Genomic DNA, 268,887 nt, shown 5'->3' on the forward strand with positions numbered 1-268,887 from the left:
ATAAATGTAGCTGTTAGAATTATAAGCCTTCACCGGCAGTTTGCCCTCTCATAACTTATATGTCTTTGGTTATATGATGGAATAATAGTGGCCACGGTTAAATAAAAGACACAGCCTTTGGAAGTAAACGTTATTATCCCCATTTTACAGATAAGGAAAATGATGCTCAGATGCCTTAAGTGCCTTCCTAAGGTAAAGAAGATAGCAAATGCATGGGCGAGGAGCCCACCACCACCTCTTTTTAATTTTACCCAGCCTTTACTCTTCAGGAAGTGGTTAAAGTGTCTGGACTAACTCCACCTCCTGAAGGGCCGGCCCCCACCTCTTAGTCCTGAAATAAGCCTTCTAGGTGCCCATCCCGAGCAGGGTACGTTCATCAAACGGAAATGTTTGTTCCTCTGCCCCTTTCTAGGATCCGGTGTCACCTTTTTTCAGCCAGTTGTAAATGTCATTTGTAACTAGGACGACCTTGCAATGTATTGTTCAAACCGAAACAGCTTTGAGACTGAACTGTGAGACATGTTACTAAGAAATTAACCAGTAACCACAGATAACAAACCTAAATGGATAGTCACTCTGCTTATAACTTCAAGTATCCTTAGATATCTTCTAAAATCTAAATGAACCCAGTTGTTTTGCAAACCGAGGCGGATAAAACTGCTGGTTTTCTAAACAAGCAGCGATTCCGTAGGGTTAATCCCTTTTATTTTTCTGCAGGAGAGAAACAGTTGGATAAATCAAACTCTTTCCATGGTAACCCAGGAATAGCACCCTAGTCCTACTTAGCTCCAAAAACTTCTGAGAAAGAAGTCAGACCCTTCCTTCCATTCCTAGTTTATTCATAAAACTGCTCTGGGATCAGATTTTTTTCTCAAAGCCACTTGGTGTCCCTGGGGTCCTATTTTCCTTTCCTTCTACATATGCCGTCTCTTTGTGTTGCTGGAAACCTTGTACTCCAACAATGAGATACGTTACACATAAAATGTCCCCCTATATTCAGTGAGGTTTGGGTTTAGCTTGAAAATTTTGATAGGATCAGTTACTTGGCCCACCCGCCTTCGCCTGGCTTCATTTTTCAGATATGACTGCTCTTCCTAAATGAATCCTTCTAGGTACTAACCCCACCTTCCTCTAGGTCCTTAACTTTCTGCTATTACTCATTCCCTCTGCAAACACTGGGCACCTCCCATGTGCCAGACCCTGAGGGCTGTACCCCTTCTGAAGAGTAGAGTCCAGAGAGGGCAACAGAGAAAGCAAGTCATCACAACTTCACTATTGGTATAGGGAGAGCACAGACTAAAGGAGCTAGAGCAGAAGCAGTAGGGCTCACCAGGTAGCCCAGTTACAATTAGGCAGGAGCACGTAATCAGTTCTGACCAATGAAATGTAAGTGGAGGTGATGTGGGTTACCTGGGACCGAAGCTATGCATGGCCAGTCTGTACCTCTCCGCTCTTCCCCTGCCGTGACTGCTCTGGAAGCTGTGTTCTAGGTGGTGCAGCTAAAAGCTGACGGACCCTCCGGAAGCCTGGGTGACCGTGGAGCAGACCCTCTGTTGACCTGTGTTGGACGTGTAATGTGAGCAAAAAGTAAACTCAGTGTGAAGCCACTGAGACCCGGGGGGTTTTGATGCTGTAGCATATTTTTGTCTAACTTGACTAATTAATAGAGGAAGGCTGTCTGCCCCAGAGTCACCGGAGTCTGGGGTTTTTCTTTAGAAAACTCCACCCATTACTCCTAATCCTCTTCTAAAACTAAAATATAATATGAACAAAAGGTACTGTGCAAAGTATTTTTGATCAAAATGGAAACTGAGTGAGAGAAGAAAGCTGAAAAAAATGTGGCTGAAGGATTGGCCAGGGAAGGTGAATGGAGCAGACAAGAGGAAGCTGAGGCCATGCCGAAAATGGCGTGGCCACTGGAGAATGTATTTTCAGTGCCTGGCTCAAGGCCGACACTTAGTAGACATTTAATAAATAAATGAATACACAAGGTGCAAATAGAGAGCTGACTGAGGGCTGGGGAGGAAAGGTGGAAATGACTGAGTTTGGGGCAGGCCAGAAACATACTTTCCTTCCTTCTTTGCCTATATTAGAAGGTACAGCTACCACCTGGACTTTAGGCATGTATAAGATAACAGTTTGAGAACTCTTTTTTTTTTTTAATTGTGATAAAATAGTCATAACATAAAGTTTCCCATCTTGGCCATTTTTATGAACCTAACCCACAGGTCCATGGTGTTAAGTACATTCACACCATTGTGCAACCACCACCACCATCCATCTCCAGAAACCTTTCATCTTCTCAAGTTGAAGTTCTGTACCCATTGAACAATACCTCATTCCCCAGCCCCTACAAACCACCATTCTATTTTCTATCTCTATAAATTTGACTACTCTGGATTCCTTATATAAGTGGAATCATATATTTCTTTTTTTGTGTCTGGGTTATTTCAGTTAGAGTAATGTCTTCAAGGTTCATTGATATTATCACATGTCTCAGAATTTTCTTGTAAGACTGAGTCATATTCCACTGTATATGTATATAGCTGTGCTGGGTTTTGATATCCAACTCTGACATTATACTCCAGAGTTAATAGACCAACAACCAAGCTGTGTCTGGTCTACACTGCCACCTGGCGATCAGTAAGGGGCATTCTCTGCCGTTATGTATCTTTCCTTCGCTGCAGTTTCTCTCTGTTTTGCTTGTTTGTTTGTTTGTTTGTTTGTTTTTGCCCTTACAAGTGGGCCAGTTCAGTCTCGGGCATTCTTTCCTACACATTATCATACATCATCCTTTATTATCTTCCTTTCAGTATCTCTTCTAAAGGAGAGGAACTTGTATCTGGAAAACTTACCCCTGCCCCTCCTTTTGGCTGATTCACCCATCCCTACAGGTGATAAATGAGTCTGACATCCAGTGGACTGTGGTTCATTAGGGAGCAGGTCACTGTTTGACGGGTCACTCTCCTTACCCAGTGTGTCCTCCTTCTCTCTGGTGTGTTTGGTTCCCAGCTAGTAAGAACACTTGGGTAGGATCTCACCCATGACTCTCATATCCCTGGCTCCCTCCGTGCTGTCTCCCCGTTCACCTGAAGTTGAGTGTGTGAGGGAAGCCTGTGTGCAGGACCAGTCATACCTTGAGAGCCTGAAATTTTCTCCCATCCAGTTTACCACGCAGCCCTACGTGGAGGTGAAAGTTACTTTCACAGATAAATTCTATACCCCATTTTCCTACTGGTTAGTGATCTGTGGGTGTATTTTCCATTTTCCAGAACTCTATAGGGGAGAAAAGATGAGTGCTAAGATCCAGGCTCCCTGGACTCCTAACACTAACATTTTTTGATATCTCTCATGGTACCTAGCACATAATTAGTCAGTACGGATTGACTAGCTTTTTTGCTCCCTCACATGGAGCCTCCCTGACTGTCAGACAGACATGGGCATTTCTGCCCCCTTGCACCTGCTGCGCTATGTGCCCGGCTTCAGCATGGCCATGAGCAGGGTGTATTTGTAACTGCTGGCATAACTCCCTCCCCACCACCCTGTCATCTTTTTAAAGACAAGGACTTGATCTGTTCATCTCTTCCCTGCAGCCAGTGCATTGCATGGTCGTCAATAAATGTGGAAGTAATAAATTAATGAATTAATTCATTTGCAATTCTCTGCAAGAAAGGCATCCTTTCACTGAACCCAAATCCTGCTACCCACAGCTCTTACTCAGCAATGGACAGAAGTCATGGACATTCCTGAACCCACAGCAGGGACACGGCCTGTGTGTGGTCATGATCAACAGCTAACAGCTCCAAGATTGAGGGCTGGGCCTTTGTTTAGCAAGTGTGCTCACCCCATTTCTCTGACAGCTTGTTTTGGAGAGTCCAGGAAGCTAATTCTCTGGAAACAGAGACTCTGAGTTTTCAAAACATGATTGCATATATCTGAGCTGCAGAGTACAGGTGATGTTTCAGATAACACATTAAAATCCTACCTTTTTCCTCTTAGGAGATGAATTCAAGTGTCTTCCCTAAATTTTCAAGGCAACTGCAGTTTTCTAGATCATTTGAATTAAGTGTATTATCCTGAGAATTTCTGTTGAAATTAGTCTTTTTTCCCCTTATATCTTGGTGGAGAGAGCAGTATCAGTCAATATTTTGGGAGCATCATTGCCTTTATGTGCATCCTCCACCCCTTTTGAAATATAACTGATTTTAAATCCCACTGTTTAGAGACAGCTACGAGATACATATTTGCAGCTGTTTTCCCATGCAGACATACACATATCTATATAATTTTTTAAACTGAAGAATAGTCAGTTACAATGTGTCAATTTCTGGTGTACAGCATAATGTCCCAGTCATGCATACACATACATATATTCATTCTATGTCATTTCAATACCGTGTTACATTTTACCAGTTAATACTATAAAATGACTATCTTTAATATCAACAGATACACATCTATGATAGCGTATTTAATGATTGCTTTGTTTTGCATTGCATGAGTGGATTACCGTTTACAATCTGCAAATGTAGACTTTATAGCCTGTGAGGGTTGAACAGTTAGGGTGGTCCCTGTTCTCTCCTCTTATAGAGGGTGTTACGTAGGATTGTTACAGTGGGTAAATGAAATACAGGTACAGCATTCAGAAGACTGCCTGCCACACGCTAAGTGCTCTGTATTAGCATTTCTGTTACTTTCACTGTCAACTTCCTTAGTGTCATTCTTGGAGGTAGAATTGCTAATTGGGAGATTATGCACACTTTTTTAGAGTTTTGATACATTTCACCTAATTTTCATATAGAAAAACTCCATCCCGTAAGTGAATGAGAAGGCTTATTTCCTTGCCAACAATGGACATCCTCTTTATTCTGGCCCAACTGATGGGTAAGAAATTCTATCTTTGTTTGAATTTGCATTTCTTTGATATGCAGTGAGATTCTGCGCTTTTTAAAAAATTGAAGTGTAGTTGATTTACAATGTTGTTAATTTCTGGTGTACAGCATAGTGGTTCATTTATACACCTATATGTTCCTTTTCACATTCTTTTTTGTTATAGGCCATTACAAGGTATTGAATATAGTTCCCTGTGCTGTACAGTAGGACTTTGTTGTTTATCTATTTCTTAGATAGCAGTTACTATCTACAAATCTCGAACTCCAAATTTATCCCTCTCCACCTCTTTTCCCCTCTGGCAACTGTAAGTTTGTTTTTTATGTCTGTGAGTCTGTCTCTGTCTGCACTTTTTTTTTCATATGTAAATTGGTTTATTTATTTTGGAAAAATAAAAATATTGTTCAGGTCCTTCCCCATTTTCCTTCAGGACTTTCATCTTTTTCTTACTGATTTGTAGGATATTTTTTGTCTCTGCCATGTGGGAGTTTTCCTCCCAATTTACTGTTTATCTTTTAACTTTTTTTCATGGTGTTTAGCAAACATAAGTTTTGATTGTAATATTTAATAATACGCATCCTACTCTCCTGTTCACCAGTAATGATAATGACGGAATGGACACCCACCCCGGCCTGGGCTGGCCTGGGCCAATTACGTTCTCTCCTGGAAATCTGAAATTGTAGTCAAAAGGTAATCAATTAGTCACTACATGTGAGTAAATATAAAACCCAGGAGATATGTACTAACTCTTCTTGCATTGGGTTAAAAAGCACAAAAGTAAAGAATGGTAAAAAAAAAAAAAAAGAGGGGGTAAATATTCACGGCCTCCCCTGTCTCCCAACTCAGCCCCAACCCCAGGACCTTCTTCCCATAATTCCCCATGATTCTGTCTTTAAAGGGTTAATGTTTGGCCCACCAGAGCCTCCAGAATCATGCTGTGCCTTTCAGGCCATAGGCATCAGTTCTGATTAATTGGTAACTGTGCCATTCTGTTTTTTCAGCATTTTGAATAGCACCTCTGCTTAACTACAAGTATTGCTAGAAACTCACTGCATGCTTCAGTTGAGGCTTCCCTCCTCTGTTGTGGCGGGACACAAGCCAGAAGCAGCCCAGGCTAGGTCACCGGTTAGATCGGAGATTCAGCTTTACCATCTGTGGTCACTGAGCCACTTAGTGGTACGGTTAGTATTAAACCCCAGGGCAATGAGAGGCTGGCCAGACCACGCAATCTCTTTCACTTCTGCCCCTTCCTTTCCTGCCCTACTACATGCCTTCAGACCTGGTTCCCCTTATCCCATCCCCTCTGAGCATTCCTGCCTCCAGACTCCTTTTCAGTGGGTCTTCCATCTAGCTCCCTGTTTGACTATCCTGAGTGCCGGGATGATTAACCCAGATGGTGCTGTGCTGGAGGAAAGACTCACCACGTCATCCAGTAGACCTGGGCTCAGACTCCTGCCTGCCACTTTGCTAGCTGTGTGACCTCAGACAAATTATGCAATTCTAAAACCAGGGTTTCCTCTTATTTAAAACAGGGATATTATTATCATCATACCATCCCTTCAGGTCCTGACCTCTTGCCATCTGCATTATACTTCCTGTGTCTTGTTTATCTCCTCTGCTAGTCTGCAAACTCTTCAGTGCAGGGACCTTGGTATAGCAATCTATACCAATCAACCAGTGCCCCATCTGGTTCTTGGTTGACAGTAGACCCTCGGTAAATACATTCTCACAGAGTTGAACTGAATCAAATTCCAAAAGGCAAACTGGTAAAAATGCAGTTAATCCAGATGTTTTCACGTCAGTGGATCGTAAATGGAGTTGATCTCCTCAGATGAAAGTAGCCCTGGAATTTTTTTTGCACCACCCCAATAATTTCTGTAAAGCAGTAAATGACTCCCCCCCCCCGTATCATTAGATACTGTGGACCAGGAATCTCAGCACTTTTGCACCTTAACTTGGCAGCTGGCAAAATGAATTACCAGGGTGACCCCTCCCAGCAGAGCACATGATCCACCACAGCTGTGCATGTTTTTTAGCATGACTGCACCAGGACAGGGCTCTGAGCCACTGGGTGGAGCAATGTGCTCTGGGGAGAAAGCTTATGACATTTCCCTTATGACTTCAGAAAAGAAAAGAAAAGAAAAGAAAAAACGACTTTTTTTTCTTATGAATTATTTCTGCTCCATGTCAGTAGGAAATGGCATAGCATGTATACATATAAATGCAGGCACGAATATGGCCAGTCTCAGCCACCCGACAGTGGGAGAGCTTTAAACTTCAGTTGTCCTCAGCGTGCGTGAAGGTGAGACAGACATTGTTAGCTAGTTGCCTGCCCCTCTTTTCCCTTAATAACTGAATCCCAATTTTATTTGGGGTGACAATGTAGACAGAAGACAGACTCCCTTAGAAGGCTAGGTTCCAGCCCCTGAGATGTAAACAAAAGTGTTGTGTGGACTGTCCAAGTAGGCTGCTGAAAGGAAGCTGACTCCGTTAAAAGGTGTGCTCCTTTTGGCCTTCCTTCCTGCCTCCTTCCCCTGGATGAAAGTTATCTTGAGGGCTAGGGCTCCGTAGCCGTTTAGGAATTCGTGACCTTGAGGATGGAAGTCATGGGCCAATATGATGGAGCAGCAGGAGAAAGAGGCTGGGTGCCAGATGACCAAGGAGCCAAAATACCAGCCCCAGATGCTTAGTTTCTATCTGCTTCTGTGGTAGAAAAATCAAACAATAACAACAAAGCCCTCTGTCTTTTTAAGCCACTTTTTTTTGTTTTAACAAATTCAGTTTTCTATTATATGTAGCCTATTAATCCTATCCAAGCAAGATACATTAGTTTACTAGGGCGGCCATAACAAAGTACAGATCAGGTGACTTAAACAACAGAAATGTATTTTCTCACTGTTCCGGAGGTTAGAAGTCCCAGATAGGCAGGGTTGGTGTCTTCTGAGACCTCTCTCCTTGGCTTGTAAACGGCCATCTTGTCCCTATGTCTTCACATGATCTTCCCCCTACACATGGCTATGTCCAAATTTCCTCTTCTTATAAGGACACCAGTCACATTGGGTTAGGACCCACCCTAACAGCCTCATTTTAACTTAATTACCTCTTTAAAGATTTGATCTCCAAATACAGTCACATTGTGAGGTAAAGGGGGGTTAAGACTTCAACATACGAAATTTGGGGGGATACAATTCAGCCCATAAGACAAAGCATAAATAAAGAGGTTTACTGTGGCTTTTTTTTTTTTTGGTAATAGCAGAAAAATTGGTGTAAATGCCCATCAATAGGGTAATAGGGAAATAAACTATTGGCATATTAATACCAAAGCATACTACACTGCAGTATAAACGTGAAAGTGCATCAGGTCACATTGGTAACTGGAAGTTACTTAAAGGAGCCAACACGCTCACTAATTTGTACAGTGTGCTGCCATAAACACATATATAAAGGCAACAAAACCATTTCTAGAGACACTTTGATGTTTGTTAATGTATAAAAAATATATGCAATATTAAACATACTGATAACTAGCTGATGTGGAATAGAATTGTGGTTGGTGTAGAACAGAGTAGAATGTTTGAAACTTTGTACAATGTTTGAATATTTTACAACTACAATAAATGATTTGTGTCTTTCTTATCCAATTAAAAGATTAAAAGAAATCAGCAGATTAGCCATTTAAAACTTGTGGAATTTTAAAGCATCCACTTCTGGCCAGAATCTCTTTTTCCCCCCCTTTTTTTTTTAAGGTGAAATCTAGTCAATTTACAATGTTGTATCAATTTCCAGAATCTTTTTAAGTTAGAAACGAAAGACAGAATGATTCGCCCTTGAGAAGAATTAGAGCCGACAGCATTAGGTTAAAATCAGAAGTGCTACTAAAGCTATTTTACAGATGAAAACTGATTTTTTTTAAAAAAGCTTTTTCAAGTTTAGGAGGCGGCAGTAATAATGAAAGCCAAACTGAATCCTCCCTATTGAGCAGGAAAGCAGTGGGCCTGGTCTATTGATGATCTGAGCAAGTTGCTTTACCTGCCACTCACTTCTTTTTAACTGACTGTCCTCAAAGGAAATCGCAGGAGACAGAGGAAACGTGTGACACCGTGAAACGGGGTTTCTTAGGAGCAAAGGCAGCTCCCAGAACTTCCAGCGCCGATTCAATTCACAGGCGAAAAAGTGAGGCCTCGTGAGGCGCTGTTTGAGGATTCCTAGAGGCCCTGGGTGAACTTTGGGACCCGGCCTACGCGTTAGAGAGGAAAAGGTCGGCCTCTGGCGGAAAATGAACGGGAGTACTCGGTCCGACCCAGCCGGCCAGGGAAAAAAGGATCTCAGCAGGACCAAACCGAGGCACCCGCGGGACGGGGCGGAGCCAAGATGGCGGAGGGGCGTGGCTTCCGGAGGTGAGGGATGGAGGAAACGAGACGGGGCGGGGCCTGGCAGGCTACCGCGGGCTGGTGGGCGGAGCCACGGGGCGGGGCGGGGCCGGAGGCGTTACGGGGCGGGGTCCCACGTACGCGAAGGCAGGGGGCGGGCTCAGGAAAGTGGCGGCCTGGGGCGGGGCCGGCGGCTCGCGCAGGTCCGGTCTCCGCGGCGGCGCGGCGCTGCGCGGCAAAGATGGCGGCCTCCGGCTGGGCGCGCGTAGCTGTGGTCGTTCTCTGTGTATCTGATCTGCTGCTGCTCCTGCTGCTGCCGCCTCGGGTCTTCGCCGCCGACGGCCCGGCCGAGACGCCCAGCGAAGCTACCCCACCTCCCCGGAAGAAGAAGAAGGATATTCGCGACTACAATGATGCGGACATGGCTCGTCTTCTGGAACAGTGGGAGGTCCGCGGCGCGCGCACACTCTGCCGGCTCTTCTCTGTCCCGGGCCCCGCTCCCAGTGACCTCTTACCCCCTCCGTCTTGGGACCCTTTAGACCTCCGTCTCGGTATCTGCCGACCCCATAACCTCTTCTCTGCTCATGTCATGAGTCCTTACTGGCTCACTCCGGCCGCCGCTGACCCCCTTGCGCCCTGCCGACCCCCGTCTCAGGTCATTCGTCCCAGTGTCCTCTTCCACCATCCCTCGGGCCTCTCCAGTCATGGCCTCCCACTGTTCCGTCCTGTTTGCCTTCAGTGCCCTGGTCTCCACGGGGCAGTGAGCTGTCCCTGGAAATGTGGAGGGAGGCCTTTTCTACTCCACTCCAGGAGATGGGTGAGGGGTATGGTGAGGATTATCTTTCAAGAGGGCCGTTTCAGCTTTCATTGTTCACCCGTGTTCTCTCCGAATTCTGAGTTCCCATTTTGGTATGTGTCCCTGCTGAGAGTTGTGTAATTTTGTGAGTGGCGTTACTCTGGGGGGATGGGGGCGGAGGCTGGTAGCAAAGACCAGTAAGTGGCTCGCTCTCACGGAACTCACATTTTTCGTTTAAAGGAGCAATGACTTTGAGTCATTTTTCTGATATGAGTTTGAGTGAGAGTCTGTTTTCTTGTTTGTTACTTGAATGCACAGGAGTGTGTAATAAGCTTTTTAGGTAAAGTTCACTAACCGAAAATGTTGCTACCTCTTTCCCTTCCAAAGGTAGTTGTGTTGGCCTGGTTAATTTGCCCAGCTGGTGGAGCAGAGACAGAAACTTGGGTTCTGCTCACTGTATAACCTTGAGCCAGTCATGTCTCCACTCTAGGCCTCGGGTTTCTTATCTACAGAATGAGATTTTACTGGATGATTTCTTCCAACACTGATGTTTTATTATTTTGTGGTTATCTCCATATGTGTATGTATTGGATAGAGGCTTTCAGACATGAGTTTAAAATGCCATCTGATGCACTTGACTAGAAGAAAGCAGTTGACCTGCAGCTGATGGAAAGATTGGGGTAGGTCTGGGTGTGTGCACACCACCAAGGAAGAAGGAACTGACTTTCCATCTCCCTTGCAATCTCCCAGGCTCTTTTTGGGCTCTAACAAATGAAGTTTTTGACCCACCAAGGTGTGAGTAGCATCTCATGCAGAAATCTTAGCCTGGAAGTACTCAGACCCTGAGCTAGACAAAAAGACCTGCAGAGGTGACTGAGTGTTCCAACCATCAGGAATAGTAGATAATAATAAAAATAATCCTTAATACACACTAGAAATGGCTGAGTGCTATGGAAAGAAAGTGCAGTGGGAATCCCAAAGGGTTTCAGGAAGGAAGTGGCATTTCAGATGGGCAGGCAGTGTGGGAGGAGGGCATTACTAACTGGGCAGCATGAGCTGAGGTGGATGGGACACGTGGGAACTGGCCAAAGCGGTGTCAGTATAAATAGCCCAGGCTCTGGAGTTGGACTTCCTGGGTTCAGACCACTTCAGCTTGGAAATTGGAGCCGGTGAAGAACCCCTCTGTACGTTAGTTTCCTCACCTGCAAAATAGAGTTGTTAGGACCGACCTCAGAGTTGTTGCAAGGATTAACTGAGAAAACTTGGAAAGGACCTACAGTAGTGCAGCTCTGATTATTAGCTATGCTAATATAAATTGGGTTGTCTAGAACAGACTTTCTGAAGCAACATAATCAGAGAGAAAGATGGAAAGGTTGGTGAGAACCAGGTCCTGCTCAGCCTTGGATCCAGTGGGGTTTGGATGTTATTTAGAAGGAAAAATGCTGCCTTGATGAGTTTGAAAAGTTGTGTTACTCAAATATTACAGCACTGGAATATGGGTATTTAATCAGCCATGACTTCATCTCAAACCATGTGTTCAGTCATTTGGTTGCCCTTCTGTGTGCAGACATAAGTTTTTACCGCTGAAAGCATTGCATCTATAGAATTTTTTGCTGTTCTTTTTTTCATTTGATACATATTAAGCATTTCCCCGGGTTACTGCATAGTCTGTAATATTTTTAAAAGGCTTCAGAATATGCCTTGGAATGGTTGTTTCAGCTATTGAATGTTTTGAATAGTGGAATATCATGATGAGGGCTAAATTTGAGAAAAATTAATTGGTCAGCAAAATGTAGGGTGGATGGGCAGGGAAAAACTCTGAAAGCAGAGACAATAATTATTGGGTGTTCATTAGTTCATGCGGCTACTCTAAGCACTTAATCTCATTTAATCCCTTTACCACATTAATGAAGGAGGTACTTATCTCTGTTTTCTAGATGAGACCTTGAGGCACAGAGAGGTTAAGTAACTTGCCCAAAGTCACACAGCAAATTAGCTTAATTTCAGATTTGGTCACTTGACTTTAAAGCCTTTTCCTTTAACCGTTTTACTTCACTACCTTACACATTGGTGAACACATATGCATATGAAAGGTAATTAGGAGGACCTGGGTTAAGTGAGAAGCTGCAAGAATGGAATAGAAGGGAGAAAGAAATGTGAGAGATTTTGATGTTCTTGGCAGGATTTGGTAGTTGATTGACTGTATGACCAGGAGGATGACCGGATAATGTAGTGGAAGGACAGAGGTTTTGCACTCAGCTTTACTCCTTGGAAACAGTGCGATCCTCATTTTCCTCATCCTTCAAGCTGGATAACATCCCACTTGGCAGAGTTCCTTGTGGACTCGTATTTGCAGATCCTGTGAATGTGAGCACCCTTCCCCAGGAACAGGGATTTTTCTGTGGGAGAGCAGATCCATCTCCGTGGGAGCTTTTCTGGGAGGAAGCGGTACCTCCTCCCTGGGTGGCAATCCCTGAATTTACCCCCAACTCCTCTGCTAGTGTCAAAATCAGAGCTGCAGTGAGAGGCCTGCGTCAGGTGTGTGGAGTGGGGCCAGAAGGGGACAGATCCTTCCACTGTGTTAGGACTGGTGCGGAAGAACCAAAGGTGATTCTTCGCCTGACGTTACTGTCACCAGGTGCCACGGAGGGCCAGGTGGGAGGGATTCAGAGCCAGACTGTGGGTTTATACTTCAGGCATGTGACATTGAGTAAGTTACCTGTCTTCTCTGAGTCTCATCCACATCATGTATTCAGTGGGGCCTCGCAGGGTTGTCCTGAGGTGGGAGATCATAAATGAGAGGTGCCTGGGGCAGCATAGCTACTCAGATGGTAGCTAGTCAAGGACCATGGGAGGAAGGAAAGGATTTACAGAAAAGAGGAGTTCAGCTTTGCAGCTGTTAAATTTGACAGACAGCAATGGGGAAGTTGGTGAAGCCAGTCAGAAATGCAGGACTGGCCTGGAGGCAGGACCACGCCTGGGTGTGGGGCTTGCCTGACCTGATTACAGAACTCCAGCCAGGCCTGGGGGTAAGGGTTGATTGCTCTCAGCTTAGAAAAATGAGATAAGATTACCCTGGGAAGCCAAGGAACTAAGAGTAGAACTGGACTGTTAACTACACCCAGGGTACTGGCTTTTTTCTTCTCTATCTTGAAGGATTCTTTACCTTTGCTATCTGCACTAGACTTCTGATCACTTAATTATGTTTTCATTAAAAAGAAATGCTGTGTGTGACCTATGCAGTTAATTTCATGACCATTAGTAAAAATCGGTTTGAAAAATAAGAATATTTTAGGTTATTGAATCACCTAGAAGTCTGGAAGTATTAAGGAGACCATAACAGATGTTACGGAGAAATAGAATAAAGACAAACAGCCTGTGAATTTGACCACCAGGAACTCCTGTGTATTTTGTGAGGGTGGTTTCCCTAGTTGATTTCCAGGGGGCCAAGTGGTAATAGCCAACCTGTACTGAATGTGCTTCAGAATCTCTAGCTCACACCACTGAAAACCAAGCCTGCTAACTAGAATTGAGTATTTGTTTACCGTTCTTATTTTTCAGGTGAAATTGATGTACATGAAATGCAGGTTTTGAGTATGCAGTGCCATGAGTTTTGACAAATTGATACATCGGTGTTATCCACACCCCTGTCAAAATATATTTCCCTCACACCAGAAAGTACCCTTGTGTCCCTTCTCAGTCAAGCCCACCTCATAACCCCCTCCTAGACGCAGCCACTGTTCTGATTTCTCTTCTCCTACATTCATTTTGCCTATTCCTGAACTTTAAATAAGTGAATTGTGTAGCATATCTGATTTTTGTTCCTGGCTCTGTCTCTCAATATAATATTTTTGAGATTTGTGGCACGTATCAGTATTTGTTTTTCTTCATTGCTGTGCAGTATTAGTTGTATGACCAAACCAGAACGTGGCCGTTCTTAGAATCTACCATATTGGGTAGATTCTTTGAGAGCAAAAAAGCCACAGAAACCCATCACACAGGGGTTCTCTGTGATTGCTGGCCTGGAGTGATGGGCGCTGCCTGGAACTTAGACTTTGCTTGAGAGTCAGCTAGAGGAGCAAGTCTGGGTTTTCTTCTTTTGTGTTGTTAACTTAGGTCACAGACCTGCACCTGACGTCACGTGCAGGTGTTCTTGCCTCTGCCGGTTCAGAAGCACACTTCTGACGATGTCTGATGCTTTTCCCCCATCCTGATAGAAAGATGACGACATAGAAGAGGGAGACCTCCCCGAGCACAAGAGGCCCTCCGCTCCTATCGACTTCTCGCAGATAGACCCGGGCAAGCCTGAGAGCATACTGAAAATGACGAAGAAGGGCAAGACCCTCATGATGTTTGTCACTGTGTCGGGAAGCCCCACCGAGAAGGAGACGGAGGAAATCACGAGCCTCTGGCAGGGCAGCCTTTTCAACGCCAACTACGACGTCCAGAGGTAAAGCCCCAGCCACCTTGCTGGGAAAACTGGGCTCTGTGGGGATGTTTTCTGAGCCTGTGTGTCAGGGGCTCCCTTCCGGCAGCGCTTGTACGTAGGGCCATGGACCTTCACTGTTTAGTCTCTATTTTACATTTATTTATTTATCTAACTTTTTTTTCTTTTTTTTTTTTATTATTTGGGGGTGGGGGTGGTAATTAGGTTTATTTATTTTTTTAACAGAGGTACTGGGGATTGAACCCAGGACCTCGTGCATGCTAAGCACACGCTCAACCGCTGAGCTATACCCTCCCCTCTTTTTCTTTAGAGAAAGAATTCATTATCGAACAAAGCCAGTAAGTTCGTTGTTTATTTGTTTGCTTTTTAATATCTCAGTTCATCCTAAAGTTATTTCTCTTTGTATCTTTAACTTTCATTTTACCTGAGTGAAGCCTTGCGTAGTTCAGCCTCCGGTGGGGCACATTAGTCGGCTGGACAGCGCGCTTGTTTCCTTTAGGAGTTTCTGCCCATAGGAGAGTGCTTCTGTGTGTAGCTGTGTTCACACATACGCTTGGACCAGACTGCTAATTTAGGGGACGGGGTCCAGTTCTCTAAGCTCAGTATAATCCTGAGATGCAATTTTAAGTAATTTCCTTTTTCTCCTTCAATAACAGTTCTGAAATTTAGGGTTTTCAAATGTCTTAGTTTGGGAAATGTGAAAGTAATAAAAAGGAGTGCTTAGAAAGTGTCTAGGATGGCAGATCGCTTTGTTAGCATAAATTGACACTTAGGGGAACAAATAAATGTTGCGGTGATGACTGGCCCAGGGCTACCACTGATCTCGGGGCTGGTGGCGGCATGACACAGTGAAGGGCGGAGGTGTGGGTGAGCCCCCCAGGAATGGAAGGATCGTGCCCACTGGCCACCCTCGTGGTCCATCCACCCAAACCGCATTCCGTGCCTCTTTGGTCTCTTCCTTGAGACCTGTTGAGCGTGGACATTCTTGGGCTGCTTGCTGTTGACCTCCAGGGTAAGATTTCTGTCCAGCAGCCAAGCGTCCTCCTGAGTCCTTCGTGGGCCTCTTATGGCCCCATATAAACTGGTGTTTCAGCCTTTATCAACAGAAGCCTTTTGTCCGGTGAGACCTTGGCTGGGCACTTCAGAAGGTAACGCAAACCCAGGTTGCAGCCGCCCCCCTGCTTCCGCAGCAGCAGCCCCTGAGCCAGGTCTGCAGCATCCTATGACCCTCTTCCTAACACTGTCCCTTCCATCGGCTGCCACCTATGCCACACGGACAAAATCCACCGTCTGTTCCGTTTTGATCTGAGCTGAGGTGTTAAATAGTTCAGCCAGCCAGTATTTTCAAACAGTGAATGTCAAAAGCACTAAGCCTTGGCAGATAGCATTTTTGTTCTGTGTTCATGTAGCATTTGAAAGGGGTTCTTTTTCTTGGTTAAGTGCCCCCAGACCGCTCTGACCCGCTCGCGCTTGACGACCACGCGCTGACTGTGATCCCATCTCTCCGCCAAGGTTCATCGTGGGGTCAGACCGCGCTATCTTCATGCTTCGTGATGGGAGCTACGCCTGGGAGATCAAGGACTTTTTGGTCAGTCAAGACAGGTGCGCTGATGTAACTCTGGAGGGACAGGTGTATCCTGGCAAAGGAGGAGGAAGCAAAGAGAAAAATAAAACCAAGCAAGAGAAGGGCAAAAAGAAGAAGGAGGGAGAGCCAAAGTCCCGGGCTTCGAAGGAAGACAACCGAGCTGGGAGTAAAAGAGAAGAGCTGTGAGGGGCTGCGCTGCTCTGCGGGGGAGCACGCGCCGGGTTGGGGGCGGGCGTGGGGAACCGCACAAGGATGGAATTCCAGTTTCTTCTAGAAAAGTTCTGCCACGTGACCAGTTTGCGGCCAGTATAAGAATTACGGTGTCAAAGTCTTGCAGTAAGAAGGCAGAGGTTTTGTAATTAACACGGGGCGCTGACACATTGACGTTTACTAGAGGAAGCTGATCGGGTTGCTTTTTCCCATTTAAATGTTGGGGGGGCTGCCGACCGGACTGTGGCACCGCTCCCCTCACCGCACCTGCTCCGGCCTGGCAGCCCGCTGTGTCCATGCGTTCCATGTTCCCTTAACCGAAAGGATACCAGGTTCTAAACTTTAAAACTCTTGACTTAATTGAATCGGGCTCTTTGTGCCGTGGACATCACTACCATGACTGTGAGCCTTAAAACATGCCGTGGGAGCACCGGCATCTCGGTACACAATCAGGATGTGTAAAGCGCAGATCTATGCAGAAGATGTAGAGCGCGGAGAATAACGTAACTTGGAAATCCTGATAATTCACTTTGCGTTTCTTGGACTTGAATTCCTCTCATCGGTTACAGAGAACTCTTGGTATCTGTTAGGTTTTATGGGGTCTGTCAGTTCAGGGGGGTCTGTCAGAACAGAACTTCATTTAGGAAAGAGTCATGCTGGTGTTGAGAGCTGTGTGTGCCGTTTAACGTGATCATTTTAAAGTGTATAAATCTGGCATCAGTAGAGTCCTTTGCAGAGTGTAGCAGAAGACTTGATAACCTCATTCATTTCCAAACTTTTTTTTTTTATAAAGTGCCTAAATTTGTGGTGTTTTTCGTATGGTACTAGCGTGATGTACTGCCTGTCTAATTTTGCTGTTCTGTGTCAGAGCCCACTGTGAGGAAGAGCTGCAGAATTTATACACAGGTGTCATTTTTAAGAACTAAAATGATTTGTTAAAAAAAAAACTTCCATTGTGATTTTAACAAATTAAAAATAGCGCATGTTACACGGTTAGGAAACATCACTGAAGAATGGGGCCAGGCGGAACGTCTCGCCTCCCCACTGCCACTGCCTTGTCCTGGTGGGAGCTACTGTTCATTTGTTTAAAAAAAATACACTTACTGGTTTATAGTGATGCATATTTGTTTTGGCCTCATGGCACCTTTTTCTCCCTTTTTCTTTTAAAGAGAAAATACAATATGAGTACTTTTTTTGGTATTTTAATTTCTTTTTTAAATTTTTTTTTAACTGTAGTATTGTCAGTTTACAATGTTGTGTATTTCCCCTTATTTTGGTAACTACTCAGATTACTCTCAGATGATCCACACCCTCTCTGTACTCAGTTCTGCGCTGTCGGTGGGGTGTCTGCCCCGCAAGCCCCACGCTCGGGGGACGAAGGGCGTTAGTCCGGTCAGCTAATCCCAGGGTGAGTTTGCAGGAGCCACCTCGGAAAGAGATTTTTTTTGTTTCTCATACAGTTTGAGCCCAGGGAAGTGAGGCTGGAGGTGCTGCCCCCTCCTCCCCTGTCCAGAGCAGAGCTGTCTGAGGATGGGGCCAGCGCTGCAGCGGGGAGAAGCGGGGAGAGAGCGGGTCCCGATTCATCTAAGCCCCTGCATCCAGCCGTGTCTGAAACGAGCCCTGTCCCTAGGTGCTCTCAGTTTTCGCCTAGACAGGTGGTCACCGTGGTGGCCTAGTGTGGGGCAGCTGTCCTGATGGCTGCTGCTTTTCATTCAACAGAAGGGAGCACACCCTTCACACTGCCCAAGACCTTGTGTTTCCACTTAGCTGCCTTCCAGTGTCAGAATGTGCACGTGTGTCACGGCTTCCTGTGCAGCGTGCGGCTGCTTCAGCCCGTGTTGACCAGCTGCCTGTTATGTGCTGGCACCACAAGGTGCCAGGGGCAGGGTAGATGTACCCCTGCTGTCATGAAACAGTGGTTTGGTGGGGAAACACAAACACTAATCATACACAGAAATCAGAAAATGGCAACTGCTAGAAACCGGAAAGAAGTACTCAGTGCCAAAAAGTGCAGCAATCTTGGGATAGTCAGAAAGGACCTAGACAGAGGAAACAGTGCATGCAAAGGCCCTGTGGTTTGAAGTAACAGGAAGGACAACGAGAAGGCCAATGAAGAGGCTGGGGCACAGCATAGGAGCAGGCTGGAGTGGTGAGGTACACAGATTAGGGGTAGGGGGTCCCTAAAGCTCATGCAAGTTGTGGGACCTCTTGAACAGTACACCTTTAGGAATAAAAATTATGAAAATGGAGATTTATTTAGAAGATTCCTAGGCAGGAAGGGCTCATTCACTTGGAAAGTCCAACTCTTTAAGCCAGCTGTTAAATGATGGAAGTGCTTCGTTAGGAGCTAAAGCACTTTTGTCCCGACTCTTGTCACCCTGGCCATCCCGGCCCCTCCCTCCCGGGAACCTGCCAGGACTGAGGGTGACAGCTGAAACGATAGCTTCCGTGCGAGGTGCACAGGGCCTTGCAGAGATCTGGGAGGCCCTGAAGGATTTTGAGCTGTGGTGGAGTGGATGCCAGGGGCAGTCCGATCTGCACTGGCTGCACTGGAGAGCTGATTGGAGGGGGAGCTAGTGGGTGTGAGGGGTGTTTGAGTAGGTTCAGGCCTTGGTTGAAGGTGGCGCAGATTAGCAGGGTGGGGGTGAAGTGTGACCCACAGTTCACTTGCAGATCCCTGCTGATGGACACTGAGGTTTCAGGATTTCACTACTATACAACACTGCAATGGACATTTTAACAAATATTACCAAATATTTTGGTAAACTTGTGTTTGTTTCTGAAGGGCAGATTCCTAGCAGTGGAATTACTGGAACAAACAAACCGTTCTGGTGTGTGTTGCCGCATGACTCTCCCGAGTGCTTACCTTTGCTAGCAGGAGATCTCAAATCCTTGTCCGCACAGACCTTTACGCTTGCCAGTTTAATAGACTTAAAAACCACATTTTAACTGGCTACCCTGAGGCCACCATACTCATGAGGCCACGTACAGGAGTGCCATGCAGAGAGAGGTGCCAGGCAGCCTCACCTGTTCCAGTCCCAGCTGCCAGTCTTCCCAGCCCAGACACACATACGGGAAGGGGTGAGCCTTCCAGTGCTTCCAGCCCCAGCCCTTAAGCTGTCCCAGGGATGCCGGAAGCAGAGAGAGGTTGTCCAGGAAAGCCACGCCCAACCTCCAGATTCATAAACAAGAGAAATGTCATATTTAAGGGAGGTAAGGGGGGGAATATATACATATACACATAAACATACACATATAAATACACATGCACATATAGAAATTTATTTTTACTTCTTCATGTTGTTTTCATGTCTTTTGATCAAATACATTTACATGAATTTTTTGACTATCAGCTGCAGGGCATGAGGACTTAATAATTAGACATCTTTCCACTTCCCTTTCTCCTCCTGCCCTCTGGTGTTTGATGGTTGGACTGTGGTTTTTAGTACTTCTTGTGGTTTCCTTTATAATGTTAAACTTCTTTTTCTTTTTTTGGAACTTTTTTCTTTTCTTTATTTATTTCTTTGAACTATAGTCTGTTTTCAAAGTTGTATCAATTTCTGGTGTACAGCCTAATGTTTCAGTCATACATACATTCATTTTCTGTTCTTTTTCATTATAGGTATTGAATATAGTTTCCTGTGCTATACAGAAGAAACTTGTTGTTTATCTATTTTATATATAGTAGTTAGTATTTACAAGTCTCAAACTCCCAATTTATCCCTTCTCACCTTCTTTCCCCTCTTGTAACCATAAGTTTGTTTTCTATGTCTGTGAGTCTGTTTCCATTTTGTAAATAAGTTCTTCTGTGTCTTTTTTTTTCTTCTTTAGATTCTACATATGAGTGATACGGTATTTTCATTTTCTTTTTCTGGCTTACTGCGTATAGAATGATAGTCCATCCATGTTGCTGCAAATGGCATTATTTTATTCCTTTTCATGGCTGAATAGTATTCCATTGTATAAATATACTATATCTTCTTTATCCAGTCATCTATTGATGGACATTTAGGTTGTTTCTTCTTTTTCTTTTTTAATTAGGCCAACTTAGTATGTATTCACCCCTAGTCAAGGTGGGGGAGTTCTCGAACTTCCTCCTGTCCCCTGATGCGTGTTTCATAGTGTTATTTTTACCCTGACAAGTTGTGTATAAAACATCCACTGTTTCGTTAGAGTGGTCTGAGGCCAACTTTTTCTTTCCCCTTAAAAGTGACAGCTTTTTCTATCAGGTCTTGGGGATCCTTGCTCATTCATAGCCATTTAGTAATTTTGCTGGGAAATCGTAGTGTTGATTTTTCAAAATATTTTTTTTTATTCTCCTAGAACATGGTGTGTCATTCCCAATTGCAGATGTAGAGGTTCCCCCCCCCCCCCCGTCATTTTGGGGAAATGTATCTTCTATTATTAACTTATTTTCAGTTTTGTGTTGGTGTTTGGGCACCAATTTTTTTCTTAGCTCTGAAATAAGTTTTTTTTTAAATCTCTTTCTGTTTTTAATCTCATTGAACTGTTTTTATTAGAATTCAAGTTTTTACTAAATTCTGTGAACTCAAAAAGTTCAGGTAGAGACTCTCCACCCTGCATTCTATTTTTTCCCAGAATAGAAAGTGTATCTGTATTTGTATATGTATTCTTTTGCGGTGGGGGTTTTCTAATTGCAAAATGTTTGGAGAGATGCCACTTTTTTGCTTCTTCCCCTGTTGCTCATGCTTCACAGACACAGCTTTTCCTAGACCTTAGCCTCGAGCATCCATCGTAGGTGAATTCTGACTCCCTTCCCTCCGTATCCAAGTGGTGTTTGTTTTCCTGGAGCTGCAGTTCAAGGGCTGAGTGTTGCTTTTTCTCAGCTTTTCTACAACTGAACAGGAAAGGAAGTGGGCTCAGTCCGTGTGTGACCTTGCTTGCCAGGTAGTCTGTGCCCTCCTGTGGTTTTCACCAAGTGTCCTAGACCCTGATCGGGGGGAGGGAGGTAGCCGCTGTTCCTAAAAAGTGTCTGGACAAGTCTTCCGTGAGTTCCTCAGGTTAGCAGTGGAGCTTGGGCCTCTGGCTCCCCTCAGGGAGGGTCAGGCGGCAGTGTTCTTTTCCTCACCCACCTCTAACGAGCATCTTCCTCTTGCCCCAGCAGAAGGAGGAAAGGCCACGCCAAAAGCTGCTTCGGGCCAGGGAGGACCTGGGCAGAGGGCATGGGCCGCTTGCACCAGACATATGACATAAGGGGGAGTCACAGAACTCAGTGAAGATAAATCATATTTTAATGCTGTGTTTAAAAAATCAGGCTAATGTTAACAAAACAAAACAAAACCCTGATGAACAAAAGATGAAAACACTAAAGACAGGACAAGACAGAGGAAGGGTTCGGCTGAGACAGTGAGGCCATGCTGTCATGTGTTGGGGGGGAATCTGGGATCTTAAGCCAGCGGTCTTTCCTTAGTATTTCTTTGTGTTTGAAGAGTTCATATTCCCTGACTTCCCAGGTTTCTGTTTTCAGAGCAAGAAGTGAAATCCTTCTGTGTGTTAAAGTAAGACTGCAGAAATGTTACAAGATCTCCCTATAAAAAAAGTTCCCCCATCCGCACAGCATCCCAGCTACCCAAGCTTTGCTCATGTGACCAAGCTTCCTTTTAAGCTATTATCTCTGCACTTTATATGCACATAGTTGTCATCATAGCAGAAACAGAATTTTGTTTTCAGCTTTTTTTCACTTAGCCTTATGTCGTCAAGAAGTTTCTGTGTTGCTATGTGGTCTTCATGTTTGACCTTTTAGTGGCTGTGGAATATCCCTGTCCTTTTCCTGCAGAGAGAGCCCATCAGACCGCAGTTTCAGGCATGGCTTTGCTAACTGCAAGTGCGTGAATCTGATTTTTGGGGTTTTTTTTCTTTCTCTTTCTTAATGGAGATTGAACCAGGACCCCAAGCACGCTAAGCATGCGCTCTACCGCTGAGCTTTCTCTCCCCCATGAGTCTCATTTCTATCTCACTATCCACATCCCCTTCTAGAAGCATCTGCTTCAACCCAAGGCTGCCCAGTCGGTGTGAGTGACCCTCCTGCCCTGCCTGTCCCACCCCACCTTGGATGGTCGTGGCCATTCGGACCAGAGGTGGACATCTCACCCAGGGCACCACACCCCGTGCTGGCAAATCGGGCCCTCTCTCGGCCGGAGACTGAGTGACTTGGTAGCTGAGTCATCAGTAGTGGGACAGCCAGAATGAAGATGCAGAACTTCCGCTGGTGAAGTTTCTAGACTTGCCCTGAGTTTTCTGACCTCCTGGATTTCGATAAACCTGGCCATCCCTGGATTCTGAGAGCTCTGGATCCTGATAAGGAGCTTCTCAGTAGAGCTGTTTTGAAGAGGTTTCTGCAATCGGTCTGCCCTTCCCACTCTAACTTTTCTTATTCTCCTTTTTGTGTAAAGACAGCATAAAACAAAACAAAGACGTAGGGACCCTTGCTCTGTGCTGTGTTGTCACTCTATCTCCTATATTGTTGAATATTTGATTTCTTTTTAGTTACTCATATCATCAATTGAAATTGGTTTTTTCCCTCCCTTGAGATGACTCCTTTAGTTTTGTTTGCAAGATGACTGGAACAAAGGATACATTATGTGTTGTCATTTTATTTCCAAAGTGATTATATCAGTTTGCACCGTCACCAGCAATATATGAGCAGACCTGTCGATTCTGCCAAAACTCACTAGACTTGGGCATTATTTTTAATTCATTAATGTATTTATTCATTCAAAAAATGTTTATTGATCACCTACATGCCAGGCATCATTCCATGGACATAGAATGTTCATTTATTTTAATTTGCATGCCTCAATCTTTGGTGGACTCTGTTAAAGAAATATTTTGTACTAGACTTGCTAAAATGGTGAAGGTTTTATTCAAGACTATTGCAGGAGGGGAATGAGATTGAACTGAACTCTGAATACAGCAGTGAGAGCTGGGGACTTTTAGTTAAAGAGCAGAGTGAGAGGGTCAGTGGGTGGAAAATTAGATTAGCTATCTAGGGTAGGGGGATTCCTGCTAAACTGGCTCAACAGGATTCAACCAGGAGCCTCAGGCCCAAGGCTTAGCTTTCAAGGGTGGGGTGTTAAACTGACTTGGGCGGATTCTTTGCTAAAACTGGGCTCAGCAGGCCGAGGATGAGGTTTAGTTGAGGTGAGGGCTCAGAGGAGCCTGGCTAAAGCTCGGTCTGGGGGAGTCTTGGTCAGTTCCCACTTCTGTAATGTGTGTGCTCTATTAAACATAGAAATTCACCCTTTGACTGAAAGCTGATGAAAAAGTGGTGAGGCTGTGAGGTGCCTGGTCGACCAGACTGGGTGAGGCCAGGGCCTGGCGCTGCGGGGCCTGTGCAGTGGGCGGAGCTCGGACTCTCCACCTGGGGGTCTGGGGGGAGAGACCTGAAGTTTAGGTGTGGCTGTGCTCCGCTGGGGCTGGGGAGCGGAGGAGGAAGGTGCGGATGGCAGCGGCTACAACAAACATGTCTGGACTTCAGAGCTTACACACGCCTCCTGTCACTCACCTCCCGTGAGCCTCACACCTGCCCTGCCGTGGGGGTGTAGGCAGTTCAGTTCCCCAGGTGAGAGCCGAGAGCGGCAGGGACTTGCCCGTGATCACAGGAGCACCAGTGCTCTGGCTCCTTCATAAAACCCCTATCAGGTGAAGGAGAAATGGCCCTTCTCTCCGCCGCACCATCCAGAGATCCTAGACATAGCCGGGGAAAGTGATTTGGCCAGAGTCTGCTTGGGCTGTGACACCCCTTTGAATCAAGGACCATCAGTGTCTTCCAACTCCAGAAAGGCATCAAAAATTAAGGAATGTGTCCACTAGGGGGCAGCAGAGACTGGGGTGTCTCAGGGCCTCCTCATCTACCAAGCTCTTCCAAGTTGCCGTCCATCCTTCGGTGAGCATTCTTCAACTATTATCTTAATTAACAGATCGCTCAGTCTGTGCCACATATTTGTGAAAATCTGCATACACCTCTCTCTGAATTTCTCTTTGAGACCTAAAGGATTATCTGATCCATGTGTACTGCTCTGTCTGAATTACTCCATCCTCATGGCAACCCTGTGCAGTAGACAGTATATTGTCATCGCCACTTGACACCCAAGGAAACTGAGGCACAGAGAAGTGAAGTATTTTTTCCATGGTCACACTGCCAAGAAGTGACAGAGCCGGGATTTGAACTCAGGTCGTCGGGCTCTGCCTGGGAAGAGGGCTGCTCCTGCCTGTCAGGCCTCACTGCATGCCGACTCGCCAAGTCCCTACTGAACACCTACAAAATCCAGGAGTTGTGCAGGTGCTGGGGGTGAGGGCGAACAAGGCAGGCAAGGCCCCTGCCCTCCTGGTGTTTACGGGTGACATTAAAAGATGCTCAGGGTCTCTTCCCATTTACTGAGCCCCGCCGTGTGCAGGCTCTCTCCACACTTTATTTCACTTCTCTCCGTCACCCTGCTAGGTTACTGTTCATTAGCCGTTAGCGTGAGGCCCGTTAGAGAGCAGCTCAGGGATTGGACTGCCCGGCCCTGCGTTTACAAGCTGTATCATCTTGGGCACAGCATTTAGCACCTCAGCTAAGCCTGTGGGTGCTAACAAAAGTTCCCACCTCCTAGAAGTGCTGAGGATTAAATGAGCGAGTGTGAAGCCCTTGACACGGTGTTCTAATCGTGTTAACTATCACTATATTTTTTTTGTTCTTTTAGATGAGTAAACAGAGGCTCATAAGGGTTAAGCCCCTTGTCCAAGGTCCCTGCTAGCAAAAGGCAGCATGGCATCCCGTTCTCACTGTTTTCTTCTAAAGGCGCTGCTCTCTTCCCAGGAACCTAGCAGCCCAAGGAGGGGGGTGGGATGGAAGTCTGCATGGGCTGCAGAGATTGTTCCAGAAGAATGCTCATCTGCCCAGGGCAGTGGATGCAAGAGCAGAGTGGGTCTGCTTCCCTCCAGGCAGGAGCAGACCCGGCTGCCACCTCCTGGACACTGCGCTCCCAGAGGCTTGCATGGTCAAGGGTCTTCACGCTCAGGTAATGTGGCTTCACCCTGAAAAGGACCAGGGGACAGAGCTGCTCCAGTATGGGCTACAGGAGATGGCAGGCTGTTTGCCAGGACAAGGACATTTCTGGGGGGCAAATTTCAGGAAGTCTCATTCATGTGTCAAAAGCCAGAAACTCCAGGGCCGTCTCTACGGGGTCCAGCACCTGGGGAAATGTGAGCTGGCAGCCAGGGCCACGTGGCAAACCCTCCACAGACCTTGTTGAATTGACTCAAGCCGAGCAATGAGCCTGTCACTCAGGTTCTGTCAGACCCTGGATCTGAGCATCCCAGCTTGCAAGATTTTTAGATCTCTGCACAGGGCCCTAGCACGCTCAGAGCACTTTTTTTTTTTCCTCCAGAGAAGTCTGCTGAAGTTTCCAAGGTGAAGTTTCTGAGTCCAAAAGTGTGGGGCCTGGAGCTGGGCAGTGCTCTGAGCTCGGAGGGCTGCCCTCCCGGAATGTCAGGAATTTGCGGGGACATCTGGCCTGTTTTGCATCCGCTCCCCCGCCTCCAGTCGCTAGGCCTTCTCCATGTGGGGAGTGGGGCTCAGTGATGGGTCTGGAAGCACTGAGGTCTCTTTGATCCTGGGCCCCCACCACAGCCCACGCTGGATGACCTTGAGTGCCAATTTGATGTCCCTGGGCCTTGCCTCTTCTATAAACAGGGGTGACAAGTTCTGCCAGACTGGGAATTTACATACCAAGGTCTGGAAGAAACAGGTCACGAGGGATTAATTCCAGTGCCAAGGAGGCCCCTGAACCCCTGGGATAGAAGCTTCCTTACAAATTCCCTGGGATCTTTGCTCCTCCCTGAGAATCCCTTGAGGGCCAAGGTGGTGTTTTCTGCCTTTGGGCTCCTACTTCTAACTTTAAATCAGTGGATATCCCAGGCTGGGAGGGATCCCATCCCTGCACCTCTGTTGGACCAGACGGCAGTCGCCAAAGGAATTTAACCAAGGGAACCTGCAGTTGAGGAGAAATTTGCTATTGCAAGCTAGTTCCTTGGGCTTTTGAGGAGCAGAATCTGGAGCGAGGGAAGAGGAGAGGGAGGAGGAGGTGGAAAGACCGGAGAGAGTGAGGGAGGAGAGGCTGCCCAGCCTGGAACAGTGAGCGCCCCTCCTTCCAGCTCTGTACCCGCAACCCAGGCCCGAGGACGAGGATGGGGAGCCCTGCCAGTGCCCGCAGACCTGCTCCTTCCATAACGGAGTCCTCCCCTCCCCCACCCTCCTCTTACTCCTGCCCTTGGGGAGAAAACTTCCCCCCTTACCCAGCCCCCAGGTTACGGAGCTTGGAGTGGGGGTGGAGGGTATCTGGCTTCTGGCTTCAGTGACGGGTTTGCCCCTGCCTTCATTCTACAGGGTGACGATGACACATTACTGGGCGCACCTCTGCCCCGTGTGGGCGGGTCAGATGGCCCTGCAGGTTGGTAGAAGGGGTGAGTGGCAGCCCGAGGCAGGACCAGAGCTGTCATGGCCCAGTGGTCCTGGGCACAGAAGGAGAAGGGGCCACGGGGCCAGGGGTGGGTCAGAGAAGGCTTTGCGCGGAGCCAAGCCTCAGGGAGGTCAGGCGTAAGCCAAGGGGAGAGGACGGAGGGAAAGGGGTGCCAGTCGGAGGGAACAGCTCACCTGTGACGCTGTGGGGACACCAAGCGCCTTGAGTGGGTGAGAATGATGCGCGTTCGGTGTGCTGGGGCCCAGCTGGGGACAGAGAGGCAGGCCTAGGGCAGGCCCGGGACTGCCTGTGTTGTCCCGTGGGCATGGGGGCAAAGTCCCCGAAACTCCCGCTTCCGACTTCGTGCCACTGCAGCTTAAGCGGATGACTTCCTGACCTCTCGAGGCCGCCCTGCGTTCTCTCTGAGCGGACAGCGGCGCCTTCCCCCGGGCTGCGTGCCCGAGCCTCTCACCCCTTCGGGGCGGCGGAAGCCCCAGTCCCCCAGGGGCGTTCTCCGCGCCCCGGTCCCGCAGGACCTCCTCGCCTCTCCTCCCGGGCAGGCGTAGGCAGGTGCTAGCTGGCCGGTGTCCCTGCGCACAGGGGCTGGGTGCGCTGGCCCGGTGACTCCTGTGGGCGCCTGGGGACTGCTGAAGGGACAGACGTGGAAGGGGCCCCAGGGCCACCCGCGCTCTCCGCTCTGGTGTATCTGGTGTATCTCTTGCTCCTGCTGCTCCGCGCTGAGCGGCTGCAGTCCCCGGCTCCCCAGTCAGCCTCTGGCTGGCCCTCAGCCCTCCCCGGGTGCCTTCCCTAACTCCGCCGCTGAGCCCCTCGGGCTGTGCGCTCACTCAAGCCGCGAAACTGCTCGCCGAGGGCCCCCTAGGGACCCCCTCCCATCATTAAATCCAGTGGTTCCTAAAACCTGCCCGATGTCTGGCCGACCCACCTTCCCACCTTCCCCCTCACGACTACTGTGCCTTATGCCCCGCCACCCTCCAGCCCTCACCTCTGGTTACCTTCCCCCTCACCCGGCTGTGCCTCTTCTGAGAAGGCCCATCCTCTGACCCTGACCCCCAGGCCGACTCCAGCCCCACCTCCGCTCGTTGACCCCTGACCACTCCAGGCAAGAACTCCTCCCGGCTTCTGAGCTCTGCCACACTGGGCGTGGGGACGCTCGGTCTCCAGGGAGGTCTTTTATGTTCCTCACTGTGCCATGCCTGGCACAGAATGGGTGCTCAAAAATATTTGTTGAGTGATCTCTCCCTCCAGGTAAAGTTTCCTGAGGGCAGGGGCCATTTTGTCCACTGCACATGGACACAGGTGCCCCGGCGGGTCTGCCTGACTTACATTTGGCCCTCCCTGTCCACGGGTTCTCCATTCGCAGATTCAACCAACCGAGGGTGGAAGACACTACATGATCAGAGGTTGGTTGAATCCCTGGATGCAGAACCGCAGATACAGAGGACAGACTGAGGGACTTGAGCATCTGTGGATTTTGGTGCCCACGGCAGGACCAGAGCGGGAGTCCTGGAACCAATCCCCTGCAGATACTGAGAGATGACTGTGTTTGTTTATTGCCAACTTGATAGCACCAATCTGGTGTCAGCCCCTTTAAGTGGACTGAACACACGCACACACATTAAAGGCATAGATTTTAAAAGTCCAGTGTATGAGCCCCCAGAAGCTTTCATTAAGAGAAGAAGTTTTCTGTGTTGAAGGAAATGTTTTACACTTTCTCCATCCAGTATGGTAACGACTAGCCACACGGGCTATTGAACACTTCACATGTGGCTAACTGCTGTAACCAAGGAACTGAATGCTTGATTTTATTTCATTTTAATTAATTTCAACTTTGGTGGCCTCACGAGGCTAGTGGCCGCCCTACTGGACAGCACAGATCTAGGACCGTCCCGTTCACCCTGTTCTAAGCTTCTCACTTTCTCCTCTCCAGACCCCGCGGCCCCTCTCACCTCTCCGTAGGGGTCCCCTCTAACCTGCTTCTGCCCCTCTTGTTTGGCAGCTTAAGGTGGACCTATTTCTCCACCTCAACCTCCACACTCTTCTTAGACGCTGGCCTTTGGTCAAACTGCACCCGTGAGGAGGAGAGAGTCCTGCTTCGAGCCCAGACTCTGCTGAGTCCCGGCTTCCCCTCGGGGAGGGTGCTGCCCTGACAGCTTACCGATGGCTTAGGAAGAAGAATGACCTAGTGGGATGTGGTTGGCCCTGTGAGTGACAGCCTCTCTCACAGACCATCTCCACTTGCTCTCGTGGGCGCCCCCTAGGGGCAGGACCAGGCAGAAATTTGACATATGGATAGTTCTTGGAAGTGAGAGGCCGACTCCTCGGGCGATTTCCTCAATCTTATTTTCCTTAGCTGTCTGGCTTGAAATGAGGCGCATTTTAAAGGAAACACAAAACAAGCAGACGGGCGCGTGGCATCCTTCGTATGTTTACTATGGTACAGCAAGATCTCCAGACCAGAGCCAGTGTCCTCTGCTGCAAGCAGAAGGCTCTGGGTACACCCCCTTCAAGCGGTCCAAAGGACATCCCCAAACATGACATTTAAGACACTTCTTCATTTCTCTGACAATGACGTCTCGAAGTACATATAGAATAAATAAATAGAAAATATATCTTTGTTCACGGTGACGCCTACAAGAAATGTTTACATACAAAACACACTATACATCTAATTCCCGAAAAAGGACCAGCTATTTCGGCAACAGGGGAAAAAAAGACAAGCATTTCAGAGGAGTGTTTTTTTTTTTTTAAAGGCCTATCTCATTTCGATGCTTTCAAACAGAAAGAACAAGAACAGTCTTCTAAGCAATAAGAAAATTTGTGCTACCAAGAGCACGCCTGGATATTGGCTCTTGGTGAATGCTTCAGGAAGGAAAGTTTGTGCACGGATCCTGCACTGTTAGACATATGTACAACTCTGAGGATTTTCAAATAGATACGTATTTTTTTTCAACAAACTGAACCAAAGACAGTCAACATTCCTGGCCATCTGAAGTGATCGCTTCCTAAGTGGTTCACAGTGTGAGACCCTTGCATTAGGAGTTTAGAAAAAACTCAACAGAACTATAAATAAGAAGATCATGAGGTCATCTGAACTCTGCTCCCTCTGGCCTCGGATCTGCCTGGAAGAGGCCTTTCCGGGGACTTGGGCCTTTGAAGCTGCCACGTTTCAAGAGGCGGAGTCCCACAGTCCCCTCCTAGCAGCTGAAAGACGTGTAGTGGGAGGAACCTCTCTGGCAGTTGGCTCAACCTGGGGAGCAGACCCGTGGGCTGAATCTCATGGGTGCAGCCGGGCAGACTGGGCCAAGGGAGGAAAGGGGACACCTGTAGTCATCATGAGACCCAGAGCGAGCCTGGTACCTCACGAGAGAGTATAAACCACAGACAGAGCTTCCGGAAGCTCTCTCGGCTCTCTCCAAGGTGGGCAAGAGAGAGCAGATTATTAGACAGTAGCTGGGAGGCTGGGATGGACCCAAAGCTCTTCCGAGCCTGGAGAGCCGCCGAGCTGGCTCGCCCCAACGTGCTAGGGCGCCCCGACGCTGCCTGCGGGGCGCTTCTGCAGAACTGCGGAGACAGGTAGCACCAGTGAGGTCCCTGCAGCTGCTGGGCGCCCTGCGGGGCGGCTGCAGGACCACCGCAGCCCAGAGGAGGGCGCCCTTGTGCACGCCGAGGGCCAAGAGAGAAACAGTCATTCGCCAATTCTCTTTCTACTCTGATCTTTCCTTTTTCCCCCTTCAAGGGGACTCGTCCCCATGCTGGGGAGCTCCTTCAGGAGTGCCCGGGGCCGGCTGTTGAGGCAATGTGGTGTGGCAGCAAGTGCTGGGAGGGGGGCTCCCGGCCCGGCCCTGCCCTGGCCGTGTGGTTCTTCCCCATCTTGGAGTCTCATGCGTCCCATCTATAAAGTGAAGGCTTTGGACTAGGTATTTCCTAAGGTCCTTTCCAGCCCTGAAGCCCCAGACTCACAGAGCTGTGGGCGTGGCCTCAGGGCTCCCCCACGGCTCCCGGGGCCCTGGGGGGAGAGCAGACGGGGCTCACCTTTCTCAACCTGACTCTTCCCTCTCCTGGAGTCGGGGGTGGGGCTCAGCACTCCCCGCCCCTCCCTTCTGAGGCCGGCCTCGCCACGATGGGTGGGCCAGCAGGTTGAGGGCAAAGAGTGACCTTGCAGTCACCCTGCTGCGGCCCGATGCGGGCAGGAAGGGCTCAACCCCTGAGCCCTGCCAGAGGCTGCCTCATCCCTGCCCGTCCAAAGGCCCCTGCCCTTCATTCCTGCAAAGCCCCGTGGCCTCCCCCCGCAGGAAGCTTTTGGACCCACCCGAGCGTGGAAGGTCTTTCCCTCCTGGGAACTGACACTGGATTCCAGTTTACCTGTCTTGGCTTTCTCCACCTGGCAGCAGAGGGCACAAACCCCTGACCGCCTGTCCCGCCAGACTGTGAGCCCCTTGCCCTAGTCATGACTTCGCGCCCTTCCACCCTGTATGCCAGGGCATCCAGCATCATGGATGTGGTTAAAAAGAATGTTCTCACCTCCTGCTGGGTTCTAGGCACACTGTGAAAAGCCAGAGACTTCTGGCATCTCAGAACTGAAAAGGCCTTTAAAAGCCACCTAGTCCAACTCCCAGCCTGGGTCCCAAAGTCTCCCGAAAGGTTGAACCCCTCCGGAGGCAGGCTCACCCTTCCCCAAGGGTGGCTGGTCCTACCCTGGCGAGTTCTGGCTACACGCCAGCGCCGCCCGCGGAGGAGTGAAGGTCTCCCTAGACCAGGACTCTTCCCTACATCTACCACTCTAGCGTGCGTGCTGGGGAGCACGGGGGTCTGTGGACGGCCCAGGCCCCAGGCTGCCTCCGAGCTGAGGGGGACCTTTGCTGCTGGCATAGCCCAGGGCTCCTCGTGTGGTCCCCACGCCCCCTCCTCCCCCGAAGAGGCACAGGTCAGAGAAAAGCACCCAAGAGGCTGCGGGAAAGAGAAGGTTCCAGCATCAGCCGACACTGTCCTGGGGCTGCAGGCAGACACTTGAGGGGGCAGCTGGCAGCACCAGGGGTCTCTGATGTCCTTCCCTTGGGCCACCAGGGCTGACGCATGGCCTTCCCAGGCAGCTGCTGGACAGGGGCTGGGGGAACCAGCCGTGCTGCCCTGGTCTGCTGCCAAGAGTCCCCCATCAGAGCCCACTGTGGGGTGGCTCCGGGGAACGGCGGTCCTCACAGCTTCTTCTTCCTCACCACGGGGATGGGCACGACTTGGAAGATTTTGGCATTGTGGTCCTCGGTGTCCAGAGTCACCCAGATGGGCCGGAAGCTGCCTTTGAAGCCGACGAATGCCATTTTCTCTGAAAAGCAGTGATGTCACGTGAGCAGAAACTTCAAGAGAGAATGCCTACACTCTCCCTCCACCTTCCAGGGTTCCCCATCGCCATTCCCCTGCCCCCACCAAGCACCCCCTCCTCTAGCCATGCTGGACTGTGTCCCCCTGGGAAGAGGTTTGTGCCCAGCTACTGATGCTACCTGACATTTGTTTGTACGGGGCACACAGGGTCTCCCCTGAGCCTCCCAGCCCCCCGTGCAGAGTGCTGGCTCTGCTTCACACGGGGGACCCCCTAGGACCTCCAGCCACCTTTGAGCTGACCCTACGATCAGCAGCAAGTCTCTGCCCCTCTCTGTGTCCCTATCTGTCAAGTGATGGCACTCATCTCCAAGACCTCTGTCCCAGCTCCAACATTCTGTAGCTTTAGAAGGAAGTTCTGAAGAGTAAAGGAATTTGCCCAAGGGCACGGAGTAGATGGCGCAGCCCAGACTAGAACTCTCGACTCTGGGGGCCCACGCAGGGCTCTCGCAGCTCAGAGCCTGGTGCCCAGGAGGCTTGGGGATCCGTGTCTACACTCAGGAATAGTCTGGCCTGGCAGGCAGCACTGGGAAAGTGCCCCTTGACTGAACATCAGCTTTTGGCAACTTTTGTCCTTAATTTAAAGGACAGATGCCCCCAAATGCTTTCAGGCCTGGCCCAGAGAAGACGCTTCTCTTTCCCTTGTGTTCTCTTTTGGCTCATCTGAAGGACTTTCATTGTTCCTGGTGGTTCTTTCGCCTGGGATGAACGGCCCGGGTGATGGGCTGCAGCTTTGATGTGTTTTGAAGTCAAGATGGCAGGGCAGCTAAGGACTCTGGCTTTGAATTAGAAAAATTAGGATCCAAATTCTAATCTTAAATTACTTAACAAATTCTCAGTTTCTTCATTTGAAATGGGAATAATAGTACCTGTTGCCCAGGTTATTAATGAACAACCGAGATCATTCTAAGCGGTTCAGCAAGGTGCAGGGCTGAGCACTGCCTGGGAACTACGATGGACGTTACCACTGCTAGCTGTGTGCTCGCTCTGCCCCCCCCCCCCGGGCCTCCCCAGGGACTCTCTCTGGACACGGCCTGGGACGATGGCAATGGAAGGCTGCCGCGTCCGCCCTGGCTGGCGCCCTCCCTGCGGGGTCGGTGCCGGGCTTCATCGCAGGAGAGTTGCGTGACCTTGGAGAAGCCACGTGGATTCTCCAGGCTTTCATGTTCTCCTTCCCTGCCTATCTCTGAGGAACCAGTAAGAGCTGTGCAAAAACTGGGCAGCAGCTGGAAAGTCCAGGAGTTCAGGAAGAGGTAGGGCCCCTTGGCCAGCTGGAGAAGCAGGAACTGGGATACGAGGGTCAAATGAGCCACTTTTCTGCTGGAAAAAAGGGCTCCTCGCTGACTAGATGGGTGAGCCACTGCAGCAATTTCCTTCCAGTGTCTGGTCACAGGTTAGAAGGACATTGCTGCCGTGCAGGGATGGTGACTAGGTGGCCTTTTGTCCACATGTGCCAGCAGACTGCTAGCTGTGTGGAGGATTCTGAGGCTGTACCCAGGCTTGGGGGGAAAGTGGTCTGGCCCCAGCAGGGGACGGCAGCAGCCCGCACAGCAGGCATCTGGGTCATGGTCAGTGGGAGCCCGGCCCAAGCCCCTTACCTTTCAACTTGAGCCCCTTGTCTGCCCCGAGCTTTTCCAGCACTCTGGTCCACGGGCCTCTGGAGACATATCTTCCCTTTGATGCCATGAGGACTATGGAACTGAGCGAAAAGGGACTGATTAGAGGACAGAGCAAGCTGGAGTACGGGGTTCACTGGGGGGGATGCTGGAGTGTGCCTGGTGGGACTTGAGTTAGCCATGCCCAGAGCCCCGCCAGGGACTTGGCAAAGAGCAGCTGACTGGCTCTTTCCATGTGGTGACCAACACCCTAAGCAGCTCGCCCACACAGCTGGCCACGGTCAGCGCCTGTGGCCTTTCCTAGGCCTGCTGTCCACTCACGGCTGTTCCACGTCTCCCCACAGAGGACAGAGCAGCCACGCAGAGCATACCACCTGGGGGCCAGCACCTGTGTCAGGGCCGGGCAACAGGAGGACTTCGCCACGCATCTCCTCATCTGCACAGGGCTGTTTGGGTAGGACTGGATGAGGCACGGCGATGGAGGGAAGCAGAGTGGAGGGTTACCACGCGCTCAGAGGAGGGTTAACTCCTTAGGTTCCCATCCTCCCTCTCTGGTCAGGCAGGACAGCGTTACTGCTCCGTTTTACAAAACGGGGAGAGGGAGATGGAGGCAAATAGTTACTATCTGCAAGGACCTGCCGAAGGGGAGCCATGCCTGGGGAGGGCAGAGGCCTGGGGCAGTGGCCGTGTCCAGCCTGAAGGACCCAACTTGCAAAAGCCCACCGCGGGAGCACAGAGTCTCTGCGCCCCTGCCCTGGTTGTGCTCAGGCCAAGGTGCCGGGAAAACAGCCGTCGTGGTGGCAGACTCAGCGAGCTGGGCCGGCCGGCAGGAAGTGAACACCTCCCCCAGGAACAGAAACGGGGCCAGAGGCCCGATGGGGCTTCTAGTTTGCATCTCAGAGGAATCCCATAACCGCAGACCACAGTCCAGACGTGGAAAAACTGTATAGGATTCTGGAAACTGTTGTTACCCCCACTTGTGTCCCACTAGGAGCAAAAGGAAGGCTCTTAAAATGCAAAGAGCTTGTGTGCAGTAAGAGTAGATGGGAAGGGAGCTGGGGGCTACATCCAGCTCTTCAGGAAGGCTGGGCAGGAAAGCCTGAGGGCTGGGTGGCTGTTAAGGAGAGAGGGAGCATGGCTAACACATCCTCAACCTTGGATTCGGGCTCTGTTCCCAGGAGGCTGTTTTCCCCTCATTCCAAGTCAGAAGAAAAGCCAACATCCCTTTGGCTCAGTTAAGTCTTCTTGCTGGGCTGGACACAGATCAAGGTCATGCCCTCCAGATGGGGCTCACAGGAGTGGGTCAGAGAGACACTGCCACAGCCTCCCGGCGACACCCAGAAGCTGCCTGCACACTTCAGGTGCCCCTTTCTGTCTGGTATGGGCTTCCCCTGCACCTGTCAGCACAGAGGTCCCCATGGGGTGGCTGGGCAGAAGAAGCTCCTGCAAGCCATGGTGTGAGTGGCTGCCTCCTCCTTTCCCTGGGACCCTGGCACCAGGGGTGGTCCTGTGGGTGGGGTGGGAAGGGTGGGACAGCCTAGCTTCGGCCCACAGTGACGGCGGGCCAGCACCTGTCTTGCCCCATTCCCTGCTGCTTTCCCGAAGTCAGGGCTGGGTCTTGTGGTACCCAATTCCTGAGCACCCGGCAGCAACCCAGGGCCCAGCGCACACTGGGTACTAGGTGAGCGCTGCGCCCAGCAAGGTGCGCCGGGGCTGCTGCACGGGCTGAAAGCAGCCCTGGGCGGGGCGGTCCTATACCTCTCACCCCTTTGCTAAACAGAGCAGCTCTGCATCACTTATTCTAGGCTTTTGCATCCTGTTTCATTTCAAGAAAAAGTCCTCTGGCCCAAAAAGGCATGAAAACTACTAATCTCTAGATGATAACGTATGTTCCCTGAATCGGCAAACCTGGGCCTTCTGCATGAATCTGCAGATGAAGATATGATGCTAAAAAAGCTTGTGATGGGGACTAGAGCAGGGACAAAAGCCCGATCTCTGGAATCTCGCAGAGCGCCCAGTTCACGGCATGCCCATCAAACACCAAACAGCTAGCATCTGGGAAGTACATTTGTTTTCATCAATAAATATGTACAGCACTTCCTCTGTGGCGGGTATCACATTAAACGCTTCACTTAGACTATCAGCAACTGAGTGAATCCTACACCCATCATACTAGAAATGCACGTATGAGTTAGACAGGGTCCCAACATCAAGAAGTCCATACTGTGGACGGGGGAGCAGACACGCCCACCAGTCCTTTGGCGGGTAGTTAGAAATTTTTGTTCGGATTGGAAGAGACCTCCCCAAAGAAGGGATGTGTGTGTTAGGTTTGGAAGGTGGAGGGGAATTACCAAAGATTCCTAGGAAAGGGGACAGGAGACACCTACAGGTAATAAGCTCAGCCCCCCAGCCAGTATGGTAGGTGGATTTGAGTCGGGGAGACTGGACAAGGGAGCCTGCTGGGTGGCTGGCAGACGGGGAGGGCCAGGACGGAGCAGCGATGCAGAGGACAGTGTGGGGTCACCAGCAGGAGAACAATGATGCAGGCAGAGTTGACGGGACATAGTCACTGAGCGTGGCGAAATGACAGAAGGACAAGAGCCAAGCATGATGCCCAGACTCTGGTCGAGCTGCCCAGATGGGAGATGATGACTTTGTCAAAACGGGGGAAAGAGGAGGAGTGACTGGTCTGGATTTTTTTTTTTTAATTATGAGAATTCAGTTCCATAGGAGACATCCAGGTGGCAATGTCCAAGTGGCAGTTGGATAAAAATGCCTGGCGTTTTGGAGGGACATGTGGGCTGGAGACACTCAAAAGCCACCAGCATTTGGATCGTATTGAAGGTGTGGGAGGGGATGAGGTCATGCTGGGAGAGTGTGTCGTGCTGGGGGCAGAAGGCCAGGGCAGGCGTCCCATTCGCAGCTGGGTAGACCGTCTGCCTCGGCCTGACCTACATTCACAACGGTCCCGGAGCCCACGGGAGAGGCACCAGGCAGGGAGCCGTCCCAGCCAGCACCCATTATTGGTGGGCAGACTGTGGAGACTCCCTGAGCTTTCTCAGACTGGGCTGGGATGAAGGTCTCAGGGACAGGGAGGGGGGCCTCAGCCAGGGGTCTGCTGGGCCGTGGGACAGCTCCAGACGCAGAGGCACAGACTCACTTGTCGGGGATGGCCGCCACGTAATTGAAGAGCTGCCACGGGATGCCCTGCAGGATGGCATTCCTGAAGCTTGCGTGGCTCACCACGTGCCCTTGCCTCCCGTCAATCACCACCACCTGGATGCCATCTTCCGCACTGGGGTACCTCTTCCCGTCCACCTGCAGACAACAAGCAACGCAAAGGGTGATGTGGGTGGGGGGTGGTCCTGAAGGCAGCAAAGCCCTGAGGTTCTCCTGCCCGAGTGGTTCTCATGCAGACTCTGAAGACAGAAGTCACCTATGCAGCTGTTCAAACTGTAAAACCCACTTAAATCAATTCCTCGTAGCCCTCTGTCATGGGCTGAATGGTGGCTTCCCCCAAGGACACATCTCCTGGAACCTGTGAAAGTGACCTTGTTTGGAAATACGGCCTTTGCAGATGTAATGAAGAGAGATCACCCTGCTTTAGGATGGGCCCTAAATCCAGGGGTAGGTGCCCGTATAAGAGCAAGACAGAGGGAGATGTAAGACTCGGGTACACGGGGGAGGAGACCACGTGAGGGCAGAGGCAGGCGTTGGAGGGGTGTATCTACAAGCCAAGGAGCATCAGGGGTGGCCGGGAGCTGCCAGAAGCCGGAAAGGCCTGGAACAGGCCCTGAACAGACGCTCATTATACGCATCCTCAGAGCCTCCACGAGGAACCACCCCTGCTGACGCCTTGATTTTGGACTTCCAGCTGCCAGAACTGGGAGAGGATGAATTTCTGTGGTTCTCAACCACCCTCTGCGACAACAGGCCTGTGAAACCAACACCCCATCTCAGTGAGCAAGGCGGTGCAGGGCAGGGGCCAGGGTTGCTTACTTCAATGTAAGCAAAGTCGTTCAGCAGGTGGAAGAAACGCTGCTTGGAACTTTCCATCTTCACCTCCAAGAAGCGGTCCTTTGTCTTCTGGAAAACAAACCAGACCCAGCGTGGTCGTCAGGCCTGGGGAGTCACGCGTCTGGTCTCCCCCTCCCTCTCCCGTCCCCCTAGTCACCGTCCACAGGTGTGAGGGGCTGTGCAGGTGTCCGGGCAGGACTCTCACGGGTCTGGGCCCGGCTGAAGGCAAAGGGAGCCCCGGCTCGCCGTCAGCCACTCACCAGCTGAGCGCCGAGGAGCTTCCTGGGCATCGGCACGTCCACGACGGCCCTCTCCGTGAACTTGGGGTAGGCCGTGGCCGTGCAGTCGCTGATGCCCGCGTTCTTTGGGATGAGAGCTTTAATCTTTATTCTCTCACAGCCTTTCACAGAGCAGAAGGCAAACTTCTCTCTCTCATTCTGAGCTTTCAGCTTCAGGAACAGCAGCCTGCACACAGGAGCAGAGCAGGGCGTTTGCTGTGGTACCCAGGTCCCCCTCCTCCGCTTCCTCCTCTCTCACAGACATCTACCAAGCACTCTGTGCTGGCCACAGCAATTAGACCCAGGGGGCCCTACAAAATGGATCTGTGTCTACCGCAAGGTTATATGTGGTTGGAGAAATTTTTTAAAAATGCATTTAAGAAAAAGCTAATACTGACAATTTTCGGTGCTGTATGCCATGCTATGCTCATGCCATAAAGAGACATATTATCTCACTTAATCCTTGAACAATCCTGTTCAGTGGGTGCTGTTAGCATCTCTATTTCTCAGATCAGGAAACCATGTATGAGAGACGTGGAGTGACTTGCCAGGACCACGCAAGGGACAGAGCTGGGGTTTTTCCATCCCATCCTATCCCTGTGCCTGGTGGGGAACAAGCTATCGGGCTTCCTAACTCAGCTCTTCTCCAAACCGTAATTTATCCTTGCTTCTTGTGAAGAACTAGAAGCGGACCTGGCGGTGCAGGGAATCAGATGACGAGGAAACCAAGGGGCTCAGTTTGGATTTGTTATCGCTGTTCTTTTAGCTCAGAAAACTGCTTTCAGGCTGATTCCCACATGAGAAACATTGGAGTATACGGTATGGGTTGTCCGGTGCAGACTCTCCTCTGGGAGTGGACCCTCTGCTGAGCCCAGTCTGCCCAGAGAGCTTATGGGCACCTTCGTGCCTTGGCGCCACCCCCACCCCCTCACCACAGCTGATGGGACCAGGGGCGCATACTGGACTTGCAGAGGGGCCACCGATTGGCTACCCAACGGCCAAGAAGGTTCTCCGTCTCGAATTTGGATGAAGAGACCCAGGATCTCTTGTCAACTACTGGCTGGTGCTTAAGCTGGAAGGCCACATGGAGTTGGCACTGGGGCAACCGTTTTGAGCCATGTGCCCACCGAGGCATTGAGAGAGGAAGGCAGTTTTGCAACAAGAAGCTGACACACCAGGCCCAGCATGCGAGGGAACGTGTGTGAACGTGAGGAGAAAGAGCAGCCGAGCCCAGCAGGCCACCTGGTCCCTGCCAGCCCGTTTTCAGCACAGGAGCCCAGGGCGCCCAGCTGGGATGGCTTCCTGAAGATGCCTTGGCTCCCTCTCAAGAACACCTCCACTTCGAGCTCCCTTGAGTGGCTTCATGCTTCTTGCCATCCAGCGCTCCTGGAATGGAACTGTGGGCTGCTGCGGCATCACTCGCTGCAGCTGCGCGCAGAGCCGCTCCGTCTGTGCCCCGTGCGCTGCGCGGGGTGGGGGGAGCTTCGGGCAGCTGGGGAGGAAGGCAGTTTAATGCTGCCTGTCATCACGTCTCCACTGGCGTCTCCCGCACGAGGTCAGAAACCACCCCAGGGGACAAGTTCATGAGCAAGATCCCGCAAGGAGACCCAGGCGGAGGAGTGGGCGTGGTCCTAGGCGTCTGCCCGAGGCTGCCAGTGTGCAGGTGTCCTCGCTGTCATGACAGATCAGAGTATGCAAACTGGGAGGGCCCTGGAAGACCATCTAGCCCACATCCCCGACTTTACAGAGAGCAGCTGCCTTCCCTGAGCCCCACCTTCAACACGGATATGCCCGGGTCAGCTAGACCGGGAGGCCCTGAGGGGAATGAAAAGAATAAGGCCCTGGCGGCAGAAAGCCTGGGCTCAAATCCTGGCTGTGGGACCAGGTAGCATTTCACAGCAGCCCTACCGATGGCCGTGCACCTGAATGCTAGGCTTATTTATAGTTTAGCAATACCTCTCTTAGGTGGCAGCTGGCACCAGGACACAGCTAAAACCACTTGAGTGCTTTTTTTTTTTCCCTTGAAAGATTTACAGAGGTGATTCAGAGTCTGAAAAAAAGTATTTGACACTTCAAGGCCCCTTCACTTGCAGCCTACTCACTTTTTATTTTACCCCCAGTTATAACAAGCTGGTTACCCAGTGTCCCAGCCCACAGCAGAGTAGGAGCTAGTCACTAAAGGCAGGTGCTCTGAATGTGAGCAAGAAAGAACAACACGTTTGTGAGGCAGAGAAGATCATTAAAAACAGCCTGAAGAATTAAAAAGTTTGGGCTGCTGCTCGGGAAGCAGACATCTCAGAACCCGGCTTCCAGCCCCGAAGGCTCTCACTGAACTAAAGCACAGCATGAGGCTCAGCGGGCTGAGGGTCACCCAAGCCACCAGCAGAAAGGTCAGATTACACAACAAAATCTACCTAAAGGGGGAAAATCATAGATCTTTCAGTGTTTTGATCAAAAAGGCTCAACTTGTTTAAGTGGCAGTTTGAAAAATTTGAAACCTTTTTTTGGAGACGTTCACATCTTGGAACATCCCATTTCTCATGATCCTACAAGGAGGAGGAACTGCGCACACATGGCGCTGCGAGGGCTTCGCCTTAGTAACGTTTGGTTTTTTACCATAATGTTTTCTACTGGCGCAGGAGGGGTGTTTAAGTTCTCCTCCAGTTTTCATAGGGAGGGAGTTTTCTAAACACCCCGGGACCCGCCTCACCCCCTCACTGGCGCCTTCTGGGGGAAGTGGGGTGACTCATTTGGTGGGGGTGGGCATACAGGTCAGCCCACAGAGCGGGCACCTGGTCTGCCCCGTGAGCCCTAAGTCCTGGGGGCTGGGCTCCAGGTGGGGAGCCCACGATGGCTCAGCGCCGCTCAGGGCTGGGCAGGTGCAACTGGGGCTGGTCTGGGGAAGCTCGGATGACCAGCAGCCATGTCATCATTAAGACTGATCGTTCCCTCTGCACATGCTGTCTTGTGTGCCCCACCATTGGTTCAGAATTGATGTGGGAAAAGGGGTGCTATTTCCTGCCTCCCTGAGCCCCAACATTTTGACGTACACTTCTGATTTTCAAATTTGAATTTTTCCTTTCATCAAATCGATAAAGCCGTATCTTTCTTAACAAGTAAGAGACAGCGTCTCCTATTTCCTTATCATTGAGCTCAGTTCAAGAATGGAAAAATGGCCGTGAAATGATCCTTTACCCCGAGGCCCCAGAGGGTTGGCTGGCAACAGCTTTATCGCTTTGGAGCTGTGTTGGCATTCTTAAGAGGTTAGAAGAACTCTGTTTTTAGGGGAGGAAACCAAATAGCTCCCTGTCTCCGTGAGCAGGTAATCTGTCCCCATGACATCTCTACTGAATAGAACCGGTGCAGTTCAGCAAAAGGCGGGAGGGCTCTGGGTACAGTTAGGCGTGGCCTCCAAACGAGCCACGCCAAGTCTGTGCCATGGTCTCTGAGCAAGTCATTCCTGTGTGCCCTGTGCCTCCTGCCTTCATCTCTAAATCAGGGGTAGTATCACCTGCTCCAGATGAGTGGTAGTAAGGAACTGAGGTCATGTACCACGTTTGCTCAATTCTAAGATTCACTGCTTTCACTTTTTTTCTGAAATAGGTATATACCCTACAATCCACGTGCATATTAATAGAGTGTTTATTTTACTCCTAAAGCTTCACAGCTTTAAAAAAAAATGTCATCCGTGGACGGTACAGTCTGCCTTAGAATGGCAGTGCCTAGGAAAGTATTCTACATTAACCGGCACGCGCTGCATGGTAGTTCTTAGGACTACTGGAAAGGCTGGGGGACAGAATGAGAACGGGGTGCTTTCCCACAGCCGGGTGGGGGCTCCTCACCCTGAGTCCTCATCCCAGTAGTAGTGGCTCCTGCCGGGATAGCTCTGCTCTGTTTTGTCCATCTGCGAGGTCCTCACGAAGATGCCCGTCTTGGACGTTTGCTTCAGCAGGCGATTGTGAACATCGGAGAGGATGGAAAAGGTGGTGCCTTGCGGGTAGCAGAACCCTACTCGGATCCAGTCGCCCCTACAACCGGAAGTGCATTCAGGTTACAAGCAAGGATGTCCAGGCCCCCGGGCCTCCTGGGCATGCCTTGGAGAGAGACCAGAGAATTCTCCAGCAAATGGCACCTCTACTTTCCAATGGGGAATTTTGAAAGAGCACTTGCTGTGTGGGTCATGATTGGGTCAAAGAGTGTTCCAGGACAGTGGGAGAGATGGAGACTGCAATGAATGAGGAGGACCATTGGAGGGGGTCGGTCGGGGGCTCCCAGGATGTACATTGGGTGCCCCATGTGGAACTTTGGCTGATGTGAAAGAGGGCTGGAGTGAAAGAGTCAGGATCTGTAGGACCCAGATTCAGACCCTTCCTGGTCCAGCCTGATTGTGGGACCCATTTCATCTCTTTAGGTCTCACCTGCATCTGATAAATGTCTGTCTCACAGAAATACTGTGATCAGTCAATAATGTGCATAGAAAATACATGAACAGAAATATATGACGCCCTATCCAGACGCCCTCAGCTTAATTCCTTGACCTCGCAGCCTCGTTTCCCGCTCTGTAAAACGGTAGCGACAGCTGCCAGGCATGTTTAACCATATATCGAGCACTTCGTAAAGCCGGGTCCTGGGCAAAATGCCCAGCCTACGCTGCCTTGCTCGATCCTCGTTACACTTCTGCCAAGTATCAGTATCCCCATCTCCCAGATGAAGGAACTGAGGTTCCAAGGGGGTAGATGCCCTGCCTGAGGTCGCCCACACCCAGAAAGGGGGCTCAGCCCAGGTCTTCTGATTCTTAACCCCTAGGCGATGTCAAGCCCTCTAAATCCGTCCTCCTGCAGGGATGACATGGGCTAGCCTGAGGCTCCGTGAGCGGTAAGCCCGGGACCTTGCAACGAGGCTTCGTTATCACCGTCGCCTGGAGCTCCGTCAGAGCAGCGGTCCCCAGGTCACACTGCTCCCGCCAGGCACCCACTCACTTGTTGAAGTTTATGAGCCAGATGATGAGCTCGGCGGGGGCCGTCTGGTCCCAGTGGATGGTGTAGCCCTTCTGCAGGGTGATGACTGGCTGGTACTGCTGGTAGTGCGTGCTCCTGGCCAGGGCCCCCTCCAGGTAGAGAGGGTGGCTAGGGAAGTCATTCTTGATGATCTTCATTCGCAGATTACTGGTCTTGTAGGCCTGAATATACATCTTTTAAAACCCAAAAAGGAAACACACAACGGGGCAATTACAAGGGATTATTCCAAGAGCGTCTGGTTAACATCTGACTACAGACTACACTTTCAAAGGCACTTTCTCTGAACAGAGCTCTTTTTAGAAAGCTTGAATGAAAGGAGGCCAAATAAGGGGGCATCTCTTTCTGCTGGTGAAGGCAGCCCAAGCCGTACTGTGCGATCCAGCTAAAGCTTTCTGCACATTTTCAAAAAAGTGCTCTGTTGAGGAGAGACCAGTGGAAACTTGGGGGGAGTCTGCTTAATAGTCAGCTGGCAAATTTTGGGAAAAGGCGGGGACTCAGGAGCTAAAGGAAGGCAGAGAGGGGGAGAGAGAATTTTGACACTTCTGCTGCAAACGCAACTCCCCTTTAACTGGCTGTTGTCCTGCGTGAATTTGAGAAAGAGCCTGGGTGTGCGGCTCTAGGTCTTCCCCTGATTCTCAGTGTCTGGCCCTTGTGGTCAGTCCATGTGCCTGTCAGTACACCCCGGGGAGTGAATGACATCTCATTTCAGAGAGAAAAACCGAAAGCAAGACTGTCAGCCACTGAGTCCCAGGGACCGAAGAGCCCTCTTTGTTGAAAACACTGTGACCTGTTTGAGAACCTGTCTCACATTCATCAAATGACATCCTTGTAGCTGTGGCCAAGATAGACCATCACATCAAGGGGCAATAATGTTGTGCCTTTGGAAGGAAGGGGTTATCTTCGCCTCCAGTTGTATTACATATAAAATGGGAAGAGAAACTTTAACTCCACCCTCAAATGGAGCTGTCATGAGTATCAAGAGCTTAGAGAAACATTAAAGCATTTTGTAAGCTGTCAAGTGGAGGGAGGAGGTTATTACTAATAATTAGCCAGTAGCCTGGTTGTCATAACCTGGCAAGCTCTAACTATCAGCCTTTTTCTACACAAGATAAACACTATGGGAAAGAAAGGGTGGGCGGGAAGTTCAAGATCAAGGCTCTGCATGGGATGCCTCGCCCTTGAATCAGGGATGCTGTGATACTGGCAGAGTGTGGCTGCAAGGCTTAAGGGCTTGGTCACCCTTTAATTATTCGGGTCATGACTCCTGTCTCTCAGCTCCCTTCTGACTCCACTTCCCTTCTTATCTGCCCCAGACCATCACGTCAACTGCTCGCTCCTGTAGCATCAGATCCCTTGCCCTGTGCACACACGCAGCAGAAGCCTCAGCCTGGGTTGTTCCACGGGTCCCCCCTCCGCTGCCAGGGCTCTGGAACAGGGCCGAGAAAACCCCACAGCCTGGGAGAGCGGTGCCCCTTGCAGGGGGGCCATCGGCAGCCTCCACCGGCTTTCAGCAGGGCCCGGCATTCCTTCCCCACGCCCCTTGTCAGCATTTTCCAGTCTCGGTGGCAGCCCTTCCCAGCGTTATCTCTGTCTGCAGGCCACCCGGCTCAGGCCCACGCTCCACCCTCTCAGTTCACGACCTCACCCTCCACTGTGGAAAGAAACTCTCTCGACTTCGCCAGCCCCGCCTTCCTCTGGGCTCTGCCGCCACTGCTCCCACCCCCGCTGGCACCTGCTCCGAGCGCGCCTCTCCCCCAGGTCCCCCACTTGGCCCCCAGGAGCCCTTTCCCCTCACGGGCAGTAGCCCCCTCCCCAACCCTCCCCAGACTCCAAACCATCTTTAGCTTTTTTCTGACACCCGGATTGCTGATGGTGACAATGCCTGCCCGTAGGGCGGTTGTGAGGACAACTTCGTGCTTAGTTTCCGTGCCCGCTCTGGGGCCACCTGGCTCACCGTGCCTCCCTCCTATCTGACAGCCCTTCATTTCTTTGGGTCTCTCTTCTCCTGTTCATCTATTCCTCAGTCGTTCCTCCAAATAATATCAGGAACAATAATACAGTGACATTTTCCCATTGCAGGCACTGCCCCTGCCTACCGGCCCATACTGTAGCCGCTGGCCACGTGCAGCTGCTGGGCTCTAAAAGTGGGACCGGTGTGGCTGAGGACCTGAATTTTACATCTCATTTTAATTAATTTAAATTTCAAACCAAAGACAGTGCAAAACAGTTGTCCGTGAAACGCAGCTTTACTGTTGGGGTCGGACCAGCTGTTGCTTTGATGGAAGAAAATTTGCATCTAGGTTGAGCGGGCTATAAATATGAAACGTGCTGTGGATGTCGAAGGCTTAGGGCAGGAAACAAACATAAACATAAAGAATGTTCCATTCATGATTTTTTTATATTGGTTACATGTTGAGAGGATAGTATTTTGAATATATTGAGTTAAATCAAGTGTATCATTTAAATAGATTTCTCCCATTTCTTCTTCCTTTTTTAAAAAAAGTCTTTTTTTAAACCTTTGTTCTTATTTATTTATTTTTGGGGAAAGTAATTAGGTTTATTTATTTTTATTTACTTTTTAATGGAAGTGCTGGGGCTTGAACCCAGGACCTCGTGCATGCCAGGCATGTGCTCTCCCACTGAGCTGCGCCCTCCCCATTCTTTTTCCTTATTAATGCGGCTACTGGAAGATCTGAGATCACGTCTAGGGGAGGGTATAGCCCAGTGGGAGAGTGCATACTTAGCATACATGAGGTCCTGGGTTCAAGCCCCAGTATCCTATTAAAAAATAAAAAAAGACCATGTGGACGGCTTGCACTGTATTTCTGGTGGAGAGGGCTGGTGAGGCACTCTGCGGGGGCCCAGCTGTTACTCTGCCCTCACAGATGAGGCACACAGTAAGTGCTGGGGCCTGACCTCACAGAGCTCCTTCTCTAAGCATTTTACCTACAAAGTGTTTTCACTTAGATTTTTTTTGAAAATCCTATTGAGTGAGAAGAAAAAATAAAGAGAAAGAAAGAAGAATACAAAAGAAGCCTCCATCTCTTTCTGGCCTGGCCTAGAGGCGAGCATACAGTAGGCTGTCACTCCACGCTTGTCCTATGAGTGAGTGACCGGTGACACCCGGGGAGGTGCGCCCTGCGTCCTCACCTGTGCGTAGCGCCCGCTGCAGATGGCGCCTCTCCAGTCGGGAACGTCGATGCAGTCTGGGTGCCGGACCAGCCAGTTATCGTCCTTGGTGAGGTAGGACCCCGGGTACTCGGACACCGAGCCATCGACATCATGGAACACTGATGTCTTATCCCCATCCATGTCCAGCTGGTTGAACCAGGGCCCAGGCTCTCCGAAGAACACTCTGGAAGTAATCTAAACAGAGCCCAGGAAAGTTAGGCTGGGCCAGGCAAAGGGAAGCTGCAGCCGTCATCGGGCCAGGGCGAAGTTTCCGATTTCCGCTGACATTACAAACCAGCCAAACCAAAGATGCTCTGGGGCACTGGAGGAAACCACGCAGCTGACCTCTCAGATGGAGCCAGCAAAACGGCCAAAGGTTCACTGTGCCTCAACTCTCAGACCCAGCATGGTATTTTGGCCTCTGCTCACTGGAGGGTTGGCTGCTGTGTGTGACCCTGGAGAGCGTTCTGATACATGGCTGAAAACACTGCAGGAATGGGGGTGGTGGGGAGTGTGTGTGCGTGCATGTGCGTGTGTGTGTGTGTGTGTGAGAGAGAGAGAGGAAGTGTGTGTGCGTGCATGTGCGTGTGTGTGTGAGAGAGAGAGAGAGGAAGAGGCTGAGGTGGTGATGAATGTTTGTATGAGAAAGTATACATATAATACACACACACACACAGGCTGGGGTGGATTTGTGTGAGAAAGAATGTATGACTGTTTCAGGAAGACAGTCTTTCAACATGAGCCCTTGGAGATTTCCACAACTGACCTCTTTCAGGCCTTCAGTGGCCTAAGAAAAGAAATTAAGTAACTTGAGTTTCACATCTTTTCCCTCAGCCTGCCAGGAACTGGGCAGACAGGCAGAGGGCAGGAGGGGGGGTCTGGGAAATCTGTACCCCAAAGAGAATGCCCCAGGAGCCCTGGGCCTGCCTCGCCTCACAGGGCAGCCCTCTGTCCTGACCTCCTCACCCCCAGCTCTGGTCTGTCGGCCGGCACGGCCAGGAAGGCCTATTTATGTTCCACTCTCAGGGAGAGATTAAACAGAGCATCTTCTGCAAAGATTCCTTTGGAAACTGCTGGGGTTTTTAGATTAATTGTGCCCACTGAAGTGGGCTGGTTACAAGACTCGGTAGGCGGAAGCCAAGCCCCTTGGAGGCACAGCCTCAGAACCTTGAGGGCAGCGAAGGTTTCTGCCGCGGCTTGGGTGCATGTTGAGCAGGGTGAGGGCAAGCGGGCATTTACCCAGACTTGACCTGTGTGCGGCAACCTACGCCTGTACTTTTCCAGTTTGGATACAGACAGATCTGGGACGTGGCCCAGCCTGCTTGGAGGAGGCTGTTCAACCCCTGCGGTGGTGGCAACGGCTCAAACTCCAGGCCCCGGGGGACTTGTGAATCACTGCCCAAAGTCTGGCTTTGCCGGGAGCCTGCCGCGGCGCCTCACTCACCGGGACGTCCTCAAAGGCAATGTTGGTCACGTTGTTATGCGGGCAGCTCTGCCAGGCGTTGTTCAGACGGAAGGCCAGGGCGCTGGTGTGCCGGCCCTCCAGGGCTGCAAACTTGCGGAAAGTGCAGTTCTGGATGTTGATGGGGCCATCGTAGAACTGAATTCCTCGGATCGGAAAATTCCTATGGCGTTAAGGAAGCCAGATGTCAGGCCGATCACCATGTGCCACCATGCTGTTTGCACCCTCCAAGGTGGATGGTGAGAGACTTTCTGGGTAAAGCATTCCTGATTCCCACCCCCAGAAACTCCCCCTACCACAGAACACTAGTGATTCATTAATTCATTCACTGAGAAAGCATTTACACACATAGTAAATGTCAGTAAATGATTGCTGGATGAATTGCTGGATGGATGGACAGATGGATGTCTAGTTGCTGACTTAGAGGATGGTCCTCTATACAAACATTTCTCTTGATTTTTCCATCCGATAAAGAGTCATGGATAAATACTGTAAATACTACTGGAGCATGCCAGTATCAGGTCCCTTGGGAGAGTAGAGCCATTAGTCATTATCGCCTTAGTCTGAGTTGCTATAACAATTTAATTAGTTAAGACGCTGATGAGTTTCCTCTCTGTGAGTAAGCCTTTCAGTTGGCAGTACACTGGGTTTGGGAGACCAGGGAGAGGAAGGGCACAGGATGGAAGGTGATAATGAAATGGTAAAATAACTGCGATGTAACTTTTCAAGCATCGCTAGAAGAGAGGGCAGGCCCCACCACCACCCAGGAGGACAAGACTGTGAACTGCCAGAGGACCCTAAGAGGGGCCTGAGACCCAGGAAGCAGGGAAAGGTTGTACGAAGAAGCAAAAGGCTTGGGGATGGAGGTGGAAGGGACAAGAGGAGCACTCGTGACTTGGACATTTTGCCTTGGGCCCAATGCAAGGGGTAGGGCGTTCAGAGGCTCCTCTCTCCTCGGCCACGGACTCCTGAGCAGGGCGTGGGAAGCAAGGGCCTAAGAGGGGCTGGCTTCCTGGTGGTCCTTCTTGGACCTGGCCCTAAATCTAGGCTTGCTCATTCTGCAAGCCCGATTTTTATGCTCTTACTGGTATCTCTACCTCTGGGCCAGGGCCCTCTCCTTCCACAGTGGACATAGAGAAGAAAGGACAGAAAGAGGGGAAAGCAAATAGAAAGGGGACTCTGTCCATGGGAAGCTGCTGTATTCCAGCTGCCCCCATCTTCAATGCTGGGCTCCCCTCATTCAGACACGGTTCCCTGAGGAAGCGCCTGGTCACGCCCGTGCCGGCACTGTGCCTTCAGCCGACTCCGAGGCCTTCTGGCGTTTCTGTATCTTTGTATTTGTAAATGACTGATGTCATCGCCTTGCATCCCAGGTCTCAAGGAGTGGCTCCATGCGTCTTTTCGTTTAAGGTATTTCAGGGACAGCCGGTTCTCACCAGCTCTATTATTAAACTGTGTGCTTACTTTGCCTTGGGACCCCCAACCCAGGCCCCTACAGGGTGAATCCCTCACCATGAAGACTGCACAGTCCTAGGTTTCTGCTCCCAAGTGCAGTCTGAGGAACCTGCCTGAATCTGACGGAGCTGTCAGGTCTCCATAAACAAGTGCACCTCTGGAGTCATCAGAGCAGTCTGGCCCTGGGAGATGGGTGACCCTCAGCGAAGAAACCCACATATGCAGACCCAGAGCCACTCACAAAGATGATCTGGAGAGACTGCTACATCACTTAGGTTAGACAGAAACAAGGGCTCTGGATAGCTCGTGCCAAAGGGGCCTGTGGTTCTGTCTGCAAAACCTTTTCAAAGACACACATCCACTTGGGCTGGGAGTTTAGGCCTGTGTCCTGCCTAGAGAGGCAGGAATGACAGATTCCTAGAGAAAGAGAAGAAAGCTCAGGGGGCAGGAAGGGTTGATCTTAGCCCTCAGAGAACAGGGTCCCCCTGCTGCTTGTGGCCCAGAGTCCTGCTCTCTGGCTTGAATTCCTATCTGAGCAGAAACACCATCAGAAGGAGAGATTTCCTCACTGCTAACCTAAGCTGTGGCTTTCCAAGGAACTGGCTGAGTCTCTTTTCTCTGTCAGCTCTCCGAGTAACCCCCTCCCTCCCCAACTGCTCGGTTATAATCCAGCCTTCAGCAGCAGAGAGCCCGTAACCCTCCATGTCTGTTCCCATCTTCTGGTTGAAGGTCCCCATCTGTGTGTGACACTGCTTTGAGTTGTGCCACCTTCCCAGTTATTCTCCTGTAAGTGCTTTGGTCTGTCTCTCTACTATGGTCAGAAGTGGATGAAACGCTCCAAGCGGGCGTGCTGTCCGGGGGAGAGAGGAAGCCACGGTTGCCGATCCCGGACCCTGAATTCCCACTAACACAGCCCAGAACTACAGGTGTGTTTTGATAGCTATGTTACCCTGTTGACTCATATTCAACAGTCTTTTGACTTCTCTCCCCCATTCTAGATTTAACTGTTTCAGTGATTTCTCTGACCAGTAGAGGACACAGGAATTCATAGTTGACAGGTACAAGTTACATACTAGCGTCTTTCCTTTCATTGCTGCCACTTAGGTTAAGCTACAGAGAACCAGGAAGCTGTCATGGTTGCAAACCTACTGGCCTATAGGGAGGGTCCTTCCGCTGTGGTCCAAGCCACCCGGGCCCCAGATCCTGTTGTCCATCATCTCCGTCCCCACGTTGCCACTCTCGCCAACAAACAAGCTGTTCTTGATCTCCTGCTTGGAGCCATCATCATACGGGAAGGTGCCACCACTGTAGAGAGAAGATGTCTGGGGTGAGATGTCCAGAGACAGCGTCCCACCGAGGGCCCAGCATGATGACAGCTGCTCTTACCTGGCCAGGGTCAGGCCGATGCCATTGTCAGCAAACCTGGGGACAAGAGCAGACAGTCAGAGTGTGCCCTTGCTGAGTGAAGCCGTGAAGGGAAGGACGCTGCCCTGCCCCGGGGTCATACTTTGGATCCTGGGCAAGGGAAAGGTCCTTACACAAGTACAGGGTTTGCTGAGGGAGCTGTGGCTCGCCCATCCTGTATAACAAAGGGATAGTCTGGGCCCCCGCCCACTCCATGTCTGACTCCAAAGAGCAAAGGGTGACTGCAGTGGCTCTCAGTGTTTGATGCCCCATTGCATTATCAGTGTGCAGAACTGGTTCCACGGGCCTCCCGCTCCAGCCCACCCTCCTCTGTGATTCCAGGGTTCAGTGGGTGGCTGGACCGGGGGCACATGGAGGGTCTTGCCACTCTCAGGGCCAGCACTGAGTAAAGCTGGGGGGCATGTGGACACAGTTCCATTTCCTCTTAGCCATCCTCACTACGATTCCAGCCACAGCGGGAAGGACAGCTAGAGAGCTGATTTCTAGGTTTCCCACAGGTCAGGAAGATGCCGGCCAGGACGGGGGCAGGAAGCCCTTTTGCAATGACACTGCAGCCACCTTTTGCCCCGTCCCTTTTGAGGACCAGGAGGAGCACGCTCCTCGAGGGAGTCTGCTTGTGAGTGACAAGGGGTCACACAGAATCCAAGCGGATCGTGCGTCCGTGCTGCCGTAGGCCCCAAGGCCAAATGCGGCGGCTGCCTTTGTTTCCTTCATCCCGGGGGCAGATATAACTGGCCTCCTCCCACCTGTCCCGGACACCCTCCGGGCCCATCTCCTCAAGTGCCATTCCTACCAACCACTCTCTGCTTCCTGAACTCCAGTGGCTTCCTATCACCCATAAACCTAAGCCCAGCCCTTGCCCTCAGGCTTAAGGCTCAGGTGAACCACTTTCCCTCCGCTTCAGCCACATCCTGGCTGCCTGAAGTTTCTCTGGTTCCCAGTTTGCTTCTGCTCGCCCTGCTCCCTCTCCTTCCGGACACGTGCACGTCCCCCTCTGGCTGAAGCCCATCTGGTTCAAATTAACCATTCGAAGCCCATCTTTGGGGCACTGTGCCCTACAGTTCTTTCCCAGAACTTCCTGACTCTGGTTTCCCAGTCTTCTCAAGGCTCTTCCTCATCATCACCGTCTCCCAGTGCTCTGCCCAAGATCCTCTCATTGTCTACCGTGTCCCTGGGGACTTCACAAAGACACACGGCTTCCATTCCCACCAGTCTGCTGGTGACTAAAACCAGCTCTTCTTTTCCCTGCTCTTCCAAACTTTGGGATCTTTCCATAGAGTTATCTCAAAAGCATCTCAAATTCAACACACATGAATCAGAAGTCATCTTCCAGCTAAGCCTGTTTGCTATCCTGAAGGCTCATTTTCAGCCAAGTTCTCATGGTCTGTAATTCTTTCTCATCTGGACGACTGCAGTATGATTGGTTGTCTCTCCCACTTCTAGGAGTGCCCCCTCCCATCGCTGCCTGAACCCAGTGGTTGCTAGCACGATCCTTCTAAGAAATGGACACAGTGGCCACATGCTCAAAGTTTTTGAAGGGATCCCCATCTTCCGTCAGTCCCTGGCAGTGCCAGCCTTGCCCACTTGTGGGACGGTAACCTCGGCACCAGCCAGATCGGGGCTCCCTTGGAAGGAGTCTGGTGGAGGGTTAGAAAATCCACCCCCTGCCATTGGCGGGGTTGGGGGGCTTCACAACTCATCTTGCAGCCCTAGGTCTGGCATCTACTGCCTTCGCGGGGACCTGAACTTTCAGCCAGAACCAAGACATTCACTGGACGTGGACCACTGCAGAGGAGTGTAGCCTTGGCCCCCACCTGTTTCCTCTTTCATCACCTCTCAAGTGTCATTGGGCCTCTATTCTAGGGATGAGCAGCGTATCTCACTGACTAGCATCTTGTATTGCAGGGGAGTTCTTCCTTCTGCTGAGCTGAAATCTGCCCAGATCTGTAACTTCCGCCCTCTCGAGTCAATCGGAACAAGCCTTCCTCCTCGTGCCCAGAACGCCCATCAGGACCCCAGAACAGGCTCCCTTCTTCCCTTTTCCCTCTTCTCTGGCCCCACACAAAACAAAGCACCCCCCCTCCCAGTTTCTCTGCCGGAGATATTCCCTTTCCATCTCCCACGTGTGTCTGGCTCTCACTGGGGCTGCCTGGTCTCCATCCCTGAGTCAGTGTCTGGCCTCTGCTTTTCTGAGAAGCCTTTCCGCGTGCATGTGTGTGTGCATGTGCATGTGTGAAATCTGTGTCTGGTTCCCTCCTCACACACTTTCATTTCCTTTTGTTCCCTTTCACGAGCAAGTCCCACTTCATTTTTCCTTTAATTGGTCGCAGTAAAATAGAGAAATACATTTATTCCCCACGTAAAGTTTCTGATCTCTCGTTTATAACGCAAAAGGCATTTCACGGTACTCCTTTAGAGCAAACCCCAGCTCGGCTGCCTGGCCCTTCTGGTCCTTGTCCAGTGTGGGACCTTATATCAGAACTCAGGGTTCCCTGTCTTCTTTCTTTGGGCCTTAGAGTCTGATGAGCTGATATTTCAAGTCTCAGTTCAACCACTCACATTTTGAGAAATTCACTCAGCTGAGCCTCCGTTTATTGTGTCTAAAATGGAGACAACGATTTACATCTTTGAGAAACATGGTAAGAAACGAATGCAACAAAGGAGTCAGCGCACAGTAGGTGCTTAGAACGTGCTCATTTCCTTCTTCCTTCCTTTCGCTGACTGGTTATGCGACCTGACAGAGCCAAGTCCAGTGACTATTTGGAGGCAAATCATGACCCACAGGGCCTGGCATGGTGGGCTGAAGCCGTACGCTGCTTTTAGGGCGGTCCTGCTGCCATCTGATGCCCCTGCCTGGCTGGGCGACCACGAGGTCACACATCGGCACACAACTTGATTCCTCTCTCTGCCTTGCTCACTTTTGTCCCCTACCCCGGGGAGGAGCCGTGTCTCCACGTTGTGCCCATGCCACACGACTCTCCGCTCACCTGCAGCTGTCCAGCCACACGTCCCCGCCGCGCAGCCAGGCCCCGTGGTCCTGGTTCTTGTAGGCGGTGAAGTGCTTGATGATGGCCGGCTCCCGGGGCTTCAGCGGGTCAGCATCCTGATGAGGGCTGTACCTGGAACACAGCAGGGGAGGCCCAGGTGGTGGTGTTGCGGGGCCTCCTGAGCTGGCCCCCTTCTGGGCGGTGAGCCAGTCCCAAACCCAGCAAGCCAAGCCGCCTCTGTGTCCGGAAAGGAGAGTCTGAGACGCCCAGCTCTCTGCTTACTCGGGGGAAACCTTGACCTTGGGCCTTTTCTGGGCTTCTACATCTTAGCCACCAAATGGAACACTGAGCCTGGGTGCCTCTGAGGTCCGGGCCAGCAAAAGTCTTCCGTGGACATCATCGTGTCACTGGTGTTACCCACTTTTGATAGGGAGCAAGCAACTTGGTCTATTTAAAGGGTACTGATTTCCCTAATCACCCTGAGGTTTTGACTCTCCCCGCACCACCTTTTTAATTGAAGTATAGTCAGTAACGACATGTCAATGTCTGGCGTACAGCACAATGTCCCAGTCATACATAGACATACGTATATTTATTTTCATTTTTTTTTCATTAAAGGTTATTACAAGGCATTGAATATAGTTCCCTGTGACAGCGCTTTTTAAAAGCAGCCCCTGGCCTTTGGCTGAGCTCCAGATTTATCTGTAGGTAAAACTGCATATTCCTTCCCATTGAATTGATGGCATAGCTCCTCCCTTCTTCTCTCTTCACCTTTTCATCCTGGCCCAACCTGCTAGGGCCCCGGCCAGTCCTGTTGACTTATTAAAAAGCAAGTACTGGCTTTTGCTGAGGGATCTAGAAACTTCTAGAAATTTCTCTTTCCTTTCAGCTGCTGGAGACTAAACCCTAATTCAGTTTTTGCCCTGCTCAGATTTTCACCACAGTACCCCTGGCAATGAGCTCAAGGCGCAGGACATAGAAAGTGCCCAACAGAGGCGAGGGTATAGCTCAGTGGTAGAGTGCTTGCCCACCGTGCATAATGTCCTGGGTTCAAGCCCCGGTACCCCCAGTAAAAATAAATAAGTAAATAAACCTGATACCTCCCTCTTGCCAAAAAACCAAATTTAAAAAAAATTAAATTTAAAAAAAGTGCCCAACAGATACCTGATGAATGAATGAATGAGTGAATGATGGAGCGTATGTGTTCCCGAGGGCTGATTACCTGGCAGAGATGATAGAGAGGAAGGGCCTCTTGTCCTTGGCAGAGGCCTCAGTAGTTTTGACTCCATTGTCTATGATCATGCCAGCCTGGGGAGAGGGGACATTCAGAGACATATTAGCTTCTACCACCAAGCTACAGGCATCTTCTCATATCTAGCATCCCTGGGTACTCTTGAATGCCCCAGGATGCATTAATAGAAGTTGGGAGTCGACAGCAAGGGAGGTGAAGAAGCTGCATTGTCCTGCATTGCTCAAGTCAGATCTGGAGAAAGGCATCCTCTTTGAGGTACAGATGAGGAAACTGAGGTCTAGAGGGGCTAAGTGTCTTGTGCAAGGCCAGACAGGTAAGTCTATGCCCAGAACCCCCACTGGCTTTGGGCAGTTACAAACCCAGGCCCCAAATCAAGAATGATCGATACGCCATCTTGGGAAATATGTCTGCCATGATTTAAAGGAGATGCTGACCTTGGGGTAGGGGGCAGGGAACCATCCCCAGTTTTGTCTTGGTTCTTGCCTGACCCGGGGAAAGAACTTCACTTTCTTATTTGGCTCCAAAGGTGTCCACTTTGTCAGCCATGGATGAGTGGGAGTGGAGGCAGCTGAATGACGCTGCCCAGCGAGGCCACGTTCAGTCTCCCCTCTGGGCTGGATTCCCTTGGCCTCTTAGGAATGCTTGAACTTGGTATCTCTTCTTTGAATAATTGGAGGACACTCTATCGCATTCTTCAATTGACTTATCATTAGCAGTGGTGATGCGAGTCAGTAGGAGTGGGGCTGGATCCCCTGCTCGTCTCTCGTGAGCTATGGCCTTTGGTAAATCCCTTCACCTCTCAAGCCTCAGTTGCAGCCTCTGTGAGATGGGTTAGTAACACTGAGGTCCTGGAGCAGGAACCTTCATGGTGGTGTGGAGTCAGGGCTGACTGGGTGTGAACAACATGCCCAGGGCCTCCCTCTTTGCTCAGACAACTGAATCAATCCAACTCAAGGGGTCCTCTTTGCTCCATTCCTGCCCCGCCACCTTCCTCAAGGCCCATCCTGCGGCCAGGGGTCCTTGCCTACTTCCTTATTGGAAACCACCCTCCCTTGAGGATCTCTCCCCTTTCCAACCTCTCCAGACCCCCAGGTCCTACGTGGCTCACACCCCAGCTCATGGGAAAACTTCTCAAGGAAAGGGTCTCAACAAGCCACCAACGTATTTCTCTCCACGGCCCCTGCCCCTCACGGTGATATGGCCTCTGGGCCCGTTCTGTATGGGGACAGCTCTCCCAGGCCCACGGGAGCCTCAGAAAGGCCCACTCGGAGGCCTGCACTCACTCTCCCTCCTCTGTCCAAGTGGCATTGTTGCCCTGCTGACCTCCACCCTCTGCCCCGTGAAACTCTTCATTCTGTGCTACCTGGGGTCCCCTCTCTGTGCACACTGCCCAGCCTCTTCCCGAACCCCCTTCCCCATCCCACCTCCTAGGCGTAAGCACACGTCTATCCTGAGATGATTTCTCTTCTTTATGGGCTTCTCCTTGGTTGAGTCTTTTTTGTTTGTTTGTTTTTTTGTTTATCCTGAATGCATCCGCTCCCCTGTAGGGGCCCCAGTGTCCTCATCTGTTCCACTAGGGGTTGCACCAGAAGACTGACCTTGACATTCGGAGCTCTATCTATGCACTGCCCCTGCATCCCCAAGACCACCTCTGCCCCCAGCACAGCATCTCTGGTCCCAGCCTTGCTCCCAAGCAGCTCCATTCCCACGTCCCATGATGATGGTCTTATTGCTGCACTGACTGACGGTCCTTGACACACTCAGGATCCCAGTCCCTTTCCCCAGCACCTCGCTTGGTGCTGGACACAGAACTATTGAAGAGTAAATGAAGATGACAGAGGAATTTCTGTTTTCCACCTGCCTCCTTAGCTCTGCATGGATGGAGAAAGGGATGGAGAACCCACTTCCCGGAGACAAAACAAAAGCCAACAGAAGAGAGGTCAAGTCTGCCTTCATCTTCCTCCAGAACCACGTTGATTTTCTCTGGCTTACAGGTCAGGCCTGGCTTTCCGTGGTCATCACTGCACCCATCCCCACCAAGTGAACTGCAAAATCAGGCTCAGGTGCCCGGCTCAGGGGCCGCGGGAGGCGCAGCCTGAGTGAAAGAGCATCTGGCTTTCCTTTCAGCTCCAGCCCAGATGCGAAGTCAAGGCCAAGGCAGGAACAGACACAGGAGATCCTTGCTAAGGATGGTCAGTGGCCTGGGAGGCTGCAGGAGGCCGCTTCGCTTCCTTCAAGACCAAGGCTAGGCACGCAGCCGTTCCCAGCTGAAGCCACGCGGCTGCTCTGACGCTAACCGTCTGCAGGCCGGGCTGGTGGGGGGGGGGGCAGCCCGGACGGACTTACCCGGTAGTTGGAGTGTGCGCGGTTGTTGTGGAATTTTCCCAGCGGGATGTGCTCCGAGTACCCTGGGGAGTACATTCCGGCCGAGGGGCCCGTCGGTACGTGGTGAAAGATGAACCAAAACCCAGTTTCCTGGTGGAGGAGGGCACAGGGGAAAGCCACAGAGTTCAGCACCAGGAGATTCTCGCTGGGGAGACTGGATGGCGCAGACTAGGAGTGGGTCTCACGCTCCCACCCAAACCGGCCCCACCGCCCAGCCCCAAACACACTGCGGGAAACAGCGAAAAGCGTGAAGCAAATATATTTTGGGGGATCCACCCTGACTGTTAAAACCCTGCACAGGGTCCTACTGTATCAGCCGTGAGCGCCAAATGGCTGGATTTCAGAGTCGGGGCCGGGGAGCACATAGTGGGAGGGTTTCGTGAGTGCTCTTAGCTTTCCCCTTTCATTCTGCAGATGCGGGAGCTGAGGCCCAGAGCCAGCACCCGACCTGCTCCAGGTCCCCAGGAAGGTAAGCACCAGGGAGGGGTGGGTAAGGGCAGGGCTGTGTAGACAGAATGCCGTGTTTGGATCCTGTGCATGCCCCTGGGCACGCTGGCTCTCCCCACCTTCCTCTCCCGGTGGGATAGGTAATATAGTACCTGCCTCATAGGGTTGATGCAAGAATTAAAGTATTTTCACATAGAACATTGATGCGCCAGGCATCTAAGAATGAGTCATTACACATAAAGTGCTTGGTACTCATTAGCTGTGACCACCACCAGTGTGATGAAGGGACAGAGCCATCACTTAAAACCAAGTCCACCTGACTCTCAGGCTGGCTTTTCTCCTCTTCATTCGAAGCCTGACTGCATGGACGTCTAGACCTGGGGCTCATGGCGCACACCCTTCCGGGCTGGCTCCAGCCGTCTCCTCGCCCCAGCCCCACCACCAGAAGGGGCGCTTCTGCTCACCTCGGACCCCGCAGCAGCACAGTTCACGAGGTTGTTGTTGGGATTGGCCATCCAGAAGGTGGACACAGCACTGCAGGCAGGGGCAGAGATCGGATGGCGTCAGACAAGAGGCTATTGGCTCCCATTCTGCCCCCCGGGGAGGGGACCTGTTGGGCAGCTTAACGTTGGTTTGAAGAGCCTCTTATCAGTGATTTGAGAAACCGCTGATGTGTTGATCTGAAATTCGGTTTTCTCATTAAAGTGCAGTGCATTTAAGCACTTAAATGTTCAGAATTGGAATGGGCCATGGTTCCTGAAGGTAGAGGCAGTTTGTGGGTGAAACCTGAGATGCGTTTTAAAATAAATCTAAGTCAGGAGAACCCAGGGAAGTGGCCGCTTCTAAGGGAAAGGCCCTGAACTCAGAAGGCTGACCACAGAGGAAGCTTTCTCTCTGTCTCTCTCGGACCCTGTCTCTGCCTCTCTCATGTCTCGAGAGACATCAGTGCAGCTGGTGCCCACGTGGACACCCTGTGGCAGCCGAGGTGGCAGCCTGCCTCCTCTGCTCAAGGCAGTGCTGCCCAGCAGCAGGAAACGGCCGAGGATGAGAACAGGGGTCCCCAGGAGACACACTGAGAAGGCAGAAGTAGAAAACACACTCCTGCCCTCTGTCTGAGCAGCTGAGAGCAGTAGGTGGCTAAGGGCGGTGAGGGCCAAGTGGCCCAGAAGCCCCGGGGGTGAGAAGTCGGATGCTGGGCTGGGAAGTCGCCTGTGCACAGCACAGGGCCCTCCCCGGCCCGGGCCAGGCTGGCGCGGGGGCGGAGAGGAGGTGCTTACTTGCAGTCCTGCCTGGGCTTGGGGATGTACCCCGGGTAGGAGTCTTCCGTGATCATCTTGCACATCTTGCTGTCACGGTCGGAGGGAAGGAGGGTTCCAGACTTGACAAGGAGGCCGAGGCAGTGGTCAAAGGTGTTGCGTTCCTCTGGCCCGTCTTCCGTGAAGAAGCAGTGGCCCAAAGAGTTATAGCCCACAACGTCCTTGACCTGCAGGGGTCAAGACAGGGGGACCAGTCATTCATGTGCTTATCCATCCATTCAACAAACATTAACAGCCTCGGCCACACAGCAGCCCTGTGAGGGACACTGGGGGGTTGGGGGTGGGCCTGACACAGGTGATGGGCCTGCGGAGGGAGGGTCAGGGGAAGGAGTAGTGACTTTAAAGCCCCTTCCAGCTGGAAGTGTTGCAACTGAGGCTTCACGGGGTGGGAAAGGGGACAAAGTGTTAGAAGTGGATGCAAGAGGCCACCATGGACGAGGTCATGTGAGCCTCCCCTGGTGAGGACACAGCGAGTCCACTGACTACAAGGACTTCACGTGAAGGGTTTCACAGAGGAGACCCCACCAGAAAAGGCAGCATCTGAGCCAGGCCAGGTGGGCTTTTTAGTAAGACTGGTATGGAGGGTCCTCACGGAGCCCTCACCCACGGGTCCAAGCCAGCTCTGAAGCCCGCGATCCACATCAAGCCTCATTTCCAACCCCTGAGCCAGAAAACCAGAAAAAGCTGCAAGCTCCATCACTTCAGTATCCTTCCTGGAATCACAGAGCCAGCGGGCCAAGCAGAGAAACCATATGAAGACATGGAGAGATGCGGGGTGCAGATTGAGCCATGCATCCCACCAGCACAGGGCTCTTACCCAAGTCTCCCAGCCTCTCTCCGACATACGTCCCCACCGCAAAGCGGAGGACTCGGACACCATGATCTCCAAGGCTCCTGCTGGGTCTGAGCTCTGTGAACTCATCAGTCTGAGACCCTGAAGGTCCTTAGAGGGCTCCAGCCTGAGTCCCCCTCCCTGTCTAATGCCACACTCTGTTCACAAGCATCCCTGACGAACGGGGCTACTGTTTCCACTTAAACACCCCAGAGATGAGATGCTCACTCCCTCCCAAGGTGCCCTGTCTGCAGTGGGGCAGTGAGGATGGCGAGAAACGCCTCCTTACCTTGACTGAAATCTTCCATCCTCATCCCCACCCCGGGTCCTGACTGCCCAGTGACATCACCCAATGAGGGACGCTCCTGCCCCCTGTGACATCATTCAACCCACACCTATTAAGTACCTATTAAGTTCCAGGGCGCCAGGCCCTGGAAAATTCGTACATCATCCAAAAACAACGCCTCCTTCAGCACTGTTACTTTTTCAAGGGGATGTCCTGTCTGTTGCAGGATGTTTAGCAGCAGGGCTGGCCTCGACCCACTGGATGCCAGCAGAACCCTCTCAGTTGTGACAACCCAAAATGCCTCCAGACATTCACTGCCAGGTATTAAACTGGGGAAGGGGGGTGACAAGATTGCCTCTGACTGAGAAGCACAAATCCAAGACAAAAACCCCAATCCCCTCTGGCATCTTTTATATGACAGAGCTTGCCTGCTCCCCCAGCTCCAGGCAGCCATGCTCTAGAAGCATCTGGAACCAGCACCCTTTATGTCCCAGCACCAGGCTGGGCTTTTAACACCTTTTCATCTTGTTGAAATCTTACAGAATTCTACAATAACTTTTTTTTCTTTTTTGGAGATGAGGGAAATGAGACAGAAAAGTTGAGTATTTGCCCAAGGTCATGCAACCCAGATGTGCAAAGCCAGGGCTGGAACCCTAGTCTTCTAACTGCGTCCCTTCACCCATAAGGGAGGATCGCGCACACACAGCTGCCTTATTCCAGGCAAGCTCTCTGTTCCCTCAAACAAGCGTCTCTCCCTTAATCTTTGGTAACAGGCCAGGGCGTGATCTTGAATACTGTTCAGTCCCTCAGTAAGCATTTCAGTCAATACCATGGTCGTCCAATGGGACTGCTTCCTTCTCTCCTCGGGAGCTATGAAAATTTGTTATAAATAGCCTGGAAAGGCAAGCCTGGGAGGAAGAGGCAAGAAAACATGGGCTGTTCATGCTGGCAGGGACATCTGAGACCAAGTTCAATGCCCTCACTTTACAGAGGAGGACACAGACGCCCCAAGAAGGGACATGGAGCCATGTTGAGAGCCAGGCCTCCTGCCTCCTGCCCACAGCTCCTCTTAACTCCTGTGTCTCCACTTGCTCGCTGTCTGGATCACACTTTGGGTGATCCTCTTTGCGTGCCAGTGAATAATGAATTCGGTACATTCTTGTTCTAACAAACGCCTGAAAAAGAAATTCTCTCCAAGACCCTTGAGGTATGCTCTGGAGAGGAAAGCCTTTATTGTATAAAATAACTGTTAACGTTTTGGGTGTGCAATGTTTCACACTGTCTCGTTTAATCCGTAGCACAAGTACTATTCCCTTTCTACCGATGACACGGTACAAAGTTCCCCAATCACTTCCCTTGCAAGGAAAGATTGAAACTCGCTTCTCCATCTGTCTGATCCAAAACTTGTGTACTAATTAAATCTCAACAGCACCAGAAAAAAAAAATCCTCTCATCTTTTGTTGCACTTGTTTCTTCTCCTTAGGGGTGGGCTGAGGATGGCATAGAGTCAATAGGGAAGCACGACTGGGTAGAAGAAAGCCCTGGGTCGGGAGCAGAAGACACATGTTCAAGTCTTGCCTCCACCACAAACTTGCTGTGTGATTTGCCTGACTGTCCTGGGGGTGACTTCTTTTTTAGAATCTCTTCCAGCTCTAAAATTCTTCCTTCGAATGTTTCCTAGAATTAGACCTTTAAACTATGACAAAGCTTGAGATAGATAAGACAGATGACAGACAGACAGACAGAGAGCAGCTGGATAACCAGACACATACATACGGGCTCACGGGTGCCCACCGCGTCCCCACGCACGCTGCCCAGAAACATGTGCTTCTCTTGCACAAACTGTATGTTCCCTTTGTTCTTCTGGACTTCTTCCCTGTTGATGGTTGGCAATCAAGAAAGTGACTCCTGAGAGCCGTTTTAAGGCTTCACCTGCTGTCAGATGGGGCCTAGGTGTGAGGCTGGGACGGACAACGCTCCTCAGTGCTCCTAGACCAGCCACTTCACATAGGGTGACCATTTAATTTATCGTCTAAACCAGGACATTTCTGAGAGTGAAAGGGGGTCCTATTAGTACTCAGTCTGGGACAGCAGAGATGAAATGGAACTGTTCTATGCAAATCGGGCCATAGGGTCACCCCAGTTGTGATGATTCCCCACTCCAACCTAAACACAGGAAGAAAAAGAAACTGCCGTTTAAAGCGAATACCGACAGAAGTGAACTGTAGGCCTGATTCTGCCCTCTAGGGCGGGTATGATATAATTCATCTTAGTGAGAAAACTGACAACACATATGATCCTATTCAAAGGAAGACTGAAATTTCTGAGCTTCTGCTGTTTATTATTTTTTTTTCGGAGCTGCTAAAGAAAAGCGCCGTGGAGTAGGCGGTAATTTGTTTTGCAGGGTGTGTTAATGAGTTTTTGAATATGCAAATAGAAGCTGGGAAAGGAAACCGAGAACCCAATCTCTCTGCCTAATAAGGAGAAGAATGAGTTTCTAAGGCAGCGGGAGAGGTGGAGAGGGGGAGGCAGGAACTCCACAGCCAGGTGTAGGGAAGAGCAGGGGAGGGGAGGGGAGGGGACGGTGGGAGAAGAGGAACCATTTCTCTATTTCCAGCTGGTTTCTGTGCTGACCGGTGATGCACCCCCACCTCCTCCCCATCTCTCACCCCACGCTGCCAGCAGAAGCCCTGGCCAGGGAAACGAGGACAGGAGTCTGGGTTCCTCATTTGGGCTCAGGTGGGAAGGAGCGGTGAGAACAGCTCATGAATCAATAGTGAGAACAAATTCATGAAACTGGAAAAAGGGGAAACCAGGGGAAACAGAAGCCGCGCCCACAATTCCCAGAGCTTTGCGGCTGGTACAGGGGACACTGAGTCTCCTCGCCATACAGTTAAAGTGGCTCCAGCCCTCCTTAGTAGGACACCAAAGGAAGGGTGTCTCCCTAAGGCTGGAGGGCGTGGGGACTGGAGTCGTGTATGGGGCCCCCTGGAGCTGCAGAGCCAATGGGGCAGCCTGTTGGGGCCACCCTGGTGGCTACTGGAGGCGTTTGTATCAAAAGAAACATTCGGAACAGTGAACAAGGTGATGAGGAAGGAAAGGACATGCTTACTTCTCCCATCCACTCTGCCCTAGGAAAGGAATGGAGGAGAAATTAAACAGAATCCACGTTGGTGTCTTGTCTGCCTTTCTCAAGAGAACTGGAATGCATTCCTTGCCTTCCAGGAGGAACACCTGGGTGCGCCCCCGTGTCCTGCTCAGAGCTAGACACACACACTAAGATGTAGCGCGGGCCCATCTGACTCCGCAGCTACCCGTCCTGCAGACAGCGTGCTCTAGCGCCTTCCTCTGAGGGCCAGCTTCGCCCCCCATCTGCCAGCATCCTGGAGTTTTGGTGCAAACCACCCCGTTTCAAGCAGGACACTTTCGACAGTGTCAATGTCATGAGAGGCATTTCCCAAACTCTGTTCTGTAGAACGCTGGCCCTATGAGATGCCGAAGTTGGGTGAAAAAGGCCTCTGTGTTGAATCAGTTTTGACATTGCTAGGGAAATCGACATTACATGCGTTTTTACTACAACCTTGACTCTACTGGCAAGCACGGTGACTTTCTAGAATGGGGAGGAAAGATATATATGCGGTGTTTTCCAAGGTCATTAAATGACTGGGTCTACTCTGTGTGTGCGTAGCGGGCGATACCTACTACTATCTCATGGAAGCAGTGAGATTTTGCACAGAACACAGACAACGAGGCAGTGACAATACTGTTTCATACCATTGCTAAGTACGTCACATGCATTGTCTGGTGTAATCTTCCCCAAAAGCCTTTGAGATGGGCTCTGTCATCATCCTCACTTTGCACAGGAGGAAACTGAGGCTCAGAAAGCGTCAGGCAGTCCCCCGAGTTCACACTGGCAGGATCAGAAGAACACGGGTTGCTGTGACTCTAACCTCTTAACCTCGCTGGGCTACTGATGCCTGCAGTGACTCTCACACAAGAGTAAGGAGATGCGCGAGGAGGGAGAAGGGGGCAGTGGGTTTGCTGAGTGGGAGCCTGGTGGTGGTGTGTGAAGTCACATTACTGAGAACCTTTACCAGGGCTCAGGGGGAGCAAAAGTTGAGAAGCACACATTTCTTGTCAGTTAGGAGATGTTGGCAGAAATACCAAGTTCAGACCACTCCTTCCAAAGGCTGACAGTGAAGAAAAGGAAAGAGCAAAGGTGGGCTGCCCCCGGGGGAGGTGGGGATGAGGGAAGCTGTTCTCTGAGGATGGAGGGTACCAGAGAACCATTACAGGTGGTGGGGCGGGAGAAGCCCACGAGTGAGGTGCCGCCCAGGACCCTGGGGGTCAGCTTCAAGGCCCCCACCAGCTGTGCACACGTAGGAACCCCTCTTTCTAATAAACTAGTGACTGCCCATCCGGGGTCCAGGGCACCTCCAGACTGGGGATGACACTGGGGAAAAGGCATTCGCGATACTACTGAGTGGCCTCTATACTCCAAATCAGAATAAAATCTTTGTCTGCTTTTGGCCTCCTTTCATCCCGTCAGCTAAAAACATCTTCCCAAACATAGTAAGCTGTTGGTAAATCCTTGGAGCCAAAATCAAGGGAGCACATGTAAAATACGGATGGAGAGAGTCCAGCTCCCGAGGCAGCGCTTCTGAATGTGGGGCTCTCTGCCCCAGTGGCGGAGCGAATCCACAAAACCCAGGTCCCGACCAGCGGCGCGGCTCCTGGGGAAGGGCGCAGAATGCCCTCTGTTATCCTGCTGCCTCTTTGGCTCAGAGAGACACAGGCCTGCACTTCACAGAGATTCTAAGCCATGGCCATTTGGTTTCACCTTGAAAAGCCGCGCAGGCCTGCAGGCTCCCAATCCTAACCACCAGCTCGGCCATCCAGGGTGGCCCTGGGTGAAGCGTAGCTGGAGCCCCACGTGGCCACCGGGATAATGCTATGCAGGCACCTCGGCCAGGCACCTGGGCTGCCTGGCATCTGGATGACACCCAGGGAGCTGACGGATGCTCCCTCCCAGGCTGGTGGCCAGCATCCCTTGGGGCCAGACAGGAGGAAGGCTTTGGTACGCAGGATGGCGAGGGTCTTCAGGTTCTGAGAAGTGGTCCAAAGCTCTGGCTCCAAAAATCTATCTCTGCTTGTGGGTACAACTCATCCAGCTGGCATCTGGTTGTTCCAAAGGAGCCAGCTCCATGGCCACTCCTCACCCTCTGCCTTCCATCCTGCCCCACACAGCTCTCCATCCCCTGCTTAGCTTCCTTAACTCGGGCTCCTGGCCTGGGCTAACTCTCCCAGCCTCTCGCCAGCATGCTTCCCCGCGGAGACGCTCCCTCCCAGTGCTGCCCCGTAGTGTCCTGGAGAGCCCACCCTGTGGCCCCACCCGCAACACCTCCTGCCTGTGTCCCCCTGTTTGAGCCCGTTCCAGTGGCTGAGACCTGGGCTCACCGCTCGGAGGAAGGTTTGCTATTACTAAGACGGCCCAAAACATTGCATATATATTTTCTAACCATACAGCCACGGGAGGTAGCGGTCACGTTCTCTAGCACAGATGAGGAAACTGAAGACCTAAGTGATTAAGTAGCTTGATCGAGGTCACCGAGCAAGTGGGTGGGAAAGCACAGACACGTGTCCACACTGCAAGTGTGCCTGTGTGCGTGCATCTGTGTGCATGTGTGTGGCTGCCCTGAGGTTCAAAGCAGCTTCCACTCAAACCAACCCAGATCTGTAATTACAGGCTTCTTATAATCTGACTGTCATTCTCTTTAGGAACATTAAATGTAGGTGAATTTAAGTTAAATTTAAGGACAAAACTTCAGAGCAAATACTTAAAGCAGGCAAAGCTCCTAAGCCTCAGGCCTGTTATCTTCCTTCACCAGCTCTGCCTTGTTCTTCTCACCACACATTCTCAGCCTAGTCACCAGCCTGGGTGCCAGTGCCTACGGCCTTCACTGCACTCACTCAGCAAAGCCCCCAGGTGGACAGGACCATGGGACGGATGCCTCAGCCCAGGGCCGAGTGTGTGCCAAGCCCTGGGCCCAGCACTTCCCACGTCCTTTATTCCCCATTCAACAGACGAGGAAGAAGAGGCATGGAAAGGTAAAAGGACCAGCCCCGGCTCACACCGCCGGGAAGTGGCGGAAGCCAGGTGAGGTCTCCAGCATCCGGCTCCAGAACTCAAGCCCATCCTGTGTCTTCTACTGCACCCCGAGCTTCTGAATTCATTCTAAACCCCGTTTTTCTGCTTTTGCCAAAAAACATCCTCCTTCGCATCTTTCTTGAACCAGAAGGGAAAAAAACCCCACATCTTCCAGCAACTGCACCGGCTGCAATCCGTAACCACCTGCTGGGGGAGCCGGCCCCAGGTCCCAGCCAACACCAGCCTGTGAGCCCAGGAGACAGGGTCCCGGGGCTTGGGTCTCCCTCATGGCGCTGGTTCCCCAGGCCCAGTGCGTTTGGTGTTACTTCCCCACTTGATGGAGGAGGGAACTGAGGTTCCGAGAGGATAAGCAACTTGCCCGGGGTTCACAGCTCATGACCCGTGGGCCAAGCCCTGGATCATAGCCCCTTCTCGACTGGGCCCCAAAGCGCACGCTCTCTCCTTTATACTCGGTGGGTTTTAAATCAGAGCATTTGAAACACAGAGACAGCAGGCACTCCTCTATAGTAGAAGAGCACAGTGAATAGAACTGAAAGCAGCCTCACCAGCCACATGCTGATGGGCCCCTTCATCTTCCTGTCACCGCGTGCATGATGGGGAGGGTCATTATGCTTGGATTAAAGCAGGGCTCACAAACCCAAATGCCCACGGAGGCCAACAGGTGATGAGATGAGTGGCCCAGCCTGGGGCATTTACTGTAATGTACTAGGCAGTGGCAGGCATGGGGTAAACCAGGGAATACAGGCCTGGCTTGGCAGGGTGCTATGACTTTGCCCCAGTTCATTGCTGCCATGAGGGAATGTGGGTCTGGTGCTGCCAATTTCATTTACTTTTCAAAAGAAGCCAAGAATCCAGATTTTTATGTGAAATCTCTAAGTTTTTAAATGATGAAAACTAATTCAAATGTTTCTTTAAACATTCAAGCCAAACAAAACACATCTGGCCACTGGGTTCACTTGCTGGGTGCCATTTTGTGACATCCGGTTTAAAAGTTCATAGAGGATATGAATTTAGTCCATTTAAAGAAAGTTCTATTTCGTGTAAAATTATCAGGTTAGTGTAAAAATTATCAAATGTTTCTCTAGACACCGTATAAGCCAAACAAAACACAAAGCTGGATCCAGCTTTCAGGGTGCCATTTTGTAACATCCAGCTTCAAAAGTTCATAGAGGATATAAGCTGAGTTCATTTAAAGAAGGATTCCTTTAGCGTAAAAATTATCTCTGCAAGTCAAGACATGCCTCTAACACACATACACACACACACACACACACACACACACACACACAACCAATTTACTAATGAAGGTATTTCTCCCAGCAGTGATTGCTCTGAAGATACTTGGTTCAACAGAAGAAAAGGACCCATGCTGCCACTGCCCCAAGCTTGTTGGGCAGATGCGACAAGAGTCTTGCCATGACCCCCCTTGTCTGTAGTTAGCAGATCTGTCATGCTACACAGTCATGGAATGATCCTGGGGAAACCGAGGCACAGCAAGAGCTAGACTGACAGTGACCACTGCAAACAAATTGCTCACCCATCTCTGTAGCTTGTGCCCTTTGGCAAGGACACATCCCTACTGTCTCCTTCCTGTTTGGTCAGTGACCTGTTCTCAATTGATATTGTTAAAATCTGAGCTAAGGATGATTCAACTCCCATTGGCCCTAGACTAAGTGACTAGATCCAAACATCCAGCCATTGCTAATGGTCCCTGGGCCCAGCATTAAGCGGACTGGCATGCAGGGGGAGGATGAAGGGACAAGGGGGCCCTAGATCTCTTGCTTCCTCGGGAAGGAGGTGCTTACCAACAAGCCATTGGAGCCGTGGACAGTGACGCAGCGAGAGAACGTGTGGTGGATGGAGAGGTCCCTGACATACGTGGGTGGGTTGTAGCCTCCCTTCTCATCCACGTCACCCGCCAGGTGGAAGTGAATTGGGTACTGACCCACCAGCTGCTGGCCCATGTGCTTCAGCTCCACGCCCTCCAAGTGTGCAGCCTTAAACCCCAGTGCAAACTGCGAGAGGAGAACCGAGAGTCAGAAGGAATCCATGAGGTGCCCCCGATCCCCCTCGCTAGTGCCCACACTCCGAAAATGCACACATGTTGTTCTCAAAGTGCTCCATTAATTCCTGTTTCGGGTACTCAGTACATCAAAGATATTCTCTGCAAATGGGCCAGGATGCCTAGTCCTTCCTACCTCAAAGGAGACAAGGTGCTGCTAATAATATAGGGACGTTGCAAGGCAATGAACTACCTGGAATGAAGAGATGCAGTGGGACTGTGCAATAGCTGGGGCTTGTTTCAACCCTCTTTTCCTGCCTCCTAAGCCGCTGAGTGTTATGGGAAAGGAATAACCCTGAGATAACCTGGGGGGAGGCTGGCAAAAAGCATGCCCTAGGAGGGTTGGGGGATCCAGGTTAGGGTAGACCACGGGGCAGTAAGAGCCTGTGCCTTAGCTCACCATCTGAAGCCCTCTCCCAGCCGTGGGAAAGGGATGCTGAGCTGGGAGTCCTCAGCCGCCGATAACTCTGGTAGCGTGTGTGTGAGTGGCGGGGCGCTCCACTCGCTCACTTCATGCTACACCCAGAGCCACTCCTAGCTTGCTCAAGGGAACCACTCGCTCACATTGAACATCTTCACTCCAGGAACTCACCATAAAAGCACAGCTTAAAAATGATTCCTGTCAAAAGTTGAGCTCAGCCAACTTCTACTAGAGAAGGATGACTTAAGGACATGCTAACCGTTCCTTCCAAAAATAGGTGTCAGTGGGGATGCCAACTCCAGTAGCGGCTGCCCTGGAGCGCTGTGTTGAGAATGATTCTGAGGCCCAGTTTGGGCAAGGTGGCAAGGAGTGCGCTGATCACTCAGGGATTACCCTCAAAATGGGAAATGGGGTTGCAGCCTGCTATTTTTGCTTTAGTCTCTCTGACAAGCTTCTCATCTGAAGATTATACCACCACCCCTGTCCTCACCACATCCCCAGAACTGACTGGAAATGTGTAGAAGTGTTTTGAGGGGTTGCAACGACTGGGAGCACTGCTAGCATTTAATGAGTGGGGGCCAGGAATCCTAGAAATCCTATAATGCAGGCCTGCATGACAAAAAATAATTATCTTATATATGATGGTAGGAACCCCATTAGGAGCTCTCTAAGTTTCACTCCATTATTCTTTTCACTTAGATTACCAAAAAATCTTATCCTTCAAAGCATGTGGTTTTAGCCTCAAGAGAATTGTCTTTACAAAACTCCATGGTACTACTGTTCCTCTATTAGCTTCAATCCCAAATCACTGAAAGCAACGGTCACGTGAGGAACGTTGGGGTGTCTTACGGTATTCAGTCTGCCAGCAAAAGGCACTTCATAGAGAGATGCAAAAAAATTCCTCTTGGAGCTTAATGCTAGGAAAACGTGAGCTCCAATGAGCTGATACAATTTTCCTTTATTGCACCATGAGAACTCAGCAGCTCACCATCTCCGTCTTAGCCTTGAGCTCCACCTGAAGCTCACAGGGAAATGTAATGCTGGCACTTCGAGCTCTTCTCCCTTGTTTATCATTTTATCTGTATTTTAATGGATCTAATGTAAATGTGACTTTTTGTGACTTTAACGCAGTTCTTTTAGGGAGCGGTCAGGGTTAAGTAATGAAGAAAGGGGATGAAAGCTGTGGTCCAGGGTTGAAAATCATGAAGGCCACGTGCCATGAGACTGGGGAGCAGAGAGACGTTCCTCTATCATCTCTCTTGTTCCTGAATATTGACCGAAGGAACTGAGTAATGCGTAATACGTAAGATTTCTCCAACTTCCAGAAGGTACTCTTCCCTTGGTCCTACCTCTGCCCCTCCATCCCCTTTCCTATCAGGAATCCCTGCCCATAGGCTGGCACTGTGGGGATTCTCTGATTGGGCTGCCTCAGCCAGGCAGACTCATACCTTGATGTGGCCCCCAAAGGTGTCGAAGTCAAAGAAGCTGCAGATGTGGGTGCTGTACGGGTAGCACTCATCCTCCATCTCCCCCATCACCACAATGTTCCGGCTCAGGAGCCCAACCTCGGCCCGCATGTCCACACCATCTATCTCCTCCCCGATGTGCAGGTACATTGGTTTCCCTAGGGCAGAGAGGAGGGGAGAAGGTGAGAAATCAGAGGCACTGCATGTCTTCCAGGCAGGTCTCTTCCAGGCAGGTCCCCGCCAGGTGCTTCTGCAGCTGCTGCTTACATGGTGCATGGTGGTTCCCATGGCCCCAAGTCTTGTTTTATAGAAGGATGAAGCCCAGGGAGGTGAAATTACTTGCTTGAATGAAGAGCCAGGAGCCACCGCCATGCACGCTTATGTCTGAAGCCCATGGAAGAAGTGGCTATTTGTCCCTCAGTATCTGTCCCCTCTTCTGCTTGTCGGTGTGAGACTCTTGTTTTAGCTAGACACGTGGTTCCTGGGACAACCACGATTCCCAGCCCCGCTACAGGCCAGGGTGGTCACAGGATGAGCAGAAACAGCAGGTGCAGCCTGCCGGTGGCCGCTGCTCTTGCTCATCCCCGGGGCTGGGATGTGGACGTTGGTGGCGGGCCAGCCTCGCCCGTGCGGGTGACAACATGCCGTAGAGATGGCAAGAGAGCAACAAGAGAGAAGAAACCCGCTCTCTGGATGACCCCACAGAACTCACATCCTGGACGGCCCACCGGTTGGGATTCTTACGGACGAAACATAAAACAAATCCTGTCTTTACAGCCACTAATATGAAGCAGGGCAAATCCGTATTGTGTTGAATGAGGCAAGTCTGCGTCCTACTTCCCTCCTCCGTATGTGGAGTGTGTATCCACAACTGGATTTCCTCGAAAGAACCAGACTGGAGCTTCTGTGTCCAGCACTGTGGCCGAGCTCTGGATACCTCTATGGTGCCACACAGAACAGTGAAAAAGAGCTTGCAGCCCACTCTGTGTTGACCTCGCCGCCACCTCCCTCCCTCCCCACGGTCCTGGAGGAGAGGACGCGCTCTCCTTTGGACCACTGACCCCAGCCCGCCCCTTCCCAGTCTCGAGGGCCTTGACCCCAGTAGCATGCCCCCTCCAGTAGTTTCATGTCTTCCCTCACTTGGGTTCCTTACGTTCTATTTCAGACTCATCTAGGCCTTCCTAGCCTTAAAAAATGAACACACAAAAGATACTCTTGCCCAACTCTGCTGCCCCTTCCAGCTCTTGTCTGCCACCTCCGGCCATGGCCAGGGTCCCTCGACCTACCGCCTTTTCCTGTCCCTCTGTTTTCTTTTTACTGTCTCCCTCCCACCTCTGCACTCAATCTCTTGTCCAATCCACTTCATTTCGCCCTCCACCTCCTCCTCCTCTATCCGGGCAGCAAATGCACCCTAAGAAAGGTGGGAAGTGACAAGCACTTGGAACTTTGGATCTGTCCTGGTCACCTCCACAACAACCCCAGAAACCTCGTTTCTGAAATGAAGGGACCTCGGGCTGCCCCTAACTTCAGCTCATCGCTGAGACTGCTGACCTGGCCCCTAGGTGCCTTCTCTTCAAGGATGCAGTTACAGAGCACAACAATCTCTTACCTCAATTTGCAGCCCAAACCACACCACAGACACCATGTGGCTTCCCTGTGACCTTGACTTGAGCAACCGCAGAGCACAGAGCTCAGCCCCGTGACACAACCAGTGCCCACAGTCAAAGGCTGTGGGTCTAATGAGCCGTAAGCAGCACCCACCCTGCTCTCGGTGCCCTCACCCCGCTCCCTTACCCACAGGAGGGGCTGGCTCCCCTGCCCGGCCCGTCACCCAGCACACATCCCGCGGGCGGGCGGGTCTGCAGTCCCTCTGAGGATGTTTATTGTTTTAGAATTCTGCAGACTCAGGGAGGTGGTGGTTTCTTTGAAGCATCTCAGTCCAAGATGCAAAAGCACTGCATGGCAAAGCTGAGAAAACACTCCCCCTGGAATCCGCATTCGCCTCCTCTGGCTGCTGTAACCGCTCACCACAAACTTCACGGCTTAAAACAACAGGGATTTCTATTCTGACAGTCCTCGGGGTCAGAAGTCCGAAGTCAGTTTCACCGGGTCAGCAGGCAGGCTGCGGGCACGGCGGGTTCGGCCCAGGGCTCCGGGGAGGGTCCGCTCCTGGCCTTCCGCAGAGTCCATTGCCACCCGTATTCCTTGGCTGGTGGCCCCTTCCTCCATCTTCGCTGTGCAACACTCCAGTCTGCTACAGTCGTCACATCACTTTCTCCTCTGACTCTGACCCTCCTGTATCCCTCTTATAAGGACCCTTTTGATTCCACGAGCCCGCCCAGATCATCCAGGATCATCCCCTATCCCACAGGCCTTAACTGAATCATACCTGCAAAGTCCCTTCTGTCACGTAATGTAGCACTCACAGTCACCAAGGATTAGCACAGGGACACCTTTGGGGGCCGTTACTCAGTCTGCCACAGGGTCCTTCTTTTAAAAAGTCTCAGGTATTTTAAAAGTTAACTGTTCAAAGAGTCTATTTACTATAAGGTACTGTCATCCCCTGAGCTTCCTGATGCCAAAGGGCCAGGAGTGGACGCCACGGCCGGGGGCTGTCAGGCCTTCAGCTTCACGCAGGTTCTGATATCGACCAGAGGAGAGAGTCTGAAGCAAGTCAGTGCTGCAGAATGCTGGGGCCTGCCCTCCAGCGCATCCCACTGTGGCTTCTGGCTTGGGCCACAAGGCCACGTGTCTGTACAGTTTTAAGGCCCAGAAGCACAGTCCCCTCTGGCTACCCATGCGGAGCCTCTCTCCCATCCCTGGGTTGTCTGCGGCTACTGGACCTTCACAAGCAGCCAGTCTCAAGGACTTCAAGTGGGATTTAGGTCTTCTGCACCCCGGCTGGACAGAAAGCTGCACCCAGAGCAGCGTCCGATGCTGATAAGGAAAGGGGCTCCCGGGCATGCCAGCTTTAAACCCCCAAAGTCCAGTGACTGATCGAGAATTGATTGCATGTGTCTAACGATAGAGAGTCAGGCCCAGAAGGATCCAGAAGGGCTTTCAGCAGTCACTTAAGCCAGCTCCCTAACCTCACCCTTGAGGAAACTGAAGGCAGACAATGCGCAGGGCTTGCCCAGTGATCTGGTGGAGGCAGGGGTGAGAATGTGGGGGACACGACCCTCACGAAAAGAGGTCCTCTCGGCACCTATGACTGCTGCTGGGTGCTGTTCTGCACCTGAGCAGGACCTCATGGGGCCTCCGTGGGACAGACCCCTCCCCCATGCCCTCTGCATTAACTCCTCTCTCAAGCACCTGGATAATAGTATCTGATGCATATTTCCGGAGTGTTTCAGATGCTAAAGCCACCAGGGAATGGAAGAAATTAGGTACCTGATGATCAGGAGCACGTAGGCCCCAGACCTTCTGGGGCCTAAGGATTGATCACCATCAACCAATGAGAGAATTGTGCACAGCTGACCACCTACCTTGGGACGCCCCTCCCTCACCTGGCCTTTAAACATGCTTTGCTGAAACCCCTCAAGGAGTTCGGGGTTTTTGGGGGGTATGTACCACCCATTTCCCTCGCTCAGCCCTGCAATAAACCTTTCTCTGCTCCAAACTCTGACATTTCAGTTTGGCCTCATGGTGCGTCCAGCTCACAAACTTGCCTTGGGTGACAGTTTCTCTTCGCCACCAGATGCTGGCTCTGGGACCGAGTGTGCACTGTGAGCCTGGCCCTTCGCCATGAGGATGTGGAATATGAGACTTTTTACAGTCTGTGTACCCTGGATGCTGACTTTGAGGGCTGAGTATGTCCCCTGTGTCCAGTCAGAGGTGAGCTCTCACGACAGCCACTGGGGTGTGCTGCCGTCAGTCTCTCTTGGGGAGGGCAGTCAGCAGAGAGCGTCCAGCTCAGGTCATGCTCTCCTTGGACTGAGCACGGCAGAGGTCCTAGAGCCAGGCCGCCGCTGCCCCACGCAGAACCCCCTAACAGGCAGGCTGTGCTCTGGGGCCCCCGTCCCTGGTTTCCCGAACCACCCAGTTCAGAACACTCCCTGCAGAGAAGTAGGTCGGTAGAAACAGACCCTTCTTTTCCCAGAGCCGGTACCTTTCCCTTAGGACTTCCCGGCTCCTTGTCTTCCGGGCCTCATGCCTTTGGGCATGCTGGATCCAGACCTTTCCTTCACCAGTGGACACCCCAAAGGCAACTTTGCTGGCAACACCCAGAAAAACTTCTACAGGCTTGCTCGGCCATGCAAGGCCACCTTGGACTGTTCTTGGGGTGCAGAGGAAGCACTGCCTGCCAGGGCCCTAGTGGCAACTCAGAGGTGCCCGCGGACTGGCCAGAGCAGCTGATGGGGACCTGGGGGGCTGGTACTGAGAGGCACAGCGTAACGCATGCTTCCCGAAGGGATGCCTCCCCAGCCCTGCCACCCAGGGTTGAGCACACCACGGAAGAGGTTGCACAGAGAGCCACAGGCTCAGTCCTGCCGGCCAGGGGCATAGGAAAGGAGCTTCCCACACGGCTCCGAGGAGCGCAGCACCCCCCGCCCCAGCAGCCTGTAGGACGGACAGAGTAAAACCCAAACTCTTATCAGCTTACCCGCCATCACTGCCTCACATCCCCTTCTGCTCCAGCCAGACCCGACCACCCGTCCTTCCCTGAGCAAGCCTCCACTTTCCCACATCTCAGAGCTTTTACCTAAGCTGCTCCCTCTAGTTGGGACAGCCCTCTCCAACTGCCCATGTGGCAAATCACTCTGTCCTTCAAGATCCAGCTCCAATGGCTCCTTCTCAGTGAAGTTTTCCCCCACCACCCTTAGCGTCAGCCTTTCCATCTCGGGGTCCCTGCATCACTAGGCAGAGGCAGGAAAACCAGGCCGAGCCTCCCTATCTCCAGGCCACACCCCCCCAGACTTTCAACCACCCCTCAGAACACACCCATTTCAGTGCCCAGGGGACTCCTCTATTTGTCAGTATCCCCCTTAAAATACGGTGTCCCGGCAGGATGCTGACCAGAGGCTCCTGCTCCTGTGGGTGGCCCGAGGGCCTTCCTCGGGGATCCAGTCTCAACACAACCGGACAGGTAGGATAGTGGATGGGGAGGACTGTGGCTCTGGAGTCCAGCTGTCTGGGTCGGATCCCAACTCAGATCGTGGCCCTGAGTCCCTGAACACGTTAAGCTCCCTGAACCTCAGGTCTTTCATCTATAAAGTGGAGATAAAAATAGCCCATATCTCAAAAGGTAGCTATGATTGTTAAGTGAGCTAGTCCCTGGACTGCGCTTAGACCAGCCCCGGGCACATGGTAGGGGTTAATGTAACAGGAGCCACACAGGCCGCTGTCCCCGAATGAAGGCTGGAACCCAGGGCTCCCACCACTACCCTCACGCCTACAATGGTGGCGATTTGATAGAAAACAGGCTTGACAGCTTTCCTTGTTTCACAGGGGAAACCAGCAGGGATAGGAGTGACTTCCAGGTAGATGGAGGGGCTGCGTTTATCAGACTCCTGTGAGCAGAGTAAGACAGACTGAGAGCTGAAAGAATATTCCAGTCACACCGCCTCCTCCCCCAAGGCGGGGCTCCCTGTCAGGACTTCTGCGAAGCCTTGCGGCCAGTTTATCTGTCCTGCTGCCGCGTTCACAGGGCACTCCCAGCCTGCTATCCCCGGGAAGCTGTGGGTCCTGCGTTCCCAGCATCCCGTCCCGTCTGCCGAGTTCTCCCTCCTGGCTTCACCCTCCCTTCCATCTCCAAGTTCTGATACATGAAGGCCAGCCAGGGAAGAGCAGACATGGCCAAGCTAGACATGTGTCAAATAATCTAGAAGGGCCATGAGCACAGGCAAGGACTGGGGAAGGCCTGGGACACAGGGGACAATGGGGCCTGCCCCTCCAGACCACTGAGGACAAGCCCAGAGGGACCTGGGCTGGAGGGTCCCAGAGGGGCAAATTTAAACTACAGAGCTCCCCAGATCCCTCCTACAGTCCGTCACCTTCAAATGAAGGTGCTGGGGACGGGGCCTTCAGGAAGCGAGAACAAAGCAGAACACACAGCCCTGGAGCCAGAGAGCTCTGAGTTTGAATCTTGGCTCAGACCGACCTAGTAGACTTGTTCTGTCTACACCAGCAGCCCCCGCTAGAGATTTCTGAGATGGTGGAAATGCTCTGTTTTGTGCCATACAATATGGTAGCTATTAGTCACATGGGGCTACTGAACTCCCCAAATCTGGCTATTATGACTGAGGAATGGAATGTTTAATTTTGCTTAATTTTAATTAAATTTAAATAGCCACACGTGGCTGGTCACTGCCATACTGGAAGGCATGCGTCTAGACATTTAATTTCCATGAACCTCAGTCTCCTTGTCTGTGTTGTGGAGAAGAGAGCCCCCACCCTGTCATGTTAACATGAGGAGTGGACAAGATGGTTTATGCAAAGTGCTTATCATATCATAGGAAACTCAAAACTGTGAATACAGTAGTATTACTTAAAGGTGTGTGTGTGGAGGTGGGGGTTACAAGCAAAGGAGGAAGCTGGGAATGAAAACAGGGCAGAAAACTGAGGAGATTTCCAATCGCCATGTCAGGAGGTGTTGAGAGGTGGCTGGCAAAACTTTTGACCTATTTTTTTCAGATGATTCACACACACTTTCATTTCATTTTGTTTTGTTTGTACTTTGTTACCCCCATCTGTTTCCTGTCAGAAAATCCTTAAAATGCAAAAAAAAAAAAAAAAAAGCCTATTTACTGGAATTTGGGGGCAGTGAGGAAGGAGGATCCAGGAAAGCTGTGTCCCTCCCTGCAGCCGGCCTGGGGACGGGGACACTCATTGATAATTGGGTGGGGAGCACAGTTTTGGGAAAAGAATGAAGCAGGTGGAATCCTTGCTTCACGTCAGTGGGGGATGGAGAGCCAGACAAGAGGCTTGGAGCTGAATAGGAGAAATGTGAGCCTTTCCAGGACAGAAAGACAGACGGTCACACACACACACACACACACACCCGCTACACACACTCCTCACACATACCCCTACCGTGGGCTCTTCTGATGCTCTCCACCAGGAGCCATTGTTTCCATGTAAGCCCTAAAGCTTCTGAGCAAGATGGTCCACTCTGAGCCTAATAACTTCACGGGGAGTGGCGGAGGCTGGGCTGTGAGTCGAAACGAATCTGCTGAATTTTACTTTTTGTAGTTTTACTTCCAAAATAATAGATATTTTGACTATATTGGCTATGCTTTCTCAGTCTATAGTCTCCCTCCTGCTCACAAACTCCAATACTTCTCCAGGCGTAATGGTCCTGGAGTAGCTGATATTTTTAATACCCAGTATTGATTCTCCTTTCTTCTGGTAATACATCCCAATTTTCCTTTAGGGAGTGACTCTTTGTCCATTCAATGTGGTCTTGGAGGGATGGTCATTGAAGGTGCCCCAGCCAGAGGGTGAACACACAGGATATCAGCCTAATCAGTGCTTTCTCCCTGGAAGGTGACTTTTGAGCACTACATCCCAGGAATGAAGCATAGTTCCTGCAGACAGCAGTGCCCTAAGGATGCTGCCCATTTGTCCCTGCTACCCAGACCCCTGCAGCTGCCCTATTCCTGGTCCTTCTGCAGCCTGGCTACTCAGCTTCTACTTAGTTTTCTAAGTTCAATAGCTGCCCAGTGAATTCTTTTTTGCTTAAGATAGTCAAGTTGGATTCTGTTGCTTACAACCAAGAACACTAATTGATACATAACTCCTCCCACTAAGAAAAATTGACCTTGACTACTGCACCATGTGGTTTGCTTTGGTCAATGGAAAATGGGTGTGAGAATGTTCTAGTTCTGAGCACAGGCCTTAAGAGTCCTCCCATGTTTCTGCTCACTTCTTCCCCATGAGCACAGTATGTTCTGAGAAGAATGAGAGCCACATGGAGCTGACCTGAACCCCACTCAGCCTAAAGCAAAGCTTAGTCAAGAGAAACTGAACCCCAGACAGCCTGCAGATGCATAGGTAAGAAATAGATGCTTGCCATGAGATTTCAAAGGGTTGCTGTTGTTGTTGTTGTTGTTATGCAGCATTATTATGGCAATAGCTGACTGATACAGATTTGTTGTGATTTCCATCAACTTTAAGCCTAACAATTTTCAGATTCGTCTAGCCTAGGGAAGGGTTAGTGAAAGTCCTACCTGCTACTTTGACCTGGTTGGAGGCACAGGCTTTGCAGGGAAGCACCTGGAACTCTTCTGCTTGGTACATGGAGTAATCAGTACTTGCAATAACCAGGGTGTCTCCAGGCTTCCATGATTGTACATTGTCTTCCAGATTCAGGATGGTGCTGTTCACATTGGTGTCGATGGTGACGGTGAGCTTGGGCCTCACTGTAACCCAAAGCAGGAGAGCCTGAGATCTAAACCTTTGCTCAGGGCAAACTTCTCACTCCCTATCTCTTCCCTTCCTCTCCTTCAATCAGTAAATGTCGGGTTTGCCTATCCAAAACCCAAATCACCAGGCTCACCCCATCCCAGTCTTGGTACAGGTTTTTGAAGTCAACAAAAACTCTACCAGAAAAGAGCCATTCATTAGCTCTGGGCAGGGGAATTTTCCACTAACTCCTCAGCTGGAGTTAAATGTAGCTGCCTCACCACACCCACTTTGCAAAAGATGTAAAACAAATATAGCTCCTCTCAACTATTATTTACAGTAGCTGTAAGCCTCTCTTCCAAAGAACTCCCATCCCTAATGACTGCCCTCTGGAGATGGCCAAGTGCCTCTGAGAACAAACCGAACATTTCCAATCCCTCCTAACGAGCACCTCGGAACCAGCTTTAAAATAATAGCACCCAGTGAGGCAATGAGTTCTGGGTCTCTGCAGAGGAGGGCTGCAGGAAGGCCAGCTCTGTCCACGGCACCCCGGTTTTCTTGGACCAGGCCTTTATCCTTCCTGAAAGGCATATGGGCAGGGCGGGGTTCTGTAAGCTCCTGCCAACTCCGAGGACCATCCCACTGCTCCTGTATCCCAGAAGTGCTCTCCATTGTGAACTTGGCAGGAGCACGGTGTCACTGAGATAGCCGAAGGCAGCCGGTCCAGCCATTCAAACTCACAATGCACGGCTGCCAGCTCAAGGAACAGAGCCACAGTTGCATTTCTGTCCCCAGCAAGGAGCTGCTTACCAGGTTTCCCACAGAGGAACCGCACACGGTAGCTCTGGCAGGCTCGGCCCTGGTCGTAGCACACAAACCTATAATCCTGGCCTTTTTTGTAGACAGCCTCAGTGGTGAGGTTAACTCCATCTGCTGTAGTGGCCTGGGGAAGGCACAGAAATTATAGAGCAAAGTCACTTCTTTTTGTAAAGAAGGAAGGTGATGATTAATTCTATAAACATATACTCACGAGTCTAAAATTGTTTCTGCTCCAAAAATGATTTACAATGGCCTTAGATTATTATTCTACCGTTTCCCCTTTTCGATTTTGTTATAAGAAAGACAGCGTGAAGACACAGGATGGATAAACATCTTGCCTGGGGTCCTATGGTATCTGAGATCCAAACCGGGGACTGACTGCCCTGGTGAACATCTCATGGAGAGAATCTGCAACAAGCACACTCTTTCAGGAGCAGAACCAGCTGCCTCTACAACTCGGACCTCCACCCCAGGACCATCAACAGTGGCCAACACGTATGACAGGCTCACTACGATCAACCCACTGGTGCCCAAATGTGGTTCCACATTCTGTGGGGAGTCTGTAGAAACACGCATGCCCAGGCCACATCCTTGGTGTCTCAGATTTGACTGTGTCTGGGGTGCAGCCTGGGCATCAGGACTTTTCAGAGCTGCCCAGGTGACTCCACTGGGCAGTAAAGTTTGAGAACCCCTCTTGTAGTTGCGGAGCTGAGTGCTCACGTACATTATCTCATCCCACCTTCATGGCTGTGAGGGCTGTGAGGGCTGTGAGGGCTGTGAGGGCTGTGAGGGCTGTGAGGTCGCTGGTGGTTTTACAGATCTGGAAACTGATGCTCAGAGAGGTTGGGTAACTTGCCAACATCACAAAGCCAGTATGTGGCAGAGCTAAAATTTGAATCCAGATGCATCCAACTACAGAGCTGGTGCGTCTCAGTCCCTCCCACTGCTGCCCTCAGACATACCACCTACAGTCCTTTTTTCAGCGTCTGTCTCCTCCCAGTGGATGGTGGGCTCTGGGAGGGCCAGGTTTTGCCTGCCTTCCTGATCCCAGCATCCAGTCCAGGTCCCAGCATAGATTGGAGTCCGTTGATGGGAGCTGATGGGTGAGCAGCTTCAAGGCCAGGTAGAGAATTTAAGGGTGCTCAGAGGAGGGCAGGATTCCTGCCAGCTGGGGCTCATCCCAGGACCAGGGTGTGTCCGCACCAAGACTGTGGCTGTCATCAGAGACTTGCAATTTAGAGCAAGGGCTGCAGCTGTTGTCCTCTTTGGCACGAAGACCAAAGGGACCAGGGATGAGCAAATAGGGAGGCAAAATGCAGTCAATCTAAAAAGGAGGAGGGGGCACTATATAAGAAACATCGTTTTGAACCCAGCAGATATCTGCTGCCTTTGGCTTGGGAGGAGAGCTACGTAGATGTGAGTTCAGCCAGAATTAAAATTCAGCCCCTTCCTGCAACAGCACCCTCACAGCGATCACCTCAGAGGGGTTCAGGAGCAAAGCTCGAGGTCGCCTGGCTGTCATGCCCTCTCCTCTGACCCCCTGACCTTTTTCCCTGAGGCCAGCACGTTTTTCAGTAGAGCACCCCTTAATACTAAGAACTGAGCCTGAAAACATCATTCAGTGGAGCTGGACGTGTTTTAAGGCACAACATCCAACAATAATTTCAAGAAAAACATCTACTCAGTGTCGCTGCTTTTCTTTTTTTCCTTTTTTTAACCAGAAGAGCCACCTCAGTTTGGGAAAGGGCTCAGGGCTCCACCACTGCTCAGTGAGCCTGGATTGAGCTTTAAGTAGATGCAATTTGATTGTTATTCATGGTACTAATTATAAAGTAACTAGCAATCTCATAATAGTAATACAAGAAAATTATTTTAGAATTATTTTAAAATTATGGGCACTCAGTACAGGTCAGGGGCTTCATGTACTGTTGCACTAGATCCATGAAATAATTCCATGAAGGAACAATTATTATCTCCATTTTTGCTTATGAAGAAATTGAGATACTAAACTAAGTAACCTGACGCCCTAGTGAGGCACTGTGGTGCAAAATTTAAGGTGGCACTCACTCTGCCGGTCATGCAAGTGCAGAGTGGGCACCTGAGAGGGAGCGCCACCTTAAATCTTGTGCCGTTGGCACCTCACCTGTCTAATTCTCGTCCTGACACTGTTGATATGCCAGAGCTCACAAGGGGCAGAGCTAGGAATGCAAACTGGGCTCTATCTGGTTTCAAATACATTTTCCGAACCACCAGACTGACCTCCTGCCACTGCACCAGGGCTGTGGGGGTGTGGGGACTGCCCAGCACGGTCTCCTCCCCAAGGAAGTGTGAGTCCAGGGGTTCCCACTGGCCTTGAAGGGCGGGTGGGTTTTAAGAAAGAAGATGGGAGGAAAGGGGATTTCAGCCCAGGAGAACCGCAAGGGGGACAAAGACACGGGGACAGGGGGGCTGCAGTTTGGGTTCTGATTTTGCAGAACCACAAACTATCAGATCTTGAAGGTCTCCTTGAGTTGAGGTCAACTGGGCTGGTCTCAGTACTTCCTCTCTCTCCAGCTTGCCCCCTCCCACCCTGCCTAGGTGACAGGAGTTCTTAACACCCTCTCCTTGTGCAGAGGCTTTGACTGGCTGTCAGGGACCTTGGGGGCAGCCACAGCTCTGAAGAGTCTTCAGGAACACTGGGCCCGGCAGGGTGGTCACAGTCACCTGTGATTTCCCACAGTGGCAAAAACTGGCATGTGGCAAGCTCAGTCCTGTTCAGGCTCTTCTGTGGGTTAATCAGCTAGGGCTCCTGGCTGACGTGTCTGATGCCCTATTTATAAAGAGGATGAAATCTTGCTTCTCTCACCTGGGGTGAGCAGAGGACAAGTCTAGCTTGGCTTTTCTGATTTCAGAAAAACTCAGAATATATTCCACCTCATTGCCTTTTGTGTTTAAAGAGATGCTCTGGGTAAGTTTGGGGCCACTCCTAATTAAAGGCTGATGGTGAGAAAAGGGGAGAACTTGGCATCTCCAGGATGGAGCACCCCACCCTTTGCTCCACAGGTAGAGGTTTAATTCACTTTCAGAGGTACGTGGCATATTTTTACATGACTGCTTCAACGAGCCTTTACTTTGCCAAGAAAAAGCCGAGATCCTATTTTGGAATTGAGAGTTTTGAACTAATAAGGGGCTACAATGCCTAGCAAAATAGTGTCAAAGAATGCACTTTTGTGTGGAGGCTGGCCCAAGCCTCAGGGTAATGCAGAAAACAGTTGTTGGGTCTTTCATTCTTCTCTGGACTTGGAACAGTTGAGAACTTGAACTCAGGGAAGTCATTGTCAAGGATACTCCTTTTGTTGAAAGAGAAACTGGTCCCTGCAATATGGCAGGAGACGGGTGGTTGCGGAGCATGGGATTGGGTCCCTACAGAAGGTCTGGGATTACGCAGTTGGTGAGCAATCACATACTATATATGTGTGTGTGTGTGTGTGTGTGTGTTTTTCACCAGTCTCTTCTGCTACCTCTAAGACTTCAGTAAAGTTTTATTCAGTGTTTTAGCCTGGCTTCGTTGTGCATGGACACATTCAGTGAAGAGCCTGTGTCCGGCTGGGAGCAAAGTTACTGAGAGTAAGAAACGCCTAAGGAAAGCTATTTTCCTGGCATGGAGAAGTGCTCTTCTAAACAACAGGGGTCTAGAGCCAGACGGCTGGCAGAGCAAACACCAGGAGGGATTTGTAGAGCATGTAAGCATTCCTCGAGGATTTCCAGAAAATACTTGGGGAGGGAGAGCTGGTAAAAGACTGAACTTCCTGTAGCCAAGTAAGCTGGAAGAATAAAAGTATGGCTATTTCAGAATTAGAGCTGGAACGTTCAGGGTTGCAAGAGAAAATTAAAATTAAATCTGGGAAGTATGTGCTTTGGGAGAGTCAGCGCTTTTTGACTCTGCTGGACCCAAGAAGAGCCTACAATGTGTAACTTAATCTTGGTAAAGCTGTCCCAGTAATACTGGAGCCATGTGAGGGGAGAGCCTTGGCCAGACAATAAGAGCGGTTCCTCAGCCTCTGCTCACTGCGGAACAGAGCATCCTCCCCTGGAAAAGTGGTCCCTTGTATGATGCAAGGCAGAGGGCAGAGGTCGTGCCTCAGATGGCGCAGTGGCGTGGAAGCCCAGTCACATGATCTGAGACGTGCAGTTAGAAAATCTGGGAGAAGGTGGTGGGCAAATGTCAGTTGCTATTTTTATTGGCTGAAAGAGGATAAAATGGGCAGGGATGGTCTGTCTCCAATGACTCTTAATTCTAAGCCAAACATTTAAGTGGCCCCAAATTATGTTCTGGAAGAAGACCAGGCATAAGGAGATAAACTCCATTTTCTTGCCCAGGTCTCTATCTTTCCTGTTGTTCCTTGAGCCCAGCAGCCCACCAGCTGAGAGCCACTGAACTGTGAGAGCTGCCTGTTCACCCCACACTTTTTTGCTGGAGCCAGCTGAGAAAGTCAAGGTCCCCCTTTGGACAGAGGTCACTCCAAGGAATGACCCTGAGCAAACACTGTCCGTTCTGTGCCTGCTGCCGTTTCTTTAGCCAAGTGGAGAACAAGGCCGTGGGTCTTCTCCGCCTGGGCTGGGCTCAGCCGGCACCCAAATCCCAGCTGGTTCCTGTGCATTCGAGGTCCCAGAGGAAATCGACTGATGAGTGAAGCTGAGTAGGTCTCAAACCATCCCCGCACTGGGCACCCCCAGTCATGGCTGAAGAAGCAGGTTGGGGAGAAGGAAAAGGAACGTGGCAGCGGGATGCAGGAGAGAATTTGAGTCCTCGCTTTGGAACTCACTGGTGGGGCAGATAAGCAGCCTCCATCTCAGTCTCTAAAGTGAGGACAGGGCTGTCTGGCTTACCAACATCGTAGGAGGGCCACGAGAGTCACACCACTCAGACAGCAGGAAAGTTTGAAGACTCTACAGAGTCTTCTTCCAGATAAAGCGTTCTGAACCTTTATGATGATTTGGTTACCTGTATATCAATGGGGCGATTGCAGATTTTTCCTGGGTAAGCCGCTCGGAGGTCTGAAATTTTCTCCCCACCTTTAGTGTAAGACACTTTGTCATGTTCAAACCATTCTGTCCACTCCACATCTGGGTGGAAAGCAAAGAGCAGGGTCAGTCAGGCGGGCTCCGGGGAGCCCGCCACACTCCGTGCAGCTCCCACACACCCGCTGCGCAACGGGGTTGAACACCAGCCATGCAGGCTCGCACCGGGGGCCTGTAAACAATCTGTCAACTCCCCCATTTCTCCCAGCTCTTAATTAAAAATGCCTCTTATTGTCTATCTTGTTTTATAAAAGCAATAGATAATCTTCACGATTGCCCAAAGGAGAAAGATGAAATCCACCGGTTAACCCATCATCCGAGGATTTCGGTGAGGATTGCAGCTTGCCGCTGCCCCCACCCCCACCCCCACCACGCGTGTGCTCCTGGAAGGCCAGGTCCTGCTCCAGGGTTCCCTGTTCAGTGCCATCGCTTGGTGCAGAAAACGTATTCCAAGAGGTTAGATATCCCTCTGGGCTATTCACCACTGAGACTGGATTAATTAAAGACAGCTTTCAGCTGCAAACTGAATCGAAGCTGCAGCAGTCAAGGAGTTCTACTGATGCAGAAGAAAAATCCTCATTCTGCAAAGGTAATGAGTCCTGTCCTTTTGCACCACTGTTAAGGTTTACCGAGTTGTCCCAAACTCCTCACCTTGAACCCACTCGCTGGATGAAGAGACATTGAAATGCTCGCCATGCTCTGTCTGGAAGAGCTTGAACACCCGGGCAGCAGCGGAGCCACGGTGTCCTGTCAAAGGAACCAGAGGCTTTAGCAACCAAACAGACCCTCTAAATTCAGAGGGATGTGATTCTAAGACAGCGAAATCCCCCTACACATGTGGATCTTGAGCCATTTCTTAAAAATACAAAGTTTCAGGCCAGTCTTTCCACTTGGGGAGCAGATTATTGATCACTCCTTCTAACTGAAATGTTCCCCCAACTCTGAATTTTGGAACCCTATCACTTCTCGTGTGAACCCCTCCCCACGGTTAGAGCCGGCAGGACCTTCCGAAACCTTCTCTGGGCAGAGGAGGCTGGCGCCGTGTGGTACAGCCCATCCAAAGCATCTTTTTAGCTCAAAATATTACCCCTGCTTGTTCCATCCCAATTCTCATCTTTCCTACGTCACTTGTTTTGGATTAAGCCAATGACAATTTCTTTGAAAATGTTAATATTATCTCAGTAACTGGCCTTAAATCAGTATGGATTTTTGCCACGCATGTGACATGGGAGGTGGGTTCTAAAGGAGGAAGGTGGTTCAGAAAGACCTTGAGCCTCTTGGTCAGAGAGACACGGCAGGGGATCCGGCCTCTCGCCATGTATTACCGTGATATTCAATGTGGTCTTCAACGGAAGACGAGGGATTCCCTTTCACGGTGATGAAACTCCAAGGGTGTCTGAAAAAAACAACAGAAAGTCAAGTTCTTCGCACGTCTGAGCCTGGAATGGAGGCAGAGTTGAAACAGGGAGCCACATGGATGCTGTCTGAGGGAAACTCGCTTACGGGCTGGGTTTCCCTTTTCCAGAAGAACAAGGGCCTTTCTCTGCAAGCCCTGGCCTTCTTGACCACCTGGCGGGCTTGATGTTTGTGGACTGCAGGGCTCTGCACCTCCGTTCTGGCAGTGGACAGGGGTTATGAATCACAAATAAACAAACGAGCCCACAGACCTGCATACCACCTGCCAGGCTCAACTAGGTCCTGAAGCGAGTGCTCTGGCTCCTTTACGAAAACAAGGAAACATGCTCCGAGGGAGAAAGGTTATTCCTCTCCTGTGTGACTCCCTGAGAACTAAGCTCGAGGAAAATGCCAGAGGCGGGTGTGACTGAGGCCCCAGGAATCAGCACTGGGCCTTGGGGTGGAAAGAGGTACCTCTTCTTCTTAATGGAAGGCAAAGGAGGGGAAAAAAAGGTATATGGGTTTGGAAAGTTGTACAACTTCTCTTTTCTCCACTGAAGATACATCTGCTCAACAATCACTTCCTGTATGAATGAGCAAGTGGTAGGTCCAAGTCTCAGATTTTCCACTGATTTTAGACGCCTCGAGTTTGTCACTCAGAGTGGGTCTACACCAATGAGGGTGCACGTGTAACCCGCCCGTGCACTACGGCATGCATCCTTCCCGGGCCCTTGCTTATAAGGAGAGAATAGTTGCTAGCACTTCTTGAGTCCTTATTCTGTGCCAGACACAATATTTTGTTCATACTGTCACATTTACCCTCCCCAAAGTCCTTTGAGGTGGCTCCTGAAGTACCCCATTTTACAGATGCAGGTACCATGCAAAGAGAGGGTAAGTCACTTGCCTGCAGTCACACCTCATAGGAAGTGCAGCCCAGACTCCAATTCGAGTCAAATCAGATGCCAGATCTTGGACCTTCCTCCGCTGAGGCCCTACGTAGCCAGTCCCACTGTGGTTCTACCTCTCATTGCAAATTAACAAGCTGGCCTTTCGGCTTATAAAAAATGAAATGGCAGTGCCCTCAGTTTCTGTTAACAAAGGAGCTTTGCTGTTATCTTTGGCAGCCTGAGTTTCCTGCCCAAACTCATCCAGAAGGAGCAGCCCCTGACCTGTCAGGAAATGCACCCTGGAACCCGGAGCCCCACCCTGGCCCAGGGGATCCTGGCCCAGCCAGTAAAATTGCTCTGCTCAGAGCCCAGAAAAGGCTCTGGCCTGCCCTCATCTTGCCCACGATTCGAGGAGCTGATGGGAGGGGCATCCATATCTCCAATAGCCACGGGCCAGATGATCTCAATTTTCCACTGGGCTCAGATCTGATACAACATGATCGAAAGGTGTGGCTACTGTGGGGTAAACTGTTTCCTCTTGGCGCCAATGTGTGTGTGCATGCCAAAGTCAGGCATGACTCTGCAATCCGAGGCAAACAAAACACACCCTAGAGCACATCGAATGGTCCCCTCCGCTAGGGAGCTGGGCAGGGCAGGGGCCCTTCATGCGATCTCTAAACAAATGTCTGCCAACCCTCAAGGCACATTATGATTCCGTGGCCAAAGGATGGGAAAATGAACACTAGTTATACATCTGAGGCATGGCTCTTACACACAGTAGGTGCTCAATTAATATTTTGCAAGTGGCAAACTGAATGAATGAGTTCAGATACACAGTGACTTTCGGAGTTTAAAGTGTGGAATATGCTTGTAAGAATAAACAGGCTCCCTTTAAGAACAAGCCCTAATACATCCCAGGCAGATGGATCATGGCCCTGCATCTCCCTGAGTCACCATTAAAGGGGATGTGGCCTGGGGAAACGAGGAGGGAAGTTAGGTAACTTCTGCCTGGGGTGGTGTTGCTTCGTGTTCTGGAGCCTGGGGGAGGGGAATTGACGGGTGGTACCTAAATCCAAGGTGTAGGAAGTGTTTGCTGCCCAGTTTGGTCATCGCCTTCCTGGCCATGTCATCCAGGTTTCGAGAGCCCTCATCATTCACGGCCACAGACAGGATCCTGCCCTCGGGCACCGCATTCAAATACTGGACCAGACGTTCACTCTCTTTCTTGGATCTATAGGTGTCAAACCTAAAAAGGGCAGAGAGAGCAGATTTTAATAGTCCTAGCAGGACCCAAAAGAGAGAGCTTGAAGCACCTACCCGTGGTTTGACGACTAACACACCATCCGATCATCCCAAAGACTGATTTTTTTTTAAAGAAAGAAGCTTTTATTACAGCAAAACAAATCAATCATCTCAGACTTGACAAAGATAACCCACCCTTACATACATAAAATATCCATGAAATATAGGTCTCAAAAAAATCTATACCACAGGTGACAAGAATTCACAAAGGAAAGGCCCAACTGTGTAATGATCCTAACTCCAAGTATAAAGTGCACGTATTAGGTGTAAAGATTTTGTACAATCACAATGGAAACTCCAAAAGAATTTGTCTTGGAACTTAACGAGCAAAATCATTCTCAAACGAATCTAGATGAATAACCCAGCACGAATAGCCAAGATTTGGGAAAAAGAAAACCATGGTGGTGTGGGGAGGAGGGGGGAGATGGACGGATGCTCGTGAGTCCCCAGACTTCCTTTTCATTGTTGACATAACCTGGTCCGGCCCTGCCTAGGCCCCCTCCTTCTCCACGGCCCCTCCCCAGGAATCGCCTGCTGCCAGCCTCGCATGTGTCAGGGCCCTGTGACCACACCAGGTACCCCCTCCCAGGCATCTCTTGCCTAGACCGTGCAGAAGCCTCCTGACCACCTCTGCTAGCTTTACTTCTCCACTCTGTACACAGCAGCGAGAATATTCTTTTAAATCAGATCTTCTTAAAAGCCCTTCACCGGCTTTGCATCCCACTAAGAATAAAACCCACCCCCTCACCGCGGCCTTTAAGGCCCCAAACGTGCCCCTGTCCAAAACACCGACATGACTGTGTCTCGTTTCCTTGGCTCTGCATTCTCCACCTCTCCGCTGGCCCTTCTGTCCTTTGAGAACAGCACGCCCTTTCTCACCTCTGGCCCTCTGCACTTGCTGCTCTCTGGCCTGCACACTCCTCGCCCCACGGTTCTCAGCTCAAACGTTGCTTGCTTTCACAGGCCTTCTCTGATCACCTGTTGCAGAACAATCTCCCCTAGCTACTCTCCATCATTTCACTATGACTTTTTTCCCTAATTACCGATGATCACAGCCTGAAACTATGTTGTGTGTACAAGTGTGCATGTGTGCGCGCACGTGTCTGTTCCTGTTCAACTCAGCTGCATGAGGCGAACGCCCCGGCAATGAGAGACCTAACTCCCTGAGGTTGGGGATTTCTGTCTGTTTCACTCACTGCCGTGCTCCCAGCACCCTGAGTGGCATCTGGCTAGGACACACCCTCAGCAAATGCAGACTGAATGACTGTGTTTACATGAAGGCAAACCTTACCGGTCAGAATGGATGACTGTCCCTGATTTGGGGTCGATGACATGAACAATGACTCCACGGTGACCCCAGCTCCTTTCAAAAAAATAGCCTCCCTCCTCCATGCCACCCGGGTGAAGAGTCTTGTTCAGAAATGTCCAAGAGAGCTTCTTCTGTCCATGCAACTCCAGGGTACCTCCTCTGTCGACGCCAATGTACTTGAGGCCAAAGTAAGGGTCCGGCTGAACACCTTCGTCGGCCCTACAAGAGAAAACAGCTCTCCACAGTCGGTCGACACCTCTCTCTGTCAGATGCTGAACCCAGAGGGGGCTGCACTGCTCCCTGACTCCCATGTGGTCCCCGTGGAGCCAGGCACACTTGGTGACTGTGCAAGGTCGGTAGAAATAGCACAAGCAACCAAGATCTTCCCAAGCCAGAGCAAAACGAGCCCAACAGGCCAAGCAGAAATCCTATCAATAGTTAACATGTTGGCTTCAGTTCTTCAGTTCTTTGCAGTTCTAAGTATGTTATGTTTCGGTCCGTATCAGATGTGAAATCACCTGGGCATGCACTGCATACCCTGTGTGTTCCTGGCTGCCACCTAGAATTCTCAGTTGCTTGAAGAGCGAGCACAGCCAGAGGCAAATGCTGCCTGGAATTTTTCTTTATCTTGTCCATCATAACCTATTAATAAACACTCAGAGAGACTCCCTGAGCCATGAGTAGATTGGAAGGCAGCTGAAAGGCTGGCAGGGATTTCTGTAACTTAAGTCCGGACCCGGGCCACAATAAATAAAATGCCTCATGTATTTCTCCAGCTCGCCCAGCTCACCAGTGTCTGTCTTGTTCGTGATTACGATCTGGCAGTACATAATGAGGATTCCTGCCTTGCACTAAAGCCTTGTGGTCTTACCTCCCTCTCTTCTATGGAAATCCTCCTTCCCGTCAGATCCAAGAGGAACATTTGACCCATGGAAGCTCTCTACCCACCTTCCATACAAAACGATGCTGAAGTTGCCCTGGAAAGGGCAGAGGGCACTCCCAGCATGCAGCTCTCCTCCATTGTCAATCAGGATGTGCCGTGTGCGTAGAACAATTGTCTCACCTTGGTCTTTAATGACTAGCTTTCCTGAAGAGGGAGGGATGGAGGGAGGTTTAGGAACACATGCTAATGATGAAGTTACAGCAGAGCCAAGGGCAGACCCCCTAAGCGCCCCATCTCATCCAAGCAGGCAAGAAGATACGTCTTTCAAATATCTCTGTGCTTGTTGTGCTTACAAGCAGTTACTTTTCTCTCCGCCTTGCGATGTGTAAATAGTGCCTGCTTGGCTTACTGCCATGGCTGCATGCACTGCATTCAATGAGCAGGCATCTGAAGGTAAGATAGGCAGGAATGCTCGGAGACCAATCAGGGTTTTCCTCTATAAATGCTTCTTTCACTAAGACTGGACCTCTGGCAAGCCATTCCTAAGAGCTCAGAGCTGATGGCTATCTCAAACTACCAGATGCTCTGATATGAACCCAAAGCACGTGACATTTGTTCTGTCCATCTAAAGTTATGGCACCCTGCTAGGCTCTGAACATGGAGATCGGGGGTGGGGTTGGGGAATGCTGGCTTACCTCCCTCTGAGATGCGGATGGAGTGGATGGTGGCAGAAGAGGTGAGCAGCAGTGCTCTGCCCTGGCCAATGTACACATAGTGGTCCGGGTCATGTCCAGGGCTCCAGGGCTGCAGCTCAGGCCACTGATCAGGGCACTCAGGGGCCACTGCCAAGGACAGAGAGATGTCACTGCTACCATCCACTGACCTCACCAAGCAAGGACTGCCACAGACCACAAGGTGGGGGCGAGGAGGGAGTCTGTCAATTTTCCTGGCCCCTGCCTCCTCCCTCCTAGAGCTAAAAGCAGGGCCTTGGAGAGCAAAGAGAATCCCTGACATAAGAGCCCTGGGATTTAGTCCCATGTCTTTTATTAGTTCGTCATGTATCTGTGAACAAGTCGCCTCCCTTTTCAAGGCTCAGTTTTTCCCTTTAGAAAATGCAGGGTAGACCAGATGACTCCCTCAAGATACTCCGCAATCTAAGGTTAGTCAATGACTTATCCAGATTGCTTGTGTTCCGAGGCATCCTTTCCCCTGGAAAGCAACATTTGAAAAGTTGACAAAGCCTTTTCCCCTTCTGCATGAGAATTTGACTTTTAGTTAATTTTCTCACTCTGTTTCCCTGGAAACCTGAGAAAGATAGTGTTATATAAACCATGTTACCAAGCAACATAGTTTGTAACAAACGTGACCCCGGATTAGTAAATGGCATCTAAACTGGGAAGAACCATACATAATTTATATTTATTCCTGGTGGAGATGTCATGCAGTGCGCTTCTCTGAGTGCCGGGACTCCCGTGACTGGGCATGTCCCATGCAGCAACTCTGAAAGTTGGAGTTGCTGGAAGAGATCCTGGTTCTGATGGGGCTGTTTCCATACCTGTCCAATGACAGTCTTGCTTCCTCTCACCTAAGGAGCAGTCACCTGGGGAACCAGAGAGGATAGCTTCTGGAAGGCTATCTGGAATGCTGCCAGGACCACTCCCACGGAAGAGAAATGCCTGATGCTGCTCTGATGGCAGGTGGTGTTTCTGTCCTAGATTCATGGACCCGGAGTCCCTTCCAAGGTGGTGTCTCCTCAGCCGTGTGGGGAAAACATGTGGCTGACTGGAGAGCCCAGTGGTCCGGGCCTGGAGCCATGAGTGTGCTGAGAAGGAATCATTCCAACTCAAAGGGACAAAGCCTGAGAGGGTCTCACGGCCCGCATCCCGCAGGAGAATCCTGACTGTCCTACTCTCCAGCTGCATGGGTTTGCGTCAGTCTTTGCATATGGATTTGGAGGTGGTCAGCTTGATCCTTGCAGGTTCTCCTGTCATTGGGAGCACAATTCCCAGAGCTCTGGCAGCTCTGACCCCGCAGCAAAAGCACAACAGTCACAAGATTGGCCGTGGATGGCTGCTTCTTCGCTGGGGCTGGATATTTTGCGCTCAGTAAAGGTCAGTTTCAGTGGGTTTTCATTTGTAGGAACCAGTGAGTAGCTGGAAAAAGTCAATGTCTTTGGTGAACTATCACCACGGCAACCACCCTTCCCAGGAGGGGCTCCAGGAAGTGCGATTCAGAGTGAGCGCAAGCCCGACCTACTTGGAGCATGAATGGCCGGGGTTGGCTTCCGCATCCCTCTGACGTCAGAACAAAGCACAGACCAGAGGCACAGCCTCTTTTCCAAATGCTTTATACTCAAACAGAAGAGAGAGACCCAGGATGTGAGAGGAGATACCCGGGGAAGCATCTCCCCAAGGCCCTGAGGTGAACCACCTTAAAAGAGAACCCCAAACCCAGTTCCTGGCACAAGAGTCAGTGCCCCCTTGGTATTTATTAACTGAATACATGATGGGAGGATTAAATGAATGAATTCAGGCCATATTGTTAATTGTTGCATTGAGAGTTAAAATACCGATTCTTTGCTATGTCCCGTAAGGACCAAAAAGATTCTACAAGGAATCACGTTGAAGGAATTTCACTAGTGACTAGAGATTACCTCCATCCATCAGTAGATTGAGAAAAACAAGATATAATACAATGCAAGGTCATTTATTCTCAGTATAGAAAAGCGTTCATTTCAAGTAGTAATAATAGCATTTTTGAGGGGGAAGAAAAGCAATCTATGGTGATGGTATTATTACTAAAAACCTCTATTCAAAAAATTTCAATTGTCCCCATCTTTCACCTCCTACCCCAAGCTTGGTTATTTGATTAGCTTTTTTATAGCCCACACAAGTTTGCCTTGTGTCTCTGGATGTTAATGCAGAATCACTCAAAGAAAAAGCTGACAATATTGAAATCAGAAAAACAGGTTTAAACCTCGCCTAGAGCTTAACAAGGTGCTTTAATGCACCCGGATCTCACGATGGCAAAGCGGGAAGGGTACATTGAAACCAGATGGCCCAGAGGCAGCGAGCTGGCTGGCAGATAGGGGTTCTTTTCTGCCCCACTCCCACCCTGAGTGGTTGGGAAAATTTCAGTTGGTCGTCTTCCTTTAACAAGAAGAGAGCTTTCACATAAAAGCCTAGATTTCTGGCTTCTCTTCAAAATTCAGCAGCTCCTGTAAAAAGGATCCCATCTTCCCACGTGGCAGCAATTGGCCAGAACTGAGAAGCGGGTGTCCCTTAAGTAGGGTCTGAACTCCCCAGGCGACCATGTCTCTGCCTGGCCACCTTCAGCTGGTTTTATGTCCCGTGCCAGGCTCCTGTAGACACTGAGTTTGTAACCCCGGAGTCTAGTCCAACACTTCATTTTGTGGATGACGAAACTGAAGCCCAGAGTGAGACTTGCCCAGGATCAACAAGTTAGCGGGGCAGGCCAGAGCCCAGACACCCCAGCCCCGCCCAGCGGCTCCTTCTCCTGGCCCCCAGCAGCCTTGCTTCAACAAGGGGCTGCACCTTCCTCACTGAGACGCAGAGTCCAACTGCTTTGCGGTGGCTTACCTGTGGATATAGCACCAGGGAAGTGGGCCAGGATGAACCAGCCGACTGTCAGCATCGCCTTGAAAGAGACATTCAGCCTGTGAGCCGCTCCCATCCTGGCAGAATACTCCCTGAAACAGAAGCACCCCGAGTCAGACCTGCAGCTTCCCCGAGCTGGAGTCAGTGTGTGTGGGCAGACACACACAGAGACAGGGCCACATGCACACACGGAGGCAGGGCCAGCATGGGCATACTCCAGCCGGCCAGTGCAAAGTCCTCAGCTGCCATGACTCAGGACTGGGCAGATCAGGGCATGCAAGCCCTGCCATCGTCCCACCTGTGTCCTGCAGCTCAGAGACCCAGTGAAGGATGGAATTTCATCCTTGGCACAGGAGCTTGCTACCCTCCAGGATGAAGTTTTTTTCTTAAGTTAAAAAACAGAGAGAGACACAAAAATCACTCCCACAGAACATGAGCTGGAAAATAGATGCCACCAACTTGTTGTGTGATCTCAGATGATTTGATTAATTTCTCTGGGCCTCAATTTCCTAATCTGAAAAATGGGGATACGGACTGGCTAATTTGTAACCTTTACTCCACCTTTACCCATCTGTGCTTCTAAAACAAGTCTCTATACTAATGTTGAAATCCTAAATACAATGCTTATGTGTTATAAACCCTTTTAATATTACCTATCCAAGAGGAAGGTGGGGCAGAGACAGCTGATTATCCCCAATAACAATTTTTTTCCCTCCTTAGTAAAAGAACCCGATTTTTATCTGGGTATATGGCCACCTAGGATAAAGGCTACCTTCTCCAGTCTCTACATTAGCTATGGCCTTGAAATTAAGTTCTGGCCAGTAAAATGAAAGTACAGTATGTGAATCCCAGGAAATGTCCTTAGGGAAGGCAGGAAGTCTTTCTTCCCTCCTTCCTCCTTCCCGCTGGCTGGAATATGGAAAAGATGGCTGGATCTTCAGCAGCTATCTTTGTCCATGTCTTGGGAGCCATGCACTGAAGATGGCAAAGCAAGCAGAGAGAAGGAACCTAGGCCCTGACCCTGTGGAGCACCGAAACAGCCTGAGACTGTGGATTTATTTTTATGGGTGACAGAATTAAATTTGCATTTTATTAAACTTCTGTTTCATTAAAGCCACTTATATTTTCCCCTGTTACTCAGACAGAAGGTGAATATGGGAATCTGTCTAGGTAAACCTCAAGGCAGGAACTCAAAAAAGATGCCAGATTCCCCTTTCAGAATATAACGCCACTCGGAAAAGTCTCTGTGTCAAGTCCTCTGCACCACACAAGATTGCTTAAACGGGGCTTGGGGAGTGGCCGGCTCTGGCTTCCATGCCCATGTCTCCAGCTCCTCCCCGGAGCATGAAACAAGCAGACATTCTCCCACACTGAGAAAGGGGCCAAATCTATCTCACCCCATACAGGCTCCTCCCTTTGAGTGAGCTCGGGCACAAATCTGATCATCCCTGACCTTTCAGCTCCAGGTGAAGTGCTTTGTGTGAGCTCAGTGAGTGGGGGCAGGCAAGAGGGTCCGAAACAGAGCACACTGGCCCTGAGCCTGGGCCCTCCCGCACAGGTGCGCCGGGGAGGCGGGGGCGGGGGCGGAGACGGTCCTCTCAGCATCAATGTCTGCGGTGTCCTCTTGGCGGGCACCCTGCCTGGCCCAGGCCTGATTGGCAGAGAACAACGGGACCCATTCTAGTCGCCTCTGCAGGGTCACCGAAGTCACGCGTCACAGCATCTGGGAATGGTGCCTTTCCCAGGGCCCCCAGAAGAGGAATGTCTGCTCTCATGCTCTTTGCAATAGAAAGGAGGGGACGCCGGAGACAGGAGAGTTCTGTGGTCCTTAGGGAAAGCCAGAGCCCCGCTCTCAAGTCTCCATCTGTTTAGAAAAGCCAAAGGTAGTTTGCTTTTTGCTACTCAGAAGCCCCAAATCATCCTGGGGCTCCTCTGGAGGGAACCTGGACTTTGGGCTGTGAGCTGGCAAAGGAAGGTGGCAGGCACCAGGCTTGGAGGGGCCAGGGGATGGGAGGTGATCTGGGTGCAGGCACCCCTCCCGCCCTAACTACCGGGTGACCCTCATCCGGCATTTCCTTCTTTGGGCCTCAGACTTCCCTTGTGCACGGTAGGAGGCTGGGGTACAGGGACTTCGTGGCTCTGACATCTCCTGATGATATCCTAGGTCATTTCAGAGACAGAAAAAAAAAGTCACTCTCTGGATGGATGTGAAAACAATTCCACGTGGAAGGATAATGCTCAAAACCTCTCTTCCCTGACATCACAGAGACCTCCTGCTGGGTCTCAGCGCTAGACACGTCCGAGCCACGCGAGGCAGAGAGCCCCCTGCCCACGAGGTGGCCCCACATGGCTGGGGGCGGTCCTCCGTGCTTTCCTGCCCATGAATGGCTTCCAGGGCCCGAGTACAGAAACCTCGAGAAACACTTTGTTGACGTGAATCCAAAAGGCTCTTAAATTTCACTTGGGAGTTCTTCACCGAGGGAGGACAGCTTTCTCAGTTGGCCACTGAAAGCTCTCTGGCAATGGGAGTTGGGGTCCGGCTTCTCTAGCTGGCAAGATATGGTCTTGAAACGGTTCCCAGCTGTTGAAGGCCTGGGAAGAGAGCATGTTGGCTAACAATGCTAGAAGTTTCCACAGGAAGCTGTTGGCTGGAGGCTGGCTGGACACTGCCCTTGCTAGGTCCCGATGGTCCTGAGCTGCCCTCCTCCTTAAAGGATGCAATGGAAGGATTCGGCGGTGGAAGAATATGGACACGCTTTGGGGGAAGGCTGGCACGCCGGGTGCTCCACAAGGCTTCACAGTAACAGGTTAAAGTTTTCCAGAAGCTCAGCATTCCCCGTCCAGCTGCGGCTCCGGGCTGTGTTTGCCAGGCCTCCCAGGAACTCGCGGAGGGAGGGGCAAAAGCAGGGACAAGAGGCGTTGCCTGCCACCGTCTGTCTCTGCCTCTCCTCGCTGCCATCCTGCACCCCGGTCCGGGGTCTTTGCTCTTCCTTCAGGTCGCGCCGGGGCTACAGCTGCCCTGGGGTCCAGGGTGTGTCACCTGCAGAGCAGAAGGAGCACAGGATTATGCGAGTGTCCAAAGAGGCCCCTGCGTCCTTGCCTGGATCTCCCCAGAACAGCAGCACTTCCAAGTACGGGCCCTGAGGCACCCCCTGCCCCAGGCGGATGCAAGCTCCTGCCGCCTGCTGAGCCTGCACAGCGAGCAGGTGGCAGAGTTCAAAGTCTGCTCTCTCCTCCAGAAATTATGCTCCTAATTCCTAAAGACTAAATGATTTGCAATATCATCTCAAATTAGGAGAAGGCAGGAGCTGCTGGGATAATGAGAGAGAACACAGCCAGCACTTCTCCAACTTGACTGCGCACAGACATTCCCCGGAGAGCGGGCTAAAACACAGACTCTGATTCGGTAGCTGTGGGGCGGGGCCCGAGGGTCACAGAGCTAGTAAGTGGCACGGTCAGGATCTTGAACCCAGGAGGTCCGGCCCCGGAGTCCATGCTCTGTGAAACAGGAACACCACCCCTACCCCCACCTACCTCCCAGCTGGGCACCCTGGAAGGAGGGAATGTTTGATTTGAGCCATTGTCGACAGATTAATGATCCTGAAAGCCAGCTGGGGTGAAGTTGGGGGAAGGTGGCAAGAATCTCCCTCCAGCATCTCTTGCATCAGGAAAGCCTTGCTGTTCCCTCTCATCATACCTGGGTTTCTCGTTCACAAGCCCTCAGATCTGTGCCCTGGTTCCTGGTGGCCCCAACAGGGCTGTGCAGGCTGGGTCACCTGCACAGGCTCAACTCAGATCCTTTGCTAGATAAGAAACCACAGGCCCATCTCATTGGCTACCAGAAACCACGGAAACAGGAAGGCCAAGCCCCAAGATCTCATTCCCTCTGGACAGAAATCTCTGACGAATCTCAGAAAGCCCTTTATAACATTCCCTAACATTCTCCTGAATCAGGCAAGGGGCAGCCAACTCCCTGACCTGCCACTTACCCCAGCCCTGGCCCAGCTCCCCTGGCAGAGGGAGGCACCTCTTCTGGTCACCTGGTCCTGACACAGTATCCTCAGGGAGGAAAAGGAGGCAGGAGACGGGGCAGCAGAAGCATCCTTCTGGACCTCAGGTAAACACAGGAAGATTCCCAACTCTGGGGAACCCCGGCAGCCCTGAGCTTTTTTCCAGGGTGAGAACCTATGCTAGGGACTCCAGAGACAGGGGTTTCCTCTGTCCATCCATTTCTTCTGAGAGGAGCATATTTAAAAGCCCCTTTGCTTCTGCGAATCACACAACACGTTCCTCTGGCATGAGCTGCACCTTGGAAACACACTTGCCCAGATCTCTCTCATTGCCACAAAGACCGAAAACATTCCCCCAAAGCCCAGGGACATTCCAAAGCCTAGACTCTTCTCCAAAACAGTGCTTCTAATTCCTCAAGATTAAGCACCTTGCCAGCTAGCGTCAGGCTCACAAAATGCAGGAGCTGACGGCAACAGGAGGCCCATTCCAGCCAGCCCCTGCTGCTGCACCTGAACCATCTGGGAACTTGTCAGAATGCAGATTCTGGTCCTGCAGGTCTGGGGCGGGGTCTGGTTCTGCATTTCCAACCAGCTCCCAGGCGAGGCTGTGCTGCCGCTGGGCGGCGGGCCATGCTTTGAGTGGCAAAGATCTAGTGCAGCCCGCCTCCTCCCTGTTCTACAGGCGGGCAAACTGAGGCCCACAGTGCAGAGGGTTATTGCTCACACTGATCAGAAGCAGTACATGGAAACCTGAAACAGTGTCTGATAGGACAACTGATGTCCGACTCCAAATTATGGGATGTGTATCACCTTCTCTGCCTCCCTGCTTGCTTGGGAGGAAGGGGGAGATGGGGAAGACTGGGCTCACCTGTTCCTGCCCCTGTCTCAACTGAGGCATCGCTTTAAGTCATAGTTTGGACAGTAAACACTTGCCTCAGGAGCCCTTTATACTTCCAGAGTCTTAAATTATCTTCCGCAAACAAAAGATCTCTTTTGATAGGGGGAATTCCCAGCGGGGAGACACCTGCAGAGCCGAAGAGGAGAGATGCTGTTCCATGTGATAAGAGAAATTCACCGTCACGGACCACTCCATCCCCAAGCATATTTGAACAAATCCTGTCAGGTCCTCCCGTGTCACCACATTCAAATCCCTCATCTCATCACCGAATCATCTACCGGGGCTGGGACTGCTCTCCCAGGAGCCTCGTTGCCCTTGCCCGCATGTGGGCATCTGTCTGGTCTTCCCAGTCCGTCAGATGGATCCATAGATACGCGAGCCTCATCTAGAAAGAGAGGGCACGTTCCACCAGCGCCCCCACCACCACCTCCTCAGCCTCTTTAGCTTCCTTATACTCAGCGGATGCAAGTAAGTCTTCAGGGACAGGAGCAGCCACCTGACTTCAAGGACGATTTGACCTGGGTCCCAACTCTGGCTTTGCGGGGCGTGATCTGCAGAAGGTACAGCAGCCCTGCTGGCTGGCGCTCCTCTCCTCTCGGAGGGCAAGCTTGTCAGGGAGCGCGGGAGGCTGCCCAGCTATGGGCTTTTTTCCCTCGCATCCTGTCCTGGGCAAACTCGGCAAGGCTCAGCCATCAGAGCCCTGTGCCCGCCATGGCCAGCAGCCGAAAATTTAGGAGATGCCCAGACTGGCCTGATCACAGAATTCAGTGACATTTAAAGGGAAGCCTCTCCTGGGACTGGGACAGAACTTGGAGCTGCCCAAGTCAAACCATGCGCTCGCTACACACCTTTCCAGCTGGTTGCGTGCGCTCTCCAGGCTGGGTGAGTGGTTGCAGCAATAAACACTTCATCGATTGTGTTTTTTAACTGAACATACCAGCATCGGCAGTGGGTTTGGCACTTCTCCCGGCCTGAAGTTGCCCTCTGTGTGTCCGCTTGTTTCTGAGGCTCTGGAAAGATTTCTGCACCACCTCCCGGGCTGTTCCGCTGCCCCCGCCTCCATCCTCCACACTGAGCCCATGGGGGCAGGAGGACCCATTCCCACAAACAGCTTTATTTCAAAGAGCAGAAATCAGTTCTAGATAAGAAGGTACGGCCGGTGCCGAGGAACGGCAGGCATGAGGGCGGAGGGTCCAGTTCCTGAAGCACCTTCGGTGTGAAGTTAAGGAGTTTGGACTTTCTCCCGAAAGCCTGAGGGGTCTGCAGGCAGAATGGAGGAGCCCAGGGGAACACCTGCATTTTATAAAGTGGCTGCTGGCAGGCGTGGAAGGGAGGGATGGGCGGGAATGGGAGTGCAGCCCGGAGGGCTCTGCCGGAGTTGGATTCATTCAACACATATTTATTAAGTGCCTACTGCACACTGCTTCTAGGCAGTGGGCCACAGAGGTAACAACTCAGGAAAAGACCCTGCCCTGGGTTAGGTTAGAGCTTAGTCTAGTGGGGGTGGGTGGGAGCGGAGAGAAAATAAAGAACAAATGAATGCATCCTGTATGTGTCTGATGGTGTTAAGAGCTTTGGAGAAAATCAAGCAACTAATGGGGAGAAGCTGCCATTTCATGTGGGTGGTCAGGGATGCTCTCACGGAGAAGGTGACCTACGAGCAGAGACCTGGAGGAAGGGACAGGGCAGGGACGCCGCTGGGATATCCCAGCAGAGGGACACAGCAGGTGAAGGACGGCGGGCGGGAGCAGGCTCGGTGTGTCCACAGAGCAAGAGGCCGGGAACAGGCACTGAGTAGGGAGGGCAGGGGATGGTGGGGGAGGGTGGGGGGGCCACACAGCGAAACAGAAGGATGCTGCCTCTCATCACAGCGGGGCCCACCTGGCTCAGCGCTTCATCGGTTATCCAGTCGGGTCGGGTTGGCTTAAATACACCCCGACCGGATGGCATTGTGTTTGCAGTGGTGTGTACTGGTTTAACACGTTGATCTACTGGTTTAAATGAATGTACAGTAGGCCTTCTATTCTGGGCAATGGCTTCAACATGGACAGCTGATTGTCACTGGGAGTGACGCCTCCAGGCACTGTGCCTAGGTCATCGTGGACCGCATGGGCCCAACTTACATCTGTTGTCAAGATTCTAGTGCCCAGAAGGAAGAGGGTCATGTGACACGGTCTAAAAAAGGCTGCCTTCTAGCTAAGTGGGCCACGCAGCACTCGTCTGGAGAGGAAAGATGTTCTCAAAACCGTAGGGCCGTGGAAAATATTTACTGTTAATAGAGCAGTTCTCAGTGTGATTCTGTTCTGTGTTCAAATTACTCGTACTGTAGAGCAGTGGTTGACAAGCGCCCACTTTCTGATGTAAAGGAAGCAAAGGAGGGATGGAGGGAAGACAGGAGGGACTGAGAGAGAGAGAGAGATTCCTGTGCAGATCTTGACAAGCATGCAGATCATATCCTTACCCCAAGGATTCTCATGCCTTGGGTCTGGGCAGGACCCAGTCATCCAACATTTGCATGCACCCCGGACACCCTGGATGAACTTCATGCAGGCAGTGCCCTTTCAGAGGCATGGGTTGAGACCCATGTTTAGGGTTCTGGCACCTGGACTGTGAACTAGGGGCGTCCTTCAAACTGGAAACAAGGACCTCTGTAGGCAAAGGCCTTCTGACCTGAACAGAATGCTCCTGCTCCAGGGACAAGTGCTTTCAGGAGAGGCAGGGTCCTGGCACAATTTCACAGCAAAAAGTGATGAATTTGGGTTTTGCCCAAGGGGAGAACCAGTCTTAAAGACTGCTGGGAGAATGTGCTTTATTCCAGTGGGTTGAGACCGAGGGAGAATTGGCAGCAGGATGAGGAGAATCCCGGGAAGTGCGGAGCCAGACCATGGACGGACCTTGGAAACCCACAGCGGGCATCTGTGGGTCTCACTTGCCTGCTTCCCTTCTCCTGCCCCCAGCACCTCAGTCTCCCTTTGGCAACCATCCCTCCCTCACTCTCAGTCCCTGTGGTCCAAGTGGGGCTGACCCACCCACCTTGGCTCCTAAGGTAGACCTGAGACCCAACCTGACCAATGGATATATTCCATTTCCGGGATGCTGGGATGGGTTCAGAGACAAAGAAAGGGGGTGTGGAACTGTTGCGACTGCTGGTTCTCATCCCACCATGGCTGGCACGCCTGGAGTTGCTGGGGCTGTCCTGCCTCTGTGCTGGGAGAGCCTGCCTGAGAACAAAGCTTGTACAGAGGAAGGCAGAGCCGAGAGACAGAGACAACACTTGAGCACCCAGATCCAGCTCTGCCTGAAGCTAGTGCTACCCCTGGACTTTTCAACTGCCTGAGCCAATAAAGTTCCTTTCTGTTTAAGCTAATTTGAATTGTGCCTTTAACATTTGCTATGGAAACAATCCTAATTAGTGGGGAGCCAAAGGGGGAGGATAAGATGAAGGTTAGTTCTTACAGGTCTTTTTGCTCTCATAACAGGTCCATGTTTATCAATGAGGCTTCATACTATTTTACTGAGAAAAGAGACTTCCTTTCTCCAATTATGGCATATCCCCAAACATGTGTGTCTCTAGGAAAGGTGACCCACATTAGCAAAAATAAGTCACTACTACCACCATGGTCCAGGACTTCCCTGTAGGATTCTCTAAGAACCATCTATTGGCCTCCTCCCCACCCTGACCCCAATCCATCTTTCACAGCCCAGTCAGTGTGGATCACAGCACATTTTTGTTTAAAACCCTCTAATGGCTCTGATCACACATAGAATAAAGTCAGGATTCCTCACCCAGCCCCGCGCAGCCTGGCCTCCTCTCCAGCTTCCTCCCGCACCTCCTGCCACATTGGTCTCTTTGTCATTTCCTCCAAAGATGCTAAGCGTGTTTCTGCCTCAGGACCTTTTCACATGCTTTCCTCCATTCCACCTCTCCTCAGGTCTCAGTTTAAAGCCCTGATGGAGATCAGCCAAGATGGCAGAGTAGGAAGACCCTGAGCTCACCTCTCACAAGTGCACCAAAATCACAATTATTTGCAGAACAACCATCAATGAAAAGTCCTGTTCTTAGAGATGCTTTTCCTGACACTCCCTTCCCATCCGAAGAAGGTCCTCTCTGTCAATACCTTTCATAATGTTTCAGTTGCTTTCTTCCCTTGCCATAGTTTTTAATCATGTATCTTCTTCTGAGTTTGCTTACTGTCCATAAGTTTCATGCGGGGAGGGACTGAGGCCACTGGTAGGGCTACTCAGAGTGTGGTCCAGAGACCAGCACCATCAGCATCACCTGAGAGCCTGTTAGACAGGCAAAGGCAGACCTGACTGTTTCAGTGCATCTCTTTCCTTCTTCCTCTTCCCCCAGGAGCACTGATGTGAACCAGTAGGGCTGCCAAACCCAGGACAAAGAAGGTAGGCCATGAAATGTTCCCCAAAGCACCGGGGGCCCCAGAGGGCTGCCATGAGAGCCCAAAGACCAGCATGTGGCCCACCGGGGAGCCCCCGGGGCTTGGACACAACAAGAGGCCAACGTGCTGGCACCTGCTGCGTCTGGACGCCGGGCTGGAACGTCATGAGGCAGGACCTGGCAGCAGTTCAGAGAGCACAGCCTTCCTCCCAGCTCCCATTCTCAGGCTCACACAAACCCAGGAAGGGCAGAGACAGGGAATGTTTGCACAGCAGATAGACCTTCTCCACTCCTCCCTCTGCCTGCCAGATTGGAGTCGAAACAGCTCGCTTGATTTTGGTTCAAGTTTGGGCCAGAGTCCTCCTTTGATCTGAAGGGCTTGTCTCCTCCTGGGTTATTTATTTGTAGAAACCACTCTGGTTTCCTACGACTTCAAATACACCTACAGGAAACGACGCCAGGCGGAGTCCTGACCGAGGTTTGTTTTCCTGCCCTGTATGCCACCGGCTCCGTGTGCCTGGGATCGGTTACCTGGATTCCCGCACGCAGGTGTGATTTGCACCCTTGGGCTCGAAACAAAAGCCTGTGATCTTTGAGGGAAAAAAATGGGCTGTAGTAAAACCTGTTGGGGAGAAGTGACTCGAAATCAGCAGTCCTGGCTCGTCCTGGGAGACCCTGGGCAAGGCTCCTCCGTAAAAGGAGACCAGGGAAGCGCGCATTTTCATGCTTACACACGGGTCCCCCACAGGGGCTGGGACAGAGGTGAGTAAGGATGACAAGCCTGCTGGGAGAAGCTCAGGAACCAGCTCTGAGCTCTGGGAGCCCCTGCTTCACCACTAGGGGACCCCAGGGCTCCACATAATTGCTTCCCCCCAACATTTTATTATGAAAAATTGCAAACATACAGCCAAGTTGAAAGAATTTCACAGCAAACACCAACATACCCACAACCTAAAAGCTACCAGCAACACTTTGCCTACATTTGCTTTATCACATCCCTCTCCATTCATCTATCCCTCTATCCATCCAGAAACGGATCTTATTTTTAGATGCATTTTAAAGTAAATTGCAATGGGGAGGATACAGTTCAAGTGGTAGAGCACATGCTTAGCATGCACAAGGTCCTGGGTTCAATCCCCAGGACCTCCTCTAAAAATAAATCAATAAATAAACCTAATTACCACACCCCTACACACAAAAATAAATAAAATTTTAAAATAAATAAATAAGTAAATAAAGTAAATTGCAAGCACCAGGACCCGTCCCCTAACTCCTTCAGCATGCCTATTATTATAAGCTCAATATTCATTTGACTTTTTTAATCATTTGAGGTAAAATTTATACGTAATGAAACACACAAACCTCAAGTATACATTTGCTGAGTTTTGACAAATGCTTCTACCTGTGCAAACCAAGCGCCTACCAAGGTATAGAACATTGCCACCCCCTAGAAGGCTCTCCCACGCCCTCTCCCAGCTAATTCCTTCTTGCAAGAGGCAAGCACCGCTACAGTTGAAAACGATCAAAACCAAACCATGGATTCATTTTGTCTGCTCTAGACTGTCAATATAAATGGAATTATCCAGTATGTAGTCTTTTGTGTGAAGCTTCTTTCCCTCAGCATGCTTCTGGGATTCATCCACGTTGTTGCATGTACCAATAGTTCGTTCCTTATGACGGCTGCGTGGTATCCAAGTGCACGAATATACTACACTACATAACTGCTTTAATATTTCTGCTCTAGGGAATCCCAGACGAAATGGAGCTTGGGAGAGAAAAAGAAGAAAAACTCTGCTACCCTAACACAGCCAGACAATGCTGTTTGCCACTGTCCTCAAACCCAACAAGATGCACCGGAGGCGGGAGTCCTTGGGTCAAATCCCAGCTCTGCCACTTGGCGAGTGTGTGAAATTCAGCAAGCTTTGGTAGCTACCTCCTCTGTAAGACGTTGGCAGTAATGGCACCTTCCTCAAACGGCTGTGGTGAGGAATAAGGAGGCGAGGCACACAAGGTGATGGGAGAGTGCGTGGCACAAATAGTAAGTGTTCTAAATGTTACTATACGTTGGTGAGAAGGAGCTCTGATCTTAAATGATGTGAGTTTGAACCTGACACGTGCCACTGAGCAGCTCTACAATTCTGGGAAATTTCCATAGGTTCTTTTTAAATTAGGAGTGGCGTAATAATTTTTCATGGTATTATCCAATGGATTTATTCTTTCTTCTGCCTGTTTTTGCCCTTTGCATTCAACTTTTAAAACTACCTCCTCTCAATGCTGTATGCTAAGGCTCCTCTCCAGCACATACGGCTGTTAGCATCTTCTACCCAATGGAGGTTTTGAGAGAATTAAAAGAGATAAAATACACAAAGAGCTTAAAAGAGTCTGATATGCAGGAAGCACCTTATAAAAGTCACCTTCCATTACTAGCTGTGCCCTCGGAAAGGGCAGAACAGCGACTGATTCATATTTGCTGAAAACAGTGGATGCTCAAGGAATGCTTTTGAAAGAGTCCTGCCCCGAGAAGTCAGGACACAGGGCATGCAAGCAGGTCAGCCCTGGGCTCCCTGCCCGACAGATGCTAATGAAGATGGAATTCAAGGGGAGTGGCTGCACAGAGCGTGAAGCGCCCCCGGGCCCTCAGCCTGATCTCCTGGGGGCTGCCGCCCACACCTGGTTCACAGCCAGGAAGAGCCACCAGGCGGCTCGCAGAGCACCCCCCACCCCCGCCCCAGGCTCTGGCCTCCTTTGCTGAGCTGAGCTGAGCTGTGGCCCGGGATGCTGGCCTGGGTTCAGCCCAGTTTGGCTGGGTTGCCTAAGATCTTCCAGAGGCTTCAGCTGGAAGAAGTTATTTCTTACTTTTTACCATTAAATGGGAGAGAGCTGGCTAACAGAGAAGGTGGCACTATCAACCTGGGGCAGTCCTGGCTGACTCACTGAGGGCTTGCAGAGGCTGAGGTCCTGCCTGGCTGGGATCTGAATCCAGAGCTCTCTGACTCCAGCTTTTTTCTGTCTCCGACTGTCAGTTTTCTCCTAGGATGAAATCTGGAAGTTGTATTTCCAGTACCTTGGAACAAGGAGGGACTTTCAAAACCGTTGAGCCCGTGACTTGCCCAAGGTCCCATAATGAAGATTAAAAGCCAGGTCCTAATGCAATTCAACATACATGTATCATGTATTAAGTTGATCAATATGAAATTGCCACTATTCGACAGTTTTGATCCTCAGAAATGATCAACCTATACGTTATCGTTATGATTCAACCTATACGTTTCTCCAGCCCCTTATGTGTGCACTGCCCTTGAGCCTGGAAGATGGGAGTGGCCGGCGCAGAGATTCGGAAACAACGCTCGCCCTTAGAGCTTGTGTTGGTGTCTCTCATCTACACTCTTCACTGCAATCTCTTTCCTAAGTAGTCTTATTTCTTACAATGAGATCCACACCATCTGAACTGGGTCAATTACTTTCTCAGGGTTTCAAAGACCCCCATGTTCTGAGGCTTCCCAAATCTCTGCCTTGAGCCAAGGTCTCCTCTCCGTGCTCCGGACCCTCTGTGATCTGCCCTTTCACAGGGTGGGCCTCCTAGAGCCATCCTGGTTCCCCGGAAGTCCTGGATAAGAGGCCAAACTGATTGCACCAAGGGAAAAAACTGACCAAGGTCAGGCTGATCGCTTTTCTCTTGGTTCTAGTCCCTTCTTGTGCCTTGGCTTTATAGCTGCCTTTGATTCTAGGAGACACCCACTGTGTCCTTATAATACATCCAACGCCTCTGATTTTTTTTTTCATTTTTGCTAAGTTTAACCCAACTTGGTTTCTGTTACTTGCAAAAACAGAGTCTTAGTTCTTCAGCCCATAAAAGAGTGATCTGGCCTCTCTCTCCTAAGGTCTTAAATGAACGTTGGAACTTTCAGACACAACACATTTTTCTGTGTGGATTTCTGCTCTGTCCTTATTGATCCCACCTCTGGCGGCCAGAACTTTATAAGGACAGAGGACATGATGCCCCTGACTCACCCCGTATCCCAGGACCAGACAGGAGTGAGCAGAGCAGGACTCACGGACGTGGCACAGGCGAGTGAGGGCTGTTGGGGCGTTTCCCTGCTCAGCTACCTCGGCATCATTAGAAGCTGCTCTCGTGTGTTTACAGTTCAATTCATGTTGGAACAAAGACGAGCCAAAAGTCAAACAAACGTCTTCCAAACACTTAGCACAGCACACGCTCCATCTTTTTCCTCCTTGACTACTGAAAACAAGATAAGCACCACCTTGTCTGACTCCCCTCCAGGAGAGTCAGCATAAAAGTCGGTATAAAAGGGTAAAAGGACAGGGGTGAGATTATCCCTTGGGGTATGTTGTGACAAGACAACAGAGGAGACAGACCCTTCTCTGAATGGAGACAAAAGATTTTTTTAAAACATGTTTCAGTACAAAGGAAGATGGTACCGGAGGAAACGTCTGCATATGGTCTGAATGTTTCCCATGCCATGAAAACAAACTGCGTCCTCAAGGCTCAACGGATTCCATTCTTGCTGTTAATTATTCGGATCTCTCCAATTTCCAAAAATAAATATTGAAAATGGCCACTGATCCCCCAAAAGGTTCTGATTCTGATTTGAATGAATAGGTTGAGCGCCTTCTTTGTACCAGACATTGGGCTATTTACTTACTATCCGTTTCGCCCCACCCCGGATCCCAGAGGTTAAGTGATTTGTTCAGATTCACATAATCAGCAAGTGATATGTCTCTTCTAGGGTCCAAACCGTCTGACTCTCAAGCCATTGCCTTTGTTCTGGCTGCTCCGCTATTGCAAGGAGCTGATAGTTCCTCCGGAGGGCCACGGCCAGCTCTCAGACAAGCGCCTCTTCCCGCCCAGCAAGCTGCCTCCTCTGTCTCTCACTCATGGCCTCATCCTGCCCCAGCTGAAGTTCTACAGTGCCCGCCTGCCTCCTTACCCTCTCTCCAGTCATGGGCTCTAGCATGAGGCCTCTGTACTGCCTTCATGGACAGTCATAGTGGGGTCCTGACCAGCCTGCTGTCTCCAGTCCCTTCCTTTCTCTGATTCACCCCCAGCTCTGCTGCCAGAACAGTCTTTCTCTAAGGCAGCTTGCACTTTGCACCTTCCAAGACTTTTGATGTCATCTGAGGCCCCTCATAAAGGAGCCCCTAGCTGCCTACCCAACTTCACCTCTCACCACTTTCCCTCTCCCACCTTCTAACGCATGGTCTGGCCACCCTAGACCACCAGCAGACACCCCCACACACAATGCCCTATGCACTCCCACGGTCTGCGCCTTTCCCCACATTGCTCTTTCTTCCTAGAAGACCCTTCTCCAGCATCAATGCCCAGAGAAACCTTGCACCATCCTTTCAGGGCAACTTAAGATTCGCCTTTTCTTGGAGGCTTTATTGGATTGCCAACAGGAATTAATCACTACTTTCTTCCTCACTTCCCATCTCTATTTAGCACTTGTCATTTATTATTTTAATCATCATCATCATCATCATCATAGAATTTATTACATGTCTCCCACATGCTAGAATGTGGGTTACTGGAGGGCCCAGAACCTTATTTTTTTCACCTTTATATCCCTACTCATATATTTTTCTTACGCCTGCCTATTTCCATTCTGCCTCACTTTGAGAACCTCCTGAGGACCCTAACCTTGCTTTCTGATAAACTTTCTTGCTCCCACATGTGCGCTGTCTCTCTCTGTTGCTCACTCCCCTTAAGCAAACGTGACTTTCAAATCAAGAGAAACCTCACACATCCTTTATGATCTTCCTCCACCGCATTGACCTGGCATGTGTGTGCACGGAAGCCGGGCCAGGCCCGCAGCCTCTCAGGGTGCTGGCAGAGCCAGTCACTCATCCTGTTGCGTGAAGGAGGTGAGCCCAAGGCAGGAGACCAGGATGACTCAGGGGTTTGGAGCTGGGGCGGAGGGAGGGTGGGTCTCCCCTCCAAGAGAATGGTGAGCGTATTTCTCAGCTGGCTGGAAGGGCCTGCTGGATGTGAGATGCCGTCAAGGCCAAGTGTCGATGTACACCAGGCTGCTGTGTGGGTGGGTCCGGAGACCAGGAGAATGATGTGGGCTGTAGATGCAGTTTAAAGAGGTCCCTGAAGCCACGGGGGAGGGGGCATGAACTCATCAGGGGACACACCAACGTGAGAGCCCGGGAGCACAGAATGACTTCAGTTGGGGTGATCTGGCAAAGTCTGCTTGGGACCCTCTTAGATGTCTGCACCCCACATTGCAGGGCTGGGAAAACTGCTGCTGGGCATCAGCTTCCTGCACCCCTTCCTCCCGCCCAGGCCCCCCTTCCCGTCCACAGGCAAGCTGCACCCTTGGGGCCAGCAAAGCCGTCAGAGCATTTGAAGTCCCCGCCTGGTGCACGTGGGGCGGGCGGTCCGGCCGCCAGCACCTGGCTGCCAGCCAGGCCCACCACCTGCTCGGTCAGGTGCCCTGCCTTTCCCTGCCACCCGCAGCTGCTGGCTCGGCTCTGCTCCCACACCCTCCAGGCTGTTTGGACTCTCCGAGGAGTCTCCCACCCTCCCTAGGAACATCACAAGGTGGTCTCCTTTCTCCCCTGCTGATGCACGTTGGAAGAATAACCCCCAGAGAGATTCTCTACAACTAGGGGGATGTGAACTGACTTCACCTCTGCTCCCACACCCTCCAGGCTGTTTGGACTCTCCGAGGAGTCTCCCACCCTCCCTAGGAACATCACAAGGTGGTCTCCTTTCTCCCCTGCTGATGCACGTTGGAAGAATAACCCCCAGAGAGATTCTCTACAACTAGGGGGATGTGAACTGACTTCACCTCTCTCCCTGGAAATGCCAGCCACTGCGTGAGTCCCGGCCAAGGGGAAAAGGCCCTGTGGGCTTGGGTCTTGGCAGGCTGAGGCTTTGCCTCCCCACCAGCTGTTCCTGAGCCAACAGGGCTGTAAATGCGTTACAAGGTGTCGAGTGGGTTGTGTGAGGCCAACCCAAGGTGTCGAGCACGGGGCAGGCACAGCTGAGGGGCGGCTGTCCAGGAACCAAATCTCTCATCGGCCTCTTTCCCAGAACCGCAGAGCATGAGTGGCTTCTCTATAGGAAAAAGGCTGGCAGGGCCCAGGTGATGAGGCCAGAGTAGGAGAAATCCACGCGGCTTGTGAAGGCCAGCCCTACCAGACCATGCAGCATCCTGCACGGCTCTCGCTCAGGTTTCTTCCAGATTTTCTGGTAAATAATCCACTTTCTGTTTTATCAGGGTCATCTCCTTCTTAAAAGTCTAAAGATCATCCGGTTCAACCTGCCACACTGGGGTGCAGAGCCCTGCGGCCCCCTCTTGGAGACGGGGACACAGGCTGGAGAGCTGTGCATCACCACATCACCATCTCACGAAAGTCACGGAGAGAGTCCCAGGAGGAGTCGTGGGTGTCTGAAGCTCACTGTTTGCACCTGCTGCTCCCAACCCCTCTTGTCTAGGCAGGTGGGCTGATTAGTATCTGCTACCTGGGTGGCGATCACCCTGCTTCAGCATCCTGTCGCTCTGTAACATTCTGAACAAGCCCATGGTTTTGCTGTGCTGGGAGAAGATGGCCTCTGAATGGGTCTTCTGAGCACATGGAGTGAGGACCTGTCTTCTCAGGAGCATTGCTGGCCACTGGCCCTGGCAGGTAGGATCATGACACAGTGACAAACTGCAGTGGATGATCAAAGGCATCTTGCTGGAGAGAAAGGGGAAGGACCGTCTGATGCTGAAGGCTCTGCCCCCGGATCTCACGATGTGACGGGCCTGATCATCACCCTGTGTGGCCTCTCAGTTCTCCGGCTCCTCACAAAGTGGTCCTGAGTTGCTGCTGGAGATGAGGGAGCGCCCAGGTTCCACCTCACCCCTGGAAGCCTTCTGTTGACTCAAGTTTGCTTTATTAATAGTATTTTTATTTACACAGAGCCTTAAGTTCACTAGTCACTAGTTCACAAAAGCTACATAAGAACCAACTGGGGCACTTAAAAATATACAAATTCTTGAGCCCTTTCCTGGACATCTGAATTCTGTACATCTGGGATATGACCCAGGAATCAATCTTTTAAAAAATGTCTTCAGGGCTTCTGACACACAGTCAGCAAATAGGAATTACCTGTGGCCCCACCCTGCTCCTCAATCTTTTCACCAGGACAAGGACCACCAATTGGTTTAATATTTGTGGCTGAGCTGATGAACCAAGAGATAGGGCTTCACACTCAGGCTTAGAAAGTTTCCTTTTCAATTCAGCCGCCTGTGATATTTAAATTTTAAGCTTACCACCCAAATCCTTCCCTAATTGGTTCACTCCAGCAGGTAAGCCTGCCTCACTTCCATCCATGTCTCTGAAAAACAAGATGAGCTGGACACCGAGCAGCAGCTTTGCCCAGCCAGGGCAGTTTCCTGAAGTACTCAGCTCACCACCTGGAACATAGTGCGTGCTCAGTAAACGTTAGCTTGTGTTAGGTGTTGCCAGTACGCACTTGCCAAACCAGCTGGTCTCAGAATCCACGAACACTACCACTCCAAGAAAACGAGTTTGGATACAGTCTATTTGAACATGGGTTCCACTGGCCCAGCTGATTGTGACCATGAGTAGTGTAGGATAAGGCACTATAAAGAGTCAAAGTGCGGACTAGGTCTAAATCTGTGTGCTCCCTCACTCATGTCCAGTGGGAATGCAAAATGGTGAGGCAGCTTTGAAAAATAGTCTGGCGGTTCCTCAAATGGTTAATCATAGAGTTACCATGCGATCCAGCAATTCCACTCCTATGTATATACCCAAGGGAAGTAAAAACATGTCCACAGAAAAACTCGCACAGGAATGTTCATAACAGCCAAAAAGTGAAACAACCCAAATGTTCATCAACTGATGAATGGGTAAACAGAATGTGGTATATCCATATAACGGACTACTATTTAGCCATAAAAAGGAATGAAGTACTGACACACACTACAACATGGACAGACCTTATGCTCAGTAGAAGAAGCCAGGCACAAAAGGCCACTTATTATATGATGTCACACAAATATGAAATATACATGAAATGTCCGGAATAGGTAAGTCCATAGAGTTAGGAAATAAATTCATGGTTTTTGGGGGATGGGGGAGGGAGAATGGAGAGTGACTACTAATGCTGGTAGGGTTTCTGCTAATTGGGGTGATCAAATGTTCAAAAAATTGATAGTGGTAGGGATGATGGTTATACAATTCTGTCAATATACTAAACACTACTGAATTGTATGTTTTAAAAGAATAGATTTTACGGTAAGTAGATCTCGATAAAGCTGTTAGGGGAAAAAACCCCTAGGCACTGTCACTTGCTCTCTATGTGCCTTTGGACAAGTCACTTAGACTCTCTGAGCCTTAATATTCTAATTTATTAAATGGGAATGAGAATCCTCTAAAGAGTGCTTATAAATCATGTGACACATATGAGCACTCACTGAACACTAGAACCATCATCATTATTATCAATTTTTATTATCATAAGTATAATAATTAAAAAGGTGTGGTGTATGTGTGTATATATATATATATATATATATGTATGTATGTATGTATAATGGAATACTACTCAGCCATAAAAAGGGATGAAATAATGCCATTTGCAACAACGTGGATGGACCTAGAGATTATCATACGAAGTGAAGTAAGTCAGACAAAGACAAATACATGCTATTACTTATATGTGGAATCTAAAAAAATGACACAAATGAACTTATTTGCATAACAGAAACAGACTCATAGACAAAGAAAACAAATTATGTTACCAAAGAGGGGGAGGGATAAATTAGGAGTTTGGGATTAGCAGATACAAACTACTGTGTATAAAACAGATAAACAATTAGGTCCTACTATATAGCACAGGGAACTATATTCAATATCTGGTAACAACCTATAGTGAAAAAGAATATGAGAAAGAATACATATATATGTATACATGTAACTGAATCACTATACTGTACACCAGAAACTAACACAACATTGTAAATTAACTATGCTTCAATTTTAAAAAAAGAATAATAATGTAAAGCTGGGCTCAGTCTATGTGATTTACATGCATAATTGTAATCCTTTCAATAGCACAGCTCGGTGAATAATTATGCTTCTGCTTATAGGCACAGAGGGAGGCGATACTCAGAAAGATGCTCATGGCCCCTTATCTAGGAAGTAGCTGAATCAAGATTCAAACCTTAACTTGTCTCACTCCAAAGTCTATCATTCATTCATTCACTCACTCATTCAACAGTCCAGCACTGAGCCAACACAGGCGAATCAATATTCAACAAAGCAGTCATGTTCCCCAGACTCTTGAAACTACTGGGGTGACCAAGTGTTATCAAATAATCACAAAACCAAATACATAATTACAAACAACAGAACGAGTTATGTTCGGTGCAAATACGGGACACTCTGAGGGAGCAGCACATCAGGAGAAGTGAATGTAGGTTGGGAGGAGGGTGGGCAGGGAGAGCCTCAGGATGCTCAGAGCCCTGCAAGACGCTTAAGACTGACCTGGAGGATGAAGGGGAACAGTACTCCTGGCGGGCTGAGTGACTACATGAGCATGTGAATGCGGGTCCCACACCCACTGCAAGAGCTGAAGGATGGGGGAGGTGCCCACTGATACTGCAAAAGGGTTAGGCAACAGCTATTCCATCACTGTCCTTCCCGAGGGCCTGTCCTTCCCGATTCCACCTGGTCTGGCCCAAAGCACATGGTGTGTGTATGGGGATGCAGACGGAGTGGGTGGGAAGAGGAAGCACCTGCCCCTCGCCCTCCAGCAATGGCTTCGGGGTAGGGTGGGTGTAGCAGAGGGCGTGCCCACCCAGGACAGGGTCAGACTGAGCTGTCACTGGGGTGGCCAGGACGGGTTGTGTTGGGAGGGCTCACTCAGCTCTGGACGGTGGAGGCAGGAGGGGCTGGCCCTGGAATGTTGCCTGGGTTCCCCAGTCATCCGGTGCATCTGCACCAAGCCTCCAGGACCTCAGCCTTCTCCCACTGTCCTGGTTCTAACCCAGCCCCGCCCGGTGACTTGATCTACCTCCCAAACAGGACTTTCTATCCCAGTTCCTGCTCACCTGTCCCATCCCAGGTGACAGCCCAAGTCACCATGGAACTGTTGAAGGCTTGCATGAGTGCTTCCTGGTCCCACTGAACCCAAGTCCGTTCATAGAAACATTATACAAACACCATCTTCCCTGGACAGAGACCAGGGGAAGGAGGGGAGAAAGACCAGAAGACGGGAATGAAGAGGGAGGTGATGATCAGTGTTTCCAGCATTTACTTATTTATGTACCACTGAACGTTTTTTTAATGACATGATTATATACTGGCCGTAGCACAATATTTGTTTAATATATGTCTTAAGTTGTACTCCTTTTCAAATATTAGCTTCATCCTCTAGTAAACCAGCATCAAATCACTGATTACTAAAAGCAATTTTTTAGTTTACCTGCATTTGAAATCATTTCACAAATCTATCATACTTAGGGACACTGTGGACGAGCTGATTTGGAGGGTCTTCTGAAGAATAAACAGGAATTGGACGTGTGGTGTGGTGATTCTGGGGCTCTGGGCCCTGCCCAGGGGGGCGGCTGGGCCTGCAGCCGCCCCTGCTCCCACCCAGGGCCAGCCCAGCCTGGCTTCGACCAGCTCCTGGCCCCAGCCTCGCTGCGTTCCTAGGGCAGCGTCAGTCATACCACGCTCTCTGCTGTCACCAGGTATGCTCCCTGGGGATGGCAGGGCCTGGAGGGGAGGTGGGGACACAGGAAATGAGGGGCAGCCCCATTTGGCCCCAGCCCTACTCACTGCGGAGCAGCTGGTCAGGTTCAACTGGCTTTAAAAAGCCTCCACCGAAATGAGTAGACATTCCTCTCTGGGCTGCCACAGCCCATGACTCATCCTGGGGGTGGCTTTCAGGGTCACACTCCCACCATGGAGGCAATGGCCACCCAAAAAGCTCAGAGGGAAAGGAGCGGGCAAAGAAGTCGCCTGGCTAAATCTGGAAGAGGGGCCTGCAGCTGTTTCCACCCCCTCCTGCCCCTTCCTCCTGGCATTCGGCTTATTTAATGGCTTTTGCTTCTGGCCGGAGCTCTGCCAGCTTTTCTCCCTGGGACACCCTGAGCCATTAGGGAAGGGGCACAGGCTGGCTGGGGACTCAGGCAGCTGCAGCTCATCCCCAGGAAGGAGAGGGTGGCACACGGGTGGGGGTCACACGAGCAGGAAGTCCACGCCCACCCATCAGCTGCTCCTGAGCTGGGTGTGGGTGCCAGGGAAGCTGGCCCGGGCTGTGGAAGCCTCCGCGCCCTGCCTGCCTGGGAGGTGAGTGTGTGAGGCCGGCTCCCCCAGAGGCCAGGCCCTGTGGAGAGTCAGCGATCCAGACGAGGGGAAGCCAGGCAAACACTGGCTGCGTTCGCACCTGCTCTGGCCCTGACTGCCTGAGAGGCCTTGGGCCACGTCAGGTTCCTCCCTGCCTCAGTTTCCTCCCTGCTTCAGTTTCCCCATCAGTAAAATAAGGAGAGGTCTTCTCTTTTCCCAGGTGCCATGCCACCATGAGCCCAGCTTTTCTCTCTGGTGAACAGCAGGCCTCTCTCCTGGCCCCAGGCCCTTCCAGCACCATGAACTTCCCTCTGTTCCCACCCTGACTGCCATCACCTATCTGCCTACCTGCAGCCCATGCTGGCTATCGGTCCCCGGAGAGCAGGGAGCAAGACATGTGCTCAATAAATATTTGTGGGCTGGTGAGTCAGTGAACACAGGAGAGCAGAGTAAAGGTCCTGGTGAGTGGAAGGAGGTCAAGTAAGAGGAAAAGACAAGTGAAAGATTATTTAATGCATAATGTATTACCTTTCAGTTCATCATGGTTTTGTTTAAAAGATACCAAGGTAAAAGATGAGCTGGAAATACATCTATAAAACATGGACAGATGGCATCCAACTTGTGTCTGTTCCAAGAGTGTGTTTGTATGTTGGTTGCTGAGAACCTGGCATTGCATCTTCTGTTAGGAATTCAAATCAAGAAGAATTAAGGATGAATTACAACTATTGATTACTCTTAATATATGCCAGGTATGGTGCTAGGCATTTTCCATGCATCTTCATATTTAATCCCTTCTAGGAAGGAATTACTATCCTCACTTTGCAAATAAAGGAATAGCGTTGCAGGAAGATTGGGTAATTGTCTCAAGGTCACAAAGCTAGTTAGGGAAAGAGTTGTGAGTTGAATCCAGGTCTGCCTGATCCTGAAGCTCTGTGCTTTCTCTCACTATGCTACACTGTCATTAATTCCCACCAATATTGCCAGCTACTCTGATTGGTTGGCCACCAGCCTCCCAAACTTGGCATTGGCCAAACCTCCTAGGAGGAGAGCTCTGGTGACCACAGGGATCTATGAGGGGAAGCCGTGAACAGACAAGGGAAGTGGGGAGGGGGCAAGAGCCTCCCGGTGGGTATACCTTCTGAGGCAAACCAGCAGAATGAGGTCAGGCCGAGTGCAACTGGAAATGCCTGAGAGAGAAACAAGGTCCATGTTCTGCAAATCACATCCCTTTCCTCCTTCCCCTATATTTGCACCCAGAGCGTAGATGACAACCAAGAAGAAACTGAAGCAGTTCCTGCCCTTTTTGGGGAGTGGAGGAAGGGTTAAGCCTTCCTCATCTGCAGACTTCGGGGCCCCTCTTCAAACTTTCTCTCCATCCCACCTTCATCCCATCACTAATGGGGGACCCTTTGTTTGGATGGTCCTTGGATTCCAAAGGCCAAGAGCAGAGGTCACTAATTGGCAGCCAAGGGACCAAGTCTGGCCTGCAGATGTGGCATTCATACTGCTTGATGTTTTTTAGAATTTCAAAAATTGAGAAATCTCACACAAATATCTGGATTTTCAGCTTTGCTGGAAAATCTGAGGATCTGGCAACTCAGGGTCAAATTCCCACATGGCAACAATCAGGGGGCACTGAGTTGTAGCTGCCCCCTTACGTCAGGCACAGTCTCCCCTCCTCGGAGGAGACGGGAGAGGCTCTCAAGCCAGCCTTGGCCACAGCCCCACGATCTGGGATAGCAGCTTGAATGTTTCCGAAAGCAGTGCCTTCCTCCACTTGTGGCTGCTGAGGACAGAGGGCTGCTCTGTCAGCTCACGGAGTTGAGGCGTGGTGGCCACACAGTGGGGAGCCAGACCGCCTCCAAGCCTGCTTGTTCCTTGACCACTGGACTCAGTCCACTCCAGGAAGCCTGCTGGTATTTCTCATGTAACCTAAAACCCCTCTGGCTTCCTGGCCTGGACCGCCTACAGCTCCCTCTCAGGCAGCCAGGCCTTGCACCCCAGGCTGCTCTGTCCAGGGCACCTGGGCAAACACTCAGGCGCTCAGGCCCAGGGCTGGCCCACCTCTGTGCCTCAGGCCGGGCCCCCGCCATCCCAGCAGTGCGGCCCATGCCGCTCCCTGGGCCTCCGGCCTGTTTGCTTCCTCAGGGAAGTGCTGCCGGGGCGGGCCTGCTGCCGGGGGAGCCCGGCTGGCACCAGCAGTGGTGCCTGCCGCCCTGCTGAACGCTGCCTGTCTGCTGCCCAGGGAGGCCGGGCGGTCTGGCCGGCTCTGCAGCCTGAGAAGGTGCTGGCCCCCTGCAGGCCCCGTCTGGCGGGGATGTGGGATGGGAAGCGGCTCAGGGAGCCCGCTGGGGACTTTGCACTTGACTTTTATAGACACTTATGTCTTCCGGCTCTACACTTATCTCACCCCCAGTGGGGACAACCTTTCCTTCTTCCTTTGTTTGTCTCCTTAACTCATTCTTAAGTCTGGACTCCAGTGAAGCCACACACACACACACATACACACACACACACATACACACACACACACACACTTGGCCTTGGCTCCTGATGGGGCCTCCTTTGAACAGAGGGTTCCTGTGCTGTGGAATGCGGTTCCTGATGACAGAGGAGAAATGGCATTCGGGCCTCTGGGCAGAGTGCCTCTTACCTGAGGGAGTGTGAGTGAGGGTGGCTGGCCCCCCACCGCCCATCAGTTGCTTCCCTCACCTGCCTCCCACCCCATCAGCCTCACCTGGGCTGCAGCCTCCGTCCTCTCCCTCACAGAGGGGAGAGCTGCAAAGCAAGATGCCTCAGCTCCTGTGTGCCAGACACTCTCGACTGAGCCCCAATACCTGGGCACCAAAGACACACAGACCACTTTGGATGCCCCAAGAGAGGGCAGCGGCTGGGAGCACGCGTTTTGGAGCCAGGCAGGACCAGCATCAGACATGTGCTCTGGCCTTGACCTGCTGAGTTATGTGAAGCAAGCTGCCCGATCTATCTGAACCTCAGTGTCAAACGGGAATTCCTGCCTCACGTCCAAAGAGATGGTGCAAACGTACTTTGTGAATGTTTAAAAGCTGTGGAGATGTTGGATACCATTGAACAGGACGTTGGCATGTGTCCTAGGAATGCCAGGATAAGTTACAGAGAGATTCTGCCTTAAAGGACCTCCCGACTCCCGAGGCGGCTGAGGACCATAGAGAGAAGTAGAAGACTTTGACGGTCCCGGTGATGTGCCTGGGAAGTCAATCCAGCCTGATGCATCTGGGCATGAAGGGAGGTGGCACTGCACTTGGCCTTGAACCCACGGGGAGGGTGGACGAGCAGAGAATCTGGGGCCGGGAAGAGCACCTGGGGGTGCTGGAGCACAGAGTACAGCCTGGGAACAGCGGGAGGGGTGGAGGAATGGAAGATTCATTTGTAGAGTTTGGTGGGAGAAAGAGTCTTCTCACCTAGACAGGAGAACAGAGAAGTTGGCATGCCGAGGTAGAGGGCACAGAGAAGGGCAGCGAGAGACCATGGTCTGCACAGGGGAGGTTTCCTGGGTCCAGGTGAAATCTCCAGGTGGGGTGGGCTCACATTAGCAAGACTCTGTTTATACCATGAGCTTAGCTGGCGCGACTTTGCTCCCGCCAGCTGGCATCTTGAATGAAATGAAATGAGCACTAATAACGTCTCAAAATAAATGCAAGAATGCTTGGTTTAGATGCTCTTGGAATATCGAGGCACTTCCTCCTGATGGAAGGCAGATGGGAAAGGAGGAAAACATTATTATATAGTATTTGGCACAAGATTTCCAGCAAACTCCTTGGAGGCAACGTGGCACAGCGGCTATGCCTGCGAACCCCGGCATTCCATCTGAGTTTTGACTGAATGGCCTTGGGCAACCCTTAGTCTTTTAGGGTCTGGTAACTTCTTAGGGAGGCTGTGAGGATCGACACGAGACAGTGCCTGTGACACTCTCTGGACCAGGCTGGCATAGAGAAATGCTAGTTTCCTTTTCGGTCCTGCCATTTCGAATGTCTCCTCCATGGGAGCCCCGGGAACCGTCTGCTTACCTGATTCTAGGTAATACCACTATTTATCCACACCCCTTCCACGTCTCTCGGTCCATTCCACTTGCACATCTATCTGTCAGTCTGTCAGGCATGGAATCTGGTATAGCAATGTGCTCTCACAATCTGCAGCATCTTGGAGAATCTGGTTCAGGTTTTGTTGTTTTAATAAGTGCATCCTGCTGGGCAGTCATAGGTTCCCCGAGGGCCCAGGCTGTCAGGAGGGGCTGGCACTATTTTGAGGTTTTAGCAGCTCCGCCTGCTCCTCGGGCTGCGGAACCCAGCTAGGGCCAGACACGTCCCTTAGGCCAAGTTCAACTGAGGATCACGGATAGAAACAGACTGCTGGGCTGGGTCTGTCCCCAAGGAAGGGGAGGGGGATTCCTGGGCCAGCTCTGGAAGGTGGGAGCTGGGGGTTGGGGAAATTGGAAATAACCTTTCTATATAGAGCTCATTGCAGCCTGGGCTCAGGAATTCTTCCATGACTTCTCTACTTAGACTTTACCAGACTATCTTATTATTCCAGCTTGTTATACAAAATATTACTTACAACTTCCCACTGCTATGGTTCTGGTAACGGTATTTTGCTGAAAACCCTGTTGGCTGGAAAGTGAAAATCTGGACATGGAAGTGGACACCAGAACAAATTACTCAGCAAAATACAGGAGTGGGAGGCTTTGGGTTTGATGGGGGGCTGGCAGAATATCCAGGGGGAAAGGGAAAAAGGAAGGGACTTGAGAGGGTTGGAAACTAAGGAAACAGGAATTATAGGACACAGGCGTGTTGGAGAACGGCTTTCAAGCTGTTTTTCATAAAGTATGTGTCATGAAACCCTCCTTCTCCGTGAAACCTTCAGTAAAATTTCTGCCACACTCACTGATGCTTTTGGTGTAAGTGGATGAAAAACAGAGACAACCCACAGAGACAGCTAGATGTCAGAAAAACACTTTTTTCATCACTTCCTTCATTCCCCACAAAGTCCTTCTCCTGTTCCCAAACACCGCCTTCCCTGCGCATTATTAACACCTGCCCTGAAAAGATGCTTTTTCCAGCTGAAAGAGGGAAGCAGAAGTCAAGGTCAAAGCCCGGCGTGGTTAACTCTTCGGTTTGGGCAACAGAAGGCTGCACCAGCACTGCGAAGCCAGGAAATTCCACCAGCGGTGGAGAAGGTGGAGACATTTTCCAAGCTCTCTTTGGTTTAAAAAGAAAAATAGAGAAAAATAATACGAAAAATTACTTCCCTTTCTCCTCTCTAAATATGTCAAGTATGAGCCTCTTTTTATGAGCAAACCTGTTAAACGTGGACCTGTTCTGATGTTTCCCAACCAACAAAGCGACTTCATATTTTTTAAAGGACACTTAAAAATAAACATGTAGATATTTCCATTTTCACCTAAAGTTTTATTATGTTTTTTTGAAAAAAGCCTTCTGCGGTTCCAGCTGGGGCAAGATTCTGGCCTGTTGAGACTAGGCGTGGTCAAGGGTGAGGCAGAGAGGAAGAGATTGTGGGAGAAGGGAGAGAGCTCCACGCCGAAGGTCCCTCAGGGAAGGAGGGACCCAGAGAAACCCAGGGTGTTCACACATCCTGAAAACACAAGGGAACACGCACAACGTCTTCATGGACGTCTCCCATCTCTAAAAAATAAAATAATATCTGTTTCCAGACTTTGCAGATACCCGGCAGATTCAGACCACTCAAGACAGGCCGGTAGATTCCACATGCTTGAGACAAACTGGCCCTTCTATGGGCCAGCAAAGCACAGACTGGCTGCCTCTGCAGGGTGAGGTGGGCCATGCAGGGCCCTGGCCTTCACCCAGGCCCAGGATATTACAAATGTCAAGAGTCTCGCTTGGACTAGGCTTTGATGAAAGGTGGGTACTCCCCCTTCTCTGCCTAGAAGTGCCCACTCATTCTTCAAGACAGCACGTTCTCCATGAAGCTCTCCCTGACATCGCTGACCCCAGCCCTAACCCTAGGTCCAGTATGTCATGTCCCTCCTCTGTGCCCGCCTGGATCACTAGGTGTACCACATGGACTAGGGCTGTCTCTGTGTGTTTGCGATCTCTTTGGGGGTGCGGTGAATGGTTTAATCTTCTCTATAAGCCGGGAGCCCAGCACAGGGACTGGCGTTTAGAAGGACCTCAGGATATGCTTGGTGAAGGAATAAATGAATGAATGGATGGTTGTCAACATAGTACCATCCCACACTCTCTGCAGGAGGCAGACTAGAACATAACCAACCCCTATACAGAGTAACAAATACAAGGAGGGATGGTGTGACAAGAATGCGAGGGGACACAGAGGAAGAAGCAGTTCATTCTGCTTGGGGAGGGGGATGCTCAGAACGCTTGATCTGGGGCCTTGATATACAAGCAGGCTTTCATCAGGGAGTCTCCTTGACAAAAGACACTCGAAACAGAGCGGGCAGCAGGAGCAAAGGCATGGTGAATGGGGGAAATTTAGAGTAGCTTCAAGTGACCAAAGGGAAAAATATATAGATGGGAGGGCAGGAGGAAGGCCAGAACTGGTTTGCTAAACCCACTGAATGCCAGGGTCTCTCTCTCTGCACTAAAGATTCAGAATATGTTTTTAGTCCAAGAAACACAATCTTTCAAAATGCAAATAGATTTTGAAAAGTAACAACACTTCATTACTATAAGAAGCCACACACACACTTACACGGTTTCTTCTAAACCAATGCTTCAGAAATCTGAAGTAGTGCCTGATGTGGTAACTTAGAGGCAACATAAATCAAAGAGTGAATTACTCATAATATGACAGTAATAATGTAAGTTCACACCCATGGAGATGTTGCTAAATGTGGAAAGGGCAAAGTTTTTGAACCTGATTTTGCAAAACAAGCCGGCCGACCTGGAAGACCGCTTCCCGTGCTGTATATGCCGGGCATCTAGAGCTGCTCCTGCAAATACATTCTTGTCCCTTTGGGCCAGAGCAGGTGATGCTTAAAACAGGAGTCATCTGGATGACAATCGGTGAGAAATGTTTGCAACAGGTTCTTTCTATCTCTGTCTCGCCCTCACGGTCACTCCGTTTCTAAATTCACCTTTCCCCTGGAGCTCCGTTTGTACACAGGGCAGCGTGGGAAGTCCAGGGAGAAGGAATTCGGCACTGCAGCCCTTTAAAGAGCCCCATGGCCAGCAGCTGCACCCAGAGGCCTCTGAGAGGAGGGACCACTGAGTGTAACTGGCGGTCGACCTGGGGACACCACCATCACCAAGCCTTCCCAGCACGAAACCCCCTTGACATACGGAACTGCAGGTTTCATAAAGAGATTAAGAACCAGGGAGCTCAGGGATCCTGGATATTCCTGCCTGGGCTGTGGAGCTGTCAGTGTAGGGAGTGTTCACAGGGGCCCTCTGCCCTTCATCTCAACCCAGTTCAGAGAGGCCAGTGTTTCCCGACCCACCGCCTCTGCTTGGTTCTGAAAGTGGCATGATTAGCCCAGGCCACAGCTGCCCCCTCCCAGAGACCCTGGGTAAACACCCCCTGCACGGCCTCCCCCAGCTTAGCCCTCACCCATACTCCTGTGCCCCCTAGAAAATTAATGGGATTGATCGTTCTGGAAATGCTGTGGCTGGCTGAACCCCCAGCTCATCATTTGTTGGCAACCTTGGACACTTCCAGGAAGGCACCCTCATAGGCTTTCTGTCCTCTCCCGCTCCCCAGCTGCCTCATGTTTTTTCGGAGCCTCTCCCCAGAGTGCCTTCCAGAGCTCCATCTTGTAATTCACAACCTTATCTCAACCCCAGCTCCTTCTACCTCCCGCCTGGACCAAGCATGTGGAGTTCTTTCCCAAGCACATCGAGTCCTCATCAGCCTCCTAAGGCTGCCTATTTCCCACACCTGCCATTCCTCTGGGTTGGAAGTGGGGGATCATTGCCCTCTAGACCAGTGGTTCTCAAACCTGACAGGGCATAACCTCCCTGTATTGTTACTGCCCCTTGATTTACTTCCCCCTAGACGGGAGCTCCATGAGAGCCCAGTTCTGGGCTTAGCCCATGGTTAGCGTACACAAAAAATGCATAAAACACTCCTAAATGTTGAAAGACTTAATACATACAAGGGAGATATCCTTGCCCCCATTCTACAGATGAGGAAACTGAGCCTCAGAGAAGATAACAGACAAGCCTCATCACACAAATAGCAGAACCAAAGCCTGAACTAGGTCACCTGGCCCCAAAACATCTTGCTACCTAGTAGCATGACTCAGCCTATAGGATCTTGATTAGATATAACGAAGCTAAAAAAATGAAGATAATTTAATTTTTCTAGTTAACACAGACTTCCTAAGAGCTCACAGATGGAAGAAATAAACTTTGGAATCTCCTGAAAGAAACTAAAGACACCCACCCATAAGGCAACTCCACGGGGCCCCTCCCCTTCCCTCACTGCCCTTCAGGTGGGAGGGAAGCACCAGGGCCCCCAAGACCAGTCTGAGCCGTGGGCAGGATGGGGAGGTCAGAGAAATCACAGTCTGAGAACCAGAAAGACACCTCAGGAGGTCCCTGAGTTAAGACAAGGCTCTTCCTCCCCACAGTTTGGCTACAACCCTGCGATACTAACAAGAGACAAAACACTGCGTACAGGCTCTTAGGGAAGTCATGATCATAGTCAGTTATGGGCTGAGGCCTCGTGCTGATTGGAGTAACTACTGCAGGAAACTGAACTGTGATCTGCTGCCAACAGAGGACTATGAAAGAACCCAATTTCAAAATGTGGAGCAAATGACAAATAGAAACGTTGAACAAAGAAAGATGTGAAAGTGACCAGCCATCAGCCCAAACCAGGAAACCTGGCCCGTGTGGGGTTGCAAGACAAACACTCTTCTGTGCAGAGCTGCCCAGATCCCCCCAGAACACTAAAACCAGGTCAGAAGTTGCCAGAACTCTGGAGTCCGGTCACCCATTGGAAGAGTGCACACACACAGACACACACACCCATCCCTTCTGCTGCGCTGTGTCAGGATGCATTAAAATCCACAGGAGGTTCTTAATAAAAGATAACAGCCTAGAGATTGGTGAGAGGGGATTCACACACAATGGGATTTGGGGAAATTCCATGAAGAAAGTGTTGGTCAGCCAGCCTTCCCGTAATTCCTGCAAAACCCCAATATGCCTTAAGGACTTTGGCCAACCTGCGGGAGCCCCTGTGTCTGCGGAGCACTGCCCCAGGGCGGGCCTTCCAGGGGTGTCTACCTGGGGAAAGAGGAGCATTTCATGCGGACACAGCCATGGTTTTCAAACTTTATCTGTGAGCATGAGCAGCAAGGCCCATCTCTAATAACCTCTTCACAAAACTCCAGGACTCACGGGTAAGAACAGAGGTGCGCTGGTTGAGGTGGGATGGGGGCCAGCTTGCTGCCTCCTCTCCTCAAAGCACCTGAGAAACCTGTAGAAATGCTAGGGTTTTGCAGAACACCGCCAGAGAACGTCTGATCCAAAGTGGGCCAAACCTGGCAGGGTGGTCCAGAAGAATGACAAGCATCGGTGCTCACAGCAAAAGAGAATGTGACAATGAATGTATGTATGTTCATGTATAATTGAAAAATTGTGCTCTACACTGGAATTTGACGCAACTTTGTAAAATGACTATAACTCAATAAAAAGAAATGTTGAAAAAAAAAAGAAAGAAAAGCATCAGTGACTTTTGAAAGAAGACTCTCCATAGGCAGTGAAGGCAGAAGTGAGACCGCAGGTGGTCACGGGGGACTGGGTGACGGGGAAGTGAGGGGGGCAGATGCAGGCGTCTCCATCCCAAATACCTCAGCAGAGAAACAGCGGAAGCTGGAGAAGAATGAGGAACCCCATGAGGGTGTTCAGATGTCAGGGCCCCAGGTGAGGAGAGGAGCAGAGGGAAAGGCCCAGGTGGGAAGGGCAAGTCCCTCTGAGACCCGAGGGAAGGACAGGTGCATATCTCCAGATGGCACACTGAGGGCGCTCGGACAGATGGCTCGGCCGTCCAGCAGTGCAGGGCCCTGGGGAGGGGGGTGCAGAGGAGGGGCTGCTGTGGGAGAATCCCTCTGTGAGCACAAAATGTGGGCTCCGCTGGGGAGCCCCAGCATGGGCTCCTGGTGGCCTTTCTCCACTGCAATGTCCTAACCCACTTCCTGTGGAGGAAGAAAGGGCAGGCTTCCTCACTGCCCCCAGTAAACATGAGAGGCAAGAACCAGACTGAAATTCCAGACACTAGATTTCCACCCAGTTCCTGGCTCACATCCATTCAACTGGCACTGAGACGTGGGAGCCATCCTGGAGTCCATCAGAGACCACGCCCACGGAGACCCACTCAGTGGTGTGACCGACTCCAGAGACTTATTTGCAAGTATGGAACCTGCAATGCAGGCTGGGCAAAGCGAGAGGAAGCGAACCCTCACCTGCCACCTCAGAGATACTTTTCTTAGCACGTCCGATCCTGCTATGCCCTGCTTTGAGGAAACCCTGAGTGTGAAATTTATAAATTAAATGAGGGAGAATGTACGTATATTTTCAGAAAAATGTTTGCCTGTACAAAACGGACAGTCACATGACTGGTGACTGGCCACAGGGTTCCTTTAAAGAGTAAGGGCCAGTGTTCCAGATACATCTTTCAAATCAAGCTCAGTGATCAAATTATTCAAATTGTTTGTTGCCTCATTTACTGCAGACAGTTTGATTGATACTTGGACCAGAACTTTTATTTCCAGATTCTGGTACTCAGTGTTCTGAAGAGGTCTTGGGGCAAACCAATGTGCTTTTCTTTGCATGAAATTCTTAAAAAACAAAATCAAAAAAAGACCTTAGATAATGCCTTTCTCCTTCGTGGTTCACCGTCAACATCTCACCTGGTCCCATCTACTTGGGATTCTGACAGAGATGGTGCAGAGCTCTATTTCAGCCTTTCAGAGACAGGGAAGAAGAGATGGAGACAGCCTAGATTTACTGCAGAATGCCAAACAGTAAACTAATAGTAAATTAACTTCCAACAGCTTAGAGATTCTGCCGTGTTGAGGTGATGGGCGGGGAATGCGCCCTTGTCTGCCCTCCACCATATCTTGCTAAGTTTCTCCAAGTCTCAGGTATGTGGACACATCCTCCCTAACTCTCAGTGGCAAAGTGGCATTTCCTATTATAATCTGTTTGGTTGTTTCAGTGGGATTTTTCTGGGGAGAGTTTTAAAAACTTGACTCAGATCACTATCTTTGGGCTGAAAACTGTCTCTGTTTATATCCAGTTTCCCTTCTCCCTTTCCCCACTCCCCAGTGAAGGCCTTAGAGTCAGGGCTATATTCCTTCTCTCTCTCTCATTCTCTCACTCTCCTCTCAGCTACAGAGGACTGAGTTCCTTATATGCTTCAGGTCACAGAACAAAATCATCACCGGGGCCAGGTCTTTCCAGCCCCTATCTCCAGGCCAGACCTGGCCCATTACCATGCACAGTAACAATCTGTCTACTGGATAAATAAACAGGTTGGAAATAGAGCAGGGACTCTGACAGGAGGAAGACCAAGCCCCACCCTCAGTCTTGTTTCTTACTGTGAACTTTGGACAAGTTACATAACCTCCAGATGGGCCTTGGTATCCTCATCTACAAAATATTCTTCATTGAGTTATTAAAAGGACTAAGTGAGAATGTTATGCTAATCAGGAGATGGAGACCCAAACCCATGTGGGAATAGGTAGGTAAGAAACTGGGTGAGAGACAATAAGGAGTGGTAGGGACTGTGGCCAACTGGAAAGCACCCTGCACGCTGAAGGCCACACATACAGACATTCAAATTTTATACTCATAAAGGCCAAAGACATTATTTCTGTTGGCCAGATTTTGCCTTTGACTGTGACCTCTGTTCCCCAGTCTGGCACGTAGTGTGTCTTTAGTAATACAAGTTAAAGGTAGGTGCTCTGTGACTTGAGGCCCACATCATTTAGAGAGACCACAGCTTAAGGTCAGGCCTTAGTTCTCTGCCTGTCTCATCCTAAGAAAGTAATAAGTTGTGACACAAAACAACAACTCAGTTTACAGACTGATCGTCTGGGATTACCCTCACTGTCACCATAAAGGTTTAAGTGACATCCACGGTGCTCACGGGGCCATACTAATAAAGAGCCTCAGGCTGAAGTCGACCCAAGGAGAGACAAACGTGCCCAAGTGGTAACTTGACAGCACAAAAGTTCTGTAAATAATGCAACATTGGAGCCTCTGGAGAAAATGTGCTATTAATAAAGTATCATTCCCTCTTTGAAGGCAGGATTGCACATATTTTTAATTCTCCTGCCATGCATAAGGCACCTGAGCTCACGGAAGGGGCCTGTGGATGCATGAAAGTGATTGAAAGGTATTCCTGGGGAAAAGGGAAGACGTGCAGGTAGCAGAGTTCCCAAGTGATGACTTACGAAAAACTGTGGGCAGGAGAGTCTCAGGGGTGAGTCTCTGCCTGTCACACCAACGGGGAGGAAGGCCAGACTGCAACGGTCTTTGCCTTTATCATAGATGTTTCGGTGGCCTGGACAGTAACAGTCACGGATGCAGCCTCGGGCAGCCTGCGGGGGTCCGGACGGTGGGAACGTGGCGGGGCTTTGCGGGAGGACAGTCTGCAGGCTCTGCAGTGGAGGGAGAGGGGCTCATTCTTAAAGCCAAAGGGTCAGTGTCCTGCCGCTTTGCCTCTCTGAGCTGAGTGACAGCTGAGATGTCCGGCCAGCTGTGAAGCCAGTGACCGGCTCAGTGTCTTGGCTCCAACATGACATGGCTGATGGTGAAATGGCTGATGGAGAGGCTGGTTCTCTTGCTTTTGCTCCCTTCTCAGATGTTAATGGGAAAGGCGCGATGGCCTCACTTACTTGTTTGAACCCCGGCCATTTGTGCTGTGGCTTGGCTGGCTCTCAGCATTTGGAGTGGTTTAAACAGCGGGTCAGACAGAGGCCTTCCCAGCCCAGCCTTCTCCTGGAAATTCTTATTAATGTTTCCAAGAATAAGAGAAAATAATGCCTGCTTTGCTGAGGATGGGGGAAAGGACTTGGGTCTTGGAGTTAGGAATTCTATGTTTTCATCCTGGTTCACAGATTTCCCTTAGGCGCATCATTTAACCTCCCTGAGCCTCCATTTCCGCATTTGTAAATGGAAGGGCATGCCACCATTAGTTACTTGTGAGCGTTATTCAGTGAGATCGCACCCACACAGAGCATAGTGGTACCGTCAGCGCCCACAGGGAACACAGCAGACACTCAGCACCGGCCTTCATCAGTTACTGGGGACACCAAGGCCTCTCAAACCCAGGTTTGTCATGACAGCCCATAACATAAACCAGGTGAACAGTCTGGGGTGCTGACTAGTCCTTCTTTAGCTGTTAGGGACCAACCCAAGTGGAGATCAACGTATCTGCTTTACTCAGGCGCTCTGCTGATGGCTACTAGGAAAATGTTCCAGAACATCATTTGCCCCATCTCAACTGGATGAAAGCGGGGCCCACAACCTGCTTCTTCCACTGGTCCAGGGAGGTGACTTATTGAGCTGAGAAAGGCGGGCTGACTGAACCTGCCTCATGTGGTCTGCTTACCACACGGGGACTGAGGACACAAGCGCCCCCTGCACCCCCACCCCCAGCTCAAAGAGGTCAGAAAAATCAAAGATAAAAGACAGTGAGTCCCTCCCATGTAGTAATGGTCTTTCAAACTGTTCATGTAGTATAAATCAGTGGAAGGAGACAGGGTGAGAGGGCCTGCCACCCCGTGGAGGAAAGCTGGCCAGGCTGCTGATGTCAGAACAGGGTGGAGGGGAGGCTGGTGCAGACGCCTGTCCCGCCCCCAAGAGAAACCGAAGCCAGCAACTCCAGATGTAGGGGCTGGGGACACAGACAGCTGCAAGTGCCCGTGGGGAGGGAGGCTGCCGGTCTGGAGCAGAGGATGCTGGGGAATGTCCACTTGGTCTTAGAAGGAGAGGACCAGAGTGACATGCAGAATTTTTGAGGGCAGACTGCGGGGATGCCAGCTGAGACAGACAGAGGTGACTTGCTTGGTGGCAGTTGCAACCTGAAGCTTAAAAGATGGGAATCTGGGGCCCGAATAAGAAAAGATCTCGTGCCTCCAGAAGCCAAGAGTAGGTGAATGGGAGCGAGAGGAGAAAGCCCCAGCAAGAGGGGTGGGCGAGCCAGACTTATGAACAGGGCTGCCCAGGATGCTAGACCAGAGTCAGCCAAAGGTAAAGCAAACATCCCTCACTTCCTTTCTCAAGCATCTGGCAGAATTACTAATCAAACACAACACCCTTTCCCAGGGACCCCAGATGTGCCATCACAATCCTCTGAGTTGATCGGCAAGATGAAAACTAATTGCCATCACAGACCTACGGGAAAGACCCAATAGGAGGGAGCGTTTGGTGCTTCGGACATGCCAAGACCACGGCTGGTCACATCAACCTTCATTTGTGTTCCACCTGCACCAGAGTCTTGGCGTCTGCATGTTGGGGGTTAAATTTCAACTCTGCCGGTCATCAGCCATGCGGTTCCTTATCTGTGAGATGGGGGTACCTCACGGGTACATGTGAGAATTCCCACACCTGGCCCGCCGGTCGTGCACTTGACAGATTTTCAAAAAGGGGCCAGTTGTCTTTCTCCCTTGTATCCATCACTTCACTCTCTGGAGGTGCCCTCATCTTAACCTCAATCCAAATATAACGCTCACTGAATGCTCTTATCATCTCTCTCTCTCTCTTAAAAATCATTAAGCCTGCTACGGTTCACCCAGTCAGGGCTTGGCAGGGGCGCATCACAAGAGCTGAGATGGGAAACTTGCACCTCTTCACGTCTGGTCTCAGAACTGGAGACCCCAGGTGATGGCGTGGGTGTGTGTGAATTATAGGAGAGGAGAGGGCACTGACTCTCCACGGCGCATGGGATGAAGGGGCCCCGTGGAGAGGCAGCCTGGGACTGAGAAGGAGCCACATCAGAAGGCCTCTGTGCTTGCCAGTAGCATCCGAGTGCCCTTCCCAATCCTGAGTCATTCTGGCCCTGGGATGCCAGGTTGGATTCCCCAGGCTGCTGGCGTCATCACCAGGGGCCCTTGTGCAGGTAGGTGCTTTGCTGTTGGCCAGCCTCTGGGGAGTCCAAGGGTGTCTGAAGTCGGCTGCCATCAATGGAACGACTTGTACTTAACTCAGTGGGAATTAACACACACAAACGTCTGGAAAACCACACAGGCTGACACTCCCTGGGGGAGTAAACACAGGCATACTCTCACTTCAACAAGGAACTCAAACAAACTGCTTTTCCCAGCTCCCTTCCCAGGAACCCACCATGAGTCGGGAGCTCAGCCAGGACTGGATACCGGCCCCCTGACTCCCAGCGCCATGCTCTCCCTGGGCCTGACGATTTCCCAAACTTGGCTCTCGTTCCTGACCATCTGTTTGAAAAGCTGAAGAGTAAGGTGCCCTGTGTGGTGGCAGATGGAAGTCAATCAAGGCATAGAAACCAAACAGCACCACGCTGGGGGGAAGGGATGCTCTCAAACTGGAAATGTCCTTATTTTATGCCACAAACAACAAGAGAGGAAGAAATAACACCAGACCGTTAGCCAAGCCTGGGCTAGCTTCTACAAAACCTGAGCCCCTTGTAATGTCCCTTATCCCCAGGCAGGTGACTGTGTTGACTCTGCTAATGTCAGATCAGAGCTTTCTGCTCTGGGCTTGTCCACCATCTCTTCTGTCCTTCCTGTGGAAAACCAAGGATGGAGACAGGGTCTTGTGCAAACAGTCTCGAGAACCAGTCAGCGGGAGCTTAAAGAGAGGCCCGTGGTACCCATGCCAAGGGGAACTTGGCCCCTGTTTCAGAGACCTGATGCCTGGCACAGGCTGGGTTTGGCTTGGAAAGGGACAGAGCTGTGCCTGCACACATGGGAAGACCGTCAAAACAGCCTGAGGTCATTACAAACATCAATCACCCTCACTTCCTGCAAGGTGTCAGAGGTGGTGACCCCAAGGGGCAGGCAGCAAGGAGACGCACGTACTCAGCCAGGAACTGTGCTTTGAGGGCCTGCGGGGAGCCAGGCCCTGGGCCTGGAGGGAAACATTTATTAAGGACCTCCTTGGAGCCAGGTAGCTGTGTACAGGTGTGTCAAGTTTTCAGCTGTGTCTGGAGGCATCTGTCAAAGCCAACTAGATGCTTCTTCAGGGACTATCAGACCCACCCCACGTCAGAGACAGGTAAGAGCTGGACAAACGGCACACTTTCATGCATCCTCATCTGGAGGATGAAAGACAATCCAATCAGTGGACCAGTTCTCAAGCTGCAACGCCCGGGAGGAAGAGGAACCTGGCTGTCACTCTTCTTGTGCCCAGTGGCAGATGGTAGTCCTCCAACATGGTGGTCTCTAGAAAGTTCGAGACTTTCAAGAGCTCCTGACTTGTAGCCCTTCTGATCCCAAGGTGAAGCAGAAAGGCCCACCTGAGGACTTCCCTCAGAGTCTCCTTCAGGGGACACCAGAGCTGTCCCTTGAGTTAGTTCTCCATCTCCTCTCAGCCCCAGCTTGGTTCCATGACCCATGGGCATGTCAAAGGGAGCTCATGACGGGAAGTTCCATAGAAATAAAGGAGACCCTGAGGGGCTTAAGGGCCCCTTCTCCCCACGAGATCTCATCCTCACTCCCTCACACACCTTGAGTAAGTGGCAGCCCTGTCAACCTGTCTTCATGGATAAAACCTGTTAACTTTCTTCCTTATAGATCTCTTAAATCTGTCTCCCTATTTTGGGTCCCTGTTATTATTACCTAATTGGTGGGAAAAGCCTCCAAGTGGGGCTCACTACCCTCATCTACCTTCTCCCATCCAGCCCATGTGGCTGCCTGAGCTGTCTTTCTAAAATACAAATGGGCTCATTCCTTCCTCCTGCTCTAGCTCTTCCCACGGCTCTCAGTTGCTCATGAGTGGTAACTTCTTAGCATGACCGTTTATTACCTGGCCTCTCCTCACCTTTCTGGTCACTCACAGCACTGGGAGATGAAACCACTGGGAATAAAATAGAAACCAAACTTCATGAAAACAATGAGCCAGGGAAGACTGTGGCCTTCTATGCTCCCTCATTAGCCATCTCCATCCTCGCTGCATACAGTCAGTGGCTGTTTCCTCCTGAGATGATGTGCTCCAAGGGGCCAGGGGATGGGCGAGGATCATCTCTAAGTTCTGAGCAACCAGCACAGAGCCTGGGACACAGTACATGTTCGGTGTATGTTGGCTGAACAGAACTCATAACTGAATGGTTCCTTTCCAACTGCTGCCTCCTCAAAGGTTTTACACCCTGATGATGAAGACCTAATATAACCATTTTAAAGAATCTCTTATATTCCAAACTCTGTATCAGACACTTTCACATCATCAGCCTATTTGAACCTCACTGCAACCTTGTAAGCTGGATAATAATAACAATAAAATAGCCATATCCAACATTCACTGAGCATGGCCAATGCCAACAGTTGTCCTAAGTGTTCCCATGTTTTAATTCATGTACTGTGTGCAACAACCCAAGAGGTTAAGGACTATTATAATCTCCATTCTGTGGGTGAGAAAACTGAGTTTGCAAAGGGTGAGGGACTTGCCCAAAGTTACCTAGTTTTCAAGTCCCTGGGAATCAAATCCAGACCCATCAGCCTCTGTAGCCTGTGCCTTTAGCAACTATTATCATCCCATTTTACAGCTGAGGGAACTGAGGCTCAAAAAGTTTACAGGTTGTTCAGGGTCACACAGCTCTTAAGTGGTCTAGCCAGGCCTCCTGGCTCCCCATCCCTTGCTGAGATTCACCACTGCTCCCTGTAGCTGGTGATCAGAACTGTGGTTCTGGTAGGCTGAGAAAAGATCCTTGACCAGACGAAAATCAGGTTCCTAAGATAAAAAGACCCCAGGAGAACATGAGAATCTGTGAAGACAAAGGATGCACTGTTCTACCAGCCCTTGGGAAATTTATGCAGGCCAAAGGAAGAGGCCTTGGGTTCTGCATGAGTGTTTTTGGCAGTCGAGAAGACATGTGACTCATGGTATTTATAAGGAACAGGCTGCCCGCTTTCCTCTGACCAGTCTCGGTAACAGCACTACCATGGAATACCACTGCCCAAGAGAATTCCAGATTAAATAAAGGAAAATCAATCAGGAAGAAGAAACACACACATACCCAGAGAAAAAGAGGCAGCATGTTTTTGCCCAGCTCCAAAGAATTCTGGAAAGGTCTGGAGCAGGAGCTGTGACTTTAGATGAGAATGAAGAATTAACAAAGAGCAGGAGAAGGGCTTGATCAATCTTCCCCCTCCCATCCTCATGACACTCTGCAATTTGGGATGCCCTCAATCCAATTCTCAGGATACCTGCAGAAGCCCAGCAGAATCCCAATCCCGCTTTAATGTGACCAAGGGATCAAGTCATCCAACTTGACTGAGCCTCAGTTTCCTCATTCCCAAAATAGGGTAATGGGGACCTGTATCTCAGGGATTGTTGACAAGCTCAAGGAAACAATGTACAAGGAGTGCCTTGCATAGACCTAACGCATAGTAAGCATTCAAGAAATATTCCTCTATTCCACTCCCCTCCCTCTGTGTAAGAGATTTTCCCCTTAAAATAATAAAAATAGGCAGGGGGTGGGGAGGGTATAGCTCAACGTGGTAGAGCACATGCTTAGCATGTATTAGGTCCAGTACCTCCTCTAAAAAAAAAGAAAGAAGTAAATAAATAAATAAACCTCATTACCACCCCCCCCAAAAAACCTTTAAAAAAAAAAAAAAAGAAAAATAGGCGGAAAAACATCTAGCGCATCGCTCTCAGTGATTCATGCTCCCGTCTCTTGTCATGAGTGCTATAATGGGGAAGGAAGGGAACTCACAGGATGTGTTTCAATGGCCTTGGTGAATATAAATTTGAGGAGTCACACCAGGGCTCCCATTCTAGGTCACATCCTGTCATGACCAAGACAGAAATGGGTAGGGCAAAGATCCCAGATGAAAAGCAATTTCTGAACCTCAGCCACTGGCCTCCTGAGTAAGGCGAACATAGGCAAGCTGAACCCAGCAGGACATCTGGGACCATCCCTAAGAGCGACCATCACTCTAGACAAGACCAAACCCTGCAATGAGAGGACTCAACTTCCTGGTGTCCAAGCCTGCAGATTTCAAACCCTGTGCTTCTCCATGGCTTCCTGAGATCCTAACCACACACTGACAGCCATGGCATCCAATCAAGAAGGGAAATGGGTGAGGCTGGTTTGAGAATTATATAATCCTCCATTTTTAAAAATAGGAGTGGGTATTTTTGGAAAGAACTGGCTGGGTGAGTTGTTTAGTAGCCTTTCTGGATAGACTGTGGAAACTCAGAAAATGGCTTTCTCTTGGGTCTCTAGAAAGATGTGTCAACTGGTAGAGCCAAAGAGAAGTAAAGATGTCTAGACTGGGTTGAACTATTAGAGAAAGGCACTTTACACTGGGACTATGCAGACACAGACTGATCCTTTTTGAGCTCTGGAATGCATGCTGGGGAGATGAATTTGGAAGCCATCCTCTGGTGGATCTCTGCAGGGAAAGCCTCCACCAGCCACTGTGAAGCCCTCAGAGGGATACGCCTGATCTAGGATGACAAAGGCCTGACAAACGATTCCACTCCCCACTTTCTGTTCCCATGTTAGACATTACTAATCAATCACAGCTCTCCTTCTGTGAGCCCCTGACCCAATCCTTTCACACAACTCTTCCAGAAGCCACCAATACTCACTAGCAAATGGCATGAGGTTTCTTTCATTTCTTCACCCTCCCTGTTACAGCTAGTGAGCTGCACACTGGCTTCTGTATGGATCCCTGCTGTGTGTGTGTGCGCTGACCTGTTGAAAGAGCTGAGAGTTCAGAGTCAGGTAGATGCTCCCTGCAGCTTAGAGTTCAGGGCTCCTGCTGTGATACAAACATAGCTGGTCAAAGCATGGAAACAAACATATTTGTTTGGTGGAGGGGCAGATAGTAAATACTTTCAAGGATACGGCACTTTACCAAAATTAAAACCATCCACAAGTACCCTGAATCCCCCCTCCTTCTGGCCCAGGGTAAGTTGGTGCTCTCCTGCCCCCTGTGAAGTTAGGCACAGTCACATGACTTGTTTAGCCATTCATACATGAGTAGAAGTGATGTCTATCACACACGTGAAGTTTCAGGAACCCGTGTGAGGTTTACCTTCTTCCCTTCCCTCCCCCTGGTGATGGCAGAAGCACGTGCTGAGATAGAGCTTCCACATGCTGGGGGCCCTGGGTGACCACGATGGACAGCGCCTCCTTGCTGAAATGTACATGCGCTACTCAGGACATTTGCACAAGAGATGAGGCATGTAAGCAAGTCACAGGTCTCACCGAAAAATTAAATATTATCTGCAAATTGACCCAGGAACACCAAAATTATTTCCAAGATGACTCAACACAATTATTTAAGAAGAAAGTCAGGATTTACCACCACAAACTCCCAAATTAAAAGCCTGACTCGTCTTTGCAACTGTCACCCAAATCCTCCCATCCAGCCACACCCCACCCCTGAGTGTTCCTACAGTGCTTTCTGCTTCTGCTCCACATTATTTATGGAATCCTATGTTCCTCTAAGCAATATCCAATTCTTTAAGCCCTTTTCTCTCCACTCCTCTCTCAAATGGCAGACACCACCACACGCTTCTGGGCAGCCTGCCCCACGGCCTTCCACATTCCCAGTTCCAAGCTACATATAATCATAATCATTCTATTAGCTCAGGCAACGCAATTTTAGCTCTTTCCTCCTTCTACATGGCTTTCAACCTATATTTCCACATAAGTATCTCTATTGTTAACTCTTTACTGTCAGCCAGCTCCCTTCTCTTCTGGAAGTAGGTAGAGCATATATTACAAACATAAAAATGTAGTAATAATAAATTTCCCCTTACTCTCTTCAGGCATATAAACAGTAACTGTCCGGGGAAGCCATGGGGAGAGGGGCCCACCTCTTCTCCTTCATCTGTAGCTCTCTCCTGGAGTTGTGACTGGCAGGTTCCTAATCACAGGCATTCGTCTACCACCCGTTCCACGCCCAGCGCCATGCTTGGGGCTGGGCAGATGCAGGAGGCGATGTTCTCCTGCCCCCAGTTCACCCCTGTCTCCTCTCCCAGTGCCCCGTCCTGAGACCCATCTGCACTCCTCCTCCCACAGACAAAAGAGAAGAGTTTAAATCCAGCAGGTGGGGCCAGGTCGGAGCACTGGAGGAGGTCACGGAGCTGGCTGCCGTGGGGGCTGTGAATGAGTCCAGGACAGGACGTTTTGAGATCTGCAGTGATGGAGGAAGGCATCCCAGAGGAGCTGCAGCTTGACCTGGGCTGGGAAGCACGGCTTGTCTGTGGGGCACTGGGAAGATATGTGGCCCAGATGAAGCAGAAACAAGGTCAGAAGGAGGGAGGCGATAAAACCATGATGGGGGATACAGACATGGCCTGAAGGAGGCTCTGGAGAGGAAGGCAGAAAAGGGTTCAAGGAAATATCCAAACAACTCTTCTGCCTCCCCCAAGGCTTCGGTGGCTTCCGAGCTTTCCCCTCCCTGGGAACAGTCAGGGATCTCTGATCTGATCACCTCACTGCCACTGAACGGGGATAAGGAAAAGGGAACATTCAGGGGAAAGAAGTCCTGTTGAGATGGGATTCCTTAACTCTCTCTGTCTCTCTCCTGCCATCTAGATCAGATCAGCTCTTCAGGACTACCACAGACATTCTTTGTACCAAAACCCACATGCAGCCATCATAGCTCTTAAAAAAAAAAAAAAAAAGAACAGCACCGACTTTTCACTGCAAAATAGCACTGCAAAGGGCTGGCTTTAGCAAGTCACAGCGTCTCTTACCTCACTTGGATTTTAAGCATAAATCTCAATCTGGAAGAATATTAGAAAGAGGGCACCACTCATGGACGCATCCCAGGAAAAGTATTTATTCTTGCCTTTCCCTGGCCAAGGAAAGTTTCTGTGCTGGAAAAAGCACCTCATCCTCCACCGAGCTGTATGGCAAAGATTATAAATAGAAATAAAGAAGCCATTCTGACACGTTTATCATTTTCCCTTTAACTCCTGGAGCTCCCAGAGCACAAGAGATCTGGATCTTCCCCCTCCTACTTGGAAAAAAACGTATTTCTTGAGGTTTCCAAGTAATTGTCCACAAATAAAACATGGCCTTTATTTAAAAAAAAAAAGGACAGACTCAGTCTCTTGTATTAGATAATATTCAACTCCTCATTTTTATAACGAAGAAACCAAGGAGAAGGAGGGAAGGAAGGGAGAAGGGAAGGATGGACAGGGGAGAGGGAGGGCGGGAGGGGAAGAGAGGGGGAGGGGAGAGGGAGGGGAAGGCTCATGGAGTCTCCTCTCCATTCCAGGTGCCATGCTGGGCATTTTCCACATTTACCTCATTTCATCTTCATAGCCAAACTATCTGGAAAGTACTCGTGGCCTTATCTTCATGATCAAAGGATTTGAGGTACAGTGTTTCCCAACACTTCTCTCACAGTGTTACAAATGAACAGTGAGATAAGGCCAGAGCAAGAGGGCAAAGTAACCTCCTTGACGTGTAGTCTGAATTCTGGAGTCTGGCATGTTCGTGAGTTCTTCGAGGGCAGCCTCGGTCAACAGCAGCTCGGTGAGTTTCAAAATGCTGCCTTGACCTGCACTCCCAGCTTGGGGCTGAGGAACAACTGAGTTGTCCAGGAGAAGACGGCCAACAGCAGAGCGATGTGACCCGCTCTGTGCATCCCTTCGCCCATCTGGTTGTCATCACAGCCCTGGGAGTTGGGCCCGGCAGCCACGTAACACCCATTTCACAAATAAAGAAAGTGAGTTGGGATCCAGCTCTCCCAACATCTGCCCGCTATATCCTCGGCTGTGCCACACGGAGCCTACAGATGGCGAGTCTTCTCTTGCGGGGGCCAGCATTCCCAAACTAGTGAATGCCACTGTAATCTCATTGGAAAGACCCTTTCAGGGCTCAGGGAGAGGAGGAGGGGAACTGCCCACTTGTGCTGGCCACCGGCCAGTCATCAAAGGTGGCGGTATGAAGCAGACCTCACCACTGTGCAGGGTCTATGGCCCTTGGTTTGGACCCATGAGTGTGCATGTGGGGAGAAGGAAACAGAAAATCAATGCCACTGACTTTGCCTATCCGTCGCCCATATTCTAGAATTCTGCCACCAGAGTTGTCTTTTTTTTTCTACCCATGCAAACGATTCTGTCCTTCTCCTGAAAACCTATGCGTGATGCCTGAGCAAGATCATGCTGTTAGCAACGGCACCAAACGCCTACCCTATAGGGTTCTCATGGAAAGGACCACTGGCTAGGAAACCAGGTGCTAACAATGAGGGGAGGATACCAGGAAGAGGCTGGAAAAATCAAGAAGCTTCTGCTCAGTGTGGTACAGACCGGGCCAGAATGAATGAATGAAGACTTGGAAGGGAAACTAGAAATTCTCCCTCCTGAGAAAGAATATCAGTGGGGAGGAAGACGAGGCAATCCCAGGAAAGCTCCAGCAACATGCTCTAACAGATAGCTGATGGAGGGGAGAGGGGTGTATAGCTCAGTGGTAGAGTGTGCACCTAGCATGCACAAGGTCCTGGGTTTAATCCCCAGTACCTCCATTAAAAATAATAATAATTTTTTAATTAAAAAAAGTTAAGGGGATGTGTGTTGAAAAAAAAAATTTTTAAAAACAGTGAGCAGGAAAGGGGGCTGAGATGCAACCAAGGGTCAGATCCGTGGACTGCACTCGCCCCTGGGAATCCATAGGACTGAGGGGTCCTAGATGCTGAAGCCAGGCAAGTAGAGAACAGACGCTCTGCTATAAGCCCCCAAAAGGAAGGGGATGGCAATCAGAGATTGTACCTGCTATGGAGGCTGGGCCAAACCAAAAGCAGGATGCAGAAATCTGGTCTGTTAGGGGAGGAGCCCCCTGCAGAGAGGAGGTCCCCTGGCACAGGCTGCCCTGATGTCTCCCATTCTCTGCAGCCTGTGAGTCACCGGACACGCTCCACACCCAATCAGAGGCTCCAGAAAAGCACAGTTTTTGTTCAGACCTAGATAAAACTCCCATTGTTAAAACGAGTGAAAAACAAAACAGACTAAAAGGGATCACATGAAAAAACTCCGCAACATGAAAGAAGAGAAATATCCCACCAGAGCCCAGAAGCCAGGACAAGTTTGACAAAGTGTCCCAACAACTTTTAAGAACACGTGGGCTCTACGAAGGAAAAGAAGAAACCAAAGATAAGGTGATGAGGCAATAGCAAAAGCAAGGTAGCCACTGAAAACAGAGGCAAGGGGGACCCGGTAAGGTTATAAGGAAACTGAAAGTGCAATGGTAGAATTTCAATCTGCATCAGGAGGAGAAAATCACAGAGTTAACAATGGGGAAAATAAGAATTTGGAGGAGGAATTCGGTGGATCTCTCACAACCATTCATTTTTCCAGGTGTGCGTCTTTGCCATGCTGTTCCTTCTGGCTCAAGTATCCTTCCCATCTTCATAAGCCCAAAGCCAATCCATCCTTCAAAGTCCAACCAAAGACCCTCAGCAGGCAAGGCACCTTCTAAGGCACCCACATGTTCTGCCTTGAGGTTTGGGAGTAGAGAAGAGTCGGACAGGGACTCTAAGAGGTGGTGACATTGAGTTCAGTCTTGAAGGACAAGAGGTTGTCAGGGACATGTGGAACTCGAAGAGAATCTTTAAAGGCAAATGAATAAATCACCAGAGGAATGGAGTGGAGGGAGGGCCAGCATGGTCGCTGTCTCCAACCCTGCCTGGAGCACAGAAGAACTGCAGGAAGCCAGGCAGGGTTGGAGACAGCGACCAAGCCCTGAGATGCTCTGAGCGCCATGCCAGAGACGGTGGACTTGACGCTGCTGTGGATGGGAGGCAGAGGCTCAGCTTTGATCAGTAAACCTTTTCTGCTGCCAAGTATGAATCCTGGTGCTGGAAATAGCCCAGCAAATGAAACATGCCCTCCCACCCTTGGGGAGCCAGGAGGCTGGTGGGTTTTAAGTGAGAGAGAAAAACGATCAAATTTGCATTTCAGAAAGATATTTGTAGTTCATAGGTGTGAGACATGAAAATTAATTCGTAAAAGCATACTTCAGAGGGCTGGCCCTGAAGTCACCTGCCTGAGCTCAAATCCGAACTGGGCCACTTGCTCTCTGGCCTTGGACAAGTTACTTCACCTTTCTGATGTCTTAGGTTCCTCCTCTTAAAACCGTACCACCACTTACATCACAGATGATGAGGATAGTGATGACAGGGGCTAGCGCTTACAGAACACTCACTGTGTCAACCACTGTTCTTTTTTTTTTTTTAATTGGAGGTACAGGGCATTGAACCCAGGACCTCGTGCATGCTAAGCATGCGCTCTACCACTGAGCTGTACCCTCCCCACCTCAACCACTGTTCTAAGAACATCTATGCTAACCCATTTAGTCCTGAGCACAACCCTTTGAAGGAGCTGCTAAACCGCTCCCACTTTATTAACTCCTCTGGAACGAGAAGTGACCTGCTTCTGGTCACAGAGGGGTTAAATAACTTGTTCAAGGTCAAGTGGGGACAGTTATTATTAGCTCTCATTTTTACTCTTCATAGTCTGCCTTTATTTCCAAGAGACAAAAGCATTCGTAAAATTACAATGAACTGTGTGTTGTGAAGGGAAAAACGTGCAGTGATGTGAAACAGCAGGTTTCTTTTGAAGCCCATCCTCCTCGATTTCAGCTTGACTCTGGTATAAGCTTCTCGGTGCTTAGCTCTGTCTTGAATGAGCTGTTATTGGCATCAGCCCCATCCCTTTCCACGACAGGGCACGTTAACCTTTCAAGATAAAGTGCCTGTGGATTATTCCCTGGCCTAAGCTAAGTGTTTGTTAACTGCACGATTCATTTCAGTGTTTTCTTGGCCTAATCAACTAGACCCAGCAATTTGTTACCCTGCTGCTTTAAACAAGACTTCACTAAACGTTTTTCATGAGCATGTTTAGCCATAAAGCTGATTATTCTGATCAGTGAGTCAAGTCTGCCTGTGGAAAAAATATGAGAATTCTCTCAATACAACTTGAAATATCAAATGTCCCTGGAAATAGCCACAGTAGCAGGAAGGACAAACACAAGTCCCCCTTTCTGAGTGTTTCACTGCTCTCTGTGCTTTGCACTCCACATGCCTTAGCCCAAATAATCTTCATAAGAAGCCCACAATCCAGTGTTATGAGGTCATTATACAGGTAAGAAAACTGAGGCTCAGTAAGGATTGGTAATTCACACAGGGCCGTGCAACTGAGATTAGCAGCAGAGCTAGGATTTGAAGCCAGGTCTCTAACTGTCTCTAAAATTAACATTCTTTTACACCAGCTTGGAATACTAATGGGGGAGGAGGCAGTAAGACGAGAAATGACCTTGAAGACTCCACTCAAAAGTAGCCTCAGATGGACATAAAGAGAAAAGAATGTCAGTGTCCCCAGCCCTGGCCACCCAGGCCACCCTAACACTGCTAAACCACATACCCTCGTGAGGGTTTGGCCAAAGTTGGCCACAAACAACCTGTGTTGAAACAGAGGACGTGGAATCAAAGTGACAGCCACGTTAACTGTGAGCCCCCAGGCGCAATGACACAAATTCTCGGGCACTCAACGCAGCTGGACAAATTATGCCAGACAAATCTAGGTGTCTGTGGGCCGGGTTTAAATTAGGCTCACAGTAAGTGTCGTAGAAGATGAGACACTCAACACGGTCCATCCGGCAAGGTTGCCTCTGGCATGTCTCAAGTTTTCATGTCAGTACTACACTTGAGCACGTCCAGGAGAGGCTAAAGCCGATGCCATTGATCTAGCCCTCCAGGCCCGTGCTCTGGGGCTCCTGCAGTACATCAGTCACACCGGGGGAAACCTCTCACTCCAAGGGAGCTGGAGCACTTGCCTTCTCCGTGACGCAGGGGTGCATGCAACGGGCTTTCGCTCAGGGTGAGGCAGCTCACCCTCCAAAGGTCAATTCCTGTGTCTTCTCCTTGCCTGATTTCCTCAGACTTGATGAGTTCCTACCCTCTTTAGGCTTCCAAGCCATCTAACACATTCTTCTGTTAGAGGATTTTTCATGTTGAATTGTAATTATCTGTTTACTTTTCTGTCCCCTTTCCCCACCAGGGTATAAGCAGGTTAGGAGAAGAGGTTTTATCCTAGAATCCTTGTGCTCACTGCAGGGTCTAGTGTGTTATTAGTGTTCAAACAGTTCTACTAGATCAATAAGAAAGATGATGTCTGGGTGATGGTAGTTGATGGATAGATGGGCAAATGGGTGGATGGAAGGTTGAGTAGGCAGACAGACGGGGAAGTATAATTGAATATATTGTTGGACAGGTGGCCAGATGGACAGACACAAGGCTAGACACATGGGTGGGTGTAAGAGTGGATGGTTGGATGGATAGATGGATGGGTGGGTGGGTGGGCAGACAGACTGGTAGGTGATTTGGTAGGTGGAGAGAGACTGCTGGGTGGGTAGATGAATGAGCAAGGAAGGTAGATGGATGGACAAGGACCAGACAAGTTCTCAAGAAGCCAAGTCCACTGAATCATTTTAGGCACAAGTTCAAAGAGCACAGATGATTAAAAAAGAAAAACAGTAAGGTGTTTTTCAGGAAAGTCCAAAACTAATCTTACTGAAATCAAAAGGGGAAAACAGTTTTAAACTATATATGTAAGATTTCTTTTGTACTATAAGACATTAAGTGTGGTCTCAACAATGTCACAATGCTATAATCCATATTACTATTAAGAAAGAAATCAATTTATCAGTTGTGGTAGGCAGAATTCTAGGATTCCCCCACCAAGATTCCCAGCACCTGCTCAAACTTATTCCTTCAAACACTGATACAGGAGCTGCTGTGAAAGGATTTTGCAGATATAATTAAGGTCCCCAATCAGCTGACCTTAAGACAGGGAAATTATTCAGTTGGGTCTAACTAACCCTTTAAAAGCAGAGTATCCTCTGGCTGGCTGCAGAATGATAACTTTGACATTCAAAGCACAAGCAAGATTTGATGTGCCATTCTTGGCATGAAGAAGGACAAGGCTGCATGGCAAGAACTATGATGGCCTCTGGTTGCTGAGAGCAGTCCTAAGCTAACAGTGAACAAGGAAATGCAGACTTCAGTCCTACAACCTTAAGGAAATGAGTTCCACCAACCACAGAAGCAGAAGGGGATTTTCCCCTAGAGTCTCCAGATAAGAACTCAGCCTGGCCAACACCTCGATTTCAGCCTATGAGACCCTCAGTAGAAAACCCACTCACTCAGTGTCGGGCTCTGACCTGCAGAACTGTCAGTGAATAAAAGGGTGTTGCTTTAAGCTACTAAGTTGGTGGTAGTTTGTTGTGTAGTTACCATTAAATTAATATATTAATTTTCCCTAGAACAGTTCTATCAAGGAAATTCATTCTCAGTATAAACAGAACTGTTATCCTCTCAGTGACTGAGGAAACACATAACAACAACATTCTTTCTCAGATTGGCTCAAATGCTCACTTCACAATATTTTCCATGTAAATAAACTCTTCCACGAGATTTTAAATAGCTACATCTACAGTTGTCTGGAGACACAACCATGGAGTTAACTTCTCCCCCACTGCTAGGCATTGTGGAGGCTTCCAATTTTTTACTAATATACATATCACTGTTCTACAAACTCTTGTCAATGCATTCTTGTGCTCTTCCCTGATAGATTCTTTAAGATAAGGTCCCAGAAGTGAAATCACTGGCTTTAACAGGGTGCCTATTTTTAAAGCTTTTGTTACAATTGATACTTCCACCCACACGACAGGAGACTGCTCCAAGCCCCACACCTAGCCACAGCTAGGTAATTTAAGAAACATCTATAGCTCACTGTGACACTTTAATTTGCTGGCATTCACGTCTGTCATGAGGTCCCTAACCACTGGCAGTTCTTTATTTTTCGCTGCATTTTGGGATAACAGCGTATGTTGTTGATCAATCAAATCACTGACAATCTTCAGCAAAGTCAATTCTATGCTCTAATTTTTTTTTCTAATTCTACTTTAAGTTATTCTAGTCCACTGTTGATTTCCTGACAAGTATTTTTTTAGCTCTCCCATATGTTATTTCATGACAACCTGTTATCTCTTATTTCATGGAATCGGGTTTCTTTGTTGCAGAGAGCTCAAAGCAGACACTGCCTACAATTCACTCTTGCTTCCTGTAGCGATGTTTTGTGTTGTCCTTTCTCTACCTCTTCAATGTTATGACTAATTCCTTTTTTTCCCGTTGCATAACATTCTCATAGATCTGGATTTGCTTTGTTTTTTCCGTTTTTCCTTTCATCTTTGATCATATCACTCTCTCCAGGCCTCTTAATTTTCACAACTGTGGCCTAGGTCGATGCTCTGCATCCCATAGCTGGCTCTCTACTAGAATCCTGCTTGCAGACCTGAAGTTGGGAGAGAGGCCAGCTGATATCCCCAGCTCACTGACACAGCCGCCCAAGGGAGGGCAAAGGGTGGCAGCTGGACTCTAACTGGTGTCTCCTATTAACTGAAATATCTAACCTCGGCACTGTTTCATTATCTGGTTTTCTGTCTGATCGCTACTCCAGGCTCCGAGGGTCTGTGTGACTGGCCACCTTCCCGCCTGAGGACCGTTCACACCTCTGAACACCACTTCTCCTTGGAGCTCAGGGGACTCCAGCTGCGTGCACCTTGCCCCCAGTTCTCCTTTCCCAGACTTTCCCTCGTTTGTATTAGGGGAGATCCATGGGTTCTGATAGGATCTCCTATACTGACTTGTGCAGGAAAGAGAGTCATGAGCCCACCCTTGGTGACAGCCTTCCATTTGGTCCCACGTGTACTGATTTGAGCAGAAATGTCTTCGCATTTATGGCAAGTGGCTGGCACCTCCCTCCTATTATAATGAGCATTGGATGTTTATGCCACTTGCCTAGGGAACTGCTCCCTCCTCCCTCCCCAACTTCAAACCTTTCATTCTAGTGGGGCCTTCAATCATTGTGCCTTCTTTCCTGATCACAGACAGGTAGGGCAATCAAAAATACCCATTTTTCTGGTCACAGTGATTTATCTGGAACAAGCGTGTGATCAAAACTAGGATAATGAGTGGCCTCATCTGGATTATCTTTTCCACTTTGAAGCCCAGGGAGAGGGGTCTCGCTGTGCAGGTCTCTTGGGTGGAAGGATGCGGATGGGGGATGCCGCTGCCAGGCCTGCCTCCTGGGTCAGTCTGCCTCTGAGCACCACCTACCGCCCCTAATAAAATACATGCGAAACAAGCCATGGCTGATCTTGGATGATTAGTTCTCCCCACTGAGACTGAGTTTCCTCATCTATAAAATAAAGATAAAAATGCCTAGCCTGGTCTAATGACTTCAAGGGGTTATTGAGAGTGCTGTGAGATGCGCGTCCAAGAGTTTTACAAATTGCCCATAAATCCTGCGTAAAGTGTCATATTGTAGGATTACAGTAGGAAGGAACTTGCCAAAGGGCTGCGATGGGTAGGAAGAGGAGACATGAAGAAAAAGAGAAGGTCAAGTGGATGTGGCTCCAATTCATCCTCCACTGTCCGGCCATATAATTACAGCAGGTGCCTGAGGGCTAGGTGCTCCCTGCCCAGGGCCTGCTGCCACCCAGCCCCTCTCCAGAGCACACTTGCCTGCAACACACAGGAACACAGTCTCAGTGACATGTCAGCCATGCCCAAGGTGAGGCTATCTCTGCCACCAACGGAGCTCCACAAACATCAAAGCAACAGCAAAACATGGACAGAAACATTAAGAGAGAATGGGTTAAGTGGAAGCCACCCCGTTGGAGGCAGCAAATTCACAGCCATGGGACGGGCACATCTTTAAGATAGTCATTAGCAACGATGTCTTTAGTGTCTTCAGACAGTTGATCAGGGGCTCCCACCAATTACAATACCACGCGCACTGCTGTCCTGTCATCCAAGGCCTCCACAGTTTGGCTCCAGCCTACTTGCCAGACGTACACTCCCTCTCCCTCCTTATAAGCATCCTCCCCTCTATGCTTGTGACCCAGCTCTCCCTCGGACGTTGAATGCCCCATTCTCAATGCCTACAGTCCTTGTTTCACTCGTCCCACATCAAGTCCCATGGCTTCTTTAAATCTCTCCTGAGTGAGTCCAGCCCATAATCCAAACCTCTCGTGAAAACTCATGGTGCTTTGTGTTTCTGATGCTCACTTAGCATTGATCATTAATTCACTTCCACGGGCCATTTCTTGCGTTGTAAACGGAGGCTCTCCTATTTTAAACAAACTCATCAGGACTCAGATATCCAGGTGGTTATTATCTCATCCCACACACCCTCCGAAGGGATGGGAGGCTCATTCTAATGTCACTCTCCAGGGAGTGGCCTTCAAAGCCTGCAGCACATTCTTGAGACTACTCTTAAAGGTGGCAAATTTTTATCCTTCTTAGAATTCAATTCCTGGAAGTGGCCAGACATCACTTGAAAAGAGAAGCAGAAAGTAAAGATGATCAACCAGTATAATATTGTGCAAAATGAGTGCTGTAGCTCTAAAGCTTAGATATTAACTGCTTTCTGGGGCTTATAATCTAATTTAGAGAGCAGTTCCAAAGAGCTTCACAAGCTTTGCCAAGCCACTATCTAAGGAAGCAGTTCTGCTTAGTTCTCCCGCTGTCCTTTCCCCTATGCCCTAGGCTAGGTCTATGAAAAAGATGGTGTTTCATTTAATATGCAGTGAATAAATGATCAAATGGATAAAGTCAGTCCCGTTTGCTCTTTCTTGATTCCTGGGAGAAAACCATCCTCTTGGGCCATCCCACATTGCGTGGAGCCCTCTTTACCCTCTGTCAGCACCATAGGCTTGTCTCCAGAAGAATGTTTTTTCAAAACTGGGGTTCAGAGACCCCTATGGACACAGTCTTAGGGGCTCTGTCACAAAAGCGTATTCAGGATCATTTAGATGAGCCCCTTGGAATGAAGAGCTGCACACAATTTGCACTAATTACCTGGGGCCAAGTCACGATCAAATCACGTCCAGATGCCCTCTAGAGGGTTTTCACCGTAATTAGTGGTAGGACTGAGTCATCACATGGCACATGTTGGTACCGGCATGCCACTCTCCCCCAAACTGTAGGCTCTTCCGAAGGCTGCCAGCAGGTGTACTCTGCAAGGCTTCCCTTTGCCCACACCGACATTCAACTGTCCATTAGCAGTAAGTAAACACACAGTGAAGACTATCCCATTAACCAGTATCTGACTTTTTTTTTCAGTGTCTGATATTGATTTCCTTTTACAGAAACAGCTTAATAAAATAATGGCTTTCTGGCTCCAAATGAGTTCAGCGTTACTAAGTGGAGGGAAATGATACACGATAACTCAAACAAGGGTCCTTTATACACACAATCAAATAAATCAAGACACTATAACAGGTGAAATATGAAACACTAGAGATAAAGCTTTTTTTCCTGTGAAGCCCAGCATCAGAGGTTTAGCTGTAGCATGTTGAGTTAATGTTGACAATTGGAATTTCATTCATGTTACAGTTTTGTTTGCATATCATTTGTAAATTTGTTTTAGATTTATAGTTGCATAAGAACTCTAAGCTGAAAGAATTTCTACCTGGTTTTATGTTTGTGTATATTTAAATAACATAATAATAAAGGTAATTTAAGTCAACACTGGACATCCTTGAGGTTTTTCCTTAAAAGGGGTCTGTGTCTCATTCAAGTAAAAGCAACACTGCTCTGGACTTACTAACCACACAGTAACCACCACAGCAGGCAGGCTCAGCGGGCTGGCAGAGGTGCTCTTTAAACACCTAGCTCGGTGCTGGGCGAGGACCTCAGCATGGGGAGAGTCTGGCTCCCGAGGCCATATAAACCTAAAAAGAAGGTCTTCTTGTTTGCATGCCTGCTTTGTAAATATTGTGCCCAGGCTGGGCAGGAAGGGGCGGGTTTTAAAAACACCCATCATCATCAACTTCTGTGTATTCCTTTTGCTCTGGATCTGACTCACAGAGAACAAACAGCCCTTAGCAGCCTTGTCCGGATGAAGCTGACCAGTTTCTCCCAGGGTGATACGATCTCTCAGCCGGCTGCTGATTTTATCAGCGCACCAAGCTTGTTCTTTGGGCTGATGAGCTATCAGCCTGCCTCTCCTGCTTTCATGTGGTTGTGGGAGCCGGAGGGAGGATGAGTATTGACACAGAAATGGGACTTTTCGTAATAACTAAATGCGTGAAGGAGGAAACGTAAACTCGCAGGGAGGCAATTAGGGCTCCCACTCAGCCAGGCGACTTGCTTCCAGCGCTGGTTCTCCTGGAAACTTGGTCCCTGGCTACCTCCCATATTACAGATGCTCTAGAACTTTTCCAGCAATGACAAAAGTCACATCGAAAGTCTTTCTACGTGGCCTTTGTGCTTGCTGCCTGGTTTAGGTACCACGACAGCCTGACCTCAATCAGAAGGAAGATACTGGTTTTATCACAAAAGGAGGATACGTTTGCTCTCACGTCAGAGTCTTTTGCCAAAGTTTTGAAATGTTCACCTGATATGAAGAAATCCCAGTCATCTACTAAGAAAGACCCATATGCTTCAAGAAAGTCTGATCCTGCATGAAAATCTGCCCCTGGATGTCTGAACAGTGAGGGGAAAGGGGCTGGCATCTTCACCCAGATGTCAGAAGGGACCTGGAGACAATCCCACCCCACCTTCTTATTTACAGGTGGGGAAACTGAGACTCAGAAGAGTCAGCCTGTCTAAGGTCACACAGCCACGTGGTGTGGAAGCTGATCATAAAACTTAGGGCTCCTATCCCCTATCCCAGAACTCTTTCCCTCAAATGACCATTACACTCTCAACACCAACTCGCATACTCTCTGGTGGTGCAGCAACGTCATTTATAAATAGGGCACCCCAAGGCACCATTTTCTTCAGTGAGATGCAAGTCATAGAGGTCAGAGTAATACAGAGCTGAAAAGAGATCTTGGGGTCCAATGGATTCATTTTCCAGATGGGATCTCTGAGGTCCAAAGGTGGTCACTGACCCACAAGAGAAAATGAGTGAGAGGCAGAGCAGAAACCTGAGCTCAAACAGCAGACCCCCCCACCCCACCCACACACATACATAAAGGTTAGCTGTGTGTCTTTGGGCCAGTTGCTTAACCTCTCTAGGCCTCCTAGATCTCATCTAGGTAATCTGGATGGCATACACCCAACCTCATGGAGCTGCTGTGAGAGCTAAATGAGGTACCGAGTGCAAGTACTGATCACAGTGCCTGGAGGATATAGTAGGTATTCAAAAAACTATAACCATCATCACCAACGCCTTCACTGCCTTGCCTCCTAGTCCAGGGAATTTCCCATTACGATATTTTGCCTCTTGCAAGATTCTTTTTTTTTTTTTTTTGCTTTTGTTTTTTACATAAAATCCTAATATTAAACTTTCTTGGTTTGACATTTCCCAACCTAATTTGGCTTAAAAATTTGGGTCAAAATTGAACTGAATACTGTCCACATGTCTATTGGGAGGACGGTGTTCCTGCCTGGTCATCTGGTAGCTGTGTGAAGTCATCCATGGCTTTCTGAGGACTACATACTCATTCCAGGGAAAATGCTGCCCACTGACCTCCTTGTATATGGATGGACAGAATCCAGCCATCCCACAGCCCCAAGGGAGGTACTGCCCACGCTGGGGTCACCCATGGAGGAGTGAAGTCTGGTTTCTACCCACCATCTCCTGGGACCATCCCACCTCTGCACTGGACAAGGAAGGGGAGGGGCTGGCCTTCCTCTGTGAGGAGGTACAGAGTGGGCACTCGGGGCAGGGGCAGTTCACGACAGAGCTCCGGAATCACCCTCCTTCTTAGGACTCTGGGGAACATCAGCGGAGAACAGTGACGTTGAGAAGCCATTCTGCACAGGAAGGTATGTACCCAGTGCAAGCGCAAATGGTTTTCTCCTTCTTGCCAGGACCACGTGGGACTCAGAGGCGACTGGAATGCTGGCTCTCCAGGGAAGGATGGAGAAACTCAGCAGCATTTCATAACTGAGAAAATACAGCTCCTTACTCACAAAGTATTCTTCAAGATAAAATCAAGATGAGAGGGAAGGAAACACTCAACTCCACTTTCCATGATCCTAATCTGTGACCCAGGAATCTTAGTATTTATAGATTTAGGATTTAAAGGTCTATTAAAATAGTAATCAACTCAAAGCCAAAATTATTCCCAGGAGAAAAACCTCTACCCTGTTAGCAGTGATCCCAGGTCCAGTGAGAAACAGTCCAGAAGGAGAACAGGCAGGGCCACGCGATCTCGTAGGCATCTATGGGAGTCTCTGAAAAGCACGTCCTGAGGCAGCCCCAGGAGCACCCAGCCCAGCAAGGTGGTAGCACCTCCGTGCCAAGAGAAATGTACCCCTTCCCTGAAGCAGACACAGCCCCCTGCCAGGACACCCAGCTTCGGGAGCCAAGTGAAGGACAATTTCAGCCCTCACATTCCGCTCTGTTCCAGCACCTTCATGAAGTTCACAAATTCCAGCAGCTCTAATGGAAGATCCCAGTTCAGCTTCACCATTCCTTTACAAAATCAGGGGCCGATCCATCATTCTACAAAGAGGGAAACTCGGGCCTGGAAAAGTGAAGCCTGTAGTCCAAGTTCACATGGCAAGCCAGTGACAGAATCTTGAACCCAGGACTTCTGACCTCAAAGCCATTGCTCTCCTGACTACATCACAAGATGGGTATGAGAACAGGCTAGAAATCTTTCAGGACACGTACCCGACCAGTAGATTTATTTCAGTCACTCAAAGATGCAGAGAAAAGCGGCAGGAACTGACCCAGAATTGCAGGAAAGTGATGTCACCGCTCTCGCCAGCCCACACCCCATGGTCATTATTTTAAAAGCGATGAGACCATCCATTAAAGCTGGCGCTGGAGTCATGCCCCTGTCAACATCCGGGTGTGTGGGCAGGACCTGGAGCAGGTCCTCTGGGGGCTGCATTGCTGACATTGTGGGTAAGGGCTGGAGCCTCAGCTGGCGGGACCTGCCCACCCACACCCGGCTAAAGGCAGGAGCATCAGTGAGGGTGAACGGGGCTTCCTTTGGGCTCTGGGACCTGCCCTGCAGCAGTTGACAGCTTAAGCCAGCCTTCAGGACATGCAGCCGAGGTTCTGTGACGCAAGTCCCCTTCCCCCCTCAGGGTCCCCTCCCTCCAGGTACTACCACTCTCAGGTGCTGGCCCCTTGTTACTGCACTTAGGGGATGGATGGCCAACACATCCCCAAAAGATTAACTGATGGTCCAGATGCCAGCTGAGATTAAAACAAGCATCAGAACATGTTTGCACAATTAAGACTCAGACAATCAGACAACGTGATATGTCACCATTTAAGCACATCCAAGTGCAGTATCATGATGGGGTCAGCAATTCTATCAAAGGTAGGTGTGGCAGATTGATCACAAACATGACCCCAATCCCCTCACCTTTTCCTCTTCTCCCTAGATCCATGTCCTCTGCAATACGGCTCTGCAGCTTCTCCCATCAAAAGGTAGAGTCAGAATCTCCTCCCCTTGAATATGAACTGGTCTTGTTTCAGCCAAAAGAATGAAGCAGAAGTGATGGTAGGCCATTGAGTTCTGAGATCAGTGCTTGCACCCTTCTGTCTCACAGAACTGTATCAGTCACCCCGAGAACTCCCTGAGGCTAGTCCGCTGCATGATGAGAGGTACATGGTCCAGTCACCCTCATCCCCTCAGAAGAAATCCAGCCAACGCCAAAGACATCCCAGACCAGCCAGCCCTCAGCAGTTCTGCCAAACGAATCGAGATACAGACGAACCAGCTGGCGGACAGGTGCAGCCCAGCCCTGAGCTAGCAGACAGGTGCAACAGGCTGAGCTGTCTCCCCACTGGCCCCCAAACCTCTAGGCCAACAGCTCCACTTTCTAACAGGTTTTTGGAAAGTTAAAAGAAGAGGTAAACTCAATGTTTGTGCACCTACACGTCTTTTCAAATATGACCCATGGGAATCTCAATGACTCTGCACATCTTTTTAGATTGTGAATTTCTTCTCTAACACTGATCTAGAGCAAGGATTTTTTAACTATGGTTTGTAAAGACTCCTCAAGACTGTGACCATCACACATATTTGATGAAAAATAAAACCTGGAATCAGGGGAAAGTTCTAAAGTGAGATGACATTAAAGTCAAGGTTTTCCCAGGATTTTTAAAGAGAAAGACCAGCAGTTTTAAAAGGAGTTGCCACAACCAATGTTAAGTAGTCCAGGTGTGGGAAGACATGGAAAAGCCAGCCACATTCAGTCACTAATTATTCATTCATTAATTCCATAGAGGTAGCAGGCATTGACTCTGTTACATCCTGTAACAGGTCCCGAGACTAAATAAATAAGACATGAGCCCCCAGGCAGAGGAGGCGAATGGACATCCAACCATATAGCTCAGAAGATGGAGAGGTGATTTCAGCTACCTCATCAGCCTAGGCTACGAACAAATATCTTCATGCTATTTGTGCACAAAACTTTGCATTTCATGGAAGAGACTGCCCGTGATGCTCAGAATGCTGACATTCCTCTGTACCAGGGCTTCCACAGTCTGAGCATGCATGGGAGCCCTGGACTCGCTGGGACACACAGATGACCACCCTTCCCAGGGAGGAATTATCAATCTCCTCTCCCCATGCAGCGCTGCCCAGGGACTGCCCAGATGCAGAGCTTGCCCGGCGACTAGCAGCCCAGTGTGCCGCCAGACTGATGCTCATTCGGCTAAGTTCTTAGAGCACACGTCTGGCAGAGCTGGCCGTGTCTCTGCAGAGCCTTGGAGACACAGCCAGGCCTAGTCCACTGAGATGGAACCTCTGAAGTCTGCCTAGATGGTCAGATCGAATGTCTGGCTGGATTCCTGCCACGCTCACCTTATCACATTCCTGTCATCTGCCACGCTGGTAACCGGATCAGCTAAGCTTTCACCGGCAGCACAAATCAACGGATAAAGGAGAGCTTGTTCAATAGAACTGCATTTGGGTAACAGGTTAGTAGACTGAGAGGAAAACAGTCAGAATCTCTCTTTGCCTCATGAACTGAAATAAATTCCAGACAGGTCAAGGAGCTTAAAAGTCAATCCACAGGACCACCAGAAGACTCTAGAATCATACATTGACAAAAGAAATCCAGGAGTAAATGATCAAAAGATTGGGCCACATGAAAATATTTCACATATTTTTACAAAATAACCAAAAAGGAAGACAAGGAGAGAGAACTGTCTCTGGGTATCTTTCACTCCAAAGCTTCATCTCTCACCCAATTTGGCTCTGGCTATATTCAGCTGCTGGAAGCTCCTTTCATGAGCCACGTTGTCTGATCTCCCTTCGTCCAAAGAGCCATTCTCTGATCGACAGACAGATCCTTGCTGTGTTTCATAGGGTTCAAATCAAGCATCAAGTCCTCCAGGAATAATGGAGCTCTCTCACTCTTCTGCCCTCTCTGTGTCTTGCACAGAGATAGACTATTCTCTTATTCTCCTTTATTCACGTGACACCCACTCCTCCACTTTGAATTGTAAGGTAGGAGCGTGAGTGATTGGGTTTCATATGCTCCATGCTGGTGTAGACTGGTTGATTAATAAGTGTTTGCTGAATAAACTGGCTCAGCAAATGCAGTATCTCCTGGTTTTATTGATTCACCTGGCACTGACTCAAAGCTTCAAGCCCCTGGTATCCTTCTCGATAAACAAGCCTGACTGATAAATGCATTGCTGGCTTATCACACACGTAAGTGGGACACAGAGCATGTACCAAAAGTCTGGTGATAAGAGCATTTCACCCAGACTACCTTTAGCCTGCTCATTCATTTCCTGACAGTCTCCTTTGGCGTACATCTTGGGTTTCAAGTTCTCAATCAGAGCTATCCAAGATGAAAAATGGACCCACTGAGGGTATACATTAGTGACGCTGAATTTGGCCGCCGTCCTATCCGTTTACAAAGCACTCTGCAGCCTGAGTGTAATCAGCAAAGAGAGGCCAACACAACTCTTCGTTTAAAATCCTTGCTAACTTCTGTTTCAAGGTGTTTTAAAAGTGTTGCAGGGGAAAAAAAGCATGTCTTCATGGAAATACTTTCTGGTACAAACTGTATAAATTGCAATAATAAATTGCAAAATGGAACAGAAGCAATTTTGTACCTTATCCTCAGAGATAGTCATTAAATACTCCATAGCATTTAAAAGTAATTGATTTTTAAAAAGCCATGAATAACCTCCACTGAAGAGACGCAAGATTTCTTCCTTGATCATGTCCCTTGGAGTCCTAAATGTGTATCTCCAGTCTAAACCATCTCCAGGCTTCCCAACATCCACCCATGTGCTCAGCCCCCAAACCTGGGAGTTTCCCTGGACACTTCCATCTCCCTCACCCTATGTCCAAACCACCATCCAGTTCTGCCCATTGTGTCTCCTAAACATCAGCTGGATCCACCCACATCTCTCCTGTCTGTTGGCACCACTTCATCTCACCATCAACGCGCCCCTAGCCCAGCACCAGAGCCTCCTCTGTGTTCTCCTTGCTTTTGCCAGACATTGCCCATCACTCCCCCGGCCACCCCCATCCACTTGAAGTCATCTGAGAGCAGCCTGAGGGGTCCTTCTTAAAAACAAATATCAGACAGTGTAATTCTCTTGCTTACAACCATGTAATGATTCCCATTGCCTTTAGAATGAAGTTCACAGTCTTGAGCATGGTTTGGAAGATGCTGCGTGATCTTCCCTCTGCCCTCCTCACCTGTACTTTCCACTCCAGTCTTCCCCACCCCAGCCACCCAGGCCTTCTCTCAGCCTTCATCTCAGGCCTCCAGGCACTCCCGCTGCCTGAGACAGTCCTGCCCCACTCTTGGTCTAGCTAACCACTCCTCAGCACCCTTCTAGGCTCTGCCTGAATGTTGCCTTCCCAAAGTCTATCCTTCCCCTCACTCCATTCATTTCTACCTCCGTCACCCACCTCCCCCAGCCAAAGCCCCTGAATATTTCCTCTCCTGGTACCTTTTAACTTGGCTTCATCTCACTGATCACAGTCTGAAATCACATACGCACGTGCATTTCTTTACCTGTCTGTCTAAACCTGCCTGTCCAATACAGCAGCCGCCTGATGCTACTATGCACTTGAAACATGCCTAGTCCAAACTGAACTGTTCTATAAGAGCAAAATACACACTGATTTCAAAGACTTGGTATGAAAAAAAGGAATGTAAACTGCCTCAATACTTTTCTATTGCTTACCCGTTGAAGTGGCGGGTAAGAGTTTGGATGTACTGGGATAAAGGATGCTATTAAAATTAATGTCACCTGTTTCTTTGGGCTTTGTTTTAATGGGGCTGCTAGAAAAATTAGAATTCTGTATGTTTATATCCTTGTTCACTGGCCAGCACTGTTCTAGACTGTAATCTCTAGGAAGGCAGGAACTCGGCCCATTTTGTTCACTGCTGCATGCCCAAGGCCTAGCCCAGCCTCCGGAGTTGAACGAGTTGAATCCAGTGAATTGCTAAATAAATGAATGAACAAATGGGTGAATGAATCCAGGTAAGCAAAGAAAAAGCTTCTGGCTGAAAAGACAGTCATACAGATACGGTTATGCACGTCTGTAAACGTGGCCTTCTTTTTGCGTCAGATAGTAAAAGGGAGACATTTCTGATGAGAGGACTATCTGGAACAACACGGTATGACCGACTCTTGGACGCGAAGTCGGGCTAACAGACCATCTGTGGTTAAACCAGAGAAAAGTCACCGAGAGCAGAAAAGCAAAGATAAAATGCTAAGGGGTCTCTGACCCCACGTTACACCATCGTTCAAATCCTCCAAACCAGGAACACACTTGGCAACATCTTGGCCCCCAAATCAAAAGATAAAAAAGATAACATGACAAAAACATTCTACTCAAATTCAAAGTAACACCAGTGATAATAAAACTGGAATTAGCACCAGTGAAGGATTTTGGACAGAGGTGCCCAACTACACGTGGCCTTTGTTTCTCATTCTCGTTCGCCACTCAATATGGAGCCCAGGATTTCCCCGACGTGCCCTCCCCAGCACGTGCGTGTCAGCAGGTCCTCTGAGAACGCAGAGCAGGCCTCTCCACACAAGCGCGCTCGGGAAGTGCGGTGCAGCCCACTCCCCTCCTGGAGCTTCATGCTGCGTGGTTTAGAAAGGCTTCGAGAAGAACTTTGAAAATGAAAACTGGTCGACTGTGTTGAACCCAGCTTGTCCCAGACTTATTTTATTTATTTTTTATTTTTCACAGTGGCAGTTTCTTTTTACTAATTTATTTATGCGGGTGCGAGATGGACGCCGGCCTCACAGCGAGCTGCTGACAGTGGGTGCAGCGACCCTGACGACAGGTAAATACGGAACGTCAGGATGTCCACCTGATACACTCGAACCGATTATACGCCTCCCAGCGGCTTCAAAGTTTGGAGAGCAGAAGGGGAAAGGCAGCCTTCTGTGAGAGTGAAATGATTTACCGGCCAAGCTGGGCCGAGAGCCCACATGCATCAGACGCTGCCGTCAGGCTGGCCTGTCACAGCCCACACAGCCCTCAACACCCGGCTCCACACGCTCGCTCTCTCAGTGGGACACCCTGAGCTGGGGCACAGAGACTCCAGGGAACCTGCTCTTTACACTTGCGATGCTGCATCTTCATCAGAAGTCGGAAGACCTCTCGATTCTTTCTCTATTCTGCTTCCTACCAAGGGCCCTGAGGTATGGCACTGCCCCACCGTGCCCCCAGGTTTTGGAAAGAGGTAGCTTCTTCTGGAAGCCTGGTTCAGCCGTTCACTGGCTGCGTGATCTCAGAAACTTATGCAACCCCTCAGCGTCCTCATCCGTAAAAGGACGAAAAAGAACAGCACTAACGCCACAGGCCTGTTGTGAGGCTGAAGTGAGTGACTATCTGTAAAGCACTGATAAAGGCGGTGGTACCTGGCGGAGATCAGGAAGAGCCAGTGAGGAGCTCTTTGTTCCAAATGTCATTCACTCATGAACGTGTGTTAAGCACCGGCTCAGTTCTGGAGGTGCAGTGGTGAGCCCCGAGGCCCCGGCCCTGCTCCTGTGACACTGAGCTCGTCACACACCACCTTCCCTCTGCACTCGGTCACTGGGGCACGTGCCTGGGCCATCCAGATGGTGGCTGCCGGACCAGATACTGCCCACAGTTTGCCAAAGTTTGAAAGTTTGAAAAACGCCCCCAGAAATCACAGTATTGCCCTCCCCACTTGAAATGTCTACTAATTCCATCAAGTATGTTGACAAACGGGAAGAGGCACCCCGTTTTGTATACCTCATAGGTACCAGGTCACAACTCTAAGAAGTTTGCCATGCATTATGTCACTATTTCTTGCCATGGATTATTCCCAGAATAATACACAATCATCCCCCATTTTAGGGGCTGGATAAACATCTAAGGCACCGAGAGGTGCAGTAACTCGTCCAGAGTCACACAGCAGATCAGTGGGGGGGGGGGGGGATTTGCTGCTGGGTCTGTGGGGCGCCAAAGCTCAGGCCCCTTTTCAGCTCCTTACACCAGCCCTAACATTCTATAAACCAAGGAAAATACAAGCTAAAGAGTTTGAAAACACAACGAGGAAGAAAGGAACGTGGAAAACAGTTTATTTCGCAGTCAGCAAAATCTAAAAGAGTCTTTCCTGAATACTTCCTTCATATACCTGTCTGTTCATCTGATTAGAACCATCTTGGAGATATTGGTGATCTGAGTCTAAACTAATGTATTTATGTCAGAGGGCAGAGCCCCAAGGTCTCGGGGACCTCTCTCTCTCCTCTGGTCACTTGATGGGCATACTTAGATTTACTTCAGGACCAAGTACAGTTCTGGGCACAGGGGCAACACTAAGAGAATATTTATGGATGGGTTTAGTTCACTGAAATTACCTGAATGTCTAACAGCAACTACAGTGCAGAGAAGGAAGGGAGACTGTGAAGGTCACCTCTGCAGGTTAGACAGAGTTCAGAGTACCTGCTCCATCCAGTTAAGCTGGACTATCTGAACTGGACCAGCAGCCTTCACGGTGACCACCATCTCCTTTCTAAAGGTGAGCCTCACACGGAAGTTATGTCCCTTTCCCCCACATTCCTTCCACCGCCTCTGCTGCAGGTCAGTCAAACACAGCAGTTAGGAATTTGCCCAAGAATTTGTGAAGAATGATGAGGCTCCTTACAAAAAATCAGCACAAAGGCCACAGGAAGAAGATTTGAACACGCTGACCCCACACTGAGGCTATGGCACAGAGGTGCCCCAGTCTAGAGGGATAACCCCAAAGGCTCGGGATTATGAGTCTCAGAAAATTTTCTTCAAAGGCTTGGAGCTCTACCTGCAGAGGGACCAGACCTCATGCTGGCAGGGACTCGGGCCACAAGGTCCCTGAAACATGTCCAGTTTACTGACTTCCCTCCTGCCCAGGCACCAATCATTCACTTTAGGCAGTGTGGTTTGCCTTACTGCCTTTGCTGGGCCCTGGGAGCCCCATTCTCAAGTGAGGACTGGTATTCTGGAATGGACTTGCTGCCAAGAACACCGCCCTTAGGACCAAGGAACACAAGCCCAATCCAAGCCACCAGCCACCAGGAACAATGGTCTGATGTCCACCTACCGATTACATCCCTCCCCTCTTCAAAGCCCCTTCTGTTAAAGGCCAAACGCCCTGACTTGGCTTTTCAGGACCATCACCACCTGCCCCCACTTTTATGATATTTCCAGCCGTAGGGAACTCCTAGACCTTCCCCTAAATACCTATTTTCTGGATTCTCTAAATTTAGTTCAGGCTACTCCCATCTTCCTAACCCTCCCTTCTCTGCCAAGCAATCTGGACTCTCCTTCAAGACCCAATCAAACAACACTTCCTCCATGACGCCTGTCTCTTTCCCCAGTGGAGTCATTTCTCATCAATCTGTAGCACTGCCATATTATTTACACCTGTCTCACAGCACAGATGGCAGGTCGCTGGACGTCTGTCTGTCTGTCTGCTCAGTTGTGAGCGTCTCCATTGCAGGGAGATGCAATGGAGTCATTTCTGAATCCCAGGTGTCCAGAAAGAATCAGTAAATCAACAAGTGCATTTGGGTTGCAGTTACTCTCAAACAGCTTTACTATGAATTACAATATTCCCATAAACATGCTTTCTCAAAATTTAAGACTCAAGCAACCTCAGTCATTATTCAAAGCAGGGGCTTTTGGACTCACACAGACCTGGGTCCCAGTTCCAAATCCATCACATCTGGGCAGGGGACCGGATCTCATGGAGTCTTCTCCACCTGATGCCCTGCTCAGAGTTGTCAAGAAGATTAGCTGAGGTGATGCATCTAACTTCCCTACATGGTACCTGAACTTAGTAAGTGCTCAACAAGCACTGGATATTCATGATGATGATGAGAGTAATCACAGGGCCACCAGAATAAAGACCTCGGAGAAGGTGACTGGCTGGCTCTGATTTCATTCAATTCCCAGAGCAGAATATGCATGAGTCAGTATCAAATTTATTCCACTGAGAAATGTATGCACTTGGGGGAGCTGGGGCTTAGATGCAAAACTCAAGCATTTGTATATTTAATTAGTATTTGAGTGCCTACTATGTGCTAGTCCTTGGGAATAGGACCAAACGTAAAAGTCTCTGCCTCTGAGCCCTGTGGGGTCCTGTCTTAAATGGAGAAATGACTGTCTTGTCCTGGGAGAGGCTAAGGTGGGAGCCAGCCCCACACTCCACACTGAGGGAAACCCCAGCCTCCTGCCCCACATTTCCCAGAAAGTCCACCAAAGGGCGTTGTGTGAACAGGACATGCCCCATTCAAAGTGTGACTCCATCCCCTCTCTGTTACCCCTGACCTTGGAAAGGTGATGTCCTCAAATGACCTCAGCAGAACAGAAGCTCAAGTTCACGCATATTCAGCAAAATTCAATAGAAACATCATCATTTTTCTAGGTTAAAAATAGTTTTTCCTTTAAAGTAACTGTATATGGGGAAGTTTAAAGGAAAAGGAACTTCACTACAGAGTCACTCGCAGAAACTCCCAGGATATGTTTTCACATTACCATTTGTAACAACATTGCCCAATGATTTTAAAATCGAAAACAGATTTAAGCTCAGCCACCTAGAAAGCTCAGAGACATACACAACCCACATGGAGGGGGATCAGAGGAAACACCAAACTTCTTCAAAGCTCTGAACCAGATAGACACCACCAAGGCTGCTGTACCTTTTTATTTTTACAAAATCATTTAAATGAGAAGAAATTCCTGCACATGGAAGTTCCAAAGCCAAAATCCTACAACTGCTTTCCCTTGGGTTACCAGGAACTGAACTGAGAAATCTGATGAACTCAGCGCCTTCTGAAGAAGTCACAGAAATAGTGACACATCAGGCCACATGGCTGTCTGAAGGGACTCACATCTCTCGCTCCTCCACTTTCCCTAAGGCTCCCTAAGACTCCTCAGTTCAAATCAACCGGTAGGTTAAGAGGTGGAGGAGGCGCCTTTAGCATCACCAAAGCTTGTTCACCTGTCTCTGGCACTGATCTCCGCCTGCACAAGTTTCTACTGTACAGCACAGGGAACTACATACAATATCTTGTAGCAACCTACAATGAAAAAGAATATGAAAGCAAATGTATGTATGTATATGTATGACTGAAACATTATGCCGTACACCAGAAATCGACACATTGTAAACTGACTAGATTTCATTTAAAAAAGAAAAAAAAAAGATCAGAGCAGAACCAGCACTGATGGTGAAGAACTTTAACCTCCCAACAGGAAAGAGCCCTGAAGGGGGTCAGTTGGGAGAACGGTGAGGCAAGGGTGCAAAATTTGAGAGCACCCAAAAACTCAGTCATCAATGTAACTAACAGTATAATGCAGCATTTTAAAAAATCTGAACTCATGCAAAAAAAAATCTATAGCAAATCAAACATCCAAAATTTAAATAAAGACACAATCAGTATCACTGATTTTTTTCCTTTTGCCTCCAGGGCTTACACTTGGTTGTATCTCACAAGAGGCGACAGAACCCACCAGCCACAAGCCTGGGGCTCGGCTGAGAGTGAAGTCTGGGGATGGCTGCAGGAGGGGAGAGAAAGGAACGAAGCACACTCATGACTTAGCAATGTCGGGTAGAAAACAACCTTCTGCTGAGTAACATGGAAATAGATCTGAAACATATGGATTAAATTCCTCCAAAAACAAACATAATTTTTAAAGGAAAGGAAAAGTACTTAGCCACTATGTTTGAGGTTTTCCTGAACCCAAACCTTTGGAAAATTAGCATACGTGCGAATTACTCAGAGGCTGTAACACAGTCAGCTTTGAAATAGGTTCGTCATAAACCACCAGTTGGTTTTCACAACAACAAAAAAATGTTGTAACGGTTTGCCTAAGTCCATTCCCTGTCTCAGTCTTTTAAGGCTCATTCTTGTTGTTCTTTACAGGAAAAAGAACAGCTTTGCACGCCCACTGTCTGACCGTGGGGCCCTGGAGACCCAGGAATTTGGGTGGCTTTGGGAGATCAAGCTGGGAATAACAGCCACTCCCACCACACAGGAAGGACGAGAGCCCTGAGAAGAAGGCAGGTGAGTGATGCCCTGGACTAAGAGCTAAACAGACACCGAAGATATCATCGTGTACTAGCTCTGTGTCCTTGGGCATCAGTGTCTTCATCGCCACGTGCAGGGGAGCGGAGGGAAGAGGGCACGCAGCTGGTGAGCCGTGCAGTAGCCACTGCATCCAAGTAGACAGGTGAGGCTCACCACTGGCCACCCCCAGACAGTTCTGTGGGATCTAGGGACCCTGTGTTTTTGGTCATCTGTTCTAAGAGATCAGGACGACCTAGAAGCCCAGCCTAAGTACAGCCCTAGGAAGCTAGGAGAAGCTGAATCCTCATGGTTTGGGAGTCAAGTCCATAGTTCAAGGCCATGGGGGCTGATGCCAAGTCCTCTGGACGTGAGGGCCTCTGGATAGTGGAAGCTGCTGATCACCAGCTGTCTGGCCTTCCCTGACACTGCCCAGTTCAACGGGCTGCTGGTCTGGCAAGCAGAACAAGCCCCAGGCCCATCCTGGAGGGAACCCTCAACCATTGCTTCCCTCCCTTGGAGTTTCTCATATACCCCGTGGAGTCCTTCCAGAGCAGGTGATGTTCCCTAAGTTCTCTAAACTGAACATGCCTTACTTTCATCACCACAACCCAGTTGTGCTGTGTCCTCAGAGCTGGCTCTGCACCCAGAAGGAGCACTTCACATTCCTTTCCAAGGACCAGGACCACCCGTCACTGAGAGGTGGGACTCCTTTTGGGCGTTGTCCTATTCAGAGGATCAATTTCCTCCTTTAGGACAGCTTTGTAAGAGGCACACAGGAGCCACAGTTGAAACTGGAACCTTCCGCCTCACCCTGGGCCAGTGGAACTTTTCCATTCTTACTCTTCTGGCCGACAGCCCCTTTTCAAAACTCACTCTCAAAAACATCCTGCCTTCAAATTTGGCCACTTTACGTTGATGAAAAGGGATGCAAGATCCTGGGCAGAATTTGTTGAATCTTATACTTTAGAAATATGCTTTTTTTTTCTTGCCAGCTTTTATAGAATCTGAAGTCTTGGAAGACTGGACAAAACTGATCGACAAAGTTGAAAATATAAAGCCCATTTCTACAAGAAGCTCACAGCTCTATTTGCCTCCACCGGTGGTCAGCTTCAGCTGGAGTTTTCTGAACCAGCACCTGCCACATGTCCTTTCCCATCAGAAGCACATGTACCCTATATTTGTTAGAATGTCACAAAGGGTAATTCTGGTATCTTTTCATTGAAAATTGTTGACACAAAAACCAGCAAGGCATCCCAGAATATTAAAAAGATATAGCAAGACAAACCATGATAAAGCTAAGATAACACTCTTCATACGACTGCCAAAAGCAGAAGGAAATGTTTCGGGACAGAAGTTTCCAAACTGTGCTCCATGGAACCCAGAGAGCTCTCTGGAATCCCCTGGGGTCCTCAAGACAAAAAAAAAAAAAAACCGCTCCCAGACACAACCACTTTTTATCTGGTTTATATATTGGATTTAGTAAGATTTTATGGAAAAAATTTATGGTTAAAGCAATTTTAAACAACTAGTCCAAGAGACCTACAGCTGCTCAGAAACACTTTCTCTTTGACCAGGTATAGCCCACAGTCTGGGCAGGTAAAAGAGCTTACACACCTGAGGCAGGTAAGGAGCTTTGTGCACCTGAGGGGTTGCAGAGGTGAGAGGTTAAGGGCGGTCTGTGTTTCTGGATCTTTCCCCATGGCTTCCTCTCTGTGTAGAATGTCTTCCAAACACCACTCCCCACGTTTGCCTCACCAGAAAATTCCTATAAACTCTTAATTCCAGACACACCTCTTCTCACATCTCTTCTCAAGGAAGCTTCCTGAGATGCCCTCTGCCTTTGCCTTCCCCCAGCAGGGCCCCTTGCCCACCGTTTCTCCTGACCCATGTGTCCCAGCCCCCATTCACACTGCATGGCAACTGCTGACTCCGATGTCTGTTCCCCACTAAACCGTTAGCTCTGGAGGGCAGAGACCATTTATTCAGCTCTGCCTCCCCAGTGGCTAACACAGGGCCTGCCTGGTAGAAGATGATCAAAACATTGGACTCAGTCTCTTCCCTGCTTCCCCACGTGGCAATAGGTGATAGGATGCAACTGTACCCCTGCATCTTGGGCTAATCAGGGTGCATCTCTGGTGCCCAGCTCATCCCCACAGGAATGCCACAGGGAGGACAGCTGAAGATGATAACTGAGCCTTAAATTTCATTTTCAGGTTCAAAAAAAAAAGTTGTGATCTTTACTGTCAAGTATACTTGTTTAAATGTAAACACACATTCTCAGTGTCTGGAACCAGAGTGAGATGAAGTTTCCTGAGTGATCTCTTAATACCACCAAAATTACATTCAAATGCCTCTGTCAGGCAGAGATAAATTGCCATTTGCACAATGGTCTTGCACTTAAAAGTAACTCAGTCCAGAGAGCTTTTGAAAATGTATTATGTCGGGGAAAAGGGGAAACTCAAAGGGGTTCAAGATATTTAGTCTATTGATAAGACAGCTTAGGAGCAACAATAATTATCTCCAAGAATTTGAAGGGTCGAATAAGGTCATTAGGAGGATGCAGGCCAGCTGGGTCCCATCTACTTGGACATCAGAAATGAACTTGAATTACACAAATAAGAGTGGAGTTAGCATCACAGAAGCTTGGCAATGATGGAGGCCCTGGCAACCCAAAGGGAGCTCCTTAGACCAGTGGCACCACCTGGGAGCTTGTTAGAAATGCAGATGCTCAAACCCCACCCCAGACCTGCCCAATCAGAACTTGCATTTTAACAAGCTCCCCTGTGATTTGCTGGCATATTCAAGTCTAAAAGGCACTGGTCACTGCAAATTTCCTCAGTCCTACAGGCTGCGTCCATGCCTTGTAGCCATGAAGTCTCAGGCCAGCAGCATGAACTCCTGACCCCAGAAAAAGCCCAACTGTGCATCAGGCTCCTAGAGAAGTCTGCAGTCCACCTGCCCCCCATGATGTCTAGAAACAGGAGAGGCAACAGCCTGGCACGAATACTTCTCATGCCAGCAGAACCAGCTTCTAGACGTGCCTTCCCTGTAACACGAAATGACTAATGGCTAAGCTCATCTATGGACAGCTGAGGGAAAGAAGCACTCAGAGTTTTCAAAAGCAGTTGTCTGGTCAAAGCACTTTAAACCCAAGTTATATCTATCATGTGGCTGTCCTTGCAGAAGATTCAAAGATAATGCCTCAGCAATTTCCCGACACAAGGAGCCAGAGTGTCCAGAGCTGGAGAGAGGAAGCCTGTTCGGAGTGAGTGCCAACTGGGGAGGCCAACTGCCGGTGCCCTCCAGGGCGCCCTCACCTGCAGGGAGTGGGAAGAGACGGATGAATTGAGATGCCTAGAGGCAAGCTGAGCCTAGAGGGGGGCCCTTGAAAATAACAGGGGTAGGGGAGAGCGGCAGCTCCTCTCCCTCCGGGTGGGGAAGTGTGTTTCCTGGCACCGAGGGAACTAAGCAGAAAGCAAATGTATATTTGATGACCTTTCTCTGCATGCAGCCTCCCTTCTGAAGAGCCAAGTTTGAACAAAACCCGGCACCAAAGCAGACGGAGGGAAAAGAAGGATTGGGGAACCTACCTGAGAGGCTAGGATGGCCCCTGGATGTGCAGATATGAATAAGTCATGACAACAGGCACCATAGTCCTATCCAATTTAACAAAATTCCCATGTGCCAGGCTCTTGGGAAAGGAGGTGCAAAGCCCAGCTGATCAGCCAGCAAAGCAGTAGAAAGGAACTCAGCACTACGAAGGCTCCCTCCGTACCCACTACCACCTAACCTCCTACTAACCTGACCAGACACAAGAGAGTCAGAGTGTGACCACTGTTCAAAGGAAACTGAGTTGCCATCACACAATGATAAAAATCAAGCAAAAGGAGACAACTGATGCATTGCTCTGCTGAGATCAAACATTTGGGTACTTGCCATCATGTGGAAAGAGACATGGAGCCTAGATTGATCATAGATATGGGATCTCACAGACACAACTCATAAACAGAACTTTGTTCCTTTTTCGGAACCCAACCCACATGCTTGTACTTTTCTTTTGAGTTATAACTACAGATGCAAAATGCATTTATCCTATCAAGTTGTGCTGCTCTGCCAAATACCACAGAAGGTACTAAAAGGGGATTACTTAAGTGGTAGGTTTCAAAGGAGGCTGAGAGTAACTGAATTCACCCCTGTCATCCCACCAGCCTTCCCCACTGAATGACACTCTTGCCATTTGATCCATCTGTCCCAGCTACTCAGACACCGCTGCAACAGACAGAATGCCACAGGATCCTTGAAGAGCCCATTTCTCCCTCTCATGCCAGTTCCTCCCTCTTTGGTCCTGTATTCCCAAAGTGTGCTGTAGTTCAGCAGTTTTCCTACCAGAAAGTTGTGTGTGCTGGAAACTGGAACTGCGTGGGAGTCCAGAGAAGAGAGCTGGGACTTCAAGGTCACCCCCAGCCCATGTCTTCCTGCTCCATTCATATCACGGGTAGATGAAAGTCATAGAAAGACGCCCAGTATCTGTGGTCTGCATCCTTCAGCTCCACTCCTTTCAGGTGGAGGGAGCTAAGATGACTTCTGATCTACTAAGGAAAAAAAATATAAAAAAGCTAAGAGCCCCAGAATGTAAAACTGCCAGAAACATGCATAGACACCCTTTTTGTGGATGTAAAAATCATCTAAGATTGGACCCATTATAACTCCATTATTCAAACTTATGTATGTCACATATTAATGACTGCTACCAGACAGAATCCCAAAAGTGGAGCTGAAGAATCTTCAAATCCATCTGAGACCAAATAAGTAGCAATGCTCCAGGCAGAGACAGTGGGTGTCTTGGTCAAGGTCTCACAGACAAACAAGGCTCAAACATGAAGGAACATGCTTCCTTCCTGGTAACGACCACTCAGGGGTTTCCTAGATCAGATGCTGCCCCAGTGCAGAGACCCCTCATTTCATCCAGCAGGAATCCAGAAATGGGGCCCTGGAGGCCACTCCCCATCAATACCCAAGGGAATTTCAGGACAAGGAGGCCCTCTGGAAGTTCCTGCATTCTTCTGAGAGCAGGATTAGGAAGAATTGACCATCTCAACCAGAGGGCTGTGATAACATTTTGAAAATCACTTACTTTATCTTTCCTCCAACTGGTACGGGTGGGAAAAACAGACGCCCGATTTGTTTCACACAAAAATTCTTCCATTTGTCTTTGAATAAGATTTTTTTTTCAGCATTGTGACCAACTCCAGCACTTTCATCAATTCCAACAACAAGCTCTCAAATGTGAATATAAAGTGGAGATGGAGTCCCTATCAAACAATCACTAGGTTAGGAGAGAGAGCAGAGGGCTGGCGAACGTAATTCAAAAGAATGGCACAACTATAACTGCTCACATTTTAAGAGCTTTCTCTGCGCTCAGCACTAGGATAAGTGCTTTACATTGTGCTACTTAATTCTCATTAGCTACTCTGCATGGCAGATTGTGCTGTCTCCCGTTTACAGACAAGGAAACACAGAGCTTAAGTGACTTTCAAGAAGTCACATATGCTGTCTCTTAAAAAAAAAAAACTTGATTGTTTTTACTCTCCACAGCCTTCGTCAGTCACAATCAGAAGCAGATCTTCTGAATTTCTTGCAATTTTAAAATGAAGGAAGATACATCCTTCTGCATAGGTGGAGATGACAAAAAGAAGCACCCCCGCCAATGTCAGTTCTTATCAGAGAAGGGAGATGTTTAATTTGCACAGATTAACCCCTACAGATTCTCCCTACTCTGTTTCCAAGCAACCAACTTGAAAAATCATCTATTGGGCAAAACAGGAGCCATTGGAAGCTTCTTTAAAGTGTTATAAACCTTGGAGGAAATGATTAGGATCAGAAAACAGCAGAGCTGCTTTTGCAAATGCATTCAAACACATTCTCTATAAACTTGTTTTATGTGATTCTTCTCCATTCTGTCACCATAACTGAAACTAATATAACTCCCCCCCCCAGTACCACATTTACTAAATAATTTAATAAAATAGAACATGATCCTATGTCACGCACAGACAACAGTTTGTAGGGAGTTCCTAATTAGGTCTGGCATTAGCTCACGGCCTCGGTCGAATGCTCAGGCGTCACACAGTTATAACAACTGAGAGGGCCCCGTAGTGCTACAGAAAAGCCAGAGAAGCCCCCTGGGACACTAAACCGGAGGTCCTGTACAAAGCTCAGCTGCAGGCTGATCTAGGACTCAGCCATAAAACCACAGGCTCCCTTTATCCTCCTGAGTGGCGCACGCCGCCTCGGGACAGGATACCGAGGGCTCCCGCAGACTGGCGGTCCCTTTCCTCCTGCTCTGCGCCCCTACTCCCTGAGTCTGGGAGGAAAGTGCGCGGCTTCCCCAGGAGACCCAGGGCCAGAGACCCGGAGTGGAGGAAGCGGCTGGGAGCTGTCCATGGTGGCGCCGCGCCTGAGCACGCAGAGCCGCCGGCTCCCGCCCCCGGGCGCGCCCGGGATCACGCTCCAGACCGCCGGAATGGAGAGAGAGACTCGCTCCCGGGCTGCAGCCAGACCCTGGCTCACACATCAAAAGGTTAGTTTAAAAGGGGAATTCTCACCTGTGGGCAGCGTTGGCTGCACGGAGCAGGGCTCAGGACCTCAAACCCGGCTGCTGGCGGCGCGCCTGGGACGTCCGTAGTGTTGGACCCCTGGGGAACGGCGGCGGTCTCCGACAGTGCTGACAGCGAGTCTGTGGCGGAGGACTTCGGCGCACTGAGCTCCTTTCTCCAGAGCACATGCGTCCCGCCGGATCCATTGCAGAATGTCTCTGGCCCTGGTTCCCAGAGCGGAGAACTGGAGACCTGGCCACGGCCCTGGCCTGCGCTCCACCAGGTCCCTGCCTTTCATCCTAACCTAATTTGACCTATCTTGGAGCTGATGTCCCTTGTCAGGGACCACCGAAACCTCTTCCAGCGATGCCAGGTTTGGGATCTCAGCCTAAGCATCAGCAAGGGCTCTCGTGTCATCTAACATTCAATTGCCTCGGCTCGGTCCCGCGCCAGCGCGATGGTGGGTGCCTAGACCTGTCGGGGAGTGCGCGAGTGGGGAGGCAGCGGGAGGCGGAGGAGGAAACCAGAAGGAAGACCGTGCTGAGGCCCGAGCAGCGGGGCGCTGACCTGTTGCCAGGCGCACGCCCACTAGTGCACAGTGTGAGCCGGCTCCTCGTCGGCTGGACTCCGCGACCCGACCCTCGGAGCAGTTCCTCCTCAGCAAGACACTGCTCGGGGCGTAAGCCCCCCGAGCCACTCAGAAAGGGGGAAACTACGAAAAACCGGGATCTGTCCTCCGTTGGATGCACTCCGGGGCCACTGGCGCCCCCGGCACCTGCCGCTTGCAAAAGATCACGCAATCTGAGAGAAATCCCACAGAGGAGAGTGACATGGGCGTGTGTCCATCAAAAGACGCGTGGACAGACAGACAGACGGACAGAGGCGGGCCGCACAGCACAGAGTGGACAAACAAACAGAAGCCAATGACCGGTAACGTTTTCCCTATCACCGGCGGAGGCGCCGGCCCCCCAGTTTCCCTCCCCTCTGAGGCTGGGCAGTCCGCGCAGCCCTGGCGCGCCGAGCCCGGCCCTCTTACCTCCCTGTCGGTAGCTGAGACAGTGCCACGCCTCGCGGTCCAGGAGCGCAGCGGCGGGAACAGTTGGGTAGCGCGCTGACGGGCCCCGCGAGCTCTTGGGACGTCGGCAAGCGGAGAGGTAGTTTGCCTGGGAAAGCGGCGCTCAGCCCCCGACCGCGCTCAGCCCCGCCGGCTCCGTGCGCACCACCGCCGACGCCCGCCGCGCCGCTTGCGCTCGCCAGGCTTGGCCGGGTTGCACCGCGCTGCGCTCGCCGCGCTCCCCGGCCGCCCGCCAGAGCGGCGGCTTTTATAGCGAGCTGCCGCTTCAGCCAGCCGCGCCGGGCTGACTCCTCCCCGGGGCCCCTGACGCCCGCGCGCCACCGGCCCGCCCCCCTGCCGAAGCTCCCCGCCTGCCCAAGGGGGGCGGGGGCCCCGCGCCCCGGCCGGACCCGGGCGGGCTCTGGCGGCCGCTCTGGGAGACGCAGACCTGAGCCCGCCGAAGCCGGGCGCGCGGAGTCCGGCCGCAGCAGCCAGGTGAGGGCGCTGGAGCCCAGGACTCCGTGGAGCGGCCGCGGCGGGCCGCCGAGAGCCTGTTCTCGGGGCTCCGGGGGCTTAGGGTCGCGCGTGCGCGGGCGCAAATCCCACTGGCCCGAGTGCAAGGAGACGCTATCGCGGTGAGAAGAAAGTCCCGCGTCTGCCACGGAGTCGCGCGAGATGGGGGTCAGGGCTATTAAGTCGCAGGATCTTTTTTAACTTATCCAAAGTGAGTGGCCTCAGAAAGAGATCCTGCCATAGGGTCCTGGCAGTCCCTCTGAGAAGAAGCGTGGACGTTGGGTCAGAGAGACTTTCGTTAGGAACCGGAGTCAGACAGGTCAGCTATGTGACTGCGGACAACTATCTTCACCTCTCTGGGCATGAGTTTCCTCGTTAGGAAAATGGGTTCTCTGACGCCTCCTTTCCAAATGGTAGGATTTAAGTGCGGTCTCAATAGTATGGGTACCTAGCACGTAGCAGGTCCTCAGTAAGTTAGAATCCTTACCATATGAGGGCTCTGTACATCTCTTACTAGACAAACCGAGGTCCTCAAGGGTCGGAGCAAGAGGGCAGGACTGCTCTAGATATTCCCTGGGGAAACAGCACTAGTGGAAGGAGCCCGTAACAGGTCGTTGGGGCACTGGGAGTCTCCTCTCAACTCGCCCACTAACTTGCTGTGTGGCCCAGGGCCATCTGCTCCCCCTCTCTGGGTCTCTGTTTGTTGTTTGTAAAATGAGGGCTTTGATGCCATCTCCAGCCCTTCCACTCTTCTGGAGCTTACAACTCAGCCCCTCACCTGGTTAACTGGAGTCCTAGAATATACATTCCTTTCTCCCTCCCAGCCAGTGCTGTGTGAGAACCAACTCTGCAGGAACCATCCTCATTCCAGGCAACACACACCACTTTGTGAATCTACATCTGGTCTTTGGGGCTACAGTCAGGCAGAAGCTGCTGGAGTCTGTGTCCATGACTTCTGCGCTGGGACAGAAGACCTAATCACCTGGCTAACCTAGAAAAGCAATGCATTCCCTCTCCATGCCTTTCCCAGAAAGTTGATCTTGACCATCACTCGATCCCTTATCAGGATTCTCAGCCTTTCTGAACTTCTTGGGAGGTAACAAGCTGGATGCTATGGCAGTTTTCTCTCCCAGCCTTTCCTTTCCAGCAAATTTAGATGGAACCCACCTAAGTACCCTCCCCTCAAACCACAATTCCTGGTTTCTTTTCTTTCTTACTAGGAGTCTCCAGACACAGGCACCCACAAACATTTGGAGGATGCTGAGCATTGGGTCCAAATGGGGAAAGGTCAGCCTTGAATCAGCCTTACTTAGAGCAATGAAAGCAATATGTGGGGATTTCTCCTCTCCCATCAGGAGAGAGTAGATTTGAGGCTTGCAGGGCGAGAGGTCTCTGATGAGAACCTGTACCACAGGCATCTGGGAGATGAGACAGTAAAGGAGGACTCTTGTCTGGTGATGGGCTCTGAAAAGAGCTTAGTCACGTTTTCTCAAAGCACAGAAATGCCAAACACATTCCTTGGCGACCAGCTTTCTTTATCACAGACCAATGCCCAGGGGGAAAGAGCAATGCTGATGAATTACAAACAGACAGTGCATGTCTAAATCCAGATTCTTCAGCCAGAGCTCCATTCAGCACTTCCACTCAGCATTCGGTGATGGACGGGGTATGCGGATAGTTCTTTTTTGGGATGAATGTTGGCAACATGACTCTGGCATAATTACTACCCATACTTCCCTCAATCCAAGGTCTTGCTCTTATAAATGCAAACACAGGAGCTGGTCAAGGAAGGCTGTGTTGGTTTTCTGGTTCTTGTCAGAATTCCCCAGCAGAGAATCTCCATATAGTGGGGAAATGTTCTTAAATGGTATGGACCCCTCCCCACCCAGAAAGTCTGCCCTTCTTCCATGCTTGCTTCCTCAGGTGGGATGCAGACCCCTCAACCATGTCCTGGTCGTAGAATGGCCTGCCTGCTCACTGCTCCCACAAGCTGCCCACGTCTGGTATTTTCATTCAGCTGGCAGGATCCCAGTCTGTCAGTTAGAGCAAGAGTCACCACACTCTACCCTCTGGCCAGCAAAGCCAGACCCTTTCTCCTATAGGAGCCTGCCTGCATGACATTTAAAAGCTGGCCACCCCTGTGGCTTCATCCTCCAAGCCCCAGACATGGTTTTCCCGGGCAAACAGCAGGCAAACCTGCGGTAAGGGAGAGCACGGATTGCTGGGAAGTAAAATGCAGCTGAGGGAAAGAGCGAGTTGGCTTCAAAGCTTCCAGCAGACCCCAAGAAACAGTAAAATCTCAGGCACTGCAATCCTGATTGCAAATAATGAACTTATTTAAATTTCACCAACAGGGGTCGCCCTTGGACATGGAGCCTGAAGCTGGCATCTGAAAAGGGAAATTCCCAGCTGTGGGCCCTGGGGCCAGATTTCCAGGACTAATAACTGCTCAGTTCCTGTTTTGCTGGTTGCAGATGAGGTTGCCCAGCTGAGAAGAGACAAGTCCTCAGTTTTTCTGGTGAGTGGAGGTCTGCTTTGGAATTTGGGGCGGGAAGTCCTAGAACACTGGCCAACCACTTAGGAGTTCTGAAAACGGATTTCTACATCTTCCTCTTCAATGTCACTAGTAGCATACAGAAAGAACATTCTTTCCTGGTTTTCCATCTAAAATACATGTAAATTTGTGTATATGTACATGATGTTTGCATATCATATAGTTCTTTTTTCCTAATCCAAGAATCATGTGTGTTCCTTGCCCAAAAAACTTCTGAAAATATGGAAAACGAACAAAGGAGAAATTACCTAATTGCAAGCATAATGTATGTGCATTACAAAAAGCTCAGAAAATAAAGCACAAAGGAAAAATATTACTTCTGCTCAAAGATCACCTCTATTAACTTACAGTAGATAGCTAAATATTTCCCCCTGTATCAGTTACATACACAGAGGTGCAAATACATACATGTACGTTAGTATTCCATAAGTAGTTCAACATTTAGCTCAAAATCCTTCTCCTCCACCAGCTTGCACTTTCTGGGAGAGCAGGGACAGTCTCCAATGTTCATTCCTTTACCTGCAGTAGCTCCTGTAAGTGTCCAACAGAGAGTTGATATGCAGGAGGTGTTTACGTTACAAATGAATGAATACATAGATGAGCATTTTTAATTAAAATAATATCTTTATACACGCAGTTCATGGGGGGAAAAAATCCCAAGTGGTTCATAAACATTTGAAAAGAGGCTCAACTTTTCGTAAGCAAAAAAAAAAATGCAAATTAACACGACACTGAAATCTCTATCAGATTAGCAAAAATCCAAACATTTGGTGATACCACCTTTGTTGGGGGACAGGGCGAGGGTGCAGAACGGATCCATACCTCATATGTTGGTGATGAAAGCTCAATTTGGTACAACTTCTGAGTGCAGTTTGCCAACATGTTAGAAAATGCATGTAACATTTGATTCAGCAATTCCACTTACTGGAATTTATCCTATAGATATAGTTGCACGATGTGTGAAGTGACGGGTACTGGGTTGTGCGTTGCAGCCCTATTTGTAAAGGCAAAAAATTGGAAAGAGTCTAAATGCCTAGTAATAGGGCTCATTAACTTATATGACATTCATATAATGGAATACTATGCAGTTATTTTCTTTTAAAGAAGAAAGATCCATTTTATGTATCAAAATGAAAACTCAAAGTATAAATCAATGTGTATAGCAAGCTGTCATTTGTCCACAAGGGGAAACGATAAAGAATACATATTTGCATTTACTTCTAGATACATAAGAAGTCATCTAGAATGATATATGAGAAACCAGTAACAAGATTTCCTGTCTGTTGCTGGTGATGGTTTTGGTGGGGGGTGTAGAATGATAGAAAACAGAAATAAGAAATAGATTTTTCCTTGTATATGTTTTTGTATTTTTGAACCAAGTGAATGAACTACCTAGGAAAAAAGTGAATAATTTTTAAATGGCAAAAAAAAAGTATGTCAAATATAATAAGACTTTTTCTTCACTTAATAATACTCCATAAACATTTCCCCAAGTCTTAAGCTTCCTTCACCATTATCTTTAGTGGTATACTGTTTCTTAATAAGGACATAATCCCTATCACTGGTTTCAGTATTCTAAATAAGACTATGATTTTGAACATCTTCGCACCTCTCTCTCATTATTTCTCTGGAATAAATTTAAGTTTACATCAATTTAAAGCCAACTTGCCCTCTAGAAAAGGTGAACCAATCTCCATTCCAACAATCCACACATGAGAGTTTCTCTGAATCCTCCTTGATACCTAGTATTCTTTCTTTAAATCCAATGCTGATGTAGTAGAAAAATATATTTCATTGTAGTTTTAGTTTTCACTGCTTCTGTAACCAGCCCAGTTCCACGCTTTGATGTGAGCATTTGTAGTTCTTCCCTGAGAAGCCGACTGCTCACGGGAGGGAGTGTATCACTGGCCGATCACACCAAGCATTTGTGAACTTAGTAGACGTTACCAAAGAATTGCTGTAGTGAGGGTTCTACTGTGTCCTGGCAGGTCAAAGAAGCATCGCTCATTTCTCCAAAGATATTCAAATGGCCAATATACACATGAAGACATTCGACATCACTAATCATTAGGGAAAAGCAAACCATGATCTCAATGAAATATCACTTCACACCCATTAGGATAGCTACTAAAAGCAAAACCAAACAAGACAAAAAAAACCCCAGAAAATAAAAGTGCCGGTGAGGATGTGGACAGGTTGTACACTATCGGTGAGAATATAAAATGTTACAGGCATTATGGAAAATAATATGGCATTTTCCAAAAAACTTAAAAATTGAACTACCATCTGATCCAGCAATCCCACTTCTGGGTATATAGCCAAAGGAATTGAAGAGATATTTGTACACTCATGTTTGTTGCAGCATTATTCACAATACCCAAGAGGCCCCAAGTTCTATCAACTGATGAACAGATAAAGTGTGGTATACCCATACAATAGAATATTAGTCAGCCTTAAAAAGGGAAGAAATCCCGACTTGGATGAAACTTTAGAACATTATGCTAAGAGAAATAAAAACCGGTTACAAAAAGACAAAGGGTACATGCCTCCTCTTTAATGAGGTACCCGGAGTACTCAAATTCATAGGGTAGGAAGTAGAATGGTGGTTGCTAAGAGCGGGGAGACAGGGGAGTGAGGAGCCATTGTTTAATAGAGGTAGAATTTCCTTTTTGCAAGGTGAAAAAATTTATGGAGATGGGTTGCACAGCAGTGTGAATATCCTCCGCACACCACTCAACAGTATGCTTTAAAATGGTTAAGCTGGTATATTTTATGCTGTATGTATTGTATCACATATTTTAAAAAGAAAAAAACAAGATACACTTACAAAGAAATTATGGCTGGAGTTTTCCTTCCAAAACAGATGTCAAAACATGATTCTTCTCTATTCAGAACCTTCCAGTTTACCTCTTGCTCAGAGCAAAATCTGGAGACGTGATGGGGCCACCTGCTGCCACTCTAACCACAGTCACTAGTCATTTTGCTCACTGGACCCAACCCCCCTTGCCATCTTGCTATTTCCTCAACACATCAAATATATTCCAGCCTGAGGCCCTTTATACTTGTTGCTTCTTGTGGCTGAAATGATGCTTCTCCGGATATCAGCATGACCCCATCCCTGACTTACACATACCTCTGCTCAAAGACCAGACACTCCGAAAAGGTTTTCCCATCTTTCCTATAAACACAGTGTCCAACACCATCCCCTTATCCTGATCTATCTCCCTTTTATTTTTTTCTTTTGTTAGATGTTTATTCTCTATTGTCTCAATACCACTGGAGTGTAAATGCCAATGGACCAGAAATATAGTTGTTTTATTAGCTGCTATATTCCCAGTGCCCAGACAGTGCCTCAATGGAAGAACAGGAACTCCACAGATACTTGTTCACTGATGGAATAAATTTTGATCACTTAACTAAAGCATCAAGTGTACAATAACCTGTTGACAGAAGGTGGATATAGTAAACATAATTTGTCTTAGATGTTAAGATGTCAGGGATCTTTCTCCAAAGATCAACTAATTCATCTTCAATTCCATAATGCCATTGGGACAGAGTGTGTTCGGTTGGCAGGTCCATGTTTGCCTTTCAGGAAAATTAGGGCCTTGCTGAAAAAGACTCACCTCTTCTCTGCCTGGCAGACAGGAAACGACTCGTCAAGACTCCCATGTTCCTTCCGCTGGGATGCCTCGTCTGATCCCCCCACCCTGAGTTCTCATGGCAGCCTGTAGAAAATGCTGTTGTAGAATTACCGCAGTGTGCGTGTGTGCGCCCATCTCTTCCTCCTCCTCCCCACTCCAGCTGGGAGCGTTGTGGCACGGAGATGCGTCTTCCCCATTTCTCTGGCCCCAACAATGACAGCATGATGGCGGACTGAGTAGATGCCCAGTAGATGGATAAATAAATAACATTTGTCCACTAAGATGTATACAGTACTCTAAAAGAGAAACTCCTGGCATGAGAAATAAACACAGATAGGTCAACTGCTGGTTAAATATCCCATGTAATTCCTAGACAGCCAAGACGTAGTTTGCTAATACCCTTAGCTAGAACATGTGTACCTCCTGGTTTCCATGGCAACATAATAAACACATTTGGTATTTTTTATAATGCCATAAAACTGCCAAAAAGAAGTTTGCCTTCTTTCTGAAAGTGTAGAAGGCGCACTAGTGTGGGGATGGGCTGGATTCAAACTGCCACTAAATCAGCCTTTGTTCCTGGGCAGTTCCCTGGGCCTAGATCACCTCTTGTATAAAAGTGAAGGGGGTGGGGGTGGGGGTCGAGGGTATAGCTCAGTGGCAGAGTGCATGCCTAGCATGCCTGAGGTCAGTCTCCAGTACCTCCATTAAAAAAAATCCGTTTAAAAAATGAAAAAACCTAATTAGCTACTGCCTCCCACATGGCCCACTTCATGCATCTATGCCCTCTGCTCCTGAAGGTATCAGCCGGTGTCATCTCTGGACTAAACTCAGCTTTTTGCAGAGGGTGTTGAAGGAAGAGGCCACTACTCTGTATTGGAAGCAAAAAGTGGGGCTCATTGCTTGAGAGGCATAAACACAGCAAACTGCTGACCTCCTATAGCTTGCTTGGGACGCGTGGGGCTGGGGAGTGGCGGACTCGTAACAGTGGGAGTATTCAGGCTTTGAGGGACCTTGAGCGAAGGAAGTTTGGGCACTGGAGCAAGGCTGTTGCTGATTGATGGGCCCTCAGAAGCATGTGGGCTGCCTGGAGGAAGCTGTCACTGATGGACTGGGACAGCTTTCAAACCTGCTCTCCTGGTTACTTGTTACGGTGGCCAAAGAACAGCGTGTCTTTTCTGTTCTTAAACCGGGAGTATGGGAACTATTCTCAGTAGGGTTCTTTGTTTATTTAAATGTCAAATAATCCAGCTCAGAGATTTTCAAACTTTAACATGAATCAAATCAGATCACCCAGAGGGCTTGTTAAAGCAGACTATTGGGCCCCTCCCCTCCAGGGTTTCTGATTCATTAGGTCTGGGACGGGTGCCAAGATTCTGCTCTTTCTGCGAGCTCCCAAGTGATGCTGATGCTGTTGGTCCTGGGACCACACTTTGAGAACCACTGGACTAGCGTCACAGGATTTGTACTTAATTCTTTGCTGTTAAGAAAATATTTAAAATAATAATAATAATTAATAGTAATATTGAGTGTAAGAATTCTGTAAATGATTTTGTAAGATGGTTATTAATCACAGCCACATCTATATACTTTTGAAAAATAATGATAAATGTACAAGGGGAAGGATGCTATTTACTCCATCTAAAGCTAATGTGGGTTGGGTGGGTAAAGTGCTTGCTCAGCATGTGTAAGGTCCTGGGTTCAATCTCCAGTATCTCCATGGAAATAAATAAATAAGTTAATGGCTAGAAAATACGAATTCCAGGACATATTGCAGTAATTCTATCCCGTCCCTCCCCTTCTCTCCCTTTACCTACCTCCCACCTCAGAATGTGTGGCCCATCCCAGCCTAGACCAAGTACTTCCCAAGGAATTTCCCAGGTTTGTGATCCTGTATGTTGTGGCAGATGGTGGTTTAGCTCATGAACTCTCCCGGTCAAGGTACGAACCACGTTAATACACTGATGTACATTGAAAACACAGGAGGCAGGGAGGTTTACAAAACAGGTGGAAGAGGAAGAGAGGGAAAGAGAGGGGCTGACTTTAGACATTCTCCTTCATCTAATGAAGAACTGTCCCTCTTTATATCAGTTCCAGTGCTGGCTGATAGCGGATCATTCTGGTTCTTTGAAGATAAACTCTTTTGCTGGCAGGACACATGCTGTCCTCAGAGAAAAAGCCTGGCACACTCCTAAGTCTGTGTGGAAGAGAAATGAAAACACTTTCTGTGTTTCTGAAGAGAAAAAGTTTTTTACAAAGAGAATTCTTATTAAAGGGAAAAAAAAAAAAACAAAAAAAAAAAACGCAGGGGATACTGTTAGACCCAAAAGCCATTGCTCTGTAGGATACTGAGCCTGGAGTGAATAAAGACTCAGTACGTATTGAATGAATGGTGCCCTTTACCCAGATCTTCCCAAGAGGTTTTTACTAATGTGTTCACATGGAAAATTCTTTCAGTAGAGAATGTGATGTTCTATTTCTACAGGTGATAACAGCACCTAGTATTTATTGAGAAGCACCGTTGAGAGCTCGGTATATTCTAGGCTCACGTAATCCTCACATTAGTAGTGAAGTAAGGACTGCGTCATCCTCATTTTACAGGTCAGGAAACTGAGGCACAGAGAGGTCACACTGTGTCCCTGTGACACACAGGGAGTAGCTGGTGGAGCTGAAATGCAAGCCCAGACGAAGGGACTCCACAGATGCATGCTGAACCGCTAGGTTGTAACCCTCCCAAAGGCCTGAAGATTCAGTCCCCTTAGTCACTTTCTCAGCTTGTTTCACGTTTCCTTTCTAACACACATTATGATTTGATGTTTTTATTTGTTCCCCTGTTATTGTCTGTTAGCTCCAAGGGAATAGGGGCTTTGTCTGTTCACGGCTGCACCCTCACAACCAAGCAGTGTTTGTGGCTATAGACATTTGTGGAAGGAAGGAAGGAAGGAAGGAAGGAAGGAAGGAAGGAAGGAAGGAAGGAAGGAAGGAAGGAAGGAAGGAAGGAAAGGAAGTCTGTATACAGTCAGTTTGATAAATGAGATCTGATTTAAAAAAATGCTTGTTGTTTTCTTTGTTCCATTGCTTACTAATTATGCACCGAGTGGTCTTGTTTTTAAGGAAAGCCCACCCATGTCTTGCACTGAAGAGAACAGAGGTCATCTTTAAGGTGACAGTAGGCAGTGCAGAGGACACAGCACTGCAGTTACATCAATCTGCCCTTTATGCACTTAGATTGCGCTGAGAACCCGAAGGCACTGGGGTGGCTCCATGTGGGAGCCCCAAGTTTCCTTCCTAGAGACCAGTAGGCCAGGTGGGTCCTCTCTGATGAGTGGGATTAGTGAAGTGGGAGAGAGGAGACCAAACCTTTCCTCTTTTTACGTCGTATGCTCCTGGATTGTTTGCACTTCCCCCCTGTGAGCATGTATTATTTCTGGAATGAAACAAAAGCAATACACAACATTAAAAGGAGGATTTGCAAGGTAGGGATTGGCAAAGTATGGCCCATGAGCCAGATCTGGCCCACCACCTGTTGCATAAATCAGGTTTTCTTGGAACACAGCCACATCCCTTCATTTACATACTGTCTATAGTTGCTTTAGTGCAACGGTGGCAGAGTTTGAGGATAGAGACCACATGGTCCACGAAACCCCCAAATTTGCTATCTGACACTCTATAGAAAACATTTTCTGACCCTTGAGCTGAAATCGTTTATTATAAATCCCTTAGAGGCGGCGAGGGTATAGCTCAGTGGTAGAGTGTGTGCTTATTTAGCATGCACAAGGTCCTGGGTTCACTCCCCAGTACCTCCATTAAAATAAATAAGTGAATAAATAAATCTAATACCCCCCAAAATAAATAAATAAACCTATTTTTAAAAATAAATATATAAATTCCTTAGGTGTTTGTTTGTTTGGTTTTTTTTCCCGCCTATAGAAGCAAGGCCCAGTGAAACAGGTTAACAGACCCAGGTTCTTTCTGCTGCTAGGAGGGCAATCACTGTCTAGATCTTGTTAACTTATTCGGAGGCTATGCACCTTATTCTGTGCATATACAAAGAGTATAAGATTGCTCAGCTAAAAACCAAACCAAACAAACCTTTCCTAGCATTCCTAGGAATATGAACATCTGTCTGTCCATCTAACAAGGCTTAGAAGAGCTGGGGGTTGGGAGCAAGTAGACTGACTGACCACCTACTTGATTTTCCTTCGGAGCACTTGGTAACACTTGGTGGATTTAGTGGACTATGGCCTGTTGTCCCACCGCCACCAGAATGTAAGCTTTACTAGATTAAGGATCTAGGAAGCATGATTTATGTATAAGGAACATGATACTTAGGCCATCAAGGTATTTGGTGTTATTGGAATTGATGTCTTTGTCGGTTTCTTCTTGCGGTTTTGAAAAACAGTTTAATGTATTTTTTGAGTCTACTTATTAAAGTTGTAATGAGGCAAAAACCCATTAAGGTTTACCCAAGTAAACCTGAGACTATCTGTTCTGCAACAGGTACCATGGAGAAGATAAAAAGGCGAGGGACAACCTGGGAGGATGTATTTGTGGGTTGTGAAAATAAAGGGTGAGTACCAAGAATATATGAATAATTGCCTGAAACAGAAAAAGAGAATTCTACTTGAAAAGGAGCCAAGAGTCGTGCATGGACATTTCACATTAGAGAGCTTACAAAGGGCCCACGGAATTTTTTTGAAAAGTTGCTTTATCTCCTGAGTAATCAGGGACATAGTATTTCACTTCCACTGGGCAAAAATTCACAAAATCCAGGGATGTCAGGTGTGAATGGCTTAAACTTCCATCCAGTATCAGTGGGAGGGTAAGTTGGTGCTCTTACTTGGGAAGTGTCTTGGCATTACCTGGCAAAGCTGAGCAGACAGATCACCTGTGACTCAGCATTCCTCAAAATAGGGCCCCAGATCAGCATCCCCCTGGGAGCCTCTTAGAAATACACAATAGGGGCCCCATCCTGGACCCACTGGGTCAGGATCTGCATTTAGATGCCCACTGGAAACCCCTGGCGAGCTTTTAAAAGTCCAGCCCCTGGAAAGCTTTTAAAAGTCCAGGTGTCCAGGTGGCATGCAGACCAGTTAATTGTAATTTTTTTTTTTTACAATTTTAAAAAAGCTTCTCAGTAATTTCAACATGTAACTGGAGTTCAGAAGCAGCAACCAGAAAGTCTCTCCTATCAAGAGAAATACAAAAATATCTTTAAATAGCAAAAATCTAGAAGATAACCAAAATGTCTACCAACAGTAGATCACACACACACACACTCACTCACACACACACACACACACACACACACACATTTTTACTTACTGTAAAGAAAAGCTGGGGAATGACTAATAGGAAATTCAGGATAGTGGGGTGTGGAAGGAGAAGGCATGTCATGAGAGAATGGGGGAGAAGGCGAGTTTCTAAGGTCCTGGTAATAGTGTTTCTTAGGTTCAATTGTGGGAATGTGGGTGTTCATTTTTTCCCCTTGAACTATAAAAATCAGCTTTATCTACACTTTTGGATACAATCGTAAAGTTTAAAAAATGTTTTAAGAGGGCATCTTTCGTATCAGTTCCTCTGAGCCCCCTCCTTCAATGCACCATGTCCTTCCCCAGACATCTTTCCTGCTCTCCTCCGAGCTGGTTCTCTCTGTCTTTGCTCAGAGGTCAGGGCTGAGAGGACCCAGTGCTCTACCCAGTTTTATCCCAGAGAATCTGGCCCACTCCAGGTCCCATCTTAGACAGTTCTGCATGGGCTCAAGGTCTACATGTGCCTCACAGGCCCATGAAAGGGGCATCTGGAAGCCCAGAGATGTCCTGAAGGGAATTCGAATAGGAGACAGTGTCTGTGCATGTCTGGGAACTCCTGGGTCCTCTCCACCCAAACCCAGACAGAGCCAGACAGGGCCAGGTGTCAACAGGCTGGGGCCTGCCAAAGTGGTAAAGCACTTAGCAGCAGAGTAATGATTAAGTAACAACACAGCGAGGGCACCGGCAGGGTAGACTGTCTTAACCTAGAGTTTCCGAAGTGTTTTCTGTTTTGCTTTAAACCCAAGCTTGCCATCCATTTAATGAGTGGGTCCAAGCCCCCATTACCTCTTACAAAGCATTTCTAACTGCAGAATTTCATCTGATCCTACCGTGACTGCGGTAGGGATTACTACCATTTTAGAGATGAAGAACAGCCTCGGAGCATTTAAGAGAATCGTGCAAGATCACACGGTTACCATGGTACAAAAACTCACAGCCAGGCCTGCTGTCTCCAAGATTCTTCCAATTGTCTCACCTGCTCCTAGGTCTGGAAATGCTTCTGCACTTGCCTCCCGCACGTCCAGAGATGCCCTCCTTATGCAGACAGCTCTGCCCAACCCATGCCCCTCCCTCTGGGTGTTTGCCTGCGGGATAAATTCAAGCTCCTTAAACTCTCCAGAGTCCGCACTCACCGTTCTTGGAATTCAAAAAATATTGGCTTTAAAAGAGCCTGTGGATACTACTACCTAGCTGAGTGTTTTTAATCCTCCGGAATCACTGATACCTTTGAGATTCTGCTGAGATGGTGGACCTTCTTCCCAGCAAAATGCCCACAAGTGCAGCATCTTAAAGGGGCCACAGACTCCAAGAACTCTCGTTAAGAATTGCAGATCAAGTCTTGCAATTTTGGTGTTTTCTCCAAAAAGTGAAAATAGGATTGTCGTATGATCCAGAAATTCCACCTCTGGGTGTATACCCGAAAGAATTAAAAGGAGGATCGCCAACCTCTATTTATACACCTGTGTTCACAGCAGCATTTTTCACAATAGCTGAAAGGTGGACACAACCCAGATGTCCATCAGTGAATGAATGGATAAACAAACTGTGGTATATACACACAGCAGAAAATTATTCAGCCTTAAGAAGAAATAAAATGTCACAACATGGGTGAACCTTGACATTATAGTAAGTGACATAAGCTAGTCACAAAAGGACAAATGCTGTGTGATTCTACTTACATGAGGTACTTAGAGTAGCCAAACTCTTAGAGACAGAGAGGAGGAGGGTGGCTTCCAGGGCCTAAGGGAGGGCGAAATAGAGTTATTGTTTCTTGGGAACAGAGTTTCAGTTTGGAAAGATGAAAAAGTTCCGGAGGTGGATGGTGGTGATGGCTGCACAAAAATGTGAATGAGCTGTAGACCTCAAATTGGTTAAAATGGTGTATTTTATGTTACATATATTTTCCCCTGGCTGGGAAGGAATAGGGCCAGACCAGGCCTCCTTGTCCCAGGTCTGCGCCCCAGGCCCTCTGCCTGGGCAAGCCCTGCACAAGCTCCTGCAGGGAAGACTGTGTCTATTCTGCAGAAATCCTGGTGGGCAAGGCCTCAGGGAAGAGGTGGCATCGAGGCTGGGAGGCTCCGGACGTGCTGTTTATATGAACTTTATCTGCTGGCTTAGTAACCCTCGCACACAGGGGCATAAGATCTACCCAGAATGACTGGTTCTCTCTAGTTAAAGCAGCACTTTCTTGGGGAGTAAGGCAGTGCCATCCAGTGGGGTTCCAGACCAATTATTGTAATGAAAGATCTTACCAATGTTTTAAACCACTTCCCATGAGTTCTGAAGGATAGGTTTGGGTGTTCCTCTATAGGAAGACTTACTGACAATATAATTAAACCTCAAAAAAAAAAAAAAACCCTTCGCAACACCCATCCATTAACATTTTGCTGAGTATCCAGTTCTTTGTCCAACTTGGTGGGGGTGGAGGGGTGGAGTGAAGAGGGAGATCACACACAGGAGCTATTTGGTTATCAGTTTTACTGTGTAACACTGTATTTTTTTAAAATTCTCTTAATGGAGGTGCTGGGGATTGAACTCAGGACCTCATGCCTGCTAAGCACACGCTCTACCACTGAGCTGCACCCTCCCCTAATAACACTGTATTTTGATCATTTTGTCACATCACTAATTGTCGTTCTGTAGCATCATCTATGATGGTTACAGAATTGTGTATTGTATGGACATAATCAAAATGAAATCCCTTTTGCTGGAAACTTAAATGGTTTGCAAGTTTTCACTTTTACTAACAGTGTAGCAGTGATTATCCCATCTAAGCCCACGCCATCATCTTCATTGTTTCCTAAGGACAAATTCCTAGAAGCCAAATTGCTAGATTAGGCTTTTGATTCAAAGCATACTTTAGAACATTTGTACCAATTTGGTGTGTAAATTAGCAGTAAAATTTCAAAGTACCCATTTATCCAAACCATTACCACCAGTGGGCATTATAATTCAAATATTTATACCAACCTATAATTTAAAACGGCCTCTCATTATTTCAATGTGTGTATATATATATATATATATATATATATTTGATATAGTCATTTGATTGATTGAACCTACACATGATCATTATGGACAATAACCTCTTTCTTTGATACTCTCTTCCGTCCTGTGCCCTTTGATAAAGTGCACCTCCTCACTTGAATATTAAATATATTTTTACATTATCTGTCACATGCTTTATAATGTCCTCCCCGTTTGTCACTAGATGATGCTATTTGCTACTATGAAAGTTTCATATTTTTAATAAATAAAATCTAGAAATGTGTTCCTTTTTGTGGTTTCATGCAGTAATTGTATGGCCACGTTCAGGTGAGCACAGAACACTGCAGCAGCTCTTGGCAGGGGCTAGTTTCGCGGCAAGGGTAGGGAAAGAGGGGACATGCAAGCAGCAAATAGGATCAGAAACCAGGTCTTTGGAACCCGGGGTTAGCTGCTCTCTAGCCCCAAAGGCAGGCTGCTGGTTGTGCTTCTTTCCCTCCTGGGTCTCCTGGGAACAGTATCACCTGTGGCGCTTCGCTGATGACCCCTTCAGGTGAGTCGCGCCCACCCTTGCAAGGCCCCCCATTGTAGGCACTGACCAAAGACCAGGAAGTAGCCTGCAACGTGCCGGAACACACATTCCTGGGAGCACAGCCCCGCGTCCCCTCGCCTCCCCTCCACCACCGTCCCTCGCACTGCGAGCTCAGGGCTGTGCTGAGAGCTGAAGACAAGCGTCCCTCGGGGGCTCTTTTTCTGGTCAGTGGTTAAAGGGCTGGGAGGACTCTGTGGAACACATCTGGCTCTTGTTTTCCAAAGAAACAGGCCTGTTCTCCCTCCTAGCCAGGTCACAGTGAGATGGCCTTCATCATTCTTGCTTCACAGCCAGAATCCATCGCGTTTTCTATTTGAATTCCATCTGTACTTTTATGGCTATAGGCTTTATATCTTGGTGCCTCCAAAAGTAAGCTCTGGTCTCTCACAGAACAGAAAACGTGCACCTTGAGAAAGGCAGTGACGTTTGTAAGCCCCAGGGGTTTCTTCTTGAATCTAGACAAAGTATTTTCCTCTTGTTCACCGATCTCTTGGATGGAGAGAGGTGAGGGGAAAAACTGCACGAGCCCACACGTTCTGATCCATGCATCCTTTATTCCATGGCCAACCGCTGTGCTGCATCCAAGCAACAGAACACAAACTGGCAATCAACCGCAACCCAGCTGTACAACAATCTGAGGCTGACAGTACATTTAAGGCTTTTAAATTTGGGGGGGAAAAAAACTTCAAAAAAAAATAAAACCAAAGAACCCCCAAACCCAAACCCCCAACCAATACAAGCAGTGTAGCAAGCTGAAGCATCTTACATTTCCGCTGCTTATTCGGCGCAACTCCAGTGTCAAAACCCAAAGAATTCCTCAACTAAAAGATTAGTTTTGTGAAATTTTAATTACATAAGTTCTTCAAAGCATAAACTTGTAATTTTTTTTGTCTTGGAAATGTTATAAAATTTTTTAATAGCAAAACATAGGAATAAAAACAGATTAACAAAATGTATTCAATCATTTACAATACAAACAAGGAAATCTGCAGTTTGTTGGAGCCTGACAAAAGAAAACTGCCCATTAAGAATCTATGCACAATGTAATTGCAAATATGTACAGTACTTTAAAAAAGCCTACAAGGAGGACTTTACAGAAGGAAAGTCGGCTAGGCTCTTTGTTAGACCAACCAGACAATCAAAATATTAAAACTCTGTGGGGACTGGTAATAAATTTACACTTAAAAAAAACCCCAGTTTCCTTTTGTTTAAGAATATTCCAGTTATATTTATATGGTTCCAGTTGATGAAGCTATTCATGATAGTTCCAGTAAACTACCCTTTAACTGATTTGTTTGGGGGAAAGACCAGCAAAAAAAATTAACAAAGATTAACAAAGGAATTTTCATCACAATTGTTTTCCAGTTACACTATCACAGCTTCACAAATGGATTGAACTCACAAATCCAGTGGCTGAAAGAGAGCTGCAGGTCAAATACTGAGAACACTGGTGGAGAGAGGGTGGAGTCCTGCATACATGAATCCTAAGTGATGGGCAAGGTAGACAGGTATGAGCATCCTTTATAGAGCACAAGAAAACGGTCCCCCTGCTCAGCTCTCATTCCCATTCTGCAAGGCAATGAAGCTGGAAATCAGACTGTTCAGTTTAACATGATGTGTGAGTTAGCAGAACCTCTAGGTATGAAAGACTGAGAATTCCTCAGCTCTTTGCTTAGGATGCCCTGAAAGCTGAGCACTTCCTCGTGGTTATCACGCCATGACCGCTATCCAGTTAAAGCATGTGCAAAACAGAGGACTCCTGTGTTCACGGTAATGAGGTAAAATCAAGTGGTCTTCAGGAGTTGGGAAGTTCATGAGATATGAACTGCTTTAGTCTTTCTAGGTACTGTGCGTAAAGCTCTATGTCGTTATGCCCGGCCCCCTCGACCCAGAGGGGCTCCACGGCCCGCGGACAGCGCTCGTACATCGCCAGGCCGTGGGAGAAATCAATGACCTCGTCCTCCGTCCCGTGGATGACCAGCACGGGAGAGGTGACTTTAGAGATCTTGTCGATGCTGCAAGAGAGAGAAGGGGAGGGGGAGAAAAAGGACTCCTTTAGTCATGCTCACAGACAGCAGACATCCCACTTAATGGAACGGAATCGGCATCCACAGGCGAGGAAGGTAGCACTCTGGAGAGTTTCCGGTCTCATTTTTCTAGTAATTCTTTTTTTTTTTTTTTTAAATAGGCTTTTCGGGGGGAGGGTATATAGCTCAAGTTGCAGAGTGCATGCTTAGTATGCATGAGATCCTGGGTTCAATTCCCAGTACCTCCTCCAAGAATAAATAAATAAACCTAATTACCTCCCCCACCAAAAAATAATAGTGATAATAATAATAATAATAAGCTTTTCATTTTGTAATCATTGTGGGTTTACAGTAAAGTTGCAAAGATAATACAGAGCCCCTATCCGCCCCTAAGCCATTTCCCATAAGGAAACATCACCACTGTACATTTGTCAAAACCAAGAAACTGACTTTGGTACGTTACTAAACTCCAGACTTTATTTGGATTTCATGAGTTTTTCCACTGATGTCCTTTTTCTGTTCCAAAATCCAATTGAGACTACCACACTGCATCTAGCCACTGTGTTTTTGTTAAGTATTTTATTAAAAACAGAACCTCTAAACGTCATCAGACTAGCAATCCAGTAACTAACAGTTCTGACATATCCATATTTTTGAGACAGGATTTTTAAAAAAAATAAACAAGCTCAAGCTTAACATATCTGGATAAAGGTCTCTTTGGAAAGCTGAGCCCCTAATCCATGGCTGCTCAAGTTTTTAGAGCTCTTACTGCAAGAGCTATTTTCAGAACCAATTAACAAGATCCTCATAAGCCTCATTTCATAAAAAACGAATACTTCATTTTTAATAAAAGCTGTACTATTTAGCTTGCAAACTTCATGTAATGCCTAGGTTTGATTCTGAATGTTTTTGACTGTTTACAAAAATCAAATCTACCCTCAACGGATGAGTATTTGAGAATCTTCACAAGAACGTGCTGCAGGCTGTAAAAGCATTTCCCACGGAAGAATCCACGAGACTGCAGGCCGTGCTGGGCTGGGTGTGCAGACCACCTCTCTGATGGAGGCAGATGTCATTTCACCTACGTACACGTTGGGAGAGGTGAACCTCTGCCCAGTCTGTCCTCCTGCCAGAGTCCCCCCAACAGGTGACTTCTCTTTCTGTATTGTAACTTCTACCAAAGTTGCAAACAGATGTGAACTCGTACTCCCCTCAGAGACTGCTTTGTTAGAAGTAATAGCTAACATTTATTCAACACTGACCAGGGCCAGGTGCTTCGTACTTGATGTACAAGACCTCATGTAACCTTCCACGGGACACGACGAAAGGGGCATAGACCACCTCTGTTAAACCAAGGAGGAAACTGAAGCTAGGGGGATTATTAAAGAACAGGCATGAGGGTGTGGAGATAGCACAGAGCTCTGTACTATCGTATGGTATGTCTGTCGTATGGCCTTATTCACAACTCACGAGGTTGCCAACCACCTCAAGACGTTCGGGAAGACTGCAAAATCTCATCAGCGTGTAACTCGCCAAGATGCAGGCCAGTGTGGCAGGAGTCAATTCTGCAGATTAGGAATCTTGCTTAGACACCTACCTTCTTCCTATATTTAATTTTTAAAGCGACTTCTTCTTCTAAGAATGCGAGAGTCCAATTATATTCAATTAAAAAGATATTTACTGACAGCTCTACGCTGCACAGTTTGGGAGAATCTCTGCAGCCTGCAGGGTGTGCCTGAGGTTAAATGCTGCCATCTGATTCTAAATGTAAAGGCGGTATAAGAAAAATAAACCACCAATCAAATGGTGAGCAGGACTCATTTATTTATTTATTTTTCTAACATGAAAAAGGAAACGTGAAAGTACCTTCCTTTAAAGAGAAGGACACAGAGACAATTCAGCACTTGGTAGCAATGGACACCATAAGAACACATTTTCCAAATTCAGTTAATCATGAAAGGCAATGGTTTGAAATCTATCATATTCAGACTTTATGGTATCGAATAGGAGGAACGGCCTTTTCTGGCTGTCTCCACTCACCAACCTTCAGTAACCAAACTGCTTGACTGTCTAAGCCTCAGTTTCCCAATCTGTAAAATGAGCCTTGTGAGATAAGAAGGGTGAAGTGTTTAGCCCATGACTGGCAGATCAGATAGACCCAGGAAAGACTAGTTGCTGGTTTCCTATTAATTAATAAGCTGTAATTAGCTGCCGTGATTGTATTTTAAGGTATGCTAATTTAAGGGTCAGGGGAAAAACCTATTCATTTTGTTGCCAGGGTAACTCCTAGCATAGCTTCCCACAAACATGCTAAATATCTCCCTTTCAACAAACTGGCCTCTCATTACCCATTCAGCACAAATAAGGCCACATTTGAGACACACACGAGCCCTGCTTAGCATTCTCAGCCAGCCTGCTGGAAACCTGCAGCTCACTCAACTTTCCCATGAAGCTGAATTTCACTGAATCCCGGTACAAACTGCACAGAAGTGAAGTTCACCCAAGGTGTTAAGAGGTTTCTTCTTGTGAAACGAGACAGTCTGTGCCACAGATGTTTATATAACTAAATGCTGTTCCTCCCCGCCCCCAGCAATAACAGAATGACAGCAATTAATGAGCCAATCAAAATGCTAAAATTGTACATATTTCTGCTGAGACTTTTTCTACAAGATGGCAGTGTGAGTCCTGCTGTAAGAATCTGGGACTGCTTTAGCAATGTACCGAGGGCAAAGCTTAGGGGGGTAGATAGCTTTTAGTAAATACTTTCCTCAGCTTAGACGTAAAAAAACAAGCAGAAGTTTTCCAAGGGAGGTTTTCAAGAAGGCAGCGTGCTTGCTGCTGCTGCGTTTGTAAGGCAGCGGCCCATGTTTCTTCCTGGTACCGGGGAGCTAGGAAATAGCAGGGCCCGGCCGGCAGGGGAGAGGCCCGGCCAGGGGCGCTAGTGTGCACACCCCAGCGGGGGGCGCAGGCCCTCTGCAGCGGGGGCACATGGGGGCCGGCAGGAGGAATGAGGGGAGTCAGGGGGCTGGGACTGCAGGGGAGAGGAGGGGAGTTGAGGGGAGGGGGAGGACCGTCCATTCTACACTGTCCCTGTAGCCCGTTACCAGCCTGAGAGGAGCTCAAGTCACCTTTTCTCTTTGACTGAAAAAGTAAGAGAAATTTCAAAATTGGGGATATTGGAGGTTTTTGTTTTGTTCTGTTTTGTTGTTTCTTTGGTTTTTTTTGAGTGTCTAGACCACTGCTAGTTGCCTCATCACAGATTTCACATTTAGCTCTTGGGTTTGTTTTTGGTTTTTGGGGGGAGGGGAATTAGGTCTATTTATTTATTTATTTTTAGTGGAGGTACTGAGGACTGAACCCAGGACCTCATGCCTGCTAGGCCCGCACTCTACCACTGAGCTACACCCTGCCCCCTGCATTTAGCTCTCGTGATTCAACAATGCACGTGCATCTGATTGAACGAACAAACACCCAACCAGAAGTTAGTTCCTTTAGGGCGTGTGGTACTTTTATTTTCATCCTGCACAACCAGCTCCACCTCCCCTGAGCAGCCCAACACAGGGGCTGACGTACAGATACATCCAAGAAAGATTTATTAGCGGCCCACAATGAACGGTGGCATCAGATCTGAACGTGGGCACTAGATGCCTTAGCCCTTGTTGTACACGTTTAGCTTACCTGGGAAAAGCATCAAAGCAGTACGTTTTCCTGGTATCCGGAAAAGCCACGCGCAACCCAGACATGAGAGGCGAATGGAGAATCACGGCTGCACACTCGTACCTGGAGGCCAAGTCTACCGTGGGCACAGTCCCGATGCTCTGCCCGTACAGGATGATGTTCTCCGGACTTACGCCGTACCTGGAGGAACCAGAGGGGGCATGCCATTAGCTGACGTGTGGGAGAAACAGAGACACAAGAACCATGATATCAGAAACTCAGAAAACTCCCACGTCTACCAGCTTAAAAAGTCACATCCTCTAATGTATATACTTTAGCTTAAAATGGATGAGAACTTCACAAAAATGTCAGGGGCCCATCTCAGCACTAAGTGACTGAGATTCTGTCTTCCACTACTGCTGCAAAATTAATGATCGTGACTTCTTTTTTCTGGAAATTAACTGTATAACTGCATTATAAATTTCATTTCAGTGTTTACGGAGTCATCCCATTTCCTATTCTTCCCTCTTTAGAGTTCCTTTGATAATCCTAAATGTATTTCTGAAATAAAAACAAAAGCACCTTTGCCAAATTATAATATTAAGAGCACTTCAAGTGAGGCTTTAATAAAATATGAAAGATATTAACATTTATCATCAGAAAAAGGTACTGGGAACCAATGAATTTAGAGGCAAATATATTTCCTGTAGCCTCTCCTTGGGGCTTAACCCTTCTGATCTTTCAATCCATGGATGGTCTCCCACTCCACTGTCTTCCAACGTTTAACTGGTAAACAGCCCTGTGAATCACAGATTTCATTTCCTGGCCTCCCTGGCAGCCTGGTGTGTGCAGAGAACTAAGCTTCGGGCGACGGGATGTGAGCAGGAGTGACACATACAGACTGCAGGTCATAACTGTAAACAGACGCCTGGGCCCCCCCCCAATTCCTGTTGGGGGTTAGAAGACACCATGGGGAGCTACCCTGGCCCACTCAGAAGAACGCGGCACCCCAGGTATGGTGGTGGAACAAAACAGAAGGACCCCAGGAAAATGGCTACTTTACTCATTAACCTACAGTGGATACCCAGAATATATAAAGAGTGCCCAGAAATAAAAAAGAAAAAGACAAAAGAAACAGACATATTATAGGGAAGAGAACACGAATGCCTAATAAACACATAACAAGATATGATGCCCAACCCTGTCGGTACATGAACGTGCAAACTGAAACCACGAGTTACTATTTTATACCTAAGGGGCAAAACCCCAAGAGCCGGACACCATCAAGGGACAGCAAGGACATGGACGAGAACTCTGTGACATTGCCATGAGAGTATAATTGGTACGAGTGCCTGGGAAGATAATCTGATATTATCCGGCGAAGCTGAAGCCTGTGACTCAGTGATTCCACTGGTCGGTATAAATACCCGCCGCAGCTTGCAGGGCGATGGGCCGCGCTTTCTGATGACAGCCTTCAGTGAAGAGAACCGTCAATCCGCAGCTGGGGGCGGGGGTGGCGGGAGTTCAGCCTAGCACCCCCCCCAGGCTCCCTGAAACACCACAGGGAAATGAGGGCCTTTAGGAAGGAACTGAGGGACGGATGGCTGTGCTGTGAGGGGCAGACCGGAGCCAGACACGTGGGGTAAAAGGACTGTGTCTGAAAGCAGTGTCAGCCACACAGGGCTGGCGGGGGGCTGGGGGTGTCCAGGGAGCGGCTCGGGTCAGGGGCTGTGGGGCTGCAACAGAGCCGGGCAGGCCCGCAGGGAACATGTCTAGGGGGAGCTTGAAGGGGAAGGGAAGGAGGTAGAGCGCGCCCCAGAGAAGATGAGGGGCCGCTGGAGGCGCTCGGGACAAGGGGACAGGAGCAGGGCCACGCAGGCTGGATGACAGAGCATGAAAAGGAAGCCGGGAGAGAGTTAAGGGACGATTAAGACCCCTACAGGGAGGAGGAAACAGAAGAGTGTAATATGTTGAAAACAAACACATCACCAAAAAAGAGGCACCCTCTCCTCCCTGGACACAGGGAAAGAAATTGCTGCTCAGAATGAGGATCCACCCTCTCTCTCTAAAGCAACGTCTCGGTATGGCCCTGGCCCCTGGAACCTGACTAACACAACCGTGCTCATGGAAGAGGCTCCCAGGATGCAGGTCTCGTCTGGTGCTCTTGCCTGGGCTCCATTTCCACTGGAAGAACAGGTTATTAAAACATGGTTGGCAAAAGGGGGAGGGTATAGCTTAAGTGGTAGAACGCATGCCTAGCAGGCGCAAGGTCCTAGGTTCAATCCCCAGCACCTCCTCCAAATATAAATAAATAAATAAATAAATAAATCTAATTACCTCCCCCTCACAAAACGAACAAACAAAAAACCATGGTCAGCAAAAAGGGCTTTGATGGAAGTTTGAGGAAGGAACCAATGGCTGCAGCATCCTGTGTCCTACATCCCCAAGTCAGAGACCACGGGCAGTAAAACACAGGGCCCCTCAATGAGGACGAAATGATGAGAGATGTCAGAAAGGAGCCCTGTTCCAGTGCATCCACAGGCCATCGCCAGGGAGATGCTTTTTATGGAAGGAAGTTATCCCAGGAAACTCCCTCCGCTGCAACAGCCCCTGAGTCCCTTCTCTGATGGACGGGGAGGTCCATTTCAGCAGGAGTTGTTACTGAGAGTTCAAAGTCCCCTGAAGAAAGAAGTATAAATAAGATCAGAGGTCACCTCCTCCCTCCACAATTTTCATCAGAAGTAGTCACCCCCCCCCAAAAAAGGGGGGGGGAGAATAACTAAAAAAATTTTTTTTAAATAATAATAGAAAGGGAAAAAGGAAACCCGAAGGCAGTTATTGAAGGACAGAGGATTAAGAGGTGATTAACACTAAAAATCAAAAATAGAGTGAAAGACTTCCAGGTTGAACTAGCATCAGACTAGCCTCTACCTTCTTGGATCAAATCTGAAGAACGATGAGAATTATATAGGATAACTCGTCACAGAAAGGCATGTTATCAACTTTTCAGTATCCTAACACTGTTCTGCACAACACTCCATGGACCTCAGGGGCTGCCCTGAACAAGTGAGGGAGAAACGGGCACAGACGCAAGGACAGAGGCGGGTGTGCGGTTACTGGCACAGGCAGCCTTTTCTCTTGCGTGTCCTGAATCTGTCCATCCGCCGAGATCAGGGTCTCCTTTTATTTATGTCATGGTGAAGCCTGAGCGTTTCACCAAAGGACTCTCAGCCTTTAGCTTTTCATTCACGGGCACCAGGACACATTACCAAGTCAACAGATTCCACCTTCGACACACAGACAGTCATAACCTTAATGACAACAAACACTTTTTCACTGAAAAACTTCAATACGTAAAACACTAGCCATAAGGGGAAAAACACGACAAATTGTGTTACATTCAAATAATGTACTTCTGGTCATCAGAAGATACCGTTAAGAAAGGAAAAGGCAGATCATCAAGTGGGAAGATATTTGCCACATGTGTAACCAACAAAGGGCTCACATCTAGAATATATAAAGAACACATCAGTGGGGATATATATAAAGAACAACTACACATCAGTGGGGGGAAAATGACCAAATACAGGAAAACAGCATGTTACAAAACGGGAATTTCATAAAAGAAGAAATCTAAATGGCAGGGAGAGAAGAAAGGAAGGAGGGGAGGGAGGGAGGGCTGTGCAACTTCATGAGTGAAAGGAGAAACGCAAATTAAAACCACAGTGTGACACTAACGTACGTTTACAAGTTGACTGTACCACGTGTTGACAAAGACATGAACCACAGGAACTTCCATTCACTGTGGATGGAGGTGTGAACTGACAGCACTTTGGAAAAAGTAAACATGCAGGTGTATTAACACAGACCCAGTGACCCCGCAAGTCTACTCCCAGGTGTACTCCCCACAGGTAGGCGCTCACTCACGACTGTCTGAGGGCAGCTGGAGACAAGCCTAATGTGTGTCACCGGCAGGGTGGGTAAATGAACGGTGGTGAAGTCAGGCCATGGAATGTCACACAACAAGGCTGATGCATCTTCAAGGCACAATGTTAAACCAAAGGGGCAGATGCCACACAACACATGCTGTATGGTACCATTCGCAAAAAACGTAAACACACCAAAATTAAATGTTATGGTTTAGGGATATTTAATTGAAAGAAAAGCAAGGCAGTGAAGCCCTAAGAACCAGGGTGGTGGTTAAGGACGGCGAAGGGGGAGGGTTATGGCTCGGAAGAAACATGTCTTTTTTGCTGGAGAGGGAGGGAGGTTACAGAACCCTGGTCTTGTCTCTAATGAACCGTTCATTGCTTTTACCGTTCATTAAGCTGAACACTTACATTTTATGAACATCCCTAGGTGGCTATATTCTGTTATATTTTGTAACCAAAAAAGACCCCACATTTTTAAACAGTTCACACCAGATATTTCAGATACGGAGGCAGCGCTCCCCACCCTCGAACTGTTACAAGTCACGGTAGATTTTGTGCTAAATCAAAACCTCAGAAGGAAACACGAAGCTGTTAAAAATTATGTCTCATCAAGAGTTAATGTGGAGAAAACTCATGTTAAAACGTTCCACCAAAAGCAGCCTACAAAAAACAGGGTCACAATTATGTCCCTTAAAACAGAATCTATACGTGGAGAAGGAACTTGAAAGCAATACCTTACGATGATGATGATGGTTACCTTCAGGTGGTGAGGAGACCGGGTAATGTCTCTTCTTTGAAATTTTCATTTCTCATTTCCTTTAATTACTAGGTAGTCATTTGTTAAAAGTAAATAAATAGAGGAAGCCGTCTTGCCGGACCTTCTGATGTGGGTCAGCCAGCACTCTGCTCATGGCCAGGGTCCCTGCTCTTCCAAGGGCTTTGAAAACTGTAAAGTGCCCGTGAAATGCTTAGATTTGTTAGTGGTACGTGAAGGACTTTTTCACCGCCTTTCCCCATCTCTGTCACACGGTCTGACAACGAATGATCTAGGGAGGGAGGGATGGGGTGAGACGGCCAGTCCTTTGAAGGTATGGAAGATTTTCGGAGGAACGCTCCGAGGCCTCTCCCCCAAACCCCCGGTACAGATGAGGGCACTGCAGGGATTCCTTTTCACTGTACTGCTAGGGTGTTGCTTCTGATGGGGAAAAAAAAAAAAGGTCGATTGATGCCTTCAACACCAATGGTTCCAAAATAAGAAGTATCTGACATTCTGAGGAATTTTTTACGATGTAAACTTCCTTACTTAGAAATTTTCCATCCTTAGAAATTCCAGTGGGTTTGTGGATTCCTCAAACTAACTATTGTTTGATACTGGGTAAACGGTCGGACCAGATCCTAAAGTCCTTTTAGCTCTCCAATTAAAAGATAAAGGATAAAAAAGAGAGATGGTAAATGGAATCTGTTACTAAGTCTGTGTGAAATACAGGGCATTTGAAGATCATAGCTTTTTCCCAAAAGTGCAGGATTAAGTGAAAAGTATTTTTTCCAAAACATCAATAATCCCCAAGTCCAAAACCTTTAAAGTAAAACAGATGTGAAACCCTCCCAACCTGGAACAGGACAGCTTTGCAGCAGGCAGACACGACACAGGCGAAATGGAAAAAACACCTAAGCAGATTTTATTTTTGTATTTTTACTTACAATTTTCTATCTTCGGATGTCACAACAGCAGGACATTAAGTGATTTCCTCTAGCACACACCACCTTTGTGGGCAGACACAGGGGCAGGCGGAAGGGCAGCTACAGCCTACAAGCAATGTTTTCCTCCACGTGTCCAAACCCCAAGGCAGTCTTTTACAGGTAAACCTCCCCGTGGCTCAAATATAAACACAGACAGTCAGCAGACACTTGGTGGGTGACTTCACGTCGGGAGACGGGGGGCAGTTCCTCTAGTCCTACGCCTAACAGCTGTCTTTTCTCCACCTTGGGCTACCTGGCCCCCTGGTGTGTTTGGACGAGGTGCTGGATGCCCGCCCTCCCGGGACTTTGTGAGTTTCATCCTCACCCACACGGCATTCCAGTCTGATTCTCAATGCCACACACACCTCCATGTCTCTGAATCTAAGAAAGGGCCTGTCTTCATCGGTGCTTCATGCGAGCCTGAGTAAGGGCTCAGAACCCATTTAGTCTTGGGACTCACATTTTTTTCTCTAAGGACCCGGAGATAGAGCTTAGGAGAAAAGACACTAACATGGTGACAACAGACAGTCCGGTGCTGCACATGGCAGGTCAGCAGGGGGAAGTTGGACCCAGGAGGGAAGTAATGAGGTCAGGACGGGCTACAGGTCTGTGGAGGTGGAGGAATGAAAGCTGGTGGACTGAGTATCGGGGGTGAGCCTGGCAGCAGAATCAGGAAGTCTGCACCTGTCAGGCAGGTAGGACCAGAAAACAAAATAAACCAAAACAAACCCAGGCACAGACTGGGTGGCAGAGATTCAGAAGCCAAACAAAGGGCTGGTAGAGTCCAGGGAATCCACTCAGACTCTGCAGAACAGGGATGTGGTACCAGCAGATTTAAAAAGGAGGAAGAGAACGCCCATAAAGGAGAAGACTCGCATTAGAGACAAGCACTCCAGCAGCAGGTCCCTGAAAACTCACAGAAATACTTGGATGGCGTAGAGTGAAGGGGGCAGAATTCAGGGCGGATTCTGATAAAAGTAACAGAAAACTCACGAGAAGTAAACCAAGGCCCACGAGATGAGCTATTTTATGGGACTCTGGGGTCAGGAGGAGAGCGAGCTCACAGGTAGGCGGTGAGCCTGGTGGTCAGGGAGGGCTTGGCTGCCTTTCAAGGGATGGAGTGAAGGATGAGATGCTTCTGCACCAGGGAGAGGTGCTCAGTAGACGTTTGCCGGGGACAAGCCTGTCATTCTTTAAACACGCTTCTCCTTCGGCTGGCCCAGAACCACCCTAGCCAGATTCTTCTTTCTCTTCTTCTGTTTCCTTTGCTCATGCCTCTTTCTTCTCCCACATTTTACTTTACCTGGGCATCCATCAAAGCTCGGTCCTCACCCTCTCCTGGAATCTCTTCTCTGCCTATTTATTCCCTTGTTGAACTCGGCCAGTGCCAGAGCCCAGCACGCACCTGTCTTTCCTACAGTAAATGTGCAACAGACTCGTGTGAACTGGAGAAATGGGTGGCGAAGGTTTCTACAATGTGTCACTCCTGGCATCTCATCTGTGCTCCAGCGCCCCAGCCCCTTCCTTTCTGTGGATCTTTTTTTCTTCCTGAGCATCCCACCACTGCACACTCAACAACTCCCAAACTCCACTTTATGTTCTCTCTCTCCCCAGATCTGTTCATGTCTACCCATAACCAGACCCTCGACCTCACGGGCTCGACCGTTAGGACGAATTCCTTAGGCTTCTCTCCTTTGCCTCTCATGTACTCTTAGTCACCAAGTCCTGCCATTTCTCTCTTGGAGATGTTTTCCAGATGCTCGCTTTTCTCACACCACTCCCATTGCTCTGTGGTTGCATCCTGTGGTCAATTGATCAGGATCTGTCAGTTCAGCACATGAACGAGCACAGTTTGCCCAACGATGACCATCCCCCAGGGTACCGAGGGTCTGCTACTCAGAGGTCTTTCTGGAATCCTTGTCACCGCTGCCTCTGTCCATGCCCACGGTGCTTACACGGCTCCAGTGGGTCCCTGACTGCTCAAACTCCCCACCTGCTCTGTCCTGTCCCTTTGGTTTCTGTGTACTGTTCTATGGCTGGGGAGGGGGCAGGTATCTCAGTTCCTGACCCCTGAGCCGGTTTCCGTCCACTGCTGACTCTGACTCATGCTAACTGCATGCACCTGCCAGCTTCATCCCAGCCCCTCCCTTCTTCCCAGGGCAGAACCTGCCAGTCTCCAGGCCCAATCAACCCCTACTTCTGACCTCCCTTCTCCCAGTTCGATCTGTATAAGCCGCCACACTCATGTCACTCCCCGCTCCAGTCCGTCCTGTACCTTCCCATCGGATCGAGCTTCCAAAACACGTTTGTTATGCTACTTTGCTGATCAAACGCTTCAACAATCACTACCGCTCCTTGGGATAAAAGTCCATGTTCTCAGATTACCCTCCACAGCCCGGCCCCATCCTGCTCCTCCAGCCCTCTCTCTTCTCTCCGAGTGACCCCTCTGCTCCTGCTGTTAGACCCCTCACGGTCTCTTCAACAACCCCGGGCTGGACTGTCCTCGCCCCTCCCCACCACCTGCAAAGCCCCGGAGTCCTTCACGTCCACCCCGGTCCTGCCTCTTTCACACACTTTCCCCAACCACCCTGCTCTACATGTGCTATTTTCTTTCCCGAGCCCTTCACTCGAGTACCCAGTCACTGCGAGGGTGTACACAGCTAACCACTGTGTAACACGTCCCACACTGCCAAGGAGGGCTTCAGCTCCTCAGAGTAGGTAGAACTATGAATCCTTCTGGGTCGTTAAGGATACCCACGCTCAGGGCTCAGTACACTGGAGGCATGTCTTACTTTGCATGGAAGGTGATTCTAACCAAAGGCTGTTTTTGAACCAAGTAAAACTAAATGTCATACATCGTTATCATCCTAATGGCTATTCAATCCACTCGATGTGTAGCGTCTTCTAGGGGATCTGGCTGGGGGCAGAAACAATCTCTTGTCTGCAAACTGGCAGAAGTGGGTCAGCCCTTCAGGGATGACCACAGTACTCAGCAAGCATTCATGTTTCTAGGCATCACGTAAGATTCACTTAAAACACAGCACAAGGAATTGGAGTCTCCCAGTTTTCGCGAGGGGAAAGCCGTGACCCTGAATGACGACTCTCCAGAACAGGCAAAGCCACGTGCGTAGTAAGCCCCTTGGAAACCTGCCGCTTTTGCTCCCAGCCTCTCCAAGTGTCTATCATCTTGCCGACACAAGCGATGCAGAGCTCAGGGTGACCACACACGTTTCGGTGTCGGTTCCCACTCAGCGCGGAGGCCGTGTCCCGGGAGCTCCCGGCCGCCAAGGCCACGGCAGCACGAGCAGGAGCCGAGGGGGCAGAGCCCGGGGAGGTGCCGGCAGGCAGCGGCCCTCGGGAGTGCTCTCCGTGGAGAAGGCGACACCTGTCTGCTTTCATTTGAATGTAAGGCTTGCTCTTCTGTCTGCAAACCAAGCTGAGCCGCCCAAAGACACCCTGCATCCTGTTTAAGTCACTGGGCCTTGACTTTGCCCCTGTCAAGAGCATTTCCATTCATCTTCAGGCGAAGCACGCTTGGCACAGTTCCACCGACTTTGAAGTCAATATTTTGAATATTTCAGAGCTAGAACTCCTGGTGGAAATATCTTTAGACATAGGACAAAGATAAATACACACGGTAACATGAATGTTAATTGAAGGATGAGGTCTGAGGATACTGAGAAACCCTAACACACATTAGAACAAAGCCTCAGGGTTTGAGGACTGACTGTGTGGCAGAAGCAGGTGAATAAACAGATCAGCCTGGAATACCTGCCTTCAGGCACAGAAATGGGAAATCAGCCTTTTACTTTCTGCAGCCAACGCTTAAGAAATACGTTTTATATTTTAATTACGAGGAAGATAAAAAAGCATCAATCCCCTGAAACACGCCTGTTTCTCCATTTTTAAAGTACACCTTTGTAGGTTTAGACTTTTAAAAATGATATCCTGATTTCCACAATCAGATTCCTATTGGGTGTTAATTCCAGCAGCAAAAGCACACGAAACACACTTTAAAGTGAGCATCTGCTGCATGAATGCTGAGAACATTTTAAAACGTAAAGGTTAGTGATGTCAGCTGTACATGTGTTTCTTTTCTTTCTGACCAAGGGAATTTGGTTAACAGGGACACTTATAAACAAGATAATGATAACTCTGAAGGTTCCCCAAACCTGGGCATGGACAAGGTCTTCCCTCAACAGTGGTTATAAAATAAAACACGCCAAATACTGCATCACAAGTAGCCTCCTTCACTTGAAGCATGCGTGATGTAATGGGGAGATAAACTAAGTTCCTGGGTGATGAGTCTTTGGGGGAAATGAAGAAGGAAATGAGACTCAAACCAAAAAGTAACACTAAAGCCAAGCGTAAGTTTAGGCAAAATAAGTATTATGGTCAGTAAGTTCATCAAAGCACAGCGAAAGGGAATGATCAAAACGGGGATGGGGAGTCAGGAAGCGCAGAAGTAAAGCTTGAAGCCAGTCACGTGGGAGGGGAGACTGGAGAACACCTACAGAAGGGAAGAGCTGAATGGGAGGGAGCACATCCCAGCCTGGCCTGGCTGGAGTGAGGGTTTTACCTTAGGAAGGGGGTGGGGGGGCATGCCTGATCCAAAGGAGGTGGAGCCAACTATGGAAGCATCTGGGGAATGTGCCCCAGGTCCTAAGAGGATGGAGATGGTGAAAAGTTGTGCCACAGGAGAGAAGAGAATGGCTGGATGAGAGGCGTTTTGAGCAGCTTACATCAGGTATGTATGTAGCAAGGGGTGGTGGAGATGGGAGAGATTCAAGGATAATTCTCTAGATAAGGGCTGGAAAATTGGCACTAATTGAGAAGTCAGGAGGGAGAAGAGGGGCAGTGGGAATTTTGTTTTGTTGGAAAATACATTCAGTTTGGGAAGATACTGAATTTCGGATAACTGGAGCATTCTAGGAAGGCACGGACAGGTCAAACTCTCAGGGTTCACTATGAGCAAAATCTTCCCGAATTATTCTGGTGTCTACGCTAGATAGACGAGCCCCTGAGCGTTCCTCATCCTACCTCCTGCCAGGGTACAGAGGAAGGTGAAGGAGGCTGGAAGTATCTGTCCAGGGCGGGAGCTGCAGGAGCGGCCCTGGGAGGGATCAAACTGCCCAGTCCCGTGGGCGTGGACAGGTCAGGCAGCCCACAGCACACAGAGCAAGGGCGTCCCGGGAGAGCACCGCCGGGCTGCCCGGCGGCGTGCCTGCCCGGGCGGCGCAGCCTTTCGCACACTCCCCCGTGTCTTTCTTTCAACCCTATCAAGACACCATTGTCTAATATTCGTAAAGCAGCATCCACCCTCGTGGATGGTGTTTCATTCTAACCCGGGTGTCTGAAATTTCCTTCCAAATGGTGGCGCAGGGAAGGACTTTCTATGTCAGGTCTAAACCCACCTTCAGAACAACATGAACAGGAACAGCACAGCCATAAAAAGGAACGGAATAATGCCATTTGCAGCAACACGGATGGACCTAGAGATTATCATACTAAGGGAAGTAAGTCAGACAGAGAAAGAGAAATATTATGTAGTATCACTTATAAGTGGAATCTAAAAAAAAAAAAAACCCCCGACATAAATGAACTTACTTACAAAACAGAAATAGATATGCAACCATAGAAAACAAACTTACTGCTACCAAAGGGGAAGGTGGGGTGGAGGGATAAATTAGGACTTTGGGATTAGCTGATGCAAACTACTCTATATAAATACACAACAAGGTCCTGTACAGCGCAGGGAACTATACTCAATAACTTGTAATAACCTGTAATTATAATACGTGTAACTGAATCACTGTGCTGTATACCAGAAACTAATACAACACTGTAAATCAACTATAATTTTTTTTAAAAGTGATTCTTTATGACATTCAAGACTGTCCTCTACCCTACTCTCTGTGTCAAAGCAAAAAAAAAAAAAAAAAAAAGACTTGGCATGAGTTAATTTCAGTTTTTTTAAAAACTACTTTTCAGAGGAAAAAGCTACCGTCCTAAAGAACACATCAACTCTCTTTAGTTCTGTGGCAGTTAAAATAGAATAATTTGCTTGAAATTGTTTGAGTATAATTGTGCATGAAACTGTTCTAATGATAATTAGGACTCTTTGGGCATTCTCTAATTATCCAACATGTCGGAAAAGCCAGAAAATGCTGCCTTCCCCCTACAGCTGCATAAATACCTGTGAACCGGTTACACTACCAGCTACCCTGCAGGTTTTGAGAGGGTTCCATGAGCTAACACAGGCAACTGACCAAAAAAGCCGTTCAGTAAATGCCACTTCTGTCCACACCAAATACAGACAACAACAGACACTTGAGCAAGGCAAAGCCTTAAAGGACTTCCCTATTTCACACCCAAGAAACAGCCAAAAGGAGGGGGATAGGTCTTGTGAAATCTCTGTGATGGGGAAAGATGTTAAAAAATCTAATTTAATTATCCACTTGTGGGTCAAGGCTGAAAGCTGTTTCTTAGAACTTGAAATGCAAGAATCAATTTCTAATGATTTTAGCTCACTGTAAAATGAGTCCTTACAACAGCTCACAAGACGCCCAAGACACTAGATGGTCCTCAGTGTGTCTACCCGCCTCACACTGACTCTAGATCCAGGAATTCGAGAAAATCCCCTTAGTTCCTGCACTAACACTGCTGAGATGTCCACTAGGACATTCTGGCATGGTCACCTGCTGGGGACAGAGCATTTCTGACCTGCTGTATCTTTTCAGAGCATCTCTCATCTCCCCTTCCTGGAGCTGCAGCTGGGAACACGTCTGGACCCCCTCGGCCAGAGTGAGTGTTTCAGGGATAAGCAGAGTTGGAACCAAGACTGGTCAGTCAGTGTCCCTTCAGGGTGTCTGTGCCCTCTGCTGCTGAACCCGGGGGAGATCACCTTTGTCCCCACACAGAGCCTGCTCAAGAATTACTACAGCGGGGAAGCAAAGCCAAGAGAGGGGGCTGAGCCCTGACGCCCTCGGTCCAGGCCACGCACCTGGTCACGGGTCTCCCGGAGTTTTGACCGGGGTGGAGCTTAGACTGTACTCTCTTGAAGCTGGGCTAACATTAATCTTTCGTGAGCGACTCAGAATGTGGCCACGACAATGCGGAGGTCTGGGGGCAGGGATGGAGGGTGGAGATTTGCACAGTGGGTCAGAAGAAAGAGGAGGCTTTGAAATCAGACAGTTCAAGGTCTGGACCCCAGCTCCACCTTGCACAGTGATCTGACCTCTCTGGCTGTTAAGGGGTGAGAGTCCTGCCTTGGGCCTGTGGTGAGACTTAAATGAGGTAGTCAGTGAAACCCCGCGGACGCCCCTCCCTCTTCAAGGTGGCTTTCCTGTGTCCATATCCAGATGTGACATAAGTGGGGAGATCACATGGCCCCTGGACACAAGATGACCCCTAATCTGAAACCAGAATGCTGGCTGGCTCCGTCAGCTCGGGCTTGGCACTGCCCAACTCTTACTGTTTGCTCCCGCAAATGTCTTGTGTACACTCGAAATGGAAGTCTGCTAAGTAAACATCCTCCTTGGGCAGACCCAGTGAGTCCTTTGCCCCTCCTTGATGACGCCTCCGGCTCCTCTCCCATTTAATCCCCTCTTTGTGCCAGTCTTGTGTTCCCTACTCTTCCTTCTGCTTCCAGAAACTTCCATTCTCCTTTTCATCCTTCTTAAAAGCATAAAAAGTTCACAGCATCAACTATGGAAATAACTTGAACCACAGGGCAGGTGGATGGAAAGGCCCTTGGAGATCATACAGGTGGGTCACTTTACAGATAAGGGATCTAAAGCTTTGAGAGAGGTTAAAACTCAGAATTGTAATAACCCAGACTGCTCTGCAGGATATCACCACTCCAGAAAATGGACAAACAGGGGGAGGAACTATGACTCCTATGAATTTACAGCCATGCCCGCGAAAAGTGTCTAGCGGGGCTGGCGCAGCACAGCCTCAGAATCAGGCAGAACTGCCAGCACCGCGCACTGCGTGCAAGCTGTCGGGTCTGTCAAGCGGGGCTCCTACCTACCGAAGCCCGTGTGTAGCCGCCCAGTAACGTCAGTTCTCCCCACCCCCGCCCCCCGCCTTAACTCAAAGGAAAAGGATTTGGAATTAGCCCAGAGCACCAACCTGTGCACTCCTAAGATAAATGATGCTTTACAGGTGAGCATTCTAATGGGTACAGAGCTTCCATTTGGCACAAGGGAAAGTTCTGGAGATGGGTGGTCGTGATGGGTGCACGACAGTGTGACCTGGACCCAGTGCCACAGAACTGCCCACATAAAACGGGCTCAAATAATCAATGTTATGTTATGGATAGTCGGTCACAAGAAGAAGGGAAAAAAGTGAACAAGCCCCTTAAATCTGACTTGTACTAATTATTTCCTTATTAGAGGGTAGAAGGGAGAAATCCTAGCTCTCCTTAAAGTAAAATGAGATTTTACTACAAAAATAAATAATAAATAAAGTTTGCTTTTTTTTTAAATTGTAAACTCTCTAGCATCCAAAGGCATTAAAATCTATCAGTAACATAAAGAAAAAAGATAAAAAAGCTATGCACGTCACTAAAACTGTGCACCTTTACAGATCTGGTAGAACATGCTACTCATGATCCGTCTCCAAGGGGAGGCGGAAGCTTCTGGGGGGCTGAGTGGCGGTTCCGAAGCTGGGATCCATGTGACAGGCCTATTTCACCGAAGCATCCGTTTGACCTCCCCGTCACAAAGACCTTGCTATCCTCTCCACCTTGCCTGGGTTTTTTTTTTTTTTAAAGCAAAACAAAGGAAAACCACCCCTTAGCACAGCCCAACCGGTCTGCCATCCTCTCTCTCTTCTGGACGTGAAAGGACTCCCTCAGGAGCATCACGGAAGGACACCAGGGCGGGAGGCGGCAGTGGAGACACCTTTCCTCTAGCAGCAACTTCCGTCTGAGTAGCACCGGAACAGAATTCCAATTTCTATATTTGAACACTCAAGGGCAGTTGTTAAAGGAGTCGGCTGCATTCTAAAATATCACACACGCCCCCTCCATCAGTCTGTCAAGGACAGAGGATTTGGGATTGTGTGCGCCAGGTCCAGCCTGGTGGCCTCCAAGCAGCAGACAGTGACTGTGTGACTCAGAGGTCTTATCCACGCCGAGTCTTCACTTCCCTTCTCAAGTCAGTCTGACAGACGGCCCTGCAGGAACGTCAACACTGTATTTTAATTAGAACACTACATAGCGTATAAACCTATCGAAGCAAATGCCGCGTCCTTATTTATCGTATACAGGAAGCCTCTGTTTGGCCACCAAGAACACTGTGTACCATAACGTTAATAATTCAGAAACACCCAGCTAGCCACACCCCGTTCCACACACTTCACTGTAACCTGCTCTGATGTCTTTGGAGTCTAATGTAATAACCAGAGATGCAGAGGCCTGAGGAGCAGATCCAGTTTCTTTCTGCAGGACACACGAGCCGGCAGTAACACGTGCTCTCCAGCAAGAAATTCACAAGGTTTTCACCTCTCCAGTCCACACGACAATCTGTACTCTCGACCCCTGTGTCTTGCATTCTTCCCCTGAGGGGTTGTGGTTTCCTTTGGCGGAACAGAAAACACCGTGTCTCCTACTTCAGATCCTTTCAGAAATGGAGACTTCCTACAAGCTGCATGTCGATGGTGTTTCAAACAGGCACAGACATGGACCCAGGTTTTGGTTCTGAAACGAAACTTTTGTCACTGCAAAAACTTCAGACTCGTATCAACAAGGTGCATTTATCACACACACTGAGGAGCCTGGTGGCGGTGATCTCCCTCCTCACCCATCCTACAGGAATTCAGGGAGGGCAGAGATGGCCAGGCCACCAGAAGTGGGTCCCATGTGCTAGGTGGGGCAGGGGACTTAAGGACCCACCGGCAGACACTGGGATTAAGGTGCTGCAACAAAGGGCGGGAGATGAAAGAAGAGTCAGGGGGTTCAGACACAGGGGCGCCCCTAACTCCGGCCACGCTCCTGGGAATCGCTGTTGGGGGCATCTTCCTTTCCTTTGTTCAGAGCATGAGAAATGTCTTCCTCTCCTCTGAGCAAGGCTGATCTGTAACCTCCGCACGTCTGCTCCTAGGCTGTCACCTTGATTCTCTCTTGTCCCAGCTTTTATCACCCCATCCTTCCAGCGGTCCCCTGCTCTACACTGGCTTCCCTGGCTGGGTTCTGTCCCCTTTCTAAGCCCAGTCTCTCTAAAATTCCACTCCAGATGCCAATGGGTACTTTAACATTATTAAACTTTCAAATCTCTTTCCTCAGGCCTGGAATGTTCCTACATTATTATTTCTAATACATCTGACTTCCTGTTGACAACTTACCATGGTTTGTGAGTTCCCATCAAGTCAAGGCACTTTGGGAAAGGAGAATTTTTACTACAGAATCACGAAGTTAGTCAAAGATTTGTTTTTTTCACTCCAAACTTAAAAGAAATCAAAATGATATAAATCTATAAAATACTAAAAAGCTTTCAATCCTGTAGCTGTTTGTAAGCATTTGTCTTGAAAAAGAAGCTTATTTTCACCCTCTTTTACAATTTATCAGAATTCCCGAGGTTAAAAAAAAAAGTGAAACAGTAAAGCCAAAATGTTTATGAAAATATTAAGATTTTATTACCATTTCAAACTTGCTACTTCTTTGGCACAAAGCAAATTTATGGGCAAGGTTATACATCTTCATAAAATGAACATTTGAATTGTGTATTATATAAAAAATACCTTAGCTGAGCGGTTTTTTTTGCCCCACTGGTTACATACATGCATGCGGCCTGGGTTCTCTCTGTGGGGCCTCCGAGGAACTAGAGATAAAGAACAATTACCAGGGGGCCTCTCTGTACTTGAGGGGACGTGAGCTGAGGGCATAAGAACGAACAAGCAAGATCTGAGTTTTGCCCTCGTGGGGCTTACAGTCTAACAGTCGGATTATGTCCGCTCTCTTTACTCTACAGTAAGAATGCCTGGTTTTAAAGATCTGAAGGGGGCAGACCCCTGCCTGATTCATTCCCCTCACTCGACAGATCAGAAATTCAAAGACAAATAGATCACCTCGGTGCACATGTCCCCACATGTTCAATGCCTGCAGGCATTTTCACGGAGCATCAAGAGTCAGGATGTGTGATTTGTGGGCCCAGGGCCCTTGACCTCACTTTCCAAGGGGATTAGGCTCACATCGGCCTCCTCCAGCCACTTTCCCCCGCAGGCTCAGCCCTACCAGGTCGCACATCACACTCCACCAGGCCAGACCAGAGTTGTCCACTCCAGGTGAGGCTGACTTCTCACGTACTTGTGAACAACAGCCAGGAACCACTGGGGGCTGCTTCACAATGTCTGAGCTCCTGAACTGCAGGGGCTCACTCCTGCTCATCACCAGAAGGTGCTCTGCACACAGGGGATGACCCAGGATGAACTGTGGCCAACGATGATGGAGATGATGATGAAGATGATCTCTACATATCTTACCTGTAATTCTAACAAAAACCTGAACAGTGCAGTTAAGGTGCAATTATCAATTCCGTTCATCTACAGTTACTAGAGTTTGGTGAATTACCCAAGGCCGTGGAGCTAGTAGGTGATAGAGCCTGGCTCTGAAACCCACATAAGATGCCTGCCTCCAAAGCTAACCCTTGTGCTCTGAACCCCACAACAGCCCTAGAGAGGGGTGGCAGCAGCCACATGGTCCCTTGACAGCCAGATGGAGTCAGGAGTGCGGGCACCTATGAACCCCCCCCTTCACCAATGGACTTAAGGATGCTACTCAGTCCTTCCCCTAACTCCACACTTATTATCTTTATGAAGCACCAAAACCTTACCAGGAAGCCCCAGAATTCATGGTGCAGCAGAAATCAGCACACATGTTGCCAGACCAGTCACTGGTTCCATGGGCCTCGGGAACACTCAGACCCCACTGTGCACAGACCTGGGAACTATATGCTTTGGACCACTGTTCCCACGTGTGTTCTTTCATTTCCTCCCTGCTTTCTCTCCCCCAGTACTTTGCCAGTTATCTCAGGAAAGTTATCTCTATTTATGGGGACTGCCTCTATTCTAATTTTTAAAAGAATGCTATATTAGGGCGTTGATTGTTAAAGGATTGGGAGTGACTCAGAAGAATGTGGACTATTCAACTCTGGGACAGAGGTTAGCTAAGGTGCAGAGGACAATTCTTTAGCAAGGGTGCAATGAAGATGGGAGGTGTCACCTGCCGTTCACAACCAGGTAGTTTGAATTTCTCAACTCAAATTTTTCAAATAACCAAATACTATAAACACACCCTCCACTGGCTAACTGCTCAAATGGAAGCACCGAGTCACATTAAGCCATTTATTTAGATGTCTCACCTCGAGGGAGAAGGAAAAATTAAAGTTCAGGAGAAGACACCAAGACCAAGTCTCCTTAGGAGCTCATCACACGCACTAGAACATTTTCAAATGAGTCAGTAATATTTTGACTTTGCACTCTACCTTGGACCACAAGATCTGAACCACAGAACCTCTGACAGAGCCTACTCAACTCTTAACACCAGGCCACTCTAGACGCACTGAAGGAACAGGCAATCAGAGGAAAACCACATCACTAGACATAAGGAAAGAACCTGTAGATTCTGAAAAGGGACTGATCTGGGGGATCAAAGTAAATGAAAGCTGTGACACAGCCTTGGACCACAATGCAAGTAACAGCAGAAACAGATGCAAATTAACCAAGAGGGAAGGACAGTCCTCGAAGTTAGTTCATTAAATCTACCTACAAGTGAATATCTTTCTATACCACTCCTGAACCAAGGAGAAATGAAAACCACAATGATGGGCTAGGTAAAAAAATAATGATGAAATAACCAGGTATTGAAAGGCAAAAATAACAATAAAATCACCATCACCATCTTGACCATCAAGATAGCCAAGTCTGTAACGATGCTAAACTAACGTCTGGAATTCCGAGCTTAAAGACTGTGGAGGTGCCCACACTTGCTAACAGCAGGGAGCGGGAATTCACAGCCTTTCCACGTCTGCAAGAGCCCATCACTCTCGGAGAATGTCTGACGAAGGAGACGCTGTAGATAACCTCTCTTCCAAGAGTCTGTTAATTCTTAGAAACTGCAGAGAAAATTTTCTGTATCTATGCGTTAAATGTTCTGGGCAAGTTTTGGTTAGCTGGGTTTTGTTTCTTTTTGAGTCCCCTACTTGCCTATAACCTTATAACCTACAGTAGGCACCTGCACGTCTCAGTGAAGCTCCCCCCAGGCTAACCGGTGCTGGTCAGGATCACCCTTTGCACCTCTGTGCCTCTTTGTCTCAATTCTTTTTGACTGTTTGACTCTGGTTATTCTCCAAGAAACTAGAGTATGAGAACATAATAACAGTGGTTACATAACTAAGCTAACAAGGAAATACTATTTGGTACAGGATTTAAAAGACCAATAATGGGACTTGTTATCAAAACTGGCGAAGTGAAGGCGTGTTTCTCTATTCTCCCCCCCTGAAGCCCACTCAAAACAAAAAGAAAAATATTTTAAATAATAACACGATGAAAAGGAAACACTCCAGAGAACCTAGAGTATGGGCATCATTACCCCCAGAGCCCCACCAAGCTTGAGGGCAGCACTCCAGGAGACAGTGCGCAGCAAGCAGATCCCCGTGGAAGGGACTTTTAAATCTCACTCTGGCTCCGTTTCATGTTTCCAGCCATGCCTTTATTTCCCCCTTATTGTACCTTATCTCCCTTTACATATTACAGAACATTCTAGACAAGGTATAAATCGAACAATCAATCAAAAGTCACTGTACCAGCAGGATACCCAATTTCCGTATTGATGACAGTGCATCATCAGGAGGATGTATTTTCTGCTTAGGATGGAAAAACATGTAAAACATTTAGAAACATTTCATCATAAACTGTAAGTTTTAGTGCTGAAGACACTGCACACGAGGCCACTCTGACGTTCTGTGGTCTAGAACCAGACTGTGGACTCCGTGTCCCCCCATCTCTGAGCAGTGCCCTGCACACACCAGATGCCTTCTGAGCGGGTGGGAGCCCTTAGAGTCCCAGATAACCCAAGAGGACAGGCCTCCCTGACGGGGCCACATCCGGTTCGCCTCACCTGGGGTACAAATACTATTAACTATTCAAAGTCAACTCAACTCCTTTTGCGGTGACTCCACGTACCTCGAGAAACCTTTACATCTGGCTTTCTCCGAAATTCACGTACATGCAGACAACGTGTTATAATAATGCAAATATCTGCTTTACCTAATAGTTCTCACTGACAATGAAGTGTCTCATGATGGTCCCTGAGTGCGCCTTGGCCGAGTCCGATCAACTCTGGAACACGGGTAGGATGTACTTCTGGGGCCCCCAGTGTGATGTGACCCATGGGAAATTCTCCTTGGACTACGCAGCTCAACGAGAGCTAATGAGCAGAGGCCCTCACTACGCGATCTAGTCTGTTCCCGCACTATTAGATGCCAAGTCAGACCGAAAGGGCTGTCAGCGCTGACAGTGTTACAGGAGCGTCTCGGCTGTGGGGAGGCTCACCTGCAGCCGCCCCCGCCGTGCACAGGGCCATTTACGTGGGCTGCAAAGTGAGCGGGGTCCCCAGGGTGGTGAGACGGGCAAGCCCTGATCACTAACCCAGGTTAACAACGCTGGTAACTCAAAGGAAAAATACTGGTTTATGAAATTATAATTAAGAAGATTCTAGTTCAAAATGAGGACCCAAGCCCATACATTTGCTTCCCAACCAACCCAACTCTACTGAAAAAGAAGTATAAACGTTCAGAAAGAAGTAAGTCCCCAGTAGCAGAGACAACAGGAAGATGGGGCTAAGTCAAGAGACAGAAGAGTTCAGTACATTTCTAGTGACTGGAGGAGAATGGAGATGTGAGGTGGAGAGAGCGGCCCAGAATACACCCCAAGAGGTCTTCAGGGAAGGCAGAGGTCATCCGAATCTCAGGAAGGCCTCTGGCTCAAAATCTGCATGCAACTAAAAATTGGTAACTTAGAGAAAGTCTGATTAAGGAATTACACAATCTACTCCCCTCCCTAACACAGAGTTTAAAGGCCTCTGGGGTGAGCTAAGACTTCTAGTTGGTGTTCTGAAGTAAAGTCATCCTCATCCTGGCACTGGAGACCTCCTTCCATCCAAAACAAAGCCTGCCAGTTAGGTCACCAGCCCAGGCTGACTTCGCTCTCAGGAGCAAGGCTGAGGGAGGAACAGATCTGCTCACACCATGGGGAGGAATCCCAACCTGATTACTCAGTCCTTCTTCAGTATCAACAGATGACCAAAAATGATGATGATGACAGCCAACATTTACTGAGCATCTACTAAAACCCTAGTACAATTCTAAAAACTTTCCAGGTACTGACTTATTTAATCCTCAACAGGCCTAGCAGGTTTCCTCTAACCACCATTATTATTATTAAAGTGTTTTATACCTAGCAAAAGGTAAAGCAAGGATTCAACCTGCATCTGAGCCAGAGACCAAGCTCTTAACCACTAAGCTACACTATATCACACTACCAACATGTAAGGCAAGCTACTGGCACAAAACACCCAAATGTGTCCTCAGAGGAACAGACAAGTAAAGGACCAGTATTTAGGACTTAAAAGAAAAAAGAAGAAGAAAAGGAAGAAGAAGAAAAATACTTACAATTAAAAAAAAAGGCTACACACAAATCTGAGAAAATACAGCCATAAAACAAGAACAGGATGCTATGAAAAAGGGAAATCAAAGAGGAAAAGTGAACTCAGAGATGAAAAATGATGGCTAAAATAGAAAATGTAACTCAGAGGCTAGAAAAATAAAGTTGAAGAGACCTCCCAGAACTTCAAACAAACTAGACAAAGAAACGGAGACCATGAGAGACAAAGGGGAAAATCCGAGTCTGGTGTAACAGAAGGCATGCTCAGAACTATGACAACAGAACCTAGACTCTATAGGAGTAAAGGCTGAGCTGACGGGAACTGAGAGCTGAGGGTGGAAGTAGGTGAACAGAGTTCAGATTCTGACTAAAGCAGATGGAGCCAGATGTAAAGTTTATTACTTAAAAATCATGAACGCTGTCAAAGAACCAAAAATAACCATCAAACACCAAACATATCAAATAAAAAAGTCATTGGGATTGGATAACTTAAAAAAATGCCATGTTTCTTAGCAGAAAGTCAGTAAATACTGTCTAAAGTTGGGGGAGGGGGTATAGCTCAGTAGTAGAGCACATGCTCAGCATGCATGAGGTCCTGGGTTCAATCCTAGCACTCCATTGATTGATTGATTGATTGAATCTAATTACCTCCTGCCAAACTACACACACACACACAAACACACACAATACTGTCTAAAGTTGCTCCTGGGTGCTGGGGGTCAGGAAGGAGAGGGGTCATAACCACTTTCCACCATCATCTCTTCTGTTTGTTTATTTGAGTAAAAATGTGTGCGTGTTATTTGAGTAAAAATGTTACAATCCGTCATTAAATTGTTACTCACCCTTCATGTCATTCATCACTAAGTGTTCTTACCAGCAGGCTGGCATCTCTCGGTGCCTAATGGTATATCCTACTGTATTTATTGCAGCATGTTCTCCATGAGTACCCCAATGGCATTTTCTTTTAAGAAATGAGGAAGGTGGTTCCTACCCTGTATCTTGCCAGCCATCACTGAGTGAGGAAATGAAATGCAGGCATTATCCGGACTAATTCTCAGAGTTACCCTACCCCCTCCTCTACCTCATTCCGTCCTTCACAAGCCAACGACAGCTCCAGCTGGAGCACAATGACGGCACTGTGTTGGACCGGTGCCTCGGTCCTCCAAGCCACCAGGTTCTAATCTGCAGTCATTACATTTAAGAATCTGATCTAAAACTCAAGACTGAATATTAACAAGGTCAGTGGCAAGGAGATACTGATGGGCCAAGCATAGGGCTTACAATTACAAGGAGAATTTGACACAACATTGTACAATGACTATAATTCAATAAAAAATGTTTAAAAAAATACAAGGAGAAATTTCATATAAATGTTTTTAAAATATTCAAAGGTGGTTTTTTTTAAAAAAAATTAAAGTACAAACTAGAGACCTGATTTGGCAACCGTGCATGTTGGGTGGGAAAAACAAACAAACAAAAACACTTGACAGGAGGATCTTAAAATCCATCAAGAGACTGAAACAAGGCAAAAATTCTGATGAGGCTGTGAAGAATGTTTCTGAAGGCAATGTTCAGTTGTAGCACAACCATACCCTCCTAACCCAAGCCACCTTCCTGACAGACCACCCACGTGGACTTCTGTGTCACGTGATGATGATGCCACCAGCCGGTGGCTCATTTAGGCCAGCAGTGGCCTTTCCCTGCGGTGTGTGTGACCCCATCTGAGTATTTTACTGTAACCACTGAGGGACTCTGTGCATCTTAAGCTCCTCAGGAACCAAGACAAGGGGAGAAGGTGGGGCTTCCTACTCAGGTTCAACCCTAATTGCTCTGAAAAGGCTGCCAAATAAGGATCTTAAAACCTGTTTCTATGCATTTTGCTCATATTTTATCAAATAGATTGGCATTAGGGATCCACCAGATCACTTCAATTCTCACATACCTTACAAGGGTCATCTGACTGTATACCCTAAGGATTTACCTAGTAATAGAAGGGCTAACACCTTAAAATCCATTGATAAACACAGTGGACTTATAGAACACAGCCCAGTTAACCAGAGAAATGACTGTGCCCTTTAGTATCTCTGGCTATAATTCAAGGGCACTAAACTTCAGTGGGGTGGTGGGAGAAGGGAAGGATTTAAGATGCTTTTCCTTATGAATGGTGTCTTACACCAGGGATCCATTCTGCCAAGAAACCTACAGACACTCCGGACATAACCCTTCTACTGCCAGAGCCCTCTCATTTTAGGGTTAAAGACATCCTCTCACTTTAAAGAATTGTAATGGACCTGCAGCCTGATAGGAACTCGGGAAACAGAGAGGTTTCCAGCAAGGTCAGAGAATTTATTTTACTTGCTGTTCCATGCCGTTGAGACAGATGCATGTGCAGAGTCTGGTCTGGGATGAAGTCAGTAAATCCTTATTGAAAACTGCCAAGTACCAGGGTCTTGAGCAGCTGGTTATGATAAATACCCTACATCCTCAGAGAGTACATGACTTCAGGAAACCATCGGCGGTGATAGTGTGAGCTCCTGGAGGGAAAGAACCCCTTTCTTAAGTTATCCTCAAAGCTGGGCCCAGAAGTGCCACTTGGCTTTTTAAGTATTTTCACTTCCCATCTTAAAAAAAGGAACTTCTGCAATTCAGTAAGAAAAACCAGTCCAACATAAAATGCTCAGGAATAAAACACTGCTCCATTATTTAAAATAGGTCAAATGGTTCCTTAAAACCAATTTCAGGAATGAAAATAAACAGAAGAATGAGAAAGAAAACTGAATTGCACTTAAAAAATAAAAAGAGGTCAAATAGGGAGAGATTATGTTGCCGGATCATTTGTACACAACTGCGTTATTTATAGACTGACAGAATCATTAGAAAGCTGGCTACTACTGGCAACAAATTAAAAGAGGCAGCCCTAGAAAAATGTTAAAGTCAGAAAAAATACACTGAAGCCTTGCACTTACCGCTTAGCAGCCACAAAAGGGGGGTGTAAACCCTTTACTTCGACTTCCTTCTACTAGTGTGTCAAGTGGGGACCACAGTATCTGTCCTATCTTTCTCACAGAACTGCTCTTAGGAACCAAGGCAGTGTATGTGACAGTGCTCTGGAGATCACAGAATCCTTCAGAAAGTCAACAGGTTGCTATTTTTCAAATCCTTAAAGGCTATCTACTATAAACCTTTTCATTTCTTTCCCTCTTTCTTTTCAGCTTTTTAAAAATCCATTTTATCAAATTTACACAGAGCACTTTACAGTTACTTATTCATTTTTCATAACAAACACTACTATATATACTACTGCAATTTCTCCACTGTACAAAAGAGGAAACTGAGGCACAGAGGAACAACCAGGGTGGGCAGGATTCAAACCCAGGCAGTCTGGCTGTGGCTGTACTGTCCTTGCTCTGCACCACGCAGCCCACTAAAGCTATCAAGGCTTCTGTTTGCTAATGCTCAGCCACCTTCTCATCAGAATCCACAAAACGAAAGGCAAAGCAGTGAGAACCAACCGACCCCAGTGCTGAAAGGAATGAGTGGACTTCTTGGTAGAAAAGAATCATTTCTATTCTTCCTTTCAATTGATTTCCAAAGATTCAGGAGGCATTTTTTGTCTTCAAAATACTGTTAGAAAAAAAGTGCAGAATTCCAGGGGGTAGGGAGGGAGTGTTCACCTCTCCAAGAGTACTCAAAGTCATCTTTCAAATGCAAACTGAAGATTTTTTTTTGATGCTATAAAAGATCAGGTGACAACGGAAGAATGTACCAAGCATCCAGCACAGTGCCTCAACATCAGGTGCTCAATTTGTTGAAAGACTGTGATTTCCAAAATTTTTAGTTTCTCATCATGCTCAGATCCTGTAATTCTGAGAAGAGAAATCCAAAACATTTTGAATAACAGTATTCATCTAGAGCACCGGTGTCTAAACCTTTCATCAGGTATCCTTCACAAAAGTGAGAGCATGTACTCCTGATTTGTGTGTAGACGTAGATTTATATATCTTAGAGTTTTCAAACACCATATAAAATCTTATGAACATTTAAAACAAAAATATACATTGAAAAATGATAAATAATGAGCAGAAATATAAGTTCTGGTATTTTCTTTCTGCATCTCAATGTACAGTCTTGACTATCTTCCAAGATGCTCACCCTCTACCCACCCCATCACCTTGGGAAACTCCTAATGTAGAGAATATAGTCTGATTTTTAGAACAGGAGCTCTAGAGTCAGGCTGCGTGGGTCCAAATCCTGGCTCACCTTTTAACCCTGTGTGACCCTGGGCAAGTCATTCATCTTTCCTGGTCCTCAGTTTTCAAATCTTTAAAATGGAGTTAGCAACAGTCCCCACCTCCCTGATATGTCGATGATTAAAATAATGTCATGTGTGAAATGTGCTTAGCACAAAGGAAACATTCAAGGAATGATGCTAAACCAGAACTGACATTGAATGCAAGCCCCCTTTTTATAAGTGGAGAAAATGAGGCCCAAAGACATTACCTCACGATCCACGCAGCCTCATAGCTGCACATCTCAGTGGTTGACCAGAAGCCACACCTCCTAGCCCCAGGCCAGTGATCTGTCTACTATACTTCACTAATTCTAGATAAACTGGACACGCCCCAGGGGTTCCCAACTTATCTACCTGTCTGTCTATCCTTACAACACAGACGTTGAAAACAAGGGCCAAGACTCCAGTGCCTTTCCTTTGATAACTATTTGGTATTAAATCTACTTGATATCTCCCTTAAATCTATTTTCACATCACAATTCACTACTCCAGTGATGTGACACTTCCCACAGCACACCAAGAGAAGCCTGTGTCTGCAGCCAGCTCATCGGCATGCCTGAGTGCTGATACAGAGAGCAAGAAGATATTTCTGGGAAAGTAGACAGCTAAGATTTGTGCATTTCAATGATGCAAAATTTGCCTTTTTTTTTAAAGACCTATACAAAAGTAATAATAAAAGAGTGGGGATGGGGCGTGGGTTGAAGTACAGATGCTACAAGAATGGCAGAATGTTGATAAGTGTTGAAGGTGGGTGATAAGGACATGGGGTTTATTTTAATATTTTACTTGCCTTGCATATAATAAAGTTTTTAAAAAAATAAGTAAGTGGGGGGAGGGTATAGCTCAAGCGGTAGAGTGCATGCTCAGCACGCACAAGGTTCTGGGTTCAATCCCCAGCACCTCCTCCAAACAGAAATAAATAAACCCAAGTACCTCCCCCTCATAAAAAATAAACAAACAAACAACACGGCAAGGGGAAAAAAATGTAGCTGTTGTAGAGGTCTCAAGGGCCTGAGGAAATGAAGGCAAAAGACAGGCAAAGGCAGTCATTGGCATTCCAGATATATATTTTTTCCAATTCTGCATTCTAATCGTCAACTGACATGAAATACACTCATATTCCTCAGGAATAAGCACCACAACCGCCTTTCTCAAGCCTTACAGAAACGTCAGACTGAGACAGCTGTCAGTACACGTGCGGAGGACTGCAGGCTTTCCGCTGACAGTAGACGGACTTGCACCCACTCTTGCCCCATAAACGACGAGAAAGACAAACGTTGTTCCCCCATCTCCTCCAAGTACTCCTGTCACCCTTCCTGGAATGGCCCCACAGGCAGGTGTCTCTGAAGAAAGCAGCTTTGTCTTGCAGAAGGGAGGCCAGGCATTTGGAGGACTGGCTGGTGGGCTGCAAGGGAGAGGGGGATGCTCTCAGTCCCTTAGGACCTTACTCAGCTCTCAGGACCCTACTGCCTCTCTCCCCTGGGCTGGGGTTCCACATTTACACCCAACCCAGGAGGAAGCCAGGGTGGCCACAGATACCTGAGGCTCAACCAAAGGAGAGTAAGACCCTGGAATCTCGAACCTGAAAAGAAAGAGCCCTCGGTACAAAGGGGACTCTCCCCATTCCTTTGGCTGACATTCAAGGGCCTTCTGTACAATACAAGGGGGACTGTACTGGGGTCTGAGTGAGTCCAGGAAGAGCCAGAAGCTGGCCTGTCCTCAAGGAGATGACACTCTTGCAGAGGAGTCAGACAGCCAGAGCAAACCACAAACCAGGTGATGAGAGCTGGAACAGAGCTCCGGGAGCAGAGGAAGGGACGGCCGCCTCGTTGGCAAAGCTCTTGGGGGAAGCGGGGGAGGATGCTGAGCAGCCTCTGCTGGCTGGAGAAGGGCATTCCAGGTAAAGACACAGAAAAGCCAAGGCACTTTTTTTTCTTTCACAAGCATACCTACAGGGAGCAGTCTTCATTCCAAGCAGTGCTTTCCAGAAAAGTGCTGCTGATTGGAAGAGACAACTCCTGAGAGATTCAGATTCCAATTGTCTGGGGGGTTAATTAATTAACTGTGCAGCCCTTTAGTAAATGTGAAGATGGGAGCATAACTTGAAAGTAACAGAAGAATGGATTTTAGAAGATACAGATGCCTACAAAATTCCCCAAGAAACTCTTGTCCCATTTTCAGTTCAGAGAGAAAATATATGGAAACAGACAGGCAGGAGGGGTTAAACAAATTAAAATGAATCTTCACCACACTTAATCCTGGGAAAGTAACCGTGGTGCTCTCAGTTCTTACACGTCAAGAAACGCTGGTCCATACTGAGTCAGTATCAGGGTTTTCGGATGACGTTCAAGCAGAAGCCGAGAAGCAGGCTGAGGACGGGCCCCTGGGAGGCGGCGGCACACAGGAGGGCTGCTGCGGTGTCACGTGCTGCCCTCCCGGGTGCCTTGGAAGGGATCACAGGCAAGATCGGGGGTCACTCTCCCGGGGCAGAAAGTGACCAAAGAGCCACAACTCCGCAAGCAGAACACACACAACCTGACACCAAGGTGCTCTCTCCCAGGGAGACCGGTCATTCACAGGAACACCAGAGCCTCCCGTACTGGGTTCGTTCCCGGGCCTGGTGAACCAGATAAACAGACTCAAGAGGCTGCTACCAGGTGATGCTGGCAAGGGTGTGGGCAGAGGCAGGGCTATGCCAGGTAAAATGCCAGTTCTCCCGAGCTTGTTTTTGTTTAATTGCTTTCCTTCTTTGACGGGACAATTCCCAGGTCTCACTCCTGAACTCCAGACTCACACCCTACTGCCGACTCCACATCCCCACTTAGAAGTCTGGTGGGCATCTCAAACTCACCAAATCCAGAGCTAGACTCCTGGTCTACCCCCTCCCCCAGTCTGAGCCACTATCTTAATTGCAACTCTAGGTTTCCTGTTACTCAAGTAGAGTCAGCCTGGATTGTCCCCGTCCCCACTGGGCACTGTTTGTTGCTTCTACCTTTACAAACAACATCTGTATCTGAGCGCTTCTCACCACCTCTGCTGCCACCACCACCGTGGTGCGAGTCACTATCATCTCATACCTAAAATAGTGCAGGCGAATCCTAACTGGTCTCTCTCCTTCTGCCCCTGGCACACCAGCCCCTCCAACGTATCATTAACACACAGCCAGAGGGATCCTTCAGAAACCTAAATCAAATCATGTCACTTCTCTACCCAAAGTTTTCCAAAGGCTCCCCCGTTTCATGCTATAAAAGCTGAAGTCCTTGCAATGGTCCACAGGGCACGAAATGATCTCCCCATCCCACCCCCCGACCCTGTTACCCCCAGTCCTCCTCTCCCACTATGCTGCCCCTCCTTTGCATGTGATAGGCCCTGCTGCAGCCACTTCTGTGCCCTTATGTTCCAGGAATCCACCAAGCATACTCCACCCGCCTTTGTCCCCACCCTCCTGCACACAGCCGCCAGGCAAACCCCTCACGCTTTGGGCCAGTCCTCTTTCTCTGGATAGAGCACATTGTAATCACCTTTTTAAAATCGCAATCCAGATGTCCACTCTCCAGTACTCCCACTGCCTTACCCTGTTTTATGTTTTTCTCTTTTTCTATAACATGTATCATATTCTAACCAATTATCACTTACATAACTGTTAGAAACACTGTTTTTTCATTGGTATTTGCATACTTGTGAATGGAAGCTTCACAAGAGCAAGGATTTTGCTTGCTTGTTCTGTTCTGCAAGAACGCAGGGCCCATAGCAGGCCCTTTATACATTTGTTAATTCAGCATATCCAACAGGTTATGAGGTTAAGTCAAGGAGTGTTTCATAATTCAAAATCCTGGAAGTGGAAATGTTACAAGTTATAGGGACAAGAGTAATCATTAACACAGCAACCAAAAACAGAGATTCTGAGACACTCTCGCATTATTTATGACAGTAGGGATAAATCAGATTGAGTTAAACCATCATACGAGAATCTTGCTCTGATATTATAGACCTTTGCAGTCAATATAATAATCACTGCACACGGTTTGGGTCATTCCATGACAATCACCGAAAACAGTTTTGGGTAAGTTGGAATTCTCATTTGATAACCAACCATAATAACAGAGGCGTTAGCTCGCAGAGTTATAATTACCTCCTGGGAACTCACTCTTTGTGGATATATTCTGAATACAGGCTGGCTTCATGTTTTCCCCCTGACGTAACTGCCCAGATTTCACTTTGTTTAAAAATGTAAACTGAAGGAACAAACTAATAATCAGCACTGGAGGCACATCAGCACTGGAGGCTCTTTGTGCTCCTTTTCCACTTGAAAATGTACGCAGTGCTCAGTTAACAAGTAATCTCCAGGTAGGGCTCTGCTCAGCGACTCAGCAAGTAAGAGATAAGCAACAGTTAACTATTAGTCTGGGCGATGAATGTGGATGACCTAGACTTCCTGGAAACAAAGGTTTCCAGTTTCATCATGGTGCTCCGGGCCTTTAACACTCCGAAGGAAATCAATATTGTGGAAGTTATCAATGGCTCCATTTCACAGAGCCTTGAAAACTCAACAGGAATCGGAGGTACCAGGCATCACGGGGGCATTCATATTTTAAGAGGAAGTGTGCATTCAGGTCCCTTGGCCAACTTTAGGAAGAAAGGACAAGCCTATCTATGGAAGGTCATCCCATTAGTAAAGAGCAACCAGAATGTCCACAGTGGGGTGGGAGGGGGGTCTCACCTCCTCGTCCTCTCCACCCCTGACTCTATGCCCAGGGAAGTCTCTGGTTCTGGCCAGAACACAGGCTCGGTTCCTGAGAGCTAGGCCTGGAAAGAGCACGGCAGAGGTGGGGGAACAAAAGAGGAAGGGTTTGCAAAGTAATTGCAAGGTGTTGGATTACAGGTGAGGTTTCCCCTCCTTTTAAGGTCTCCTTTGGGGATATAAACACCTCGGTAGATGATGTGCTATTGGATTAAAATACTAATGCAGACCACTCCCCAAAGCCCAAAGAGCCCTCAGGCCAGAGGAGCAGATTCAAAGAGCCTTCTTCCCCCGAGCTGCAAATGAAAAGAAAACCGCTTCATTGTTCTTCAGTAGCCACACCCACCAAGCGCGCCCCGCCCTGGGCATTATTTATATCCACGGGGTGAGGAAGGAAGCAATTTCTTTAATATCTTCTGATCTAAGCGTCTGGTCTACAGCATGAGCTGAGCACTTGGTTACTATAGCTGAAACGATTTTATTACTATTCCTAAACAACAGTAACGTCCCATTTGTTGTGCTTCCGCCGTGTGCAAAGCATCGCGCTGGAGGACCTGGCGTAAGGTGGTTAATGTTGTCATTATCATCATTACTACCACGGAGGGGCAGAAAAGTCTTCTCTTCTTCCTTTCCAGGTTCTTTGGCTGGTCTAATAATTAAATTTATATAAAACATATTAACAAGAGAAAAACAAACAGAAGTTTAATAACATGTTTACACAGGAAAGACCAGGAAAACTGAGTCTCTGAGATGGCAGAAGCCCTCACCTTAAACATCGTCTTTAGACTAAAGCAAAAAAAAACAAGACGGTGGTAGGGATCAACTCTGGGAAGTTACCAAAGAAAGCACCGTAAACAAAGGTGAGGCTGTTATGCAGAGTTAAGTCGCCTTCTGCATTGATAAGAGCTGGTAGAGAGAAGGTCGCCCCCCACTCTCCCAGCGTGGGAGACACCCTTACAAATGGAAATTTCCCTCATACGTGTAAATGGCTCTTACAAAAGGGTAACTTCTACTCGGTTTTCAAAGCTCCGCCTGTGTCTGCAGTTTCTTAAAATCTGCCTCAAATAATCCCTAAGCCTAAGAGACATATTTTGGGGTGGCCAGTTTTGCTCTACAACCACCACCATTATTATTTTAACTGAGGTTCAAAATGATTAGGAAACTTGCCTGCAGCCAGGTAGTTAATAAGTGGCCCAGGCAAGACCTAAACTCAGGTCTGTTTGACTCCAAAATCCCTGCCCATAACCATGAAAAGCACCAGAGAGCGAAGGCTGGCAGGCACATTCCTCCCCAGGTTACCCTTGAGACAACCTTGCCTGAGCTGCGCTGACATAAGAGCCAGAAATCAGTTCTGGCTGTAAGTCATCTAAATGAAGAAATAAATCATGAAATCATTTCAAGCTGGGGATCTCTTCCAACTCGGTGACACAGGAGTCGGCTGGGTCCCTGCAGTTTGGGTCGGGCCCCTGCCCCACCCCTTTTTTCCCCTCCCCTTCTCCTGTGCTCCATGGGCGGTTCAGAATTCTTTCGACATCACAGACCACTTTCCATGGCAGCCCCCATCGCAGGGTGGATGGTGCGTCCGCTGCGGACAGACAGGAGAGGCCACGAGAGGAGAGCCCTATTCTCTCACAGCCTTTCAGCTCCAGGCTCACAAAGAAGCCACACGCTGGTCACAAAGCAACGACTTGGTCACTGCTCTACTGACCTGGTTTAAGGTCTATTAATTATGGTCTATTTTCAAGGCTCATGCTCGCTTGTCAGACGCACTCCGTGGCTCACAGGGGCTGGGTAGAGCGGAGACTGCCCTGTGCACACCTCTCCGAGTGGAAGCCGGGCAAGGCACCAAGACCCAGAAGTGCCCACTGATGGACACGTGGGGCGAAGCTCATCCCGGCCACAGCCCCTCCTCTTGGCTGCTCCCACCTGGTTCCCAACCCCTAACGAGGAAGCTGTGTTCACGAACCCTGCCTTGGCCCCGCCGGAGCTCTCCCGGGATACAAAGGGGAAATCAGGAGTGGGAACCCAGTATCTAGAGGCCGGCGGAAGGTCAGTTCCAGGGCAGCTGGGTCAGGGGTAAGCACAGCTGGATCTGGAGGTGAGCTGATGCACAGAGACCAGGAGTAGGGCAGAGGCTTGTTGCTGAAAGAGCAATGACGGGGCAAGCAGAGGGAAGGAGATGGGAGACACCAGCCCAGACGGGGATGCTGAGAGCCTGAGGGTCGAGGGCTTCGGCCACTTACAGAGTTCCCAGCTTCAGGCCCCCTGAGATTTGGGGATCTCTCAGGTATGAGAGGCTGTGTCTTTTCAACAACTACCCCTACTTGGTCTATGCTGGTGGGTTCCTGGCCACCAAAGACCATTGACTAAAGCCATCCATGTAAGTGTACCAAAAACACTTCCCTAACCTTCTGTTTTCTTCAACTCTTAACCAACTGTATCCGGCCAACCTTTTAACTGTAGCTTCCGGATGTTTCTAGGCTAGTGCTGGCTGCATGCACACGTGCACACACATGTGAATAAATGTATACATGCGTACACACACATATAAACACACCTTACGCCAGGGACACGGACACACACACACACACACACACACACACACACACACGGTAAAATCTCCCTAGGACTGCTACAGTGCAGCCACTGCAGAGATCCACTGCAGAGACTGAATCCACCACGTTTCCCAGCATAGGCAAGAAAAGCCAATTCAAAAACAGGAGGCAGTGTCCCTGAAAAGTCATGAAACGCAGCCTTACATCAGGAAGGCACCTCAGAAGTCATGGAGTTGGGCCCTTTGCTTTTAAAACCACAGAATGCGAAGCCCAGACGCGCGGCGCACCTCTGTGTGCGACGTGGCGTCATGGATTAGAGGGAGTGCTGGCATCAGAACTCATCCCCCGGGTTCAAAAGGTTTTGTGTTCATCTAATTTTCGCAAATTAAATCTTTTAGACAAATCAGTATGCCTATTATTTAAAGCAATCCTGCAAAAGAAAGCATCATTCTGACGCCCAAATAATGATCTCCTAAGTGTATCTGTGTTGAGACTTTGGATCCTTGTACCTAAGGCTTCTTAAAGTGAAACAGATTTATGGCCTCAACACTGGCTTAAGCAAAATCCAATCAAGAAGGTAAATCTGCTACCACTGTGAACAGTAAAATTCCTAAAGCCACGTTCTGGAGTCTTCTGTAGAGTTAACAATACTGGGTAGAGAAGTTACTAAATTTGGAGGGGGGGGAGTACAAGCAGTAGCAGAAGCTTGGGATGACCTTAAGGACATGCTGTAAGTGACCTCGGGAGAGTGTCATTGAAATGACTTCTTCAGGAAAAATAAAAACAAAAATGGGGTGTGTGGGCAGGTGCTCCTTCCATTAATACGCCATTGCGCCAGTAGAGTTTTCAGACTGAATTTTCGGTAAGACTGAGCCTCCAAGATTGCTCTAAATAATAACAAGTATGCTCGGAAGACGAGACACATTAAGGAGTTATTGCCAGTTAACACAGAAACATGAAACAGCTTGTCAGATCTCTGGCACCTGGGTTACTAGAGGAAAGGATGCCCCTCAGACTAGAACCAATGGGTAAGGAAGCTTTGGTGGGGTGGGGGTTGACAGCTCGGAATCTGGTTCTGCTAGAGAGAAACCCTGCATGCCGGCACAGGGAGGGCAGCCTGAAGAACCAGGCTCAGGCAGGAGAGAGCACTGGAGGGAGGGGGGACATTCAAAACAAGACTCTAAGGGAACCCCCAAAACACACTTCACCTACATCAGTTTCAACAAGTCTGTTCTTAAGAGTTACATTCTTCCTAATGGGATATTCTCATGCCGACGGCCTTGAATTGCAAGCTGATATTCTACTTCCATTCTAGAAAGATCATTGTGCATTCACGTAACGCATTATTCCTAACACATTCTGTTCTCCTTGTCCTTAATCATGAACCAGTCGAACTCAGGTAGAAATCCTGAGCACTGAATTCCCTCGGAGACAACTGAGAACAAAGAAGTTAGGTCATTAACTTCAGCTTGCCCAGGAAAGGAGTAACTGTCTTGCTGCTCCCGGGAGAAATTCACCCTGAGTCTTAACTGCAAAGAACATTCACAACCAGCAGAAGGTGCTCCTCAAGGATCCCACTACCTGAGGGTGTCTACTGCAGCCTTCCCATGACGTAGGGATGTTCCAGTCTTGGATCCTACGCATCACAGATGCAGAAGTCGTGAAAGAGCACCACACGGTTACATACTCAAAATGCCTCTAAAATCCAGTCCGTTCGGTTCCAACAGAAAGAAACAGTTTGAGATTAACGATACTGGATGGAACCTACCTTAGTGTCTGGTACAAGCACAGTATCGATACACATGGGTTCAATGGTTAATGGTTTACTGGTTGAAAGACTGCATGAGTGAATGAAACCTTAAGTCTTTTGTAATTTGCCTTTCGTACCTAGGCACTCAAAGCTCTTATTTATCATCTTCTCTCTGCATTTGCCTTTTCTGATTGGATCAGTGTTTCTCCACCAATGTTACCAAATGCCTCTCTCCTCCACAGTCTTTGCATCAAACAGCTTCTGTGGATGGCAATGGTAAACACTAACAATGCACTGAATCACAAACTCCCCTACGCCCCTGTTTCTCTAGGGCTTCCCCCACACCTCATTCCCTCCATTATTTACTTGTTTGGGTTAATACCTTCAAATCAGCTTGACTCACTCCCTCTTGAATCACAGTTCCCACTTCTGCACAGTCTGAAGCTGCTCATATTCGAGAGGACCCCTGGGGATGCGCGTGGAGACTTAATCCACCTGCTCCCACCTTAACCAACAGGCAGCCTTTCCCCCACAGATGAATCACACCCCCTTGCTCAGATTATAATACTACCTTTTAATAAGGCCACCCTGATTTACAGTGTCCTTTCCGCAAAGGAAAGTGATTCCAATTCATTCTTTCAATTGCTTGGATTCACAACATACTTACAAAGTTAATCAGTGGCACCAACGTAAGCGCTAGCCTTCGAGCCCTCCATCATGCTTAGACTGTCTCTCTCACTGTTTCAATACCAACTGCTGGTAGGCTGGAGAGAGAGAGTGTGTGTGTGTGTGTGTGTGTGCTGGTAGGCTGGATAGTGTGTGTGTGTGTGTGTGTATGTCCCAAACCTATCCCCAACGGTGATGTTATTAGGAAGTGTGGCTTTTGGAAGGTGACTAGGTCATGAGGGTGGAGCCCATATGAATGGAATCAGTACCCTTACAAACCAGCCTAAGAAAGCTCCTTTGCCCCTTCCACCATGTGAGGATACAATGAGAAGTCAGCAGTCTGCATCCAGAAAGAGGGTTCTGACCAGAGCCTGGCCACGCTGGCACCCTGATCTCAGACTTCTAGCCTCTAGAACGTTGAAATAAGTTTTTGTTGTTTGTAAGTCACTCTGTCAATAGCAGCCAGAACCAAGTAAGATACCAACTTACTTCTTCCATGCTGAGTCCACACACTTCTTGGCTCTTTCAAACCCTTCCTCTCTTCTACACCATTTTTCAAATAATCATCTATTGGCCAAACAGTAATGACCTTCTTGCCTTCAAATTTACTTCCTCCTGAAACCCTATTTTAGACTATTTGCCCACTCTACTGCTCATCCCTTAGGAAATTTGCTACCTTTACCCATGGAAATACTAGGCAGTATTTGTTTGAAGTCCTCCATCAAGGAGTGGGCAGCTCACCAGAGCACGCACAGGAGCTGTCACAGACAGAAAACGGAGAAAGCATGAAGAGAAATACAAAGGGTTACTGTCACTCTTCCCTTCAATACAGACACTTCAGTGTTGTCAACACCATGGTGTGATGGATACAAAGTAGACCAGACCTCGAGCGGATACATCACAACCCTCCTCCTGGCCTATAGCTGTGCCCATGGACAACAAACCCTAGTGGTAAAATAGATATAACTCTTTGTAAGACTCCAATTTAGGAAAATTTGAATCTATCCCATTTATTTAGGGGGCAGCCATATGTGCAACCCCATTAAACAAATATTTAATGAGTGCCTATCATTTTAAGGCACTTTGCCAGCTGATGGGAATACAGAAGACAAGGAGCCCTTTCAACTTAGTGGGAGTGCAGTTACACAACAGGACATGGTGACGATGTGGTAACTGCAGGCCCAGCACCAGGCACACAGGAACACCCAGGGTCTCAGGATCCAGGCAAGACGGAGACTTCCGGGCATGGAAAGGGGGCGCGTACAAAAGGCCAGACGTGAGCATGAGGAGGGAGGGTGAGCACTGAGCCACGTACTTTGAGGACGCACAGCACTGATACACACACACCTCATAGTCCTCCTCGGGGAATGACCTAAAGACAGATGATTTAGGACAGGAGGGCACTCTAATCAGTGTCCTGAGCAGTGTGGTTCACCAGGAGATGGGAAAAGAAAAAGCCCCCAAGGAAGACAGGGTGGGGGAGAGGACCTGAGCCAGCCACAGAAGGACGGGTACCTGTGGTGGGAGGCACCGTGGCGGTGGCAGTGACCTGAAAGGAGCCGTAAATGGACAGAGAACAGGGCCTGTTCCAGGCAAGGTCAGAGCAGAAAAGCTACAGAGAACAGACAGAGGGGAAAGGCTGAAGGAAGGTGGTTCAGGGACCGCTCAGCTTCAGAGTCAAGGAACTCCTATCAGAATAACCAAGACACACAAATGCACCTCTTGAGAAACAGGACTGCACGGCACACTGGAAACGAGCAGCCAAGGGAACGACTGCTAATTCTCTATGAAATTACCTTCTGCAGGCTTCTGCCGAAGGAGGCTGGACGAGGGCAGTGTCTATGAGCTGAGAAATAAATATAGTTGTTCACAACCAGCATTCTTTTTCTTCTTTTTAAAAAAATATGAAATAGAACAGAACATAATCTGCCATGTGTATTGCCCACAGGAAAAAAATACTGTTTTGTGAGACATTTGCTTCAGATATACAGACGCAGATGCGTACATGTGTGCTTGATCAAGATGTAAAATGCACTTCTTATTGTGGGCTCACAACCAAAAAAGTTTGAAAAGCACAGGACAAGAGGAAGTGTAAGGTTTCTTCAAATCCTAAGATTCTCATTTAGCCTTTAAATTCTAACCAATTTTATGGGTGAAGAAATCTAGATATGAGTTCTGGCATAAAATTAAATAAATCCTGGGCAAAGTTTAGACAGTTCAAAATTTAACCTGACCTGAAACAATGCCCTTAATTAAATCAAATAGGACAAATAAGTCCAGGAAATAACTATGCCTCACATATGCTGTAACACAGACACACCTGCATATTCAGGGCAAAGGGTTAGTCTTACATCTGAAATGATTTCATTCCAATCCAGATACCCACGTATAAGAATTTCTGTGTTCTACAGAAATTTTGCCATAAAACATACTCAAGGTAGAATTGTAATGTTTCACGTTAAAAAGATCTAATGCCAACCCTTATCTTTAATACTTCTACTGACGGCAAATTCTATTTATTGTGTGTGACACACATACTTTTGAAATTCTTTACTGGAACAGGTGGCTTTTAATTATTTGTAGAGTCTGACTCAATGTATCTGTGTATGGTACAGGCGCATCAGCCTAAACCATTTTCAAAAAGCTATCATGCAGACGAAGTCCTTCAGGAATTCAGGAGAACATGGACAAACAACGTATATTGAATCCTAAGTACTTCCCTGTTGGACAGGCCATTTTCCCAGAGAGACATGGGGTAATTTACGAGCACACGTATGAATTGGAATGGAGACAAAATCACTAGTGTTGGCAGTCTGCATGAGCCAAGCAAACACACTTTAGATAAAGACTACATGTGTCAGTAGCCATAACAGTGCCAATTGCACTTATTCTGGGGACTCTTTGATCTGAAGAAATCAGATGCCATAACAGATATGGCCTCAGGTATTTTCACTATCATTGCTATGAGGTGGGCGGGGGAAAGTCATAGACACCCAACCTGGAGGACAAACAGGCGATGTGACGTGACAGGACTTGATGTGACTTCCCCACTTACCAGACTTGGTCTAACTTGAGACCAAAACTCAAGTTTTGCTTGCTGGTCTCACTGAAACCACGCCCCCAACGTGTGCTTTGCATACAAAAGGCCCTCCCCCAATAAATATGCTCTAGTCCTCACCTGAATGCTAATGAGAACTCAAGGTCAACAGATTTCCCCAAACCCTAGAACAGAAGATTCAAACTCATCCTGGGCTGTTACTGAGGCTCTGCCAGGCCCAGAGCCACCGGCTAACCTCCTGCTTGCAGCTACTCACTCGGTGCCAGCTACTCAGTCAGCCCCGCCAGGAGGCAAACTTCACACCATCCGACCCTCCCAGACAGTGCCCCGCGGAGCACTTCACAACCACAATGTTTTTTGGAAGTCATCTCGTCTCGCCCCCTGGTTTCACAGGGAAGAAAGCAGAGGTCTAGAGACTCACGTGCCTTGCCCAAGGTCACTTCAGCCTGAGGACCTCCAGTCTCTGGCTGCCAGCTCACACAAACTAAACGCGAACCAAGTTGTTTCTGCCCGGTACTTAAGCACCCCCACGCTGCCCCTTGCGGTGACCAGAACCACAAAAGACCCAGCGGGTGGATCGGGGGCACCCCGGCGTGTCAAAGTAGGCAAAATCCTCTGACTCTGAGCTCTCCAGGAACCAGAGGGCTGGCGGGGTTTTTGGAGGGGGTGGGAGAAAGCCAGAGATAGAGAAGAAGAGAATCCACAGCGGTGCCGGGGGGCTCTCTGCTTGCCCACAGCCCGGGAGGAGGGGCCCCTCTCCAGCAGGCCAACTCAGAGGCTCCCAGGGGACCCCCAGCCCGCCTCCCCGCGGCGGCGGCTCAGGCCTGGCGACCCTCGCCGGGCTCACCGGGTGCGCAGCGCCTGCCACGCGGCGTCGATGTCGGCGTAGAGGTTCTTCTCGGAGGGCTTGCCCGAGCTGACGCCGTAGCCCGAGTAGTCGTAGGAGAAGATGTTGCAGTTGATGCGCGAGCCAAGGCCGATGTAGAAGCTGCACATCTGGCCCAGGTCCACCGCGTTGCCGTGCGAGAAGAGCAGCGTGTAGCGGCTGGAGGGCGCGCAGCGCACGAACATGCAGCCGAGCCGGTTGTCCCGAGCCGTGCGCGAGAAGAAGACCTCGACGGCGTCCAGCTCGCGCTGCGAGTACTGCCAGTCGGCGCGCTCGCTCAGGTGCAGGCTGCACGCGCCGGGCCCCGCGCCCGCGCCCTCCTCGGGCTGCTGCGGTGCCGGCTGGGCCGCGGCCGTGGCGGCGGCGGCCGGGGCCGGGGAGGGCGCGCCGGGGCCGCGCTGCTCGGGCGCCAGCACCGTGTAGGTGGGCTCCGGCGGCAGGAAGGCCAGCTTAGCGGCGATGCGGCTTGGGCAGGGCGGGCAGCAGAACAGCCAGCACAGCTCGCCCAGCGAGAAGCCGTTCATCCTGGGGCCTGGCTCGGGCATCGGGGCGGCCTCGAGCCCGCCGCTGCCGCCGGCCCGGCAGGCAGGCAGGCAGGCAGGCTGGCCGGCTGGCTCGAGAGCGAGGGCGGGCGGCCGGGCGGGCGCGCGGCGAGGAGCGGGCGAGCGAGCGCGGAGGGCGGCTGCAGCCCGCCCGCCCGGCGGCAGCAGGAGGAGGAGGGGGAGGGGAGGCGCAGGAGAGGGGAGGCGGGGCCGGCCCGGCGGGCGCGGCGCGGGGAGCCGGGGCGGGTCAGCGGCGGCCCCGCGGGCCCGGCGAGGCGCGGGCGGCCAGGGCCCGCGCGCGGCACACAAAGCCGGCGGCGGCGGCCATGCCGGCTGGAGCGCACAGCCCCCCGCCCCCCCGCTCCCGCACGCCCGCCGCCGCCACTTCCGGGTTACCGCGCGCCGGCGCCCCCGCCGGGACACGGCGCGAGGTCTGGCCTGTGGGCGGGGCTCCCCGGCCGCCTCCCCGACTCCGCGTGCGAGGGCGCGGACACCTGTGCTGGCCCGGGACGGACAGGGCCCTGGAGCAGCGGGGCGCGCCGGCTTAGGGGTCTGCATGGAGGCGGGCCTATCCCCAGAGGGGCCCTGGAGGGGGCGCGGGCACCTTCACCAGGCTGGGAAGCACGACCTGGAGCCGGCAGGGGCTCTCCGCCGGCGCAGGGGCACGGAGGAGCGGGGCGCCCTGGATTTAGGCATGGAGGAGGGTGAGAAGGGTGGGCAGGTGGGCCGATCCCCAGAAGGGACCGTGGAATCGTCGCCGGTGTCCTCCCGGATGGGACTATTTCCCTCTCTCCCCTCCCCCTGAAATTCCCTTCCCCAAATCCAAGTTTTCTCATGCATGGAGTTTCTTGGGAATCTATTGAAAAATCAGCGAGTAGAAGAGAGTTGGAATGAACCTGAAATCTTTGACTTTCGGTGTCCATGCTGCTTTCGGAACTGCTCTTCCCAAAGTCTCAGGACCGTAAGGGCTACGGGTGCTGTCGGACAGAGCGGTGGTCGCTGTATTTCCCTGTTACAGGAGGCTGTTTCTGCATTTGTTGCCACAGTATTACTTTCCTAGGGGCCTGATTGGGCCTTTGGTAAATCCGCTGAATCTAATCCGTTGTGGCTGTCATTTCTAGTCCCACATGCAGTAGATTTTCTAGTAGTAACTAGGTGTCGTTTACAGTGCTAGTTTCTCTAGACTTGTTTCAGGTCCAGGATTTTGAATGATTTTGATAATGAAAGATTTCTTATAATTAAACCCATTGTAATCTTGGCATTCGCCTTTAAGTGATTTCTTTTTCAAATATTACTCTCCGTGCCTTGAAACTGAGTATGATCGAATGCCAATTTCACAGAGCCTTCTATACTTCCCTTTTTCCCTCCTGATTTGGCAGCTGAATTCCCTTTTAAGAATTGACAGGAGATACCCTTCCTGGACTGCCAGCAGGGCAGCTAGAGACACGGAAGTTGGCAGCATCACACTCTGGATCTGTTGTTTTAACTCACAAATGTCCCAGGGAGAGTTAAACTTATGCTGTGGCTTTGGTGGAAGGAGTATTTTTGAGCACACGCGTAGGAATGAATTTGTTCATACTGATTTCAGTACCCTTCAGGACCTGGCTTTAAAAGATTATGTCTTCAGTATAATAATTTTTAGATGTTTTTGAACTATCCAAAAACTTGGCCTCAGAGAACCTGGTTGGCAAAACCTGTTCAGACTAAATATTTGAAGTTTATTTTAAAGTTATTCACACTTGGTGACATTACATCTAAAACCGTATTTTTGTCTCCTGGAGATTAGGTTTCCCTTTTTAAAAAGCTTTGTAACTTGGTACTGTTTAGGCACTTTGTTTCTTGTATTCAGCATATATTTCTGTAATGCTTTTCATGCTCACAGGCCCTAGGATGTTAGAACTTTTGTGCTGAAGCTATAAAGATGATGTTGAGTTGCTCAAGATCACCTTAATTTATAAAAGTAAAATCTGTGCCTGCAGTGTAGAGGACAATGATCCAATTTCACTGACCCATAAGAGAAGCATATTTATGCTTAAAACCTGGATTTTTGGTTTTTGGAGGTCATGGGGACTGAACCCAGGACCCTATGCATGCTAAGTGCTCTACCACTGAGCTATACCCACCCTCTAGTTTTGATGGAAGGTAAAAGAGAATTCTAAGATACAGTGCCCTGTTTTTCTTTTTCTTTTCTTTTTTTCCTTTTTTAATTTAGGACCAGATACTGTGTGAAGGCAAGGACCGTATCTATTTTGGTCATGACTGTTTTCCTCCATGCCTGGCACAGAGAAGATCCTTAATAAATACTAATTAAATTGATAAAGAATGACTTAGTGATTTGCTGTGTGCATCAGGAGACCAAGCCTGTTCCTTCTGCTTTGGGCAGTGTTGTTGGAGTATAGGCTTTGAGAAAGACATATAGCGATACAAAGCACATGCCACATCACCCTGCAGGAGTAGACTACACGTGCCCTCTGGCTAAGGAGCTGTGGCATTCCCCCCCCACCCCCCACCCCCGTCTTTCTTATCAAGAGAGCTCAGGTTTTGTTCTGCTCCCAGTTAAGATGCAGAGTGTCTATCTAGCATCCCCTGCTGTGAAGATGTCCTTAGGACACAGTTCTGGCAAATAGTCTCTAAGTGGAGAGCTTTGGGGGAGCTTCTGGAAAGACTTGAGCCAGACTCATCTGGAATGTTTCTCTTTCCCCCTTCCCTTTGTTCCCACCTGGGTTGCAGGCATTATTATTAGAGCTACAGGAGCCACGTTGCCACCACGAGGCTGAATTATATAGCTGAAGATGGTGAAGAAGAAAGATATAAGTCTAGTTGCTTCCTGGCATTGCTGAATAGCTACCCAGCTTTGCCTTCACCTGGGCTTCTCGTTATGTGAGAACAGTAAGTCACTTGATGGAAGTGTAGTTGAGTATTTTGTTACCTGTAGCCTTATGCAGTGATTGGGAATCTGATGCAGGAATTGAAGCAGAAGATCTTACATCATTCTTAACTGCTTTCTCAATAAAGTCAAAGAATATTTTGTTGATCAACAATGAAACCGTTATGCCTAAATCCTGCCTTTCTCCCATTAAAAAAAAATATTGAAGTATAACTAAAGATGGCGTAGATTTTTGAGGAGATACCTATTAAACACATCTGAAATGTGAAGAAAATCAAGCTTATAATTTTGAAAAGAGTATATATGGAAGACATTTTGAAGCTATTCCAGAAAATCTATGCTCGTGTTGATTAGAGTAAGGGACCCACCACTCAACTAAAAGCTTTTGGAGGCAAAGTATCTTTTCCCAGAACCTTTCTCAGCCTGAGGGCGCTTATCAGAAGTGTTGTAAATGAGGTCACTGGAACCCAGCTGGGGAGAGCTCGGAGATCCGTGAAATGCTGAGAAAGCACTGCCGAGATAAAGATTGAAAGAAATAAAACACCAGCCACCCACAGATACATGTTCTCACAGTTCCATTCTTTGCCTGGATGATTATGTGCTCAAACCTGCGTTTCTTACTCGTGTCACCCTATCGCTTATTCATGGATTCGTAACAGGAGCCCAGAGCCCCTGAAATTGATCACAGAATTTGGACTTGGTAAGCTACTTAGAGATGGGAACCGTGTCCACCGTGCTTTTCCGTGTACAATCAGCACCAAACATGGTGTCCTAGCATGGAACAGGAACTCCGACATATTTGCTAAGTTGATTGGAATTCAATTTCTGGTCATTTCTAATCGCACCCTTTTTTTTTTTTAATGTGCAAAGATGTAATAGAATAGGTTAATTTTTTTAAAAGAAAATGGGAAGGAACAACATTTTATATGCTAATCTTGCAAATCTAATTTTAAGGTGATAACAAACAATACCATGGCTTCAATTTTAAGGGGTTTTTTTTTCAGAATTTTGGATAGTTGCATATGAAAAGAGTGTACATGAATGATTGTTCTACAGTGTTATTCCATGAAGTTAACAATAATGAATATTAAGTATATACTCAGAGAAGAAGACAGTAGTACCAGCAGAAGACCAGACAGATCTAGCTGTGTGTATTTCGCTTGAGATAAAGTTGATATTTCAAATTGGTAGAGATATATTAACTTATTTTGATAACTGGTTAAATATTTGAAAAAAACAATAAAGTTCAATTCTGATGGACCAAAAAACCAAAAAACATTTTTAAGTGAAACAAAAAGACAACTGAAACTATAGATGAAAATTTTTGTGCTATTTTGAGCTTAATAACAAAGGCAGAAATCACAAAGGAAAAAATTGGTGATTTGACTATGTAATTTTCAGTCTTCTGTGTACTGAAATATTTGCAGATGAAATAATATGTTGATAATTTGCTGCAAAAAAAAAAAGAAGAAAGAAAAGAAAAGGAAAAAAAGAAGAAAGAAAAAAAAAACATGATTGATTAGCCATGAGTTGGTAATTGTTGAATCTGGGTGTTGAGTTGATGAGAACATGGGGGTTTGATATACTATTCTCTCTACTTTTGTATATATTTGAAATTTTTAGTAATAAAAAAGTTACATTTTAAAATGTTTAGGACTTTGAAAAACAAACTAGACCAAAATATTTGCTGTAAGTTCATTAAAAAAAAAAAAGACATAACACCGCTATGGGGAAAATGGACAAAATGTCTGAAAAAGCGTTTTATAGAAAGGAGTACAAATGGCCAATAAGTATATGAGAAAAGGTTTAGATTCAGTTTTTAAGAAGCAAATTTTTCAAATGTAGTTTTAACCTTCTTGCCAATTTAAAAAAAAAAAGGAATGAAAAATACTAGTGCTCAGTTGGACAAGATGTAGAAAAGTAAGCTCTCAGATACAGCTTTCTGGCAGAAGTATTAATTGGTATAACTTTCTGGAAGGAAACATGACAATATATATCAAAATGCTTAAAAACATGTCAAACTTACAATCAAGTAACTCAGGTTGAGATTTAGCCTAAGGAAATCATTCATTTTGCACATAGATTTTAAATACTAGGATGTTGATGACAGCATAGTTTAAACAAAGCAAAACAAAACAATACTGAGAACATCAAAGTCTAAAGAAGTAAATGATAGCACATTTAGACAATAGACCCATATGTGCCATTAAGGCCAAAGTGAAAGAGCCATATTTTTCATCATATGCACAATACATTGAGTGAAAACAACAAAAATATGTACAACGATAGGAAAATATACTTTAATTAAAAGTTTAGGCCCAGGAAAAAAAAGTCACTGGCCAATGAGATTATGGGGATTTTGGTTTGGTTTGGTTGGTTGGTTTTTTTGGGTGGATGTATCTATTCTTAAAGTTTGGGGCATGTGTTATTTTATAATTAAATGGGAATAATAAAGATCACTTTAAACCAGACAGGGGGAAAAACAGTACTTTAGAATAATGAAGATGTTCTTCTGGCTACTTTAAGATACTTCAAATATTAACACCCCAAATATAAACTAACTTTCCGTCACGTGAAAACAAAATATTGTTACTACAAGGGAATTAAGCAGAGGTCTACCAAGACCTACTATGTGCCAGAACTGTGGTTTCTGCAGGAAATACAAAGATGAACAAGATAACCGACACCCCACCCCACCCTCAAGGACCTTTCTCTCTCTCTCTCCCACCACGGCCCCGCCTCGGAGTCCATATTATCTGGTTGCTTGGCCTTTCTCTGTGTTGGTACCTGCCTAGCCCAGGGATGGGCTTTTCTGTTCTCCAGTGTTTTTTTGCAGCGGGCTTACTCTCTTCCTCTCTCTCCCTTCCTTCTTCTCTGCCTGCCCCTCCCTAATGATGCAAGCAGTACTCACAGAGATGACACCCCCCGGTGAAGAGCCTGACCTCACACTTCTCTGTTTGCCTCATCTCTCCTGACCTTTTACTTCTCCTCTGAACTACCCCTAAACGTTGTCACCACCTGGACCTTCTTATCAAGTGACACCGTGTCATCCCTGGGAGGCTGCAGTTTCTTTCCCTGACTACAACTTCCTCTTCATGCACCCTTCTTCTTCCCTCCCGTGGAACTTCTTAGATTCTCTTGTTACCCACTCCTTTGATTGTACAGCCCAGAATGCTTGTCCTGAGCTTGGTCTTATGGACAGTGAATCATATCAATAATGTTCTCGTTGGCAACTTAATATGCACACCCCCCCATGACTGTTGTCCCTCTGTGTGCCTACTTTGCTAACCCCCTTCCCTGGTTAGATCAAATACTTAACAAACTATTAATGAGCATCTACTCTGTGCCATGCAGATCAGTAGAGCTGAGATATCAAGATCTCATCATTTTTTAAACTGTTTTTGTTACCAAGTCTAAGCTCATACTGCCTACCGCACCACAGGCCAATAAATCGAGAGACAGTTGTTGGGGCAAGGAATAGCGACTTTATTTGGGAAGTCAACAGGCCAAGAAGATGGTGGACTAGTGTCCCAAAGAACCATCTTACCTGATATCTTCCATGCCTTCCACAGCTTGACCTCTAGCAAAATTGGAACCTTGTGCTCCTTAGGTAAATGGATTTAGTGGGACATAATAAAGTGGGGCAGGACCTGGAACCTAGAAGTGATACACGTTCTCTGATCTGGGTTGGGCACAGGAGGGTTGATGCAGCTTCTGACAACAGGAGAATGTCCTGCTAGACAGGCAGAACTTGCTTAGTCACTCAGCAGCCCTTCCTGTTCTGTGCCAGTACAGTCAGGCAAGTGCTAACAGAGGCAAATAGAAAATGCAGTGGGGCATCAAGGACGCAGTTGTACGCCCCTCCACCACCCTGCTTCAAGCAGGCAGTCAAGAAAGACATCAAGGAGAAGGTGACTTGAACAAGAGGAAATATCCTTGGCAACCTGGGAAGCTGATCAGAATCTGGGGGGAAAGAATTCACATTTATGGAGCCCTGCCTCCAGGCCAGGCAGTGAATAGGGAATTGTCGCAGGTCATGTTCCCTAGGAAGCTGACTCTGAGATGGAGATGAGCATGTGGGAAGTTTGCCAAAGGGTGCTCTTGGGATTAACACCTGTGAAGGAAATAAGACAGGACAGAAGTTGGTCTGTGATGCAGTCTTAAAGGAGGCTCACTGCCGGCACAGGGAACCCTGAAGACCAGAGAGATTGAGAATCTCCATAGCCACATAACTTGTACATCTCAGAGGAGACATACGAGTCTGGTTCTGATTCCAAAGTTCATATTCCTTCTAGGACATACATTCTCAGTTCCTGAGGTGGAGTGATACCACCTCCAAGGGTATGAAAACGGGTCTTGGAGGGGCCAAAACAATCTTTGCTATTACAATGGTTTGTGGCTTTCCACTCCAAAGGGCCACAGAACGTGACAAATACATACTCTATCTGTCCTATTAAAATTTCATGGGGAGGGATAATTGGCGGGGGGGGGGAATGTCTAAAAAGACTGGAGGGGGAAACAATAGTGACAAAAAGATTGGGAACCATTGCTCTAGGGAATACTTGGGTGGGGCTAAGAGATATACTATACGATTGAATTATACACATTGGGACTAAATTTTGGAGGATTACAGAATGTCAGGGTCAGCACTTTGAACTTCTCCAGGGAATGGAGACCCATCTGGGATTTTCAATCAGAGAAGAAACATATGTTTCAGAAATACACCAGAAGCAACAGTGTGTAGGATAGATTGAAGACAGGGACAATGAAGGCAGAACAGGTGGGAGTCTCTTGCAACAAACCAAGTGAGAGGCAAAAAAAAAGTCTCACTCAACCATTAATAGCAGGATGGAGAGGAGAGTTTGCAAGAGACTGAGAAGGCAGAATCAATATGATTCATAAACTGTCTCAGTGGGATGGTCAAATGTGACCATGCGCCTTGATTACCAGGAAGATAATGGTCTCATAATCAGAGCAAACCTAGAGATAGGATAACTGCGGGACAGCTAAGAGGACATCGATAAGAAGAAGCATGCTGATTTGAAGCCCCCAAAAGAGAGCAAACTTTGGGCGGGGGGTATTTTGGAAAGTTATTGAGATAGAAGTTATAGCTGAAGTCATGGAGATGGGTGATCTCTCTGAGGAAGAGAGTGCAGAGGTGGAAGAAAGCCAAGCAGACATCACTAGGAAATATTTAAATTTAGGGATTGCGGAATAAGAGGAGCCAATAAAGACATCAGTGAAGAATTAGGGTACAGAAGAAAACTAGTACCTTTCAATGCCAAGGGAAGAGTTACAAAGAGAAGGGGACAACATATCCAATGTCACAGAGTGGAAGATAAAGGCATTTGGTTTAACTGTTGGGAAACCATTGCTATCTTTTGAGAGAACATGTTCAGTGGAGTAGAAGCCAAATTGCAAGGAACTGAGGATCATGTAGTGGCCAGTTGTTATGACTGAGTGTTCAGACCACGGAGCCTGAACCCTCACTCTACCACTTACTAGCTGTGTGATCTTCATTAAATTACTCAAAGTTGGTTACCTCATCTGTATAAATTTGGATAATAGTGGAGACTACCTCTAAGAGGCTAAAGATCAAATGAGGTACGTGTCTGAAGAAGTTGGAATATATTAGGTGATCAATAAAGTTTTAGTTACTCTTCTTGATCAAGCACCTGATGAGGAAGAGGAAGAAGTGGGTTCCATTACTTTCTCAGGGCTACCATACAAATGCCACAGACTGGGAGGCTTACAATGACAGGAATGTATTCTCTTACAGTTCTGGAGGCTAGAAGTCTCCAGTCAAGGTGTTGTCAGAGCCACACACTGTCAGAAGACTCTAGAGAAGAATTCTTACCTATTCTTGCTTCTGGAGGTCCCAGGCATTCCTTGGCTTGTGGCAGCAAAACTCCAATCTCTGCTTCTGTCTTCCTGTGGCTACCTCTGGGTCTCTCTGTGTTCCCAAATATCCATCTCTTCTCTCCTATAAAGATAACAGTCATTGGATTTAGGGCTCACCATAAATCCATGATGATTTTATCTAGAGATTCTTAACTAATGGATTCCTCAAAAACTCTATTTCCAAATCAAGTCTTTTTCTGAGGTTCCCGTGGACATGAATTTTGGCAGGACAGAATCAACTCACCACTCTGGTGGAGAATATGGTTTAGAGAAATTTGACGGTAAATAGAAGAGAAATAGGACTACATTTTGTTGTTACGGAAGGGTGCTTCTTTTATAAGATAGAGACTTCGTATTTTTTGCAGTCAGGGGAAAGGATATAGGGAGAAGAAATTGAAGATTCAGGAGATGCTTAATGGAGGGAGAAAAGGGGGAGGACAGAAGAGAATTAAGAGCACAAAGAGGTGGGGGAGGATGTAGCTTTGTGCCTAGAATGCACAAAGTCCTGGTTTAATCCCCAATGCTGCCATTAAAAAATATGGAAATAAACAAATCTGATTACCCAAACCCACCAAAAAAAAAAAAAGTGCAAAGAGAGAACTAGTCTTGACCAAAGACAACATTTCACCTGCAAGATCAGTTGTAAATGACAGAGTAAAGGTGAAGACATTAAGAGTATTCGGTCCTAAGTAGACACGTGGAGCGAGGAAACAAGGAAAGCCGAGGTCTGGAAAGTTGCCTTGGAGGATGTGACAATGTGCGACCAGAGGCTGAGCACCAGTGAGGACCTGGCAGAGGTTCCAGGAAAGCCATTCATTGAGAAAGGACTTTGCTGAGTAATGATGTTTACAAAATGAGCCTGCTGTGCTTGATCCAACATTGAATGGTAGGAGGGAGTCTCCGACAGGTTATTCTTCTTTAAAATTACTCACCTAATAAAAGAAAGCAAAACCTAAGCATAATGTTCATTAAATCAGAAGAAGAAGAAAAAAATCACCACACAATTCAACATCATCCACTTGGTTTCATATTCAGTGCAAATATATTTCTAACAAATCCAGCCTTGTATTCAAATAATTTCTAGATCTATCAACTTGGGGGTAAGATTTGTGATTTACAGTGAAAGGAAGATCTTGGAGAGCTGAGAGGAACAGCTGTGTTCTCTGTGAATCTGTTACGGAATGACGGAGGGATATCCTTCCTAAATGGATTCTGCCATAGATTCGGAGGAGACCGAGCAAAGAAAATTATAGATCTACTTATCAAACTATGCATATCAAACTGGATGTGACTAAAAGAGCTGTCTGTTGTGAGTAGCATCAGTATTTCTGCAGGGCTGCTGCGAATCAGAGTGGTAATATTAGCCATTCATAAAGAGATACAAAACTTATGTCAGATTCTCTGCCATTGGGATCCATGCTCAAGCTGTGGGGGGAGTCAGCAGGGAGATGGTGGGGGCCAATATTCTCTATTTAGGATTTGGACAGCCCTCCATTCCTTGCCCCAAGTTCCACTGTCCAGCCAAGAGAGGCAGAACTACCAAGAGACTCTAGAAAACTATAGACCCAAGGGAGAAGGAACAAGGAAGTCGGAGTTAACTCAGCCTAAAGGTGGCAGAAGTCTCATGACAGCACTTGTCTTGAAAGAACAGTGGCAACCAGGCTCCAGAGATTCCATCGTTCTGGCTAGGCAAGTCCAGTTCTCAGACCTTTGAACTAAAGATTGTCTTTTTGCCTTTAGTCTAGCGTCTTCGCATCCCATTGACCTACCCAGCCTTACTCAGCAGCCCTTTGTTTTGGTGTAAATGCTTAACTACTGCGAGCCTGCCCAAATGACTTGGGACTGTAACTCTCAGGTTTTCTCATTGGATGCTGGTCCATGCCTGCTTTTTCCATCTGGAAGATCCAGAGAACAGGAACATCCAGTATCCCAAGGATGCTGAAAGATTTAGATTAAGGCAACCCACATACAATATGATTAAAGAGCACTGTTGAAAATGTCAAATGCTATAAATATGGATAATATAATGATAACTGAGAAGCAGTTTGGTTAATTGAAGCTGGTCCCGAGAGCTCTCCTGTAATTATGGGATGACTGTGTCTGGTGTGCCCTGAAGCACGGCAAGGACATCTTATGCAAACAGACAAGTCAGATTATTTGCATCCCACTTATTTCTGAGACGCAGCTCAAACCCAGGAGATGATGAGATGCACTCTTAAGAATTTTAGTAAGTCAAGAGAATTTCTTGACCTGAGCATTGTCTGTGTGTTTATGACATGTGACCTTATCACCAGTTGGCAGTTCTAAGAGAGAATGGATCCTCTGCAGTTTCTCGGGCCCTCTGCAAATCCATCTGAGCATAAGATGCCAGGAAAAGTTTTCCCCAACCTGAATAGATGAGAAAGAACTATGGAAAAAAAAAAGAAAAAAAGAAAAAATCAGGGATGAGTGATGTACACTTTTAAGGTCAGTAATTTCTAAATCAATAACTAGGACTCCAGTGTTTACAATAATGACATCAACTTTTGCTGAAATATTAATAGACATCCCCATTCTCCATTTAGATCTTGATGTTTGCCATGTGCCCCGAAGAAGACAATTATGTTCTTAATTTGACAGACTAAAACCACCAGAGCACTGAACCCTTGTAGATTTATTTATTTAAAAATATTGTTGTGGAAGAGGGAGGGCATAGCTCAGTGCTTAGCATGCAGAAAGTCCTGGATTCAATCCTCAGTACCCTCATTAAAATAACTAAATAAATAAACCTAATTACTTCCCTGCCAAAAAAGTAAAAATAAATTTAAAAAAATATTGTGGAATGAGTATGAATGGGATTGGTGTTGAAATGGGTACCTCCTCGGCAGTCTACTTCCACGCTGTCACAGGCACGTGCAAATACATAATCTCATTTTAAGGGCCTCTCTCTGGATAATCTCAACTTCCAAATTTTGAACACTAGCCCACTTCTCTCCCCACATCTTAAACTGCTATTCCAGTTGCCTCCCAGACATCTCCATTTGGATGGTCCACAGACCCCTTCTGCTGAACGTGTATTAAACTGAGCTCAGGTTTTCCTCTGACCCCCAGTCCACCTGGCCAGCCCCTCCTCCCATATTCCCAGTTCAGTGGCTGGTACTGCCCAGAAGCCAGGGCCGGAAACTGTAGTGTTACCTTCCATTCCTTCTTCTTTTTCGCTCTCTATTTCCAGTTGACCCGGGTCTTGCCAGTTCTAATTCTTAACTGTTGTTGAAACCACTTATACCTTAACCTGGACTATGACCCTCTCTTGCCTAGATTACTGTCTCAGCCTCAGTTCTTGTCCCCCATAAAACCCCATCATGTCGTGTCCCTGCTTCAAATCCTTCAATGATATCCCCTTGACATTAGAATAACTCCTTCACATGGCCTCTGAGCTCTTTATCGCCCTAGCCTTGTCTCTTAGCACTCCCTACTTCACAAGAAACTCCTCTTAACTCCTTAATTAGGCTGTATTCTCTACCCTTAACCCCACTAGACTGTAAGCTCCATGCAGGCAGGAACCACGTTTGTCTCAATTATCATCACACCCCCGGGGCCCAATGCATTGCCTGCCCTCAATATATGGTCACGCTCGTGAGTGTGTAGCACTAGTCCAGTTTCCCTTATAACTGGTTATTTAAAAAAAAAAATCTGCCCTTTCAATCCCCACAGTCCTCTCTGGACACCAGATCCCCCTATCCTTGCGGGATTGTATTTACTGCATCGTATCCTGGTCCCACATCCACGTCATTCGCGGTGAGACGTGCATTATTACGTAGGCAGCAGAGGTGGTGTGTCTCATTCCCAGCCACCTTCAAAGTAATTTTCTCGTGTGAATCAAATGGCTCTTCCCGCAGAAGTTGAACCTGTTTCCCATAGTAACCAGTTTCACAGGTTTTCTAGGATTTGTTTCCCCTCTTCTTCTAAATTCAGTCAAAAGCCTTTCTGATCTGGTCACACTGTCCCCATGACAGAAATAGTCATCTCAACCCTCTTGAGGGGCATTCCTTCCCTAGTCAAGTGTCAGTTTGCTATTTCAAAAATGTCGATGTTTGGCTTTGTTGAGGTGTTTTATTTAGAGGGTCTGATAGTCAGAAAAAAAGATTTTTTATGACTATAACAAATTACTCCTGCTTTAATTTCAACCATTCTCTGCTTTGAAACGGTCCATCTAGGAAGGAAGGGTTTTACACATTCCCCTCCGTCCCCGCCCCACCCGCATACTCTTCCAGCCAAGAGTAGGGCTCTGGGAAGTCCATTTCCTTCCTTCATGGCACCCAGCCTTGGAGCCTGATTCTCACACACTCACAGGAGAACCCTAATCAGACATCACTTCAGAAGTTCCATTTTGTTTTTGGAAGTCTGATGAGACAAAGTTTATTTTGTTTTCTTATGCAATCTCCGTTAAAGGGATCACTAGTCCATCAAATTTTAAGCAACATATTATTAAGAAAATAATGTGAATAATGTCTTATCCTTTGCTGTGCCAAATAAGGAAAAGGGATAGATTTTAAAATCATACATCAATAAATCTTGAGAATGTAGAGAGGAAAGTCTGAATAAATTTACTTTCAAGGTACAATGTCTTTAAGATACAGGGGGACCAAGATGATGATGTGAAGATGATGGTATAATTGGATGGAATGGATTTCAAGAGAGATCTTCTTCTCTGTGATCCTTCATAACTCTTCCCTTGCCAATCCCCAGCCCTGGGGAAACACAAACACCTGTCTCCTTCATTCTTCATCCTGGGCCAGTGACGATGGCTATGACAAACTATACCATGTTATGCAATGTCAAGTGCGCCCTCAATACCACTCACGAAACTTCTTACTCCTTCCTTGTTGATGTCTTGTTCCCAGTCTGACCACACCTGGGTATTGCATGCAATTCTAGAGCCACATGTCCAGATCATTCGAGACAGGCAGAAGCACGCTCAGAGGCTTGGCTTCTCACACCCCTGCCTTCTATGGATTTCTTGAAAGAATATTTGATACTTAGTCTGAAGAACGTGAGAGCTGACTTCAGAAGGTTCCCAGGGCTAGACCCTGGACTAGTGGCAGAGAGGAGGACTTAAGGCTCAGTCTAAGGGAGAACCATGTAAGAGCTCTCCAAATACAGAATGGGTTGTGTCAGGAGGCAGTTCTCTTTCACTGGAGCTGATTATATCAAAGTTTAATCTTCAATCAGTGGCTAAACTAGAGTTTGAGGATCTCTCATAATCAAGAGGGATCTGTGTTGTAGACCTTTACTCGTTATTTTATGTACAGGGAATACACACTATGATTGAAACTGGGTTTCTGCCTCAGGGTAGGAGGACACAAATGTGAAAAAATCATCACCATGTGGGATTACAAGTGCCATACTCAAGGGGTATGTGAGACGGCATGCAGGAGGAATGAGTACTGCTTGGGAAGGTTTTAGTAAAGGAGGTGGGTTTTAAGCTCGGTTTTATAGAGTTTAGCCAATGTTCTCATAGAGAGGCAGCAGCATATGCAACAGTGCAGAAGGAAAAGTGTACCTGGTGTATTTACCCCCGATGGGAACGAAGGGCAGGAAGCTTTACATGCAGTTGAAGGCCAGATTTTGAATGACCCTCATGCCTTAGAGTTGTCATGGGACAATGAAGCAGAGGATGAAATGATTCAGTTGGTGTCGTAGGAAGCTGTGGTGTGTGGTATGAGATAGAATGGACTCTGGAGCAATTGAGGCTGGGAGAATTCTACACTGGGGCAGTGGAGCTGGGGACTAGGGAGGATAGGATGGAGAAGTTGACTGTTTTGGAGGCAGAATCGGCAAAACTGAGGTATGGGGATTTGGAGGAAGCCAGGATCAATTGTATAGGACTCTGAAATTTCTGTTTGGAGCGACTGAGTCGGGGAAGAATACATTCATTGTGGGAAGGAGATGATCAAGTTTTTGATCATTTCACGTTAGAGTTACACATGGGACATCTAGCTGGAACAGTCTGAAGATTCTCAGAAATAGGAGCCTAGAGCCCTGAAGAGAGATAGAGGGGCAGGTAATAAAGCCAGGAGGGGACACGCTCTACCCCAGATTCCTCCCTTCCTTTTCCCAGGAAATAGAACCCCCTTTTTTCCCGGAGAGCAGCTCTTCCTTTCCTACCCGATAGTCCCAGTCACGAGGTTCTCCCCAGAGCTGCCAACTTCTCACATCACCACACCCCCTGGTTACTATGGCTTGATCCAGGGTAGGGTTAAGACAAGCTAACGTCATTCCTTCTCAGGATTTCTTTTTAATTTAAAGAAAATTTCCAACATACATAAAAGTTGACAGAATCATGTAATGAACCCCTGTGCACCTAAAATCCAGCTTAAACAATGATTGATCGATTCATGGCCCATCTTGCTGCAGCTCTACTTCCATCTGCTTCTTCTCCTTCCCTATTATTCTGAAGCAAATACCAGACATCTAGGATTTTATTCTCTGGTATTAGAAGGTGTAGGATGTAAATAAAAGGAATTTTGGCAGTCATGTTTCTATCCTGTTCAGGAGGCCAGTTTTGTGTAAAGGGGGATGATACTGGCAGCTTTGGAGTCTTTAGTTCTTGAAGTTCCAGAGGCCTCTCTACATTTTGGTCGTTCAATCTATGGATTCCTTGAGCCAAAAATCTCCCTTCCTGCCTTAACTGGGAAGTGAGTTGAGTTTCTGTCCCTTACAACCAAGTGTCCTGATTAAGTCACATCCGCCTTGCCCTCACGATTAAAGCCCCACCAGGGTGTGTTTTCTCCTGTGGAAACAGCTTTCCTCCACCCTTGAAAGTCTAGTCCTTCAGGACAAAGGCCACCTCTTAATGACAGCTTCCCTAATCCTAGTAGCAGGAAGTGACCTCTCCCATCTCTGAATCCTGGGCACGTTAAGCACTCTCATTTCATGACTCATTCTCTTTTGTTCTATAACTACTTGGGTGCTGTATTCAGCTTTCTGCTACAAACTGTAAGCCCTTGAAAACAGGAACTACGTCAGTAGTTTTATATACATATATTTAAACACCTGTCAGTTCTTGAGTTTATCGCCAAACACAAGTAAAGCAGTAACCCTCCGAGGTAGGTATTACTCCCATTTTACAGATTTTGAAATAGTGAAATTCCTACACATGCGCAGAATAGGCACACATGGCTTAAAATGAATGAACAGTTTCACATAAGAAAAAATTTTCCATACTAAAAAACTCCAGATATTTGTGGTATTGATGAGGGAGGAGTTCTTATTATAAAAGCAGTGCATCTTCATTTATAATATATACAGACAGAAAAGTAAAAGAGCATCAAGAAAACTCATCATCCCAGCCTATAGCGTCAACTATCACGAATAAATTAATGTATATCATTCAGACTGTGCATATGTATATACGCTTCTATATGTACAAAAAGTTACATTTTTGCCAAAATAGGATCATATCCATACAAATCTTTAATTCATCATAATTTATTTAAGCAGTCCACCCATTTGGGCACATTTATATTGTTTGAATTGCTGGTTATTTAAATTATTACATGCTTAATTTCTGTGTTGTGCTCATGGATTCATGGATTAAAAAAAAGGTAATTAAAATTGTTTAATTCTGCTTTTATTTAAACTCTTTTTTTTCTTGTGATTTTGGCTGTTTGCACTTTTTTTTAGGTTTTTAAAATTTTATTATTTTATTTTATTTTTTTGGATTTTTTTCAGGGAGGGGAGTAAATTTGGTTATTTATTTAATTTAAGTGGAGGAGCTGGGAATTGAAGCCAGGACCTCTTACATTCTAAGCATGCATTTTACACTAAGCTATACCCTCCCCCTATTTGCACTTCTTTTTAAAATTCGATGTCCTATTTATTCTATTAGGAAAGATCAAAATTCATCTATATAGTCTTAAAAGTCAAAGATTACTACAGTGTTTTTAACAAACAACTCCCTTCTCCTCTTCCAGCTGTTCCCCATGACTTTTTGTTGTTACTCAGCATGGTCCTTATGTTCTTGAGTTAATTGCCAAATTCTGGGCAAAGCCAAAGTGTCTTCCAACCTGTTTCAGGCTCTCTACCCTCTTCTGTTTCAGAGGATGGAGTGAATACTTGACCCTTATACCCTCTCTGTATTATTCTGTGCTAGAAACTTTACCATCTCAGATTTAAAACTGAGAGTAACTCTTAAATGCACAACCTTCTAGCTTAAACTGTGAAATCTTAAGAACTCAACTGGAATGTTTCTCCTGGTTTGTTTTGTCTTTTTTGATCTTGTTATCATGTTCCCTATGCCATAGTCAAATGTTTCCAGTATCTCGATGTTCCAAAACACACGGGAACCACTCCCATTATGTGTAAGTCCTCATACTCTTCCTCTCTGTTTGGGTCACTGCCATTCTGGGAAAGCTAAGCATTCCAGGATGCAATTTATCTCCTGATCGCTCTGCTTTCTGTGGCCTCTGTATGAAGGTAGAAGAGAACATCTGAGGGTTGAACTAAAGCTCTGAAATGATCTCCAAATCATGGTGCAGAGAAACAGAGCCCAAGCAGAAAGCAAGGATCTTGCTGGATGGAGGAAACAGACAATGGAGTTTGGGGCTGCCAAGGCTGCTGCAGTTTGGGTCAGTGTACTTTTGAGAAGACAGCCTCAGAAAAGAAGTGAAAGAAAATCTGCCAAACCCGCCCCCCTTTTTCCTCATCGTATCTTTGACTGAATATTACACTGTGCCTGAGAAGGACGAGACTCCATGTCACTAGGAAGCTGGCGAGCTGAGCAAAGATTTCAGGAACTGTATAGTACTAGGAGATTTTGAAGTTCAGGAGCAGCCAGGACGTAGCCTGGTTAAGTACCTGAGCTTTCAACTGAGACTCCAGAAAGTCCACACCCTATGAGCAAAGACCACATACTAGAAGTAAGGTCTACGTCATAGAAGGTAGGGTAAAACTTCAAAAGACCAATCCTCAAGCCTCAACGTGATCAAGGTGTTCTGTGTGCAAGAACAAAACTTAACACTCTTTAAAGGAATAGTTACTTTTATAACACGCTGTTACAGTATTATTAAAAAAAAAACCACCTCAAACCTTCAGAAAATTACAGAAGTTAATATAAAAACACCTATGTTCCCATCACACAGAATAAATATGTTTTGTCATATTTGCCACAGTTTTTCCTTCATTTTCTTTTTTGATTAAGAAATAGAACATGATAGATTTTCTTTGTACCTCCAGTCCTGGCCCCCGTGGCAACCACCAGCCTGAGATTGGTGTATATTCTTCCTTTTCAGGTTTTTGCATTATTTTTCTGTGTTATGTGTATATTCCTTTATGGATTTGCGTGTCATCCTAGAGCGAGGACCTTGCAATCGTCTCTGTATCACTCCAGTTTTGACAAACAAGGTGGTTAGTGAACATACTTGGCTTAATTTCAACCCAACAATGTGTACTGGGCAGTATTTACTGGGTGTGAGGCATCAGCGCTATGGACACTAGGGGGTCAGTCTGCTGTCCTTATGGACCTTCCAGCCTGGTAAAAATAACAAAAACTTGCTGAGTTCAGTACATGTTTTCTGAATGTCCTTCCTGAATACTCACCACTCCCTCATCATTTAAGGATTAGTCCACCAATTCAGGCCTCAACTATGACAAGGGGAGGGTGCCAGGAGCAGACCAAGGGTGTAGTTAAGGCCAAGTGTTTCTCGAGGCTTCTGGTTCCCCTGTTCAGAGCACCGACCCAGTACCCTGGGCTGGTTCAGGCTCCCTGAAGGGGTGAGCTTTGCAGTTCAACAGTGGGAGGGGGAAGCGATGCTCTCCTCCTGACTCAGTCATGAAAGCTTATTCATTTCCCTGCATATGAGACTCAGTGATCAAACACTGCTCTGTATTACAGCTTGGTCAGACCTCACTATGGCTGTACACAGAGGGTGAATGTAGGTGAAACCTGCTTTATTGGCTGTTGACTTGCCTTGATTCTATCTTTCAGGACCTTGGTTTCCCAATCTATAACATGAGATGACTTAAAAAGACTAAAAAAGCTTTCAAAGGACTCGATAACTGTTTAAATCCATGCCAGCTCTCAAATTCTAGACCTTTAAAATTCTACGGCCCTCAAAACAATGACAGCTACAACGAATTCTGTGCTCACTCATAACCAGTGAATGATGGAGATATTACTGACAGATGACTGAATCGCAGAATTAATGCTCTGCCCTGGATTCTTAGGCATACTGGTTTCACAATGTAAGGACAGAAAAAAAAAAATTGTCCTGGTATACAGAATATTCCAGAATGACTCTTTCAAATTCAGCTCAGTTTTTAACTAACTTTCTTTCAGTGACCACTTCCTAAGTGCCAGGAGGTTTGCCAGTAGAATGGACAATGAGAAAGGGATGGGGGTAAAAAAGAGGCACAGATAGAGTATAGAGGAAGCCCACAGTTGGAAATGCCTTGCAGGTTGGAAGAATCTAGGAAGTCTTCATGGAGGAGGTGGCAGATTTTAATTTAATGTGTATTTATTGAGCCACTACTCTGTGCCGTGAAGGCTCTGGCGATACAAGGATGAATAAGATGCAAAGCCAGAGTCCATGTCTGCAAGGAGTCTTCAGACAAGCAGCAGTTATGATAGCCCGTGACAGAAGTGAGTGCAGGCGGCTTTAACCAGCAAAGGGACACCTAACCATCTCAGGGAGGAGCTTGTGAAGGCTTTCAAGAGAAAGAGGCAGGGCTATCTTTGTGCTTCAATGACGTAGAGGAGTGATCCAGGCAGATAAGGAAAAGGAAAGCATTGTTTGCAAAGCCAGCAGCAGGTGCGAAGGCCTGGCAGCAGCGGGGGTGGGGGGACCCCAGAGCACCTGGAGGGCGATACATAATTCAGTATGTCCGAAGCAGAGGCATGTGAGTGGCAAGTAAGCAAGTGAACGGTGGGGCCTGTTTGTAAAGATCTGAATGATCAATCAATGAACATGGACAGATGCTCTGGTGAAGTGAATCCAATGACAGAAAAGATTAACGTCATTAAAATAAAAAGGTAAAAACGGCAGGCAAAGATCCCTCAGAAACAGGCACGAATATCAGAAGCCTCGTGTTTCTGCAACGATGATCCCCCCCAGCATGTGACTGAACAACTCATCTTTTGAAAACAGGAGAGGAAACGGGATTTATCATGCATTGAACAATTGGATTTTTCATTTTCTCCTGAAGTGGAATCAACTTCTCTCCCGGAAAACCACAATCCACAGAGGAGGAGAGTAAACAAGACATAAATATAAACACACCCCCCCCGCCGAAGGGCCGTCAGCAGACGAGTCTTCATTCGGAGATGTGCCAGTTGATGTCATAGTGAAGTAAGATAAAATTACTCATCACCATTCTGTTAACTGAAGCAAAAGTAGGGGAAACCCGAGGAAGGTCGTGGAAACGGTGTGGATCACAAATTATTCCAGGCAAGGCCACCACTCCAGGCACCTTTGGCTTATGCTATAGTGAATGAACAAAGGAAATATTCTGGAAGCTGCTTTTCTTTGCTTATCGACTGGCCCTCACTCTGGGTTATGTTCTGACATCGTCCTTCAACTATATTCTCATCTAAGCCCACGATCAAGAGCAGAGCAGCATCTGGCCGGGAGGAGGGGTCTGGCTCATCCGCCCTCTGCTTTACCCCGAGCGAGCGTGCGAACTCCCCAGCACATTTCTAATCCAATTCAAGTGCCCTGAGTCCTGTCCCATCCCCACAGCCCTCGCCAGCGCTACTGCTGGATAGGGGCCTCTCCACGCCCCACACTGTCCCCTTCAGGCCCCTGAGGCCTTTGCAGAGGCCCATGGCAGAGTCCTGCAGGGTGGGCCTCACTACTCCTCCTCGGGAGACCCTGCCCATCTCTGGCTCCTGTGAACTCAGCCTCAACAGTCCTCCCCTGGCTCTTTCGAGGCCCCTCGCCCTCCTTTCCATTCTCCTCTGAAGTCACCATAGGTTTTAGATGGCTGCAGAAACGCGATGTCCCTGTTTGGAGAAAGCATCCTAGGAACTTGTTTGGAAAACCTGGGAGCTCTTGAAGAAATCACTAACCCTCTGTCTCCAGGCTGCTGTTCGGAGCTACAGATCCAGGACTTGAGCGGCCACGTTTCCTGCCTTCAGCCAGCCCTGCTCGCTTCGACCGGCCCCCACAACCCCAACTGGCAAGGCTAGTCCTTTAATATCCTGTTGCTACTGTCTGTCCAGAACTCAGCGGATTTTGTCCCCTGACAGACTCCTTGATTTGTCTCAAGCCTGAAGCCAAGGGGAGACTTTGCCAGCAACCAAGGACCTCTCTGTCCTGAACGGTTTTCCCTCAGGTTGCAGGGCTTGTCCCGACCCTTGTGCTGCGAATGTATAAAGCTATAGTTACACGGCCCCCTAGATTCTGGATGATTGTTGAATATATTGTGCTGTGTTTAATGCATCAAATCCTTAAAGCTCTCAATTTGTCTTTATTTCAAAAATCTGAGCTTAGGGCCAGCATATACTTGAGCTCAGTGTTTGGTGGAATTTCAATGTGAGTAAAATAGTATACCCATTAAAATAAAAAAGGCAATGTGATTTTAGTTTGCGTTAGCCGAAGTATAGAACCCAAAAGGGGAGAAGGGATAAGCCAGCTCTGCACTACACACTCACCCGCTCCCAGGGTCAGGTGACTTCACTACATCGTATAAGAGCATGTCTTCTTATGATTTCCATCCTTGGAGACCGTATTCCTTTGCTCTACACAGCGTAGGACCAGACTCTAAGGTATCTGCGCTTATCTGCAGCAAGACAGGTTATTGGGCACCTAGGCGGTCAGGCACAGGCAGAGTCAGTGTCTCCACCTTCCAGGAGTCCCCATCTATAGAGGGAGCGGGACAAAGACAAGAGGGTTCAAGGAAAAGACAGTGGTGAGCACACGGGGGAGGGAGACAGCCCTCACTCACTCCTGGCCGCACCCCCTAATGGTGACTTCTCTTGGGGCTTGCATCCCAGTGGGAAGCTGGAGGCCGCCAGCCAGCCCTGAAGCAGCCTGCTGTGTGGGGACCGATGGGCTGTGTTCGCAGGAGCCTCTGAACTAAACACAGGTTTGACTCCAGTCGAGGTGTCATGGGAGGGTTGCCCAGTGCCAGGTAATGCAGGCTCCCGGACAGGGGTGCAGGAGGCTCCACCTCCCTGAGTACGAGCACCCACGCACACGCAGCACAGGCTCCCCCCATCTTCCAAACTGTCTGAAACACAGCGCCAGTCCCTTCACACCGGATCTCGGGTTGCTGGGGTCTGCAGCGCCTCGGTTGATACACTTAAGGAGGAAGAGGCAATATGACAGGGCGCATGCGTGCAGGTGGCCGCAGACACTCACTCAAAATTACGGCACTGGTGTGATCACGAGCCAATGGTGTCCCTCCCGCATCAGGTGACAGTGGCTCCTGGGAGGCAAAACTCTGTCTCTCTCTTGTGGAAGTCACAGACATTGTGAGGATGGCATTGGTGCACACAGAGCCAGCCCACAACAAAATTTGAAAATTGTGAAAAGATGATCTCAGGTGACCATGAATCAACCTGCAGGCAGGATCTGGCTCCTTCCCAGAGAAGATGCCATTCATAAAGGGAGGTGATCAGGCGCTGCAGCCAGGTGGCTCGGCCCCAACCACCTGTGTCACCTGGACAAATTTCTTAAGCACTCAGAGTCCCTGTTCCTCTGTATGTAAAGCAGGGGGGTGTTGGGATGATGAAGTGAGATAATTTAACATTCTTACAGTACCTGGCTGATGAGACACTAGGTTCCCCGGGTCTGAGGGATTCCCAGGACGTGGGACCTCCAGTGCTAAACCCACAACAGAGCCAGGTAAACGGGACATCTGGTCACCCTAGCGGTGCCTGTCATACAGCAGATGGCAGCTGCTGGCACTCACTATGACTGTTTCTACTGCCGTGAACAATAGCTATCGCGTAGGGGCTTATTCTTGGCCAGGCCCCTTTCGACGTGTGTTGCGTGTATTCGCTCTTGTAACCTTCAGAACCAGCCTCTAAAGCAGGTAAGTGTCACTCAGTTTTGCAGAGGAAGAAACGGAGGAGCCAGGATCAGAGTCAACAGACCCAAGCAGTCTGATTCCACGCCGTACAATCTTCGTCAACATGCTGTGCCCTCTACCCTCAAATGTACTAAGCAGTGACTATGTCCCAGGCACTGGCCTAAGTGCTTAAATTATGTTAATTCACTTAATTCTTACAATGACCCTATTACTACTATTATGGACCAAAAAAACAAAAAAACAAAAACGAAGGCTTATTTGGGAGTGTGGGAAGGAATGCACCGAATACTAATTATGCATTGTTGAAGCTGGTATATAAAGACATGATATGCTGGGGGAAGGTATAGCTCATTGGTAGAGCGTGTGCTTAGCATGCACGAGGTCCTGGGTTCAATCCCCAGTACCTCCATTAAAAAATAATAATAATAAAATATATAAATAAATCTAATTACCTCCCCCTAGAATTTTTTTTTTTTAAAGACGACCAATAAAAGATACGATATATAAAGACCAGTTCTGGTTTTAGCACAGAAAGCTGCATCCCAGGAGCCGCCTCAGTCCTGGGCAAACCAGGGAAGTTGGTCACTCAATACGAAAAGCTAATACACGCAGTAGGTCCAGGCGAGTGAAAAACCCAAAGTTCACTCAAGAAAGAGGAAATACAATTTGCAAATAAGAGAATCAATATATATTTAAGCTTCCTAGTTATCAAGGAAATGTAAAAACTACACCAATGAGATTTAATATTTAACCAATGAGGAAACGTTTCGGATCCTGTTAATAAGCACGCAGGTTTCGGGAAACTGCACGCTCACTTGTCAGCGGCGGTGTTGCCGAAAGCACAGCAGTGAAAGAGTGAAAGACAGCACGCCTACATGAGGGCTGGAATTTGTGTAGCCGCATGGAAACATGCTTCTATGCGAGGCTAAGTGAGACCAGCTGAGTTCAGAGTCAGGCCCTGCTGTGTTTACCACAATAAAACATTTTTGCATAATTGTCACCAGTGTCTGGAAAAGGACTTGGAAAAATTAAAACATCTGATGTGTTAGGAGGAAAAATTGAGGTGGTTTTCTTTCTCCCTGATTTTTATCGTTGCTGTTTCATTTGTTTGTGTAATAAATGCAAAGGAAGGCCAACACCCCACAGTGACCCACTTTTCTGTCCTTAGTGGGCCTGCAACTCAGGACCAGCTCTGCCTGTCTTCACTGGCCAGGTATCTCCAGGCTGAGCAAATCTCCTTCCTCCGAGCCCCCCAGGCTCCTTGGTTCCTCCCTCTCTGGCGGTCCTCACCTGTGGCCCTCCACCATGCATGGGGCCGTAGTCTGGGACCTTGAGGGAGAGAACCGGGACCCGTCTCCCTTTGTTCTCACTCCACGTTCCTGACAGCCAGCTGCCACTAAAGAAATACTGCTGAATCCAACGCTTTGATTTCCTCCTTCCAGTTTCTGTATCTGCAAGAGGCAAACAGGACAGTAAAAGCCTGGGTGCGTTTAAAAAGACCTGAAATGTCTCCGAGCTCTTGGAAGAGAGAGGATGAGGTAGGACATTTTCTAGGTAATTTGGTACCTCATAAGAGAGGTAGAAACGATGAAGGCAAAATACCAATATACCCCAGAATCCGCGGACATGCAGCTGCGGGGGTTGGGACACTAGAGAAGACAGAAAGCCCAGATTTAGACATCACTTCAGCCAGCACCTAGTTCCAACTGTCATCGTACAGACGGAGAAACGGGTCAAAAAGCAGAGTGATTCAAACGTCCCTAGCAAGTCTGTCCCAACGCTTGCTCTGGCCCGTGTCCCTTCTGCCCTCCACAGGCCAGCTTCATCCGCAGCAGCAGCTGTCCCTCTGGCCTCCTAAGGTCCCGGAAATTTCTGTCATCCATGAGTCAGTCATTCTCTTCGGGAGTGGCATTTTGATCTGAGGAAGCTGTGCTGAAGTTCAGTTCAGTTTCCTGAAAGTGGTACCTCAGGAACCCACCGTGGGCTGGGCTGGATCATTTCATCTAAAGGCTTAGCCTTAATCTAGACCCTGATGAGGATGGGGGATAAAAAGGATAGATTTTTAAAGAAAAGAAGGGACTAGAGAGAGAAGGCCAGAGTAGTTGGACACGGATGGTGGAGGGGAGGGATGAAGGCACAGAGGTCAACCCATGGTGGCGGGTACAAGAAAACAGAGTGGTGTTGGGTGGTAGCGGGGCCACATCCCAAGTGCCTCTTCCTTGTTTAAACCTACAGTCCCGGGCAAGTTTTTCTGAGCGGTGGTTTCCGCTTTCATAATACACGATAACAACACCCACCCTCACCACCAGCTATTGTGAGGATCGAATGAGACAAGGTCATAACATTTTACAACTGGTGGAAGCCATCCTGTGCCCACTGGGCAAAGAGGGAGGTTGGACGGGAGAAGACAGGCATCCAGCCTGATGTCACGTCGCACGCCGGGGTCCAGACTGTGGCTACAACACATTCTCTGCGCTCCAGCCCAAGTGTCTGATGATAACTACAGAAGTTCCCTGCTAACTGCCCGAAGTGCGCAGGGCCCTCCGTGGACCAAGGAAATCATCCCAGGTGGCCCAAGGCCTGCTGATGGGCTGCGTGCAGGGCTGTGCTTTGAACAAGAGTGCTCAGAAATCGCGGATCTCGAGAGCCCTCCTTCTGCTCCCAGGTCCCAAACATCCATCCTCTCACTTTACCATAGCCTGAGCAGCATTTCCCACTGTTTGGGTGTGAGGGCCCAGATCCTTCTGGTACAGCACACAGACTCCCAGGACAGTGTGGGAAACAGAGCGCCAGGGGGCGGATATAAGGCCGAAGTGAAAGGAAGGGCTGGAAGCTGGTGCAGAAACAACGGGGCAACAGGCTCTGTTTTGTGGGTGCCTTATCTTGACCCCTCACCAGAACTCTGTGCACCCCCATTTTACAGATGAGGACACTGAGGCACACAGCGTGAGTAAGTAACTTGTCAGAATTCTCACAGCTAGCACCTGGTTAAGCTAAGATTTGAACCCAGGCTTGCTGAGGCGGAGAGACCCTGCACTTTACTACTGTCTTAGGCAGAAATCTAGCGATACTAGAGAAAGTTCCAATGAAATGTTTATTGCTCACATAATGTCATCTGGCAAAAACAGAGCAAGAGGAGGTGGCAAGAGTCTGGCCCCACACCCAGCTCCGCTATGAATGTTCTGCTCAACCCCAACAAGGCGTCTGGAGGCTCTCTGGGTCTTGGCTCCCCAGCTGCAAAATGGGGTGGGGGCGGGGTGGGGGCAGGGTCGGTAAGTTGCAGTGGGTGAAATCTAAGCGAGCCTTCAACTCCAATGTGAAATATGTCCCCATTAAATCAAGCATTTTCCCAATGACATTATGTGGTTGTCTGCTTAGGTCAGTAGAGACAAAATTTAGAGGAAGTTGCAGGCTTCCAAATCGCAGTAAAGTCATTTTGCAAAATATTTTCAAAGATGAGGAGAACATGTCAAAAACAATGGAGGCATTTTCTCTTATTTCCAAAGGAAATGATTCAACCTAACCAAAGGTCACTAACGAAAGAGATGAATTCAATCACGTTATAAACACGAGAGATTCTGCAACTCTTCCCAGCCAGCTGGAGAGACAGCCTGGGCTTCTGCTGTGTGTATTGCTTCTAGAAGATTTTGCTCAAAACTACCTTTCTTTTCAAAAGTAAGATTTTTCCAATCTGGTTGCATTAGGATCACCTGGAAAACTTAAAAACAACCACAGCCACCACCAATGACTGGCCCTCACTCCAAGTGACTGAATGGGGACCATCCGCCGGGATCTAAGCATCAGGATTGTTTTCAAGCAAAAGTCTCCCCGACCAGTTCTACTGAACAATCAGGGTTTAGGACTACAACAGTGGTTCTCCTCTATTGTATCACTTACAAAATCATCTGGAGGGCCTGTTGAAGGCAGACTGCTCTAGCTGCTAATTCCTAAGCTCAGTCGTTCACATTTCTAGCGAGTCCCCAGGAAATGCTAGTTCCCGCCCCACCTTGGGAGTCACCTTAGAGCATCTGTAGCTCTAAGGGCCTTTCACAGCAGTGGAGCAGGGATGCTCAGCCCTGGCAGTGCATTAGAATCACTCTGGAAGCTCTGAAACTTCCTGATGTTCCAGCAGCACCACAGACCAACTAAATCAGAATCCCTCGGGGTAGGACAAGTACTTCCCCAAGCTCAAGAGTTCCCAACGTGCAGCCAGGTTGAGAGTCACTGCGGCTGACACCCTCACACACACAACCGTGCAGACGGCTGGAAACGCTTATTCCGACTTCATCGCTGAGAAAAGTGAGGATCAGACCGACTGAGGTCAGGCAGCTAGAACACTGAGGGGCCTGAAGTTGGAATCCAGAGCCCCGGCTCCTCATCCTGAGTTCCTGCCTTCCACACTTCCCACGGCCTGTCTCACTCCCACCGACTCGGAGCAGGCTGGGACCTGGAGCGGGAGTGGCGATCAGTGTGGGGCTGTGGCTCGGCTCACAGGAAGCAGCGAAGGGGAGCAGAATGAACAGATACACACTATTGTACCTAAAACAAACAAGCAGCAAGGATGTACTGTCTAACACAGGGAACAGTGTTCAGTAACTTGTAATAACCCGTAATGGAAAATAATCTGAAAAAAAGTGTAAGACTGAATCCCTTTGCTGTACACCTGAAACTAACTATTACTTGGATAAAAAATTAAAAGGGGGGGGGAAGGGTATAGCTTGTAGAGAGTGTTCTCAGCACACACGACTCCTGGGTTCAATCCCCAGTACCTCTGATATTAATTAATTAATTAACCGAATTACCTGCCCCCCCAATAAAAAAAATTTTTTTTAATCTTAAAAGACGAAGGAGCAGGCTGTGTCATCCTACAATATGCCTCTTTGGCTTAGGGATTCTTGAGCTGATTACTTTTAAAAAATAGCAGACACTGTTTTCAGAGAAGACTAGAAGTTGACCCTTTGTGAGAGAAGTTTACACTCATAAAGGAAATCTCCATTTGTGAGGGTGTCTCCCTCTAGGAAGAGAAATAAGATTAAAGCTCCAGAAACTCTTTATCAGTGGAGAAGGCGCCAACTTAAATCTGCAGTAAGAAACCTTGCCCTTGTTGACTGGCCCTTTCCTGGTAACCTCCCCTGATGGGCCCACTTCCAACATCATTCTTTTGCCTTTAGCTGGAGGTGGTGCCTGGGTGATGGGCTTCCATCTCAGGGCATCTCCCATGTATACCTGTGGCATACATACAAGTTGTTAAACTTCTGTTGGTTTTTCCCTTGTTAATTTAACTTTTATTACACGGGGTCTCAGCCACAGAACCTAGAAGGGTAGAGGGAAAATTGTTCTTCCCCCCTCTTGTAGCGCAGTCCCACAGCCTTCCGTGGGAACAGTGACAGGCAACAGGTGGTCATCCCGGACAGACCCTGGGTGATGGGAGGGGTTCCTGACAGGTGGACCAGCTGGGGGAGGCTGGATGAGGCTGGGAGGCAGGCAGCTCTTCCCCCTTCAGAAGGCTTCCACCCTCCACATGTTGAGTTTGTTGAGGTCTCTCCATGGTATTTTGAGGTCTGAAAACTTTTTTTCTCTTTGCAGGGGGAGGTAATTAGGTTTACTTATTTATTTATTTACTTTTCCCATGGAGGTCCAGGGGATTGAACCCAGGACCTTGTGCATGCTGAGCACGTGTTCTACTACTGAGCTACATCCTCTCCCTGAAAGTATTTGGACCCACTCCTCGCACAAATAATTACAGAGTGATATAGACAGCTCGGCCCTCTCTTCTATGCTGTGACCCACTTTATTCTTTTTAAAAAAACATGATGCAGTAGACTCAGATAGACCCTTCTTTCTTCTGCTACCTGGGGATGGCTGACTCAGGTGAGGTCAGGCTGGCTATGGAACATCCCAGAAACCCTGACCCCGACAAAATTTTCCAGGCTCCCTTGCCACAAGCCTGTCATGGGGACTCTCTATTTTCTTTCTTTCCTCCTTTCTTCCTTTCTTTCTTTCTCTCTTTCTTTCTTTCTTTTTTAAACATTTTTTTATTGAGTTATGGGACTCTATTTTCTTGAAAACCAAATGCTCACCAAAAAAATCAGTTGGGAGCCAAGTGACTTAATCAAAATTAAATATCAAAAGCAATCAATTTAATCTGAACCAAATTTTTATCATACCAATTAAATTGAGCCAATTTAATCAAAATTTTTAATTAGTGCTTTAATTTTGGAGGTGACGAGGAGAGAGCACAGATTGAGAGAAGGTGTGTTAGAGCGGTGTTTTGTCACCCTGACTGTGCATTGTAGTCACCTGAGGTACTACTGAGGCCTGAGGCCTGCCCAATAAATCATTATGATTTATTTGGTTTGGGGTATGACCTGAGCAAGGAAGCTTTTAAACACTTCCCTTTTAAAATATCTCCCACATAGGTACATACACATGCCCCTATTTAATACAACAGACTCAGACTAAATGTATATACTCTTTGTTTTTAAATTTGCTTTTTTCTATTTATTAAGTAATATTATTCTGCAGACATTTTTATATGTCAATAGGATCTTGTTTACAAGATTACTTTCACTGAGACATTTTAACTTTTTTTTTTAAATGGAGGTACTAGGGATTGAACCCAGGACTTTGCGCATGCTAGGAATACACTCTACCCCTGAGCTATACCTACCCCGTCACTTAGACATTTTAAATGTTCTATTATATTTAGACTAAACAGTATATTTAGTACATTTAAAATATATTATTTAGACCTTTAAATGTCCAAATAGTATTTCATATTGTGGATTGACAATAATGATCTAACATTATTCTATTGTTAGATAGTTTAACTTTTTCACTATGGCAAATAAACCGTTAGTAAACAATCCTTTACGTAATTTATTTTGTGCTCAACATTAATTGTTTCCCGAGAATCAGTGGCTATCAGCCACATTACACTCTGTCAACATGAGTAGGAAATGGCATTTCAATGCTGATTTTTTGTTCCTTTAAAAAAAAAATTACTGGTGGAGTTGAACATTTGCGTATGTGCAGGGTTGTATTACGTTTGTTTTGTTTTGTTTTGTTTTAACAACTCGTAATTTTTCCTCTCAGTTGCCTCTCTGAGTTCTTCATCCTCCATATCCAGAGGGGAGGCTGGCGTTTTGGACATACCTTGCTCCTCACGATGGCATCTGCCGTGGTCTTCTTTCAGAACCTGATGAACACATTTTGGGTGACATTCTGGACCTTCTTAGAACAGAACCATCACAAGCACCTCAGCCCAGACATTCCACAGGCTGCTGGTTCTGGGAGTGCCCAAAGGTGCTGGGAGCTGGACTCGTGCGGCCAGGAACAAGAAAAAGAGGAAGTCCGTCCCTCCTCCTCTCCTCTCTCTCTTTAACTTCTCTCTAGTGCCTCCTTATGGGAAAACCTAGAAGGACCCATCTGGCAAGGGCATCTGGGAAATGCAGTTTGCAGAGTCCCCACCCCAGCTCCGTTAAGCAGCAAATAAAAGGGTGGGTCTCTGAACAGCTTACAGAAGGGTGAGATTCGAGGGGCACAGTACCCTTGGGGGTACGATTCACCTGGTTTTTTTTTTTTTTGATCTCCCATCTATCTCATATATCTCATCTGTCTCTCCATGCTCATGACCCTCTGGTGGTTCCCCTCACCAGAACGGTTCATTCCTAGTGCGGGCAGGCTGCTCCATGGATGGCCGGCTTCATGGTCACTGAGATGTTCTTCCTTCTACTCCCATGTGCTCCCTCATAGGCTATTTACCTCCTGGTTTTAACTCCAGATGGCAAAATGACACACTCCAAACAGGAAATGAAATATTTCCCCTGCCATATCTACAGAACACAATGAGACTATCAACTCTTTAGAGACCTTTAGAGAATTTTCATATAACTTACGACTTCCTTCCACCAGAATGTCATGTTGCACATGATGATGGCTCCCCTCGTCCTGCTGAGTCTCTGCATCATGGTCACTCTGGCCACAGAACCCTGTAGCCAGGAACAGCAGAACTGTGCTAACCAGCCTTCGGTCCCTCTGGGTGGGAGACACCCCTCGGCTCTCCTCTAGGACGTGCGCTGTATTCACTCACACAGAAAGAAGCCCTGGTCACAAACCTAGCGCCTTTTCAGTGACCACCTACCTCTCACGGGCATTAGTCCCATGGTCCCTACTCCTCGCTCTGCCCCACGGACACCCGCTCTGTCTTCTCGCAGCCTGCCCTGTGGATCCAGGAGCCAGAGATGGAACTCAGAAGGAGGGCGCTCCTCCGAGTTCCACAGGCAGCTTCGTGCTCAGTTCACCGGGAAAGTTCACCTGACGAGTGGGCCCGGAACCTGCCCCGAGCATCTGAAACGCCTCTGTAAGGATGCAACCTTCCACCAGCTGCACTGGAGAAACTTGAGTCCCACCACATCCACGAGGAAAAGGAAAGAAAGGGTAACGGAGAAATTAACTCGGTGCTCGTGGACCGCCTTCTCTGCCCTGTACCTCCTCTCCTCTCCTCTTGTCTCTGGGAATCTCTTCACAGATTTCTCTCCCGGAACCTTCTTACTCTGTATTGCTTATTCACTATCTTTACCTTTCATGTCAGATTCCTTTTCTGGGTTTTTGTTTGTTTGTTTGTTTTTTGGTGGTGGTGGGAGGTAATCAGGCTTATTTATTAGCTAATTAATTAATTAATTAATGGAGGGGCTGGAGATTGGACCCAGGATCTCGTGCATGCTAGGCACGTGCTCTACCACTGAGCTATACCCTCCCTCACCTTTTCTGTCTTCTGCTTTCTCCTTGAGACTCGACCTTGGCTCTCCCCTTGTTTCCATACCTACCCAACCCGGGGCTAGCTCACCAAGACCCGCTCAGCTACACCAGAAGCCTCCTCTCTGAAACCCCTACCAACATGTACTGGGGCCACTCTGACCTGCAGAGCAACCTCTTCCTCAGGTGCTTTCATTCCTTTCCCCTAGATCTGCCCTGCTCGACTCCTGCAGAGGTTTTCTCTGACTCTGTTTAAGGCCCTTGCCAGAGAAGCTGGAAGGGTGAATTTGAATGAGGAAGACGTGCTTGGGCAGGGGCGAGGGCCACAGTCGCTATCCTCAGTCTTCCCTTCCCCCAGCAGGAAGCGATGGGAACTGCAGGAAACCACTCGGCAGAACCATGACCCTCCTTCGCCTACCCACCCACCACCCATCTCAACAGCCCACCAACAGCTCTTCTAGGTAACTATGCTGAGCAGAAGCTGAGGTCGAGGGCAGTAGGGGGCCTCATCTCATCATGAGAGTCACTCCCCAGAACTCACGTTCTTCCTCCAGACTCCCAAGCACCTGCAGAAACTGCTACTGTCAACAGCCAGGACTCTTGTTGGCCGGCTAGCTCTTCTCTGATGCGTCCACCGCAAGTGGCCAGATAGACTTTGCTGTACAAATACATCACAGAAAGCTCCATGCATGGTTTCCTAAAGATGGGGAGTTTACACTAAAAAATCCAAATTTTCAGTTTATCTGAAAAAACCAGGAGGTCTGGCAACCCTGGGCCAGCATTCCACACATGGTAACACTTGGCTGGAGCGAGTAGCTGCAGGGGTGTGGTTTGAAGGGGTCTGTGAATGCATCAGTTTCCCCTGTGAACCACCCCCCACCATGCTCCTCTTCACTCATTTACTTCACTTGCTTGGCCCCAAAGAGACAATTCAGTCTGTGAGAAGTACAAGGACCCCCGCCTCCCACCCCGACTCCGGGCAGCACTGCCCTGCCTGTTCAGTGCAGGAGCCTTCGGGTGAACTCTCACCAAGCACTCCCACCTGAGGCTGCATTGAGCCATCTTTCTCTAGAACAGTGGTCCCCAAACCTGGCTGCACCTTAAAAATCACCTGCAGTTTTTGTTTTTGTTTTTTAATTCCAAAGCCCAGCTACACCCCAGACTCATTAAATCCCAATCTCTAGGGTGGGGCACGGGCCGTGGTGTGCTGGTCAGTGCGGAACAACAGATTCTCTGCGGGGAAAAGCCCTGATTCGTAGCCTTTGCTGATTTCTGTGCTGGAAATAGTCCCATCAGCAGTGACTTCACCAACGCGCTTTCTCTAAACACAGACGAGATGATCACTTGCAAACCATTTCACAGTATTCTCGCCATGCAGGCAAAAACAGCTGTAAGTAACCCCAAGAATATAGATCATTGTAAAATACACTAAGATACTTTGGAGGTGGTGAGTTTTGAGTATTCATTACCTTTACTTTTACTAAAATTTACTTAACTGGAAGCTTATATATAATTTAGTTTAAAATAATGGCTGTGCTAGTCACCTGGCTCACACATTTTCTGAAATTTAGAAACGTAAATGCCTACTGGGATACGCCTCAGTCATTTTTTTTTTTTTTAAGCTTCCGGTTGATCCCAAAGTGAAGATAAACTTGGAGTTCACTGCTTTAGGGCAATGGCCCTCCAGTTTCAACAGGCTTTGAAATCACCTGGAGGGCTTGATAAAAGGTAGACTTCTGTGCCCACCCCCACCGCCAGCTGTTGGCCTCATGGGTCCATCCTAGGGGGAACCCAAGAACTTGCCCTTCTTACAAGTTCCCAGAAGATGCTACTGCTGCTGGTCCAGGGACCACACTTTGATTGAAAATATGCCAGCCTTGGTTCCTGGTTAACTTCCTTTCTCAGAATGGGCCAGTTCTGGTTGAAGTCCGTCTGTGCTAGTAATTCCCTCCCAGAGGACAGCAGGCCTGGGGGATGCCGGATGCCTGGGTGCAGTGCTTCAACCCTGAGGATGCCCTGGGAGGCATCCTGCCACAGTCTGTGGGTCCTTGCAACCCCTCCCTCACCACACACTCTCGTGCTCCCAGGGCAAAGGGTAAATGGGTGGGGGTGGGGAGCAAGCAGCAGAGCGATCACTCAGAAGGCCATTACCAGCTCCCCTCGGGGCAGTCTCAAGAGCCTGACCCCATCACCATGGAGACTGGATATTGGTGGGCTTGGATGCCGGGGAACGAGGACCGAGGCCAGACAAAGGTACACGGCTTCCTTGGCCCTTCAAGTCCAAAGACTGAGGGAAGTCAGAGGCATTTTGTCTCTGGACCATCAAGAGGTGTAAGAAAAGCTCATCATCGTTCCTGCTGAACAAAAAGTGCTGTATCCATGCAATTCAGCCGTAAAAAGGAACGAAATACTAATACCTGCTACAACATGGATGAATCTTGAAAACATCCTGAGTGAAAGAAACCAGGACAAAAGGCCACATACGATATATTTTGTATATACCCCAAATAGGTAAACCCGTACAGACAGAAAGTAGATTAGTGGTTGCCAGGAGGTCGGGGGAGGGGGAAGTGGAGAGAGACTAATACAGGGCAATGGAGGGTTTTTTTGAACAATGAAAGTATTCTAGAATTAGATACTGACGCTGGTTGCCTAACTTTGTGAATCTACTAAAAACCGTCTTAGCAATACTGAGTCTTCCAGTCCACAAACATGGGGTGTCTTTCCTTTTATTTAGATCTTCTATAATTTCTTTCAACAATGTTTCTATAGTGTTTGAAGTATATGTTTAGTGAGTAATTTTTTTATTGTGGTAAAAGATACGTAACATATAATTTACCATTTTATCCTTTTTTAAGTGCACAGTTCAATGGCATTAAGTGCATTCACCTCACTGTGTGCATCCATTACCACCGTCCCTCTCCAGAGTTTCACTTTCCCAAAGTGAAATGCCATTAACTATTAAACCATAGCTCCCCAGTCCCCCTTTCCTCCAGCCCCCCAAGTCAGCACTATATCCTACTGTCTGTCTCTATTAATTCAATTATACTTGATACTTCTTATAAGTGAAATCATAATATTCTTCCTTTAATGTCTGGCTTATTGCATTAACATAAGGTCTCCAATGTTCATCCATGTTGTAGCATGTGTCAGAATTCATTTCTTTTTAAGGCTGAATAATATTCTGCTGTGTACATACCGTATACTGTTTATCCACTCATCTGCCGATGGCCAGTTGGGTTGTTTCTGCTTTTTGAATATTGTGACTATTGCTGCTATAAACATGGGTGACAAATATCTGAGTCCTTGGTTTCAATTCTTTTGGGTATAAACCTAAAAGTAGAATTTGGGGATCACATGGTAATTCTATGTTTAATTGTTTGGAATGGGTGATTTTAATTCATTATCGTCTATTTGTTTTCATGCTTTCTTATATTTATTACACATATAATCAACAAAATATTTTTAAAAGCCAGTTATTGGCATGTACTCTGTGTTGTCAATGAACATATGTTCCGGGAACCCTTCAGCATTTCCCATCATCTTTGGACACAATGGGAGCTGATGTGTGGTTCACATAATCACTCTGCTGACAACTTGGAAGCTTGTCTCATTTCCTTCCTTGGACCTGTAGGTCAGAACGCGATTGGCATGTCCTTTGGCATCTTTCTGTGAACAGTAAGACCTGGCACTTAGGTCTGCTCCAGATGTCTCACCCCACCCTCATGCCTCAGTGCCTGGGGAGATGTATACCCATTCCTGGGTATGGAACAGTGAAGGTGGTTTCGTCCACCTGTTGGCTAGTGATACCTTCTGTCTTCTGACTCAGGTCCCGCTGTTTCCACCCCAACTGTGTGGTCTTCCTTTTCCCAGGCAGCACGTAAGCAGGAAAGAACAGAGTTCAACTGAGCAGCTTTGATGAATGAGTCAACCCTCAAACGGGAACAACGGCTCTGGGACTTCCCTAAGACAAATACAGGGTTTAAAAGAAATAACAATATTTAGCAGAACTCAAAACTTCCACTTCCAGATTAAGAAAACAAGTTGCTGCAAATAACGTAAAACGTTTAAAATTAGCTCTAGGTTTTACAAGAAAACTCTCTCATCACAGCATCAGAAAAGGAATTTAAGGTTTGAGTAATGTTTTTAAAATTGGAAAATATCAGTTTTTAGCTCCAGAAAGGACTACTAAGTCCTCAGCTGAGCCAGGTCAATGCCCCATTCCAGTTCTTGGTTCATTCCTGCTTCCCCAAGTGCCTGGTTTCCTGTCAAATTGCTCCTGTCCCTAAACCTTCGCATTTATTTCTTCCCCTAGGCCTTTTCGCAGTGATGAGTCAAAGCTCAAGGCAGTTGTCAGATATTCCTCTGCTGCAGGCCAAATCTTCCAAGGAGCAACACCATAAAATTAAGACGCAAACGGATGTGACGAGGCCGTTGATGTTCGGCTTGGCACAGCCACAGGCAGAGAAATGGAGCTGTAGGGGAAGGAGCCATGCAGAGCCAGGATACGCATTATTTCCAGAAGAGTCATCAAGATATAAATTGCACGTGGCCCAAATTCAGAGCCCAGGGGTCAAGGCCCTTGGGAGATCATATGGTCCAGAATCTCTCACCCCAACTGACACTAGGGGTTAGTAAACATTCGAGACCAGGGGTCGGAAAACTGGCCCGGGGGCCGAAGGTGATCCTCTACCTGTTTTTGTATGGCTGGCAGCCTACAAGTGATTTTTTTAAATTTTGAAATATTTGAAAAAATTAAGTAATATTTTTGGTATTAAAATTATATGAAATTCAAATTTCAGTGTCTAAAGGTAAAGTTTTATTGTACAACATCACACCCATTTGTCTATGCCTAAGTCTATAGCTGCGTTTTTGCTACCATGAAGGATTGAGAACTTGTGTCAGGAACTGTATGGCTCACAAAGTCTTAAGTATTTACTTTCTGGCCCTTTGCAGAAGAGGTTTGCAGTCCTCTGTATCAACTCTTTGTCACAAAACACAACAGCAAGAGAAGAGAAAGCAGCAGGGGAAGAGCCCAGCCACGACCATCACCTCTGAGAAGGCGAGCCTCGCCTTGCCAGGCAGGAGCAGGGTTTGGGAACCACTGATTAAATCTCGCCACTGTGTTTCCATGTGGGGCTCTCTGGATGCAGTAGGGGATGGGACAGACCCAGGAACTGTCCCCACTGAGCCTGTGTTGTGGTGTCTCACCCTGCTAGGGCCCTTCCTCATGATTCAGTGTGCCTCTGCACGACCATGATGAAAGTAGCCATTCCTATCCTGGTCCCCAGGGGAGAAGTCCAGGTTCAGCACCAAGACAGCAATGACCACTTCTCTCTGAGTCCTCTGCTGGGGGCTCCTGTCCTCACAGAGGGTGGGGCTGTTCAGTGTTTGCTGAGTTAGCAGGAAGTTGCATTGGCAGATCCAAGTGTCCTGGAATGTGTGTGTGTGTGTAACAGGAGTTTCCACTGACCTTGACAATGACAGGGAGACCAGACAGGCTTGAATTGTACTGCACATCAGTCAGATGTGATCCAATTGCATTCTGAATTCAAGAGGCCCTCATTTCAATCTGCCAGGGGAGGAAAAATCGCTCCCATCACGGAGCCTACTTAAGAGCCAACTGAGCACGTGTAGTTGTCATAGGTACGGGAGAGGAGGATGTGCTAAACCGGGTTGACAGAAGGTGGGGCCTGTGAATGACAGGAAGCAGATTCCCAGGTGTACAGAGTGTTTCCCCCAGGCATCAGCTCCCTGCATCCTCAGAGGAGCCTTGTGTTACCCTCTTTTATACCCCAGAACACCAGAGTACAAGAACATGGATCAGGGAACTCACTAGAGGCCCAAGTGCAGGGCTTCTGACTGTCCAGGGCTCTGTCTGTCCCACTCGGCCCATCGTAAGGAAACTTGGAGACCAGATCCTCCTGTAACACAACTGGTCTTTGTTTAACCACGGCACTTCTGACTGCATGACGCTATTGTCCCCTTGGTAGGTGTGGTGGGCTGAACAACGGCCTCCCAAAGATGTCCACGTCCTAATCTCTGCATCCTGCGAATATGTCACCTTACAGGCTTTGCAGATGTGATTAAGTTAAGGATCTTGAGGTGGGAGAGGATTCTGGATTATCTGGGTGGCCAGCAGAATCACAAATCCTACACAAGGGAAGCAGGAGGACCAGAGTTGGTAGTAGAAGATATGACAGAGGAAATAAGGGGCTAGAGTTGCTTGAGGAAGGGGTCTTTTTTTGTTGTTGAAGTATAGTTGATTTACAATGTTGTGTTAGTTTCTGGTGTATAGCAAAGTGATTCAGTTATACACATACATATTCATTTTTATATTCTTTTTCATTATAGGTTATTATAGGATATTGAATATAGTTCCCTGTGCTATACAGTAGGACCTTGTTGTT

At 48.5% G+C, this 268,887-nt stretch overlaps 3 protein-coding genes and 1 long non-coding RNA gene across 4 annotated transcripts; 1 reads left to right on the plus strand and 3 right to left on the minus strand.

Moving 5' to 3' along the window:
• The first annotated feature begins 9,436 nt into the window (after positions 1-9,436).
• MESD (mesoderm development LRP chaperone) lies at positions 9,437-17,498 on the plus strand. Its single transcript, XM_006208803.4, has 3 exons — positions 9,437-9,708; positions 14,274-14,506; positions 16,016-17,498. The coding sequence occupies exons 1-3, from the start codon at positions 9,502-9,504 to the stop codon at positions 16,272-16,274; spliced, it is 699 nt and encodes a 232-aa protein (XP_006208865.1). The 5' UTR covers positions 9,437-9,501; the 3' UTR covers positions 16,275-17,498.
• An 11,693-nt stretch (positions 17,499-29,191) lies between these two features.
• On the minus strand, positions 29,192-170,047 carry CEMIP (cell migration inducing hyaluronidase 1). Its single transcript, XM_072950896.1, has 29 exons — positions 169,797-170,047; positions 93,819-93,928; positions 90,915-91,061; positions 90,285-90,423; positions 89,319-89,555; positions 87,792-87,971; positions 85,769-85,839; positions 85,095-85,190; positions 84,367-84,488; positions 79,374-79,506; positions 78,389-78,580; positions 70,203-70,378; positions 68,077-68,286; positions 58,946-59,151; positions 58,133-58,202; positions 57,183-57,311; positions 54,807-54,892; positions 53,585-53,716; positions 50,559-50,594; positions 50,322-50,477; positions 47,700-47,880; positions 46,235-46,450; positions 43,046-43,257; positions 41,909-42,094; positions 38,049-38,253; positions 37,771-37,857; positions 36,932-37,089; positions 33,754-33,854; positions 29,192-32,102 (listed from the first exon to the last, which is right to left on the minus strand). The coding sequence occupies exons 2-29, from the start codon at positions 93,910-93,912 to the stop codon at positions 31,975-31,977; spliced, it is 4,086 nt and encodes a 1,361-aa protein (XP_072806997.1). The 5' UTR covers positions 93,913-93,928; positions 169,797-170,047; the 3' UTR covers positions 29,192-31,974.
• A 15,898-nt stretch (positions 170,048-185,945) lies between these two features.
• Positions 185,946-231,756, minus strand: ABHD17C (abhydrolase domain containing 17C, depalmitoylase). The gene is made up of 3 exons (XM_072950897.1): positions 230,339-231,756; positions 191,117-191,296; positions 185,946-187,426 (listed from the first exon to the last, which is right to left on the minus strand). The coding sequence occupies exons 1-3, from the start codon at positions 231,475-231,477 to the stop codon at positions 187,207-187,209; spliced, it is 1,539 nt and encodes a 512-aa protein (XP_072806998.1). The 5' UTR covers positions 231,478-231,756; the 3' UTR covers positions 185,946-187,206.
• LOC140689841 (uncharacterized) lies at positions 221,921-222,927 on the minus strand. The gene is made up of 2 exons (XR_012064978.1): positions 222,774-222,927; positions 221,921-222,111 (listed from the first exon to the last, which is right to left on the minus strand). It is a non-coding gene; the product is annotated as an uncharacterized lncRNA (long non-coding RNA).
• Positions 231,757-268,887: the final 37,131 nt, after the last annotated feature.

Source organism: Vicugna pacos, chromosome 27 (assembly GCF_048564905.1).
Source record: "Vicugna pacos chromosome 27, VicPac4, whole genome shotgun sequence".
Classification (NCBI taxonomy): Eukaryota; Metazoa; Chordata; class Mammalia; order Artiodactyla; family Camelidae; genus Vicugna; species Vicugna pacos.

Bases quoted from the DNA above. Each gene is read 5' to 3' on its own strand.
- ABHD17C (XM_072950897.1), bottom strand. From the start codon at position 231,477: ATGCAGACCCCTAAGCCGGCGCGCCCCGCTGCTCCAGGGCCCTGTCCG. The intron at 191,297-230,338 runs GTGAGCCCGGCG...TGGTTCCTCCAG, and splicing joins TGGCAGGCGCTGCGCACCCG to GTACGGCGTAAGTCCGGAGA. The intron at 187,427-191,116 runs GTAAGCTAAACG...TCTCTCTTGCAG, and splicing joins TGCTTTGATGCTTTTCCCAG to CATCGACAAGATCTCTAAAG.
- MESD (XM_006208803.4), top strand. From the start codon at position 9,502: ATGGCGGCCTCCGGCTGGGCGCGCGTAGCTGTGGTCGTTCTCTGTGTA. The intron at 9,709-14,273 runs GTCCGCGGCGCG...CCATCCTGATAG, and splicing joins GTCTTCTGGAACAGTGGGAG to AAAGATGACGACATAGAAGA. The intron at 14,507-16,015 runs GTAAAGCCCCAG...CTCTCCGCCAAG, and splicing joins GCCAACTACGACGTCCAGAG to GTTCATCGTGGGGTCAGACC.
- CEMIP (XM_072950896.1), bottom strand. From the start codon at position 93,912: ATGGGAGCGGCTCACAGGCTGAATGTCTCTTTCAAGGCGATGCTGACA. The intron at 84,489-85,094 runs GTGAGGAGTTTG...CTTTCCACCCAG, and splicing joins ATCCAGCGAGTGGGTTCAAG to ATGTGGAGTGGACAGAATGG. The intron at 50,595-53,584 runs GTGAGCGGAGAG...TCTTGTCCCCAG, and splicing joins GTGTGGCTGGACAGCTGCAG to GTTTGCTGACAATGGCATCG.